Genomic DNA, 285461 nt, shown 5'->3' on the forward strand with positions numbered 1-285461 from the left:
GGGGGGAGCCCTGAGCTTCGGGCTAGGCTGGGGGGGCGGGTGAGGAAGCGGAGGGGGGAGGAGCCTGGGGGAGGGGAGCCGGGGCCGGGCCTCGGGCCTTGCCTCTCCCCCGCGCTAAGTCTCCTGGGACTTGGAGTCCCCTTCGCCCTCGGGCCCGCGCAGCGCCTCCGAGACTCTCCTCGAGGAGACTACAAAGCCCGGCGAGCCCCGCGGCCGCCGCCGCCCGAGGCCCGGCCCCGAGGCTCCGCCCGCTTCCGCCCCAGGGCCCGCCGGGAGATGGAGTCCGCAGGCGCCTCAGGGACCGGGCTCGCGGGGCGGGACCACGACTCCCGAAAGGCAGCGGGCGCCCCGCGCCTGCGCAGCCGCGCCCCCCGCCCCGCGCCTGCGCAGCGGCGCCCCCGCCCCGCGCCCCACCCCCCCTCCGCCGCCCTGGCTTTCTCTCGCTCCAGCGGCCGCGGGAGCCGGGGCCGGGCCGGGCCGGGGCGGGCACCGCGGGCCGGGCACCGCGGACCGGGCACGGCGCACCGGGCACCGGGGCCTCCATGGGGGCCCCCGGAGGCGGGGCGCGCTGAGGCCTGGGACCCCCGGGGGCGCCTCGGCGCAGGTACGGGAGGGGGAGGGCAGGGGGCCCCGGGAGTGGACGTTGGCGCGGGGGGGAGGGGCCGAGGGAGGAGGCGGCGCCCCCAGACCCCCAAGTCGGGAGGGGGCGCGACTCGGCCAAGGTCACCCCGGGGGTCCGCGCCCCTCCCCCACACCCCTCCCCCCGGCAGGTGAGGAGTCGCAGTCCGCCCGAGGCCGGCCATGGCGCACCTGAGGGACTTCGCGAACCAGGTAAGGCCCCCCCCGCGGCGCCCCCCCCGAGGACCCCCCCAGGACCCCCCCGCGGACCCCCGAGCCCCCCGCGGCGCCCGGTGCCCGCCGGGCAGGGGGCACGCTGCCGCAGCTGCACGGCGCCTCCCGGGGGCGCCCGCTCCGCGGGCACCGGCGGGGTTGCCAGCCGCGCCGGAGGGCGGGCCGAGGCCTTGTGGGCCCCAGGGCGGGGGGCCCGGACCCCCGGGGAGCCAAGCTGGCCCCTGGGGCAGCCGCGGTTCTGGGCACGGCTGCCAGGGAGCCGGGCCCCTCCTTGCCGGCGACCCCAGGCGTTTAGGAAGAGCGGGAAGCCCGGAGGGTCCTCAGTGCGGGCACGGCTGGAATCCGGCAGGGATGACCCGATGGGGCTGGGGCCCTGGGCAGCGCCCGCCTCCCCGCAAGATGGCATCTGTGGACTTGGAGCATCCCCCGGACATCCTCGCCCGTCACGTCAGCCCCTCTGTACCCCAGGGCTTCCGCAAGGGGCACGACTTCTCCAGGCCTCGCCTGCTCCCTGGCTCAGCCTGCTCCCCCAGGGTTCCCTTACAGGCGCCCTGCTGCCAGGCCCCTAGCCCGGGGTCATGAACGGAGCCTGTCGTTATCCAAGGTCATGCCAAGGCGCCCCCCCTCAGCTGTGAGCTTGTGGGTGCTGAACTAATGTTGCGGCTCAGTTTTAGCATGCACTAATGTTTCTCCAGGTTCCATATTCACCCCTTTTCCATCCACCCATTAAGGAGGCCAGAAAAACAAAGCCCACTCCCACGTTTCATAGTCACACAAAACAAATTCCTAAGTGAGCCATGTTAAGGCAGAAGAAGAGGGAAAGAGAGAGACAGAAGGAAGAAACAAAGAAGGGGGGAAGGAAAGCAAGAGAGAAGAAAGGGAAGCTCCACAAGAGCTGCTCTCGGTGGTTTTACACTTGAGGGTCTTTTCCTTTGACCTCTTTGGGGTCCGCCCTCGCAGCAGGCTAGCTGTGTCCATGGGTATGTACGGTTTACTATCCGGGCAGGTCTCTGCGCAGTCAGCTGCCAATGTGTTATGGGCCTTCTGTACCAGGACCCTTCCTATTTTCTCCTCACCTGGCCATCTCCAGGGGCAGCAGCCACAGCCCGAGAACTGTCCACAGGCTGATTTTCTTGTGCACCAGCCTGGTAGCTTCAGGGGGTGGGGAGCCTTCAGAGAAGGGGGCTTGGATCCCTGTGCCTCCATTTTCACCCCTGAAGCTTCAAGATGGGAAAGCTGCCTTGGCAGATGCCTGTGGCCAAGAGTCTTCATGGGTCTGTGCTGATGAGAATTAGAGACTATTTCAAGGCAAGTTGAGGGGCCAGTATCCAGTGAAAAAACTGGTTCTCATGGTAGTTGTGCTGCTGGGGGTGTTTGTACACCAGAGCCCCCCCCCCCCCCCCCCCCAGGGAACTTGACCTGAAAGACTTGGCATCCTCAAGCCAGGTCTGCTAGCCAGGAGCTGCCACCTGAGTCCAAATCGAAGTGGTCCTGGGCCAGTCCCTCACACTGTGCTTTAAAATGGGCATAAAACCAGCCCCTCCTTCCCAGGGCGGTTGTGAGGATTGAAGGAGGGAAATGCCTATGCCTGGCCCCAGGCTTGGCCCTTGACGCTCTTCTCCACCCCTGCCCTTCCTCCAACCCAGTCTCCACACTCTGCCTCCTCCATCCCTGACTGTGCAGTAAGAAGTGCGCTGTCATGTGTTCTCCCATCCGTCCTTTTGTCTCTTGGTCTTTTTTCCACTGGCCTCCCATCAGGACTCCAGAGGGCAGCCTCCTTCAGACTCAGTTAGGGATGGGGGGGTGTCCTTGGGCTGGCGCCCCAACACAGCTCTTGGCAAAAGTGTTAGTGGTAACCCGAGGCCAGAAGGGAACAGGCAGCTGCTGGGCTTCTCCAGAGGGGGGAGGCTTGGGGACCCAAGGTTAAAGCCAGCAAGAGCCAGAGAGGCTGATCGCAGGACAGAGACTGGTCATCTTTCTTTGCACTCCCGGGGTCCCCAGACACCCTGGGGGGCTTTCCTTCTTTGTGCTGAGCCTCTGGTTGTCCACATAGGAGTCCAGCCATCCTCAGGCTGCATCCCCACACACAACCCTGAGCAGGGGAGGACCCACCAGAGAACAAGCCCCCAGCTTCTGGAGGGAGAGTCAGGCAGGCCTGCAAGGGGACAGAGAGGTAGTGGGGATGAGAAGAGGCCCCCTTCTTCCGCTGATGGGAAGACAGCCCTTCTCTGCCTTAATTGGGAATCCTCAGGGCTCTGGTCAGGAGCCTTCCTCACCCAAGCCTTTGCTGGCTGCCCATTGCTACAGCCTAGGTCCCAGCCTCGTCTCTTTATGTACTTCATGCTGCATTACTCCTCATCTGCCTTCTCTTACCTCCATATCCTCTTCCACCTCCCACTCATGTTACCTCTCCCACCCAGACCCTGCTGGCAGCCCCCAATCTCTCTCCTGGACAAAGAGCTGGAAATGCTCTTAGATAGAGAGACAAGGGGCCAGGCTGATCCTGAGGAGTGTCCCACCTCCCCTTTGCCTCCCATGGTGGCCAGTTTCTCACCCACCCCGTTCTGCAGGGTGGAAGGCATCAAGGGTCAAGGGTGAGTCCCGCTAATCCAACCTCATTTTAGAGAAGAACACATTCTTGTAGGTGAATGGACAGGAGCTCAGAGGAAGGGGCTGAGCTCAGTGGGGGTGGCTTGGACCTCAGTTTCCTCATCTCTCTCCCAGGGCAGTGGTAAGGAGCCTGGCTATCTTCCCTCCCTGTCAGGGTCCCCTCACTGATGCTTCTTCAGTGGGGGGTGGGGGGGCCAGGTGAGAGATGGGCTTGCCTCTCTTTGCAGCACTCACGGGTGGACCCCGAGGAGCTCTTCACCAAGCTCGAGAGGATCGGGAAGGGCTCCTTTGGGGAGGTGTACAAGGGCATCGACAACCGCACCAAGGAGGTGGTGGCCATCAAGATCATCGACCTAGAAGAGGCCGAGGACGAGATCGAGGACATCCAGCAGGAGATCACTGTCCTCAGCCAGTGCGACAGTCCCTACATCACCCGCTATTATGGCTCCTACCTGAAGGTGAGCTGGCATAAATGACCCTGATCCCATCCTCTTGGGAAATGAAGGCAGGACTGAGGGAGGGGGCTCCACAGATCACAGGGTCATTCACAGGGGTCAGGAAAGAGAGTCCATAGTCAACCCCCCCCATCTTGGGGGGCAAGGGTTGACCCTGGTCATGTACATGCATCATATATCCCCTTCACTGACCATGACACCACCAGCATCCCCTTTAGTTCTGTCAACTATAGGACTTAGCCATGTCTGTGCTGCCTTCCCAGGCCTTCTAACTTCCCTTTAGGGGAGAATGGCTCTGTGGGCCAAGGGTCTTCTCGTCTCCTCTGTTGCACAGCATACCCACGCTGCAGCAGACACTAGACCTAGTATTTCCCTGGACTGACCTTGAGATGTTTCCTGGGTCCACAGGTCTAGAACTTTTTGTAGCTTAACTCCATTCTCTTGGGGCTTTGTGGTGGTTGGCATCCCTTGGGCCATTTTGGCTTTGTGACATCTGTCATTTGTTCAGTTTGGTTTCTCTTAAGCATCAGCTTGGTGTGAAACACAGAGAAGGAGGGATCTAGGAGGCAGAAGACCCTGGTGCTAGGCAGGATCCTCTTCCTGATCCCCTCTAACTCTGGAGGCCAGATTGCTAGGAGAGACCCTGGGGGGCAGGCTTTCAGGTACCCCTTTGTTTATAGTTTTCCCTGAATTCTTTGCAGAGCACCAAGCTGTGGATTATCATGGAGTACTTGGGTGGTGGATCTGCCTTGGACCTGGTAAGAAATGAAGCTGATGATGGGATGAGCACAATGGAGAGCTTTTCCTGGGCCCATTAATGACTTGGGGAAGGGGAGCCTTCACCTTGAGCTGTTGGGAAGCAGGACACGCCCATTGTGGCGCCTGCCCCTCTGAAGTGAAGCCCTGGGATCTGAATGCTTTCAAGGCTTTCACCTAGCACAGTTGCCTCAGGTGAGGACTCTGCCTTCCATTGGACTGAAGGTTCAAGTGGGACCTCTGATCTTGCATTGACTACTGATCAGGTCATTCTCCCAGGCCAGGCCTGTCACTGAGAGAGAGAACAAGGCTCAGGCTTCCAAAGGGTAGCTTGGATTCCTTACTTTTAAACATTTTCTGTTTTTAAAATAAAGGATTATTAAAGTGTTTTATAGTTTTATACCAATGGGAGCAGGAAGACTGTCAGTTTGTGGCCATTTTTCCAAAAGATGTCGACTTGAGGGGCACAGGATCGAGGGGCTGAATTGGGGTCTCCGTGGCCTCTGGTCCAGCACTCTTCTTTTTCACATCTTTTTATTTCTCTGCCTTTTTCCTTCACTCTTAACTAGCACCTGCTGTGTGCTGGAGATACAGAGGCAGTCATGTAAAGAAGCTGTCTACTTGCCTGTAGAGGCTCAAAAAGTGGCCAAGACGGATCAGGCCAAGGCCAGGGACTGCCAATTTTTCCTCCTTAGACATGCCGTCTGGTGTTGGGGAGAGGAAGAAAGTGAATGAAGTGGAGGAGTGGGGTACATCCTGGCAGTGTTCCCCCAGCCACCCGGGGCTCTGAGATGTACGGTGGGGTGTTGTTCTCTTTCTTTCCTCTAGCTGAAGCCGGGGCCTTTGGAGGAGACCTACATTGCCACAATCCTGCGCGAGATCCTCAAGGGTTTGGATTACCTTCATTCTGAAAGGAAGATCCACCGAGACATTAAAGGTTTTTCCCTTGGGGCAGAGGCCGTTACTGTGCTGTTTTTTTTTTTCTGAGAGGAAAGTCTGCCTGTCCTGCAGGACTTAGGAGGCCCCTAGAAGGCAGAAGGACTGGACCCTCATTAGTCCGACTAGGGGGCAGACCCTGGCCAGAGGGCACCATGGGGGCAGGGGGCAGGAGAGGTTTTGACCTCAGAGAGAAAGGAGCCAGTATCCACCCTTGTGGGGAGATTTGACTGGCCTCGTTCTAGAAAACCTCCTGGCTTCTTGATCTCACCTGACCTGAGTACTTCCCCACTTTTCTTTCATTTGCAATAGAGATTGAGGGAGAAGGGACCAGAGCCAGGGCTGCCTTGGCCCCGTACACTCCCTTTGTAGAAACCCCTTGTAGAGAGGACCCCTCCAGAGCCTTCTGTGAGTCCTCGTGGCACTTGGCTCCCACCCAGGGCCTGACAGAGCCAGGGTTGCTGCCTCTGCTGCCAAGAGCGACCTCAGGCTGCCCCCACTAACCCGCTGTGCCAAGTTCCTCCTTTGTAAAGGGGGGCAGTGACCCCGATCCCTGATGAACCTCAGAAAGACGAGATCTTGTTTGCAGAGGTCTTGCTTTTGTCCTCAATCTGCTGACAGGTAGTGATTGAGTTTGGGTGGATGGTGACGTGGGCCTGGGTGCCCCCTTTCAGCAGTTGAATAGTTGAAAAGGGAAGGCTGCTGGGGCATCATTGGGGACCCCCTCCTCATGACTGTGGTGGGTGGACAGGCCTCCCCCTCTGGTCCACAGTAAAGGCAATCTAAAATCATGGTGGGGGTTTGCAACAGCCAGGGTGCTTGCCTCTTGTGAAGTCAGCTTTTATCTCCATCTTGGCTGGAGGAGCTAGAGGGTCTGGAGAGCCTGCTGTCCCCTCCTGCCCCTAAGCAGAGCTTGGGGAGCCTTCGCCCAAGCCCCTTGCTGCCGGACCCACCCTCTCTCTGAGACCTTTATGATTTTGCATGGCTGAAAACACACAGGCAGCCTCCCAGCTCTGATGCTTTGTCTGTCTGCACAGCTGCCAACGTGCTGCTCTCTGAGCAAGGCGATGTGAAGCTGGCTGACTTTGGGGTGGCCGGGCAGCTCACGGACACTCAGATCAAGAGGAACACTTTTGTGGGGACCCCTTTCTGGATGGCACCAGAAGTCATCAAGCAGTCTGCATATGACTTCAAAGTGAGTGGAAGCAGAGTCCTGGGCCATGAGGTGTGGGTGGAGGTCAGGAGCTGCCCTGGTCTGCAGAGCAGACCCCCTTGAGCCTCTCTGCACTCGTGGCTCCAGGAGGGGCCACTGCAGTGACATGTGCTGTCCTTGGGGGTGGTTCTCATTTCAGGCGGATATTTGGTCCCTGGGAATTACAGCCATTGAGCTGGCCAAGGGAGAGCCTCCCAACTCAGACCTTCACCCCATGAGGGTTCTGTTTCTGATCCCCAAAAATAACCCTCCCACCCTGGAGGGACACCACAGCAAGCCCTTCAAGGAGTTTGTGGAAGCTTGTCTCAACAAGGACCCCCGCTTTGTGAGTAGGCACCCCCGAGGCTCCCAGGGGGCTCCAAGGATGCTTTCCATTTTGGCGGGTTTGGGTTTAATGGGGGAACACAGCCCACACTTGAGAACACTCTGGGACAACTGGTGGCCTGGGCCACATGCTAGAGTTGGTTCAGTGCCCCCCGCCCTAAAGGAGCCTCCCCTCCTCTGGTAGAACTAGAAGAACCCATGGGTGGGCCCATGTCTGACCCCTTGTGCCCTGTCCAGAGACCCGCAGCCAGGGAACTGCTCAAGCACAAGTTCATCACTCGCTACACCAAGAAAACCTCCTTCCTCACGGAGCTGATTGACCGCTACAAGCGCTGGAAGTCAGAGGGTCGGGGAGAAGATTCCAGCTCTGAGGATTCTGACATGTATGGAATGGGGGAACCCCGAGGCTTTTGTGGAGGAGGGGGCTGGGCTTCTCCCTTTCAGGGGTCTTTCATTTCAGTTCCTCTCTTGAATCCCTGGATCCTCTTGGGAGTCCAGTTTTCCCTCCTGGACAATAGGAGACTTGAAAAAAGAACAGCTTTGCAGCAGCCAGGACCCAGCCTATAAGCTGCCCTCCATCCCCCGTGGGGTCGGTCTATGGGTCTGAAGTGGGAGGTTTCCACTCGTTCTCCTGCAGCAGGGACCAGGAGTATAAGGCGTCCCTGGATCTGTGGTGATTTGAGGCTCTCTTCCCAGTGATGGCGATGCAGAGGATGGTGACCAGGGCCCCATCTGGACATTCCCCCCAACCATTCGCCCGAGCCCCCACAGTAAACTGCACAAAGGCATGGCCCTGCAGGCCTCCCAGAAGGTCAGACTTTCATAGAAACCCAGATAAATCAAGGTAGAGACTGGGAGGGAGAGAGAAAGAGAGGGGTCCTTGGGAGGAGGAGAAGGTTGAGTTTGACCAGGGCCACATTCCCTCAGCCCATGGTCAGTGAATGCTCCTTCGTGGCTGGCCTCATTACAACCTCTCCCCCCCACCCCATGCCCCAGAGGTTCAGGTTCATGTGTTAGCCCCCTTCCCATCTGATGCCCAGCTATCCTGTCCCTGAGGCTCCTCATTTCCAGGCCTAAGGGGGCCTTACCATTGCTGGCTGCTGTATCCAACACCCCCCACCCCCACCCCACGAGCTTCCAGGCTCTTTTCAGACTATCTGCTGTCATCACTCTAGTGATCATCCCAGCTTTGTGCCAGTTTGCCAGATGAATGCCCATGCTAGCTAAACTGCAGCTCCTTTGGGGCACATGGGTGGCTTGGGGCCTGTCCCTTAGTCACACCCCCAACCCCCTGATCAGGGGGTTGTCTGGGCAACTCAGAGGCTACTCCCTAGCTCACTGTACGTTTCCCTTTGCAGCCAGCAGAGCCCATCAAACGGCAGCCACGGTCCCAGTGCCTCACCACCCTCGTTCGGCCAGTCTTCGGAGAGGTGAGACCCCCGTGCCCATATCTTCTTCCTGGGATGGGGGTGATGGCAGGAAAAACAGCAGCCCTGTCTTTGACTGGAGGCTGCTTATCATCTTGAGTTAGTCACTCTCATTCATCTCTGCTTATCACTTGGCTGCTATTTTCCTTTTCTTGATGGCCCAGAACCTGCTGGTCAGCAGAGAGGGCCTGGGGGAGGGCAGGATGCGGTCCTTTCTCTCAAACCTCAGCCTTGAGCAGGCCTCTGCTGGGTGCCAGCCCCTACAAAATGGTGCAGAGGCAGCTATGAGATGGCTAAGCAGAACCACAGCATCCACTGGCAAAGAGCTTCATGGTGACCAACAGGGATGTCATGAGGGAGCTTGACCTGGGGCTGCCCAGTGATGTGGAGGACATAATGAAGCCCATAGAACATTCATGGGACAAAATCACAGGGGCATGGGACACTGGAGATGATGTTCCACGCTAGTTTTGCAAGGCCACCATCTGTGTAACCGATGGGCAGAAGAAGGCAGGGTAGGCTGGTACTAAGGAAGAAAGCACCAAAGATGGGCAAGCAGAGATTTTAGGAAGAAATTCAGCAGGATGAGGAGGAGTTTAGTATAAATGTAAAACATAAATGTCTGCATACCCATGGAGATTGAAAGATTGTAGAGTAGCAGGAAAAAGCCAGCCCTCCCTAACCTCCCACTTCCCCCAAGTCTAGAAAATGCATGAGACTAAATGTGATCAGGAAGCCAAGGAGAAAAATCTCTGTGCATCCTTTTTCCAGAGCAGATGGGAATAGGTGGGCAGGCTGGACCATGGGGCCGGGGTCTGACCCCAGTTGGGGCCACCTGGCTGCTCCATTCTCTCTAGAGAGCACTTCATACTGCCCGGTCTTGCTTGGGGATGGGTGTCCAGGGTGAGGAGGGGTCCTGGCCTCAGCCTGTGGATTCAGGAAGGAGAAAGTTAAAAAGCAGGCCACGCTGGTTGGTACAGCTCCCAGACTAGGGCGTAAGGTCCACCTTGTAGTCCGAAGTTTGACGAGTCGTCCCTGGAGCAGGACTCTGGACCAAAGAAAAGCTCAGAGGTGCATCAGGCTTCGCAGCCAGTACAGGTACCGCTGCCTGGACCTGGGGTGTAACAGTCACGTCCTAGGGAGCAGAGCAAGCTGGCAGGTTCCCCCACTGGAGCTATTCTGAGATCCTGGAACAACACAACACTTGGACCACGGAGAGGGCAGCAGCCAGAGGCCTTCTGGAGGATGGATTCTTAGGAACCAAATCCAAAGTCAGAAAGTGATGGGAAAGAGGAGCAAAGAATCCTTTAGAAGTTGTTAGGGAGATAGAGATGCTTAGGACACAAAGCAAAGAACTTCAAAAACATCTATAAGAAAAGCCTCAAAGCAAAAATTGGAAAATGCAAAAATGGAAAAAGAACTAAGCTATGAAAGAAAAATTACAAAGGAAATTAACAGTTTGGCTCAAGAGGAAAAAAAGCTTGGCCAAGCGATAAATTATGGAAAATTAGACGGAGTCATTCAGTAGAAGACTCCAAGAGACAGCAAGAATAAAATAGTGAAAAAGAAAATGTAATGGGTCACCAGTTACATTTGTTCAAGTTTAAGTCACTGGATTATCTAAAACCCTGACCAAAAAGAAAGCTTAAACATCCTATTCCAAGAAATCTTAACTGGCCAGATCTCTTCAGCCCTAAAAGGCAAAATAGAAATCCAATCCTACAGTCACTTCCTAAAAGAAACTCCAAACTGGAAACTTTCAGCATTTTAGCCAAAATCTAGTTTCGAAAGAAGCCATAGTAATGATTGCTCATCGTTTAGTAGAATGGGAGAGGAGTTTGACCTGGGATGTTTCAGAAGACACGAGATAAATGCTTCTAGCCAAGAACCTGGCCAACAGCTACACAGTCTGGGGCAGCTAGGTGGCATAGTGGATGGAGCACCTAGTTGTGTGACCTTGGGCAAGTCACTGAACCCCTCCCCAATCAAAAAAACTACATAATCTTCTGGGAGGAAAATATTTAATGAAAGGGAGGACTTCCATGCAATCCTGATGAAAAGTCTGAACTGATAGGTTTTGAAATGCAAACACAGGAGTTGTGAGAAACACAAAAATTTAAATAGGAACTAGTAGTCATCCAGGACTAAACAAGGGTACACTTTATAGGAGGTGCATCCCTTCCGGAATGCTTCTAGAGTACAGAGAGCCTGGGAATGGGGGAGGGAGGGTTGAGGGCTGGTGATGGAAGGTGGGAAAGGAAGATTACAGGAGGACGTGGCCTTCCAAAGATCAGAGGGCACATGGATAAAAGTGAACAGAAGGAAGAGGGCAGTGAGGCACATATAGATTAAGGGTTTGACATTTAGGGGATAAAAATATTAGCTCTTGTGTGGTCAAGGATTGAGAATTGAGTGTCCCTCCTTTGAGGACTGGCTGAGGGGATGGTGGAAGATAAATGATGGAGCCATTTCAGAAGGCTTGTTTGAATTCTACAAAGACAGCGGGGGGACTCCGGGTGAAGGACTCAATAGCCGTAGGAAAAGGTACGGCTCCTATGTGATGGGCTACATGGCACCATGGGCGAGTGTTGTCAACCTCCCGTCAGAAGGCACTACCTCCAGCTCTACTACCGCTGCCTTACCGAATTCTTGCCATGCCCCCACCCCAATTCTGGTGATAAAGAGCCCATTCCTCCTTCCAGTCTTCACTTGCAGCCTTCCTATGGCTCATCATACTTGCTTGCAGGGCCTTTCGGGGTGAGCTCTGGGTTGGGAACCTCATGTTTCAGCATCTCCCATCATCGGTTGAAGCTGCCAAGTCTTGTGTGAGCTGCAGCTTCTTTTTGGAAGCCCACCCCGGGAGGGTCCTGGGATGTGTTCAGGAGCTCCTCCTTGCGTGTCTTTGTCAGAGCATTGAATCTCTCATTTTTTATAGGAAACTTTGGGAAGTCAATAGATCTGCCATTGTGGGCAGGGCCCTTAGTGAAGTGTGTGTGTGACTTGGAGGGAGGTGGCCCTCCAAGGTTCTCTTTCTTGGGGTCTGAGGATGGGCAAGGGGCTGGGGGCAGTGCATGTGCCACCTTCTGTAATGGAGGATGGGGTCTTGCCCAACACACAAGGTACCTGTAACACAGGGCTTAATAAATGCACCTTGACTCACAGCTCAAAGAGAAGCACAAGCAGACTGGAGGGAACGTGGGTGCCATGGAGGAGCTGGAGAATGCTTTCAGCCTGGCTGAGGAGTCTTGCCCCGGCATTTCCGACAGACTGATAGCACATCTGGTGGACCGTGTCCAGAGGTGAGTCGACAGCGATGGATCACAAATGTTTGTGGGCCATTTGGCCCTCCCTGGCCCCCCTTGACGGCTGCTTTCTCCACCACAGGTTCTCCCATAGCAGGAACCACCTGACCTCGGCGCGCTGACTGGCTCGGGGAGGGAGGCCTGTGGTGGGCCTTTTCCCCCCCTTTCTGAGAACTGACCTCATACCCCTGTGCTCCGCCTCTGGGGACCCCACGGCTGGCTCTGGAACCAGTTGGTGGAGAGACATTGTCGTTATTCCCGTTCTAATCAAAGCTCGTGAAAGGCCGGGTGACGCCAGCACCTCCCTGCGGCTGGGCATGGCTCCCCCTTCCAGCCCCCGGTCTCTGATGTTCTGGAGAAAGGTGGGGACTCTTGTCCCAACCCGGGGTTTGCTGCTCTACATTGGTGGCGACAGGAAGGGGGTCGGGGGCAGCCCTGTTCGCTCCCCCGGTTGGGGATGCACAAGTTAGGGAGCCCCCTCCCCCCAGACCTCCTGTGGGGGTGCAGACCTTGTCTTGTTTGTGATGATAGTAGATGCCTTTGTGGTATTTAATCAGACCCCTCGTCTTCTTCCTCTGCACGCCAGAGTCACCCCAAAAGGGGATTTTGGTGGGGTTTTTTTTTTGGTTAAAAAACTAGAACCTTCACTTGTTTCCTTCAGTATTCGAAGATAAAGATTTTGGTTTTCAAAGAGCATTGAAAGGGATCGGCTACTTTCAATAAAGAAATGACCTGAGCCAGGGTGGTGGTCTGCTCTTTGCTCCCCCCAGTGGGTCCCCCGACCTATGCTTGCTAGGACAAGGGGCCCTGCCTGGGAAAGATGAGCAGCTCTGCAGTGAGACGGTGTTTGTTTATTTCTAACTACGCTTACACACGTTCCCTCTCCGTCATCCCAGGCCAATGGATGAAACAAAGTTAGGGCAACGCCAATAAATTAGTCTTCTGTCCTTGGGGCACCATGCTACCACCACGTGAAATCGGCCCTTCCCTCCAGGCTTGGTAAGACGCCCACCCCTGGGCACGCTCCTTCATTCCACATTTTCCAGCTGAGGATGCTGACACGGCGCCCACGTTCCCAGCCCCTTGAGCCTCCCAACATTCTTTCCCTGCATCGACATACATGAACCTCCCACACGCCCACCCGAGTGTCACTTGCTAGTTCCAGGGTGTCCCCAGACTTCTCATGGCCCCCACACCCTAGAATGGGGTGCGCACAGTGACGGAGGTGCAGTCGCAATGGGCAGGAGAGGCCTCGACACCCCTCCCACCCACCACGCCACAGACACCACCCCACCGGGCCCTCGCGGCTGCAGTCACCTTGCCCAGGACCCTCTTCCAGAGCGCAGCCCCTTCTTTTATTAACAATGTCCAGCTCCACCAGCAGAGGGCCAGCGGGCGCTTCCTGTCAGATGGTGTGGATGTCCTGATCCTCGCTGGCCATCACCAGGCTGGTTCTCCCAGGAGAGTTGGTCGCTCTCTTGATCACTTCCATCCACCTGAGAGAGAGATGGAGGGTCCTGGGGACTGGACAGCTGACCGCACAGACACAGATTTTGGGATCTGGGCGATGCCACCAAATGTTCCTTGAGGGACCAGTTGGACACTACTTAGAAAGATGCCTAGGGACAGTGGCTGACACCCTCAGACTGCCCTGACCACACGGGGTAGGGGGGGAAGGGGAGAGGACCCCGAGACCCCCCCCCCCGAGCCAGCTTGGCAGGAGGGGACTTACCTCTCAAATGTGTACTTGCTCTCAGCCCGGAAGAAATAGATGTGAGATTTGAACTGAAGCTTGAAGACAAAATCCTTCTGAAGGTCATCGGCTGGTCCGGGGAGGCTGACCGTGTAGCCCAGTAGGGGAAGACTAGCCAGCGGGTAGTCATCCTGGAAAACAGCCGACAGGAGCTCCCTAGAGCTGGCTCGGGCTGCTCGCTGTCCTGGCCCATGGGGTGGGCACCTCTGGCTGGGGCCCAGGGCGCCTGGCCAGATTCTTGGCGCCCAAGGAATCCGAGGGGCTAATTTCCGCTGCCTGACTGCCTCCCCCCACTGAACATCCTCAAGCAAGGTGGCCCCAGAGGTGAGGTAGCTACCAAGGTTACAGGGCCCAGGGGAGGGAAGTGCCTGTGGGCAGGGGGCCAGGATGGGGCAGAGCCGGGGAGAAGCTCCACTGGACCCGTCTCCCCACCATTGGTACCTGGTGAGTTTTGTAGAAAAACAGGCAGAAATTCGTGAAGACCACCCAGAGCTTCTGCCACCTGCTGTTGTTCTTGAACTTTCTCAGCAGGTATCCTGAGAGCTGGTTCTGGGGGGGGCAGGGCACAAACACCAAGTGAGGCCTCTTGAACTGGCTGGAGCCTGGGGGCCCCACCCCTCCCCGCCAGCCCCTGGGGTGTGAAGGTGAGCCAAGGACAGGTGCCCCCCTTCCTAGGTGCTCGACTCGAGAACAGGCAGGAGGACCCGTCTGGGTCTGGGGTCCCTCATCTCCGGCATCTGGGGCAGGGGACCAGTCCCAGGGGCCATTTTGAATGCCCCCCCACCGCCCAAACAAAAGCGGTCACACGGAGAGAAGACACAAGAAGCTGGACACCAGAGGAAAGTGTGGAAGGTTCTCAAGGGGGGGGAGAAAGCTAAGCCAGCCCCCCCCCCAGGCATCAAGGCCCATCAGAAGCTGGCCACTCGTCCTGCCTGGCACCGTCCGGCCTGCGGATGGCACGCGAGGTGCCCAAGTGGGGGGGCGCCGGCAGGCCTATCTCGCCGGCCGGCCGCGTTTTTACCTGAAGCATGCACAGGTAATCTGTGAAGGAGAGGCTGTGGTTCCGGTACCAGCACACATGGGTCATTGTATTGGCTTTGGGGCCCTGGCCCAGCAAAGAGCGAGGAGGGAGGTCTGGAGAAACAGCAAGAGAGCGGGGTGCTGAGCGGGCCGGAGCGGAGCGGGACCCCGGGGGGGTGGCAGAAGAGGCGCCAGCGACAGTGCGGAGACCCAGTTAGGAGAGAGAGCAGGGGAGAGCGAGGCCCAAGGCGCCTCGGAGCTCGGGGAGCAGGGAGCCCCCCACGCAGACAGGCTCGCGGAATCCAGGCAGGTGGTCGTCGAGCCCAAACCCTTTCCCACCGGGCCCAACATCTGCTCGCTAGTGAGGCTGCTTCAGTTTGGCTCAAGAAATGAAGTCTGGCCCCAATTGCCCCTTCAGGGGCTCCGGGGCCCCCCTCTAAACGGAGGGGCTCTGTGTGCCCATGGCTGGCACAAGCTGACGTGGGGAAGGGGTCTCTGGAGGCCTTCTTGGTTAGAGGAGGGGCCGAGGAGGACCCTTCGAGGTTCTGCCTGGATCGGGGACTGGGGGGCCGTGGCAAGGAGCCCACACGCGGCCCCTGCCCTCCGGCGCCTGGGGCCTCACCCCTTTCCCCCCAGAACACACAGATGAAAGTAGAACACGAGACAGGAGCAGAGAGTCCGCGGGAGTCACGGCAGACAGCAAGGGCGAGGGCAGGCGCCGGCCCCGCGGGTACCTCGACGGCCACACTGTGGTCGGTCATGGAGACGCTGGTATTGCGGTACCAGCACACGTGCATGGTGGCATTGGCCCGGTGGTGGCTCTGCCTGTCCAGGGGGCTAGGGGGGGAGGGAGCATCCTCTTCCGACTCCTGCTCTACAGAGACCTGGCCACAGGGTCCTGGGGGGGGAGAAGGGAGCCACTGAACCCAAGGGAAGGAAGCGAGGCCTTCCGGAAGGGACCGCACAGGACCAGAGCCTCGCCAGGCTCCTGGATGTGCCCGTGGTCGGCAGTCTGGACCAACTCCAACAGGGATGGCGTGGGGGAGGGGAGAGGGTCCCAGCTGTAGGGGCACGTGCCCCCTTCCCCACAGGCCCCAAGCTGGAGCCACTCTTCAGACAGAAAGGGCAGCGACACTTACTGTGGGAGCTGCTGCCTGGCACGGGGGGCCTGTCCCCGGCCTTGGCCGCCTCAATGGCAAGGCTCAGGTCGTCCATCCATTTGCCCATCTCTAGGTGAGTGCTACAACAAAGATACATAATATGGGGCAGCCCGGGGTGCTCCTCAAGTCTCCCTCCCCAAGGGTCCCGAGTCGCCCCCAGGCCCAGCGTCCACTGTGGCCAGGATTCTCTCACTGGGTCCCCCAACAACCTCCCCCATTTTAGAGACTTGGCCAAGGTCACCAGCCACATTTGGACTTGGTCTGCAAATGCCCCTGTGGGCCCCCCTCCACTCTGGGTCCCCCCATTCACTCCACCATTCCCCTGCCCCAGGTCCAGAGCCCACCTGGCAGCCACGATGATGGTCTTGGAGAAGGAGTAGATGGTGAAGCAGTAGGGCATGGACCACTCACTGGTCTCTTCCACCTGGGGGCACAAGTGTGACCTGAGCCTGGCTCCACCCTCCAACCCCTCCCAACTACAAGAGACCTAGGGTGGCTACTTCAGGTCAAGTCTACTCTGCATCTAGGAGGGCAGGGCGGTCAAGGGGCTACTAGCGGCCAAGGCCTCCCCTTTACTCACCGGTGGGTCCAACACTATTAACTGCAAAGCAAGCAGAGGGACAGTGTCATGGTGACACAGGCAGGAGCCCTCCCCCCACCATCTCCATGCCACCCCCCCACCCCGGCCAGCATTCGCTCACCATCATGCCGTGCAGGGGCAGCTGGCCATGGATTTTGAAATGGTTCGTGCCCGTCACTCCTCTGCTTGTATATAGCAGCATGTCTGAGAACTGAGAGACCAGAGACTTGAGTGGGCAGCCCTGTGGCGAGGGAGGCGCTGGCGCTCAGGGCTGCCCAGCAGGACCACAAGCGAGACTCTGGGCAGCCTCAGAGAGTCACTGAGAAGCAGCAGAAGAGGCCAGCACCTGCACTGTCCCTGAAGTCAGGCCCCTAGCGCAGCCCTGCACGGGCACCTCCCCACGGGCTAATTTCTTGGGAATTCCCATTAGGGCCGCTGGCTCCTGGGCCCAAGACCCTCCAAGCCCCCAAGAGGGGCCACTTACCAGGAACAGCATCCGCTGCTGGAAGCCCCTCTTGGTAAGCTTGTACAAACAGCCTTCCCGGATAAACTCCTAAGACATCAGAAACAGGGGGTTGGCCTGGACCCAGGGAAGGTACCCCCAGCTTGGACACCCAAAGGGGGTCAGGGTCACCCCACCCATTTCTGAGGCAGCTCCCAGGGGGCTTCTGCTTGGGATAATTCCAGGAGCAAATGTCTCAATGGGCTTGTTCTAAAAGTGGATCAACGGTTCTGGAAAAGCTCCTGGGATGGGCAGGTGGATCCTGGCTCCGCCACTGACCCTGCTGACAGGCCACCTGGGGAACAGTCTAGGAGCACTGACTTGAACGTGGGGGCAGATGGACAGACTTGGGCTAGAGGAGAACCAGGGGTTGCAGACCAGAGGCTCCTAGTCAGCAGCCCCTGGACAGGTCGCTGCAGCCTTGGGGGGACACCGATGGCAGGACCTGGAATGTTCAGGTGATATATGGGAGGCAGAAATTGCCAGCATCCCCGTGTGACAATGTCAGGACACGGAAGATCCTGCCAGACCCCAAAGCTGGGCCAAACCCTAAAGCAGCCCCATCTGGGTGGGAAACAAAGGAGCTTTCAAGCCTCTGGGATGGGGGATTCCTCTCAAAACATCTGGGGGTCTCAGTAGGTGAGAAATTCAATGAATCACAGTCTGCCCTGGGGTGAAGCTCTGGTCTCATGCCCAAGTGGGCCCAGGAGGGCCCCTTGTCCCGCTGCAGGGAGAGACGGCCTTGTTCGAGCATTGGCAGCACCAGGAGGCAAGATGCCTACCTGGTCCAAGGGCCATGGGTTGCTGTGGGGGGGAAAGTGGGGGGCCCTTCCCTCTCCCAGATGGGAGAGTCAACCCTGTGTCATGTCCAAGCTCAGGCTTCTTACCCCCCAACCCCGAGCTAATCGAGGGGTGGGGGCAGGCGCCCCAAAATAAGGGATCTGTTGAGCCCCCTCCAAAGTCTGCTTCAAGCCAATCAGAAGACCATCTGACTGGGCCCAAGCACATGGCAAACTGATGGGTTTGGGGTCTGCTTTTTTAAATACCCTGATTTGTCTGGAAGGGATGCCCGTCTCTCAAGCACAACGTGGGGCTCTAGAATAATTCAGAAATGCCAACAATGCCAAACCCTGCCTGGGTTTTCCAACCAAATCCACTTGCTGGCTCTGCCAGGGGGCTCCCTGCCTCCAAGGCCAGCCCCCCCCCACCCCGAGGCGCCCCAATCAGGCACTTGCCCTGCCCGGGATGACCAGGTTGTCAATGCCGACCAGGTCATGCTGAAGCTCTGTAAGTTTCTGAAAGTTCTCCAAGCGGAGGAGGCTGCTCTGTAGCTGCGCCGTCATCCCTGAGATCTCATGGAGCGCGCCTGTAGTGAGCAGAAGGAAAGCCCCCCTGGAGTGGGCGGCATAGAGGACATTGGGACTGCACACCCTCCGTCACTGAGTTCTAAACCGTGATTGTCCCAGATTCATTCCAGTCAGTCCTTTTAAAAATTGTTTTTAAATGCAAAAAAAAAAAAAAATACAAGAGACTACAAAGAAAATCAATTATACCGAAAAATTATAAAACTATTTTAAAAAACCCAACAAGTTCATGGACCCAGGCTGAATATCCCTGCTCCCAAAAGGAACAATTAAAGTTCAAACTAGTACCCTGGGTCAAAAATGAAAACTATTTCTGAGAAAACTTTTAGGGAGCACTTGAACTCTCAGTTCCAAAGCCCAGGCAGCCCCTCCAGACCCATGCCTCAAGTATTCCCCATCTAACAGGTACTGCCATCTGCTCCCCTAAAGGACAAGGTTGGTCCCTTGGTCAGATCCTGCCCAGGGGTCTCGGCAGCTCCCTCCCCCAAAATGCTGCCTGAAGACAGGGCCTGTGCCAGTCTAGGGCTCTGGGAAACAGGCTGGGCCTGTGAGGCAAGGGCTGAGAAGCAAGGACCCTGTGACGGTGAGTCTGGGTGCCCACCAACAGCATTCCAACTGCTGGGAATGGTGGGAATCACTTGAACTGAATGCAGCTCATCAGGGTTCTGGAGAGTAGAAGCAGCATGTTTGTGTGCAGAAAGCCCTGGTCTAGGTCTAGGTTAATTTTGTTGTTAATGATTCTCCAGGGATTTTCTAAGTATAAGTTTATATTATCCACAAATTAGAGATATTTTGACCATTCTGTATTTTGAATTTTTTTTCCTGGTCATACTGACATAGCTAGGATTTCTAGAACTGTATGGAATAATGGCGAGAGTGAAAAGCTGTGTTTTGTTTCTATTCTTAAGGAACAAGGTTCTAAGATGTGCTCCATTAAAAATAATTCTGGCTTTGGCATTCAATGATATTTTTTCATATTTCCGAACCACCTATCACTATGCCTTTTGGTGTATTTTTACTTAGATAGATATTAAATATGAATTTTTTGAAGTTTTTCTTCAATCTAGTGATTCCATTAAACAAATAAAACTGGACCAAACAAATGACATTTTAGAGAAATTAGCTTCATTACTTTAGCACTACTTTAATTTCTTTTTTAGGTTTTTTTGCAAGGCAAATGGGGTTAAGTGGCTTGCCCAAGGCCACAAAGCTTGGTAATTACTAAGTGTCTGAGACCAGACTTGAACCCAGGTCCTCCTGACTCCAGGGCTGGTGCTTTATGCACTGCACCACCTAGCCTCCCCTAGCACTACTTTACTTCTTTATTCCAATAGTCATTATAGATATTGGTCTATACTTTTTCCTTCTTTGTGGCAAGGCAATGGGGTCAAGTGAGTTGTCCAAGGGCACACAGGCAATTATTAGGTAGGTGTCTGAGTCCACATTTGAATTTGGGTCCTCCTGACTCCAGGGCAGGGGCTCCACCCCACAGTGCCACCTAGCTGCCCCCTTTCTTTTTCTGTTATCCTTTCTTGATTTGATGATCAATATATTTATGTCATAGAAAGAATTGGATAGGCCTCTTATTTTTATAAGACATAGAAATTATTCATTCTTTAAATGTGTCATAAAATTCATCTGCAAATTCATCTGGAAGTTTGTTGAGTGGCTGCTTCAATTTCCCTGATCTTGGGGTATTTATACTCTCAGTTTTGGTCCCGATAGCCTAGGCAGAGCTGATATCCCTTCTTTTACTATTTCCATTACTGCTAGCATAGAGCCTGTGCATGACATTCCTGATAATTGTCTTTATTTCATCATACTGTGTGTACCGCACATGCCACTGGATGACTTTTTCTTGCACTGTTCCCTAATTTAATGTTCATGCTGTAACTGAGTTTTACATTTCAAAGAGGCTTTCCAGAGCATCTTGTTTCCTGCCTTGAAGATATAGTTTCCTCCTAAGGATGTGAACCTTCGAGGCAGGGCTCAGGGAGCCTCAATGGACCCTTGGTGGTGTTTAATACACACTTTGTCAAGTGCTTGAATGAATTCAGCATCTCATTTCCATGAGCATTCTCTCTCCACCGATGCCCAGCACAAAGCTTCCCTTCTTCAAGGGATGGGAGGCCTTGCTGGCAGGCCCGAGGAACACCATGCCCACTGTGGCCATGTTATAGTGACCCATTCACCCCAGCAGGTGGCCCCTCAAGAATCCCGAGGGTCCCTAAAAGACTGGAAGTTGACAGGGGGAGACCTGGTGATGATTTCCATCAGTGCCAACCTAATTTGCATCTCTGAAGAAGTCCTCACCTTTCCCGAATCTCCAAATCCTGAAGAGATCCCTCCTCTCACCCCAAATTTCCCTGACCCAAGGGCCCCCACGTCCTCCCCAGCCCTCAGTCTATGGGGGCTGATCAGCTGTGGAGAGAAGGGCTGTGCCTTGGGAAGGTGACTAAGGAGGCTTGCTACAAATGAAAGAGCCTCAATTCAGCATTTCCCATCTCCAAATGTGCCAACCCTGCTCTGGCAAGACCACTGTTGGTCTTCCTACATCTGGCAACCTTGGATGTTCCTGCATTTCCAATGAAGATGAAATGAATGGGACTCCTGTCCTGCCCCTGGCTGTGGGGCTGCAGCTTGCACCTGGGATGTCTTCAAACCCAGATGCCAATGCCCTCATCTGAGCTCATGACTGAAGTACTGAGGAAACCTTGGGGGGGGGGGGGCTGAAAACAGCCCCCGAGGACCATCTCCTGCCAGGCCAGCAGTGCCTTAGGCAAGGGGCTCCCTACCCAACCAGTGCTCTCCCCCTAGTGGAGCCCCCATCCCCCCCTGCTCCCAGCTCCCGGCAGGGGCCCCTTGGACTTACTCTTGCAATCCAGATAGTCTGGGTGGCTTGGCAGGTAGTGTTTGCATAGCCTCCCAAGGACCAACTTGTAGTAAATCAACCTCTGAATGGGCTTAAGGAGGAAAGTGTTGAGAGGTAAGTAGCAGACTTTCTGAAGTTCAAACTCCTTGTACACCATCTCCAGCTTCCTGAGGCAGCGGGTGGCCTTCTCCAGCTCTGTAAGGACCTCGTCATGTTTCTGAAGGCATCTGGTAAACTCCTGTGGCATCACAAAGGGGACCATCAGGACCCTCCAAGACAGACCACAAATGCAGAGAGAAGGGAAGGCCACTCATCTGGACTTGGGATGAAAACCCCAACCAAGCTGGACCCCATTGTCATCAAGGTCATCCTTGACCCACAGTACATGGGTCACTTCCTTCAACAAGTGGATAGAGAGGGTTTGACTGCTGGGGATACAGGATAAGGGTGGCAGTCGTCCCCCTGCTTTTCATGATGCATAAAACTTGCCCATGTTTTCATCCTCAGGGGGTTGAGGAGAGCAGGGAGGAGCTGGGGGTGGCATCGGGGAAGGGGGCCAGAGCTCAGGTTCAGGACCTGCTACGTTTCATGCATCAAATCCTATGACCAAGTCACCAGGACTTAGCAGAAGAGAAAAAATTGGACTTTTTGAAAGAAGCCACCAGGAATAGCTAGGGCCAAAGGAGGGAAATCATGCCCTCACAGCCCCTCGAGCTTTTTTTGGGGGGGGGGTCTCCAATCTCTCTAACCTGCCAAGGTGCCCCCCACAAACTGCTCCCTTGAATCCAGCCTCTAATACCAGCAGGTATGAGGGGTCTGCTGGAGTCACTTCTTCTGACCAATAATGACCTTATTCCCATTGCCCTTCAGAATGTGCCCATAACCAAGAGATCAACTGAAAGTGGTTAAAGAGGGACAATGGGAAGGGCTGCCTCCTATGGCCCACCAGCTGCACTACCTTCAGACCATGCATGTTCTTAAGCAGGATGTCACCGATGCGCTGGAAGTTGCAATTCTCAGGGGCACCAGAAGCTCCTTCCCTAACAGGCACAGAGAAGTCAAGTCAGAACAGCCCCATACAAGGGGGCTGTGAGTGGGCTGAGAAGGTGGCGGCAAGGAGGTGGCTGTCGGGGCTACAGAAGTGTCCACAGGGAGGGCATCTTTGCCCATGAGAACCAAACCACTGCTCAGGACCAGTGGGGAGAACAGGAGAGCATGAGAGAAAATGTTGGTCACCAGAACCAGGATCCACAACATTACACAGAACTCAGCTGTCCACTCCCTTTACAGAATGGAAGCTTCTGGAGGGAGGCCCAACATCATTTCTGTCTCTGCACGCAGCATCCTGCTCAGGGCCGGCCTACCTTCCCATTCAATCCACTAGGTCTGGCCTAGCCCTGTCTCCAGCAGTCTCCACGGCTAGATCTCTTCTTCCCTTTGGATTAGAGCTCTTATTTCACCCATGTAGGAGAACCCGGCTGAGCAAACTCCTGCCAGAATCCAGCCCAGCCAGCCGGCCAGGAGGGGCCAGAGGTGGGCCTTGCTCCCACATCCTTCTGATCAGCTCCTTGGGACAGGAGATGCCCAAAGAGTTTATATCGTCTACAAGAATTTCAATTTCTCTCTCTCAATGCTGGGATTTGTTGGCACAATACAGAAGTGTGACCATTTCTGTGGGTTTCTTTTGTTCCCTGCAACCTTGCTGAAGTTCATTCTAAGTGTACCATCATATCATCTGTGAGGAGGGAGCCCATTGCTTCCTCAGCACCTATTCGACTTTCTTCTATTTCTTTTCTGCTCTGGCTGCTCTTGGAATGAGGATTTCTAGTACAATCCTGAAGAGTGGTGCCAATCACGGCATCCCCACTTCCACCCTGATCTTATTGGGAAGGCTTTTAGCTTATGCCCATTATAGATCATGAAGCTGATTAACCACAACTATCAATAAGGAGCAATAAGGAGATCAATGCTATTGGGGAAGTACTTGATATAAAGGATTCCAATTGAATTTTATAACACAGTGGGGGGGGTGGCTCACTTAGTCTCCTTTCCAAGAGAAGACCAAGTCTCAGAGAGGTCAAGTGACTAGTCTATTGGTTTCCAGCTGGTCAGAGCCAAGAACAGAAATCGAGTCAAGGTCAGCGGAACAACCAGGCAGGCCCCTCTTTTTTTTTTGGCAAGACGATGGAGCTGAGTGACTTGCCCAAGATCACACAGCTAGGTAATTATTAATTGCCTGAGGCCACATTTGAACTCAGGTCCTTCTGACTCCAGGGCCAGTGCTCTATCCACGGTGCCACCGAACAGCCCCAGGCCCATGTCTTTTCAACTTGACCACCCTCACAGCAGAAGAGAGTTGACAGAGGGAGCTGCTCTGGGCAAATCCCACCCAGTTACCAGAGGGCCAGGCGTTCTTCAATCTCCCTCAGGAATCCTCTGTGGAACTCATAGATAGGATCAATGTTGGAGAACAGCAAGGTCATCAGCGTCCCGGGCATGGCTTGCTCCTTGATGACTGCACTGCGGAACCACTGTGGCAGAAGATACCAATGGTCATGCATACAAAAGCTCAAAAATCACGGAGAGACATGCCTGGAGGGGACGACATGAGATGGAGCCACAAAGAAATCCTAGGTCTTACAGTAAGATGGTTTAATCTTATCAATTAAGTTTAATATCAATTAAGTTAAATGTTCATTTTCCAAGATGCTCCTGTATGTGAATTACCTGGTGCTGAGACCTTCTAGAAGACTCTAAGTCTGTGAATATCTGTATTGTGGACAGATGATAAAGTTGGGTTTCATTCACTTTATTTTTTTAATATGGATATTCTTTGAAGTAGCCATGCATAACTTCCCTGAGGATAATAAGTCCTAGCACTCTGGAGGGTTCAGCACAGACAATCAAACATCACCTGCCCGACAAGGACATTCTAGGCATCCGTCTTCCAAATGGACTGTGGACAGGCAATAGCCAACAAGTATACAATTCCCTAGTTTATGCTGCACTTGCAATGAGCAGTTAGATGACCACTGAACAACACTGTCTTTGTGTTTGCCTCCCTCGAGGAACTTCTTAAAAATTATTCAAACTGGCTATAATGATCTATTAAAGCTTGTTAGCTAGTCTGGATTCCTGGGTCAACAGCTGCCAAATGATGTTGTGGAGTGAATGTAAACGTTTCCCAAGGGCAGTACATTCAGTAAATTTTATAGTTAAGTTTTTGAGTGATTTTTGTCCATTTTTTTCTTTCAAGGTTGCTTTTAGACTCTATTACATATGTACAGTGATAAAGGACAAATTACTTAGATTTCATACCACAGTAATGACTTCTAAATCCTTCAAGTATGTTCGTTCAGTAGCGAGAATCTCCTTGGCAATAAAATAGGCTTTATCTGTTGGGGTACACTGAAAGAGACAAGAGGGGAGAGGCAGACCATCAACACAATTTGTGCCTGAACTATACAAAATCTCCCTATTAAAATTTGCTCCCAATGTTTGATTCTAAGTATTTCTTCCAGTGTACTAGATGGCAATGAGAATGAATGGCATGGTTATCTCTAAGGTGGAATGCCCACCAAGATCCTCTTTGTAAAAGGCCCACCACAGCCCTTGGCTCCTCCACTGGCAGATCCTCTGTTCTGTCCTGAATGTGTAGTATATCCCAGGTGCTGGCACGTTCACTTTCTCTCTGTCTCTCTCCCACCCTCCCCTACTCAGGATTTTAGAGTAAAGTTCAGTCTTTCCCCCCAGAACCACTGTCCTTGGACTTGACTGTTGAGGTCTGTCCCCATTCTTAAGTATATAGAAACTTGTTCATTTCCTTTTCTTCCTCTTCCACATAAAAATTAAGGTGAGAAAAAGAATAAATCTGAGCTTTTTTAACCCATCCAATCTCAGTGCTAGCTGTTCACTCTATCTCTTCAGCTCAAATCATCTTTTCTAAATATTTCATTATCTCTTAACTCAGAGAATCTTAAGTCACACAAAATATTCTAATAAGGTCCTGCTTAATGTAATGGGAAAAGGGGAAAAAAAACCATTTTCTACATTCTAAAGGTAATCAATCCATTTAAGCAGGAGGCAAATGCTGGTAAGGGAAATGATCCTTTCCTCAGAGAAGTTGAAGAAAATGTTTTCAGTGAATAGCCTAGTCACTTCCCCAACATCTAAACAACTGATTAGCACCTAGGCATGATTTGTTAGAGTAAATAATTTAATAAATGATTGTTGAATGGCTGATTTTATCTTCTCCATTCTCTGAAGCCATCTTCTCTCCAGCCCTATTTGTCACAAGTCCTTCTCCACCCCAACCCACAGGGCAGAGGCATGAAAATGAGAACACAGCTCTGGAAAAACTTTCTGTGGTTTGGCCAAAAAAATCAATTAATTCCACCAAGGTTCTAATGGAACTCATATTAGGGCAAATAATGATGATCAGCCTGCTCTTTTTCAAAGCCTATTATCCACTACAAAATTGAAACAGGCCCCAAAGGAGAAGAGAGCCCGGAGCAGGATGCCTGTTCTGTCGTGGCCCAGTGACCATGTCCTTCATTGTTTGCAATGGCACTCAAGCAAGTTAACAATTAAAGTCAGAGTTCCAAACTCCGGACATCTCAAAGTGATTCAAAGATTAGCTATCAACAAGTACCTTAACACAGGATATGTTACAAAGGGTCTTTGTGGCAATTTAATGGGTACTGCTATCAATTGAGCTCTGATGGGCCCCAAGAGAAACAAGGAAACTCTCCTTAAAGAGCTTCCTTCATTCACTTTTATGGATGAACAGAATGGACATGTTTCCCCATCCTTATCTTGGTCCTCTTCATAATGGCATGTATTAGTTGTCCTTGAGACTGTATTCAAATAAGTTTTATTTAATCAGGAACTGTTCAGACACCTTCCTCTGTTCTATTACTTGTTCTTTCATTAAATTATAATTCCATTCAAATAATCTTATCTACTGTCGAGTCCCAGTTCTGGATTCCCTCAATCTTCTCCAGGTGAGTGTTGGAGAGGCGGGAGACAAGGATGACAAAGGAGACAAGTTTCTCCCTCAAGATCTCCAAGTGCTCCATTGATTCACCAGAATAAGTGCTTAAATATCCTTCCCAGACCCTAATCCACTCCCACTCCCGTGGCACTTAGCACAACAAGTTCTGATGCTCAAAGGCACCAGGTGATGATAATTTACAATGCTCCCATACACAACGGTTCCCAACAATCTACCAGTTTCATTCTCCCTCAAAAACTTATACTCTACATAATAATTTCTGTTATCTTTCTAGATCATTTGATGTCCAGAGACTCCATTTCTAATATTTCTAAATCATATTAGTTATCATTTCCTGCTCATTTCTGCACTCTTATAGCCTCACTACCACTGGCCACTAAATTATTCACCTTAAAAGTGCAGTCTATCTTTAACCTCCAATTCTGTCTTATTTTATTCTTAGAATGTTTATTTCGGTCCTAAATGCTGTGTCTTCTTTTCTATCACTGTGAAGATGATGACCATTAACTATCATGTTTTACATGACTCTTGGAGGGCTAACATTGTCTATCTTGCAAAATTTATCAATTCTTGAAGTAGTTTTCCAACTATGAGACCTATTTTTAAACTTTCAATCAAATCAAACAATAATGTTCTGCTTTATTATTTGCACTTTGTTAAAAATGGGCACATATGTTACTTGTCGTCTGTGTAACTGAAAGGTGACATAAAACCTTAATCCAAGGATCAAGACCAATGACGGCTGCCTCTCACCAACACACTGGCTTTTACTGCTGGCCTTGAGGCCCCTCAACTGGGATCACCTGAGAGCCTGGCTTCACAAAGAAATCCTTGGGGAACTAAGGTTCTTGGGAGGGGGCTTCAGGCCTTGTCTTAGGCCAGCTCCTCCAAACGTTCCAAGGTGTTCCACCCAGGGGGGAGGGAGCCCTGCAGGCAACACACTTCAGTGTCTTTAGGAGAACTAGCTAAGCTAGGAGAGAGTCAGTCTGAAGCATCTAAAAAAATCAGACCCTGCAGCAAGGAAAATCATTTTTTTCATGCTCAGAAAGTCAGACTTCTCTGTCCCAAGAGCAGGAAGCAGCCCCAGGATATGAAGCGCTCCCCGGCCTCACCACTTGCCACTTTCTAAGGTCACTGACAGAGCCAGGGTCTGCAGCTGCCAGAGCAGAGGGATTCACAGGCTACAAGGGAGAGTCAGAAATGTTGAGGGAGGAAAAATAGAAACCTGCCCCAGAGGGGACCCACAAAGAACAGGCAAAGAATCCCCACCAGAATCACCACACTGCACCCCAGGCAAGCAGGTGACAAAACATCAGTTAGCTTTCTGAACCCCAAAACCAGCCCCGCTGGACTGGGCAGCAGTGGTCACTCGGGCTTTCATACCTTTCGAATGTTGTCGTTTCTCACCAATTTCTATTTAAAAGGAGCGAAAAAACATCAAATTAAGGAAAAGAAATACATTTGGGAAGGAGGAGAAATTCACACACATCCCCAACCATGAAGGGAAGGACCAGGGGAAGAGTGTTACTGCCTTTAGGTCTGAATGCTCAGCTTACTTATCAAATGGCTAATACAGGCCACGCTGGCAGGGAAAATGTCCCTCCATCTTCACGTTCAGATGAAGGCTAACAATAAGAACTACGTCCACAGAAACTAAATACAAAGCAAAAGAGCTGGGCCATCGAAACTTCCATGGGAGGCGCTAGGACTGACTGTGGAAGGACAACCCACGATCACAAAGAAAGGAGATGGACCCTCCCACAGGACTCAACAGAAGGGGGCCCAAAGAGCAGGCAAAAGGGAGGAGGATGCTGACAGGCACAGAATTCTCCGAGGGACTGGAGAGGGGGAGGCCTTCTTTCCAATGCTCAAGAGCCTGGATTACAGAAGTCCACTCTCCCAACTTGCTGCTAGCTAAAGGCTAGAGGACTTCTTAACATTTCAAAAATTATTCCTACCTCTTTAAAGTTCCAAGCACCCCCCCCCCTTTTTTAGGTTTTTGCAAGGCCACACAGCTAGGTAATTATTATTAAGTGTCTGAGGCTGGATTTCAACTCAAGCACTCCTGACTCCAGGGCCAGTGCTATATCCACTGCACCACCTAGCTGCCCCATCCCTTTTTTTAAAGTAGACATAAAAAGCCCATGTTCTATGCTTTAGAGGTGGTCAAATGGATAGTGAGCTTAACTTGGATTAGGGAGACCCATGTTCAAAACATGAACACTTAGTTATTACATACATATTCTATTACTGCTGCAATTTTAGAAGATGCTGTCATTTAATTCTAGTTTCTCCATGAATTTCATTCTATATTTTTCCCTTTGTTTATCTTTCTGTTAATACATATCTTAATCCAGAGAAAGAATTGTGGAGTTTGAACAAAGACCAAAGACCTTCAATGGGGGGGGGGGGGGGGAACATTATCTTATGTAATTTTGCTAGGTCCTTCTGACTCTAGGGTCAGTACTCTAACCACTGTGCAACTTAGCTGCCTTCTATTTTTTGAATGTTTATTTGTTCAGTTGCTATATCAACTCTCACTTTTTTTTGTATTCACATGAGCACAGAAAATATTTTGCCCATCCCCTCAGTTTTGTTTTAAAAATGTATTTCTTATAAGCAACGGATTGTTAAGTTTTGTGTTCTTATCCAAACTGTCTCTTTTTCATTTTATTAGATTAATTCATTCACATTTAAACTTGTGGGCGTCAGTTCTATGGTTTCTGCCATACATCTATAATGTTTTTTGTTGGTTGTTTTCTCTTTACCTTAAACTTTTTAAAGGTTGACCATTTCCCACTGTCTTTCTTCTCCTCATTCTGGCCCCTCACCTCTCATTTGTTACCTTTTTCCCTTTGGGGGTTTAGCTCATCAGTTCATTTGTCTCTCTTAAGTGGTTACAGAATTCTTCCCTTTCTTCCTCCTGGGTCAATTTGTTACCCTGTTCCTCTCCTCTTTAATCATTCCTTACTTTGTACATCTCTCACTCTTATTTGTCTTGTATTTCTATCCATTCTGGACCCTCTGATTCATGACCCTATAATTAACTGCTCTTCCTCTTTTCTCTGTATCCCTTATGCAATCTGAGCTTTCAAGGTCTTCATTCTCATTTGCTCCTTTGCCACTGCCCCACAGTTCCCCGTTTTCACTGTGTTTCACTCCCATGGTAGGGGCCCTCCTCACTGTCTGATTCTGCAGCCTGCCATTAATCGATAATCTTTTCTGGTTACCTTCCCTCCCCCTGCCACGTGTCCTTCCTGAGTGCCCCTAGGTGCCAGTTGTGGCCAGGAGCCTGCCGTTCCCACACATAGTTCCTCCTGGATGCTGCCATGTTGCAATGGCGTGTTACTGACTCACCCAGAGACAGTTGTCGCTAGCTTCGGATCCCCCTCCTCCTCCCAGTTGCTTCTTCCTGGCCACTCTGTTGATGTCACTGCTCTCCTCCGCCATTCCCTCCTCTTGCACATCTCTCTCCACTTTTCGTTTTCTTTCTGAAAATTCTGCTTCAAATGCTTCTATTACTGAATATTCAGCCTTTTCAACTATGGTTATGCTCAGATGTGCTGGGACTCCAGTGCTCTTGAGAAAACAATCTCTTTTTTCTAGAGACTACGACTGGTTTTGAATTATTCAAATGTCTTTTTTATATTTAAAGGTCTCTTTTCCTGATGGCTTGGATAACTCATTGTTTCTGAACTGAAATTGTTAAATGGAACTTCTATGTATCTTGCAGTTTGCAGCCTTGGTTTGGTGGGCTTTTCCCTTAGGTGGACGATCTGGGAATCCTTTCATCTGGTATTTCATTTTCTATGTTCAGGAGTTTAGGACAATTCTATTATTTTTTTTAATTTCTTTTTTTTAAATTTTATCTTTTTATTCTCATTTTGTACAAATGTTTTTTTTACATTAATAAAATATTCTTGTTTAAGAGTAAACGAAATACCCCCTTCCCGCCATGAATATAGACTTGCTTGAACGATAAAGTAAAGGGGAGAGAAAAAAATTAAAATAAAAAATAGTAATAATTGTAGGTATGGCCAGGTGGTGCAATGGGCGGAGCACCAGCTCTGGAGCCACGAGCACCCGAGCCCATATCCAGCCCCGTAGACCCAACAATCACCCACCCATGTGACATGCAAGCCACCCGATCCCCACTGCCCTGCAAAAACCAAAAAGAAGAAAAAAAAAGACCCAAAATAAAATAAAATAAAATAGTAATAATAGTAGGTGTGGCTTGGTGGAGGACAGAGCATTGGCCCTTGAGCCAGGAGCACCCGTGTCCAAATCCAGCCTCAGACACCCAAAGACCACCCTGCTATGTGGCCCCAGGCGGGCCACCCAGCCCCACTTGCCCTGCACCCTCCCCCAAATCATAATAACAACAAAAAATGTGCTTCAGTCTTTGTTCCAACACCAACAACTCTGTCCTGGGTAGATCTCATTCTTTATGATAAGTCCATCACAAAAGTTACTTCCATATTTTTCCACCATTGCCATTGCTGATCGCAACTCCCTCCTTTCTTATTTCTCCACTACCATGTACTCTATTTTCTCTCTCCTTTCACTCTGACTGCTGTAGGGTCGCTGAGTGGCACAGCAGACAGATCCCTGGTCCTGGGCCAAGAGGCCCTGAGCCCCCATAGCACCCCTTAGGCCCAGAATCCACCTGGCCCCATGGTCCTGGACAGGCCTTCCAATCCCAGGCCCTAGCAAGAAGTAAAAAAGAAAACGTGTTATATCTGACCACTCTCCCCCCATGGTCCATGCTCTCCTCTTTTATTCACATCCCCACCCCTTCCCCCTGCTCCGCCCTCCTTCTTACTCCAGATGTCTATACCCCATTGAGTATATTTGCTGTTTCCTCTCCTAGCCATCTCTGATGCAAGCAAAGCTTCCCTCATTCCCCCTTGCCTTCCCCCCTTCCATATCATTGCAATAGCTCATTGTAATAGAGAAAAATCTTATTATATAAAATATCTTGGCCTATTCCTCTCCTTTTTCTTTCTCCCATTACATTTCCCTTTTTTTCTATTGACTCCATTTTTACACCATATTTTATATTCAAATTCAGCTTTCTCCTGTGCTTCAACTATAAAAGCTCCCTCTACCTGCTCTATTAGGTGAGAAGGTTCATATGAGTATTATCAGTGTCATTTTTCTATGCAGGAATACATGCAGTTCATCATCATTAAGTCCCTCATATTTTCCCCCTCTCCTCCAATCTCCATGCTTCACCTGAATCCTGTATCTGAAGATCAAACCTTCTGTTCAGCTCTGGCCATTCCAACAGGAACATTTGAAATTCCCCTGGTTCATTGAAAGTCCATCTTTTTCCCTGGAAGAAGACATTCAGCCTTGCTGGGTAGTTCATTCTTGGCTGCATTCTAAGCTCTTTTGCTTCCAGTATGTTGTATTCCAAGCCCTTACAAGCTTCCAATGTAGTTGCTGCTAAGTCCTGTGTGATCCTGACTGCAGCTCCACGATATTTGAACTGTGTCCTTCTGGCTGCTTGTAATATTTTCTCTTTGACTTGGGAGTTCTGGAACTTGGCTATAATATTCCTAGGGGTTGGTTTTTTGGGATCTCTTTCTTGGGGGGATTGGTGGATTCTCTCCATTTCTATTTTTCCCTCTGCTTCTAGAATATCAGGGCAATTTTCCTGTAGTAATTCTTTGAAAATGATGTCAAGGCTCTTTTCCTGATCATGACTTTCAGATATTCCAATAATTTTTAAATTATCTTTCCTAAGTCTGTTTTCCATATCAGTTATTTTTTTCAATGAGATATTTCACATTTTCTTCTAATTTTTCATTTTTTTGAAGTATTGATTCCTGATTTCTGGTAAATTCAATCTCCCTGAATTCTATTCTTTGTCTGAAGGATTTGTTCTCCTCAGAGAGTTTTCTTATCTGTTTTTCCATCTGGCCAATTTTGCTTTTTAAAGCATTCTTCTCCTCAGTAACTTTTTGAACTGTTTTATCCATCTGACCTAAGCTGGTTTTTAGCATACTATTTTCTTCAGCATTTTTTTGGATTTCCTTGACTAGGCTGCTGACTTCATTTTCATGTTTTTCCTGCATCTCTCTCATTTCTCTTCCCAGTTTTTCTTCTAACTCCCTCATTTGATTTTCAAAGTCTTTTTTGAGCTCTGTCATAGCCTGAGCCCAATTTCTGTTTTTCTTGGAGTCTTTAGATGCAGGAGCTTGTGTTTTCTCATCTTCAGACTGAGTATATTCATCCTTCTTGGGATCATAGATAATGTATTTCTCAATGGCGTTCCTCTTTTTTCTCTGCTTGCTCATTTTCCCAGCCTAAGCCTGTTTTGGGGGTGCTTCCTGAGCTTTTGGGGCACTCCCACAAGGGTCTCAGTGTGTGTGAGGCTCTGTCCTCCCTCCTGGTCTGTGAATAACCATATGCGCTCTTGTCTGCCACGGGCCTGGGGGGCGGGGGCTGCTGCTGTTCTATGGGGGGCCTAGACTGGGATCAGGATCTGAATGTGTTCAGAGCCCTAGAGTCCTGTTCCAGGGGCAGAGGACAGAGCTCTGCAGTCTCTCTTCACTCCCCTCCCTCAGCTCAATGGGCTCATGCCCTGGAGGCTCCTGCTTACCAGCTCTGCCTGCTTCTTTTCCTGGATCTGGGCTGCGGAAAGACGATGCTGCTCACTGTGTGCCCTGGGCTGGGCTCCACGTGCTCGCTCTGGCAGAGGTCCCCCGCTGTTTCCCCACTTTGTGCCCAGTGCTCCCCGGGGTGTAGCTCAGGAGACTCCCCCGCTGCTGTGAGCTGGGGCTTCCAGCGCCCTGGGGCTGCCTCCGGGAGGCTGAAGTTCTTTCGCTCTGGCGGGCAGCCCCTCCGACCCTGGGAGCAGAACCTTTCTGCTCTTTTCCAGGTTACCTTGAGTAGGAGAACTGCCTCACTGGGTCCCTTTGTGGGTTCTGTCTCTTGAAAGTTTAGTTAGAGTCCTTAGCTTATGAGTTTTATCAGAGAGCGCCTAAGACTGGATCCTTTCTTGTCGCTATCTTGGCTCCGCCCCCCCCCCCCCACAATTCTATTATTTCCTGCATGCTGGTATTGAGGTTTTTTGATCTTGTCATGTTCTTTGGGGAAATCTGGTAGGTTCAGATTATTTCTTACATCTGGTTCTTGAGATCTATAGGTTTTTACTTGCCACAAGAATCTACTTTCATTCTCCTCTACCAGGTTAGCCTTCACTTCTCTGTATTTGAATCCCCCACCCATTCTTTTCTCATTTATTTCTTTGCTGACTTGCCACTGCAGATTCTAGCTCTTGAACATGCAGGTCATAAATTCTGCTATCAGGAGGTTGAGATTCCTTGTTCTCCACTAATTCCACAGGTTCTTGGGTCATCCTCAGTCTCCTCAAATATTGGATCACTTTCCCTTTTTTTGAAGTTATTTATTGATAGATACCTGAGCTCATCTGCTAAATCTTGAGGCAGTGTCTTCTTCTAGTGTTAAATGTTTTATCTACTCTATTTAAGATCATTGAGTTTTCTTCTGCCTGGGATTTTTGATCTTTTCAGGTGGTTGTTTTTTCCCTAATTTTCTGTCTGCTCTGACAGTAGCTTTGTTGGGGGCTGGATCTCAGCATCTTGGCCTTCTACATGGGGGCATTACTCTCATCATGGTGTCTTGCCCTAGTGGTCTGTCCCACTCTCTCTGGGCAGTCCAGAACTGCTAAACTGGTACTACTGCCCCTTCCCTGGCAGGCATGCCAGGCTGAGGGTTGCCTACCTAAAATTGATGTTAGGGTCGCAGCCCGCAACAGGCTTATGGTTCTGAAGGGCTGTCTTAGCAGCCTGGATTCTAGTCCCCACAACCTGGAAGTGGGGGGGAAGTGAAACAAGAGGGGTTTGGTCCACTACTACAGCCTTATCACTAGGAGTGGGGGATGTAGGGGGAGGATGAGAAAGCTCCAGGCCTCAATTCATGGGTTTGGTTTGGGATTTGTTTGTTTTTTTAACCTTTTTTGGTTTCTGACAATCCTGGATCCTGGAAAAAATGATGGTTTTCTCTTGGGTAATTTGAGTTTTGAAGAGTTGAACAAGTTGGGAGGGTGGGGGAGAATAGCTAGTCCTCCACCCTGTTGCTTCTATGACAAGGAAGGATCGGAGGAGAAGACATGAAAAGAGCAGTGAAAGCCCTGAAGAGGGAGCACACTAGGGCTGATTAAACATGGGACAAAAAAGCCAGAATCCTTAACCCCTTTTCTTTTTTCACATTCTAATTTCTTCACTATTTTCTCCCCTTAAGACAATGATCTGAAGAACAGTCTACTCCAGTCTCATCTGCCAGATCAAGATTGCTCATTCTAGGGAGATCCAGAGATGATTCTCTAAGAACTAAAAACAAGGATAAGCCAAGTAAACAAGTTAAATTGTATACCTGCATGATCCTAACTTTTTACATCCCTCTTTCTGCAAAAATAGAAAGGGAAAGAGAGGCACACATTATTGCACTGGTTAAAAATTGTTCTGTTCTTCTCTTCTCTGGATCAATGGAAGAACAAGCATCCCTTAGTGTGAAGCATTATAACCAATCAATTTCTTGCACACTGTAGCTATTTCTTATTTGTGTGCTTCATGACTTATATAGAATTTTGATTAGGAAAATATTTGCACCATAAGAAACATTTCAAAAATACATATTTATAAAAATAGTGACAACAGCAAGCATTTAAGGGACATTAATGTGCTTCATATAAATCATCTCACCTGATTCTTGGAACACATGCCTCTGAGAGGTAGGTACTATTCTTATCACCATTTTACAGATGAGGAAACTGAGGCAAACAGAGGGCAAGTGAATTGGCCGAGGTCATGTCACAGTTTTTGCTCTCTTTACCATGTCACACATGAAATGTATGTAAACCATTATGTATACAAATACATATATTTAGGTACGCAAATATATATATATATATATGTATGTACACATACACACACACACACACACACACACACACACACACACACACACAGGTTTTGTTACACTACCTTGATGGATTCTTGTTCATCATCAACCCTAACTCCTAAGGCTAAGTAGGTTTTCATTATCCACAATAAGCTGCTTTCAAGGAAGCCCCAATGATCCAAGAAAAATAGGGACATAACACGTGACTTTTCCAAGCTAGCCAAGTAATCAGTTACTTTTCTAAATGAGGGACTTACAATGGTTAAAGACAAAACCTAAAGTGTTATTCTATTAACAAATGGAGAACATTTATTTACATTAAAGCATCAACAACTGATGGCTTCTCCTATGATTACCATGGGTTTAACAGAGGACAGGAAAAACCCCCAGAGGAATGAGTTTCCCAATTCTAGACCATTAAGGGGAACACCCATGTAGAAGAAATATTTCACAGAATCCCAAACTAGAGGGATGAAAGGGCTTGAAGGAGCAATCTAGTCCAACCCAGTCACACACACACACACACACACACACAAACACTTAAACAATTCCATAGAAGGAATTTGGACTGGGGATTTCCTGGAACCTCTCCTAAGTAGCTCTTGTTTAGTCATTGGGATAAAGATTTCACAGAATTTTTGGCTAAATGGGACCTAAAAATCAACTAGCCTAATTACTTGTGCTACAGAAGAAGAAACCAGGATCCAGGGAGAAAGGCAAGAAGTCAAAAACCCTGTGTTTGAATCTGGTCTTGGCTGTCCCTTATTTCTCTCAGTCTCAGCTTCCCCCTGTCAATTCAAAAGAATACCCACACTACCCTTCCTTTCACAGACACTAAAGAATTGCACAAACTGGGGCAGCTAGATGGCATAGTGGATAGAGCACCAGCCCTGGAGTCAGGAGGACCTGAGTTGAAATCCGGCCTCAGCCACTTAATTACCTAGCTGTGTGGCCTTGGGCAAGTCACTTAACCCCATTGCCTGGCAAAAAAAAATTTTTTTAAATAAAAAAAGAATTGCACAAATGGAAGAGGAATTGCAAAGGACAGGGTACTTGCTTAAGGGTACAGCGGTCAGCAGAGAAGCCAGGGGACTGGACTTCCAGGGGAGTGCTTGACCAAGCCCAATGCCATGCCCTTCTCAAAGGTCATGATGTGCAGCCAAGGGCAGCAACTGGGTCCTGAGCACCTTCTCAGCACCTCAAGGACATGATCCTAAGGAAGCCCAGAACTTGGGTTCAACTCTTTTCAACTGCTAACAGGTCTTGCAGCCCCAGTTCCAGGTCAAAGAGCTGGCTCCCAGGTGCAGGCTGCAGGACAAAGTTTGGGAGCCCATCAAAAGTAAATGCCACAAAATTATCCAACCCCACAACCTACCCTTTAAAGGAGAAGCACAGACCTGGGGCCTTTTTAATATATCAATCAGTTGCACTGACCTTTTTTTTCCTCTCTAAAAATACTATTTGTAATATGGAGTGGTCCTGGGAGACAGGGAGGGGAGAAATACTTGGATTAACTGTGGTGTCATGAGACAGAAACTATCAGTAACAACTTAATACCTCAAACCCATCCTGCCTCCTTGCTTTAAGGAGTGATTACTATAAACAGGCAATCTACCAGAAATTAATGTAATAACAAAAGTAAATCTTTAGGCAGAGACTGACTAATAGGACCTTCTACAAGTTGATGATAGCAGGCTTTTATTTTTTAGATTCTTGGAAAAGGGAGCCCCGGAAATGAAGAAAAAGCCAAATTCTTCATATTTACACATACACTGTAACCAAGACAACAGAACTCCCAAACTAAATTGTTAAGAAAAATGTTATCGCTGACAGATTTGCTGTAATCACAACTGTATGAGTAGATGTTCCTCAGTTCCTGAAAAAACTGTTTCCTATTGCTGCTCTACATGCAAATGGGAAATAAACTTTAGACTCGGCCTTCTGTGGGCAACACTGGAGGATCCCCCCAAAGAGTCAGCTAGGAAACCAGGTGAGGCAGGGAGGAGCTCCAGAGGTAGTCTGGCAAAGACCTGGGAAAACACTGGTCCCAGCTGCAGCTCTAAGGGGCCAGGTGGCCTTGGTCATCTTTTATGCCCAGAGAACAAAGGATGAAATGGTCTCTAAGGCCCCTCTCACCATCCTCTTGGAAGACTCTGGAGTTAGAAGCCCTGGGCACAAGTGCAAGTTCATCTGCTCCCTACTACAAGAGATTGAACCTCTAGGGAACTCTGAGGCCCTCCCTGGACTTCTCCCTGAATCTCACTACAAAGGAAAACTGGCCTTCGTCTTCCTTTGCATCACGACCTCCAAAGTCTGCACACTGTTACAAAGGAAGAGCTCTTCTGACCCCACATGCAACAATTTTCCACCTTGGGTGGGTGAAAAGCTCCACTCTGCCTCAGAAGCACTTCAGTTCTCATCTCTCTGCATCACTTAATGACAGCTGCTGCAGGTTCAGAGAAACCGTGTTCTGACCCTCCAGACACATGACCACTTAGCTCTGAGAAATTCAGGTGACACAAAAGCTCTACAAGTGCCTTTTTATTCATTTCAGAAAGTAAATAAAATGAAAAGCTAAATAATGTATATGTAAACATAAAATTCCAATAAAATTCAATCTCCCCCCCACACCAAAGCTGCCCATGTTATGCTTTGTTTTTCTATTAAGACAATGAAAAGAGAAGCTATTCTAGCTAAAGCAAGGGCCAAAGTACTAGGTTGATGGAAGCAACGAGCTCCCTAGAGCAAGGGAACATTATTGGAAAAAAACCCCAACAGACTGATCAAGACTTTTTAGGAAAATCCTTGGAAATAAAATTTTAGGGTCTAAAGGAGTTTTAAAAATCACTCAGCCCTATCTCTTTCTATCTCAGAGGGAGCCAAGGGGCACCACAAGGCACTGAGAACTGTGAAAAGTCGAGTTCAAATCCTGCCTGTGTGTGAACTGTGAAATGAGGATCCTAGCAGAGCTTCCCTCCCAGAGTCAGTTGTGAGCAGCAAATGAGAGCACATTTACAAAACACAGTGGAAGGCATGCTACACAGCTGGCAGGCAATGAATGCTTATTGTGCCACCCCCCTACACCCCTCAGGATCTAGGAAGGCTCCCTCATAGAAGATCCCATGGGTGGTGAGTGGAAGCCAAGAGGCCTGGACTCTCTGGTCACTTTCTTTTGGTTTTCACTTTGACCTCCATCACTACAAGTGGCATGACCTTTTTTAATTCCCAAGGAAGAAGAATGAAATGCTAGTCCTCCTTGGAGGGCTAACCTGAAGTCAGCATGGAAAAGCTCCCCTCCCAACTTTCATCTGTCAGGAATGGGCAGCAGGGGGCCTGGGAAGATGGGTAACTGTACAGGCCTTATGTGTTTGGGTCAGAGGGTGGGAGAGGGCAGGTACACCTTGAGGCTACTGACATTTTCCAAGGTCCATCAGGGTCCTTCCTGCCTTAGGTCTATCTCATCTTTGGGCTGCCTGCCTGCAGAGCAAGGAGTTTCTTTCATACATTTTCCTTTGTCTAAAGGATTGTTTTGAAAGTCAGAAAAATCATCCCAAATGCAGCCAGGCTCAGACTGACCTCCTGAGCTGGATGGGCCTGAGCAGATCACTTCAACCCTCTCTGCCTCCCAGAAGTTGGGAGGCTCCATTGACGAAGCACTGCCAAGGGCTCAGTCCAGGCCTGGCCCTCACAAGGGGCCCACAAAGGACTGTCCTCCTTCCTCCTTCCACTCACCAAGCTCTTAAGCTGGACCACAGAATGGTCTCTGCAGACCTCACTGAGCAGATGTTCCAAAAGCTTTACAAGTATGTCCTCTCTGCCTGTCTCCCTGTCCACTTCCCCAGAAGCCTGCCTCGGGGGGCTGGGGAAGGGCTCCCTGATGGCAAGGATGTGGCAGGGCCCACGGATGGGGGCTTGGCTGCACTGGCCCACTCAAGTGAGATCTCCAGGACTGTCTAAATCAGAATGGCCCATTTTCCAAACAGATTTCCTACTCAACACATCCATGGAGATACAAAGTTGAACCAAGGTCAAGAATTATGAGCAACAATCCTCTGGTTTGGAAATACTGACATACAATGATCATCCTACCTGGTGTTTTGCTTCCTCCTCATCTTCATCTCTGACACAACCAGCATCACCTAGGACAGGGCTTACGAGAGGGAGTGAACCCTGTCCAGTTGGGCTCAGAGACACCTGAAAGGTTGGATTCAAACCCAGTGAACTCTTCAACATGAAGGGAGAAAATGAAGAGCTGTCCTCCGAGAGGCCTGCAATTGGAACAGGAGGGGAGGGTGAACTGAGAAAGGTGCTATGGTGATGGTTTAGTTTTAAAGGAGAGGAAACAGCAGGAGGGAAATGAGGAATAATTAACTATGATACAACAATGTCATGAAATAGAAAAATCATGACTATGAGGAATGGGAGGCCAAAAATAGAAACACACGAAGACTCCCCAAGACAAAATATGGCAGAGGGGCTCCAGACAGATCCAGCAAGCAAGAAGTCAATGGGGACAGACTGCAAAGAAATTAATTTTCAGGGTAATGAGTTGTAAATAGGGATTTATCCATTTGGGTTTTATCAAGGGCAAACTATGTTGGAGAATGTTAAAAATTAATTTAAAAGATTTTTAAAGAAAAACAAGAACATTACTTAATAAAATTATTATGAAATAATCGTCTGTGGTTGCTTTCATTTTACTAAAAATTTTCTGACAATTTATTCAAAACCCTAAACAAATACAATCACAAACAGGATAGAATAAAGCAATAGAAAATCATTTGATTCAGATGAAAGATAATTTGTTTTCTTTCAAGATGTCTGCAGAGGACATTCTTTCTCAGTACCTAAAACAAGGCTTTTGCTTTTGGTAAATGAGAAAAAAATGACAATCATTACAAAAAGTAAAAAAAAACAAAGGAAGAATCAGGCACCCAAAATTAGATTGCCTAAGAAATGAAGAATGTTCTGTGCCTATTAGTCTTCTTATTTTCAGCACTTGGTACCGCGTATCATAAGCACTTCACAAATAGTCGAGGAGAAGGTAACACAGTAACGATAGGTCACGGTATGTGTCACAATATTCAAATGAGCACATAACTTCCAATCAATTGGACTTGCTCCATTCATTGAAGTTTATTTCAATCCATTTTTTTCTAGTACCTGGAATATTGCACTTCTCTTTGTGTTGACAGAAACACAGTTAAAACTTCTTCCACTGGTTTCCATTTACTTAAAAAACAAGCTGATGACCATTCAGGATAAACACAAATGGTGGAAAGGCAACCAAGGTATAAATATTCCAATTGAAATGTTAGAATAAGTCTCATTCAGTTCTCTAAAAATACACGAATTCTCTATTTGTGAATTTGATAGGGAAAGCCCATATTTTTCTTTTCTTTTCCTACATAAATCAAGAAGAAAAACTTGATTTTCTTCTGGCAAAACACTTTTCAGATACTGTCTCAATTACTACTAAAGCAGTTAGTAAAATATTTATCCTTTTTTTGCTCAGAGTTTTAGGAAAAAGAATTTTAACATCATTAAAAACTTGAATTTCCAACTCTTCTATTAATTTCTAGGCTGATTATTCCCAGTACCAAGCCTCCCTCCCTTCTGTGCAAGCTGAAGAATAACCCACTTTAGTTTCATAGCCTCTTTTGCCACTCTTTTTGAAATCTACAGAACATCTATTTGCACCCATATAAACACCTGCTGTATGTAACCAGGTCAAAAAATATACAATGTGGGGCAGCTAGGTGGTACAGAGGATAGGAGTACTCAAGTTCAAACCTGGCCTCAGACACTTCATAATTGCCTAACTGTGTGGCTTTGGGCAAGCCACTTAACCCCATTGCCTTGCAACCCCCCCCAAAAAACATATATATACAATGTGTGCTCATGCAGCACAGCAAGGTGGATAGGGTAAATGAATCTATTGAGTTTTTTGTTTTGATCATCAGCTGGAGCTGAATAACAAGTTCATATAATTCAATAACAGCAAAAAAATGACAAAAAGAAAAAAGAAAATTCAGCAGCAGCAGCAGCAACACCAGGAGAAAGCCCTTATTTTCACATTGACAAATTCAGGCACCTGAGAAAAGGCTCAGTTTGTTATAGTTCCTGGAGGTAAGCTATGAATGCTGGTAGAAAAGTCCATTTTCTTCAATGGTAATCATTTTGAGTTCTACTATCTTATGATTTTTAAAAAAACTATTCAGGAAAGATTATTGGAAAAATTAGAAACCTAACACATGGAGTACAAAAGCCCTTTCCCCCTTCTCTTTCCTCACCAAAAAAAAAAAAGTACTTTTCTCATAGATAACAGTATCATGTTTACCATAATCATGGCTCTGTCCTACTCTCCAAAGGTTTTATTTATTACTCCCTAATAAAAGACAATGTGCTTAGGATCAAGAAAAGAAATGATTCCCCGCAGGGTAACAAAGTCCAAGATCTACCTTTTGACGATGGCACACTCTACTGCGGACTGATTCATCACCTTTGTGAAGCAGGATGAGCAAAGAGTGATCTTGTCTCTTCTTGATCTAAATTTCAGTGATCTTGTACCAAGATCAGTTCTCTCTTTAATACATCAAAATTTAAAATGTGGAACCTTCCATTTCTTTGTCAGCAAAAGAAAAACAAACCCCAAGTAGCTAAATATTGTCCTTACAATGATTACTGCTTAAAATTGTTTAAAATCAAACGTCCAAGATATTTTATAATTATTCCAAGTGTATGCATGTGAAGCCACTCTGTCCCCTGACTCAAGTACACAAATTTTTCTCCTTAGTGGATGAGGAAAAAAAGGGGCTAGAGGGGAGAGTGACTGGATTTCTGGTTTTCTGTCTCAGTCAAGTCCCTGGGGTAAGGGAATCCCATCCAATGAAGAAAGGTGCCCCTCTCTGAAACTTATAAGTCTTGAAGAGTTGCCTAGTATACTGAAAGGTAAAATGATTTCCTGGTTCACATAGTCCAGAAAGATTTTTGTTTTACAAGACAGTCTCCAAAGATAGTTGGTGTTTTAAAGTTTTCATTAATTCATGTTTCATGAAATTTAACATTTAAATAGAGCTAGCATGTGTTGACCTTTGCTTAGAAAATTTTTTTAATTGACAGAAATTTAAAGTAAAGAAAATTGAATGAGGGATATTTAAGAGGGCAATGGGCAATTACTTCAAAGACTCTCGAAATGTTTTCACATCCAATTAACAGGTTTGTTTTAGCAGACTTCATATTTATCAAAACAAGTCTCTAGAGACCCTAAGGCATGAATGAAAATACCTTGATTTGTTTAATGAGTTACATGAATAACAAATGCTAAGTTACTTAAAATATGAGCACAAACTTCCTCCCTTCAATGAAGTGAGGTTGTATTCCACTGTCTCCTTGTACAAAGATATATTCACACTCATCCAGTGCTATGAGAAATAATCATTCTGCAACTAGGTAAAATGAAGACTACTCAAGAGATTCAAGGCTGTAGCCAAATGTGCCTATTTCTTCAAATGTAGACCATGAGAAATTCTTGAATCGCTAAAATGAAATCCTGTAAAAAGTGAAGGCCAACCTACACTGCCACTGGACTATTCACTTCAACAGTTGGAGAAGATAGGAGTTGTCCTAACACCAACTGACAAAAGACTTTCTGCAGGGGTGAGGACCAAACTGCATTTTGGGCAAAGAAACTCTTCCATAGTACAGAAGGCAAAGCCTGGGAACCTTAGGAGAACACTGATAATCTTAGCTTTAGAATTTGACTACTTGGGGGCTCCAGCTTACCTTTAGTTTTTCTTTTGGAGGCTTGATTTACATTCATCTAATTAGATTAATGAAAGGGTAACTAAGTTAAATTTATCTTAATTATTTCATCCATTTCAATTCTTTTCCTTAAAAATCCTCTTTAATAAGGATTTCAAAGACTCAGTGAAGAACCTGTTGCTTCCTGCAAATATGGCCAGCCAGAACACTTGAGATTTAAAAAAAAAAACCTCTGAAATGTTGGTTGTAGGTGTCTCAAGTCAAAATTTGATCTTTAGGTTTGAAGGCAGTGCAAATAGCAGCAAACATCAGGACACAGTGAACTAGAAAAGAGAAACAAGCCAGTGAAGTGAGAAGCTGATGAATATGTTTTAAAACCTATTTCTTCCTCTGGGCCCCTGATCATGTTATAGAAAGGAACTATCACTTGTAAACAGAATCCGTCTCTAATGATCAAGTTCAAATAGCTCCTAAGGTCCTAAGTGAGGTTGTATTCCGTTGTCTCCTTGTACAAAGATATATTCACACTCATCTTATTGATTCCAAATAATGAGTGTAAAAATCAAATGAAGGCTTATTTCATTTTTAGAACTATCTGTATCTAGGCTGTTTGAGGGGGGGGGAATGAGGTTATTAACTTAATGAGGCAAAAAACCCGATTGAGAAGTATTCTTTCCAATTTAGCACCATTTTCCATAGGCAGACAGAGGTTCCGAATTTTGCTGGAGGATGGGAGGAAAGGCTCTAAATCAAAATGCCCAAATCCAATAAACATAAACCTGCTTCAATGTCTTAGGAATTAAGGAAAACTGAACAGTTTTGTCTCCCAAAGCACAATCCATAAAATGTAATCGGTGACTTTCTTAAAGAAATGTTTCAACTCTTTCAAGAATTTGGGTGCCAGCCAGGCATTTCTCCACCAGTCCCTTGTTAGTCATGTTGTCATAAAGGACTTTGTTTATCCCAACACTGAAAATCTGCCCCAAGGAACCTGTGAAGAAAAGCCTCCCCCCTCCCCACAGTGGGGCATCTTGGGCAAGGAAGACACTGATTCCAAACAACAGGGGTGGGGTGGGGGAAAAGGGAGTCCACCCAGGTAGATACTCCCAAACACAATCCCTCTCAGCCAACAAGTGCTAACTAACTTCTGGGTTAGGCATGGTGGGGACAGACAAAAGTGCTTCCAGCATCCCTGAACTAAAAATAAAAGGAAGTGTGGGAACCTAGCAGGAGGGCTAAAAGAAGTGGTGAAGTACTGAATACAAAAGTTGAGATCACACAGTGTTCAAAGCAGCAAATGAGGTGGAGAATAATGAAGGAAGCCTTCGGGAAGGGGGGAGGGGTCCTGGAGTACTCTTAGTACCTAGAAGTACTTCCAGGGCCAATCCAAAGTACTTGGATGATAGAGCCACCAGCAGGACTTTGGACAGCTCCAAAAAGCCTGTTCCGGTCTACAAGCAGCAGCAGCAACATCCTGCATTCCCCTGGGTCCAGTTGGTACCATTACCTTCCAGCACTGGTCTTCTAAAGCCATGAACTTCCGGGAAAGCTGTGTTATTTCTTTTAACATATAAAGATAATTCGCTTTTTAAGAGAAGCACTGAATGGATAGCTACATAACTGCCTCCCCATTTCTACTGCAAAGTATAAAAGTGAAGCATAAAACCCAAGTAAAATTCCTACTCAAAATGGGCTGATTCTGAGACTGTTTGTTAATGTTATCAATTCACTGGATTTTACAGGATGCAATCTAGATGAACTGGAGAAAGCAAAAAAGGGTCCCATAAATCCTTAAGACAAATAGCATTTCTTGGGGTGATGTCAAAGGTGTCTACTGATGTTAAAGGTGTCTACTGTTAACCCCTGTTTTTAAAAGCCTTCAATACTCCAAAGGGTCTATAATTTCAAGGATTAAGCAATTCCCCCCAATGGTGTAGAGTGGCATCATCTCCTGGGAAACTCTTGTCCATAGCCTCCTATAAACTCATCATAGGGGCAGTCCTGAAAAAAAAGAAACAGCAAAAGCTACAAGGAACAGCTATTTGTCAAGAATACACTAGTATCAGATATGGCTCCGTTAAACTATGGCAAACAGAATAATCAATTCTATACACAGCTAACAAGGAGGTCTGAAGCAAACAGGAGGCATTTCCCTGGTTTTGGTTTTGGGGGTTTTGTTTCTTTGTTTTTATAGCTTTCCTTTCCTTTCATATATATATAAAACAACCAACTTTATCAAAGACAGGAAATTTTTTTTAACATTTTCCTTATTCTCCTCTTATTCAACAGTGGTCTATAAAGTGAGAAATATTAGTTCAAAAATGTCCAGAAACTCTAGCAAAATATTATCTTGTTTAAATCTTGTGAAAATGGAGGGGGAGAAAAAAGCTAAAAAGTCCATTTTATCTTTTATAATAAATGTTTCCTTATTTTATTGCATAAACAATGAAAAAGTTTGGAATTAGTACATTTCTGTAGATGTATAATCAGCAATTTCAACAGAAAACAAAAATGTAAAGACCCCCAAAACTAGCCAATCAAAATGTCTCTTGAAATAATAATCAAGTTTAAATGTATTAAGAAATTCCAGCTCCCCTTTATCTTGTTGTAAGAATGAAAGGATGTCATGTAGAATGAGTCTGACATGTGTATAGTAGCTCTTTAAAATTTGCAAAGTGCTCTCAAGATAAAAGGGCCCAGGACTAGGATGTGAAGAGAGAAGCTGGAACCACTTCATGTGTCCTATGACATAGGTCTTCCTTTACAGGAAGATCAAATGACAAATTACATTTTAAAGTGAGAACAGTGAGATTATAGTATTGACAGACTTCATGGAACTTGTAGTGAAACAAATATTCTCAAATAAGGAAATTATAATCCTTAAATACTAATAATAAACCCCTTTTCATCCATGAATCACTCATTCAGGTGATGGGATCACTTTTCCAGGATCCCACAAAGAGGGAAGAATAAATGTACCTGAAGACATACATTAGTGGTATATATTTCACTCTGTATGTAGTAGACACTGTATACTCACATTCACAGCATTTAGGATGGATTAAAATGATTCTGAGAGTCAAAGAAATACTCCCAAGATTTTGCATTAAAATTGTGTGATATACGTATCTACTTCCATACTCAAAAGCAAGACATCATCTAATGACACTGAAGACAAAATGACAATAATGGGAATGACTTACCAACAGGTTTATACCCAAACAATAAATCCATGCCAAATTTTTTGCATGTGACATTTCACTCCATGTTATCAGAACAAATTTTAAAAGCACATGGTGGGTGGGGGGGAGATGGGGGAAAGCACTCAAGTTTAAAATGAAGCACAGCTTGATAAAAGTATCATCAACTATATATTCATAATCATAAAAATTTATAAGAAATATACAAAATGGCCCATGAATAACTGATTATTCTAAAATACACAGTATATATTGCAACTGATAATACAAGTGCAGTTAATTTTTTAAAAAATCAACAATTAACTGCTCCACTGTAAAGACTTAAAAATGTCCAATTACTGGCACTACAGAAAATATCTGAATTTCTCGTGACTAATTATAAAACGTGGCTTGGTCTCTAATAAAAAATAAATACTCTCTAAGGCATAGCGTGTTAGTGGTTGCTTTAATGTGCATTAGACGCAGAGCATTGGGGAGGTTGGGTGCACAAGGACAGACCTAGCTACATGAGCTGCAGAAGGCAGAAATCCCCTCAGCCCCAAGGAAGTTCCTGAACCTAAGCAGTGTCTGAATAGAATACAGATCTACCTATGTATGCAGGACCGAGCTGGGGAGCCGACCAGAGACCACGTAGTGGCTGACGTCCAGTCTGACTCGGTCCTGCTGGAAGGGGTCTGGGGGGAGTGAGATGAGAAACAGGGACTTACTTGGCTTTTATTCAGCATGAAGCCAAAGTTCTCTTAACTTAGGTCGAACAGCCCAGCTACTTTTCCAACTAAGTTGAACCAGTCTTAAAGAGTTGTGAAAGACACTACTGATATCTGAGAAGATTAGCTCACGAAGCAAGATCCCCTATGATCTCATTTTCATTTACTATTCCAAGCAATTAAGCTTTGGCCAAAGCTGAACACAGTAATATTTAATCCAAATGTGCATTTTTAGGAAGAAACTCCAAATAGTAATTTATACTCTGAAAAATAACTCTGAACATATTTAATAGCAACATAAATAAAGCCCTCTAAAGACAGAAGTACCTAAAGAAAGGAGGGACCATACCCACTTTGCTGTCCAATGGGCTACTGAGGTCTGACTATGTGTCAGCATTGTGAGAGCCTCCCCAGACCACGCAGGTCCAAAACTGCACTGGCATTCCTCTTGTAGGAGGAGGGAGGTGGAGGCAGAGGTTGTTTAATTACACAATGTTCTAAGAAGTCTTAAGTCACAGCATCAAATGGTACATTAAATGAGGCAACTAGTAAGAAATCCCTCATGACAGGGAAAAGTGTCTATTGAACAGCAGTATTAAAAAATTTGCTAAAAATGCTATTCCAACTCCATGATCTTTTACCAAAAATATTTTCCAAAAAGAGTTGGTTTTGAGTTACACAGTAATAAAAAAAGTGAAGTGGGATAAGTCATCTTTAGTTACTTATTATTCCTTAACTCTAATCTACAATCAAAACTGTCCTCCCCACCTCTTGGCTGAGCTGAGGTTCCACATTCATCCCATCATCACCACAGGGAGGAAGGAGCCTACCACCACCCAACCCCCCACATTCAAGAATCCAAAGAGCAGTCACACATAAGGACAAAGACAGGGTGAGCACAATCCGGCAGACAGACACTGAGAGGGGTTAACACTGAGGCAGTCAGAGCTGGACCAGGGGCAGAGCTGGCAGAGGTACAAAAGGGAGGCAGAGTGACCTCCTCCTTCACTGTCAGCCACTCCAAGGCCCTGAGTCTCTGAGCTCAATGATGCTGATGAAGGAAAGTCCTCCACCAACAGCAGCTTTAACAGTAGGCATGACCTTCCTATATGCTCTGAATTTCTACTCTTTCCATAGGCAACACTGAAAAGACAGGAAGCAAGGTCCATTTTACTGTGTTCAAATGGGCTGGAAGCAAATGACAAAGAGGCAAGAATGAAAGCATCCCCATTTCCTACTCAACTCTGTGACTTTGTGAGTAAGCCTACAAAATTGGAAAGGGTGTGGCTCACCCGGAACAATTCTTGAGTAGAATAATGCTATCCAGGAAAAGATTGTGATGAAAAATAACTAATGCAGAATGAGAAGGCAGCTCTGCCTTGGTGATAGTCAGTCACAGCACCTGAATGGCGACAGAAATCGTTTTATAGTAGTTGAGATTAGAACATACAGAACCTAGTGTTATCCAGGGACAGAGTCTAGGAAGTTTTAAAACATAACTTGATAGCTGTATTCCAACATAATTTTATTAGAATAAAATGACTAATTTACTTTATGTATTTAAAAATCTTCAGCAAGCTTGTCCACAGAGCCCAAGGGGTCCGTGACACAAAAAAAGTGAAGAACCACTGCTCTCAGGGAGAATCATTTCTATCTAAAAATGCTAGTGGTCAAATTACTCTTCAACTAGCTTCTAAATAGATCAAGGAGGTTAGCACCATATTAGGATTTTGAATTTAACTCAGCAGTTCTCTGTTAAGGATGCTGGTTGATATTTGCAAGATATTTGTAAACAGGGGCAAATTTAAAATTTAAATTGCCCAAGCAAAAATTTTCCCTGATTCCCTGTCCCTAACCCTGAAGCACCCATCTCCCCTCCCCACTGAACATGAAAAGATGTTTTGGAGGATGAACTCAGTTTCTCTTTCAGCCTGTGTGTGTGTATATAATTGCGTGTACAAATTCTCTTCCAATCCACTTCCTTGACTTCCCCAAAGGTTCTAAACAAGACCACCTCAACTAGGAGGGTATCTCCCCAAAAACGTCTGCCTACAGCTGCCATGATATCACACAGTCATCCTGAAAGAAGCTCTCACTCTGTAGGAACCACTATGGGAGGAACATCCACAGGTGTTAGGCCATTTTCCCTCCAAACATTTTCCGAGCTATCTGTAGCTACTTGAATTAATGTCACTAGTGCCAGTAGCTGTATGCTTCTGGCTAAATCCCTCTGATAGGTCTGGCTCCATTGTACCTGCAGCCACAACTTGCCCCTGTGCTGAGGCCAAACTGAGCAGACATTTAAAAAATGACTGGAAAGTACTTTTAAAGTTTTCTCTACATTGCACTCCATTCCACTGCTACCAGAGCAGCTGAAATAACTCAACAAAAATGCACCTCTTGGGGGTTCTGTGACAGTCCTCAAATGTTTCTGGGTATTGCCTTGGGCAACAGACTCCTCCATTCATGAACTGCCCTTCTAACTGTGAATTTAAAGGTGGCAAAGTCAAGAATTAGTGCACTAGCACTTAAGGAAAAAAAAGTCCTTCATCATTTATCCATAGAAAAAAATCTCGGTTGGTTTGTGGCACTGATCATGTCGGGAGGTCGCCAGGAGGTGGCCATATCCGGGGCTGAAAGCCAGCATGGCACCATTTTTATTCCCACCAAATGAGATAGAGAGAAAGGAAAACTAAACTAGACTAGAATGCAATGGACTACAAGGAACAGAGGGAACTTCTCTTCTCAGAGACCATCTAAAAAGTGTGTTTTCCACACCCTACTATCTATGTGATTAGCTAAGCCATAGTTTTCAACAGGATTTAATAGGGAAGTTCTAATCTTTCCATACTCCTCCAAATAAGAGAAGATAAAAAATAACGTGCCAGGAGGTGGACAGCCACCAACAGAAATAACTGTCTACATCCAAATCATTACATGTTCCCCTGAATGTCTCCTAATGAACTGTGAACATCTGGGGTCATTTTCAAAGTGCCTATCAATGGTCAATATGAATCTTTTCTGTCAGCTCTTCCTGGGTCAGATTCTTTAAATTATTCTGAAAATCCAAAATGAGCCTCTCACTATGTGTCTGTGCAAAGGGATTGCTGAAGAAAAGACTGACATCTAAGGGAGCCTCAGTCTCCGAATCCCAGGAGTCTGTCTCGGTGGTGCTGGAGTCTTCAGTGGTGGTGGGGGGGCAGCTCAGCTGCTCTAACTGGTCAATGATATCAGAGAACTGGAAGGCTGAGCTGCCCTCAGAGCGCACCGAATAGGCTGGGAAATTCACCATCGAACTGGCCTCTGACTGATTAGCTGAGCTGGGGGTGAGCAAGGAGGAGACCCCATTCAGTGGCATGTTGAGAGAGCTGCTCTCTGACTGATGATTTATCAGGGAACTCGTTTCTGAAGGGCTCAAAAGGCTCTGCATTCTGCTAGCTCGAGCTTTGACCTCAAATAACTCAGAGGTATCTGATGGTCGCTCATTGCCATTGAAATCACTCCCTTCCTCAAATTCAAAATCCTCCTCCAAATTCATATCTACTGCTTCTGTAGAATACCTGTCTGGACTGGCCTGGGCTGAGCCCAAGTGGGGAGAGAGACCCATGCCAGGGGAAGAGGGAGAAGAAAGGCCTTCTTGCAAAGCTAAACAATCATAGCCATAGGAAAACGCCTCAGATCCGCCGGCAAAAAAGGAGATTTCGGCCGGGTCATCATCAATAAATTCTTCTGAAACCTGCAACTGGGAGTTTGTCAATGTGAAAACAGGGGCAGCCCTGATGCTCTGCTTGTGACAGTGATACTCCCCAGTGGAAGTGAAGACACCTGTGGTCAAGTCATCCTCACCATTGTCATTTTGACAAGTCATCCCCATTCCCCTCTCCAGAGCCTGCACACCCAGACAAGAGGAGCTGTAATTTCTTGCAACATTACAAGACCCGACACCTTGAAATGACTGGAGTGACTGCGATCCGCGGGGTTGGACCGTTTTCTTGTCAGCTTCTTCAGCTGAAGGAACTCTGCTCCTTTCCACTGGGGTGCTCTTGGCAGAGGATGCCCTGGGGGCCAGGAAGGAGCTGGTGCTGTCCATGCAAACTGGCGGATCAGCGGGGGTCACAGGAGAGGTAGGGACTGAATAAAAGGAAGCGTTTGTAGAGCACGAGGAAGCAGGAAGTCGCAAGCCTTCCAATGAGATGCTCTGGGAAAAGAGTGGAAAAAGCAACAAGTAAAATTACATATTTACCTTCAGGAAATGAAATGTTTGCCAATGATACCAAAGACAGTACTTTTCATCACACTGAAAACAACTCTGTTCCTATTAGAAACACTGAGAGACTGAGCCAGTGACCATTTTGGTCACATTCTTTCACTTTATCTGACAAATGAGGCTAGCAAAAGGAAAAATCCACTTGCAATAAAAAACAAGGTGTGATATGATCCCAGGAAATAAGTTCCATTAAATCTTGTAAGCAAACACTAAAATGGGGTAGAGGGTGGGGGGGGTTCTGTGGGGAGCAACCCAGAGGCCTCCTGGTGTGTGACCAGCTTGAAGAAAACGAACCATTACCCAGGGCAGGTCAATGGGAGGCTAATTAATGAGAGGTACAATTTCTGGTTCCCATTTCTGATTTTATTTGGTCTGCTGCTTTGTACTACAGTCTAGGATGAACTAGGACTAATCACGAGCATCCATGGGACATTAAAAAAATCTTTAGACGAAATTAACATCAAAAGCAATGACTTTAAATGAAGTGATGCAATGTAAAATTTCCATAAGTTTCAACATAAGAAAGGAGATGACAAACCAAGAAAAAAAGCAGAAACGTTTTTTTAAAAGATGCAAATTCTACTCCAACAATAGAACTGATTTAAAATTACTGCCTCATGAAAATGAGTTAGATGGGGACAGACCTGGCTAAGGACAAAACATGGCCAGACTCACCTGTTTTGGCAAATCTTTATTCAAAGTTCGAGCAATGATTCTTGCCCTGCTGTGCCTTCTGCAGAACAAAGAACAACTTATTAGAAGAATGAGCCCTCTTCCTCTTACTAGGGCACACACACTATCCATTAATAAAAACTTCCAACAAGTCCAAACAACAGCTATGAAAGGCCTATAAAAGTCTAAGTGAAAAATGAAAAACTACAGTTCAGATTACTAACATCTGCACAGGAGAAAAAGCACAACTGGTGGAAAGAGCAGTGACTGTGATCTGGCTCACACTGCCCAGGCTTACCGACAAGGTAGGTTCTTTGCTAGAGTCACTAGACCAATGTGTCAGCCCCAAGGTGGGAGCTCGGGTCTTCCTGATTCTAGGGTCAAATCTCTAGCCGCTGCACTATCCCTCAGCTTCAATGATTATGACTACCAAAAACAATTTTTGAAAATGAACAAAAAAATTAATCAAAGAGGCAATGTACTAGGGAGACACAATGCTGGATTTTGAGTCGGGAAGATCTGAGTTCAAATTCAGCCTCAAGACACTTACCGGCTAGGTGAACCCTGGCAAGTCATTCATAAAATAAGTTGGAGAAGGAAATGGCAAAAATCTCTCCAGGATGTTTGTCAAAAAACTAGAGTCAGCTAGAAGGCACAATGGATGGGGTACTGTTTCTCAATCAGAAAGACCTGAATTCAAATCCCATTTTTTAAGGGTGACCTCATGTACCCCTGGACTAGTTTTTCCAGTCACATCTGACTCTATAATCCCATTTGGGAGTTTCTTGGCAAAAGTGTGGAGCACATGCCCGTTGTCCCCAAGATGAGTCATCCAGATCACCACTGTCAGCAACAAAGAAGAAGGGAATGACAGAAGAGGAAAGACCAAGACAGGCCCATAGTGAGTTGGCCTGAACTGGGGAGCCCTGCAGAGGAGGCCTTGAAGTATCCAGGGGGTATTTTCAGATTCCCCCAGAAGGGACATTTTCAGGAAGATGTGACACAGTCAGAGCTATGCCTTAGGGAGATGACAATGTTGGTGTTTACCCCAAACTAAGAAACTCAGCTTTAACATCTGAAAAAAACATACTTCATTCCTTTGGGTCCTGACTTCAGTCTCTCTCTTTAAACCCTCTAAAATGAGTTTTATGAAGCATTGACTATACAAAACTCAGAGAGAATTTAAGTTTCGGCCTTTAGAAATGGAACCAACACATTTCAGTCACAAAGCTCTCAGGGCTTACCTTTCATAAGGCATTTTCTTTATCCCACTGTCTTTAACATAGTCCACCAGCTGTTTTTGGGTTCTTCCACTGCGGAAAAGGTTTCAGAGAGTGAACATGAGTTATTCAAGACTCTCCAAGCACCTTCCAGCTCCCCCTGCAAGGAGTAAGCTGGATTCTCTTGACATTTTGGTAAATTTTTTTTTTAAAATCTTAGCTCCCAGGTGTCATGCTTAACCAACTTTACTTGACATGGTCCCATCTCTTACATATGTCTGGAGGCTATCCTGCAATGCTATTTTCTTTCAGTGAACATATCTTACAATAATCTAGGGAAAGCTGCCAAGAAGACTCTCTACCTGTATCTGAATGAAGACCCTCGACTGAAGAAGACAGCTTTAGCTTTTGGCTTGGGCTGATCCAAAAGCCTGAAAAAGGTGTGATGTTCTACACAAATCTTCCAGAAGTTTTTACATTCATCTCGACTTCCCAAGAGAAACTCCAATGTATCCTGATGAGGGCCCTGAAAACAAAATACAAAGATTCAAGTCATTTGTTAAGGAACAAAGGATTAAACAGTCACTTCAAGAAACAAACCCAATAAGACATGATCAAGTGAGAAATAAACACCTGTCTCCTTTGAAAAGTTCCATGCTGATACTAAAGCTACCTTTGCTAACTGCTAATAGAAATATGGCTCTGAATCATATATAATGCAACTACTTCTCTAATGGTTTTTAATTCTTTCTTCTCCTCTCTCTCTCTCTCTCTCTCTCTCTCTCTCTCTCTCTCTCTCTCTCTCTCCCCAATGGCAATAATCTTAAGAAAAATAGCATCCTCATTTTGCTTTTTTTACTTAAGAGAAAAAAACTTTCTGGCATCCTCATGTTGTTTTTAGCTTATCTAAAGGACTGAATGAGCAAAGGTGGTTTTGATGTCAGCTAATATTAAAAGTCAAATATGTATCTAGATAAATCTTGCCTTTAAATCTATCTTCCTAAACTTTGGAATGAGTCCTGTTCTAAGGCCATTGCTCCAGGTTACTGAGAGCAACATAAGTCCTTTCAGGATGTTACCTAAAGACCATCAGTTCAAGTAGCTCGACTGGTAGTTCTTTTTTGATTGAGTGCCCTTGACAATGGAGCACTACCACAGACACTGATTTTCCGCTAAAGAACTGAACGGGTACTCTAATGCCCTTTGAAAAGGGAAGCCTGACTGTTGTTAAATACTTTGATTTGTAAACTTTTATTGAGCCTGAAAAAAGAACTGACTGCTTGCATTTCCACATGGGATCATCAAGTCCCCTTCAATCTACAATAAAGCTCATTTTCTTAGTCACAGATGCCTGGACAAAGGCCCCGATTCTATCTTCAAAAAGACTCTTCAGACTAGTCTAGACCAAAAACTTGACTTTGAGAGTGATTTCAGTCAGAATGTCCACACTTCTCATTTGCAAAATAAGGAACTAAGATTAGAGAACATACAAAGTTCATTCAACTCTAAATCTCTATGTGATTCTGAATATTCAGCCTTGTCCTAAAAGGTATATCCATACATCAGGCAGATAGACTTTTATACAAAAATTCTTCTTTTGAAAAATAGATTGTGACAAAATAAACGATTGTGGGTTTGAAAGAAAGAGTGAGACAAAGAGATGATATAATGTTAACACGTACATGAACTTCTGGGTGAAGTTTAATAAGAAACCTTTTCCTCTTAAAGCTCAGCTTACGGACTTTGGACCAATTGAAGGTGTTAATTTTGGTGTTCCCCTGCATTTTAAAAAACAAAATAGTTAATAACACATATTGCTCCTGGTAGATAAGCACTTACCCTAAGCCAAATACACAAAAAGTCTATCATCAATCAAATGCCAATGACTGATAAAATTCTGCAAACTGGAAAGGAAATAAATACAAAGTGTACCAATCACAGATTTTCTTTTTTTTTTTAAAGTTCACCTGGGAGTGGCTAGGTGGCGTAGTAGATAAAGCACTGGCCTTGGAGTCAGGAGTACCTGGGTTCAAATCTGGTCTCAAGACACTTAATAATTACCTAGCTGTGTGGCATTGGGCAAGCCACTTAACCCCGTTTGCCTTACAAAAAAGAAAAAAAACCTAAAAAAATAAAAAATAATAAAGTTCACCCCCCTAATTCTGTGTACAATATATTTCCCCTTGTAAACTCAAATTCTTTGATAAGGTTCTGTATACAAATAGAATACTTGTATTCCACAAATACAAAAAAAAGAAAAGCAGGAGGGAATGGCTGCATTTAGACCAAGTTGGCTCTCTGAGAGCAATGTGGAATTACATCCAAAGGCAACAAAAATGTGCATACTCTTTTGATCCAACAATATCACTACTGGGTCTATACCCTGAAGAGATGATAAAAAAATGGTAAAAATACCACTTGTACAAAAATATTCATAGCAGCCCTGTTTGTGGTGGCAAAAATTGGAAATCAAGTGAATGTCCGTCACCTGGGGATGGCTAAACAAACTGTGGTGTATGTCATGGAACACTAGTGTTCTATTAGAAACCAGGAGGGATGGGAATTCAGGGAAGCCTGGAGGGATTTGCATGAACTGATGCTGAGTGAGATGAGCAGAACCAGAAAAACACTGTATACCCTAACAGCAATGTGGGGGTGATGATCAACCTTGATGGACTTACTCATTCCATCAATTAAACAACCAGGGACAATTTGCGGCTGTCTTCGATGGAGAATACCATCTGTATCCAGAGAAAGAATTGTGGAGTTTGATCAAAGACCAAAGACTATTACCTTTAATTAAAAAAAAAAGTTATCTTCTTATGTAATTTTGCTATCTGTTATATTTTTTTCCCTTAAGGATATGATTTCTGTCTCATCACATTCAACTTAGATCAATGTACACCATGGAAACAATGTAAAGACTAACAAACTGCCTTCTGTGGGGGGTGGGGGGAGGGAAGTGAGATTGGAGGAAAAATTGTAAAATTCAAAAAACAATTAAAAAAAAGGCCAGGTTGACCTGTTACCTGTTAAGAAACTGGGGGAAATGGGACAGCTAGGTGGTGCAGTAGATATAGCACGAGCCCTGGAGTCAGGAGGACCTGAGTTCAAATCCAGCTCAGACACTTAATTACCTAGCTGTGTGACCTTGGGCAAGTCATTTAACCCCAGTGCCTTACAAAAAAAATAAAAAAAAAAAAGAAACAAACTGGGGAAAATAAGGATAGCTTTACATCTTGCATAATACCCAAAATCTGAGGGGTGACAAACAGAGGATAGCTAAGCATTAAAATAAGGAGGGGTATTTTCAAGGAAAATACCTTCTGGAAGTTTTATGTGCCAGGAAACTGAGTCCTGAGTGGCACTACCAAGCAGAGTAGCAGCTATTGGGGGGGGGGGGGTTGTCTCTGGAATCATCCAAGAGACAGCAGCACTCCATAGTCATCGTTTCCATTGCTTCTCTGTCACAGTGATAGGGGGGAGGGGAAGCAGCAGCTGAAGCTATGGGTTTCCTGGTCACGGGCAGAAAGATTTAGAGAAACTTTTGGTGGCAGAAGAAACCAAGAGAAGTCACAAACTGCTCCTGTGCTGAAGTCAGGGGACAATACTTTCTTTCAGGGACAACTCTTTATTCTGGGGGCTCCAGGTCTTTGTGCTGATGCTGGCAGGTGCCAAAAGCCAAGAGGTTCAGCTCCTCCTCAAGGGAGCTGACAAAGCAGCCAAGAGACCCCAGGCAAATGACTTCCAGCTGCTGGCTTTGCTTCCATTTCTTGGTAAAAATAGAAAATTACCAACTCCAGGTCTAAACTTCCACCTTAAAATCAAAAAGGGGTAAGTGAAAGAAATGCCATGGTTTTGAAGAAAGAATGAACAAAATAACCATTTGTGATCCCAGAGCCAGATGGTTCATCTTCTAAAGCTTTTAAAATTCAGGTTCATTTAGTACTGTAGCTTTTGGTCCCCCACTATCCAAGGTTGTCTTTTCTCAATTATTCTTCTTGATCTTTCTGAGAAGATAATAAATCACCTCTGGTCACAACTCAGTTTGTCTTTCTGTTTGTAGGAACTGTTATATGAGGCAGCTAAGTGGCACAGTGGATAGAGAGCTGGCCTTGGAGTCTGGAGGACCAGAGTGCAAATTCAGCCTCAGACACTTGATGCTTACTAGCAGTGTGGCCTTGGGTAAGTCACTTCACACTGACAGCCTTGAATCCAGGGTCATCTCCAGTTGTCCTGATCCATATCTGACCACTGGACCCAGATGGCTCTGGAGGACAGTGAGGCTGGGGATGTAGCACAGCCCCCCTCACTCTAATCCAAGTCAGCTGCTTGTCATGGCAACACCCCCCTGACATTGTGGCGTTCTTCAAGAATGAAGGACAAACCTCCTCACCATTGTAACGGTTAAACCAAAACTATGCTCATGTGCTAAACAGAATGTGGTAAACACTGGACATATTCAAGGGCAGCAGCTCTGCAACAGCACCTTCTGGAACAAAGGACGACACAGTCTTCCTTACCTAAGAGTAGCAAACAACTTGATTTTGACAGGCTAAACCCTAGGCCCAAATCTGTGAGTTGAAATTTAATCAGGCACTGAGCGAGATGAGCAGAACCAGAAAAACATTATACACCCTAACAGCAACATGAGGGTGATGATCAACCTTGTGGCCTTGCTCATTCCATCAGTGCAACAATCAGGGACAATTTGGGGCTCTCTGCAATGGAGAATACCATCTGTATACAGAGAAAGAATTGTGGAGTTTGAACAAAGACCAAAGACTATTACCTTTAATTTAGAAAAAAACTGATATCTTATTGTCTGATCTTGCTATCTCTTTTACTTTATTTTACTTCTTAAGGATATGATTTCTCTCTCATCAGATTCAATTTGGATCAATGTATACCATGGAAACAATGTAAAGACTGGCAAATTGCCTTCTGCAGGGGGGTGGGGGGGATGGAAGTGAGAGATTAGGGGAAAAATAAATAAAAATAAAAATCTTTATAATAAATAAAATAAAATAAAAATAAAATAAAATGAAATGAAATCTTTATAATTCAAAAAAAAGAAATTTAATCAGGAGAGGATATACTTGTGTATATATCTAGACATTTATGTGTGTATGTAGATATATAGATCTATAGATATGAGTAGAGCTGTAGAGCCATATATGTGTGTGTGTGGTATGTAGGTAATATGTGCATATATGTCCATAAACATACATAGTCCCAAATGTAGGTTCCAATAACGAACTACACAGACATGGGACAGTGATTCATATAAAAAAGCCAGGGATTTCAGGTGACCACTTTAAAATGCTAATACAATCTTGTGCTTCAGGGACAGAAGCACAAGGTCCAGATCCCAGAGTTTCAAAAAGGTCCCCTTGGAAAGCAGAGGACCAAAACACACAACTGCTCAGAGAACATCTATCAACTGAGCTGAAATGGCTGTAAGGTTATGGCAGATATGTGAATGAAAACCAGAGTGACAATGAAGATGAGAAGCCAAGAAATGGCAAAGGAGCTGAGCCCTCTTAGCTCACAGCAATCCTGAGAGCTGCCAACAGTAGCTACAGAACCATCAGAAGGAAGATGTAGACATGATTCTTTTGCACACTCAAATCAGACCTGAGGCTTACCATGCATAAACATTTACTAAATATTTGCTAACATTTATTACCAGGAACTGACTTGATCTGGGGAAACTTCTGGGAGGCAGATGCTTATTCAGATATAAACCATGAACTTGCAAATACATTTAGGGTTGCTTTTGTCTAGAACTGTTCAAAAGAAGTTAGCTGTGAGAAATGCTTAAGAAAAATTCCTATCCTGAGAAAGCAGTTGCACTAGATGACCTCTGGCACTGATTTCAATTCTTACATTTGGACCACATTTTTACAAGCTTAAAACACATGATTAACTATGAGACACATAAATAAATCAGACTTGAAGAGAACAAGTTTTTTAGTCATTCAACACCCCTCCTCCAGTGAAACCTACCTGAAACACCAGGATACCCATGTGAGAAACAGCAAGGTGAATTTTGGTCCCCTCTCGATCCGAGGCCAGGTGAAACTTGATCCCATACATCTCTAACTTCCTTGCAATTTCAAGTACCTGGAAATCTGATTCAGCAGGTGTTTGGCCCCTTTATTGGAAAAGGACGGTACAAGTTTTAGTACAACATTAAAAATAACTTATTACTAATATAGAGTTAAAAAGAGCCTTCCATAATTTATCTGGAAATACCATGGTTTTCTATTTGAGCAACTAGCTCTAGACAGATTAGATGTACTTGAACCCTTGTTGATCTAAATTACCTCCCACTCTACAGTAAATGTCATCAGTGGAGACACTAAATGTCCAGAATGTTTGTAGATGACTGATAAAATTATAAACAGGGATTTTGTGCAGAAAAGCCCACTCAGAAAAGGAGGCAGCATGCCAACAGTCGGGAAGCAAGCCTCTATCACAACTCACTCAGGATGGATGAACTACCTAGCCGACTTTCCAGGAGTGAGTGTAAAACCAACAAACACTGCCTTCTAAAAAAGCAATTAAAATTTCTCCCCACAGGGCATAGTTTTCTACCCATCAGTCCGAGGTCCCACTACAAAGCCAACTGTGAGACAAGGAATACTTTATGCTTTGGGACACTGTCTATCTGGCCTTTGGAGAGCACTACACCAAAGCAAAAAGCTCAGCTCTAAAAAGCCAGACCCAGGCTCCCGAAGGCTCTGCTGCCGTCGCTCCCCTGCTTGGCCTGCCATTCTGAGCCCTCCCTCCCTTCCCAGACTCTCCTTCGTGCCACTGCCTTCTCCCTACTGAGTATCTCCAGTCATTCCTCAGTCACTGAGTGTTCATTCAATAGCCACTCTGCCTCAGGGTCTGGGCTAAGTGCTGGGACACAAAACAAAAGCTCCCAATCTAATGGGAGACAACTGGACCTACGCTAGCCCCCCCATTCCATTCTCTAATCTTGGCCACCGTCACTCCTTCATGGCCAGTCAGAAGCCGGAGGAGTGTTGTTTGTTACATGGCCTGGTGCCGCCCAAGACAAGGCCCCACACCATCAGAGACTGGCTACAGGGTGTCGTGACTGAAAACGGAGAAAATGTTGGCAGGACCAAATGGAAAACTTCAGGAAGCATCAGAAATGAGACTCTATAAAACGAAGGGGGAATTTTCTTTCTTGTAAAAGACCATAAATACTGAGGAAGAATTAAAAATAGAAGTTGTATAGCCAGGTTTGACTATGCCTTTGTAACAGAAGCATGGGGCACTGCCCGGCTGGCACCTCAGAAGAGGGGTTCAAAACAAGAGCATACCCCCCCAAAAAAAGAACAGACCAAGAAAGGGTCAACACACAATCTGGACCCAAAAGGGGACACAAATTCCAACAGTGTTGAAATCTGTTCAAATGAATGTGGTCTTACAGTTTTTTTCATCCCCTCTTCTTCACTTATTCCAAATAAGGACAAATATTCTACTTCTGAGACCCTGACTAGAATTTCCAGTCCCACCAAATCTCTCATCACAAAGAAGAGGATGTTGGCAATCTTGTGATTTCTTTTTTTCCTAGACTCTCAGTTCCTTCTGCTCTCCTCCCACCCACCCCTTAGATGCATTCTCTTGTTTTCCCACAGCAGGTTCTTGAGGGGCCCACCCCCCAGTGGCAGGCTCAGCTTCCTTTTCATCAGCTTGCCTCACACTGGCCATCCCTGTCTAAAGTCCCAGGAGTCCCTCTCTCCTCCAGTTAGGGCGGCACCCAGTCCCAACTCCTTATTCTAGCCTCTCTTCCTGGAGATGTAAGGATGATGAAAGCAGAAGGCAAAGACAAAACAAGGTACTACTAAAGGTGGGGAGGGGAGAGAGGAGGCAACATTGCTGAGATGTGCTGAGTCACCCAAGCAAGATATTCTGGTGAGGAGAATGCCCTAATTTTCTTGCCGAGGGTCACCCCAATCCATCTCCAGATGCTTTTTGTTCATTTGTACATTTATCCTTTGCTAAATAGCTATACTCATAGATGAATCAAGGGCATAATTACATGAAAATGCTTAAGCATTTCCATTTAGCAAATCACAACTAGCCTTAGAAAGTCTGAGTGGGGGGCCTCCTGGGCATTTTCCTCATTTCTCCAGAAGCTGCAATGTGAGATGGCCTCACATCATTTCAGGGCAGGGACTGGACTACCTTATGCCTTTCTTTGTATCCCCTGGGTTAATAAATGCTGACTGCCTCGGAGTCTTTACTTTTCTTCTTTATATAATTCACTTCCTACTCTGACCCCAAGACTGAACCCTGACTTTGTGACCAAAAAAAATAAAGGACCATAACAATCTTCAACCCTAGTAATCCCCATATTCCAGTTAATTAATAAATATAACAGTAATGTTCTATCTTATTATATGATCTTGTTACCTCTTAGACTTCTTGTCTCTTCCTTAAGGATATGATTTCTCTCTCATCACACCCAATTTGGATCAAGGTACAAGATGGAAACAAAGTAAAGACTGACAGATTGCTTTCCATGGAAGGGTGGGGAGAGGGAAGTAAGATTGGGGGGAAAATTGTAAAACTCAAATAACATCTTTAATAAAAATTAATTAAAAAAACAGTAATGTTCAAAAATAAAAAATGCTTTCCTTACATGTGTTTTTGATGGTATTCTATTATCTTCTCTTGAATACGTTCTTGGTTTGGCACATATCTATTTGTTTTAAGGTATTCTCGATCTGCAGCTTCTTCATAATCCCCTATCTCCGCTGGGGTAAAATGAACAAAATGATGATTTAAGTTTTGAAATTTCCATAAAGTCAGAAAAAAGAAACAAGAGCAGATGAGATTTATGCCAAATAAAGGGCTACAAGACTTCAATGAACCACAGAGACATTTTTAAAATAAAGGGCAGCTAGGTGGCACAGTAGATAGAGCACTGGCCTTGGAGTCAGGAGTACCTGAGTTCAGATCCGACCTCAGACATTTAATAATTACCTAGCTGTGTGGCCTTGGGCAAGCCACTTAACCCCATTGCCTTGCAAAAACTACAAATAAATAAATAAATAAATAAATCAGTAAATAAATAAATTAAAATAAACCAATAAATCCAACTCTTTTCTCTAACCCAAAAGTCCAGTCAAGGCAGAATTTCTGGTTTCATTTGCCCAAGCATGGAAGAAAGGAGAAGCTAAACCAAAACTTGTCTTGGGAATGAGTTGGAAAATCCTGCCACTTGCCAGATCCTTTCTTGAGTTCTCCTCTTTGAAGCGTGACCTGATTTTTATGAGGTCACCTCAAGGAAAATGTTTTACTTTGAAAGTCCAGTTTGAACAGAACCTGGGAGCCATGGAGTTTCAGTCCCTTGTTCCTCAACAAAACCTCTCATCCCAGGCAGCCCTGTTCTACTAGCATAGTCCTCAGAGGATTCAAACCCAAAAGCAGCAGCCCAGGGGCTATACACCCAGTGGGGCCCTGCTAGCTCAGACACACACACACACGCCACTTGGTGTGTGCGTGCCACATGGTCTGGGGCCCTTCATTCACAAAAGTGGTAATGAGAGAAATACCAACACTGTAAGAGATGAGACGTGAGCAGAGCGGCGGTATTGTCACTGCAGGGCAGTCGTTCCTCTACCAAATCTCTCTTGATTTGTAAGGTAAACAAGTATCTTTAAAAAAAAAAAAGAGGATTTTCAGAGTTACTTTGAGAGACCAACTTTGAATTCCATCTGAAGGCAAGGCACCCATTGCTCCTGGGAAGTGACACAGTTAAGGAAGCGCCCTCAGTCTGGATGTGGCAGATGACCTGGAGTCAAACGGGTTATCAGAGCGCCCTCCAGAGACAATACCACTAACCAGAGCCTGCCATCAGAAAAGCACTAGAAATAAATTTGGCCAGGCTGAGGGACATCATTCAGAAGAGCCTTTGCTGGCATCCATGCCCACTCATGGCATCGTTTCTCAGAGGGCAGGTTGAGAAACTAGTATAGCCTTTCATTACCCACAGCATTGGCAATATCACCCAAAAATGGGCAGGCCAAGCCCCAGTCAGTAATTGGACTGGAGCGTTAACTTCAAGAACGTCTTAATCACCTCTGTATCTGGTGTGGCTGATAGTTGCCCCCTCCCCTAGAAAGCCCTATGGAACCAGAGAAGGGTCTAGCTCTGCATCATCTGCTGCCCCTTCCACCAAAACCTCAGCTATACATTCATCTAGGTGATAAATTCAGGGTCATAATTTTTCTTGTATTCAAATATACATTTCACATTAGAGGTTTAATTTTAAATGTTACACATTTCAATCACCTTAAAAGAAATAAGATGGTGTTTTTATATTCACCTTTTTAATTTTAATCCCTCAAAGCTTTTAAAAGATGCAATATAAATTACTGATCCTTGAAAAAGAAACCCAGGGACTAGAATATACCCCTTCTTTTCACTAACAACATATTACAATCACTTTGAAAAGGAGGATCAAGGAAGTATAAATTTTTGGTTCCCCAGGACCACAATTAGGCAATTTAAAGAATGTAGAAGGACATGAAGGTTAATTATATTTCTTAGGAAAATGTGAAGTCATTTATTAAATGGCAATGCTTTCCTAAAATAAACAGGGTCTAGCTCAGTCGGTCAACTAATATTCATGAAGCACTGTTTACAGGCCAGGTGCTGGCCTTAGCCCCAGGGACCATAAGCACAGCAAAGACAGGTCCTGCCTTCAAGGAGCTCCCTCTTCTTTCAAGTCTGAAGTCACAGGCTCATCAAGGTGGGCCTGGCAGGGGAGCTGGTATTTTTCCTATTATGCCAATTAGAGTTTTTCATACATCCTATACTGTCTTAAGGAGTCTTCAGGGAGGACAGATAACACTCAAAATACCAATGACATCAATAGCATATGGGAAGAAGGCGGCCCAAACTAGCTTTATAGGTCTGTTCTGGGATATCTAAACCTGCCTGTGCAAAACAGCAACAGCAACAACAACACCTTCAGCTCACTGAAATTCTTATTAAAATGGACTTTTCAAGGCGATTTAATACCGATTATTTTAGTCAATTCTACAAAGACCTAATCCTGCATTTTTAAATATTACATTTAATAATGAATATTAAGAAACATCTTGTTAACCAATGAAACAATGAAAGGAGCAGGGTCTTTGTAGTCAGATCTTTCCATAACTGTAAATTATATCATCTGATATAAGAAAAGGTTGATCAAGGATCCATACAGATTTTGTTTTAGTTCAGTCCTTTTGTTTCCAAGATTCGGTAGGAAACTGAGACCCAGGGAAGAGATGAGATCCCTAAGGAAGCTCGCAAGAATGTGAGGCAAGAAGAGGCCAAAACTCAGGGATTCTGATTCTCAGGCCAAGTTTCCTGTTTCCTTTTACATTTTAAGAGCCTTTTGCTGTAATATCCATCAAACATATAGGACATTCCTGGGCAGAGATTTATTATTCTTTCCTTCTTATCTTAAGTTGAATCTTACTATATTAATCTTACGATATTAGCAAAGGTATTTGAAAAGAAATTTTCGCCTAGTCCTAACATCTGCCTCCCTAAACAACTTCATTTTAATGCACCACAAACTCTTGGCTTTCTAATGAGTCCCAATGACTAAGTCTGCTCCCAGAACCCCTGAACATTTCTTTTCATATTTAAACGTGTTCAATTGTAGCCGCTTTACCTTGTGTACTCTTCTTGCAACTGTCCAGGGTCAGGTGGGAAAAATTTGACAGCTAGCCGAAGCACTGTGTTCTTGGGTCCTGGGACAAAAAATATTGCAACATTCCACAAAGTTATTTTCTAGAGACACATAATAACAAGTTTTAACAGTATTTTTGAAACAATATAAAAATGTTTTATTTTAAATCTGATAATATTAACAATTTTTCTTGTAAAGCGTTATGTGAGGCTTTTTGCTTTCTTTAGGCCTTTTTTGGGGGGGGGGGATTTCATCATGGTGAGGAAATCCTAATGCAATCAGGTAGTAAGAGTGGATACTAAGTTCTCCCGGATCTGGCCTCAGGAACTTCCTAGCTGTGTAACCCTGGGAAAGTCTCTTCACCATTTGCCTCAGTTTCTTAACTGTAAAATTAACCGAAGACAGAAATGGCAAATCACTCCAGGATCTGGGCCAAGGACATTTCCAGTAGAGTCGCAAAGAATAAGACACGACTGGACAAAACCATCACAAACATTCTCTACCGGTACAGATGAGTGAGGCACAACTCCTCAGCAAGTGAGACACAACCTTAAGAGCATTTCCCTGGATCAAAAGGAAGTGACTTTCTGGCCTTGGTCACTCAGCATCTAAGACCTGAGATGGGGCCCAGGCCAGGTCACCATCCCTGATGGATGTGCTGCTCTGGCCTGGTCTCCAAGGAGGTGGCAAAGGGACTACCATCCTCAGTATCCCAGAGCAGTTCAAGGGTTCAAGCCAGGCTGCAAATTAAGGTTTTCTGGTGCCCAAACTGGGACCATAAAGCATACTCCAGACTACCTTCAATAATCAGATCCCAGCTAGAAACACCCTACCCCTTAATTTTCATCGAGCAGATTCATTAACCATTAACAACCTCAAGTGCCCAATTTTATTTTTAAAACAAGACATTTTTCAGTGGGTTCAAGCTCCTGGTAAATGTGGTGAGAAATGACACTTCTACATAGTCATAGGCACTGAAAGATCAGTCGGGGACATTTCTGCACATTAACACCCCCTCATGTGGAAGACAAGCAAAAGACCATCTATCCACACAGGGTCCCCAAAACAGTCAAGTTGGAGAACAAAGTGCTTCCAGAAATGATTAGAAAAAGAAGCTATAAACGTTAGGAGGAAATCATTCTAATGAAGTAAAATTATATGGCATTAACTTAACACATCACAATAAAAATGCTTTTCTCTGTCCCCCTCCCCTCAGAGACAGTGTCCCGTCCCAGCATGAACAATTGGGTTTCCATGATAAGCACCTCTCTCACTGGGTACATAATGTTATTAAAATATATTACTGCATTTCAGAAGTAAAAATATTTACTAGAGAGTAACTAAAGATATCTCATTAAATGTATAATAGTAATATTTTGTTAAAGGAGTTTAGTTTCAAAGAAAAGATTTTAGTTTCTGACCTTCACAACTGAAGAGGTATAATAATTTCATCTTTATTTTTTCAGAGATCAAAATTGACTTTCTCCTCATAAGTTCTGTTCTGGAACCTCTAGCACTAACCACCCTGGCAACAGCCCCAAATAGCCACTTGCAGGGTTAAGCTGACAAGACCAATGTCTCCTGAGTGTGGGCCACTTTCTAGGGCAGCACATGGTGAATGACTGGGCAGTTCAAGCCCATGTTAATGATCTTAAAGTAAAAATGGGGTTCTGGAATGGACAATCACCTTCTAGTACCCACAAACTGCAATGCTGATAGTTATTTTAGAGGAGAGCAATTAAATATGGCCAGCAACTCTGCCAAGTGAAGCCCAAACCAGATTAAAATGTAACTGGGAAGTATTTAACCACATTAACAAAAAGACAATAGAACGTAAATAATGTTCCCATGTGGCCTTCTAGGTCAATATGCTGCTCCCGGGATCCCTACTGATCCAATTCTATTTGAGTTTGACATATCTGTTTCAGAGAAACAAAATAATTACAAGTGGAATGCTAATATTAGGCATAAAAGTGGACTCACGCAGAATACTTATAGTATATCACTATACTGATTCATTTAGACCTTTTTAATCACACACCTGAAAACACTATTTTCAAAATGGTCAGGCTACTTTGGTCCGCAGTTAAGTCACAAGTAACATAACTGCAACCTTTTATGAAAACTTATTTTATATGCTAAAATTTTGCTACAATCTTTCTAAAACTGGTCAGTTTGAAGGGACTTTCTACTTCCTCCAATCTTGTAGTCACTCAACTACTGACACACTGGATCCTCCAAAAGAATGGAAGCTCTGAAGGGCTTATTCCTGTTTTACTGATTTTTTTGGTTATTTATTGTTATTTTGTTATTTATTAAGCACCCCACATGAATGTCACAAGGAAAAGGAAGAAGAGGAAAAGGCGGCCTGGCTGGGGTGGGGGGGAGGTAAGGATGATGAGACAAGAAAGGATTTCATGCTGCCAGGAATGAGTGAGCTAGAGAATATTGGCACCTGCCTATGGAAGGGATCAGAGAGGAGAGCCTGGGAAAAGGGAGGCAAGGAGGATTTAGGAATCAATTCCCTGGGGCCAGAGATTGTGTTAAAGCCCTTCACACTGAACTTATCTGATCCTGATAAACAGTTCTGGGAGGAAGGAGCCATCTTAACACCCCCCACACACACCAAGATGAGAAAACACAGGGAAAGGGGAGAAATGACTTGCCCAGAATCCCAGAATTAGTAAGGATTTGAGTTAGGATTTGAACTGTGCCAGCCCCCACCCTCCAAGACATGCCTGAATGAGGATGGCTGTGACCCAAGTGGAAAGAACGCCTGTATGTGAGGGGCCATTAGCAGGGGGCAGAGGATAAGATATGGCAACTGTTGGATCTGCAGGTTGAGAGAGAGTAAAGGAGACAAGGATGATTCCAACTACAAATCCAAGACAATGTAAGAATGGCTGGGACCTTGCTAGAACGGAGGCAATCAGAAGAGAAGCAGACTGTTAATTAAGGTTGAAGAGAGACGGGGGGCGGGGGGGGGGGGGGCGCTAGGTGGCGTAGTGGTACCTGGGTTCAAATCCGGTCTCAGACAATAATTACCTAGCTGTGTGGCCTTGGGCAAGTCACTTAACCCCGTTTGCCTTGCAAAAAAAACCCTAAAAATAAATACACACATAAAAACAAAGAGAGACTGGCTCCATATCATCTACCTAGGAAGAGATAGACCTGGGATAGGACCTGAATCATTTTACTTCAAAATCTTGGTGGCTCTTCCTACTATACCAATCTCCAGCATCTCTGTTGGTGTTCTTATTTTCCCTCCTTGGAATGCAAGCTCCTTAAGGCCACTTGACACTTTGTCTTGCTGGCTTGTCTTTGTACCACAGTACTGAATATATGGGAAACACTTAATAAACATTTTCTATAACATCAGGAAAGGGGAAACAAAAATGAGTCCCACTGATGACCTGATAGGACTTAGAAAATCCCAATGAATCTTAACTAAGAGACTGAGGTGGGATAGCAAAGTAGCAGGACAAAAATGAAATATACAAAAATCATCCTCATTCCTATATAATTCTCAGAAAAATCAAGAAGAAACTAAGAGAATTTCTACTCAAAATAACTACAAAGTGAATAAAAGATTTTACAATGAATCTACTAAAACACAGTAAGCCATAGGTACAACTAAAAATACTCTTGACAAAAATAAAAAGAATCTAAATAAATGGAGAAATATTTACTGCTTATAGTTGGTGGATCTAGACTATAGTCTGAATCTTCTATTGTGTATTTCAATTTGAGATTATACAAAAAGGTGACTAAGTATGAATATCTTTGACCCTGGTTACAAGAGTCACATGCTCTAAGAAAATCAAAGACAGAAATAAAGGTTCCATGTACACAAGAGCATTTATAAAGTAGCACTCTTTGTGGTAGCAAAGACCTAGAAACTAAATGGCTACCCATCAACGGGGGAATAGCTGATAAAACTATATTAATATAAATATAATGGGATTAGTTTTATGCAACAAAATGACAAATATAAGGAATCTGAGAAACATGGAAGGATTTGTATGAAGTAATGAGTAAAATAAGAAAATGGTATATTCAATCACCATCAAATAATGGAAAAATCCACGAAAGTACCAAAAAAGGAATTTCCTAGATTATGACGAAGAATAGAATATACTAGAGCAGAATATACACACAACTGTAACTAGTCTTTATATTCTTGCTACTTTTTAAAAAATATAAGAAGGAAGGAATGACTGGCATGAAATACAAAAGCTATCCAAAAAAGTACTTTAAAAGAAAAATACCTCTGGCTTAATTATTCCTACTGATCAAGGAAGTTTAGATTGAAATGGGTCCCTCTATTCTTACCAAGCTTTTCAAAAACCAAATAACCTAACTGGCCAATGAGTTATTTTACATTTGTGATAATCCTTTGATTCATTTAGAGGATTCTACCACTACATCTGATTAAATGAACATTGTTTGATTCCCTACTACAATTGTAACAAGCAGAATTTCAAGGGAAAGTATCATATTTTTAGATCTTAAAGACAATAGGAAACATTCTCTCACAAACTCAATCAATCATTACAAACTTCAAAGTTATATGAGTACACACTGTTGTTATTATTCTTGCAACTAAACTATTTCAGGTTATCTTAAAATGACTGTCAAATAAGCTACAAGCAGTCATACAAAGAAGGAAAACCTACAAAAGAAAGGTCAACATAAGGACAAAAATTTCTTAATTATCCATCATCAATTCATCGATGAAAATTTAAATTTACATAGACTTTCTACCTTATTCTGTTTCTCAAACACATGAAAGGACTTGGTATGTGGTCATGATATGTAATTATACACATAGTTATATACGTAATATACATTAATAGTGGCAAAGAAAAAGTGACTAAAAGGTGAATTTGTTACAAGCCGTGTTCTAGTCCAAAAGAAACAGAAATTACTTTGATGTTAGTTGTTTTATTCAGGTTAACACTGTCCCTTCACCAGTGCTCATGATCAATGAACTATAGCAAACAATTCCAAAAGCAAATAATCATTAAAGAATAAGGATAGCTTTCCAAAGGACAAAAACGGACTTACTTCGTACTTGCTTAATGATAGGTTTCATTGGTTCAAGCCAAATCTAAAGAGGATCGAAAAAGAAAACTCATTCAATACCATACTTCCTTTATCATGTCTATTCAGTAAACATAATTAAAAATACCAATATTATTCATAATCTAGAGAATGGCAAGAATATTATCTTTCAGCTTCTTTTTTTAAAAGCCAGATTCCATTAAACAATGTAAAGACTAACAGACTGCCTTCTGTGTGTGTGGGGGGGAGTGAGATTAGGGGAAAAATTTTTTAAATTCAAAATAAATAAAATTCTTTAAAAAGTCAAGATTCAGGGGTGGCTAGGTGGCGCAGTAGATAACGCACCGGCCCTGGAGTCAGGAGTACCCTGGGTTCAAATCCGGTCTCAGACACTTAATAATTACCTAGCTGTGTGGCCTTGGGCAAGCCACTTAACCCCATTTGCCTTGCCAAAAAAAAAAAAACCTAAAAAAAGGTCAAGATTCCATTACAACGGGGGGGGGGGGGGGGGGAATTACTTTGCAATATGCTTTTTTTTGGGGGGGGGGGTTGCAATATGCTTTAAGATCTTTCTAACATGTCTGATAAGACAATATGCAGAAAATCTCTCCACCAAGCAGAGCAACCCAGAAATATCCTTGGCTGCTTCCTGCCTTGGGAGGAGAGTAGGTTCTTAAGTACTGGAGGTATTGAGCAAAGCCCAGCTGGGGAAGACGGAGGTGCATCTCACTTGTCAGGGAAAATGTAGAGAAAATACTTGTTCAGTTGCAGAGATGATCTACAAGGTTCTTCTAACTCTAAAATCTTCCCTCTAGATTATAAGAGCCTCAAGGATTTTTGTGTCCTCCAAGCTTTCTAGAATCATCCTGCACATGGCACATTCTTTTTTTTTTTGGCAAGGCAAATGGGGTTAAGTGGATTGCCCAAGGCCACACAGCTAGGCAATTATTAAGTGTCTGAGACCGGATTTGAACCCAGGTACTCCTGACTCCAAGGCCGGTGCTTTATCCACTATGCCACCTAGACGCCCCTACATGGCACATTCTGAATAAATATCTGGGGAATGAATGCATCATTCGTTCTATTCTTACCAAATCTTGATGCTTCCATTGGCAGCAGGACTGTCTGAGTGGACTACATGAAATGTAAATGTTTCTCTCCATTAGCAGGAGAAACACTAATGATGCAGACAATCTTGTCAAAACACACACACACACACACACACACACACACACACAAACACAAATATACAGGTCATAAGTGAACACTAATTAACTATCTTTTAACTATCTGAACAGAATAGTTCCCATTTTTTTTTAAGTTTTTGTTAAAAGAAAAATATTTTAAAATATATTTTCTCAAATAAATACAAGCTAATTGGTGGGAACCTTATCAATATCAAGTATGTACTATTTAATGTTATATGCATTTCAACTCTCTATAACAGTATTCTAACATTTTCCCAAAAATAAACAACCATACTCTTTACATACCCAATAAGACTGGACATTCTGGAATTCCAATCCAAAGTAATCTGATTCAATCAAATTTAAATGCTTAAACACCTCTGTCAACAGGATCTGGCCATAACATTTGGGCTAGGGGGAAAAAAAGGACACAGAAGAAAATTAATTTTAGATCCAATGCAAGAAAAGAACCATTTTAAAACTATGTAAAGACGGTTCATTCTGCTATGACACTAGTTGTGGTACTGCTCACTTCCGAGGTACTCTTATAAATCATCTTCCTGGAATCCCCAGTCTGCCTATACTGTGTTGGAGAAAGAGGCATGAAGAGGCTGCCATCTACACTGCCTAAGACACTTCCCATTCCAAAACCATCCCTCCACTGCCTTCCCCTCCTAAGAGAAAGCACAGAAAAGCAGCTGAGGTCAAGGTGGAATAGACATGTCATCCTCTGCTACCTTCCAGGGCCTCCCTCAGAGGCTGCTTCCAATTATTCCATGACATTCTAAAGTGATCCTGTCACCTTGCCCACCTACTACCCCTCTGCCCAAGGCAAGTTTACTGGCTTCCTGTTAGCCAAGTGGACACTTTTCTCTTGTCCAACAGGAGAGCTGATGCTAGTTTGTGTCCCTTGCAGACACAAACATTAGCAACCAAAATCAATCTAATGAGATCTTTGAAAAATGCCTGCTTACTGACTCGGGTCTGTGTGAATCTTCCAATAAAGTTTTGCCTATTCAATTTTGTGCATCAAAGACATGTAAAAAAGAGTTCATGTCAATTCACTAAATGAAGCCAGGTAGTGATTTTCCCAGATTATCTGTCTGAATAGAAACTGTCCTGAACCCCCTCACCTGATGATGTGGGGCATCCTTCTTCCAACCCCCCCCCCCAGCTCTCTCAGTGGAGGACCTCCCTTCATAACTTCTCTGACAAATATGAGGCTCCCTTCTCTCCCTCTTTCATGTCTCATCCATCTCCCCAACTTCCCTCATTCCAGTCTCACACAAAGATGTGGTCTTTTCTCCCTGCCAGGTCAACAGGTTTCTAGGGACTCTCTTTAATCCTATTCCTCTCTCTCTCACTTAGCTTCAATCTCTCCAATCTCTTGGCTCCTTCCTGCTGCCCATAAATACACCCATGTCTCACCCATCTTCCAAAAGCCCTTCCTTGACCCAACTACCCACTGAGTATCAGTCTATAGTTCTTCTCCACTTCTCAGCTCAATTCTTTGAGAAAGCCATCTACACGCAAAGCCTCCAGTTCCTAACCTGTCACTGGCTTCCCCTCTCACCATTCATCTGAAAGAGTGACCTCTTACTTGGCAAATCAAGGACCAGCCTTTTCTTTATCCTCCATGACCTGGCTGCAGCCTTTCACACTGGGGATCCTTCCTCTGGGTTTTCAGGCTCCTGCTCTTGCCCAATTCTCTTAACTGGGTACACTCCTTCATATTCTCCTTTGCTGGATCTTTATCAAGATCACATTCACCTACCCCCACAAGGCACTATCCTGGGCCCATTTCTCTTCTTCTTTCATACTAACAATATAGATGAATTCCAGATTGGTACATTCAGTCCCAGTCTCTCTTTGAGTTTGAATCCCTCATTGCTTTTGCAAATCTTGAATTGACTGTCCCATAGGTATCTCAAACTCAGTATGTCTAAAATACAACTTGGAAAAAAATAAAAAAAATAAAAAAAATAAAATACAACTTGGTTATGTTCTTGGACACCCCCCCCCAAAAAAAAAAAACCCTTCCTCTCTCCAGCTTCTCTGTTACTTGCTGGGGACACCACCCAGTCAGTCAACCTAAAACAAGTCAACAAGGACTCATGAAGCACAATGCGCCAAGCACTCTAGTTCAGGACTAGGAATATAAATAATAACTAAGACAGTCCTTGATCTCAAGGAGCCACATTCTACTGGGGGAAATTCCTTAACATAGGAAGCTGTGAAGGGGAGGGTGGTGAAAGAAGGTGGACAGAGTCAGAAGGAGAACCAAGGAGTGACCATGGTTGACCAGGGCCTGGGGGCAACTGGCCACTCAGAAGAAGGGGCTGCAGTCAGCTAGACCCAGCCCCAACCCACATCCAATCCGCTGTCAGATCTTGTCATTTTGATCTTCACTTCTCACTCTGTCTAATGTGTCCTCCTCTTCCTGCTGTTGACAAGGCCACTATCACTCATGCAATAGCCTGCTGTCTGGTCTCCCAGCCTCAGGTCTCTCTTCTCCACTTGACTTCAAGCATTTCCCCACACACACACACCCTACTCCCAAGGTCAAATGGGAAGCCATCTTTTGGCATCTGGAGGTCTCCACAACTTGGCATCTTTCTACTTTGCAGTGTTTTTTTGACTTAATTTCCTCCTCAAACTCTCTGATTCAGCAAAAACAGATCTCTTCGCTGTTTCTCACCCAAAAACAGTTCCATGAGGGGAGTCTAGCCATCCCTCCGGCTGGAAGATAGCTCCTGGCTTATTTCAAGACTTGGTCCAAATTCCACCAAATCGAAAAACCACTTCTGGGGGCCGTCTACCGCCAGGGAGAACCATACCCACTTTGTGTGTGCATCGGCATCTGCATGGTCTCCAAGGCAGGACCATTTTGGTGTTTGTTGTCCCCAGCGCACTGTACCATGTCTGGAACACGGTCACAACTCAGTAAATGTTTATTGACCCATAGGCACCCTGTGATGTACTAGGTGCTCGGGACACAAAGACAAAATGAAGACTGTCCTAGGCAGAAGATCTTTTTTGAGGATACTTATGTCCTTTCCTACCCATAGATTTTGCAAAGACATTATGATAATAGGGGCAGCTAGGTGGTGCAGTGGATAAAGCACCGGCCCTGGAGTCAGGAGTACCTGGGTTCAAATCCAGTCTCAGACACTTGATAATTACCTAGCTGTGTGGCCTTGGGCAAGCCACTTAACCCCATTTGCCTTGCAAAAAAAAAACAACCCCAAAATAAAATACATTATGATAATAACAGTTAAAAACAGTAACATTATGATGCTGTTTGCTATGTCCTTTAGAATGTAGTCTCATTTGATCCTGGCAACCCTAGGTGGCAGGTGCTGTTATTTCCATTTTACAGATGAGATCAAGTGACTTGCCCAGTTGTAGTTCAGTCATTTCAGTCCCATCCCCTTTGGGATTTTCTTGACAAAGATACTGGGGTGGTTTGCCTTTTCCTTCTCCAGTTCATTTTACAAATGAGGAAACTGAGGCCCTTCTGACTCCTATCCTGGTGCACCATCCACTCTGTTACCTTGTTGCCCCTTAAACTAAAATTATGACTGAGGTTTCAAGTAGCAAACTGGAAATACTTCAGCCATTTTCTATACTTAATTATTCCTTAATGTTCAAAAGGTTATCGTCCAAACTCTTTTACCTACACAATCCCTCCTCTATCTTTTACATGTGATTTAACAATTTGGGATCCAGATATCCACATAATCCTGTCAGAAAGTCTGTTTGAATCACTTTATTGACAACCCAAATTCTAAAATTTCTTGAAGCAACACAAAATCAAACAAATATATAGTTATATCACCATAATTTACTTAAGACAGTAACAGCTAGGCATCCAATTTGGAAGTGTTTTCAACTGTTAAGACTGCAAAATAAATTGTAAGCAATAACATGTAATATTACAGGTAAAGTAGGATTTTTTTTTCTTGTGGAATAATTCCACTTTTAAAGTTGAACAGTCCTTCTAAGCTGAGATATAAAAGTGTATTGTTAAAAATGTTACATTTACAAGAGTGGCATTAAATATTTTGCCTTGATGTAAATGAGTCACAAAGGATTGGTTAACAAAGTACGTCTTTATTCTTTGTCTCAAGCACTGTGGGAAAATTCTTCCTGGGACAACATGATTTAGTTCTTCAAGCTGTTTATGCCAATGGACCCCATTTCCAGTTCATTTGCCAAAACAGAGCTCCTCCATCCACCCAAATTCCTACTCCTCCTTTTTGGCAAAATTCAAACTCCCCCCCATGTGAAATGATGCTATATGCTACTTGTCCTGTTCAATTAACTCAATCACCCCATTAACAATGCAAGTTCCTATTCTGTTAAGCAACTTTTTAAAAAACGTTTTGAAGAATAGGAAGCTCAGACTCAACACGTGTTGGTTTCTTGAAAAGGTCACCAGCATTTCTGATGGCATTTCACTCTCATCTGGGCATCTTCCAAATCTTCAATTCTCAGAGTCCTATCGTGCATGTTCAATCTCAAATGTCATTCAACAAGCCCACAAAGATGGCTGGAAGATGCGCAACTATACAGCTGTGGGTGCTGTTTCAGTTGATGGAAGACAAAATACAATATGAGACCTTCCCAGACCTCAGGCACCATCTAGCTGAGGTCTGCAAAGAAGAGGGGCTGAGTAAGATGAATTTGGGACAAATCTATTTTTAGGTTACACCCATATGCTATGCCGGCATGCTATGGTCCAATGAATAGAGTGCTGGGCCCAGAGACAGAAGAATCCTCTTCCTGAATTCAAATCTAGCCCCAGACACAATGTGACTCTGGGAAAGTCACTTAACTCTGTTTGTCTCAGTGTCCTCATTTTTGAAATAAGTTAGAGAAGGAAATGGCAAATCTCCAAATCTCTGCCAAAAAAACCCCAAATGGGGTCACAAAGAGTCAGACACAGTAAAAAAACAAAACAACACATTGTCAGCATGTTTGTACTCATGGTTAAAATCTAACCATAAAAACTACCCAATGCAATGCATTCAGTAAAAGGATCTTAAGAATGAATGACAGTCAAAAAAGATAAAGAGTAACTTCCAAACCCCAAATTATATCGTAAAGAAGGAATATTTAAAACTACTTAGAAATAGAAAAGATAAATGGAAATGGGCTGTCAAGGAAGAATGAGCAATAACTGAATTCAGTAACTCAGTGTTCAATAAATCTAAAAACAAAAATTATGGAGGAAACAATTTATTTGCCAAGAATTTCTGGAAAGCAGTCTGGCAGAAATTAAGACTTAAATGAGTATTTTATAATATAAACCATAACAAATTCAAACTAGACATGTGACTTGAACATGAAAGGTCAACACTGAAAAAGTAGAAGAGAAAAAGATCACATCTACCTGTCACAGCTATGGATAAGGAGAGCACTCCAACAAAACAACAGTAGAAGCAATTATTAAAGACAAAGGTTAATTTTGATTACATAAAATCAAAAACCTTTTGCCTGAATAAAATTAATGTGACTGAGAAGTGCCATCATTTGGGAGAAAAATTTATCAAATATCTCTGATTAAAGAACTGATATCTAGGATAAGTAGCCCACAGAAACTGAGAAATCCAAAAGCCATTTGTTTTCAACAGATACAGGATCAAAAGATATAAACAAACAGTTTTCAAAATAATTACAAACTATTAGCAATCATATGAAAAAATGTTTCAAATTACTACTAAAGAAATGAAAAACACAAGATTACAAAAGATGGGAATAACTGGCTTTTGAGGGTCTGTGGAGTTCTAATTTGATCCAATCATTCCAGACCAATTTGGAATAAAGTAAATCAAGTTAAACCATCTCTAAGTATATATTCCAATGCGGTTGGTAATAGACAAAAAGAATGGCTGGGGGCGGTTAGGTGGCTCAATAGATAAAGCACTGGCCTTGGAGTCAGGAGTACCTGGGTTCAAATCTGGTCTCAGACACTTAATAATTACTTAGCTGTGTGGCCTTGGGGCAAGCCACTTAACCCCATTTGCCTTGCAAAAACCTAAAAAAAAAATGACTGGAGAATCACCAGAATATTTATAGTGACACCTTCTGTGGTAGCAAAGCTGGTCATCAACAGAAGGCTAAATAAGGAAAGACTAAACAAGGCTAAGATTAAAGACCACCAAGAAATCTTCTTATAGGAGGTAGCTAAGACTTTAGGTGAGACATGAAGGGAGCCAGGGAAGACAAGAGGCAGAGAAGAGGAAGAGAACTCGGGGGGGGGGGGGGGGGAGCCAGGGAAACTGCCAGGTGAGGAGATGGCATGACATGTGTGAGGAACACAAGGGGGTCAGTGTCATGGAATCAAATGGAAGATAAAGGGGTGGAAGGGTAAAAAAAAAAAGTAGAAAAAAGTCAAAAGTGGTCAGGTTTTTGAAGGGCTGCCCTTTCTAGGTAATAATAAAGAGCCAATGGAATTTTTGAATGGGGAGAATGGAAAGATCTGGTCAGACTTGTGCTTTTAAAGCTTAATTTGTTCACCTGAAGCCAACCATCAACTAAAAGACCATTTCAATGGTCTAAGCATGAGGTGATGAGCTGGGTACAGGCTGGGTCAGAGGAGAGAAAGGAGAGCATAAGAAACTATCAGACCACAAAGGACAAAATGAGTGGACTTGGCCACAGAATGGCAATGGAGGAAGGATGGGAGTGGAGAGGGAGAGGTACAGGAGAAGGAAGACTTGGGATGACAGCAACCTCTCCCTTGGTTTTCAGAGGGGGTTTACATCAATAGAGTAAAGTATTTTTATAAGAGTATAGTATACTATGCCCTCACACTGCTTATCTGACTCAGTGGAAGTAAGATTCAGGTTGAAAAATGTTTTAGTTTTAAGAATTTTATTTGCTGTACCATTTACAGTACTGCAAATTTCATGTGGAAGAAAAGAGAATATTGCCTGAAATCACTGTTTTTAACACAAAAGAATTCTAAGGAATCACTAGTGAGAAAACTGTTTTGCATGCTGCCAATTTTATTTTCTGTACTGTATTTTGTAGATTATTTCATGATTGCTGAGTTCAAAAAAGTACATATTAGAATTAATGGTTTTGCTATAAAGAGCTGCATGCAGCCAAGTGTATTTCAGCAATCTCTAGTCAAAAACTGCAGAAACCTAACTTCCAACCTCTCCGAGGTTCCATGCATTGACATTGTGGTTTTTTTAATTAAACAAAAAAAGGATAAAGTATAAACTTTGGGGAATGTTACCCCACATTCATTAGAGCCACCTTTCAAAATCCAGGGTTGCAGGGGTGGGTGGAATGGAGAGAACTAGAAAGGGGAATGCTTAGCCATCAGGGTCATAGGGATGCCAGGGGATGGAGATGGGGAAATGGTTGCTAAGGTTAGAAACCCGGGAGATTAAAAGAATGTGGATATTTTGAACATAAATAAAGAAGTCTGGAAGAGGGGTGGGATTTGGGGAGAAAGATAATGCATACTGTTTGGGATGTCTTAGAGTCAGAGATGTCTAAAAGAGACCTAGCTTAAAAGTTTGAAGGCAGATTTGGAGGAGCCAAGGATGGAGCACTGGACCTGGTGGCAAGACAGCCCACATTCAAATCCAGGTTCAGACAAGTTCTAGCTCGAAGTACAAGTTACTTAATCTCTATCAACCTCAGTTCCCTCATCTGTAAAATGGATCCATCTCCCAGGGTGGTTGTGAGGCTAAAAAAAGATAACTATAAAATAGTTTACAAACTTTGAAACACTATGTAAATGTTAGTTATTGTGCTGTTGTTGCTGTCACTGTCTTTAGAAAAAAATATTACAGGACTGAGATTCAGGGAACTGGAGACAGATAATCTGCATAATGGTGACCCCCATATGAGATGGAGTCACCAAAAGAATGATGTTTAAAGACCTTTCCATCCTTGGATTCAGTAGCCAAGGGAGTGAACAGCCTTCCCAAATCTCCTCAGCTTACTTCACCCAAGGACTAATCCCAACTTTTTTTAGACATCTCTGCATGGTCCAGCAGAGTCTACCTAACTTTATCTTTTAAAGCACAAAAAAGGTCACAATTCCAGTAAATCTTTTGTCTGAGACCTGCTATTCATATTCTTAACCTTTTTTAAACTACATTTCTTTCCTAAAGAGACAAAAATAAGTCTCTTCAAGAGTACAAATATAGAGTGCTCTCTGGGGTTTGTATTGAGCTCTTAAAAGCAGCACTGCTTACATTCCTGGACCATAGGCCACCGGCTGCCAGCTGTGGACTATGGCCGTTTCATATGAAAAGAGACACAATTGTCAGATCATATGTAGTGTTACTAATGTTAGCTATGAACTGTTTTTATTTAAGACTCTGAACACAATAGCTGAAGAAACAGCAGAAAGGGTCCCAAAGTTTTTCCTATCTCTCCTCCCCCCCTGCTAAGGTTCACCCTCCAACCACCAGTCCACTCCCACCTTTTCCAGAACTATGCCAACCCTTCCCTCTCCTCTCCTTCACTGGTGCCTTCCCATCCGAACCCTAGAAAGCTCTTCCCTGATATTCCTGAGAGAAGACTTAATGTTCTGCTCTAATGTTTTCCTTTTCATTCATTACTTCATAAAATCTATTAGCGACCACTTAGATTAATCAAGAGTTTTTTAGAAATAAAGTTATCTGCACTTACACAAAAAACTGACCATGTACTAGGGCATAAAAACCTAATGATCGATTGCAGAAAGGCAGTAGTGAATACATCTTTCTCAGATCACAATGCAATAAAAATTATATACAATACGGGGCCAGGGAGCTATAGACCTAGAACTAATTGGAAACTGAAAAACTTCATTTTAAAGAATGAATGGACCAAGCAACAAATTATAGAAAGAATTAATTATTTTATCCCAGATAATGATAATGATGAAACAACATACCAAAATCTATAGGATACACTCAAGGCGGCTGTTGGGGGATATATTATATATCTTTAAATGCTTACATGAATAAATTAGAGAAAGAAGAAATATGCAACTAAATATGCAACTAAAAAAATTAAAGAACAAATTAAAAATCCCCAATTAAATACCAAATTAGAAATTCTAAAAATTAAAGGAGAAATTAGTAAAATCAAAAGCAAGAAAACTATTGAACTAATAAATAAAACCAAGAGAAATGTAGTTTATCTCCCAGAGGATTACCCATTGTTGCCATGTTAGTATTATCTATTTCCTCATACTCAATAAAAGGAGGGAAAAAATCATGAGTGATCTTCCTCTGGAGGACATACCCCATTATCAATGAAAGGGCATTGTTTATAATTTTAAATTGACCCTCAAGCAACTGATTACTTGTCCTTATTAAACTTCTTTTACTCAAATTCCTGTAAATGGATTAATTTCAAATACCAAAAACATGTCTCCATTTCAATAGAGTCAAAATAAAGACAAAAATGAATTTTGAATAAACTTATAAATATTCAAATAGGTTTATGGGTAGAATGCAATTCTCATGCTCAGAAGTAACACTCAATTTATAATTAAAAAAAACCCCAACAGCTTATAGGCCAGGAAGAGCTAAGGGGAAAATGAGAGTGCCTGGCCTGAAGTCAGGAAGACATGAATTCAAATCTATCTCAGATTCTTTCTAGATATGTGATCCTAGGCAAAGCACTTAAACCTGTTTGCCTCAGTTTCTTCAACTGTAAACTGAGCTGGAGAAGGAAATAGCAAATCACTCCAGTATCTTTGCCAAGAAAACCCCAAATAGGGGCATGAAGAGTTGGACATGACTGAAACAACTAAACAACTGTAGGCCATTCACAAACTAGCCTCTGCCAAAATCTGATGCTTTAAGAAAGGTAAACATTCCAGAATTCACATGGTAAAATGCCAAACAGAACATATGACTGGGTGGGGAAAGGTATGCCTGTCATAGAACTCTTGCTGTGATCAAGATGGGCCTAAAATCATAATCTTCTCAATTCAATAAAATATATGGGAATCATAAATTATAATTTTATATACCATTATGTCAAAAACAATGGGTTAGGAGAAGCACAAAATTATACACACACTAAATTTATGTTTATATACAACTGCTCTCACAAACATGCCTATAACCACATTTGAGATCCACCTAACAACTTATTTTTGTTCTTCAGTAAGCAGTCATGAAGTCTCCAAAAATAGAATTCCTCAGTAATGCCCATTCAGGGCCTTTGAGAAGTTGAAGAAATGGAGACAATTGTTTAAAAAAAAAATGCATTTCCTTAGAGCAGCTAGGTGGTACAGCAGATAGAGCACTGACCCTGAAGTCAGGAGGACCTGAGTTCAAATTCGACCTCAGACACTTAATAACTGCCTAAGTTGTGTGACCTTGGGCAAGTCATTTAACCCCACTGCCTTAAGTAAATAAAATTTTTTTAAAAATGAATTTCCTTGGGGCAGCTAGGTGGCACAGTGGATAAAGCCCCGGTCTTGGAGTCAGGAGTACCTGGGTTCAAATCCGGTCTCAGACACTTAATAGTTACCTAGCTGTGTGGCCTTGGGCAAGCCACTTAACCCCATTTGCCTTGCAAAAACCTAAAAAAAAAAAAAATGAATTTCCTTCATCAAACAACATAAAAAATCAAATTCTTCATTTATTTATTTTAAATACAATGTAAAAATGATATTCATATTGTTCTCCAAAATACTCATAGGACAGGAAAAAAATACAGAACTACTTTTCTTAACTGTTCTGAGATATCTGTATACAATAAAATGTCATTAGGAATTAAACAAACTCAACTGTTGCCATCGCCTACCTATCTGTAGCTCTCTAATCTAGTAGGACTCTAGAGCTAGAGCAGCAAGGGAATTCAGTGACCATCTAGTCCACTCCCAATTTTACAGATAAGAAAAATGAGATCCAGGAGTCAAAGATAACCTGTTTAAGTCTGTTTGCCTCAGTTTCCTCATCTGTAAAAATGAGGCAGAGAAGAAAATGGCAAACCATGCTAATATCTCTGCCAAGAAAACCTCAGACAGGTTCACAAAGAGTCAGACACAACTGAAAGGACAATGTGCTTAGCCATTCCCTAATCCTCAGGTCTAGATTTGGTTTCTATTCTTTGCTTCCAAAAAGTACTGGTAGAGATTATGATGCCTATGTAACTATTCTTTCTGTTGCTGACTTCCATGGGATTTATCCCTAGAAGGGTGGTAGAATTTCTGGAATGGCCATTTGAGTCATTTTATCTGCCTATTTCCAGAAGGGATTCCCAGTTCAGCCACTAATGAGTTTAGAAGATAATTTTTTTTTAGGTTTTTTTGCAAGGCAAATGGGGTTAAGTGGCTTGCCCAAGGCCACACAGCTAGGTAACTATTAAGTGTCTGAGACCGGATTTGAACCCAGGTACTCCTGACTCCAGGGCTGGTGCTTTATCCACTGTGCCACCTAGCCACCCCCACTAATGAGTTTAGAGGGCTGGTCTTCCAGGCCCCTTCCCTACACTGACCAGTCCCATCTTGGGAACCTTTGTCAGTGTGCTGACTCACAGCTGATCAGCAGGGCGCCAATGGCCCTTCTGGACTGCTAGTTTCCTATGCCGGTCAATGCCATGCAAGCCTTCAGAGCACTCACTGCTCCTATCTTACTACTGGCTTCCATTAATAAATGAATCTTGACAGGCAGAGGGGTCAAACCCAGGAAGATGAAATTTATTCATTGTCAGGCACAGCTGATCAACAGTTCATGGAAAGCGAGGAGCTGTCAGACACAACGGATGTGTTACCTACCCTAAGGACTGTGTAATTTTTCCATCTGACTTTTTCATATGAAAACTCACCCCATTAGAATGTGAGCTCCCATCTGTATGTCCTATGAAAAAAAAATGTTTTAAAAGCATTTCAATTAGAGAAATGCACATTAAAACAACTCTGAAGTACCTTCTCACACTTATCAGATTGGTTCATATGACAGAAAAGAAAAATGATAAATGTTGAAGGGGATATGGGAAAATTGGGACACTAATGCATTGTTGGTGGAATTGTGAACTGATTCACTCATTCTGGTGGGAGATTAAGGAACTATGCCCAAAGGACTTTAAAACTGTGCAAAGCCTTTGATTCAGCAATATCTCTATTAGGTCTGTTATCACAAAAAGATCATAAAAAAAGGAGAAAAGATCCTCATGTACAAAAAAGCTCATAACAACTCTTTTTGTAGTGGCAAAGAATTGGAAATTGAGGGGATGGAAGTCCATCCACTGTGGAATGGCTGAACAAGTTATGGCATATGAATGTTTTGTAAGAAACTGTGAATGGTCGGATTTTAGAGAAGAATGGGAAGAATTAAAGGAATTGATGCTGAGTGAAATGAGCAGAACCAGGAGAATATTGTACACATTAATAGCAATATTATGTGAGGATCTACTCTAGAGTGATCATAGACAATTCTAGCAAACTTGCCATGAAAGATGCCATCCACATCTAGAAGAATAATTATGGAGTCAGCAAGCAGACCAAAGCATATACTATTGTCACTTTTTAAAATTTGTGGTGTATATTCTCTTTCTCATACTTTTTATCCTTTTGTTCTGGTTCTTCTTTCACGTGTAGCTTATATGTTTGTACAAACCATATCAGATTTACTTGTTACCAAATGGAGAAGGGAGAATGGTAGAATAAATATGGAACTCAAAAGCTTAAAAAAAAACGAATGTAGAAAACTATCTTTACATATAATCAGAGGGAAAAAAAAGAATTCCCTGAGGGGACTGTCCATGTATCCCGCTTAGTACTGTGCTTTGCACACAGTACAAGATTACTATACACTTATATTACTCTAAGTCTGATAAGTAAATAAATGTTTTTACTCAAATAAAAATTTAAAATGACGCTTCCTTTCTACTATAAGAATAGGACATATGCAAATACAAGAGGAAGGGAAAAACTGTCTGCAAAGACATTCCCAGACCTACGGGATCTAGTCACCAAGGCAGGAAGGTAAGAGACCTAATGTCCTATGTAGGAAACCAATCTGATGGGAACAGAGTGGACATGAAGTACATGAAGAAAAGGAGTGTGGGAGGCCAGACTACAAGAAGCCCCCTGAAGCCTTGCAGAGGTAGCAGAGGATAAGGGACATGGGCAGAGCTACAGTTTAGGAACAACCATTCAGCAGCTGTGTGGAGTGCCCCAAGTAAAAGGATGTGAAGGCTACTGGCACAATCTGGGCAAGAGATGATGAGGACCTGAAGCAGAGCAGCAGCTGTGGGAGTTGGGGTGAGAACAAACTGGATGAGATTTGGAAACCAGGTAGATCTGGAGACTAAGGAATTGGAAAGAATCCTGAAGAATTCCAAGATTAGGAACCTCAGCAAGAGGAAGGATGGTCCAAGGAACAGAAAAGGGCAGTGGAAGAGGGACAGGTTTGGGGGAAAATATAATCATCTCCATTTTGGCCTCACTTAATGCGTGATGTCTAAGTAATAACTCAGAGATGGTTACCTTGTTAACACAGGGATGAATAAAAACAATGAGATCTGGAGATCAAAATGGGAAATTAGAGAGGATCAGGGTGATTTTTTGGGGGTGAAGAAAATGGGGTTGTTTTCTCAGGATGTCACATTTCAGCTAATGACACAATCCGGGCAGCTAGGTAGTGCAGTGGATAGAGCACTGACCCTGGAGGCAGGAGGACCTGAGTTCAAATTTGACCTCAGACACTTAATGCTTACCTAGTTGTGTGACATTGGGCAAGTTACTTAACCCCACTGCCTCGATAAAAAAAAAAAAAAAGTTGACACAACCAAGTGTAGACAGATAATAAGAGCTTGTAAGATCACAGCCCTAAAATTGTAAGGAATTGCAGACTATCAAGCCCAAGTCTCTCATTTTATAGATGAGGAAACTAGCATCTATAAGCAGAGATTAAAGGGCTTGCTTCCAGTGGTACAGGGAGTGAGCATCAGAGATTTGAATCGAGGTCCCTGGAAACCTAGAGGTGGTCTTATATACACCAGATCACAAGGCCTCTCTCTAAGAGCCTGGGGTTGAAGGCAGAACTTGGAAGTCATTTGTATAAGAGCAGCTGAAGCTGCAAATGTGAATACACTGTCCATGGTCAGTGTGGTGAGAAAATAAAAAGTCAAGAATTAGATATTGAATGACATATAATTCTAGGAAATAGGAAGAGAAAGGAAGGCCAGAACCAGGGAGAGGGCAGAAGGGAGAAATCAACACCAAGGGAAAAGTTAAGGAGAATAAGGTCAGAGAAAAGACTGTTTGAGCAGGGGAAGAACTGACCTTTGAGGGTTCAAGGTCAGAGAAGTGAGCTCGGCTACAATGTGTTCAAGGAGAAATGGAAGCAGTCAATATAGAATATGAAATTTTAAAAGTTTGGCGAGGAAGGAAACAGTTAAAATATCCAATAAACTTCACAAGATGCTTTTTGTTGTAATAAAAGGTTTTCTTTCAGAAATTACCTTTACAATCTAGAGAAATTTAACTGCTCAGATACTTCTTTGCATTGCCAACATGTGAATGAGTGGGGGCCTACTGATGAAAAGGAGCAGCACTAGACTCACATCAAGCTCCTATTTCTTCTTCGAAGCCTCTATTTTTTATTTCAACTTTTCCTTTTGGGAGGAGGTAGAGGAAAGAGGAGGGGAGGGTGGAGAGGTAGGGAGACATAAATGGTTTGGAAAGTGAAACATTTGTGCTTAGAAATGTTTCAGGATAATTGCTACCTGACAGAAAAATAAAAGAAATCATACACAGCTCCCCTTTGATAGGGAGATAGATGAGAAAGAGAAAGAGGGGAGGCTAGGTGGCATAGTGGATAAAGCACTGGCCCTGGAGTCAGGAGGACCTGAGCTCAAATACGACCTCAGACACTTAATAATTCCCTAGCTGTGTGGCCTTGGGCAAGCCACTTAACGCCATTTGCCTTGCAAAAATCTTAAAAAAAAAAGAGAGAGAGAAAGAGAAGGGGGGAGAAGGGAAGATAAGGATAAAAGAGCATCCATCATGAGAATATCAAGCAACCACAGCCATAAGAAAACCTCACTGAGAAATTTTACTATCCAGTGCTTTCTTAAACCGTCACCACTGTATTCAGACATACCTAGATTCTTATAGACTTGTATAATGTGATTTCCTTCTTTCATTTTGTTTTAATGGCTTTCTAATTGGCCAGAATTACTTTAAGCCCACATCAGAGTCTCGTCTCTTCTCTCTCTCTCTCTCTCTCTCTCTCTCTCTCTCTCTCTCTCTCTCTCTCTCCCTCCCTCCCTCCCTCTCCCCCCTCCCTCAGTAAGAATAAAAATATCCACATTTTTGGCCTGCACCACCCAATGTCACCACATCCCTAGGCAGCAAAGTTCAAGGAAGACATCAAGTCCCCCAAACAAAATAGCATGTTTTGAAAAGCCATGGTAAGATTAAATAATCTGTTTATACTAGAAATGCTAATTAGCTTTCTTTAAAAAAAAAAAACACCTCTATTATCTTCAAATTTTAGATGCTGAATTACTAACTTTCTCTTCTGAGGGCAGACAAAAATAGGTTCTAAGGCAGATTATTTGCCAAACTTGGGATCTTCATGTGGTAGCAATGACAAACATCTGGCCATGATTCGGTCTGGAATTTTGACTATTTCTTCCAGGACTGAAAGCAATAAATGCTGAATCAGCTCAAAACCAGCTCAAGGCTCCAAGAACACTGGGAAGATTCAGAATTCATCTGTCCCTCGACTTGTTGAATAGTTCACAGCTGACCAAGTCACAATAATGCCTTAGGGGAAAAAAGGGAGGGGAAGGCAGGACAAAAGCAGCTTTGGTTTGGGAGCCCCACCCTGGGTTGGGGAAATCTGGGAGAGTTGTTTGACAAAGGAAAATGAATCCCTGGGGAGCTTCCTCCAAAGGGCTCCTCTGATCTCCAATCTCCGCACAACTTTCTCAATGGCATTACCATTTAAGATAATGCAAAATAAAAAAAAAAATGCTCCCAATACACACATCGCAAACATCCCATTTGTCCTGGGAGCCAGGAAGTCTTCAAAACCCTCAACAAGTAACTCTCCAATTTACAGGAAAATCTCTCAGAGGCCTGATGATCCACTTCCCATAGAGGGACAATGTTGGGTCTATTTTTCACATCTGACTGGGACTTAAAACTCAAAGCGTTACTATTGCATATCTTCAAACCACAGGAAATCACAACCTGATATACAAGCTTCCAAATTACTTCCTTTATGACTCTGAAAAAATGCTTTCGAGCTCTGGAGCCAGTTTCCTAATTTCAAAGCCACAGAATTCAGTCAAGTGTATACGTACATATCTGACTTTATTAGTGCCAACAACTGGCCCCTGCCCACAAATAGCTAAAAACTGCATACAGCCAATTCAAACTCAAGTTAAGGCCAAGCTGAAATTAAGATCCAGTCACAAATCCAGCTTCATTGAACATTCCAACCTCCTGATGGCCCTGAACTTGTTTTCTTCAGTCCTAATACATGTCCTATCCCATTAGAATAAATACCTACATAAGAAAAAAAGTCACTTAATAACTCCAAACTACCACTAAGCATCAGCGATAGGATGCAATATATACATATTTGAAAATTACAGGGGGTCACAAAGTCCTGGACACCTACAGAAGTTACAAATAAGACAAAAAAGATTTAATAGCCCCAAGAGAAAATTTCTAATTATAAATATTCAAATAAAAATAAACTCTTAAAAAAGCTTTGAAAAGTTTAGGTGGGGCAGTGGATAGAGCACCAGCCCTGGAATCTGGCCTCAAAATTACCTAGTTTAATAATTACCTAGCTGTGTAACCTTGGGCAAGTCACTTAACCCCACTGCCTTGCAAAAGAAAAAAGAAAAAAGAAAAAAAGTTTTGGTAAATTGCTTATTCAAAAGTGAAGCATTAACATTTACAAAGCACATTAAGATTTGCAAAACACATGACAACAATTTCTCATCCAAACAGTGAATTTTCTTTTAAAGCCCCAGATCTCCCTCCAATCCCCACTACTCAATCAAGTGCAGAGGCTCCCTGGTACCTGCTTGGCTCAAAGTCCAACATGAACAGGATGGGCCCAACTCCAGTACTCCTTACACCCATCCTTTCTTCTCCCTTCTTCCTCTCTGACCCAGTGATACTGGACTCCTCCTGGAGGACTTAGTCAAGTCTCTCTCTTAATCCCCTCCCCCATCCATCTTCACTCCACTGATTCTATTTCTCTCATTTGTAGGTAACTTTCTGCTGGTTGTCTCCTTGTGACAGTGAGCTCCTTGAGGTGGACTACTGTTCTTGACCATTTTTTAGATCCACAATGCCTGGTATAACATAGGCATCTAATAAATGCTTCTTGAATGACTGACCATTCGACAATTCAGGCAAGTTAACTGACTTGTCCACAGGCACATAGGCCAGCGGCATCACGATTCCAATGATGCCAGGCTGACTTCCATAAAGGGCTCACTTTGAAATTCCTCCCCAATCTCACCTTTCAAAATCACCCTATAAAGGAAAGTGAAACAAGAAGGCAAAAAAGAAACTTGGTTTTCAAAGCCTTAGACTCCCAGTGGACAAAACCCCAGGCCTCGGGCCAGGAAGACTCATTTTCCTGCATTGAAATCTGGCCTCACGACACTTAGCAGCTGTGTGGCCCTGGACAAGTCACTTCACCCTGATCTGCCTCAGTTTCCTCAGTTTATGAAATGAGTTGGAAAAGGAGGAGGCAAACCCCTTCAGTGTCTGCCAAGAGAATCCCAAATAGAGTCACAGAGTCAGACAGACAACAAAAGACAAAAGGGTGGGTGTTTACTGAAAGCAAACCCCTGGCCCATCCCGTTTACCTAGAACCAGAGATGGAGCAGAAAGAGCCCCAGCTGGAGACCCAGAGAGGGGAAGGGACTGTACGAGGGTCATGGAGGCAGCCTCATTTCAGAGACAAACTGTGACCCAGGGAAGGTGAAGGTGCCCACCACCTGTCACAAGAGGATTGTGAACCTGCCCACCACCTGTCACAAGAGGGTTGTGAACCGGATCCTTCCAGGCTCTTTCCATCCAACATAACAGGAGCACAGGGACCACTTCATTTTGGGCTCCAAAGCCTTATCCATATAGTGTGCATACAAACACTCACTAAATGGAACTATTTCCCTCTGAAAACTTTATCAAGTATCTCTGCCAACATTTCAATTTTATGCACAATTTCTGTTCTTACTGTGTGCTATGAAAACATATGGAAGGCACCAGCTAAACAGAGACCAGGGTCCCAAGGCGAGGACACATCACACATCTGCTCTTTCATGGAGAGTCACAACAAAACTGGGGACACTTTGAGGCCCTTTAATGTTTGCAATGTGCTTTATTCACAATAACTGAGAACTGTGGCAAATTCTTCTTCTTTACTATTTCAAATAAAGGAAAAAGCCACCTTTTCCATTTTGAATAGCAATGATAACCAATTGTCATCACTATTTGGACACAGACTGACACAACAACTTCTCTAGAACAAATCCCCAAGCATGGGGGCCAGCATGAAGGAAAAGTTCCTGGGTTCAGGGGGCTAGGATGGAACCAAAGTGAGCTCTGGCAGAGGCCTGAGAGAGGAGCCAGATCTGACAAAGGCTCAGCAACACTTTCTGATATCCTACCAGGCAAGAAGGGGCCTCCAGCTGCCAGGCCAGTAGCCCTCCTCAGGTCAGACAGAGCAGGCCAGTGAGTAAATGGAGAAGAAAGCTAGGTGGGCAGCAGGGGGCAGCTGATTTAGGGATTTGGAATCTCAATGTTTTCAAGAGGTAAAAATGTGGGCAATTTAGGTATCTAGTTAGGACAGCATCAAAGGGCTAACTTAGATGAAATTCCTCAGTTTCTGCCAAACTTTTCCATTTACATAAAAATAAAAATTATCCTGAAGTTTTCTGAATGTAACCCCACAAGATCTCAGTGTATTTGGAAATCTGCACAGAAACAGCACCTGCCATGGCATCTCTCCAGCCTGCGATAAAGCCATGGCATAGGCCAAGGGCTCTCTGGAGAGTTCTAGATTGCTGGGGATCTAGATAACCCACACCTGCGCATTTTTCCTCTTCCTACTAAAGAGTTTTCATTAATTAGAGATGAACAAGACAAGAAAAACCAGATTAACCTGAAAGTAAGCTTAAGGTCACACAATTAAAAATATCGAACCAGGAACGTTACCTCATCTGCTAGAGTACAAAGCAAACATACTAACTGTAAGCCACAGAGAAGGGCCCTTCACCACCAGTCAGGCCAACTCCTCCATTTTCAGATGTTTCGGCCCAAGGAAGAGAAAGAACCTACCCAAGTCCCAGTGACAGCATCTGAACCAGTTTTTTTGACTTTCAATTCAGTGTTTTTTGACAGGACCATCTGGGTGTGGTCAGAAGCAGCTCTGGGGTTGCAAGGGGACCTGGAGCCTAGTTCTGATAGATACTCACAACCCACCCAGGGTGCTGTTCAAAGGATTTTGTGTCTATTATTTCCCTTTACCTTCCCCAGATCCCCAGGGCCAGAAGCAGGCCTGACCTTTCTGCCAGCATTCTATCCACTACCATCACGCTGGGTTTCTCAAAACCCCTCAGAGGGCAGAGCTGTGCCAGCCTGCCAATAACCTGCCAATCCCAATTCCAAGAGCAGAATGAGACTGGATTATCAGTTCAATTCCAACTTCCCAGTGTATAAAAGGACATATGTCCAGTCCTTGCTCTAATAGCTTTGAAGCTGGCCTTTCAATGATTCCCTCCATAAGATGAACTCATGGAAGAAGGCTCAAGAGCGCCTTATCAAAGTGTCCCTTCTCCAGAGACTGAATCCCAGACCCCGGGGATCAGTGGCACCTTCCAGGGCCCTTCCTCATCCTCTAAGTCCCCTCTTACTATCCACTCATTCCTCCTCTTTACTTCTCTAGACAAGTTCCAGGATATGACCCTGTCACACCAGGGTATGACTTCTTGAAGAAAAGAAGCATTTTTCTTTCAGCTGTGACAGCATTCAATAAACAAGAATAATTTCTTTTTCCAACCCTCTGGAACATCTCTGATGATGAAGAGAGCAGCACCAACCTTCCAAAGCAACCAGCTGATAGGCATCCCCAGAGGAGCAGCCAGAGACTGATGATTCACCTAGCAGAATTCTATCCACTAGTTCTATGGCATTTGACTGGCATATGATCAAAGGGCTATGATAAAGAACTGGACATTTGAGCAGAGGGTAGAAGAGGAGACTTATCCTTCCATTTTATTAGGTGCTGCTTTCAAACGCTTTCACATCCATGTCACTCCACCCCCACCCCCCAGCCACTCTCACCTCCACATGGAGTATCTCGATGGCGTTGTCCAGCAACTTGACTTTGATAGCAAGGTCTTTCTCTTGCAGTCTGGCAGACATCTTCCCCCCGGCTGAGGACAGGCTCTGCCCTGGCTCCAGGGTGCTGACCCCAGTGTGATTCAGGCTCCCCAAGCGGTTTCCTGGAGTCTCCAGGACTCTGTAAGTTCCTTCAATTTCTCCCATGATTCAACAGCAAGGAATGATCACTACAAGGAACAGGGAAGGGAGAGAAAACACCAAAATGCCTGATTACTGTGGTGACCACATAACAAGACATTCAAATGACACTAAAATGGCACCCACATTGTCCGAGTACAACAAAATGATGATTCTCTGAGTTCCTCAATATCTTGTATACCCCTTGATGGTAGGGACTAAATTATTTCTCCCTCTGTCTTCTCAAGGCAGAGCCCAGAACCTTAAAAATGGTTTGTTGTGGTCCAACTGCTGTGGAGATCAACCTGGAACCATGCCCAAAGACTCTCAAACTGCGCATAAACTTTGATCTAGCGATACAACCACTCCTACAGGGGTCTGCACCCCAAAGAGATCAAGATCAAGAGAAAAGGACCCACAGGTAAAAACCATTTATAGTAGCTTGTTTGGTGGTGGCAGAGAATTGGAAACTGAGGGGATGCTCTTTAAGAGGGAAATGGCAGGACAAGTTGAGGTATGTGAATGTAATGGAACACTATTATTGCACTATAGGAAAAGACAAGGAAGGATTCAGAAAAACCTGGGAAGACTTAGATGAGTTGACAAAAAAAATGAAGTAAGCAGAATCAGAAGAACATTGTCAAGTCACAGCAATGTTGTAAAGATAATCAATCATGAAAGATTTGGTTACTCTGATCAATACAATAATTCATGCCTATTCTAGGGGATTCATGATGAAAAATGCTATCCCCCTTCGGGGGAGAACTACTAATGAACTCCTGAATGTATACTGAAGCATATTCTTCCCCTTTCCCTCACTTTTCTCCTCCCACCTTTTTTTTTTTTGCAACCTGGCTAATATGGAACTATATTTGGCATGATTTCATATGTATAATGGGTATTATATCCCTTGCTTTCCAAATGAATTAGGGTAGCTTACTGGAGACAGGGTGAGGACTTTGAATTCAAAATGAAAAAAGGAATATTAAAAAAAATCAATTTGAGAAGTACTCAAACTCAAATGCCCAGAATATTCAAGGAAACCATCCCAAGATGTTCCTTCATCATTTGGCAAAAACACACATACACAAAAGGATATATATTACAAAAAATAAGTCATTATGATTGTTAAGCAAAAATAGATTTATTGTGATTAGCTATGCATGTGAGGCTTATGAAGCATTTTTGCAGCATCTGTTCCTATAAAGACTACCAAAGAGAAAAGAGATGCATCAATATTAATGAATATAGCTAATTTGTCCTATCATTTTGTAGTACACATATTTTAGCTTTTATCTTCCTTAAACAGACCTACAAAATCCCTAGCTGTCAACCTTAATATTTTCTAAGTGTTTCATTTTGCCCTTTTCCAAATGACAAACATCTGAATGTGGACTCCCCTCCTTGCCAAAGGGGAGGCAGTATATGTTTATGTGGATGGCTCCAGCTACACACCCACACAAACACTGCAAGCTTACCAGGGCGGGTGAGGCTGTCTTTTATAGTCATCTCACTAGCTTCCCATCCTAGCCCCAACCCCAATTCTTCCAATAAGTTTTTAAATAGGATCATAAGATGATTTTGTTCACCAGCTGTCTGGATTACACCTCTAGTTCTAGGGTTCTTTCACCAATATTCCAGCAACCTCCAAAATGGATAACATTTCAGAAGCCCTCACTTTAATACCGTCATACTTTAGCTGTTCATCTTGACTCAATTATTATTTCAACTCTACACTTGGATCTCCCTTCCCTCAACTTCGTAAAGGTTATACCAAAGACTAAAATAAAACAACTGCTGTCCTTGAGAGGTCTATACTCAGAAACAAGTAAAGAACCTAAGGAAATAAAGCAAAGGGAGGAAGGGAGAAGGTTTTGTGGGAGCAGCCCTTCCAGCAGTTCCCTGACTAGTCTCAGTACTGAACAGTATGTATTCAATATCCATCTGAGCATGCTCCAACAAAGACATGTTCAAAGATTTCCTGAGAAACCCAGCCTCCAAAAGATAAAGACCCCTACAAAGGAAAGCTCTGCCCTCAGTCAGCTACATGTCCTCCCCACAGGAGTTCTGTTGGGTTCAACGGACCTGCCAAGGGTGATAAGCTCCTGGAGCTTAGCTAAGCCCTTTGGTGACAGACAAAGCTGAAGGGCTCTCAGCAGAACTGGCCACACCACAATCACCCTTCCCAGGCAGCTAAGCTTTTCCAAGAGAGAGGTTTCATGAAAGGCCATGGGGTATGGGCAAAGAGAGCCCGGCCACTTGGGAGCCAGGACAGCCCAGTTTGCATCACTTGAAGTGCCTCCTGGGAGCTATCAGTAGAGCATGGAGGATACATGGAATGGCAAAAGGAACTCTCTAAGGAAGGTGCAAGATAAACTGGAAATACCCAACTGAGGGAAGAGTATTTGAGCTGGGACCTGACAGAAGCCCAGGAGGGCAGGAGGCTGAGTTGAAGGGGAGAGGAGTGAGGGACAGCACTGAAGCCCAAAGATGGAGGGTCAGGTTCTCTGTCACAGAGCCCAAAGAGAGGATTTCTGAGCAAAGCCCATCAACTAAACTAACAAACTTTTATTGCATCTTGAAATTAAATCTCCAATCGTTTTCCATTCTCTTTTAAAAAAGCAAGCTCTTGGTAACAGCTTTTCCACAGAAATGGTTCCCTTTGTAGTCCTGAATACTTTATATATTAAAAACATTCTTCTGAGAAAGGGCCCTTGGCTTCCCCAGCCTGCTATCCAAATGAGAAACATCCTTCTCTAGGCAAAGACATTCTGGGCAAAAGCAATGTGGTGCTCTATTTCTAGGAAGATGACAAATATCAATAATAGCTCTGCAGGCTCTCATCACCATCATCTCCATTAGTTCATTTTGGTTTTATAGGTTTTTGCAAGGCAAATGGGGTTAAGTAGCTTGCTGAAGGCCACTCAGCTAAGTAATTATTAAGTGTCCGAGGCCACATTTGAACTCAGGTCCTCCTGATTCCAGAGCCGGTGCTCTATCCAGTGCGCCACCTAGCCGCCCCGGTTCATGTTTCTGTAGCACTGAAAGATTTACTGAACCCTGAAGAGGTAGTATAGTTAGTCCCATTCTGCAGATGAAGTTCAGAGAGGATACAAGACTTGCCCAGGGTCACACAGACAGTCTATGTCAGAGCCAAGATGGAAGCCACCACTCATTCCATAACACCATATGGAAAACGAAAACTGTTCTGCTAACCTAGGCAAAACAAAGTTTGCTTTCTGATACCATACAGTAATGATTTGGCAGGAACTTCACATTTAACATTTACTTCGGCTTTAAGATAAGAGCTAAAAAAATAGATAAGGAAATGAGCAGAAACAGAAAACATACCCTGAAGCCTTAAATGGGATGGCATTTTTTAAAAAATCCTATGAACACATATGCTGGAGAAGTTGGCTTAGATGGTCCCTTTTTAAAATGGGTGCAGCTACCATTTTTCTGTATTTTACATTGCACAATTTAAAAAAATACCACTGAGTAGTGGGTATTAAACATTAAAGGAGCTAAAGTATTATCTTCCACAACTGCAAGCGAGGATCTGGAAGCTAGGAATGGGAAGTGGCTGATTCAAGTCCAAGTCTTTCCAATCGGAGCACCGACTGGCCAAAGGGCCGGGCCCCAATCATCTTCCGATAGCCAAAGAGCAAGCAGGAGAGCAGGCGTCCTAAGTGGGGTCTACTTTGTATTGGGGCTGTTTATGAATGAAGGTAGATACATGCAACTAACACAAAAAGTAAGAATGGAGAAGCTAAAATGTAAGTTTTTAATCAGTCTTAAATCAAACCTGCCAAGAGCTTAATTGCTTTTATTTTAAGTCTCTCTCCCCCTCGTTGCTTTAGACCGCTCCCAACTATCTAAGGCTCTGAGGCAGCCCCAGAGTTCCTATCAGAGGTCTCCTTAGACATTTCCGGAAGGTAAGCCCTTAAGACATTTCTACAGTCCTCAAAGTTGGGGTGCGAGCATGCCATCAACCCTAGGATAGTCCTTATCAATCTCCTGGTCCGCTCTCCACTGGAGGAGACTTGACCCTGCCAGAGGTCCATCCAGCCGGGCAAGGGCTCCCACTTATGGGGACGGGGTGGCACCCGTCCGACTCACTTCCAGACGCTATGCCCCGGGCGCCAATAGCTTACTGAGTACAGAAGTTGGGAAATGGACTGGGCACTGCACCCGCGGCCTGCGCCCCTTTACATTCCCACAGGGGCGCTGTCCCAGATGGCTAGGGAGCTGGTGTCAAAGGAAAGGCCCAGGGCAAAGGGGCTGGCAGCGCCTGCGGCACGAGCGCGGGCCCGCGGCCTGGAGGAGGGGGCGCCCCGCCGCACCCCGCGGGCCTGAGCGCAGGGAAGGAAGCGCCGGGCACGGGGGCAGACCCTGCCCGCTCCCCTCCCCCAGGGGGTGCCAGGGCTTCCTGTGGCGGCTGCGCTGACCCCCGGGGCCCCCCGCTGGCCGAGGCGCGGGGGGGCCGGGGCTCCCCTGCCAGCCGGGGAACGGGGGCCCCGCTCGGGCCCGCCGGGGTGTCGGGGTGTCCGCTTCCCGAAGGGGCCGCCCGGCCGGGGCTGCCCGAGGGGGGCCCGGGGGGGCCGTGCCGGGAGGGGCCGGGGAGGCCGGGGCGCGCACGCGCAGTCCTCCCGCCCCTCCCCCACGGGCCCGGCCCGGGCCCTCCGCCCCGCCCCCGCCCGGGCCGCGCCGCGGGCCCCCGGCCGCCCCCCAACGGCCGCTCACCGCGCCGGGCGCCGCCCGCTCCCGCACGGCCGCCGCCGCCGCCGCCGCCCGCTCCCGCAGGGCCGCCGCCGCCCGGCCGTCCCGGCTCCGACTGCCAACTGGCCCCTCGCGGGCGCCGCGCCGCGCCCGGCCCCGCCCCCTCCCCCGCGGACCGGCCTCCCGTTGGTCCTCCCGCCCGCGGGGCGGGGCCTCTCCGGGAGCGCCGCCGGGGGCGAGGAGCGCGGCCCCTGATTGGCGGGCTGCACAGAGGGGGCGGGGCGGGGCCGGAGGCCGGGGCGGGGCCCGAGGCCGGGGGCGGGGCCCGAGGCCGGGGCGGGGCCCGAGGCCGGGGGCGGGGCCCGAGGCCGGGGCGGGGCCCGAGGCCGGGGCGGGGCTAGAGGCCGGGCCGGGGCCGGGGCCGGGGCGGGGCTAGAGGCCTGGGCCGGGGCCGGGGCCGGGGCCGGGCGGGGGCCGGGGCCGGGGCCGGGGCCGGGCCGGGGCCGGGCCGGGGCCGGGCCGGGGCCCAGAGGCCGAGGGGGCCCCGCGCCGCCTGCCCCTCCCCCCGGGCCCCCAGCTCGGCCCGGGCCCGGGACCCGCAGGAAGGGGCGCGGGGGTCCGGGGGCAGTTCTGCAGCAGGGAGCCCGGGCCCGGGCCAGCCAGCGCGGCCCGCCCCGGTGCCCCGCCTCGGTCTCCTCGCGGGTGTCCGGCCCGCGACCAGGAGGACCCGAGCTCCGAGGCCGCCCCAGACTGGCCTCACCCCGGGGCCTCCCCTGAGCCGGACCCGAGGGCCCTGGAGGAGACAGTGGGGCCGGGCCCTCTGCACCCCCACCCCAGTCCGGCTCGGACCCGTGCCCACCTCACCTCCCCGATGCCACGGCCTCCTGTGGAAGTGAAGGGGGCATCACGAGCGGAAGGAAGTGACAAGCCACTCCGGGCCTGCCCAGCAAAGTCAATGCCCAGCAGCCCCAAGAGGCAGCCGAGTGGGGGCCGGCCCGAAGCTGGAAGAACTGGCTCCAGCACCTTCCGAGGTGACGCCTGAGCCCTTGGGGCCCAAAGCAGCTCCAGACGCCCATAAATTTCACGCCGGGCTGCTGGGAAGTGGGTAGAAGGAATTTCCTCCCGAAGGGATTCTGCCTTCCTATGAGATCACGGACATCGCACCTTCCTCTCCCTCGTATCTGTCCTGGACCGCACAGAAGCGCCTCCAAAGTGAAGATTTGTTCCTTTGTGTAATACTTAGGACAGTGTGCTGTAATGGCTTAGCTTGGGGCCCTTAGTTAATGCTTATCACTGGCAGGGCCCTGCCAGCCCACCTTGCTTTCCTGTGGTCAAAGACTGTCACACTCCCACAGGCCTCTGACTGGTGCCCAGAATCTTTACAATCTGAGTGATGGGGCAGGGGGCTTCCATCCACCAGACTAACTACTTGACCATCCTCTCAGACAGATTAGGGATTGAAAGAGGCTTTTTGTAAACCAATGTGGGTATCTTTTCCCTCCACAGGGTCACCTTGAGAGTCACTAAGGCAGGCCTTCCTGACTCTCGGCCTTCCCCTCTCTCCACTAGGTCGCCCTGGTGGGAGCATGCCAACAGTTCTCCAAAGGCAAGTTAAACAAATGATAGGGTGTGGAATTGGACTCTGCTCTACTCTCCTGCCATGTTCTTTATCCTCTTAAACAAGGCCAGTCGATTTTCTGTTCTAATATATTTTTAGCTGTTGGAGGAAAAACTTGCAAATTGACAAGTTGTGATCCTGCTATCTTGGGACTGTAGCATTACTTGGGTTGATAGGGTTACACATTTCCTATAACCGTGGCTGCCTAGCTAATGGGAATCTAGAAGCCTGCCTTCCGGAAGTTATAAAACAGTGGGCGGAAACATTATACACTTCTTATCAAATTTATTATCAGTATTATTTATTTAGCCCTGCTGAGTTCTCAAAGCTGAACAACATGGGATTCCCAAGATGGAGGCAATTCAAACAAATTTGAAGGCTATTTGTCACATGAGCCCTCTAAAGACCGAGACTGTCTTGGCTTTTGCATCTGTAGCTCCGGTTCCATTCCCAGCACTTCCTAAATGCTTGGGAACCTGGATAACTAGAAGAATGTTGGGGCCCTGAATAGAAATAGGAAAGTTAAGAAAAGGCACGGGTCAAGGGGGAATGATGATGAGCTTTATGTTGACCACATTTAAGTTTGACATAGGACATCCTGATGGAACCATCCAGTAGCATGTTGTTGATGTGGAATTGACATGTAGAGGTTAAAGCTGCATTTATACATCTGGGAGTCATCTATAGAAATAAAAACCAGGTTCAGGTAGGTGGTGCAATGGATAGAGCACCAGCCCTGGAGTCAGGAGGATCTGGGTTCAAATCCAGCTTCAGACACTTAATAATGCCTAGCTGTGTGACCTTAGGCAAGTCACTCAACTCCATTACCTTAAATTTTAAAAAAGCTCATTAAACCCATGGGAATTAATGAGAGTTTACAGAGAGAACAGGACCCCGGGACAGAGCCTTGGGGCATATCCACAGTTTTGGATGTATGTCATATGAGTGATGAACCAGCAAAGGCAAAGGAAGAATGGTCAGACAGCTTGAAGCATAACCAGGAGAGGACTCCTGGCTCAAGAGAATAGAGACTATCCCAGAGGATAAGGGTGGTCAAGAGGGTCAAACAAGAGGTTGAAAAGGATAAAGACTAACAGATTTGGCAATTAGATTATTTGTCCCCTTTGGAAGTCAAGGGCAAATACAGAGTGGTTCAATTTGACAAAGAGGAGGGTTATTTCATCATCAGAGGCTTGAATATAGAAGGAAAGAATAGGAGATGATGTCCTAGGATTTTGAAATAAAAAGGGAACAAGAAAACTTGTGTTGAGTGGCTCTAAGGTCCTCAGCTGACAGAGAAGATGAAGAAAAGGTGTGGGAGACTCAAGGAGAGAGGAGGTTTGGAACAACTTCTGTGTGGAGAGTGGGACATAGAGCAGGAAAAAGGATTGTCTGGTTTCAGTGAGGCTTTCAGTGAGGGCCCCATCGAGGTTTGGGAACTTGTTTGTAATGTCCTCCATTGGCCTCAGCCATATGATTTTTAGGCTGTGAATAGGACTAGAAGAAGCAGATGCGCTTGGGTGACAAATGAGAGAGAGGTGAGCAGAGTAACAAGTAAACTTGAATTGTTTAACCAGCTTTAAGTTTTAAATTAGAAAGAACAGTGGCATTGGTCTGAGAAAGTACTGAGGGATAGAGGGATTCGAGGTCATGCTGAGAACTATTGGAATTTGGATTAAAGAATGTGGGGACAGCTAAGTGATGCATTGGATAGAGCACCAGTCCTGGAGTTCATAACTGACCTCAGACAATAATTACCTAGCGGTGTGACCTTGGGCAAGTCACTTAACCCCATTGCCTTGCCAAAAAAAAAAATTGAATGCTCATTGGGTGATAATGACCATTGGCATTCATGGAAGAAGGGGAACAGAAGAATAGATCATGGGACATAAGGAGACTGAAGAACTGTGATTCTAACCAAGGAGTTTTCAAGGGGAAATAACAGAGATCAAAAAGGATGTGATCAAGGTGGAGTAAGTAGAAAGAGAAGAGATTAACTGTCATTTCATTGTTAGAAAGGAATTCTAATGAAGAAACTCCCTGGACCAATGCATGCAGGTGGACATCATCTTGTATTGTCTCAGAGAGCTGGTATCTAGAGTAAGTCAATGATGTCCTTCATTTTCAAAGACCATAACATCAGGGAAGTGATGTCATGACAAACACATAAATTGGATTTGAATGAGCGGGGCTATGCCAAGTCACCAACTTCACTTTCTTCTCCAGAGCCAGCTGGGTCCAATGGCCAAGAGGAATCAAGATTCAAACTCCCATCCTCTATCCACTGATGAACCTCCATATCCTCCTGCCTTTTCATCTGGCTCAATTCATTATATCACTCTGAGGAGGAATAGATTTTTCAAAAGTACTAAAGTTATTAGCTCCCTGAGGGAGTGTTGTATTTTTTGTCTTTATTTTGCCAAGCCTTGCACAGTTGTGGACCCCCAATATAAACTATGAATGGTACCTTTTTTCTTTTTTTTAGGTTTTTTTTGCAAGGCAAATGGGGTTAAGTGACTTGCCCAAGGCCACACAGCTAGGTAATTATTAAGTGTCTGAGGCTGGATTTGAACCCAGGTACTCCTGACTCCAGGGCCAGTGCTCTATCCACTGTGCCACCTAGCTGCCCCTTGGATCATACCTTTTCAAGGATTTATGTAGTTTGAACCAGATCCAAGAATCTGAAATTCTATGAGATAAAGTTATCCATGTCCCAGTCCACTGCCACCTTAAGACTAAACCCAACTTCCTTTCTTCCCTCAAAGTTCTGGAGTAAAATCCTTATATTTATCCTCTAGAATGAAATCCTCACTTGTAATTCTTCTTTCACAATATGACTAATATGGAAACATGTTAAACACGATTGTACATGTAAAACCTATGTCCGATTATTCTCTATCATGGGGAGGAGGAATGGAGGGAGGGTGGTAAAAAAAAATGTGGAACTCAAAAGCTTGCAAAATGATGAATGTTGAAAATCATCTTATAATTTAGAAAAAATCAAAATAAAAAAATCCTCAGGTGGGCATCAGGTGGAAAGGACTCTTTCATCACAGTATCCTCATTGAGGGAAAGATGCTTCGAAAGAGAACTATTTTTTCTCTGTTCTTTGAAGAGACCCTTCAGGAGCAGTGAGCCAGGCCAGTGCCTCCCATAAGATGGAGGCCAGTTTCCATCCTGCAAAGAAAAGCTTAAGAGATAAGTGGGCAGGATTTAGGAGGAGAGATTAGATTTACACAAGAATCTTGGCTAAGGAACAATATTGGGGTCAGGGGGAGAAACAGATTTTGCAGTGAAGATTCAAGGTGTGAACTCAAAAACTTAGCTTAGTCAAGGAGAATGACTAGGAGAAATGGATAAAATAGAAGTGAATCCTTCTGTGGGAGAGATGGAAGTATTTGTATGAAAGGGGCCAGGTCCCTCTGAGAATATAGATAAATGAATTCTGCATTTCTGGGGGAGTGTCCACATCAAGGAGACCAGAGATTCATCCCAATATTCAATTGGAGCATCAGTTTGCCACCTCGGACATTCTTAGTCCAGAAGGTGTGACAGAGTAATCCGGGATTTACCTCAATGGACACACTATTTTCCTAGTCAGTTCTGCCAGTTGGCAGCTTATCTACAAAGCAGCCAGGAGGGACTTAAGGAAACTAGGCATCTGCTATCAGAAACTGCTTTTGGAGCTCACCATGACTCCTGGAGATCTCGTTTCAGTCAGTCACATTTCATGATTCAATTAGGAAAGTAATAGCCAACTATACAGAAATACAGGGAGACCCATGACTTAGAACAGAAAGTAGAAATTAATGATAAGAACTATTATTTGTAGAAATGAGGCAGTTGGGGAATGGCTTAGCAAACTGTGGTCTATGTATGTCATGGAACACTATTGTTCTATTAGAAACCAGGAGGGATGGGGATTTCAGGGAAGCCTGGAGGGATTTGCATGAACTGATGCTGAGTGAGATGAGCAGAACCAGAAGAACACTGTGCACCCTAACAGCAACATGGGGGTGATGATCAACCTTGATGGACTCGCTCATTCCATCAGGGCAACATCCAGGGACATTTTGGGGCTATCTGTGATGGAGAATATCATCTGTATCCAGAGAAAGAGATGTGGAGTTTGAACAAAGACCAAAGACTATTATCTTTAATTTAGGGGGGGAAAAACCCATTATGTAATTCTGAGATCTCTTATACTTTATTTTTCTTCCTTAAGGATATGGTTTCTCTCTCATCACATTTAACTTAGATCAGTGTATACCATGGAAACAATGTAAAGATGAGGAAAGGAACCATGTTTATTAAGTTCTTATTATGTGTGAGCAATGGGACCAGTACTCTCTAAAGAAAGGACCCAGGTTGCAGGGCACCATTTTCTTGGACAGTCTTCTTTTTCAGTCTTTGTATTTGGAAGTATTTATTTTTATTTCTTGGTTTCAAAAAAAAAAAAAACAAAGACAAAGGTATCTAGAATCAGAGGAAGTAGATTTGAAACCTGGTTCAGTTATTTACTCACAGTATGACCTTATCTCTTTCTCTTGTCTCTCTGTCTCTGTCTTTCCCTCTGTGTCTCTATCTCTCTGCCTGTCTCTCCATCTTTATCTTCTTTCATAAAATGAGTGCTATGGTCCAGGCCAGGTTTCATCACTTCTCAGAGCATTGCCATAACCTCCTTAACAGGTTTCCAGTCTCCCATCTCCTAATCACATCTTACACAGCTGACGTGCTAATCTTCCTAAATCATCACAAGTCTGAGGGAAACATGGATTTGTTTAAAAGCTTTTCGGAATCTCCACTGCCTCTAAGACAAAAACCATTCTCCTGTCTGCCCTCCACAGTCTGGTTCTGAACCTGAGTTTTTAAAATTATTTTTCCAAATACATGTAAAAACAGTGTTCAACGATCATTTTTGGAAGGTTTATTTCCATATTTCTCTCTCTCTCTCTCTCTCTCTCTCTCTCTCTCTCTCTCTCTCTCTCTCTCTCTGTCTCTTTCCTTCTCCCTTCCCCAGATAATCTAATATAGTGCCTTTGATTTCTTCTCACTCTCTGAGACTTAAGACTACTCACTGTTCTTCAAATTTCATATGCCATCTCCAGCTTCTAGGCTTGGGCCCTAATCAATACATCCTGGAAAAGTGCTCCCTCATCACTCCCTTTTCAGAATCCTCATCCCCTCTTGAAGCAGAGTTCTGGGGTCACCTCCTCCTTGGAGCCTTCCTTGAACCTCCTCAGTTCTTAATGTTCTCCCCTATGTGAAACTCTTGAAAACTCTGTGTGTGTGTGTGTGTGTGTGTGTGTGAGAGAGAGAGAGAGAGAGAGAGAGAGAGAGAGAGAGTATGTGTGAGACAGAGAGAGAGAATGTGTGAGAGAGAGTGTGTGTGTATTCGTGTATTCTCTGGTAAACTTGAGGACAGATGAGATTTTGGCTTTGTATCCAGTATTGTGCATATGGTCGTTGTTTGATGCTGGTTGAATTGAGTTGAATTTGGTCTAGAATAGCTCATTCTAACTCTAGGTCCTGCCAAGTAATAAAAATAAAACCAATGTCTGGCATTTACACAATGCCTGAAGACATACAAAGACTTTATAAATGCTATTTCACTTGGTCTTCCAGCCACCCAGGGATGCAGAAACTGTGGGAGAGACAGGTTAAGTGACTTGTCCAGGGTCACACAACCACTCAGTGTCTGAGGCTGGATTGGAACTCAAGAATTCCTGAAAGTGACTGACTTGTCCAGGGTCAGTAAAGTGAAGCTCCCGCCCCCATCCAATTCACATGCACGTCATGGCATCGCCTCCCTGACCTCATGGTCTTCGTCCAGAACAGAAGATAAGTAACAGCAACAACAATGACAATAACAACCATTAGAAGGCTGGATGTGAGTTTGAGACTTCCCGATTGTGTTCTATGCACGGTGCCACCAGCTACTTCTCTACATGAACCATTTCAATTGACAAGGATCGAAATCTTTCCCACAATGATAACCCAATGATCTTTCACAAAGAGTAATTCATTTCTTTCTATTACATTCTATGAAATAGATATAGGCAAAGCCAAGGACAAACTAAGTGGAGCCAGTTCAAAGTGGAGCTGATTGTTAAATTTTCTTGAGTATTTATACCTCAGAGATCAGTCAACATTACAAATCAGGATTGATTTCTTGTTGTGTTGATTTGCAGACATAAAGTGAAGGATGAAATGTAACAGTGTAGATTATAGTTCAAAGTGTATAACTTGGCTACTTCTTCCCTTCCCCCCACCTCCAGCTGATTGTTAAATATTTACTAGGCTATCCTTGGTTTAAGCAGTAAGTTGGTGATTAGGACATTGACCCAAAGTACTGAAATTTAGAGGATACTCTCAGTCAGGCACTTTCTGAGGTAGATTTAGCTGGATTTAGCACCTAATTAGCAAGAAGAATTGAAACCACAGCCAGATACCATACCTCATTGGGTGTGACCTCACTGGGTCTCCAAGCTTTGTGTCCTTAGGACTAAGTCTCTACCTGCAGGCCCATCTTCACCTGAATTTGTCCTGGAAGTCAGACCTACCAGTGATTCTCACCTGAGCTGTGGTTCTCAGTGTATGAGGATTGGTTATTTTCATAGTTAAAACAGGATAATTCAATTATTTGCCCCTAAATAGTAGAAAAGAGCTGGAAACAAAGTTCAGGATTTATGTCATGACAGGCCCACAGGGATGACTATTAACTTTGAAAAAAAAAAAGAGGAGTCTACATTTTTTTCAAAACTTCAAGGAGGGGGCGGCTAGGTGGCTTAGTGGATAAAGCACCGGCCTTGGAGTTAGGAGTACCTGGGTTCAAATCCGGTCTCAGACACTTAATAATCACCCAGCTGTGTGGCCTTGGGCAAGCCACTTAACCCCATTTGCCTTGCAAAAAAAAAAAAAACTTTAAGGAGGGGGTGGCTAGGTGGAATTGCCTAGCTTTGTGGCCTTGGGCAAGCCACCTGTAAAGATCATTCCTCCTACATTACTATTCTGAATTATCCAAGGCACAAACCCGAAGGAGAGAAACAGCAGCTAACATCCTACTCCCAAAAGATGATTAGAAAGTCCCTGGAAAGTAATGACCCATCTCCCACTTTCCTATCTTAATAAAAGAGAAGCACGGGCTACACACTCATCAAAGGTTTTTTTTTTTGTTTTTGCAAGGCAGTGGGGTTAAGTGACTTGCCCAAGGCCACACAGCTAGGTAATTATTAAAGGATATTCTTATCTATTTATTTATATTAAAGATATTATTTGAGTTTTACAATTTTCTCCCAATCTTGCTTCCCTCCCCCCACCCCCACCCCACAGATAGCACTCCGTCAGTCTTTACTTTGTTTCCATGTTGTACCTTGCTCCAAATTGGGTGTGATGAGAGAGAAATCATATCCTTAAAGAGAACAGAATTCTCAGAGGTAACCAGATCAGACAATAAGATCTGGTTTTGTTTTTGTTTTTTTTTTTTCCAAATTAAAGGGAATAGTCCTTGTACTTTGTTCAAACTCCACAGCTCCTTATCTGGATACAGATATTAAAGGGTATTCTTGATGAAACTAAGATAAGGCTGATCTTTCAAACAGTTCGTTGCAGCTGATCATATCCTTAGAATCATAAAATTGAATCAAAGTGCAGAAACTTGATGACTACAGATCTGTCATTGGCTCACCTCTACCTCAAAGAACTATTATCTAAAATGTTAATCAAGATATTAGTAGTTACATAGTACTTTAGGCACTGTCCATATGTTATCTCCTTTGATTCTCACAACAAACCTGTGAAATAGGTGCTATTATTCTACCCATCTGACAGAGAAGGAAATAGGTTAAATGACTTACCTAGGGTTGTATTTTTTCCAGCTCCAAATTCAACACAATTCACTGCAGCACCTAGCTGCCTAGCTTGAATATAACTTTGTCATTGGACATTATCCCAAACAAGACCCCATCAAGTTGCTGTAGGATCACTAAGTGTTCATCGCTATCACTGATGATATTACATGTTGATGTGTCTCCTTTGTTCCCAAAGAAGACCATGGCATCAGGGAGGTGATGCCATGACATGGATATGAATTAGATTTGAGGGAGGAAGAGCTGTGCCAAGTCACCAGCCTCACTTTCTCCTCTGGAGCCATCTGGGTCCAGTGACCAGATTTGGATCAGGATGACTGGAGATGTCCCTAGATGCAAGACAATCAGACTTAAGCGACTTGCCCAAGGTCACACAGCTAGTAAGTATGAAGCGTCTGAGGTAGGATTCAAACTCCTGTCCTCCAGACTCCAAGGCCAGTGTTCTATGCACTGTACCACCTATTTGCCCCTAATATTCTATGTAAGGTCCAAAGGGAAGAGATTCCCTACCAATTGTGTCCTTCAGATATTCCTATTAATAGATAACCTTGTGGGATTAGGGCCAACATTAAGATATTACAAGACTTCCTCAATGAGATCCATGATTGCTCAATAGCAATTCATAAAGAAAAACAAAAAACAAATGGATGGAAAATGCCTATCATTCAGATAATGATATACAGTTAGATGGGCATTGTGTTACTGATTCTGCCCTTCCATGTTATAAGATCCAGACTCAGATTTTACTTGTCCAGTTGAGTCTGGTGGAGTATCCTTTCCTGAGAAAATAAATTCTAACCTCCATGGAAATTTCAAACAATTCTTAATCTCCAGGAGACCCCCCCCAATAAATCATATCCTCCATGGAGATCCCCAACAACTCTCAATCTCTGTGGAAACCATACCACCCTGCTTCCTATGGACCTATAAAAAAAGTGCTATTACCCAACTACCTACTGCTGGAGTCTGCTAGGACCTAGTCCACCTTTCCTTCCTTTAATACACAGCTTTACATTCCATTTGCCTACATTGCTATCCTCCTTAAACCTCCTGAACCCCACCTTTTGACCTTTCACATGAATTACAATCAGCTAATCAGCAAAGATTTATTAATCGTTTCCTATCTTAGAGGTACAGTGCAAAACATGGAGGGTACAAAGAAAGACAAAAACCAGGATGCTTGCCCTCAAGGAGCTTACATTCTAATGGGAGAGACAACATGCAAATATCTATATAATGCAAAATAAATGCAGGGTAGATGGAAGGTTATCTCAGAGGGAATGCTGGATGGTGGGAGGGATGGAATTAGGCTGACTATATTTGGTGCTCAACCCCACCTGTTGAGCACAGCTCCTCTCTCTGGGGGAACCATGGATCTGGCAGCCCTCCCAAAGCTGGCTGCCTCTCCAGCCCTGAGTGCCACCCCATAGTGGGAGGCTTCACTTGTCTTGCTAGTCTGCAGTTTTTATGTGCCCTTTTTTTGAAAAACCAAAATCAATAATGACTGAATCAATAGAACATACAATGTGCATTTGTTTAATGAAAGAGAGCCTTGTGCTTTCTTATCTCTCAGCCTTGATTACTTTCACTTCCTCATCTACACCCAGAAACAACTTTTTGAAAAAAAAATTCAGTCTTGTTTCATTCACAGCATTTCAAAGACACCAGCTCACTTTCCTTGTGAATCACTAGTGTCTCCTCCTCTTTCCTCTTCATTCCTCCTCTTTCCTCTTCATTTCTGCATCTCCCTTCTCCTGATTTTCTCGGATCTTCGTCCCTGCCCCTTCCCTTTTTCCAACATGTCATTTTTTCCCCAATTAACTTGTAAGAACAATATTTAACATTTTTAAGTTTCCAGTTTCAAATTCTATCCCTGCCTCCCCAAGACAGTAAAAACTGTTTTCAGTTATGTGTCTGCTGCCACTTCTTTTCTAATAGAATGCTAGATCCTTGAAAGCAGGAATCCTTTCACTTTTCTCTCTGTATTCTCAGAAACATGACTCTAGGCCTGAAACATATGAACCAATAAGTGTTTATTGAACTGAATTCAATGAAATTAAATTGTGTATCAATTTACCCATCAGGTCTTGGCTCAACCCTCATCCCATGAAGATTGCTCTTTCTCTGGTTGGGTGGTTCACTGATTCATTCCAAACTCACATGATGTAAAATTTGAATCAGATTACAGAAGATAAAATGGACAATTTTGTTTACACGCTGTTTTAAAGTTTTTAAGCAAACAAATCTAATGCAATTAAAAGCATAAGGGAAACAGGTAATGAGGGGAAACAATCTCTACAGTGTTTGTCTTTTTTTTAGTTTTTTTTTTTAGTTTTTTTTGCAAGGCAAATGGAGTTAAGTGGCTTGCCCAAGGTCACACGGCTAGGTAATTATTAAATGTCTGAGACCAGATTTGAACTCAGGTACTCCTGACTCCAGGGCTGGTGCTTTAAGTATTTGTCTTGATAAAGGTCTCATGCTCAAGACAAATGTAAGGAGCCGATTTAAATTTGTAAGAATAAGAGCCATTCCCCAATGGTCAAAGGATATGAAAGAGTAATACAAAAGACCCTCCAGGGTCATATTTATGGGAAGACATGGACAAGAGTCATGAAGAATGGGCAGGCACAGAGGGACCAGTGTCTGCATTGTAGGAGAGGATATCCACATTGATATGAGAATGGATCCATTGATGCACTCACAAACTGATGTTTGATTCACACACACACACACACACACACACAAACAACACACAAACACATCAGAACTAAGGCATCTGCTCTATAGCCAACATTTTGTATATTAAAAGGTTCTACCTCATTTTAAGTCCTCTCTCTTCAAATGACGTTGGATAGGTAAGCTTTAAATGTAAGTAGTCTTGTCCAACTGGAGAAAGCACCTAGCCTTGAATCAGGAAGATCTGAGTTTAAATTTGACTTCAGATACTGACTGGCTTTGTAACTGTGGGCAAATCACTTAACCTCTATTTGCCTCAGTTTCCACACCTGTCAAATGCAGATAATAATAGCACCTACCTCCCTGGATTGTTATGGTAAGGTTTTTTTTTTTCAGGTTTTTGCAAGACAAATGGGGTTAAGTGGCTTGCCCAAGGCCACACGGCTAGGTAATCATTAAGTGTCTGAGGCTGGATTTCAACTCAGGGACTCCTGACTGCAGGGCCGGTGCTCTGCGCCACCTTAGCCACCCCTCTCCCTGGATTGTTATGAGGATGAAATGAAATTTATAAAATATTTCCCAACCTGTAAAGGTACTGTATAGATGTTATCTAATTTTTCTTTACTAATATTTTGGAGATATGAAAAATTAGAAGTCCAACTGATGAAGTGTTATCAGTGGCTTTTAAAAACAACAAAGCAGGGACAACTAGGTGATGCAGTAGATGGAGTACCAGCCCTGAAGTCAGGAGGACCTGAGTTCAAATCCAACCTCAGACACTTAATGATTACCTAGCCGTGTGACCTTGGCCAAGTCACTTAGCCTCACTGCCTAATAAAAACAAAACAAACAACAAAGCAGGAGGGATGGGAATTCAGGGAAGCCTGGAAGGATTTGTGTGAACTGATGCTGAGCAAGATGAGCAGAGCCAGAAAAACAGTGTACACCCTAACAGCAACATGGGGGCGATGATCAACCTTGATGGACTTGCTCATCCATCAGTGCAACAATCAGGGACATTTTGGGGCTGTCTGCAATGGAGAATACCATCTGTATCCAGAGAAAGAGCTGGTGGAGGTTTGAACAAAGACCAAGGACTATTATATTTAATTTAGGGGAAAAAACCCATTATCTTATTATGTAATTTTTTTTTAGTTTTTTTTTTTTTACAAGGCAAACAGGGTTGAGTGGCTTGCCCAAGGCCACACAACTAGGTAATTATTAAGTGTCTGAGGCTGGATTTGAACCCAGGTACTCCTGACTCCAGGGCCGGTGCTTTATCCACTACACCACCTAGCCGCCCCTTATTATGTAATTTTGCTAACTCTTATACTTTATTTTTCTTCCTTAAGGATATGATTTCTCTCTCATCACATTCAACTCCGGTCAATGTATACCATGGAAACAATGTAAAAATTAACAGACTGCCTTCTGTGGGGGGAAGGAAGTAAGAATGGGGAAAAATTGTAAAACTCAAAATAAATAAAATCTTGCTAAAAAAAAGAAATTGAATGCTCTGCCATGTTGTCTATGGTATCTTTTGGTGAAGTGTACTTTTCATGCTTATCTCTTTTACTTAGGCCTATTTTTGCTTTGTCTGACATGATTGTTAATTCTGTTTTCTTTATTAATTTTTTTTAGATTTCTGCTAGACAATGGGGTTAAGTGGCTTGCCCAAGGTCACACAGCTATGTAATTATTAAGTGTTTGAGGCTGGATTTGAACTCAGGTACTCCTGACTCCAGGGTCGATGCTCTATCCACTGTGCTACCTAGCTGCCCCAATTCTGGTTTTTTTTTTAACTTTAATTGATGTATAATAAATTGCTATTTCATCCTGCAAAAATAACCCCAAAGCAATATTTTCAAATGAAGAAGGAGAAAATGCATCATGGCTCAATGGAAAGATTGACTATGATGTTATCGAGCAATTTGGATTGGACTCCTGAGTCAATGACCCTGGGAAACCTTGGGTCTCAGATTCATCATGATGATGATGAGGTTCAATATCTCACTGTGGCAAGCATCAAAATGGGTGTTCTCAAGGAATTAATATTCTGTTGAACAGTGATGTCGTCTTATTCTGAATCTACAATCCTTTCCTCTCTTGCCACTTCCTTTTCGTTTTTCAAAAACTCGTCCTGATACCCTGTTTTTACTTGTAAAGGGAAGTTTTGTCTTTGAGTTTATTGAGCAACTTATCAGATCCCTGAATGGTCCTCTGTTAAACCAAATGCTTACCTCTCCTAGGCCTAGTTCTGCTAGGCTAGCAATGCCAAAGGTAGATAATTAGCTCTAATTAGCACTCCCACAAGGCTGTTAAATTCTTTCCCTGCAGCTGAGTTTCACTTCAGAGAAAATTGTTTCTCACCATTAAAACATTAAGGAAAATAACATGCAACTTCCCTCTGACTTGCCCAGCACAAACCCAACAAGAGGCTTTGGAGAGAACCTGGGCTGACCCAGAGAAGATGTAGCTTCTCCCTTACACTTTATTAACTGTGTGACCTTGGGGCAGTCACTCACTGTCCCTCCATCTCTGGACCTCATTTTGCACCTCTATAAAATGAAGAATTTGGATAGGGTGGTCCTTTAGACTTGGGTGCTGGAAGGAACCTCAGAAGTAATCATGACCTATCCCTTCATTTGGCAGAAGAAAAAAAAAACAGAAGGCCAGAGAGGTTGTGACTTACCCAAGATCACCTAGCTGGTAAGGGGCAGGACCGGTGTCCCAAACCATCTCCTCTAAAGCCAGTGGGCTTCCCACTCTGCATCCTGCTACTTCTCTCTCCATCTCTGATATCAGTCAATCAACAAGGATTGATTAAATGCTTCCTATGTAACATGTCCTGTTCTAGATGCTGGCATACAAAGATGGAATTGAGCCAGTCTTTGACCTCAAGGACCTTAATATTTCATTGCAGGATAGAAGATAAAATGTGTATTTATGGGTTATGTGTTAATATATATTTATACACACATTCACATACTGATTTAAGTGCATAGGGAAAAAACATGGAATAGGAAGTAGGTCAGAGACAGCAACTATGTAGCTTCAGGTAAATAAATAGCCACTTATATATAATTTTATTTCATGAATTATGGACAGCTCAAAATTGTACTAGTGACCTGAAAATTAGTTTTCTTCAAACAGTTCCATGGAACAGCAGAAAAATGCTGAAGGACCTGGACTTCATCTGCTAGCTCTGCTTTTAGGCATCATCTCCCCACAGATGAGTCAAAATGTGAAAAATAAAGCCAAGTGAACAGAACTTTCATCTTGGAGGTCACGGCTGCCTGTATTCACAACTGTGGATGTGAGGACAGAGGTCTGGGTGGTCTTATGAATCACTTCTCATAAGCATGATATTTGAATTGACTTAGTGCCTATTGGTTCCCTCTGAAGGTAAGGGTTGGGTTATTTTAAGTTTCTGTATTCTCGTCACCTGCATAGTTGGCTCACATAGCTTCTGATATCAACTGATCTGCCACAAAATGAATTTCTGCCCTTCCAAAGCTCAATTACCCCATCCACCTTTAATGGCTTGGTACCTATCATCAGAAAAATGAGGTCAGGAGATATTCATGATAGCATATCTGTGTAGAATACCTGTGCAGAAACTCCCCTCCCACCACCCTCAAGTGTAGATCACCATCCCATCTGTAATTTAGGGTTGCCTCGGGTATCCAGAGGCAGAACTTGTCCCTCAGCCTCCTCAAGTAGCTCTAATCATTGCTCTTGAGCTGGGAGACAACTCAGACATCACCCCATTTTTATAGATGGGGGTGGGGTTTGGGCTGAGCAAGGATGGAGAAGGAAGGAATGGATGCCTAAACAAGAACCAGAGAGGATCACAGAAGGTAAAATGGAGAATTTTGATTATATTAAATTTAAAAGGGTTTGCACAAACAAAATCAATGTAACCAAAATTGAAAGGAAAGCAGAAACCTGAGGAAAATTTTGTTTTTCAAGGCAATGGGGTTAAGTGGCTTGCCCAAGGCCAAATGGCTAGGTAATTATTAAGTGTCTGAGACCGGATTTGAACCCAGGTACTCCTGACTCCAAGGCTGGTGCTCTATCCACTGTGCCACCTAGCCGCCCCGAGGAAAATTTTTAACAGTAAATTTCTCGGATAATGACCTCATTTCTTAAATATTTTGAGAATTGAGTCAAATTTATAAGACTAGAAGTCATTTCCCAAATGATAAATGGTCAAAGAATATGAAAATGAGTTTGAAGAAAAAATCAAAGTTATCTATAGTCATATGAAAAAAATGCTCAAATCACTATTGATTAGAGAAATGCAAAATTAAAACAACTCTGAGGTGCCACCTCACACCTATCAGAGTGGCTAATTTGACAGGAAAAAAATTATGAATTTTGGAGGGGATATGAAAAAATTGATAATACACTATTGGTTGAATTGTAAACTGATTCAACCATTTTTGGAGAATAATTTGGAACTATGCCCAATGGGATATAAAACTGGGCATACTATTTGACCTATCAATAAAACTACTAGGTCTGTACCTCAACAAGATTATAATAAAATAAGAAATAGAATAAAATAAAAATAGGTTTATAAAAAATAAAAATAATAAATATAATAAAAAGGGACTTCTATTTATAGTACTTCTTTTTTGTGGTGGCCAAGAACTGGAAATTTAGGAGATGCCCATTAATTGAGGAAAGGCTGAACAAGTTGTGGCATATGACTTTAATGGAATGCTACTGAGCTATAAGAAATGGTAAACAGAATGAATTCAGAAAAAATTCAGGAAAAAAATCCGGAGATTTCCATGAACTGATGCAAAGTGAAGTGAGCAGGATGAAGAGTACACAGTGACTGCAATAGTGAAGGATTCTCAACCATGAATGACTTAGCAGTTCTCAGCAATACAATGAATGATCTAAGATCATCCCCAAAGACTCATGATGAAAAAGACTATGTCTGAATAGAAACCAAAGAATACTATTTTTCCTTCTTCTCTTCCTTCCTTCCTTCTTTCTTCTCATCTTTCTTTTTTGTTTTCTTCCACAAAATGACTAATATGGAAATGTTTTACATGATTGCACTTGTATAACCTATATCAAATGGCTTACAGTTTTAAGAGAAGAGAGAGGAGGGAGGGAAGGATAGAATTTAGAACTCAAAACCTAACCCCCCCAACAAATGTTAAAAATTGTTTTTACCTATATTTGGGAAAAACAAAATATTAGATTAAAAAAGACCAGGGTTAACTATTAGGTCTATACCCAAAGAGTTTATAAAAAAGAGAAAAAGGCCCACATGTACAAAAAATATTATAGCAGTTTTTTCTTAGAGGAGAAGAATTAGAAATTGAAGGGATTCCCATGGTATATGAATATGGTGGAGTATGGTTGTTCTGTAAGAAATCATGAGTGGGGCGGCTAGGTGGCACAGTGGATAAAGCACTGGCTCTGGAGTCAGGAGTACCTGGGTTCAAATCCGGTCTCAGACACTTAATAATTACCTAGCTGTGTGGCCTTGGGCAAGCCACTTAACCCTACTTGCCTTGCAAAAAAACCTAAAAAAAAAATCCCCCCCCCCAAAAAAAAAGAAATCATGAGTGGCCAGATTTCTGAAAAGCCTGGAAAGACTCCCATGAACTGATGCTGAGTGAAGGGAGCAGAACCAGGAGACCACTGTACAACTAACAGCAACACTGTGAGATGATCAACTAGGATGAACTCAGCTCCTCCCAGTAGTTCAGTGATTAAGGTCAAGTCTAAAAGACCCATAATGGAAAATGCCATCCACACATGGAGAAAAACTATGGCGTCTGAATGCAAAGCAAAGCAGACTGTTCACTTTTTTTTTTTGCTTTATTGAAATTTTATTTATTTTTTCCAATTACATGCAAAAATAATTCTCAACACTCATCCACCTGCAAGTCCATGAGTTCCACCTTTCAATCCCCTCCTCATGGTGGGAAATAAACTGGTAAAAGTTATATGTGTCCAATCTTGTTTAACATAATTCCATATTAGTCATATTGTGAAAGAGGAATTAGAATCAAGGTGGAGGGAAACCATGAGGAAGAAAGGAAAAATACAACAGAGGATTTTTAAAAAGTGAACATAATCTGCTTTGCTCTGCATTCAGAACCATAGTTTGTTCTCTGAATGTGGATGGCATTTTCCTTAACAGGTCACTCAGGATTGTCCTTGATCTATGTTCACTTTTTCACACTTCTTTTTTGTTTTGTCTTTCTATTTTTTCTTTTAGTTATAATTCTTATTTTGAAGTCATAATTCTTGTTCAGATGACGAATATGGAAATATGTTAAACATGATTGTACATGTACAATCTCTATTAGATTACTCATTGCCATGGGGAGGGAGGTTGGAGGAACTCAAAAGCTTACAAAAAGATGAATGTTAAAAACTATCTTTGCATGTATTCGGAAAAGATAAAATAAAATAAATAATATGGTTCAAGTCCCACCAACAAACATTAAAAAAAGAAAGAAAAACTGGGAAGAGTTTTATGAACTGATGCAAACTGAGATAAGTAGAACCAGAAGGATATTGTACACAGTAACGGCAACACTGTTCAGTAACTAAGAGTGACTTGACTATTCTTTTTTTACTTCAAAATGGCATATTTATTATTTAGTGTTTTATTGAAGTCCTTCATTTTTATATAACATTTTATATATACTATTTATATAAAATTTGGATATTGATGCCCCTTCCATTTCCTAATTCAGTGAGCATTCATTTGTAATAAAGAAAAATATTTGGGCAAAACAAAATGTCTGAACAACCACATCAAACACCATATACAAATTTCTACACTCAGAGTTTTCCACCAAGGATAGCAATGACTTGTATTTCCTTGCATCTTTTCTTGGTCCAAGAGTGATGACTTATCTATTCTGATCAATACAATGATCCAAAACAATTCTAAGGATTTATGATGAAAAATGCTATTTACCCCTCAAGAAATAATTGATGGAGTCTGAATGCAGATTGCTGCATACTTTTTTTCATTTCTTTTTTTGTTTTTGTTTTTGACAACATGTTTAACATGAAAATATGTTTTGCACAATTTCAAAGGTATAATTGATACCATGTTTCTTGACTTCCCAATGTGTGTGGGTTAGGGGAGAGAGAGAAAGGGAGAAAATTCTGAAATCAAAAATTTTACAAAATAAATAATTTTTTAAAAAAATGTATTATTCTACATTAAAAGTTAAAGCCAGTTTTGATCTCCTAGCAAAGTGGAGAGCAACAGTAGCTAGAGGCATCACCAACTCACAATAGAAACTTCCTGTAAAATCTTATAAAAGAGAATCTTGGAAAACTGAATATCATCTCATAATACAGTGAGTTTCCAATTAGTGTGAATAATGAATTGTGTGAAGTGATCACATTATTTGAATTCTTTTTGTATATTTTCATTGGGCTGGAACCCATTGCCGTATTATACATAAATAGAAGTACAAATAGGGACAATTTAAATACATATAACCACTTTGCAGCATTCGTTCTTCATTCTAATCTGGGCCTTTCTGTATTATTTAATACCAGCTAGCCTTCCAGTAGTGAATTAAACTTTGCAAAGACCCTTACAAATATTATCTCGTTTGATCCTCACCACAATCGTAGGAGGGAGGTGTTATTGTTATCCCCATTTTTACAGATGAAGAATCAGAGGCAGACAGAAATTAAGTGGCTTGTCCAGTGTCACCCAGCAAGTATATGTCTAAGGTCACATTTGAACTCAGGTCTTAGCACAGTGAGGTGTAGCAGAGAGAAAAGAAAAGCTGTTTTCAGAAAACTTGGTGAGAAACCCAATTTAACAAGATCATCCTAAGGATACTGAAGGATGAAACAGAAAAAGAAGAGAATTAATGGAGAAGAAAATGAGCAGACTGCCACTACTTTTGTTAGATTCTTCATCAAAGAGAAGAAGACCACCATACCTGGACAGCCACATCCCAGTTTCCAGCATGTTCCATAAGTAAGTAGTAACAGTCCCAAGGAAAACAAAGAAAGCAGTGGAGAGTTGGGCTCAGATCTCATTGTTGAGTTTGTCTCCTGATCCAGAGATCATCAGGGACCACCAAAGATTGGGGTGATAAGGTCAGACAGGAAGCTCCATAGGGGATGGAATGGGACCAGTAGAAACTTCCCTCAGGGAGACCACATTGCAGCAATCTAGGTCAGAAGTGAAGAGGTGGGGCAGCTAGGTGGCACAGTGGATAGAGCACCAGCCCTAGAGTCAGGAGGACCTGAGTTCAAATGTGACCTCAGACACTTAATAATTACCTGGTTTTGTGACTTTGGGCAAGTCATTTAATCCCACTGCCTTGCAAGAAAAAAATGTAAATGGAGAGGTCTTGAACTAAGGTGGGAACAGTGTGAGCAGAGAGAAAGGGTTGGACATGTCCAAGGCCAAGGAGATAGAACTGAAAAGCCTTAGCAACCCACTTCCCCTGGTGTAATCCGAGCCCCGATGAAGTTAGAAGTTTTGATGGCCCCAGAGGAGAATGTGAAGTTGGTGATTTTGCACAGCACCTCTCACTTCAGTCCATTTTACTTCATGGCATGGCATGGCATGGCATCAGCTCCTTGATCTTATGGTCTTAGAGAATGAAGAACAACCTAGAAGCAGGCCATGGCAGGCAAGCTGGACTTCTCTTCCCCCTTCCCTTCCCTTCTTCCCTCCCTTCCTTCCTCCTTTCTTCCCTTTCTACCTTCCTTCCTAAAGATTTCTTGAGGTTGACAGGTCCCAAATCACTCTTGTTCTCCTTGACCAATATTGCATCTCATTCGAAGCCTACTTGGTCTTAGTTTGGACCCTGATTGGGTCCAACAGCAATTATTTCTGTTTTGGCCAGAAACCCAGATGGTCTTCCTTCCCAGATTGATTTTTATTGGGGGGGACTATACAAAAAACTGACTTCTTGCTTCTTTTCTTTCTCTGCCTTAATCACTGAGATATTGTGAGGGTCTAACCCTCCCCCCAATTTTTTCCTTCTTTTTTTGGAAGTGGCCTTCCTTGGCCTCTCTGTCTCCTTTCTCTCCCCTAACCTTAACAACTGAATGATTGTTGCCTCATTCAAACTCTGCCTTCAGGGCTGTCTCAATCATTTTGATCCATGTCTGGCTGATGGACCCTTATGTCTTGGAGGAGAAAATGAGGTTGATGACTGAGCAACCCCTCCCCCCCAACTCCAATTCATGTGCTTGTCATGGCATCACTCCTTCATGTCATGGTCTTCTTCAAGAACAAGGGATAAACATCAATTATTCTGGCAGTTTCCATATGATGCCTGGCTATTACCCCCCCACCCCCGGAGTTTCCTGATTGTTTAATCAAGTTCTGGGTGGGGAGGGCTTCCACAGTTCTTGGAGAGCTTGGAAAGAAGGAGATCATAGATCTAGAACTGAAGACCCCTCAGAGACCACCGAGGCCAGCTCTTCTTCCATTGTACAGATGAGGGAACTGAGGTGCAGATCAGGTCAAAGTCATGTGGCTGATGATAAAGCCTGAATTTAACACAAGTTGCTTAGCTAAAAGCCCCCAAACACAAACTTTCAGAGACAACTGAGACACAGGTCCCAGAGTTAAGTGTTTTTGAAACATGTGCTTCCCATATGTAAGTGTATTTACACACCCACACATCCACAGGCACCCCCCCCACACACACATATGTAGGGATGTATAACTTATAAGATGTGCATAGGTTTATAGAGCTATACCCAGAGAGGTGAAAGACGGCATTAGACGGCTTCTGAAGCTCCTGCTTGTCTGGATGTGTCCTTTTGGCCCTTGATTTCCTCATCTGTACAATAAAGGAGCGGACCTGGAGAGCCTAGATGTGCATCCAGATCTAGATGCACACTCACACACACACACACTCCCTCCACACTTACACAGTCACACTCACACTCAGTCACACACAATCATACCCACATGCTCCCATACACCTATAAATTCCCACATACACTCACACATATTTACACACTCACGCTCATTCACACAGCCCAAGTGCACATACATTATCTATCCAATTATAGAATATGGCCATAGGGCTCACTGCCCACTGCAAGGTGAACAGGTGATAACTTCTCCGTCCCTTGGCTGACCAGGTGCCAAGGGAAGGATCTTTGACTCATAAATCTCTCAAGAACTAGAGGAATGGGGAATCCACAGAGACAATCCACTTTTTCTTTTGGTGGAAGTGTGTGTTGATTGACTGTTGTGGGCAGAACTCCATGGCCCTGCCCATCTTGGTGCCTGGCTCTGGTGAGCATTCCATAGATTTGAACTCCTTAGGATGTTTCCAATCCATTTAGTGTGTGTGTGTGTGTGGGGGGCTCGGTCTGGTTGAGCCATGGAGGCCATGGAGACCCCTCCCTACCAGTTTCCAGGCCTGCCCATTGGGTTGACTGGTGCCAGCCTGGTCCTGGATCCTTTGCCCCTGGAAATGGTTGGATGATTCTCTGACTCATTTGGACATGGTGGTGAAGAGGGCAGGAGATCACAGAGGGAACCCCGGTCTTTGGCTGGGGCCAAAGAGGGTCTGGAGGGGCAGAGGTCAGAAGAAAAAAGGTTGGCTGCCCTTTGGGGGGACGGTGGGATCTGAGGTGCAAGGAGAGCCGACCCTGGTGGGGATTCAAAAAAATGCAAGCACACACTGCCCCCTTGTGGTAAAGAGCCAAGAGTGCAGGAGGATGGTGGGAGGGGGGGCCCCCTTCTCCTTGTTATTCCCTAAGATCCATCAGCCTTAGGTCACAGCTGTTCCAGCCCCCTCGTTTTACAGCCCAGGGAACAGAGGCCAAGGCCACCACGTCTGGAACTAGAAGAACCTTCCTGGAGCATTGGGGTACCCCCCCCTTCATTGGACATCGAGGTTGGGGGCCAGGCCGATTCCAAACTTGAAGGGGCCTTAGGAGCCCTTGTGGAATCCTCTTATTTTGTCTTTAACAACCAGAATTGCTGTGATTGAGCTTAGTCACTTGCTGCTCCATCTGCCTCCCACACCCGGGGGCCCTGGTTTCTGAGGGGGGGAGAGATGCCCCCTCATGGACCTTTGGAGCCCAGTGACCAGGATTCTGTGGCATTCACTTCTGCTTTGGCTGTGGCTGTTCTCCCATTTACAAGACCACGGTTGTTGTGTATATTGTTTTCCTGCTTCAGTGACTTCCTTTAGGAAGACTTCAGTTGAAGAAACTGAATCTAATCTCTTAATCTAAGATGGTCATAGATGACAGATGGCCCAGCTGGAACCATAGAAAGCAGGGGGGAAACTGAGATTCAGAAAGGTCAACCTTAATATGGTGTTTTAAAAATTGTCCTTTGTGACCTAAGAACTGGACAAAAAAGAAGAGGAAAAAGAACAATACTCTGTCTGAATTTTATATTGTTTCTAGGGGCGGCTAGGTGGTGCAGTGGATAGAGCACTGACTCTGGAGTCAGGAGGACCTGACCTCAGACAATAATTACCTAGCTGTGTAGCCCTGGGCAAGCCATTCAACCCCGTTGCCTTAAATAAAAATTAAACAAATACAGTGTTTCTAGATTTGCAATCCTCAGGCAATTGTAGTCCATGTAAGCCTACCAAGTACCAATGACAGAAGAGGCTTATATATGTCCAGAGGAAAATGTGCCCATCAGCTAGGGAATGACTTGAACAAATGGATGCAGAGGACTATTATTGGTAATGATGGATGAGAAATTTAGAGAATTATTGGAAGATCTGTATTGGGGGAAGTAAGCAGAACCAGGAGAAAACTATGCACAAGTTCAAAAAGGTCAACGAAAAGGGCTTTTAAAGTCCCAGAGTTTATTGTCTTTGTCCTTAACCCCTCCCCTGTCCTGATCTCCCCTGCTGGTTTCCCAGGGAGCTAGCAACCTCCCAGTTCCCCAGGACCACAATCTAGGTGTCATCCTCTTCCTCACTCTTGCCCATCGTCCATGTCTGATCAGCTGCCAAGGCCTGTTGTTTCTCCCTTTGGAACACCTCTCCCATTTGTGTCCTTCAAGGTAGGTTCCTCTACCTCCTGTCTACCAGTTGGTCTTCCTGCCTCTAATCCCTCCTCCACTCAACTATCAAACTGATTTTACTAAAGTTGGTCAGAGCCACGTCACCAATCACCACAGTGGCTCCATAGGACCAAATATAAAATCCTCTCCTTATCTTTCAATGCCCTTCATAACCTGGCTCCCACCTTCCTCTGACTGCTTCTACACCATCCTTCCATCCATCCATCCATCCAGACTCCAGGATCCAGTGATTCCAGCTTCTTGGCTGCTGCTCCTAGAAGACCCTCCATGGCATGGCTCTGTATGTGGCTGTTCCCCTGTTGTTCTCCCTCTTTAGACTGTAAGCTCCTTGAAGGCAGGGGAGGCTTCTTTTTCATTGACTCTCTTGTCACCCCAGAACTTAGCGAAATGTCGAACACCTGGATGACATGCCTTGACAAGCTCAGCCTGAGAAGCAATGATGGGAAGACATTCCTTCCTTTGGGAAGACAGGTGGGGCAGGGAGAGTGGAAGAAATGCTACCAGACTTGAGAACCAGGTGGGCAGGTTATGCTGGAACGTGTATCTTGGTTATCAGGGAGGGGAAACAATTTTGTTATAAAAAAGAGGCTATACTCTAACTTAAAATGAAGAAAAATACAAAATCCCTTCTGATAATATAGATGTGGCCGTGTGATCTGGTGGATGTAATGATAATAATGCTTGTCCTTCCTTCTCAAAGAAGGTCACGTCATCAGGGAGGTGATGCCATGACAAGCACGAGAATTGGATTGGAGTGAGGAGGGGCGGTGCTAAGTCCCCAGCCTCACTTTCTCCTCCAGAACCACCAGGGTCCAGTGGCCAGATTTGGATCAGAGCAGAACCCCTGGGGTCACCCTGGGCAAGTTATTTCTATCTCAACTATAAAATGGGGATAAGAATAGCATTCTACTTCCCAGAATTTTTGTGAGGCTCAAATAAAAGAATATTTGTAAAATGACATCATTAGGTAAATGCTATTTTTTTATCACTCTCCATACACACAAACACACACACACACACACACACACACACACACACAAACACATTTGCCATACAATAAAGGATGGGCTAACATTAGTGCTTCAAGATATATTTATTAAATATCTATGGTCTGACATCATGAGGAGGGGAGAGGGTGATAGAAAAATGCAGAACTCAGATAAATTTGCAAATGGAAAATTATTAAAAACTACCATTGTGGACAATTTGGGGCTCTGTGATGGAGAATACCATCTGTATCCAGAGAAAGAATTGTGGAGTGTGAACAAAGACCAAGGTCTATTACCTTTGATTTAGGAAAAAACCTGGTATCTTATTGTCTGATCTTGCCGTCTCTTATACTTTATGTTTCTTCCTTAAGGATATGATTTCTCTCTCATCACATTCAATTTGGATCAGTGTATACCAGGGAAACAATGTAAAGACTGACAAATTGCCTTCTGTGGGGGTGGGAGGAGGGAAGTAAGATTGGGGAAAAATTGTAAAACTCAAAATAAATTAAAAAAAGATGACTAATATGGAAATATATTTTATATGTTTGCACATGTATAACCTATATCAGATTGCTTACTCAGGGAGGTGGGAAGAGAAGGGAGGGTAGAATATTGAAATCAAAAATTTTTAAAAGAATGTTAAAAATTATTTTTAATATGCAATTGGGGAAAATAAATATAAAAATATTCTATTTCAAAAAACAAACTGCCATTTCATGTAATTGGAAAAATAAAATCTCAATAAAAAAAATCCAGACATTTTAGCTTTGATGTAGGTTGGCTTATGAATAGAGTACTGCACCTGGAGTCAGGAATACAATGCCCTGGAGTTGGAAGGACCAGAGTTCAAATTTGGCCTCACTTAATAATTACCTGGTTGTTTGGGGTGGCTAGGTGGCACAGTGGATAGAGCACCGGCCCTGGAGTCAGGAGGACCTGAGTTCAAATCCAACCTCAGACACTTGGTAATTACCTAGCTGTGTGGCTTTGGGCAAGCAACTTAACCCCATTGCCTTGTAAAAAAATTCAAACTGGTTGTATGACCCTGGGCAAGTCACTTTACCTCAACTGCCTTATCTGTAAAATGGTCTGGAGGACAATATCTGCCAAGAGAACCCCAAAAGGAGTCATGAAGTGTAGGACAGACAAGACTGAGAATGACTGCGCAACAGATCTCGGTAGACAGCTGTTGAAAGTTTGTAACCTGCCTTTAGCCCAAAGGCTGATTGGTTTTCTTGAAGAAGAGCAAGTCACAGGGCTGTCCAGGGGAAAAAGTGCTGCAGGCTTGGGAGGGTTACTTATCATCCTGCAGCCCACCTGTGACTCAAATCAAGAGGAGTATGGGCATGCCAAGAGGAAACCAGAGAAAACATTTCCAAAGGCGTGAGTAGAACTGAAGTGGAGGCAAATGTGTCCTGGGCCCAAACAATGTGCACAGGCACTTAAGGTCTTTCAAAACCAGGACCTGTGAGCAACAGAAGACAGTTGCTCAACACATTGCCATCAAAACATGGGCAAGCACCTGGGAAAGATGCCAACTTTTCCAGGTGATTGTTGGCAGACACACACTCTGCTTCTGATTGGACAACCTGGACTTGCACACCCATTAGGATCCCAAACTGGGACTTGCCAAAATAGAGGCCTTCTGATCCCCATTTCTATGAAAGTCCCACCACTTTGAAAGCTTTAGGTCATCTTTGGTTTTTCATTCTCTCCCCACATAGCCACTTAGCTGTCAAAATTTATTGTCTCTAGGCTGGCACCCAACCCCCACTCAACCTCGTTTAGACTCATCACCTACAGGGTGTCCTTAACACTTTTTATGTTATGGACCACACTGGCAGTCTGGGGAAACCTGAGGATGCCTTTTCAGAAAAAAAGGTTTTCAAGTAAATGAAGAAAATGCTAAATTTCAATTAAAGATTAGTGAAACCAAAGATACTTCTCTCTCTCTCTTCAAATTTGTGGACTCTAGGCATGGAGAAGCCCCTACCTGGCCTTTTCCAAGGGCCTCCTGCTTTGTGTCCCCACTCTTCTCAAGTTTTAAGCTCAGGTGCGACATGTCAATCTTCTCTTCAATGGACATCAGTGATGACCTCCAGAATCAAATACAACTCTTGTTCCAGGCAGGTAAAGTCCTCCACCACCTGGTCCCTGTTTCCAGTCTTAGGACAGACACATGCCTCTCTGCTCTTCCCCCATGACTCATTCAGCTGACCTCCTTACTGTAGTGAACCCATCTGCACCTTTGCAAGCTTGGAGTGGACTCTTTTTAGAATTGCCTGTTTCTTTTTGTGCACGGCCTTTCCTGGTCCCCAAAGGAGCTAGTGCTCCTTTCCAAGTGCTTTGTAAATATATCTAGAAGTTTTAAGCATTTTTGGAAGGGACTGGGACTCAGGAAAGAGCTGCCTTGGCAACCACTCAGCAAGTCTTTTGATTTTCTAGGAATTCTTACTCTAGTGAGATAGATGGATGGCTCAGGTAGAGTCTTGAGCACTGCTTTGCAGAGGTAACATGGAGGAGGCAGAAGAGTGCGAGCCCTGGATTTGGAATCAGAGACCAGGCCCCACTTTCCTTGGTTGTAAAATAAAGTGGCTGGACCAGATAGTCACAGCTAAGGTCCTCTCCAGGCCTCAATCTACAACTCCGTTTGACTTACGTTGTTTTTAACACATCAAATCGCATGAAGATAAATCAGCACAAACGTGGGAAAAAAGTCATATTGCTGAGTAATAAGGGCCCTGATGCAATAGGTAGTTGGGCAATCTTTACCTAAAACTAAAATGCTATGGCGTTCCTTAGGCTCAAGTCTTCAGTCTGTGGTGCATCAGTCTAATGGGCTTGGTTCTGTGAAATTCCAAATTAGTCATCCTGGAGTCACTTCCACATTTATCTGATCCTTGCATTTTAAATAGTCTAAACTGAAAGCTTGTGAGATAGTTCCAGGGCAAGCCCCCTCAGTTCTCCTCAGGAAGTTATTCCCCGTGAGTCCCTTGAGGGTACTGGGGGTTGATTTTATCTATGTCTCACATAGACTTTGGGACTTATTTCCTCTTCTGTCATGACTTAAGTTCCTCGAGGCTGGTGACCTTCTCTATCCTTAGTTTACCGATCAGTTATGAGAAATGACTGACACGGAGATTTGTAGCTTTGAGGATCCAGCACTCTCTTGGAACCACCTTTGAGCCAGGAGGGGAATGGGATACCTATACTGCTTGGGAGAACATCCTGATTAATCTGAGGTTAAGGGCTGATCATCTGGAAGGTGGGTCTTTGTTGTCAAGAAGAGGTCTGGGGCAGCTAGGTGGTGCAGTAGATAGAGCACCGGTCCTGGAGTCAGGAGGACTTGAGTTCAAATCCAGACTCAGATACTTAATAATTATCTAGCTGTGTGGCCTTGGGCAAATCACTTAACCCCATTGCCTTGCAAAACCAAAAGGGGGGGGTAAGAGGGGAGGTCCAGAAGAAAACCAAGAGAAAAAAAAACCCTTAAAAAAACACCAATACTTGATTGCTACAATTTGAAGAACTGAAGCTTTAAGAAACAGCCAGAATAGTGTGCTGGGCCAGGAAACCAAAAGATCTGAGTTTAAATTTGGTCTGATTCTAAATGTATGACCCCGGGGAAGTCACTTAATCTTTTTTTGCCTCAGTTTCCTCACACAGTAAAATGGGGATGACAACAGAACTTAATTCTTGGGTCAAATGAGATGTTTGAAAAAAGTGCTTAGCACCATCTGCCCATAATCGGGGCATTTCTTCTAATTAGCAATAACGGAATGTTGAGGGGCAGCCAGATAGTGTACTAGTTAGGATCTGAGTTCAAATCCAGCCTCAGAGACTTGACACTTAAAGGTTATAAGACCCCGGGCAAGTCCTTTGCTCAACAAAGACAAAACAACAAAGTAAAATGATGAGTTTTGATTGAATTAGAATAGTGCTGGAATCCAGGTGGTCTTCAGGCCCCTCCCCAGGGCGTATCTCTTCCATCAAACTGAGCAGACCTACCAGCTTGCAGGGCAGGTTGCCATTCCTTCGGGAGGGACCTCCCAGGATCATTATGAGATACTATTTGTGAGGCCCTAGACATCCCAGTGTAAATGTGAGCCACTCTCCAGCCTTATTTACTGGGCTTCCATTGGGACATCTAAGGGGGTGGGGATCCTCGGAGGTGCTGGATCATTTCCCCATGGCTGATCCTTGTTTGGTCCTTTATGACTATTCATTCAGGTTCTTTTGATCATCCTCTTTCATCTCTCTGTACTTGAACTTCAGAACTGCAGGTCCAGATTTCACCCAGGACTGCAAAGACATCTTCTGCCTCATTCGAGAGTCAGTTTCTCACCATGGCATTCATTACATACAGTTTTGCCATTATATTATTCTTGGGTGGCTCCCCCGGCCCAGCCCCGAGATTTTCATATATTGTGGTTTGACATAAGAAATTAGATGGGAATTTGGGGGGTTTTGTGGAAGTCGTAGAAAAAATTTAGAGAAATGTACAAAATATATGTATGGTATTATATAATGTCAACCCCAAATTTTCGTTAAGATACCATCAACATTCCATAAAAAAAAAACCAGAAAAAAACATTCAGACTCCTTCTCTGGTATGAAGGGAAGGTCAAACAATTTTATGTGAAAGTTCCAGATCTTGGGAGTGGAGGCCCATGCCCCTAATCCCTGTGATATTTTTCTTTGATTTAGAAACTCTAGATTTTGGCTACATTTTATTTTGAGGTTTCCTTCAGGAAGAGGAACAATGAATTCTTCCTTTTTCTGCTTTGTTTGATTTCTAAGAAATGTGGGGTTTTCCCTTGAGTTCTTGAAATATAAAATCTAGGTTTTTTTCCCTCCCTTCTGTCATGGCATTCAGATGGGCTCCAAGGATTCTCATATTTTTTCCTCTTTCATTTGTCTTCCAGGTCAGTTGTTTTTGCTCCAAGATACTTGACATTTTCTCCTTATTTTTTTAATTTTAATTTTAATATTGGCTTTGAAGCTCTTTGCTTCATGAATTCATTAATTTCTGTTTTGTTCCATTCACTTTTTCAGGCAATTTGTGATGAGTAGTTTTGCACCACATACCAAATTGCTAACTTCCTTTCTAATTCTTTCTTCCATAGCTCTCATTTCTTTTCCATTTTTTCTCAAATTCTTTCATTCCATTAAGAAAAAGATTTCTTTTAAACTTTAAGTAACTCTTTGCTTCTTATGCCTTTGTCCATAGCTGGTTTTGGAGCCTTGTTCTTCCATGGCTGCATCTGAGCTTCTCTGCCACCAGCAGAGTTGATTAAGGTTGGGTTCTCATTCTGTTTGCCTCTGCTTCCAGCCAACTTTCTGACTTTGGATTTGATGGGCTCTGGGACACTTCTGGAGGGAAGGTCTGGGTTGATTCTACAGCTTTCTTGGCACTGAGTGTTGTTTCTCCAAGATCTCAGGGACAGGTTGGGATGCTGCAAAATTTGATTGCTGCTCACTCTTCTCTGAGCTCTCCACTTTTTGACCTGGGTTTGGGTCTCCATAATGGAGTAGACTGATGCAGGATTCTGTCCCCTTCCAGCTACTTGGAAAACTTAGCTCAGAGGGATACAAACCTCTTTAGCCTGGGATGCCCCTCCCTGGCTGGGCTTGATGCTGAAGGTGATTTTGCTTTAGTCTGAGTCTGGAGCCATCACTCTGCTATGGGTCACTATGAATTTCCTCCTGTCCCAGTCCCCATCTCAGGGCTCCCTAAGAGGAACTCCATTCCTCTGAGCAGATCCTCCCCCCCCACCCCGCCCCGAGTCTGCTCTGGATTTGTGATACAGAACTGGGGAGTGGGCGACAAAGCTGCCAGTTTGAACATGTTCCCACTGAATCGATCTGGTATGGTTCTGGGATCAACTCTAGCCCTAATGCACAGACACTCCCAGGGTGCTGGCATGCTCCCCCAAGACCCATTTCCATTGTCTAAAGCCTTCCCCTTATGGCAAGTTGGGCCAGACTGAAAATTCACTGTGCCATTTTCTGAATTTCCCCATAAGGATTGAGTTTAGTCCAAGTTTCTAGATCTAGGCTTTTCAGTTTAGGGAGGGGAGGAGTCCACTGTACCGATTTGCCTCTCACCAATATTGTTTTAGAAATTATAAAAGGGAATTAAAAGTAAATATGAAATGCTAAATAGAGCAAACCAAAGGCCTGACCACACCATCTAACCTTGATGTAAGAATTGTAAAACTGACAGATTTTCCAGTATTTGTCATGATAAACAGTACAAATGGGTTTTTCCAAGTGATTTTTTTTGACACAATCTGAATTTTGGATAGAAACCAACCAAACGTCAGAAAATGTGGAGAAAATTATTAAAAACAAAGAAAAAGGTTATTGTTAACTATAGCAACAGGACTGAGAAGCTTCTAACAAGCAATTTTAGACTTCAGCCCTTGCTTTAGTTAAGACTGAGCTTAACCTGAGGTCAAGTCAGCTCCAGAGTTATCGCAGGCAGTCAGTATTATCAGGAGAGTTCACATAAAAAATACAGACCTGACAACCAAGAGAGACTACTGGAGTAAAGAACAGCATTCCTCTCACCGTTTCAGTTGTCTAAATCTTCGTGGGTTTTCTTGGCAGTTGTTTGCTGCCATTTCCTTCTCCAGCTCACTTTACAGATGAGGAAACGGAGGCAAAGAGAGTTAAGTGACATTAACTAATGGTCACACAGCTAGCATCTGAGGCCAGATTTGAACTCAGGAAATTGTCTCCAAGCCAAGCATTCCTAGCTGCCCTGGTACCTATAACTTTCCCTTTATCTGATTGTTCCAACATCAATATCAAAAGGAAAGAACCTGAATGATTCATCGATAGATTTGTTACCATTTTATTTTATACAAAGGAGCTAAAGGGCCCTTAGTTTTGAATGAACAAGTCACACTGTAAGTAGTCACAAGAAAACACTTTCTTTCAGCTCTTAACCTATCCCTCTTCTCTTCCCCAAAACACTTGAAAATGTCTTCTAGACCTGTACATTTGTTTGCCATAACTCCTCAAAACCTTCCCCAAACTGACTTCTGTAGCCATTACCAACCATCTCGGGAAGCACTCTGCATGGCCAGATTCAGCGGTCTCATCTCAGCTTTCATCCTCTTTGCCTTCTCTATGGCAATGGACCTTGCAGAGGCTTTCCTTCCTTTGCCTGACATTAAACTCTTCAGGTCCTCTTCTTCTGGCGACCCCCTTCTGTCTCCTTGAAGTTCCTCAGTTGAGATGTTTGCAAAGTGCTCAGTGTAGCAGACATGGCTGATGGTGCTGTCTCTTCTACTCCCTCATATGGTTTTAATGACTAATACCTCTGAATAGTGTCTCTAGCTTAAGTCCTGATTTCAATTTTTTTTCTTGGCAAGGAAATGGAGTTAAATGACTTGTTCAAGGTCATACAGCCAAGTCATTATTAAGTGTCTGAGGCTGGATCTGAACCCAGGTCCTCCTGACTCCAGGGTGGTGCCACTGTGTCATCTAGTTGCCCTTCTGACTTCAATTCTGAAACTCCTCCAGAACTTAATTCAACTTGTCCCAACCCACTTCTCCCCAGAACACATGCTGCTTGTTCTGGCTCCACTGGATCCACATTACTTGGGCACTCATCCTTGAAGCCTCAAGAAAGATCCTGAATTCTCTCCTTTACATTCCAAATCAGCAGGAAGGGGGAGTACTTTCTGCAAATGCCCTATCTACAAAATTTTTGCTGTTATTCCCACCTACATAACCCCAGTAAAGCCTCGTTGTCTGTCCATATCATGCACTTGATAAATTGATTAAAAAGATGTATATGCATAAAAACATCAACAGGAACAAACTTACATATGTGCCCAATGATTGCAGCTACAGCTGTACAAGAGTTATCATGACACTGTTATTATTATGCCATGAGTGATAACTTCTGTAATACTAGGAATTAAAAGGCTCAGGGAAGAACGAGTGTGATGTGATGCAAAACAAAGATACTATGTACAGTGATGACAATGACTATGTACAGTGAAAGCTAATGCAGGATGATGCTGGCCCAAGATCTCTCAAGTTTATCAGTGCACACCCTTCCTTTCTTTTAACAAGGGGTAAATGACAAGACTCTAAGGGGGCCTGTACAACCAAATATAGTTCATCTTTTTCTGGTGACTTTAATTGTTTTGGAGAAACAAACTAAGTTTGCCTTGTGAAGTCAAAAATTCATCAATATGAACAATGACAAGCCTGAACCTTAAAAAAAACCTCTCTGCCAAAGCCCTAAATAGATTTGACTATATGTTTTTAACGATACCTCGAGTTTAAGGTTTGCAGATTATTTTCCAGAGACCTCACCCTCACCAACAACACAGGTCATCACAGGCCTGATTTTCACAATTATGTGGGAAGGGAAGCTAGGTGGCATAGTGGATAAAGCACCGGCCCTGGAGCCAGGAGTACCTGGGTTCAGATCCGGTCTCAGACACTTAATAATGACCTAGCTGTATGGTCTTGGGCAAGCTACTTAACCCTGTTTGCCTTGCAAAAAAAAAAAAACCTAAAAAAAAGCCCCATTTTATTGATGAGGAAGCCAAGGCAGGACCTAAATTCATATTTTTCTGACTTTGGGTTCAACATAATCTACTATGACACCAGATGCCAGATTATGCAGCAAACCAAAATGAATGTTCTCAAGTTATTGTGCAGGTACATTATAAGACAAAATCTCACCCAAAAGTGTTTATCTTCCTTACAAGAACCAATAATTAGAATGACAAATGGACTAACTAAACCAGAATTATTTATTGATAAAATGCTCAAGGGATACAAAACAACCCTGAAAAACAAGGGTTCTCAACCTTTCCCTCCAAGGGCAGAGGCTGACTATATCTTAGTTAACAGACACACTAAGAAGTTACAGGCTACCAAACCAAATTGCTGGCATGTAAAAAGAATTTAACAATAGGTTTTTTAATTCAGTTCAGTATTTTATGTGATAGCTCCCCCTGAGAAGTAGTTTTACTTCACTGGACACAGGGCTTAGTTTATGTTTCTCATTTTGCATATATAAATTTTACTTCATTCTAATATAGGTTATAAAGACTAGTGTATTCCAAATAACTGACCTTGAATATAAAATATGTTGAAATGTCATGGAAAAGCTGATAAAAAAAATGTACATAATATAATTATACATTTAGTACTAAATAAAATACTTTTTAAAACCTATTAACACATTGTGTGTGACCATTTAAACTTGATCAACCGTACTAAAGATGAAATAGCTAGAGTGAACACTGGCATGTTTTGAAGGATTACATCATCATAAAAATTTGCAATAAATACTTCCCATGCTCCTGGAGGCTCACTGTCTTCGGCCAAACAGTCTCTGTTGCTTTGTGACTTGCTAGTCCCACTGAATGCCCTCCGCCCCAATGGAATCTCAGGTGGGCCTCTCTGGGACCAGCCTCCCCTTTTGAATCTCAGATAGTAAGGAGGCCCCAGGTCACACATACAAGAGCAAAGGTGTGAGCTTGGTCTTTAGCATGTGGCTTCAGGAACTGGGAGGCAAGTGAAATGATGTGTAGACCAAGCACTGTTAGTGAGGATCTCTTAGTTCAAGTGAAATCAATGAAATGAAGGCAAATAGGAATCAGTCGACTCAGATCAGAGCACACTGCTCCCCCACCTGCTGCCAGAGAACAAACTTGGCACAAAGAGAAAAACAGGGTGGGGTGGAGTGGGGGAGAACTTGTTCTCTTTACCAAAGATCAGATGTGTGAAGCACACAACTGTTTGGTCTTTAAAATAGCTTTTATAAAAATGACAAAACTCTATCCAAACTAACTGGAGACAGTATCTCTAAGATCTAGCAATACTTTGTCTTAAGAAAAAAGGAGGGCTTCTTTCCCTATTTGCCCATTTAAAGCAGAATCCTACAACTCTGTCCTTCTCTAACAAGCTCCCCTCAGTTATGATGAAAATGTTGCTTTTGTTTTCTGTGGGATGGCACAAGCCATGATGTCATTCTATTTAAAAAAGTGCGTGCTTTTTGATCTTATTATAAAAACCGTGTTTATAAAATAATTTTGGCTTTTTTGTTTTAATAACAGGGTTACTCTTTTCCCTTATCATAAGAATCTTAGAAATCACACCTTCTATAAGATTACATTTTAACATGAATTATTAAAGGTCCAGGTTTCTCTGTGTTCTTCTAAACCAATGATGTGGCAACCATATGAATGTGTAAATACATGCAACCCAATGGGCAGCAGCAAAACTAGGCTTTGGGTATTCCACACAATAGCTTATACCAAATGAGAAGTTGGACTCCCTTGTCTTCCGCGGGGGCATGGGGAGAGATTCCCCTTTAGACTAGGCAGACTGAGAGGTCTGGTCTAGTTCCTTAACACCTGGAGGAAAAGGAGAATTCATGCCTATGTGGGCCTCCACAGTACTATTCAATGATAAGAGATGCCTGGACCGGTCAGGCCAAGAAAGCCATACAAATCCAGACCAAATTCATGGTTTAGTTCTACAAAACCAATTGCACCTAACAGTAGTTACGTAGTAAGGAAAACAAAAACAGACATGTTATGGAAAAAGTATAAAATATCAATAAAATACATGCTACAAGGTAAAAAGGTACCACAACCAATCCTTAGGTAAAAATGGAGAGTAACAATTCACAGACCATAGGTAAAAATGGTGAGTAACAATTTGCAGGTCACAGGTATTACAGAAGGTTGACTTCCTTTTAGCGATTTCATGAAAAAACATACTGGAATGCTCTTTTTCATCTTAAGTGAAATCTGTAGAAACAAAGAAAGTCAAAAGAAGTTAACATTAACAAACACCAGAGCAACATTCCCTTTTGCATAAATAATGACATAAAAGAAGAGAAAATGCAATAGGTGGAGCACTGCCAAAGACCCACCTCATCTTCCTGCTCCCTAACTTCCAATAGCTCCCCAGTCCTTAGGGGATCACAGCTCATTTCCCTTTCTCCAACAGAGACCAGCCATAGAACCCAAGGGGAATGTCCCTACTTTCAGGTACATAAGTGCATCTCCCGTGCAGGGTGGCAGAAGGGGAAGCATTTAATTCTGGCATCTCAACTGATGGGAAGGCTCCTTCACTAGATATCGCCTGGCACATATTCTCCCATGTCTATCTTCTCTGATTTCTCTGCTATTTGCAATGGATCTTCATTGTGGAGCTGGCATTTGGTGGGAAAGGGGGTCAAGTCTTGGAGCTAGAACTTGAGGTCCTCCTTCTGCCCAATTATAAAGACAGAGATCAGAAATAAGATGGAATTCCATCGTCTCCCTTCATGGTGCCTCCCCAGTGCCTCTGGTTCTAACCCCTTGCACTTCCCCTTGGTGCTAGAAGGAAAGTGTCCCTAGGAGAAAAGGTCAGAAATGTCTATTATGCATGGAGCTTTCCTCACACAGGATATTAAAGAAAACAGGTCAAACGTCTCACTTAAAAACTCAGAACATCAAGAAACTTAAAACACCCTGATTTCCATCAAAGACTATCTTACACTCAAGTCCTTGTAGCCATGACATGGTGATGCCCAGCTGCTAGAGAGCAGGGGACCTTTGGTGTATAAAATATTACCTCCTGTGATCCTCACATTGTACATTAAGGAAACCAAGGGAGGCAGCAATGAAGTGAGGTGTTAAAGTGTCTGGGGCAGGTTCTGGACTCAGGGAGTCTGCACATGTGGGGCCCCTGAGCATGTACTTGAGTCACTGATGCTGGTGGCCACAGAAGATGTTGGAGCCACACTGGACTCGGGAATGTGACACTGGCATGGCAGACAAGCTTCCCCATACTTCTAAAAATGGGCCTTCATCTTGTGCCTGTTTATGGTGAGATGGTCTCTGCCTAGGACACTCTTCCCTCTGGAGCTGATTTTCATTGAGAGGGGCCTGAACAGTTAACATTTAACCCATACAAACTATCAAGCACAAGCCAGTGTCTTCTTGGAACACGGCCTGCTATTTCGGATATATCTGTCAATTAAACAAATTACTGTGATGCCCAAGTTTCCCATCTCCTGGTACTTATAATAAATACTAAGGACTGGGAAATTACCATATTTTAAAATCAGCATCTAATTTTTAAATGTTGTCCTCACAGTCAACTTCCATGAGCTAGATGAAAATTGAATAGTCATATTCATTTTGAAGAGCCATGAAACTCCCCCTGTGAGCTGTCTCCAGAGGACTGTGTAGTGTGGGTGGGCAGGGGTGGCTCACCATCCTCATTTCTCACCCCCATCAATCACAAAGGACAAAGAGCATGTTTCAAGGCCTGAGGAATAACAAGACTGCAGTCTCCTACATGCTCCAAATGGGAAGGTGCCATGCTGAATAAGCTTACTTTTAGGCCTGGTGCCCATGCACAACAATATCCCCATCTCCTCCTTGCATCTGCATCTGCATCTGCGCCTGCATCCTGGCGATCATCTCCTGCATACGACGAAGCTGCAAGAAGAGAAGACTTGAGACTCCTATCTTTAGCTCCCCCACTCCCACTCTAAAAGTGTTTCTTAGGAAATTGTTTTAGGTTCATCTGCCTGGGAGGGGTGGGCTTCACCCTTGCGGCTGAGGGGAAGCAAGGCTGCTTTCTAAGAAGTGGCTCTGCTTAAAAGCAGAGCATAATTGATGTTTTTATACAATAACAAACTTGAACAATTCAAAAATAATTTCCCCAAGTGTGCAATGGCTCACACACACAGCCATGGTTGGGTGAAGCCCAAACTCAGAGACCTAGCAGCAGCACTGAGGAAGACAGGGACAAGTCCAGGGCTGGGGTGGGGGAGCACCAGGTTCAAAGTTACAGAGTACATGTGAAATTTCATTTGATGAAGAGTGTACTAGTCCAACAGAGGAAGGAGAATTCAGACTGTAGAGATTTCAGTGGCTTAGGGTCCTGATAAAATCAAGGTCATCTCTGACACACACACAGACACACAGACACACAGACACACAGACACACACACCCGGCCTATTCTGAGACACCCTTGAAGGAAATTACAGTGGTGGTGGTTTTTTCAGTTGTCTATTTATCTGACATGGATTCTCAAATGATAATTAAAATGAAGCTTATTTTGATGCACCAGCCATCTGAGTGAGATCTGAACTGGTGACACAATTGAATTTCATTACTCATTCCTTCAGTCTACCATTTTTGATGTTAAAAATTTTAGTCTCAAACAACAATAATTTAAATAATAATTACCTTTTCTTCTTTTTTTGTGGGGCAAAGGGATTAAGAAACTTGCCCACATTCACACAGCTAGTTAAGTCAGAGACTGGATTTAAATTAAGTCCTCCTGACTTCAGGGCCAAGTTCTATCCATTGAGCCACCTAGCTGCCTCCCAAAATTATCATTTCAAATCTTACCCTTCCCAAATCCAGATAGACAATATGATACATAAATTAGAAATTTAATTTGCTCCATGACTATTTTCCTTCATTTCAGATAAAGCAAGGTACTGGGTAAGCTCGTGGCATTGCAAATTAAAGCTGTTCTCTCATATAGATGATTTTGTTTGTAATTTTGAAAGAAAAAATTATTTGGGAAATTTTGTTAACATTGTGGTACATATTATCTTTCTAAGATAAAAGGATATTTGATGTCAAAAAAGCAAGAAAGACTTTGCTAAATCCACCCCTCTTCCCCCACCACACATACAATAGAGAGGCATGACAAATCTTATCCAAAGGTCTCTAGGAGCAGACATGAACCCGGACATAAGCACAAGAGCCATGGGCCCAACACCATCTTACTTCTGCTTCCTTTTCCAGCAGGATCTGGTCTCTGTTCACCTCCTCATTTTCCACTTTCCTAACAACAGAGAGCAGTTAGTTATCATCTACTGACCTGAGAGGCTTCTATCTGTTCTGCGGAAAGCAGCTGCTTGCCGGGCTGGCAGCCCTCAAAACAGCCCCTCGGGGATTTCTGAGTCTTTTCACTTTCTTACAAAACTGGTTGTTTTTAGAAAAGTATTTCCCCCCACCCCAGGTTAAAAAATGAAGAAAAAGGGAAAATAAATGATGAAGATAGAAAAAAAAAACCAACAAATAAGAAATCAAAGGCTTCTATAAATAATAAATGGCAAGCACTAGCTCCTCTCCTCTCCCCTGGCCTGATTCCTCTTTGGGCCCTTCTTTCCAGAGTCCAATGGATGACATTCCAAAATCACCTATATTAAGTTCCCAGACTGGCCATCATTCCCTAATTACAAGCCCAGAAGGGCCTTCCTCAAACCCTGGCATCATTCTTTTTTTTTAAAATTTTTATTTAAGGCAATGGGGTTAAAGTGATTTGCCCAAGGCCACAAAGCTAGACAATTATTAAGTGTCTGAGACTGGATTTGAACTCAGGTCCTCCTGACTCTAGGGCCAGTGTGCTAACCACTGTACCACCTAGCTGCCCCCAGCACTATTTTCCAAACTCCCATCACAGGTGGTGATCCATCTTAAAGGAGGATGAAGGTATGAATATCCAAATGATGTAAGCAAAGTGCAAAGAAGAGTACTAACCAAAATATTCTAAGCATAAATGTTAAAACAGGCATGGTTCAGTACGTCAGAAGCTTCCTTTTCAGAGGAAAATGAGGGTTCAAGTGTTCTCTTAGGAAGTGGTCCCTACTGTCCCACCTCTGCAGCTGGTGATCTCCCTCCTGAAGTTGCACTGCACTTGGCTGGCCTTTCTCAAGGAGAGGCTGCCCAGCACATTAGGAGGGAGTAGTCTGATAAAAACGACTGCAGAGTTTAATTCAAGTTTTGGGGACGACTGCAGGGAATGATTGCAGATTTAATACAAAATCCTAATGTGGGAGTTAGAGAGACACCTGACTTCAAGGACCAATTCTACCTTGGAGAATGCAAACTTAAGAGACACTCCCTCCCTAAGAGAGAGAGAGAGAGAGACAGAAAGGACTAAGGTAACTGTGGGATGACAACCTGCCACCTCTCTTCAGTCTTTCTGAGCGGAAGTTCTCATAGTGAAGGTCCTGGGTCACCTCCTGGAGATCCTGCATGTGTGTACTGGAAAAGAAAGGAACTTGGTGTGAAGCAGGGGTACTGGCCCATGGAGAAGTGCAGCTTCTTCTAAGTGATTTTCTTCATGCTGCTATGGGGAAGATAGGGAGAAATCCCTCACCCTTCGACCCTTAGCTGTATAAGCAGCCCTGGGGATCTGTGGACACCCATTTCCCATTTCTCCGGTCACCTGGTGGTGGTGGGGGCAGCAATGGAAGAATGGGTTCATAAGAGAAGCTTCTACTCTTTGATGATGGGAAAGGAATTCTGTTTAAAAATACCATCTATGAGAAAACTCAAGTTCATCAGACTTTTTTTTTAGATTTTGCAAGGCAATGGGGTTAAGTGGCTTGCTCAAGGCCACACAGCTAGGTAATTATTAAGTGTCTGAGACCGGATTTGAACCCAGGTACTCCTGACTCCAGGACCGGTGCTTTATTCACTGCACTACCTAGCCGCCCCATCAGACACATTTAACAGGGCAAAAAACTGAAGTGGTCCAAACTCACATACGGAGCAAGCCAGAGTCAGGATGGCTGCCTCTCCCTGCACAGATCAGGGCTGGGCAGGGGGAGCTTTGAAAGATGGTCAGTGGGACTCAAGGTCTGGATCACACTATCACTGCTCCCCTGCACCCCAATTCCCACACATTCCTCTTGGGAAGAAATGGGGCAGGATATCTATGCAGTAATTCAATGACTACATTGAAAAGATTTTTTTCCCCCCACTTAAAAAAAACACCGCAACACTACAGAGTACTACTATGTCCTGCTAGCAGGCTCAAAAGAACCTTTGGAATGTCTTACATCAGCATCGTTCTTAGTTTGAGAAAGTCATTATGTTCCGGATTCTCCACTTCCACAACTCCCCAAGGATAGAGACGACCTCTAACCTTTTTGCCTTTGGCTTCAATTAGCTGATTGGATCCTACTACTGAAAATGGAATACTAGCCTGTGAATAAAAAAGAAAAATTACTTACAAATTACAAGGGAAAAACTCTTCACCTCAAAGGAAAAACTCTTTATGACAACTTTTCATTTTCAAGAATATGTGTGGCTTTGACATTTCTATTTTCAACAAAATTTAATTAGAAAACATCTAGACACAAAAAATACTACTTAGACAATTTCCCAAAGATCAAATCCTCTCAGAACAGATTCTCCAAAACAAATTTATGGAAAAAGATTTCTAAGCCACCACTAACAGGTTGGGCTTACTTCCAAGTCAAGTCGAAACACAAAATAATTTGAGCAATTGCTAACAGTTCCAGCCCATGAGACTTAACTGGTGATTATTCTTCATGTAATCAAGTCAAACCCCAGATCTATTGAAGCTTTTCAGCTGATTCTTACCTTCAGAAGTCTAGTTTGTTCTTTAAAATCCTCATCCTCATCTGATTCGGCATCAGGTAAATGATAAATCTTGATACCGTGCTCTTCAATTTCATCCAGAACCTGAAGAATGATGAGAGCATAGGCCATCAGGGAAGGGGTCAGACTGGTCTTCAATTTGATTGGCACAGAAAACTTCTCTGCTAATCAACCCACGAGCCTTGTATCCCACAGCTCTGAGCCCCTACTCTGCACTAAGTGGCAGGTGCTCCATGTTTGCTGGCACAGAGGGAAGGACTGAGGCTGTGGGGGCAGAACTTGTCAGGCAGGTGAGAAGCATGTGGAGGACTGTTGACTTCTTAAAAAAACTGTGGAGGGAGGAGGTGAATTGGGAAGGCTTTAAAAAAGGAGCTATTGAAGGTGGATCTCTGCTCCAGCAGTTGCAGATTATAGAGCAGGGTGTTTCAGGAGACCACAGGGCAACCAGGCCTGGACCATGCCAATCTCCACAGTAGTTGTTCTAAAGTGAGTCTATGTGGGTTAAGCCTGCTCATCTCTAATCATCCCAGCAATGCAATATTCTAAAAAGATAAAGGTTTAGCACCACACCTGGCACAATAATGAACATATTTAATAAATGTTTGATTATCTTCCTTTCTGTATCTTAATATTGCCCAAATTTGCTTTTACTTTTTGGGCAGCTATATCACATTGTTGTATCATATTGAGATTACAACCCACTGAATTCCACCAGACCTTTTTGGTAGCAATAGCTAATAGCAACAAACTCCTAAATAATGAGTGGGTCAAATAACAACTCTTAGAAATAATTAGTAATTATGTGGAAGAGAATGATAATGATGAAACAATACCCCCAAATTTCTAGACTCAGTTAAAGCAGTTCTGCAAACATACATTAAAAAAATAGAAAAGGAGAAAAGTTTTATTTTCAAAATTGAAAATAAATTGGAAAATCAACAAAAGAACTTAGGCAGAAAAACAGGAATATAAAAATCTGAGAAATAAACTGGAAATCAAAAAGATAATAAACAAGATAAACCACTTTTTAAATCAAGTTAGCTAAATCAGGGCAACTGGAGATGGGCCTGGATGCAAGGCAATCAGGGTGAAGAGACTTGCCCAAGGTCACACAGCTAGTTCAGTGTCCAGTATCTTAGGCTGGATCCTTCTGACTTAACTGACTGAACCATCACTGAGTCCTCTCCTCTGCCACATGAGTCTCTCTGGATTCTCTGTTAGCCTGTCGAATTTTTCTCTGTTTGCTTGGCCCCTGAAATAGGCTGAGGGTGGTGAGGGGGGGGTCTTGCAGATTTTACTTGCACTCTTGGGCTCCTGGCCCTCTCTTTTCATTCAGGGGCCTATGGGCTTAGCTCAGATCCTCATGGTTTCTCACCACCAGAACAATTTTTTGTTTTTCGTTTTGAAAGGCAAACGGGGTTAAGTGGCTTGCCCAAGGCCACACAGCTAGGTAATTATTAAGTATCTGAGGCTGGATTTGAACTCAGGTCCTCCTGACTCCAGGGCCAGTGCTCTATTCACCGTGCCACCTAGTCGCCCCCCACCAGAACAATTTTAATAGTTTCCCTCAAGCTTTCCCTAATATATGGTTCAAACAGGTCTGACACAGGCTCCCCCTTGACACACCGACCCCACATGGTAACCCCCCCTTCTCCTTTGCCAAGTCTTGCAGCTCTTGTATCCATGCCTTTCTCTGCACTCATCCAAGAGTTCAGGCATCAAAAGCTCTTCTGATCTCTTTCCTGGTTCTTTCAGACCTGGCAATAGACACCTTCTTTCCCTCCTGTGTTGCACGACCCTCCACTTTTCATGCTCTGGTGTCTCCTATGCCTCAATTGTCTTTTCTTTCCACCTCTGCCTTTCTTTAAGATGTTCTTTCTGCAAGAAGCCTTTCCTGGAACCCCCACCCCCTGCTGCTGCCTCCATCTGAGACAAACTACCGTTATTTACACCCAACACCCTTGCCTGCATATGGGGTCTCTCCTAGGTCAATGGGAGCTTGAAGGCAGGGATTGAGTTATCATCTTTCTTTTTTCTATCAAGGGCTTTGCTTAATATTTGCCACAAGTAACCTTTAAATGCTGGTTTTACCAACTGAAAATTAGAACAAAGATTTTCCATCGCCAAACCAGTTTGCTCTAGTTCCCATCATCCAATTTGACTCACACCATCACTGAGTCCTCTCCTCTGTTATACGAGTCTCTCTCTAGATTCTCTGTTGACCTGTCCGATTTTTCCCCATCTGTTTGACCCCTAAAACTGGCTGGGAGTAGGTGGGGGTCTTGAATATTCTACTTGCAATCTTGGGCTCCTGGTCCTTTCTTTTCATTCACGTGCCTATGGCCTTAGCTCAGATCCTTATGATTTCTCACCAAAACAATTTTAATAGTTTCCCTCAAGTTTTCCTTAATCTATGGTTCAAACAGCTTTGACACAGGCTCCTCCTCCAGAAATGCCTCCTGCTTGACCAGAGAATAATTCAATCAATTAATAAGCACTTATTAAGCTCCTAATACAACCAGCCATTTCTAGAGTATATAAAAAAGCAAAGGCCGGCTTCATCAAAAGAGATAGGGAGGGAAGGAGGAAGGAGGTGTGAGGTTGGAATCAAGAGCCTAAAAAGTGGGTAGTCAACTTATGGAAGCAATGCAAGGGTGCTCCTTTTCCAAAAATGGCAGAAGAGGTAGTTAACAAAGGTTCAAAGGAGAAGATCCAGTCAAGGGGAAGGAACTGACCTAGTCACCCCTTCCCCAGTCAGTCCTGCCCAGGTCTCCCTAGAATGCAATCTCTCATGCACCTGTCTCAATCCTTGTCTTCCTGAGGCTCTATTTAGATTCAAGAATCTGAAGAATCCCCTCTCTTAAGGGGTGGTCACTTATTCTACTTGTATGCCTGGCTTAAGAATGTTTGGCACAAGTTAAGGGCCTGACTCCAGAATGTCTGTCACAGGGGAAAGGGAAAGAATAGGTAACTTCATTTAAAAATTTTAATTAAAAAAAGATTTTCTGACAACTTATTAGAAACGTCTTTGTAACGAACAAAATTCTGTTTTGCTGACTTGTGTCTTTGTCAACCTTTTTTAGACAACAGCCCTTCTAGTTTGTCTCCTGGCTCATCATCTAACATGATCTGAGTCTCCTCATATTACAGGTTGGCATGCCTTGGGCTTATTAAAGCTGGAAGTACCCTGGTGAATTTGATATTCTTATCCATGAAACTTCAGATCAGTCGGGTCTTACTGGTGATCAATACTGAATTTAAAGCTAACTTAAGTACTCAGGAACTGTCCAGTGTCTTAGGTGTCATGTTGTATTTTCATAATTACTTTTTGACCTTAGCTAAGACAAGAATTTAATGATTCCTATTAAATTTTACTGTCATGGGTACAGAGCTGGCCCCTAAGAATCAGGAGGCATGGGTTCAATCAATCAATAATCATATTAAGCATCTACTATGCCAATCACTGGAGGTACAAAGAGGGACAAAATTTTGTCCCTGCCCTCAAGGAGCTCCCCATCTCATGCAGGAGGTAATATGCCAACAAGTCAATGCAAATAGCTCTCTAGAGGATAAGTGGAAAATAACTAACCAAGGAAAGGCTCCGGTGGAAGGTGGGGTGTGTTAGCTGTGACTTTAGGAAGGTCAGCAGCCAGATGGGAGGGCAGGGAGGTGGCCAGAGTGCAGGCCCTGAGTTGAGAGGCCAAGGTCACTAGATCAGACTATGAGGGATAAGAAGGGGCTGGGTCAGGAAAGGCTTTGAATGACAAACAAAGCAGCTGTTAATCCATCTTGGAAGCAAGAGGTCAGAGTGTGTGTGTGTGTGTGTGTGTGTGTGTGTATGTGTGTGTGACATACAGACACACACACACAGACACACACACAACTGAAATTCACTTTAGGGGCAGTCAGGTGGTGCAGTGGATAGAGCACCGGCCCTAGAATCAGGAGGACCTGAGCTCAAATCCAGACTCAGACACTTAATTGCCTAGCTGTGTGATCTTGGCCAAGTCACTTAACCCTATTGCCTTATTTTGTTTTTTTTTAGGTTTTTACAAGGCAAATGGGGTTAAAATGGCTTGCCCAAGGCCACACAGCTAGGCAATTATTAAGTGTTTGAGACTGGATTTGAACCCAGGTACTCCTGACTCCAGGGCCGATGCTCTATCCACTGCACCACCTAGCTGCCCCAACCCTATTGTCTTGTAAAAAACCCAAAACCAAAATCACTTTAGTGGCTGAGTGGAGAGATGGAGTCTTGGGGAAGGCAGAGGAGTAAGTAGACCATGGCAACAATTCAGGTACAAGGTGATTAGGGCCTGCACCAGAGTGGGGGGGGGGGCAATATCAGAATATTAGAGAAGGAAAGGGTTCAAATTCTACCAGACACACAGGTATCTGATCACGGGTACATTACCATCTTTCAGATTATTTCCTCATCTTATAAAAAAATGAGATTATTTCTACTACCTACCCAACAGGATTTTTTGTTAGTTCTACAGATTTAAATACTGAGAACTATACAGACAGCTTAAAATGGAACTTGCAAATATTCAAGAAAACAAATAAAAACAGAATACAGATCATTTGTGGTTTTCTAAGTCACCGTGATCCATTGATCCATTACAATTATCAGTTAACAATGTCAGGGCTCTTTCCACATATCATTCCCCAACAACTCTGGGAGGTTAAGTGCTCTATTTTGAAGAGAAGGAAAATGAAGCCAAGGGTTCCACATCCTTGTGTCTGAGGCAGGCTCTGAACTCAGCTCACCTTCAGACTTGAGGAAGATGCTGTCTACATTTCCTTCCAGTAAGGCAGAGCTGCCAAGGATGGTCATACTCTCCTCCACAAGGACAAACCACCCCAGCCCCCCTTGAGCTCCAATTGATATGGGAGTCTCTGCTGGATTGTGATGCTTATGCCTCAGTCTCAAGCTTAAATGACAACATATTACTTTCCCTTATTTTTGGTAATCAAGGCCCTCCCCGCTCCACCAATGAGTGTTCCAATACCTTCTCAATTATTTTAACAATCCTACCATTTCTTAGTAATATGATAGAATTTGTGGTCAGAAGGTGACTACCTTGCTTCCTCCCTGATCTTGACCTTCCCATATATCCTCAGGCCCCTAGGCTCTCCCCTTTCCAGCCTGCAAATTATTCAGCAGAAAGGAGTGGACAAGACATAGGAGGGCCAATGTACCCTCTTTACTCTTTATCTACTTTGTTCACTACTGGCCTCAAGCATCTGCCTGTTTCATACCCAACAAAGTCCTCAGCAATCTTCCCAAGCCCCTGTCTATTCTTTAGTTGTCTTGCCAATATTTTCTTGGCCCATGTCTCTTTTGGGGTGGACCTGAAAAAGCAGTGAAAGGCCTTTTTCTATAAAAGGCCAGCCTCCCCGCCCCCAGCAAAGTCTGGTTGCAAAGACAACAAAATGTAGCATAGTTTCAATTGGGCTTTGAATCACAGTAAAAAATAAAAAAGTCGAGCCAAGTAGACTCACTCTCTTCTTCAGTCGTTCTCGTTCCTTCAGGGTCAGAGTGTCTGCTTTTGCAATCACAGGCACGATATTTACTTTATTGTGTATAGCTTTCATAAACTCCACATCTAAAGGTTTAAGTCTGAAAAAAGCACAAGGATGAGAATAGTTAAAGAACCAGATCCAATATTCTTCAAACTGACTGCAACTCTCAGGCTAGAACTCTTTCCAAATCTAAAGGAACAGCACCTGATCCAAGGACCATACCTAACCCAGAGACTTAAAGAACAAAAGAAGTGCCTACCCATGTCCAAAAGGTGAAATAAAGTAGAAGCAGCAATGGACACGGTTATCTATGATGTGCCGTCGGTTCAAGCCACTTTCATCATGAAGATAGCGTTCAAATTGTTCATCGATGTAGGAGATGATGGTCTTGAAACTAAGAACAATACAGGGACTTTACAAATTGTGCTCCCTGGAAAAGAGTTTGCTCCCCTCACTGCTCCCCTTTCCAAATGAACTCCGCTATCTGTAACTCAAGAGGGCTGTCAATGATGGCCAAGTTTCCTAGAAAACCTATAAAAATCAATATATATCACTGTAGCAGCAACTACATTATATCATCTTTATACCATCTTGCCCCTCACAATGTTTCCATTACATCACAGGTTAAAATAGGCTTATATATTGAGGCTAGATTGAGAATGGTGCTCTTGTGCCCTCAGGCCCTCATACAGTGAGAGTCCTTCTAGCCTGGCAATGCCCCGGCAGAAAAGCTCATGTAGGACCACAGGGTGAGAATCTGCAACAAGCAGAAGGTAAACTGAAGCTAATGAGAAAAACACTCCCTGGGGAAAGACATCATGGTCTGCTTTCTTCCTGGGCTCCATAGGCTGATCTAGCACAAGGCCCCTCCCAACAGCACAGCAAAGCACTTTGCACACAGTAGGTGCTCAACTGGACAAATCTAGTGACAAGCACTTCCTGCATTACTGATCTGGGAATCCAGGTTCCCTCAAAAGACTAAGAACACCTAGAAAATCAATGGACAATTCACTGCAATACCCGGTCCATGTCTTGACCAGTGTGGGGTATGCCTAGATCCCCTCCCTCTGTAATTAAGTGGCTTGGATTGGGCTGCACATCCATGGTCCGTAACTTGGTGAGGCCTCCCTCTCTAAGGATCTGAAGCTCAGGGATCTGGAGTGAGGAGGGAAAGGTCTCGAAGGCCCAGATCCTTGGGGCTCTAAAACCATAAAGCTGTTGTAGCCTTGGGTCCCCAGGAGCTTATTCCATTCTCGTTTAAGTGCTTTGAGATCATTTCAAATAAATGTCCTTGTTTCAAAGAGTTAATACCCTTTAACTTTCTAAATGGAGTCATTTGGCATTTTGTGCAGCTACCCAAGCCTGGAATCAGTCACTATTGATGATGAAAACAAGTAATGTACATTTTCCAGTCACAGGAAGCCCATCCCACAGTCTGAAGCCACGTACCAGTCCCGGCAGTTAATGGCATCCCCGTAGCCTGGTGTGTCAACAACAGTAAGACGGAGCTTGACCCCTCTCTCTTCAATCTCCACTGTGGATGCCTCAATCTGCACTGTCCTTTCTATTTTCTCTATTAAAAGGACACATTTCAGGAGAAATAATTTAAGAATGATGATCAGCATTCCTAAGAATCCCTCAGTAAGTGTGTGTCCACACACCTGAAAGCAGGGGGACCAGGCACCAGGTGGCAGGATGATTATAGAAGGAAGAGATGCTACTTGAGCTAGTGAAGGGACAAGTAAAAACCAGGAGAGATTTGCTGTCTGTAAAGGTTAAAAAATCTAGAGTCCAACAAAAAGTGTGGGGGGTTTCTAAGCAACCAGCCTCATTTTGGAAATAATAAAAGGTCCAGGTGTTCTGCCCAAGGTCAGCAATGGAGAAGTGACACTAGGCTGAGCATTTCTAGCCCCCCCCCAATTCCTCAGGGTTAGGAGGTGTAGGCCCCAAGCATCAAGTATGGAGCTCTTGTGTAGCTGCTCACCGGCTGCCCCGGGAATGATCCTTTCTGGGTATAAGTCAGTCAAGAAGAGGCTGTTGATGAGGGTAGATTTTCCCAGGCCTGACTCACCTGGAAGACAAACACCAGAAGACTCAGAATTTCACACATGAGACACAAGTCACCCCTTAAGACACATGCAAATGGCAGCCCTGGTTTATCTCCAAAGGAGTAGCTTTAGCCAACACTGTCACAAGAGAGAAAGTCCAATGATGACAAGGGGGAACAATTTCAAAAAAAAGCAAAAGCTGCAAGATGGAGGGCAAGCAGGCACAGGAAAGTGACACTGTACAAGAAATAAGCTGATGTCTACACCAGGTCCTCTGGTGGGCAGAGAAGGCGGGGAGAGGATCTTGCCAAGAGAGAGAATACTGACACAGAAACAATCACCCTGAGCTTAAATATCAAAGGCAGAAGTTGCTTTATTTTATTATGGAGTGGTGCTGTTTTGTCCTAAATGACAACTAGACCACCACTGGGTCCTGTCATCTCCTTCTAATATTAAGGGCTGGAAACCTTAGGTCAAAGGTTCACAGGAAGGGCCTTCAGAGAGCTTGAGCCCACCCTCCTCACTTGACAGAGGAGGCCCAGGATGTGGGCACTGCCAGAGTTCAAGCCCTGTTCCTGATGACCAGAGCATGCTCTCTCCCACCTACCACAGGACCACCACCATCTCAATTTGGACCCATTGGGGCATTCATAACTCCCTTCCGAGTTATGAATTCTGAGAACAAGGCCCATCTTGATCTAACCCTGAGGGAATATTAAGTTTAAGCAACTTCTTAGGAAGAAGTTTTGGACAACAGAAGAAAATAAGCTTGTAGAGAGACACTTAAAAAAAGCAGGTCGCCATCTGCCCGCCCCTGCAATGTTTTCTCCTGTACTCTTGCAGTGTTCTTTCTCACTGTCCCCTCCTTTTCTCTGCACCCTTCCCTGCAGCTGGCCAGGAGGGATTCAGGGACACAGAGCAGTGAACACCTGGGATGCCACATGGCAAACCTTGATGGATTCTATGTTAATCTCTTCCAGAACTCCCTATGGCTATATAACTATGGTCTAACTCACTCTACTAAAACAAACAAAAAAAAATTGTGTGGCTTTCTTTCCCAAACCAGCTGAATTTGCATTGAGATTATTCTTCAGGACAAGTGCAATAAAAATCCCTTCTAAATTATTTTGAAGCAATCATTTTATCTTACTTTGATTATTCATTATCCACAGGCTCCAAAAATTCTCCTTGCAATATAAGACTATTACTTAGAATTCTTGGGGGGGGGGGGGTTAATAACAGAAAGAAAATCAGAAAGATTCTCAATCTGTGGCAATATCAATTTAACAAAGAATGAGACAACAGGTCTTCTATTATGCTTGATTTTAACACACAAAATGCAGCATAATTTATTTTTGCTCAGGTCCAATTGACCACAGCTGCTTAACTTAAAAATGCCTATAACATGGTGATTAATTTCTATCTCCTTCTACCTCCAAAAGATAAAACAAAACCAGGCTCTAAGATGTTAAAAAGTTTTCTTCCTTTTCGACATTCATGATTTCCAATTTTGATACAAAAACTCTGGAAAAGATTCAATCTGATAGCTCCAAATTTCACTAAATCTCAGGACATAACATAATTGATTTCTTACCAACCACCATCAGTGTGAACTCAAAACCCTTTTTCACAGATTTTCGGTGGACTTGATTTGGAAGATTTGCAAATCCAACATAGCCAGGAGTTTCTGGATTTGTAAACTGAGCAGGTTGTTGCTGAAACAAAATCCAAAATACTATTAATAACAAATTTACTTTCAATTAACAAACCAGGACAACAAAATAATTCATACAAAACTGTCAAACATAATTTCCCTTTACCTTTTAACACACCTTTAAAAAAATTCTTTATGTAAATAAACTATTTGATAGACAGCACAAAGGACAAGCTAAGAAAAACCTTGGGGTGGTAGAGGAGGTGTAGATAATGACAGATACTTTGAAATATTATTTAATTAATATAAATACTAATGCCATATAAAATATACATATTTTAAATTGAGTAATATTTTATATCATTTATCATATATCAAAATTAAAATATCAATTAAATGACACATAAATGAATGTTTATATATTTTGGTTTTATAGAGATCTCTTTAATGAACAGAAACACAAAAGCATGATTTCAAAGCTTTGGGCTCAAAATGTGTTCTCCTGGTAAATCACAAGAACTGACTAAACTTGTTTAGTGTGCAGGGCAAGGGAGTGAGTGCGAGACTGAGTCAGAGAACCACCTCAACATATCATTACCAGGGTTTCTGTGAGTTGTGGAATTGCCCTGGGCTTCAGTTTTCTCGTCTTTAAAAAGAGAAGATTGGCCTAATTATATTTTATCTTTTCAAGTCTTTTCTCCATGTAAATTTTAATCATGGCAACATTATGGTTTGGCTTGGAGTTTATTTTGTTTTGTTTTTGAATATAAGATTCACTTTAGGTTTTTTTTTTTGTTAATGTTTATAGTTCAGGTTTATAACCTAATGGGAAAACTAGAATTTGTTTTCCTCCTTGGACCATGATGGATTTGGAGATAATTTCTTACCTTAGACATCTTCAGGGAAGTTCAGTTATCTGTAAACAGAATTTTGATTTGTTACCATTTGAATTACAAGAAAGAGTTACTAAAGCATTTTGCATAGATTCTGGACTGAATTAAACAGTGTGTATATATAGCAGAAATATCAGTTTCTCGACTCAGAAGAATCAACTCTGAATTCTAGAGATAACAGTAGAGATCTGTAATCCAGGGAAATTTGAGGGTTTTTTTCCAAGTTCAGAAAATGGGATCATTTTCACTTAATTCTCAGAATTAAGACAATTAGTTTGAACTATGAAAGTAAAGTATCAAATACTTCTTTGTCCTTTTTAAATTATTTAACATTCCTTTAAATTTTTTTTGAGTTCCAAATTCTGCCTCCACCCCCCCCACCATGGCAAACAATATCTTGATTATACTGCCTGTTTTACTTTGCATCAGTTCATATAAAGTTTTCTGAATCCATTCTGCTTGTCATTTTTTTATAGCACAATAGTATTCCATCACAATCACACACAACTAGTTCAGATATTCCCCAACTGATTTTCAATTCTTTTGTCACAAGAAAAAGAACTGCTATAAATATTTTTGTACATATGGGTCCTTTTCTTGTTTCTCTTTGGGATACAGATCTAATGGTGATATGGCTGGGTCAAAGAGTATGCACAATTTTATAGCCCTTTGAGACTAGTTTCTTATCACATTCTTCAGAATGATTGGACCAGTTCACAACTCCACCAACAATGCATTTGCCTATCTTTTATCCCAGTCTCTCCAGCATTTGTTATTTTCCTTTTCTGTTATGTTAGTCAATCTGATGCAGGCATGAGGTGGTACCTCAGAATTGTATGCACTCTCTAATTACAAAAAATTTAGAGCATTTTTTTCATCTAAGTAACTATTGATAGTTTTGAGTTCTTCTTCTGAAACTGCCTGTTCTTATCCTTTGATAGTTTATCAACTGGGGAATGGTTCTTATTTTCAGAAACTTGATTTGCTTTCTTATTTATTAAAAAATGAAGTCTTTCTCAGAGAAACCTGCTCTATAAATTTTTGTCTCTGGTAGCAAAATATAGTTTCCCTGGTTATCTTTTTTAATTAGATCTATTTTTGTTTTGAGATTATGATTGCTACACTGCCTTTTTTTTAGTTCAGTTGATGCATAAGAGATTCTGCTCCAGTCTGTTATTTTAACTCTGTATATGGCATTCTGTTTCAAATCTATTTCTTATAAACAAATACTATTGGATTCTACTTTTTTTTGGCAAGGTAATGGGGTTAATGGCTTGCCCAAGGCCACACAACTAGGTAATTAAGTGTCTGAGGCTGGATTTGAACTCAGGTATTCTTGACTCCAGGGCCAGTGCGCTATCCACTGTGCCACCTAGCTGCCCCGGATTCTGCTACCCACTTTTATTTTATGGGTGAGTTTATCCCATTCACAGCTATGACTGCTGTTTATTTCCTTTCTTCCTATTTTCTTTCTCTTTTTATCCCACCCATCCTCAAGAATCTATATTATTTCTGCCTCCTGCCTCCTTATACCCACTCTCCCTTTCTCTTATCCCCCAGCCCTTCCTTCCCTCTTTGGTAAGACAGAATTCTATAGATTGAGAGTGGCTATCTAGTCTTCGATTCTTAGCTCTTTATCAGAATAAGCACTGCTTGAATCAGTTTCTATTATTTGAATAATCTCAAGTCCTTCCTGGGAACGCACTTGGCGGAGCAATCAATAAGCATCTATTAAGTAGCCATCCTGTATCAGGCACTGGCCACGCTGCTGGGGTACAAAGTGCCAACAATGAAAACTCTTTACTAACATAGAACACACCTAATTAAATACATTCTGTATAAAAGTTCAAAGAATAGATACAACTATAAATTGTTTGGGAGGAAGGGTTCTAGCAGATGCAGGTAACCAGGAAAGACTTGACACAGAAGATGGTGCCTGATCCATGTTTTCAAGGAGAGGTAGATTCTAAGAGCAGACCTGGAACCACAGAGTACAGGAAGGGCAGGAATGCCCAAGGAGGCTGGAAAGGGAGAAACCAGGGTGTTTCTATTTGATCCTAGAAGTGTCCGGAGTTGACTAGGGGAATGTCATAGTCAGATTTAGGCATACAAAATATTCCTGACAGCAGGTAGATAAGGAATCGGAGGAAAATGATTAGCTGTACAATTAGAGCAGCTCAGTCCCAAACCAGTGAAACAGCAGCTTCTGAGAAGTTTTACCACCCCTACACTTGCTACCACATGCCTGAAAAAATCCAGCTAACACTGGCCACAGTCAACACTCGACACCCTTGTCAAGCTGAGGGAAACAGAGGCCAAAGGCAGCAGCGCTTGCTCACCTAGTTGAAAGGAGGATGAACCTGTCAACTAAGAAGACAGATAGAAACAGCAGAGTTTGAGAGTTTCTGGCAAGCTCTCTAAGGCAGCTAGTTAAGTAAAGTTATCCCAAGTACACTGAAGGATAAACATGGAAAAGGGGTGACAAACAGAAGTCAAAGAGCAACAAAGTTAATTAAAACAAAAACAATTCTCATTGAGGATGGTGGAATTACTTCACTAGGGCACTCAAATAATAATCCCAGATGTGTTTATAGGGAAAAAAGCAAATAGACTGGACCATTCACACAGAGATCTGTGTCTGAGGGAATAGAATTACAAGAGTACTGAGAAGTTGATATGCAAGGTATCTGAAGGAGAAGAATAATGAAAAAGTGTTTCTCAGATAATTACTGAGTCAAATATTGTGCTAAGAGCTGGAGTGGTGATGGTGGTGGTGGTATAAAACCACAAAACTGGTATAAAACCACAAAACTGAAGACAGTTCTTGCCCTCAAGGAGATTACCTTCTACTAAGGGAAGTAAGTTTATAAAGGGAAGTGGTGGCCAGAGAGGGATGTGTTCATTTGGAAAATTAGAAAGACAGTGAATAGAGTTATAGGAGCAATGACAAAAGCTGACTGATTGGAGAGAAGGGATTAATGGGGAGGACACCAAAAATCATAGAAAAAAATCCTGGGTACTACTAATAATCAAAAAAGGACTAACCAAGAAAACAACACCGATCATCTTCTATGCCTCTTCATCCATCTATCCAAAATCCTCAGGAGTTACCTTTATACTAGTCAAAAGCCTCTTGGATCTAGACTAGAGAACAGCAGGTTTTGCTCTGTGATGTGCAACAACTGTATCCTTATCATCTTAGAAGATACAGTCTGCTGTTACAAAAAAGCTCTCCCAAACATTAGTTAAAATCAAGACACCTTGTTATATGAAAAATGACTTTACTACTTAATGAGAATGTCATGGAGGAGGTTCATAGCTGAGTCCAAACTGAAGGGGATTTCTCTGCAGGTGATTGAAGTCCTCCAGATGCTTCCTTTTGGTGATGACATTGTACTGGCTGAAGCAAGCCGTGGAAGAGGACCTGTTTCTAGGACCTCTCAAGAGTACAGCTTGATCATCCACTTGGAAAAGCTCAGCCTAGGTAGATAAATAATGTTTATTATTCAGATTTTGACATGCATTTGGACAGACAGACTGGACTCAATTAAAATGGAGGAAAGCATGTTGAATTATCTTTGGGAAACTGAAGTTCCTTTAATGACTCCAATTAGTGTATGGAAACAAAGTTCCATCAGTTTAATGCCAATATTCTACTGCTGGTGTCTGACATGACAGCTAAGTCTCCAATTAAAAGATGAATTTTGACTACAGGACAACAGAGAGGTCACAAAAAGTAAGACCAATCTACAAAATCTGACTGAGAGGTTTTGAAGGACAGGTTATAAAAGATCTCATCAAGGTACCACATGATGGCAAGAGAAGATGGACTGGTCACGTGGTGAGAGCTGACAGACAGGACAACCACAAGGCTCTGCTGAAGGTGAGGAATGTCTCTAGCACATAGGAGTGAATTCCTTGTGACAAATTCAGGGCAGAATTTGGATAAGAGCTGCTCAAGATTGTCAGGCATGAAAGGGAATACTTATTTTGCACAGCCATGGTTGTGCCAGGGACCTCAACAAGTACTTTTAAAGAGAGGATCTCATCTGAGATTCACCAGACCCATGCTACTATCCTGGGGTGCTGCTTCTTTACCAGGACCTCACAGTTAGGGTCTGAGGATGGTTCTGAACTCAGATTGTCCCAATTCTACACCCTATCCGTGAGCTTTCAAGAGATCACAGATCCAGGTGAGTAAATGTGAGAAACTGACAACACAGTAAGAAGTATTCACTGAACTGAATTCTTTTAAAATACCAATGACTCTGGAAGTTTCTAGGCACTTGGCTCATACAAAATCGGTGTGATTCTTAAATGACATTAATTTCAAGCACCAGTCTTGTAAACAGACCAAAAAACAGGCAAAAGAATTACATTCCTCACTTAGGCAACTTTGCATCAATTGAGAGCTGGGGCTACAAGTATCAGCCAAACCAGCTCCTGCTCTCAGGGAAGTTATACTTTACCTGTTTGTGGTTACAAAGGACTAGAAAAGGGGTGGCTAGGTGGCACAGTGGCTAGAGTACCAGCCTTGGAGTCAGGAGTACCTGGGTTCAAATCCGGTCTCAGACACTTAATAATTACCTAGCTGTGTGGCCTTGGGCAAGCCACTTAACCCCAATGCCTTGAAAAATCTAATTAAAAAAAAAAAGGACTAGAAAGCAAGGGGATGTTTCTCCACAGGGATTGGTTAAATAAGTTGTGGAGTATAACTGTGATGGAGCACTACTGGGCTACAAGAAATACCAACAGTAAGGTTAAGTCTTGCTTAAAGTGAGGCAGAATAAAATAAGCAAAGCCAGGAGAGCACACTAACAGCACCACAGGAGAAGACTGATGATGATGGACATAGCCCTCTCAGTAGCTCAGACTGACCAAGGGCAATCCTGTTATGGACAATGACATCCCTAACCAGAGAAAAATCTATGAAGTCTGAATGCAGAACAAAGTAGACTATGTTCACTTTTTGAAAACTTCTTTGATGCTTTTTTCTTAACTTCTCATTTTGTCCTCTTAGTTCTAATTCCTCTTTCATGACATGACTAATATGGAAATATGTTAAGCAGATATACAACCTATATCAGATTACTGACTACTTTGTGAAGGTTAAAGGGAGGGCAATAGGAAAGTGATGATTAGCAAAAAGATGCATGGTGAAAATTATCTTTGCACATGATTAGAAAAAATAAAAAAAGGAAGTTTGAGGAGGAACTCATCAAGAGATGCAGAGAAAGCAGATGGAAGGGAATTTGAGAATGAAATAATCTTTCTAAGCAAAAAAAATCTCCTTTTAGATCATCCCTTAGGAAGCAAGCTTCTTGCCTTATAGAAGAGAAGTGAGACATTAAGAGGGCAGAACCAAGAGCAATGAGTAGCAGAAAGTGAAGAAGCAAAATTTAGACTTAACAGAGAGAGAAATTTCCCCCAAGGATTAGAGGAGGAGTTCTTAGCCCGAGGCTGAGACCTTTTTTTTTTTTAGATTTTTCAAGGCAATGGGGTTAAGTGGCTTGCCCAAGGCCACACAGCTAGGTAATTATTAAGTGTCTGAGACCGGATTTGAACCCAGGTACTCCTGACTCCAAGGCCCATGCTCTATCCACTGTGCCACCTAGCCACCCTGAAGCTGAGACTTTTTATTTGGAAGAGTGTCATCACCAAGTGTATTTAAATATAATGGTTTTCTAAAAGAAGCTGCAGTGAGCCTTATGTTGAGCCCAGGTTGGTTCAGAAGAACAGACAGAGAAGTTTGGGGACAGAAACAGGCTATGCGAATCTATCCATCAGGAAGAGCTCTGCACTAGGGCAGTCAAAGTCAAGGACAGTGGTTAACTATGGGCTCTAGCATGCAGAATGAGGGCAGAGTAAGAAGGGGCTTTGCACCCAGGCCTGGAATTCCCAAGCAGGAAAGCTCTGGGCTGTATATGAAGAAAGGTGGAAGTGCATAAGCCAGCAGCAGCTGGATCTTATTCTCAACATCTAGCCCAGCCTGCAGAGCAACAGCAGCAGGGCTGCTCCAAATCATCCCATTTCCCAGCTGACTGATGGGGTGCAGTTGGTGGTAGCATCTTCTCATGTCCAGACCATAACCCAGGCCAGGAATGTGCAGAACTCAATCAGGGGCAGCCATCAGACTTTGTCTTGGATCAGTCCCTTCTGGGAGCACTGAACACCAGCTTGTCAAGACACCAAGGTAACAGCACCAGAAGGCAGCCCAGAAACTCTCTCCAGAAGTTGTGGCTGCAGAATCAAATCTCGACATCAAGTCCAAAGAGAGGTAGTAGGTCATAAATAAGAATGGGTAAACAAAGCAAGTAGATAGCCTGAACTAATGGTGCCAGGGATACTTAAGACTCAAATGCAAAAGAAGAGAATGACACCCCCCCCCCAAATCTACAAGCAAAGCCTCAGACAAAAACATGGAAGAGATGAAGCAACAGCTTAAAAAAAGAGCTAATATTTTTTGAGGAAAATAATTGGAAAAGAAATGATGAGTTACCAAAGAAAGAATTGGAAAGGTTAATACTTGGTGCGAGAGGAAAAAACCTTGTATAAGAAATAGAAAATGTGAATGAATGGAAATAGAAGCCAGTGACTCCATGAGGCAACATAGAACTATCAAAACAAAATCAAAAGACTGAGGAATTGAAGAAAATGTCAGTTATTCTACTGCAAAAACAATGTATGAGAAGAAAACATTAAATAATAATAACTAAATAATAAAAACATAATTCCCCATCAACTGGGGAATTTTCTGAAGCTTTTAACTGAAAAAAGGATCCTAAATATTTTGTTTCAAGTAATATTAAAAGAAAGCTGCTCAAATATCTTAGAATGAGAGGGCAAAGTGGAATCAGGAACAAGCCCTTCGGGCCCCACCCCTCCACCCCCAGTCAGCTCCTGAGAGAACCACCATCTGAAAATGATCAGGCCTAACTATAGAGCAATAGTGAGATTGGAATGACATTCCAAAAGGCAAAGGATGTGGGCCTACAGCCAAGAAAAACTTACCCAACAAAACTAAATCTATTGCTGAGGAAAAAATCCAGGTCTTCCAAGCATTCCTCAAGAAAAATCCAGAGCTGAGCACAAAGTTTGAAGGTCAAATGCAGGAGTCAAGATAAGCTTAAAAAAAGGAAGCAGGAAGGAACAGGATAAAGTGCTTACATTCAAATATGGGGAGATGGTGCCACCCCTGTTTCTCTATCAGCATCAGACAAGGCCTGGAAAAGGTCCTGTTATGTCCTAATCTTAAGAGACAAATAGAAAGGTGAAGTCACATCTATACCAGGGAGGGGAATGGTTAACGCTTGAATCCTGACACTCATCTGAACTGATCAAAAGAAAAAAAGATACAAACCCAGAGTTAGGAACAGAATACAATCTACTCAACAATGACAGAAGAGAAAGGGGAGAAGTGAGTTGGGGAATTAAGAGGGAAGATTAAGAATTAATCCTAAACAAAACAAATCCTGAAGATCCACAGACATACTTACAACTCTTTTTGAAGTGGCAAAGAATGGGAATCTGACGGGGTGCCCATCAACTGGGGAATGGTTAAACAAAATTATGGCATGGAAATGAGATGTAGTACTAACTACTGACACATTCTTTTCAGTGTAAAGACCCCCAGGATTCCAGAGGACCAATGCTGAGTCCACCTCCTGATGGAATCGAAGGATTCAGAATGTAGGAGAAAATTAGTTTTAGGACACAAAGTGGAAATTTGATCAACTACATGCAAGAGTGGAGTAGTTTAAGCCCAAACAAGAAGGTGGATCACAGCTGAATAAAACAATTATGACAATTTGGCAACTGTGATCAACACAAAGACCAACCAGTGAAACCTGCTGCCCTGACAGAGTTTCTAAGACTCATAGCAAAGATTGAGACATCAATACATGTGGAAATTTGTTTTGTTTGCTTGCTTGGACATACTTATAAAAGGATTTTGTTTTTCTTGTTTTCTCAATGGAAAAAGGGGGAGGGACAGAAGACTGATCTTAGTTTGAAAATAAAAGTTTAATTTAAAACAGACAAAAATCATCAGAGAAGGGGCTTCCCCCAAGCAAAGACTGGCTGATAACTCATTAAATGCTAGAGAGGGTCCTTTTGCTCAGATACTTTGAGGTCTCTTTCAAATTTGATATCCTCTTTTTTTTAAGATATAAAATTGTAATTGTTGTTCTTATGAAAACAGTATCAAGAAGCTTGATGCTTTGTTGCTCAGCTTTTCCTCTTGTCTTTCCCCAGGTTGAGAACGCTCAGGATTCTGATTGGCCAGCATCCTTTTTTCCATTGCGGTTGGCTCCAAACATTCTAGCCTCAGTATAATTTTCTTCATCCCTCCTGTACTAAATTTTGTTTGGATGCTATCAGCACACAAGGAGGGCTTCCTCTTCCTAACAGTCTTGTGTTCATCATTTTGTGCTCTTCTTATTATCATCACAGTCCTTTGATCAGCACCCAGGATTCCACGATGTCTTGCCTCTCTTTTCACCTCCAGTGGTACCTAACACAGGAGTGGAAGTGCCTTTTTAGGACCTGGAACTCAAAGGGGCCTCCAGCCACCTTCTCTCCCTCAGTCAGGAGAACCAGTCAGGTACTCTGCTCTCATCCTTGCTGCTCACTGAGGCACACTCACGACTCGGGTGACATAGGAGGTCCTCTGCACACCACCAGTGTGACCTAATTCGGGGCACCTCCTCCTCTTCTTTGCCTTTGTTTATGTCTACAACCACCCCTCTAAGTGGGCAGGAGTCAGTGCTGAGAGAGAAGTCTTTAGAAAGCCTTTCTATGGCTTCCCAGTTCGCCAGACATATGGAACTTGTTCTCCTGACCTCTAGGTTTTCTCAGTTGCAGCTCCTCTCCCATGGCATGTCAACCATTCCTCTCAACGAGCTTGTGACTCTTCTGGCTACAATCCAGGCTGCTGGTAACTTTCTCAGAACTGGAGGAGTAGAGAACACGCAGGGCAGAGATGCGATGCTACAGCTCTCCTGTCACACCATGGAACCAGAGGGAGCCTGCCACAAATTAGACTTCTTTGAACTTTTTTTCTGAGCATTGTTGTTTCGCCATGCTCCACTCACCCTGGATTTCTGAAATCTATTGTCCACAATTATGCCCACAATGCTATATTTTGAAATTTAATCTCATTCATTCCTTTTGTGGATACAGTAACCTGAGTTGTTTGTTTGTCAAGCTTTCTTTCATCTGCAAATTGGACTAGCATGCTATCCAAATTAACAGTAAAAACCCCGAAAAGCAAAAGGTCACAGACAGCTCATGAGGAATACTCCCCCTCCAAAATAATATATCTCTAATAATGACACCTCTCAAATCCACTCACTTAACCAATTCTCACTTCATTTCAGATGCATCATCAATTAATCCCTGTTTTGTTCATAAACAATGAGAAACTTTGTAAAATACTTCACTGATTTAAATGGAGGGGCAATGTTCATGTAGACCAGTGCTTCAATGGGTCCCACTAGGAGCTGGATCCCAAGGAAAGCCCTGCAGGCCTGAATCTGCATGAAGCCACACTGGCCCCATCATACATCTGGCAAGTCCCTCCACTCTTCTTTTCAGGTTCTCTCATGGCACTTGGGAGTTCTCCTTTCCACTGACCACATTCTATATTTCATACAGTTATTTGTGTACAAGTTTCATTATTTTATAATCTCATTGGAGGTTAAGATCCTGGCTTGATTTCATCTTTGCACATCAGTTAAAGTCCTTAATACATATTTGCTAAACTTAAACCCAATAATTACAGGGCAGTCTGGAGTGATTTTACAAGAGGGGCAAAAAGCTTATCCCAAGTAATAGGGACCCCTCTGTAGTCCCAAGATAGAACCAGAATGATCTTGGAAGGCCTGACTTCCTGCTTCACAGGGCTGTGGAAAGGATCAAGTCTCTGTAAATCACTTTGCAAACCTTAAGTGCTCTATAAGAGCCTCCAATTTCTAATATTACTTGTAGGGGTAGAAGCACTCTAGCCAATTGTTATCTCCATTTTAGGGCAGGTTTGTTCATCCCCAGGAGAAGAAGCTTTAAGTATGAGAGGCATCTAGATAGTTCTCTTTTGATATTCAGATTCTAAATCTGCCTTAAAAAGTTCTGGTCACCCCTTTCCCTAACTTCCCATCCCACAGAGGTCCAGAACTGAAAGAACAGTCCTAGGCTGCAATAATTAATATTATTATACCATATACCTGAATACTAAGTATTGACATTTGGTATTCTAAACTTGTATAAAAAACCTTTAGTCTTTGACATCTGTGTCATGCTTCTTCTGTCTTCTATATGATCTATGACAGGAAAAAAAAATCTTTATTTACAAGTCAGATCGTTTTTTTAAAGGGTCAGAAATAATCTAAAGCTTCTGATTAAGTTTTGATCTCAGAGTCCCTGAAAATTCTTAAAATCCCAAAATAACAAAAAGCCTTGAAGCTATTTAAGACTACCTAGTTTTACCAGGAGATAATGGGTGCAATACCTTTTAATGTAGAGAACTGAAAACAAATTTCAGTAAAATAGAAAAATAAAGGCCTTATTGATCTAGAAAACTGGGGGCTGTGCTTGCCACCTTTACTCAGTCTTCTGTTTTACTCTGAGGCTCATCCCATCCATTTTTGTAACTCAAAATCCTGGTTGTTCCTCCCCCATCCCCAAGTCCAAGAGCCGAATCTTACTATTTCTCTTCAAACCAACGTTTGGTCTTATATTTGGGGACTTCAAAAGAAAGGCCCAAGTCTCTCTGAACCTCTGACCCCCCATTCACTGTGATCTCTGCCACAAGCACAGATGGTTATCACCTTGATCTGACCATCACCAATGTGTTCAGAATTCTGAAAACTGTCTGAACACAAATTTCTATCCTTTAATCCCTCCCTCACTCTTAAATCAAACATTTCTCCTTTCTGTGCAAAGATGGCCCAGTGGATAGAGCACAGGCCTTGGAATCAGGAGGATGGGAGTTCAAATCCAGCCTCAGACACGACTCTTCCTAGCTGTGTGACAAGTCCCTTAATGCTGATTTTCTTGCATCCAGGGCCATCTCCAGTCATCCTGACCCATAACTGGTCACTGGACCGGGAGGGCTCTGGAGGAGAAAGTGATGTCATGGCACCACCTCCCTGGTGCCAAGGACAAACATCATCACCGTGACTCCCTCTTACTGCCCTGACCTCCGGCCTCACTGCCCCCTCCCACGACCCCCCAGATCTCGGTTCTCTGCCTGACCCTGATCAGACACTCTTCTTAGAGCCCAGTGTCCACATCCCCCAGGCTCTCTGGGCCCTCCATCACTCCTGTGGCTGCTGCCCCCACTCAGGTGACTTGGGTGACACTGCACGGCCGGGGGTGTCTGGGGGGGCCCGGGGCGTCTGGAGAGGGCTTGGCCATCTGGAGGGGCCCGGGGCGTCTGGGGGGCCCTTGGCCATCTGGGGGGGCCCGGGGGCGTCTGGAGGGGGCTTGGCCGTCTGGGAGGGCCCGGGGGCGTCTGGGGGGGCCCTTGGCCGTCTGGGGGGGCCCGGGGGCGTCTGGGGGGCCCTTGGCCGTCTGGGGGGGCCCTTGGCCGTCTGGGGGACCCTTGGCCATCTGGGGGGGCCCGGGGGCGTCTGGAGGGGGCTTGGCCGTCTGGGGGGCCCGGGGGGGAGGGCCCTGGGGGGGGGCGTCTGGAGGGGGGGGGGCCCTTGGCCGTCTGGGGGGCCCTTGGCCAGGGGGCTTGGCTGTCTGGGGGGGCCCGGGGGCGTCTGGGGGGGGCTTGGCCGTCTGGGGGGCCCGGGGGGTCTGGGGGGCCCTTGGCCATCTGGGGGGGCCCGGGGGCATCTGGAGGGGCCCTTGCCCATCTGGGGGGCCCTTGGCCATCTGGGGGGGCCCGGGGGCGTCTGGAGGGGCCCTTGCCCGTCTGGGGGGCCCTTGGCCATCTGGGGGGGCCCGGGGGCGTCTGGAGGGGCCCGGGGGCATCTGGAGGGGCCCTTGCCCGTCTGGGGGGCCATGGTCCCGGCGGCGGGCCCCGGCGCCCGTCACAAGGGGCCGCCCCTCGGTTCCTCTCCCCACGGGGCCGGGGCTGGACCTTCTCGGGGGGTCCGGCCCGGGCCCCTTCTCGGACCCTGCCTCGCCCCACCCAGCTCCCGGCCCCCCGGCATGGGGCCCGCCCTCTGGGGGCTTCGGGGGCCGGGGAGCCCCCAGACCGCGGGGGCCCCCCACGTCCCGGACTCCCGAGAGGGGAGCGGCCGGAAGTCGCGGCCGGCCCCTCCCCCGCCCCCAGGGCCCCCGCGGGGCGCGGGGCGCGGCCGGGGCCCCCGCGGGGAGGAGGAGGGGGGCCGCCGCCGGGCCCCCCGGGCCCCCCAGGGCCCACTTACCGCGCGGGACGGAGCGAAGGAGCGGCCGCGGCGGCGATCCGACCCAGCCCAGGCCCGGGCGCGCGCGCGCAGCCTGACGCAGGCCCGACGTGCGGACGCAGGCGCGGGCGCGCGCGCGCCGGCCCCGGAGGCCCCGCTCCGCCCCGGGCGAGCTCCGGGCCCCAGCGCGCAGGCGCGGGCCACGCGGCCCGCCCCCGCCCCTCCGGCCGCCGCTTCCCGCCGCCCGCGCAGGCGCCGTGCCTCTCCCGCGGCGGCTCGGGGGTCGGGCGCGCCTCCGCTCCTTTACCAAGATGGCGGCTCGCTCCCGTCCCGGCTCGGCCCCCGCCGTATGAGCTGGCCTGCGCGCGCGGACACAGCAGAGAAGGTAACGGGAGGGCGGCGGGGCCGCGGCAGGCCGAGCCTCGGCCCGGGGGCCCGGCGCGCGGCTCCCCGGAGGGGCAGGGGGCGCCGGGGCGGCCGGGGCTCCTCCGGGAACATGGCGGCAGCAGCGAGCCGGCCGGGCCCGCGGGGGGCGGCGGCGCGCTCTGCGGCCCGCGGCGCTGCCATTGGCCCGGGCCGCTCACGTGGGCCCGGCGGGGCGGGCCGCCCCCCGCCTCGCGCCCCCCGCGCCCCCGGGCCGGGCCCCCCTCGCGCACCCCCTTGCCGAGCCTCACGGCCCCCGCAGGGCGGACCCCGTTCCGCCTCTCCTCCCGGGGGTCCCTGCGGACGATGCCGGGGGCGCCCTGGGGGGCCGTGACGGGGACCCCGCCCCTCGGGGGCCCCCTCCCATACTTGTGTCGGGGCGCTCAGAGGAAGCCGGGGGGCCGGTCGGTGTCCCCGGGGGTGCTGGGGAGACCCCGCAGCTCGCTGGCCGGCCGCTGACCCGAGCAGCTTCGGGGGGCCGGAGGGGGAGGGCACCAGTGTCGCGTTGGGGAGCCGCCGCGGCCTCGGCACCCCCGCGGGGCTGAGGGGCCCAGGAGGCCGGGCCGGCGCCCAGGCTGGCAGCCCGCAGGAACGGGGGGCCCCGAGGGGACACGTAATGAGTTGTGCTTTGGACTTGTTGAATTGAAGATGTCAGTGGGACGGCGGCGCCCCCTCGGGAGATGCGACCTTGGCCGGCGGCGCAGAGCCTGGCCCAGGAGAGCTGGGCTGGCTCCCCCGCAGCCTGGAGGTGGCCTTCGGTCCGCGGGAGCCAGTGCGATGATCATCGCGTGGAGTTGTCTGGAGGGCCCAGAGAAGAGGACCTGGGACAGGGCCTGGGGGATCCCCCGCGTTCACGGGAGTGACCTGGATAAGATCCAGCAGAGCAGGGACAGGAGAGGTCGAGCCGAGGACGGAGGGGAAAATGTTGGATTTAGCAACTAAGATCACTGATAACTTTGGACAGTGGTTTGGGGGGATGATGAGACTCTTGGAAGGCCCCCAGTTCCTGGGTTTAAGAGACCTTCCAGGGACAAGAGGTTTCCAGAAGGGTGGAGATGCAGGTCTCGAGGAAGGCAGCCAGGGGAGAAACGAAGGTGGTGTCTGGGTTTCAGGATGTGAAGGGGGTAGTGAGCCGGGACAGCAGAGGGAGACCTTTGCGTTGGAATGCCCCAGGCCTTGGGTGTCGGCTTGCCAGAGGGTGGGCCTGGACCAGGTGCCCTTCTGAGCCCCTTGAGCTCTGGCTTTCATTGACAAGTTCTTCAGCCACGGCTCTCCTGCCTTCTCTGGAGCATGTCAGATTTCATTGGCTCCTGAATGAGATGCTTTTCCCAGTGTGTCCCTCGGGCCTCTGGGTATTGCATCATCTGCTGCATCGAAGGTTCCTGCCTTCTCCCTGTTCTCTCCTTCAGACAGGAATGAGGACATTTTACTGCCCAGTGCCCTTCCCTCTGGTGATGACCACGCACTCTGACCTGTCTGTGTCTTCTTTATACAGAGCCGTGGATATGCTGTCTCCTTGTTAGAAGGGAGCTCCCTGAGGGCAGGCACTACCATTTCCTTTGTCTCCTGTGCCTGAGCACAGGGTCTGGCCTGGCCAAGGCTCCACAGAAGGCCGGCTGACTGACTGGGTCCGATTTGATTGGATCACATCTGAAGTGAATGACTCTCCTCCTTCCTGCTTTTGATTGTTGAACAGTTATTCTCCTTCAGTTGCTGATTCATCTCTTTCCACAAAAGGCAGCGGGACCCTAGAATATTGTTTTATGGCACAATAACTAATCTAATAGGACCTGACAGACATTCTGTTTTGGAGGTATTTTCATGGAAAAAGTAGAGCCTCTCTAGTTTTGCTCCTGGGGATTGTTTTTCCTGTTGCTGCCCTTTGCAAAATGTCTGCTGCAGAACCCTTCTGGCAAATTTGCCATCTTGTATTCCAGCTCAGTTAGTGCAGCTAGTTTCTGAGATGATTTTTTTTACAGAGTTTAACAAGATCTCACACATCAAAGTCCTGTCTGTTTTCAGACAGGACGCTAAACCCACATGTCCTCTCTCCCTCTGACTCTCCCCCTCCATCTTTTCTGTCTCTCTTCTCATCTGTCTCTCACCTCCCTCTTTGTTCCTCTCTCTCACTTGCCCCCTTTTTCCCTCTGTTTCTGACTCCTCACCTCTCTGTTGCTCTGTCTCAGACCTTCCTTTCTGCCCTCTCTATCTCTCCCTTTCTCCTTCCCTCCCTGTCTTTCCTCTTCTGTCTCCCTTCCTCCCATCATTATTCCCCCCCCCCCCACTTCCCTCAGGACTATGTGATTGGTAACAACAGAAAAAGACTTCTCTTGGAGCAGTACCACCCTTCTCATTTTCTTCCCTTTGTAGGCTGGCAACTTTGCTTTTTCTGCTCTGACCAAGCACTTGGGGTTATTAGATGGCTCCTTTTCTGCTTGAATGACCAATGGGAGTGCCAGGCTTGGACCCCTGCCTTGCGCCTCAGAGACTTCTCCCCCCTAGAACTATGTTCCCCTCTCAGGCCTGCTCTTCTCCTGAGTAGGACCTGGCTCATCTTGCTCCCAGTTTTTCCCTTTCATGTACCCTCCAAGCATCCTTCTTGGGGTGACTGCTGTCCTCATTGATGAGCAGGCCTCCTGATTCTCTAACTGCTGGGGTTCCAGACTCTGGCCCAGCCATCAAGGCAGCCCTGCTGTCCTTGGAACTTCCCATTCTGACCAGAACCATTCACCCTTCCAGGATCTCTTGTTGCCCCATTATATCGCTTGCCTTTTTTCCCAGTGATGCTCATTATTTTACAGGTTTGTATCAGCGCAGTACCTGGGGAGCCTTTTTATTCGTTTATGTTGGCTGCTCTTCTTTTCTCATGTCACTGCTTGCTGGAAGTCCTCCCTCTCCTCTACCCGCCCATTTACACTCTCCTCCTTCTTGTACCACTATTGCTGGTCCCTGGGGTCAGCAGAGCCCTGAAGTATTGCAGTGTTGTATTCTTGTCCTCACCTCGTCAGTTGTTCATCAGCTCCTATATGGCCTCATGGTGTCTACAACTAACTCCCACCAACTGACTACAACTACAACTGATTCCATCCGGACTTAGCCAGGGAATGTCCATCTTCCTCATTCTGACTTTAGGTGCGTCCATAGTCTGCCGCCAATGACTAATCAGGGTCTCAAACCACCCCTCCTCAACTCCTTCCACCTCCCAGCTCCTGCGAATTCTGTTTTCATTGCTATGATTCCCAGAGTCCCTTCTGTGCTCTCTCCTGAACTGCGTGTCCCATAAGTATTTCTAATTCAATATGTCCAAGACAGAACTTAGGATCCTTTTCTCCTGGGCTTCCCTCTTACTGTTGAGGATGCCACTGGCCTTCCACCGATCAGATTGATGTTTTCTTGGCCCACAACCACCCCACATAACCAGTCTATTGCTGGATCATTGTGTTGTTGAGAATATTCATTCTTCATCATCATACATCTCTTCTAGACCTGCCCCTCAGGCTTGCATCACTTCTCACCTGGACCATCGTCATAGCTGATGGGGGCACCTTTTGCCCCCCTCCAGGTCATGGAGTCCAACCTTTTATCTCTTCTGGGCTGCATTGGCCAACACCACCTTGTCAAGAGTTGCATTACAATAATAATTGTTTTATAATATAATTATTGTAATAAAATGTAACAATGTCTGCAGGATTGGGCTTTGAGGGCCACATGCAGCCCACAGGTTGGACACACCTGCTTCCTTCCAGACTGCTGAGATCCTTCCCTCCTTCTTGGTCCCAGACCTTCCCTGCTAGTGGTTCCCCTTGGAGAACATACCATTGATCCCCTGTTGATCCTCTCTGCAGCCAAGTTGGGAGGTTAGACCCTGCTCTACGTTTGTGACAATTGTCATAGCTCCCTGGGATTGTCACAGCCTCTCCAAGGTGACTCAGGCCTTCCTGCACAACCACCCTTGGGATATCTCTATGGGAAACTGTCTTCCCAGGAGTCCCTCCATGGGCAGGGACCCTGCCTGCCTCTTGCTAGGAATCCCCCAAGGGCAGAGATCCCATTGCTGGCCTGGAGCTCCTGCTGTTGATCTGCAGTGTTTGGTGAGTGGGAAGTTCAGCAAGGAGGCCTTTGACTTGAAGGCTGCTCTGCTTTATTGAGTGAGACTAAATAAATTTAAGCTTAATCAGTAACTTCTCTTGCTATTAATGATTATTTTATTTCTTTATCTAAAATCAACAGTAGATTTTAAAGGGATCTCATTGAGAAACTTGCCAGCCTTTGATCTCCTCTAACAGCACTGTCTGTGCTGGACTGTGTCTTCTGGTGCAGTCACAGCTTAGCCAGGTTTAAACAAGTTTATCCCTGAATTTTGGCCCTGGGCTAGGATTAATACTTCTGACCATAGCTGCCCTAGAACTTGTCTGCCACAAATTTAGGTGAGCTGGAGATACCAGGGTTTAGTGGCATTAGTGGCAGAGGCCAGATTGGAAGCTGGAAATTCTGCCCCCCCAACCCCAGTCCAGTTCAGTTCTCTTTCCAGGGTGCTGTGCCTGGGCAGGGCCCTTAACAAGGCAACACCAACTAACCTGCTAGCTCAATGCCCAGAGAGATTGGGGCCTGAGTATTCCTATTTAACCAAGGCTGGAAGTAGAGTTGCTTGCTTGCGTTTGCAAGCTTTCAGCTCATTTTCCCCAGCCTGTGCTACTCTATCCCTGACTAGGTAGCCTGGGAACCCCATCTTACTGTTGTATTAGTGTGGACAGCCAGAGAGCACCCAACTCTCAAACTCAAGAAAGCTACCTACTTTAGTTTCCCCCAGTTTTGGGAACTCCTGGTCTCAAAATCAGGGGGTATAAGCTTTTTTATGTCATGAACTTTTTCCAAAGTCTGGTGAACTCTATGGGACTCCTCAGAATCATGTTTATTTAATTTGTTTCATTTTTTTCTCAATTATACTAATTTTTGTTTTTTAAATTTAGATTATCAATTTCTCTCCCTCTAAGCATCCCTCGTTGAGAAGGCAGGTAACTGGAAATGGGTTATACATGTACAGTCGTGCAAAACGTTTCCATATTAGTCATGTTTTAAAAGAAAAGACACAGACCAAAAAAAAAAACCCAGGAAAAAATAGAATGCTTTGATCTGCATTCAGATTCCATCAGTTCTTTCTCTGGGAGTGAATAGCATTTGTCATCAGAGTCCCTTGGGATTGTCTTGGATCCTTGCCTTGCTGAGATTAGCTAGGTCATTCATTCTACATCATCACAACAGTATTACTGTGTCCAGTGTTCTGGTTGTGCTGACTTCAGTTTGTATCCCTTCAGGTAGGTCTTTCCAGGTTTTCTTGAGAGCATCCTGCTTATCATTTCTGATAACACACATCACAGTCATCCACCACAACTTGTCTCTCTTTCCATTGTTGATGGGCGTCCCTTTAGTTTCTAATTTTTAGTCATCCCAAAAAGAGCTGCTCGTAATATTTTTGTCCATGTGGGTTGAATTATGGTTTTAAATACATGGGATTACAAAGGAAACTATTATGCTGGGATACAGTTATATGATGTGTAACAAGTTTGAGAAATAGAACTGGGTAATTAATCATTTTTCTCTCAGTTATTAAAGTATTATAAACAACAATAAAAACCAAGTTCATCGACCCTGGCCCAGACAGTCTTATCTGGATTTCTTAAAGCATTTGACAACATCTTTCTATCCTTGAAGAAAGACAGAGAGGTGTGGATTGTATGGTTTTACACTGCTACTGCCACCACTGCCACCACCACCACCACCACCACCACTACTACTACTACCAGCTAGCATTTATATAGTGCTTTACATATCTTATCACATATGATCATTGTAACAGCCCTGTGAGTAGGTACCATTTTCATCTTCCTTTTATAGAGGAGGAGACTGAGGCAGACAGCAGTTATGTGACTTGTCCAGGGTCTCTCTGATTCCAAGCTCATACTCATTCTATCCTGACATGGAGGTAAGAGTTTATTGTTAAATGGATTCATAATGTGAATGACTGGACTGAAAGAGTGGCTGGCAGAGGACAGGGAGATCAGTACCTGGCCTGACCCTCTGGGCAGTCTCAGGAAGGTGTCTATAGGAGGGATCTTTTAGGGTTAGATGACAGTGGGATGTTGGCCACATCCAAGACCATGAAACTGCATGCCAGAAAAAGTCTCTAGCAACCAGGCTAGTAGGGAGGCACAGCGGCCAGATACCCACCCAGCAGTAGAGGGTCCTGCAGGCTCCCACAAGTCAACACCACTGGACAGTGGTGGACATGGGGACATCTCTGACTGGACATCAGCCCCCTCCTCTGGAAGATCTGGTCACGGGAACCTTCCAGCTCTCCACCTCCCGCAGCATTAACCAAATCCCAAACATGAATGATGGGGCTTTAGAGGGGCAGATGGCAGCTCCTGGGGTTTAACTGCTGAGATGGGTGCTTGTCCCCATGGAGTATCTCTAGGAGAGTGTTGACTTTAGCTGGACTTTTTTTTGGGCAGTCGGTGTTCAGGGGTCACTGACAACGCTATGCAGTTGTCCAGATAGAATCTTGCCCCATTTCTTTTTTCTGTTCCATGTGAGATTCCCTCCTTGTCCATTGAAAAGACACGTATTGTTGGCATCATTTAGTACGTCTGGTCACCCACCTGTGGCTTGTATTCCATCAAGGATGGTATTTGCGTTCCTTTTTTTAAAATGAATTCCTGGGGCAGCTAGGTGGTGCAGTGAATAGAGTGCGGGCCCTGGAGTTAGGAGTACCTGAGTTCAAATCCGGCCTCAGACACTTATTAATTACCTAACTGTGTGGCCTTGGGCAAGCCACTTAACCCCATTGCCTTGCAAAAACCAAAAAAAAAAAAAAAATTAAAATGAGTTCTTAATGGGTTTTTTTTTTTGTACTTCACATACATTTCCTACTGTATCCCTCCCCTCAGGTAGCTGTCCCTTACAATAAAGAATAAAAAAAGAGAGAGGAAAAAACTCAGATAAAACTAACCTAGTCTGATGTCCTATGCAGTCTTCCACACCTCTGCCTCCCTACTGCAAAGGAGAGGGTGGGGAGCAGAGGCATCTTTAACTGTCTGTCCTTTGGGGCCAAGTTGATGGAGTCAGTGTGGATGTTGTCTTCTGCTTTTATTTATCCCTCTTACAGCTTGTTTGCATGTTGTCTCCCTGATTAAACTGGGAGCTTTTTGGGGTATCCTGCCACACAGTAGGCACTTTTAAAAATGTTTATTGACCGACTTGCCTCAGTTCATAGAAGTCTGTGCTTTTCCATTTTCATGTTATTCCTCTTCTAGTGCAATTATTCCTATCTCATTCATGGGTGTCAGTGGGCATGCTGTTTGCCTTCTTGGGTTCTCTCCCTCCTGGAATCTCTGGGTCAGAGGCTCTACATAATTCTCTGCCTTTCCAGAAGGATGCCCCTTTACACAACTTCCCCAGTTTCTGTCTTTTGTCATCTTGGCCCATTGCTAGGTGGATGGTGACTTCTTGTGGTCAGTTAATAATTGGCCACTGTTCTTCTGAGCTCTGTTGTTGTTCCTCCTTGGGCCACTTAGTCATTAGCATTAGACTGGAGATTGTGTTCTAGGCCTTGGGCAAGCTGTTGGGCTCAGTATCATGGAAGGGCCATTGAACAACCTACTATGTTTGAGATGCTGGATGTTGAGCATACAAAAACAGAAGATCAGGGAGCTTCCTTCTACTGGAAGGACCCAGCATATACATGAAGAAGGAAGACTGAGCTGTCCATCTCTGGGGCCTCTTGGCTATGTCCCCAGTCACTAAAAATAGAGGGTGATGAGAGCACTGGGATTGTTCACCCTCATACACAATGGAGCTTAGCACCCAGTTAGCAAGAAGACTTGGGTGAAATAGGGAGCCTTGATCCGGTGCTCCCTTCTGGCCCTGGTCCAAGACACCAGTGTCATCCTCACACTGAGTGGGAGCTCTCCTTTGTACACGTGCTGCTGTCTCCCTTGAATGTCCCAAGTGCTGTGGAGGCTCCATCTATATTCTTAAGGATTCTGCAGCTGGAACACGACTTCTGGCCAACGTTCCTAAGCCAGAAGGCTTGGCTGTCCAACCCTGTCAAGCCCGTTGTCCTGTGAGCCCCGCTGAGCTCAGGACTGTGAGATTGGTCGGTGGTCACTTGTTGTTTAGGCTGTGGTCACTTGTGAGCCGGAACTACTGGATAGGCCCTTTTCTCCTCCTCCTCCTCCTCCTCCTCCTCCTCCTCCTCCATCAACAGAGTTGTAGCAAATGTCAAATTATTAAATACAAAAAAATGAAAATATGTTTAGTTGCCATATTTTTTCCCATGGATTTTTATCCCATGTGAGCAATTATATATATATATATATATATATATATATATATATATATATATATACACATACACATACACATATATATATTATATGTGTATGTGTGTGTGTGTGTGTGTGTATACACACACATTTTTTTTTTTGCAAGACAGTGGGGTTAAGTGGCTTGGCCAGGGTCACACCGCTAGGTAATTATTAAGTGTCTGAGGCCGGATTTGAACCCAGGTACTCCTGACTCCTGGGCCGGTGCTCTATCCACTGCGCCACCTAGCTGCCCCCAATTGTATTTTTTAAGAAATTGTTTTCTAGGGTGGCTAGGTGGCGCAGTGGATAGAGCACCGGCCCAGGAGTCAGGAGTACCTGGGTTCAAATCCGGCCTCAGACACTTAATAATTACCTAGCGGTGTGGCCCTGGGCAAGCCACTTAACCTCATTTGCCTTGCAAAAACCTAAAAAACAAAAATCAAAAAATTGTTTTCTTCAATCAGCTTTTGTCTTCCTTTGCTAAGCTGTTGACTCTTGCATATCTCATTTCTTTTCCCTATTTTTTTCTACCTCTCCTATTTGATTTTTAAAAATACTTTTGAGGTCTTTCATGAAGACTTTTTATGCCCCTTTGAGGCTTCGTATTTTGACCAGGTTGTCCTCTTCTGAGTTTGTGTGTGGATCTTCCCTGGTTGCATAGCTTTCTATGGTCAGAGCTCTTTTTTGACTTTTTCCTCATTTTTTTAAAGTTGAACTCTGCTCCTGAGACACAGCAGGTCCTGTCCCAAGCTCCTTGCCCTGGGGGGCCAGAGGCTTTCAGGTCACTGGCTTTCTGTTCTGAGGCCTCAGACACTAGCCCATTGCTCTGGGATGGCCCTGGCTTTATCATGTCAGTTGTGGTAGAGGCCTTACAGCTGCCTGCCAAGCCACAACTGAGGGAGCCATGGTGCTGATCTGGGCTGGGACCATAAGTCTCCCACTGGCTTATGCTTTGCTGGGCTACATTCTTCTTTTACCATGGGAGACAGAACTTTTCTGTAGTCTTCCTAGCTTCTCCTAAGCTGGAAAATGGTTTTATTCTCTCTTTTTTGTAGGGACTATTGTTTCACATCAGTTTAGAGACTTGGTTAAACCTTGTTTCCCAAGGAAACTAGGAAGAAGTTGGGCAGGCAACTTCCTGGCTTTTCTCTGCCATCTTGGCACTGCCTCTGGTCACTGTATTTTCTAATATGGGCAGCCAGGTGGCACAGGGGATAAGAGTGCTGGGCCTGGAGTTGGGGAGACCTGAGTTCAAATTTGGCTTCAGATACTCACTAGCTGTGTGACCCTGGGCAAGTCACTTCACCCTGTGTGACTCATATCTGTCCAGTAAGCTGAAGAAGAAACTATCTGCAGTGATCATGAGCTGGCCATGATTGAATAACAACCAAACATATTTTCTGAACCACAGATGGGATTGGATTGTGTATGACCCCTTGCTGTATAGCATTAAATGGTCTTTCTTTCCCTGTAACAGGGGACTACCCCATGAGAATGCAGGAGGTATGGTTTCCATAGTGACAGCCTGCAGGTAACCATGGTACAGATGCAGATGGCAAATATGCAGAAAGCAGTCTAGGCAGAGGACTGGTTTCAAGGCCCTGAGACTGGTTCTTAGGGAGGGCAGATTTAAGTTAGCAGAAATGGGAGGAAAAACGTCCAGATGTGAAGGAGGATGAGTGGGGGCCACATGAGCCCAGAGCTGAGCCATAGTGTTGGGGAAATGCTAGGTGGTTGGGAAGGACCTGGCATGCCCCACTGAGGAAGCTGGTCTTTGTCCTTAGGGTCAACTGGGTGGTACAGTAGGTGGAGCAGTAGACTCAGTCAGCAGTCAGGAAGACCTGAGTTCAGATGCTGGCTGGGTGATGGAAACAAGTCACTGACTTTCACCTCAGTTTCCTCATCTGGGGATAACAATGGCCCTGACTTTATATAGAGTTGCTGTGAGCAGTAAAGGAAGTGTTATTTATAAAAGTGCTTTGCCAACCTTAAAGCCCAACATAAATGAAGGAAATGGAGAGCCACATGATGAGGCCTGGGTGTAACACTGCCTGGGGAGACTGAGGCATAATTGGAACATGCATTCATTAGTCAACCATTGGAGGCAGGGATCCTGCTCAGCAGCTGTCAGAGGACTTGGCTCAGTGTGCCTGTGGATGATCTGGCCCAGACAGTGCTTAACTCCCAGAAATGTTTGTTGACAACTGGTCTGGAGAGAAGGGATGAGATCCTGGGCCAGGAGCAGGCTTCTGTCTTTAGGAGCTGGTGACTGGGACAGGTGTACTAAAGAAATCTTGACAGGTCAGAGGTGGAGGCCTGTGTTTTCTGTCCCCATTTGAATGGGAACTCCTGGGGGAACAGGGACTGTGCCTGTCTGATGGCACAGGGGGTGCTGAATAAATAAATGCTTACAGATGGGAATGATTGTGTATGTGGGAGAGAGCTTGCCCTTCTTTTGCCTAGGAAGTCTGGGCCTTCTGAACCTAGGGCCCAATGTTGCTTCCAGCTCCAGGGTTTTCTCATCCTTGTTGGCAGTGATTTACAAACCCATTTCAGGGACCAGAGGGTTTAGCCTTTGAATTTCAGCTAAAGTGGTGGAAAGCTTTGAGGAAAGACTAACTTGAGAAGTTTTCCTCTCATTTCCTCTGGAAGCCCCAAGGGGTGGTGGACTGTTCCTTGGCAATGTTGAGGGTTAGACCACTGCCCCCAGTTGAGAGTCTATGATTGTAATTCTGATCAGAATTCAATGGTTGTGCCAGTTGGAGCTCATTCTGTAACCTGACTTGGGGGCCGCTGTAGCAGTGTGGGAAGCTCCCAGGGTCCCTGCCCCATACTGCTGGAATGGGTTCCTTACCTGATCTGGGCTCTCATTGTCCTCCTTTGTGAAATGAGGAGCTTGGCCAAGATTCCTCCTAGTGCCCAGTTCTATGAGTGTCTGATTCTAGGCAGATTTCTTGTCAGAAAACATGTCCCAGCTTTGGACACTATGATCACCTTAGTTGGGGGTCTGTTTATAATAGGTATGTATGTGATTGGGGAGATGGCAAGTGTGGTTACAGAGTTGATGGAGAACTTGAGGTGAAAGTCAAGATGGTAGGAAGAGTCCCCCATCTTAGCTGTCTCAGGCACCCTAGTTTCTGTATCACTGGTGTAGAAGCTGACAGGGGCAGCCAGGTGGTGAAGGACTGACCTTGGAGTCAGGAGGACAGGAGTTCGAATCTGGCCTCAGACACTTGATATTCACTATTGTGACCTTCACTCCCAGTTGTCTTGATTCATTTCTGGCCACTGGACCCAGATAGCTCTGGAGGTGAAAATTGAGACTACTTAGTAGAGCCCCCCCTCACTGCTTGTCATGGCATCACCTCCCTAATGCCGGAGTCTTTGTTTTTTTAATTTTACTTTTTTTTTTTTTGCAAGGCAATGGGGTTAAGTGGCTTGCCCAAGGCCACAGTTAGGTAATTATTAAGTGTCTGAGGTCAGATTTGAACTCAGGTACTCCTTACTCCAGGGCTGGTGCTCTATTCACTGTGTCACCTATCTGCCCCCCAGAGTCTTTTTTTGAGAATGAAGGACAAACAAGAGAAGCTGATATTGTCACAGATAACTGGGCATGTTGGACTAGCCCATATCCTTTGGCAGCCCAGAATCAGACACTGCCTACTTTCCATCTTACGAGGCCCTTAATGCTGGGGAAGGATCTGCTTGATCCTTGAGTTTAGAGGCAGGTCAGTAGGATCTGAGGTGCTAGATCATGATGGAACATCACCAAGCCCAGTTTGGGGAGTGAAATGGGTGGGAGTACTTCTGTCAAGGCTTTCTTCGGCTCCAGATGTGCCAGAGGACCCCTTCCTGCTTTGCAACTATCCTCAATGAGTCATGTGACCTTTGAGGTCCTCTTCTTTTCTTGTGCTAGCACCAGGCCCGGGAGTCTGAGATGGATGCCACCTTCTGTTGTCAGAGGCTACTCTAGACTTCTGGAGTTGTCTGGACCCAGCCCCCAACCCCTGGAAGATCTCCCAGGCTGGCAATGTTATACCCCCAGAGAGAAGGTTTTTGTGGAACCCATGCTGGAATGTAAACTAGTTTGGACCTGGTGATGGACGAGCCTAGCTAGTTCTAGATTGGACCCTGTGGAAGCAGGCCAACTATGCTAAGTCCTAAAACAAAATACAGAATTTTGTAGACTCTCAAGCCACTGAGAGTACTGGTGGTGATGCTCTGGGCCTCCTTTCTCTCTCTGATGTGTTTCTATTTCCTGCTGGACAAGAGGCCTTGCTCTTAGTCCTTTTGACACTTGGCAGGTTCAGGACAGCCCAGGGCTCTCCATCATCTCCTTTGCTTCTTCCTTGTGAGCTGCCTCTCTCGGTCTTGGTACAGACTACTTCTTGTATTTTGTGGGTCATCATTATAGGATCAGACTCTGACTCCATGAAACATTGCTGAATTTTTTCCTTATTTGTTGATCATTCCAAGATCCCACAGGTCTTAGAGCTCCTCTTTGCCATTGTGTATTGTCTTTTCCAAAGGGGTGGCACCTTATGACTGCCCTTTAAACCAAGTTGTCTTCATTGTTCCTTAATCTAGCTTGTTTCCATTATCTTCTGGAAGACAAAATCTCATCATCCGGTATAAAGCACTGTGCCAAACCCTGGGGATGCAGAGACAAAAGACGTGACCCAGTGACTATATCTGGTCCTATATTCCTATACCACAGGATGTCACCACTTTCGAGGGCCCAAAGCAGCCACAACACTAGAGTTAAATTGATTCTGAAATCTCCAAACTGAATTCCTCAGCCTTCCCACAAAACCTGCCCCTCTCCCTGTGGTTACCATATTCCTTCATAAGCAAAGATGGGACCTCCACCAGAGCTTCCTCCAGACATCTTGGACTGTCTTCCCCCTCTCCATTCCCACTATGAGCTTGTCTACTCCAGAATCCTATGACCTTCTCCATCTTCCAATCAGATGCATCATCCCAACACAGACCTCTGCCTGAGCCCTTCCTCTCTCTTTCTTCCATCAGCTCCCAATCAAAAAAAAAAGCTGTAGGACCTGATGGGCATATCTGAGGTGTCCACCCTGCATGAGTGACCAGTGCTTATGAGGTGTTGATGACGGCCTGCCACCTCTAACAGGTGAATGGAGAAGGGGGTGAGGTGAGTGGGCCACACACCAAGCAAGGATCTTGGAGGCAGGGGAAAGTGCCTTGGACCAAAGGGCAGAACTCGTTTTGAGCTACAGGGGTAGACTTGGCATGGCCCTACAGTTTATTACTGATCATTCATTATATAGCAACAGCTCCATAACATTTAGAAGTTTGCAAAGCACATATGAACTCATTTCATTACTAAGGTGAAGTCATTTACTTTCTAAAGTCTTTTTTATTTTAAGGCAGTAGGTCACACAGCTAGGTATTTATTAAGTGTCTGAGGTTGGATTTGAACTCAGGTCTTCCTGACTCCTGGACCGGTGCTCTATCAACTGTGCCACCATTTACTTTAGAATTTTTTTTAATCTATGTAATCCTTTTGATTTTCAAGGAATATCAGTTTGTCCACATGGACACTCCCTAGACTAACAGATTGCAGCCTTGCCATGAGTTTTTGGTCAACAGTCTAGTTGCTTTGGCTGACGGTAGGCAACTTGGTGAGGAAGCTCTCCAGAGATGGCAGAATGGCCCAAAGGTCTGCTGGTCAGACTGTGGACCCAAGTTCCCAGCTTTTCCAGTATGGTGGGGTCCTCTGCTGTTGTAGCCTTGGAGAAGCCAGCTAGGAGAACCACAGTGGCATGACCATGTTGTAGACTTTGGTGGTGAGACCCCATTCCATTTAACACCCAGCCCTACTGATATATGAAATACTGTGTAAGACTGGAGGTCTTAGGAGTGTGCTCCCCAGGATGGTTCCATTTTGCCTGAGATTGAGAAGGTGGGCAAGCACCCTCAAGCCAGTTGGAATGGTGTAGGCAATATAGAAGATGCTCTGAGAAATAGGGGGAATGTAGGGGAAACTCAGGAAGCAGGTGATATTGGAAGAGGACTGTGGCTTCAGTAACAGTAATGGAGATGAGGGTGAATGGCAACAAAGGAAGAGGGACAAAGGTAGCCAAATGTAGTCTCTGGCCACCTGGAGCATGGTGTACCTAAAGGGGTTTGGGAGGAAGCCTAGACTGATGAAGGAGTCGGGATTTGATTTATTGGGCAACAGGAAACTGATGGAGGACAGGGAGAGGAGGGACCTAGGTGGAGCTCTGTGATGGGGTGATTTGTCTGATTGGAAGATAGAGAAGGTCATGGGGTTCTGGAGTAGAGCAGCTCATAGTGGGATTGGAGAGGGGAAAGATAGTCCAAGATGACTGGCCAGGGCAAATTCAGAGGAAGCTCTGGTGGAGGTCCCTGTTTGATTATGAAGGACAACAGCAACCACAGGGAGAGGGGCAGGTTTTGTGGGAAGGCTGAGGAATTGCAGTTTGGAGATTTCAGGACCAATTTAATTCTAGTGCTGTAGCTGCTTTGGGCCCTGAAAGGTGGGGACTTTCTGTGGTCAGCTGTAGGAATGCACTAATGTGACCTCATGAGGGACACTTAGGTGTCCCATGACAGGTGTTGGCCTTCAAGAGCTTGGGGACAGAGAAGGAGCTTAGCAGGCAGTTGGGGGTGGGGTGGAGTGGGGGATGGGGATGGGGAGTAGGGCCAGTCTAGTTGCCTGTCCTCCCTTTCCAGGCACACCTGCCTTGATACTCCTCAGGTATGGCCATTTCATCTCGTCTTGCCATGCTTTTGTACTTGCTGGGACTGATATCTGACTTGCATGCTTTTGCCTCACCCGTCTGTTCTAAGAATATCTCTTTTCTTTCAAGGTTAGAAGAACCAAGGTCTGTTGGAGTCCTTTTCTGGTACTTCCAGCTTCTCCCATTACCTTGTATTTCCTTGGTATACCCTGAATGTTTGGTATTTCCTTAGATATTTATGGGTTGTTTCTTGATGTCTGTTTGAAGAAGCTGCTTCTGTGGACAATCGGAGACCTAGAAGATTGGGGGGAGGGGGATGACCCAGATTTGTCACTAGAAAGAGACCAGTTAGGAGACCATCTGAGAGAAGGGAGAAGAGAAGGGAAGGGGGCCCCATGGTGGGTGATGGTAAGAAGGAATGCATGGGTGGATTTGGCCATGGCTTCCTCAGCGAAGGAAGAACAATCAGAGCAAGGTTTCAGGCTTAGATCATGGTGAATGATGGGGAGACCTGGGGAAGTTGGAGAGTAGAAGCAGATTGGCCTTGGGGAGCAGAAAGCTGGTTGACACTCCCTTTGCAGCAATCCCACCCACCCAGACAAATGTTTTGAGCCTCTCTAGGTTGTATCCAGGGCCAGGAGCAGGTGTAGAGAAGAGCCCTTGGGTGAACAGGTTCGGGCAATCTGTGGACTTGGGGTCCTGAGTCCCCAGAGACCAGAGGCTGCTTCAGCTGGCACACTGGTAGCAACCACTGGTTAGCAACCACTTTTGGCCTATGGGAGGGAGGCCTCGGCAGCCCCCGAGAGCCCTGTGCAGTGTCGGGAAGGTTGCTACAACATGTGGTCTTCAGGGAGCTGGCCCTGAAGAAGCCAAAGGCAGGCAAGAAGAGTAGGGAGGGCCTGAAGGAGCCTCCCCCTCCCCCTGCAGTGATCCTCCTCTCTCCATGCTGCACCCTTGAAGTTAAAAGAGGACATACAGCTCAGGGAGGGGAGGGGAAAGCTCTTTTCTCTTTTTGTAGAAACGCTGAGAGCCCAGAATCGGGACGATTTTATTTTTATGGAAGATTTTGATTATCTGCCCCCCACACACACACCCCAAGAAGAACAAAAGTTAATGATGATTGGTGCTCATGCCTTAACTATTGTGACTTGGTCTCCCTTTGATCCTTAGACTTCGTATACCAACTAAGCCCTATCCTGTGTTTTATCACTAGTGTCTTATCTAACATCTGGTCCTTAGAAAAGGCCTTTTTGGCCCATTGAATCCATGAAGTAAAAGCCCTTAATGGACTGACCTCACTGCAAAGTGAATCTTTGACTCACTTTTCATGGATAACTTAGGTGGATCTTGAGCTTATTGGGGGACAACCCACCAACTTTTGGACTGTTCCCACCCCCTGGGCTTGGCCCTTGAAATAGGGACTCTCCTCCTTCTCTTGGGAGTTGGGGTGGGTCTCCCTCGGCACTTCCTGATAGCTTAAGGGTGCTTTATTTAAATTAAAACAATTTTTAAAAGAGAAATCTAGGCAAACTTCTCCCCGTCCTAGAAATGATACAAAATGGCCTCTGCCAAGGGAGGCTGGTCAGTTGTCCTGCCTTTTCAGTACTATGAGCTTTGTTCTTTTGGCTATGATGTATAGCCATGACTACCATGGGGCCAGGTGTCCCACTGTCAAAAGACTTCATAAAAATATTGGGACTGAGATGGGAGATCTCTCAGAAATGAAAATCACTGCAATTCTGTTTATTTCAGCTTTTAGCTTTTTTAGCTAAATGGAGTGAAGATTAGGAAGGCACTGGAGTTCTGGCTTAGGTTTTTGGCAAATAGGAGGCAAAATTGAGAGTGTTTGAAGAACTAAGTGTGTTTCTTGCTTTTGAAATGGGGTTTTTAATTCTCTTAATTGCTCTTGGAAGGGGTAGCCCTAGAGACCAGAGTGCTTTGTTCTCAGAACAGACAGAGCTTGGCCAGGTCTGGCAGAGCTCTTTCTCTCTGCTTCCACACACACCTAGCTGGGGAGGTGAGTGGACCCCTTCTTGGCCTGGCCCTTGTCACAGAGGGTGGGGTCTAGCTTGCTTTAAGGGAGCAGTGGGAGCTTGGTTTCTAAAGAGAGGTGCTGGGAGGCTGACTGTGCCAGGAGCTTACTGGGAGCTTGGTGGGGGAGATCGCAGGAGTGCTGGGATTTGGCCTCTGGGTCCCTTCCGTGAGCTGTTCTAAAGACAGACAAAGCTGGAGCTTTACTTGTCCCTGCTAATGAGGCTGCCAGGTATTTTCACTTTGGAATGGGTGGGAAAAGAGGGCTTGCCTGATTAAAAAAACAGTGCTAGTTAGTTGTGGGGCTTCTGCAGTATGTGTCTGAGGATTCTGTTTAATGAAGCCACTAGGTCTTATTGTTCCCTTCAGACTAGGGCTGTGTCTACTGTGAAAGAAGGCCTTAGAAGACTGGTCAATGCCCTAGTCATGATTTCTGGGGGCTCTCCTCTTCTTAAAATTTACTAAATTAGCATTAAAAAGTTGGTATTGGAATAATTTGACATTTGGACCATGACTGGTTTTACTACCCAGAGATGAAGCAAAAATGCTCATTAATAATGAGTCATGAATGTTCCAGTTCATCCCAACTAGTCCCAAACCAGTTTGGTCATGGAGTGCTTTGGGCTTGGAAGATTTTGACAGCAGCTGGTTGGGAGGCAGGGGCTTGGATTTGGGATTATGGAATTCCCCTAAGACAAAGGGTGGGGAATTGGGATTATTGGGAGCAGAGAACAAACGAAACCTATTTTCAGAGTCAAGGTGGTCCCTCATTCTGAGTCATTTGGATATGGAAAGAATATTTTCATAATTACCTTGGAGGTCTTATTTCTTTTCCAGTTGGGGTAACTAATGTAACACATAGCAGAACTAGTATTTGAACTTGCAGCCTTGGACCCCCAAGTCCCCTGTTTCTTTCACGGTGCATGGCTGCCTTTCCAGCATCAGCAGCATCAGACTTTTTCATAGAATGCTTATTCATTTGTTTGAAACCCTGAGTTTGGGGAAAACAATTTAGCAAGTGCCAACATAGGCAACCTTGTGACTATATGCTTAGCCTTCCCTCCCTCCCTACCATAGTGGATGCTGTTTGAAAGTGATTTGGGTGCTTCCCCTCCTCTCCTGTCCTCCATCCCTTTGACTTTTTGAGCAGATTGTTCTGACTTCATTTGATCCCAGTCTACTTTGACTAAGTGATTCAACCCTCCATGGAGCTCAATCTCCTTATCAGTCAAAATGCTGGATGACCTATTTCCAGGTTCCTTTTCAGGGCTAGGTCTGGGATCACAGTATGATTGACAGTGTTTGGATGTTCTTGGAAAGGTGAATCTTATCATTTAGCCCAGGGTAATCTTATTTTATTGAGCACAGCTCATCTGAACATAGATTGGATTCAGTATCCTGGGTTTGGAGCTGATGGAGGTTTGGTTTTGTCCATATGGAGTATGGACAGCCATATTTGCCCAAATTCGCAGATTTCCCAGGTGGCACTATCTTGTAATGAGCAGATTTCCACCAGCATGGGTAGAAGTAGCTTGACTTCTAACAGTCCATTACTGTGACCCACTCTCTTAGTGAGAGATCCTGGAGACTTGGTGCAGAGATTGCAGATTATAGTGGGTGCCTCTGATTTCCTGGCAGAAGGATTATAGAGAAGGATGCTTTGTGATAGGGTGCAGTCTGAGCATAGAGCCAGTACTTGCTGCCTCCTCTCTCCGTGACTTGGGGCAGGTCATTGTACTTCTCTTTCCTTCCCCTAATTTTCAGTTTCCTCATCTGTAAGATGGGGAATCATGGAACCTCAGGTTTGGGAAGGACTTCAGAAGTCTCCATTATCATGCAAAACTGGCCTTGGAGAGAGGGAGCTTCCATGGCAGCTAACTCATTTTCCTCTTGGAAAGACAGCTCAAGATGTTGGGAAGTTTCCCTCTTTTCAAGCTGGAATCTGCGAATAAGATAATATTTGTAACATGCTTAGCACACTGCCTGGGACATAGTAGGCTATACAAATGTGAATTCCCCTCTCTCCTGCAATTTTCTTCTCTCCATCTGAGGTTCTGCCTTCTGGGGCTGAGGGAAACAAGTCTTATTTTGTCTTCAACATGACAGGTCTCTTGTTTGCTTCTCCTCTAGTCTTTCTTCTCTGGGCTGGCTATCTATCTATCTATCTATCTATCTATCTATCTATCTATCTATCTATGTATTGCCTCCAGACTCCACAGGGCTCTTGTGAGGCTCATTGGAGGTTAGACTTCAGAACTACAGAACACTCCTCAAAGTTGAAGTCTTTGGATTGTGTAAATCACAGCCTTGGAAGTTTTGAAAAAAAGGACAGTGAAACCTGGGTTTGGGGTTGAAGGATTTTGACTGCCAACAGTAATTAGAGGGGTCTCAAAAGTGAAAGGAGCAAAGAGCTTCAAAAGTGTTTCTTTTCAGCATTTAAATTTTTTTTAGCATTCATTTCTTTTAAATTTGGAGTTCCAAATTCTTTCCCTCCACTGTCCCCCCCATCCACTTAGAAGGCAAACATTATGATACCAATTATACTTGTGAAAATATGTAAAACATATCTCTAAATTAGCCTTTTTTTAAAAAAAAGTAAGAAGAACAAAGTGAGAAAATTATACTTCAATTTGAACTCAGAGTTTATTGATTTCCCCCCCTGGAGATGGAAAACATTTTTTCATCATGAATCTTTGGGAATTGTCTTGGATTGATTAGAGTGACCAGATCTTTCACAGTTGATCATCATTACAACATTACTGTTAGTGAATGCCCCATTCTTCTCAATTTTGTATCAGTTCATAGTGGTCTTGCCATTCTTTTCTGAATCCAATCCCTTGTGATTTCTTACATTATTAGATAATGTAATACTCCATCACAATCATATGTCACAACTTTTTCAGCCGTTCCCCAGTAGATGAGCATCCCCTCAATTTCTCATTCTTTGCCACCACAAAAAGGGGTTTATATGTGTGTATATGTATGTGTATTTCTGTATACACTTAGATATTTTTGTACCTTTCCTCTGATCTCTTTGGGATACAGACCTAGTCATGGTATTTCTGGGTCAAAGGGATGTCCAGTTTTATTGCCCTTAGGCAAAGTTCCAGATTGATCTCCAGAATCCTTAGACCAGTTCACAACTCCAAAGATGCATTAGTGTATCTATTTTGCCTCCTCTGTAGGAGCTCTTCCTTGGCCACCTCTTTTTAGTGAGAAAATTTTCGACATTCTCTCTCTCCCTTTTCCCTCTCACTCTTGCCCTTTTTTTAGGAGGGGGATTAGATCATTCCTATATAATCTACTCAGAGGTAATACTCCCTTATCTATGTAAACTCCTTTTAATTGTCCTTTGTCTTTGTTGTTCCAGCATGCTCAGCTCTTTATGGCCCCATTTGGGGTTTTCTTGGCAAAGGTACTGAAATTATTTGACATTTCCTTTTCTAGCTCTTTTGAGAGATGAGGAAACTGAGGCAAACAAGGTGAAGTGACTTGCAAAGGGACACACAGCCAGTAAATATTTGAGGCCAGACTTGAACTCAGGAACAGGAATGAGTCTTCCTGACTCCAGGCTCAGCCAGTACTCTATCCACTGTGCGACCTAACTGCTCTAATGATAAAATTCTTAGGAGTTACATGTATCATCTTCTCATATAGGAATATAAACAATTTAACTTCATTGTGACCCTTATGATTATCCTTCATATTTACATTTTTATGCTTCTTGAGTCTTGTGTGTAAATGTCAGATTTTTATTCACATTTAGTCTTTTCATTATGAATGCTGAAAGTCCTCCATTTCATTATATATCTATTTTTTTTCTCCCTGAAGGATTATACTCAGTTTTGTTGGGTATATTATTCTTGGTTGTAATATTAGCTTTTTTGTCTTTTGGAATATCATATTCCAAGAGCCCTGTTGCTTTAATATGGAAGTCACTAAATCTTGTGTGATCCTGACTGGCTCCACAGCATTTGCATTGTTTTTTTTCCTGGCTGTTTGAAGGCTATTCTCTTTTGACTTGGGAGCTGTAGAATTTGGTTATAATATTCCTGGGAATTTTCATTTGAAATATATTTCAGTAGGTGTCAGGTGGATACTTTCAATTCCTATTTGACCTTCTGGATCTAAGATAATTAGGTCAGTTTTCCTTGATGAGAGTTCTTTCTTTGATCATGATTTTTAGATAGACTTTGTCATGGTACTGTTTTCTCAGCTACTTTCTGGGGGTTTGCAAGTTTTTGAACTTCCAAAGTGGTGTGTTCCTATCAGGCCCCTGGTCCTCTGTATCACATGTGCTAGTGTTCTCTTTGTTTCTGAACTGTGACCATGACCCTGCTCCTCTCCTCCCTGGAACTAAGAAGGGACAATAGAGTTGCCAGTCAGCACCAACTATACTCAGTGCCAGTTGTCCAACCCCCTTACCCATTTTGGGCTGACACCTCTTGAAGTTGCTGTCCCGCTGCCATGTGTGGGGCTTCCACCCTGTTAGCACAGACTTCTCTGACTTTAATTTTCTTAGGCCCAAAAAATGCCTTTCTAAAATTTGTTTTGAGATGTTCAAGTTATTGGGAGGGTTTAACCAGGTGGCTGTCCATAATCCAACATCTTCCAAAGATGTTTCTAACAAATGTTTTCACCTTCATCAGCCTGAATACTTGAACTCTAAAGGGGAATAAGGACAGCAAAAACCAATTGTATTAGAGAAAGTGGACCTGGAGGAGATGAGGTGGATGTCAGAGGCAGCATCATCACACAGGTTGTCAGGTGGACACAGCTGAGATTTGTATGGGAATGGGACCTATGTCTATATATGTCTATCTGTGTGTGTATTTGTATGTGGATCATCTCTGCAAAATCAGCCAGCCAGAAGCCTGGACAGGCTTCATAGGTAACAGTCAGGTTTTCTTCCCCAGTGATGCTGTGTGGTGGTTAGTCAGTAGGGTAAGGAGGTAAGAACTGGGAATTACCCTCCTCTCCCCCTGGGACAGAGTGAAGGTCATCCAGAGAGAAGAGGCTCCTTGTAAGAAGGTGAGGTTTGAGCTGGGCTCTGAAGGAAGCCAGGAAAGGGAGATAAAGAGGGGGAGCATATCAGACCTGGGACCAGCAGGGGACTCGCATCCATGAGGTACAACAGAACACATCTTTATTGTTATTCTTGCCACTGTGCTTTTTGCTTATTGATTTAATTTGAAAGTAGGTTCTAAAGCATTTAAATGAGTTTTCTCCTCCCATCCTCATAAAAGTTAAAGCACCTTATCTGACCTTTTTATTATAATTGTGAGCTGTGTTTTATAAAATAGGAAGAGATTGAAACCAGGTTTCCTGTGCAGGGTGAGAAAAGTCCTCCAGTCACTTGGTTGGGATATATTGTAAGCTGATGGTGTCAAGCCCTTGAGCATTGGCAAATGTTGTAGAAAAAATCCATAATCCCTTTTATTTAATTCTAGTAGCATCTTTCTATTAATTATACCCAATCATTTGTTCTGTCAGTGGTTTGTTTGAACACATTCATTTACTTAGATTGGGAGCTCCTTGAGGGCAGGGACTAGCTTTTGCTTTTCTTTGTATAGTGTTTAGCAGACTGTCTGGCGCATCATTGGCCCCCCATAAATGTTTCTTGGTCAGCTAGTTGGGAGAAGCATATGTGATGGAGGGAGTCCCTGTGAAAACATGGCAGCCACCCAACAGCTTGGGGTGCTTTGGATCCAACACCCAGAGGCATATTGGTTTGCATCCAATAATGAATGATTTTTATCATCGTTCCTTTGATTGACAAGGTTCTTCTATTCTCCCTTCCCATTGGTGCTTGGAATTATTTGAGAAGAGGCTTTGGAAAGGGCTTTTGAGATCCTCTCACATCCTCAACTGAGCCTCCAGGCTTGTGCCCAATTAGAACTCATAAGAAGATGAAAGTTTGCAGCCTTGAGTTCTCCCTTTGACTGTCCAACAAATACATGTCCAGGACATGTTCTTGCTTTTTATCCCTTTGCACATTGGCCACTTGGAGAGTATGGGAGAACCTGGATTTCTCTTCTCTGGGACATACTTGGTTTGGGTGCCCCCTCCTGGCCCTCCTCTCTTTTGCTGGCTTGAATTGAGCAGCATATAACGAAGAGGAGATCCCCAAGGCAGTGGAGGAGCTTCTCTCTCTGAAATTTGAAATGATGGGCTCTCACCAGTCTCTGTAGATGGATGAGGGCAGCTCTAGAGAGTCACTTGGGGACAGGGAGAGGCTCTGTGACTTGCATGCCCAGGCGAACACAGCTGGTATGCAGAAGAGAGAATTGGAGGCTAGATCTTCCTTCCCTTCAGTATAAAATAGTGCCTTGCAAATGTTGGAGCTTCCTAAGGACTCCTTATACACTGTGATTGCAATTTTTATCAAAGCAATAAGAGATATTATTGACCCGAGGATTGCAGAGTCATTGAATTTAAGTGGATGATACATGATGGATCTAGCCATACATAAGTCCCTACTTTTTACAGTTAAGAAAAACTGGGGTTATTAAGAGGTTTCCTTCATTCCTTCCAGTACATGACTCTGAGGTTCAGCAATTGCCCCAGAGCCATGTTTGGTTATGCCCCATCCTTGGAATGCTCACCCTTTGCTTATCCAGTGACAGCTCCCTGGCTTCCTTTAATTCCCCCCCCCCCCCCCTTTTCCTGCATACTCTCACTGCCCTTCACTCCTATTTCTTGGTATGTACCTGGCTATTTACATCCTGATTAGAGGTTAGAAAGTTAAGTTCCTTGAGGATAGGGACCACTGATGACTTTCTTTGTATCCTTAATAAATGCTGGCTGATAGCCTACTCATTATAGATACAGATGTGGGAAATATGCAGCAGGATTCTATGGACTTTTGGGAAGATTTTTTTTTTGTTCTATGGAAAAACATAAATCCTCATTTGGATGGGTGGCAGTACTGATTAGTCTTTCAAATTCTTAAGTATTTCCACCCAAGGTTTAGCAAGCTTTGTATCCATAGCAAAGGTCTTTGCTTGTAAACATGAACTAAGGTAACTTTTGCTTATGGAAAATTTTTCTGCATTAGTAGGAGGACCCTTCTTCCCCCTTCCCCAGCACATTTCTGCTCTCCTATAGGGTTCCTTCCTTTGTCATATGTGAAAATCTTTTGCCATAACTGTTCAGGATTGTGGGTAGATTTTTAATTAACAAGTACAGGTCCAGGAGGGGAGTGCCTGTGAGAAGTACTTCTGTCTTCCTCTTCCCTTCCAGGTCTTGGTTTGCTTCTGTCTTGTTAGCAACTCACCCCCGGAATTTTGTTGACTGTGGCTTCTGAGCTCCTGGGTTCAGGGGATGATGGAGCAGGCAAGGGTGTGGTATTTCATCCCCAAAATGAGGGTAGGGGAGGACATGGGAGTAAATAAAAGCTCAGGGGCTGATCAGATGACTGCTTCCTTTGCCTTAGCATGCTGGCATTTTCATTAATATTTGATTTACCTTCTAAGGATAATGATTTGACCACTGACTGGAACTGAACTTTTCATTTCTAAGTCTAAAATATGTGGCTCCCATTTCTTTAAAGAGCAAAGAGAGCTGCTGGTTTTGCCAAGAATATGTTTGCGTTAGTTTTAATCCCTTTTCTAGGACTACTCTTTTAATCTGGGTTCTGGGAACTGGGAACATAGGGTTTGGAGTTATCAAAGTTAGGGCATAATTTGCCTCCCTGAACTCAGACTGGATTCAGCTTATTTAGCTTGGAGCCTGGAAACTGCTGGTAGCCTTCCCTTGGAATTCCTTGGCCTACCAGAACTCAGTTCTCTAGGCCAAAATTTGAGTTAGATGAGAAATGAGGTAGGTGCTCTAAAGAACATACTGTACCATCTATACTTAGGTATGTTTCTGAGTTTTCTTTGATAAAGAATCCATTTGGGCTCATACACAGAACTCTCCGTTTGGTTTAGAATTTATTTTGCATAATAAGCTTCACCTGATAAATGTTCCTAAGGCAGATCCCAAAGGATTAATTGGGTTTTTCAAAAACTACTCAACACACTCTCCTTGTCCTTCTCCAGGGGCTCATTGGGTCATTGAGGTGACTCTGGCTTAAAAAGCTCTGACCGCCAAATGAAGACTTCATGTCACTAGCACCCACAATGCCAGCCCAGGTCTGGGAGACTTCATCATTTGGTTGCCTAAAGAATGAGAAGTTTTTGGTTTGATATTGTCTTTTAAACTCAGCAATGTGACCCTCAACCAATGATTTCATCTCTGTGCGACTCAATTTCTGGAGCTATAAAACAGAGATGACCCTCTCCGCAGCCCTGAGCCTCAAGAGCATTAAGGCTTTCAGGCATTTAGGTTTTTACATTCTTTATGTAAAAGCCAGCTGCCCTTGTTACTCTTGCCATCATTGTTATCATTGCCATCTGTGTCAGCATCCAGGCTGATGGAGCCAGAGAGATGCCCAGAAAGGGCTTTTCTGTAGCTGTGTATGTTTTATGTATGTATGGACACAGTAGCTGTGGAGGGCCAGCCATGAGTGTGGCTGTGCAGTGGATGCAGTGAGCTTCCCTACACCAGCTCTTATCTCTGTATACTCTCCCTCTGGGATCCCATCAGTCCCCACGGGCTCAACCATCAGCCAGATGACCCCAAGTCTCTGTATCTGCCCTCAGTCTTTCCTTGAGCTGCCTATCCCCCCCCCCCCTTGCCATATTCCCCAACCCTGGCATCATGTCAAGCCGTGTCTCCTTTTTTCTTGATTTCCCCTGCCCTGCTCCTGATCACTTAGTTCTGCAGCCTCTGTCACCCTTTTTCCCCCCTCCCTCTTGCTGCTTTCCCCCTTTATGGATGGAGAAAATGAGGGCCATTGTAAATAGGAGCTGGGTTCAGATCCCCTCTCTGTTGGATGACTCCCCCTGGGAGGGGCTCCAATCCTATCGCCTCTGAGGAACTTTCCACTCTTAAGTCTGTGCTTTTCTGTCTCCATTCCCAATCGAGCTGGCCTGCCTCAGTTCTCCCTTAGACTGCTGCTCTGGCCTCCTAATTGGCTCTCCTATCTGTTGTTCTCCTCTCCCCAGTCAGTTCTTCACATCAGCAGTGTTAGTAAGCACAGGTGTGACCTTGTCTTTCCCCTCTTCAATAACCAGACCCTGGCAGGGCAGGACATGGAGTAGGAACAAGGCAAAGGGACGCCCTGGATTGGGAGGGCACACCCCAATGTAGCATGAATACAACACTGGGCAAGGTGAGCCTCCCATCTCTTCTCTCTGATTACATTCTAACAAAGAGGAATGACTCATTACTCATGTGCAAGTATGATCAGATTGCCAATTTAGTGAAAGCCAAGATCACAATTACTAGAAAGCTAGAAGAAAGACTAATGGGGGAAAAAGTAAGGGGTGCAATGAAAAAGACTCTATGCTACCTCTTGCCACAAAATAAGATAGAGATGGAAGAAAGGTTGGAGATGAGAGAAATGTCACACTGAATTTTAAGTGATATAAACCAGCTGCCCTAAGAGGCCAAAGGTTTTATTTACCAAGAGGAAAACCATGCTGGCTTAGGAAAAATCTAATTTGTAAATTCTTACAAAGGACACGATCAAAGGAGTAGTGCTGTCTCAAAAAACAGAATTGATGAAATTGATTTAAAGAAAGTGTAGGGATAGATGCAAACAGAATCATCCTGGGATCACTTAGAAGAGAAGAATGGAGGGACCTCAATAAAAAAGAAAAGTGTTAAAGATTTACAAAAAGTGGCCCCACTGCTCATCCTCGATTTGCTTGTAAAAGATGACAGAACAAATCAAGAAGAGCAGTGTGATTAGAACAGATGCGCAGAGAGACATCCTGCTGGAGTGAACCTCATTGTGGGATTTATTCAGAGAGAATATGAAGGAGGAGAAGATGTCAAAGGAGTGGAAAAAATCTCTAGCCTTATTAATATCAAAGAAAAGTGATTGAGAGAGCTTCAACAATTAAAGCTCAAACAATTAAAAAAATTTACCCTATGTGTAAAGTTTTTATGAGAATCATCTGTGTAGATCAAGGACACCCTTGATGATTATAGAATCATATTTAGAATGGGCAGAATTTGGGGGGGTCATTGAGTTCAATAGAGGGGACTAGAGAAGTCAGGTGACTTACCCAAGGTCACATGGCTGCCTGAAGCAGGATTTGAATTTAGCTTTTCTCAGCTTCTGCCAAATCTTGCTGCCTCTCAAAGCAGTGACTCCAAGTAGGGATGGTAGGGAGCAACCAGTTGTTATCAAGTGAAATTCTACACTATCTACTAAATTCTACATTATCTTTGTCATTTTACAATTAACAGAAAAGTTTAGAGAACAGAAGATTCTATTGCTTGGGTTTATTGTTTGGTTATGTTTTGGTAGGACAGAATGCTGCCTCTTTGTTTCCTTTCTGTGTGTGTGTGTGTGTGTGTGTGTGTGTTTAATATGCATATATATATGTATATATCTATAAGAATCCTTGAAAGATAGAACAAAAGAAGTCCTCTGATGATACAGCAATGGAGGAAGTATAAAATGATGCAGAGGTATTTGAGGAAGAGTTCTGTTGAAGAGTGCTTCCCTATAATAGATCTTAATGTAGTTGGATGTATATCCTTCAGAGCCTATCTTTCTTGGATAGAAAGTGTCTGTGGGTGAGCTGGACTAGATGAAGGGAGGTGTCCTGGACTAATAAACTCAAACTTCCCTTGGAAACATCGATCTCTTTTTAAGTCCCAGAGCTCTGGGAGTGTTAGGTGGCTGTGTGCTGTGGCATCGTGGTCTCCTAGGGAACGAAGACCGAGTGTCACCATAGGGTCCTGCTGAGGTACAAGTGGTTGGGGGAACATATGGTGACAGTAAACAAAAAAGGAGTTCAGCTGGAGAACCAGTCAAGCATGTCCTCACAGGAATGTGTCCTGGAGAAAGAAGAGGGGCTCCTCCATTTGCCCAAATGGGGGTAGACACAGGTGGGTTGCAATCAGCTTCCTGGAAGGGACTTCGAGGCAGTGGGGTCTCCCAATTATTTGAGTTTAGTTTTATGTGTGTGTGTGTGTGTGTGTGTGTGTGTGTGTGTGTGTGTACGTGTGTACGTGTGTGTGTGTACCTCTTCCCATCTCTCCTCCCACATTGAAGTGTAAACTCCTCGAGCGCAGGGACTGCTTGAGGTTTTTTCTTTGTCTTAGTGGTGCCAGGTGCCTGGATTGCTGGGCTAAGAGTCAGAGGGACTGAATTGAAATCCAACCTCGAAGACTACCTTCCTCAGTTTTCTCAATGGCAAAAAGGGTTGCTGTGAGGATATAGTGAGATGTTTATGAAGTGCTGAGCACTTAATAATGTTTGTTTCCTTCTTTCCTTCCTTTCTATCCCTGATGCCTAGCATCTACTGTAGTGAAGGAGCAGGGTTTCAGTGCACTGGAGGGAGTCCCCTACTAACATGGCGCATCCTTTTAAGACTCTTGAACCTACCCTTCATTAATCATCTTTTTTTTTTGGCAAGGCATTGGGTTAAGTGACTTGCCCAAGGTCACATAGCTAGATAATTATTAAGTGTCTAAGAACAAATTTGAAGTTAGGCCCTCCTGACTCCAGGGCTGGTGCTCTATCCATTGTGCCACCTTGCTACCCCCATCAATCTTCTTGTTTGCTTTTTTGTTTGTTTACAATATTCCTGGTAGCTAAGCCAGACATGGGACTGGGGTCTTTACCTTGGTGGTTTCTGTGGATCTGAGCCACATTCATGGCAGTGGGAAAGTTCCAACTAAAGAAGGTTGGCAAACTCATTTCCTGTCAGAGCTGAAAGTGTGGGTAGCACTGGGCCTGGTTGCCCAGGGACTCAAGAGTGACAGGTGTCTGGAAGCATTCCAGGAGAAGGGCATCTTCATGTGGCATGCTGGGAGCTTGGCATAGTGCCTGACATTCCTTCTTATAGACCCAGCTCCTCCCAACGCCCAAGTGTTGTTGGGTGGCAGAGGCTGCTAGGGAAAGAGGAGCTCCTGGGGTCCATGCTTCCATAAAGAGTAGCAGGAGAAGAAGTGGTTTGGGGTGACAAAGTGGAGCTGTCTTCCCTGGCTCCCTTGGTTGTGCCTGGCTTTTCCTGAATATTTTTGTATCACAGACTGGTGATATGTTCACATGGTAATAGAAACTGGCTGCTGGGTTTGGGGGGGGTTTGTCCTTATACCATTAGGGTAGTTTGGGTACCATTGTGATTTCCTGTGTCCAATAGCTTAGCAACTTAGGATCCTTCAGAATGGATGTTTTCCTTTTATTTCTTTTTTGCCATTTCCCTCCTTTAACAAAAACTTTCATTGATGGCCTTTTGCTTCTCTACAGCTTCCATCTCCAGCAAGCCTTCCCTTGCAACCAAGATTTTTTTTTTTTAAAGCAACCTTACTAAACCTTAGTAAAACCAGACAGTATCTTGGACATATTAGGCAACAAATTCAATGTTCTCCATGGCTTGATCCCTGCTCCTTGAAAGGATGCTCCTGTATCTTCATCCTGCTACTACAGAGCCCTACTAGCCACAAACCAATCTGGTTTTGGCCTCCCAGATGGGAGTGCCTTCCAGTCAGGCCTCATGTTGAACTGTAGTGAGGGATTAGTCAGGGCTCAGGGTGCAATGGGACATCAGCCCAGGGATGGCAGGCATCTCTTGGCTTTTTTGTCAGATTTTTAATGAAGGTCTTGGCTCAGGTAGAAATTCACTGTGCTGCCTGGTGAATCATGGAGCTTCAAGTAGTTAGAAAACAGAGAGCTCTCAAAATGCTAAGATTTTATCCTGAATCTGGTATTTAAAGATGGCAGAATTTGTGAAGTAGAGGGATCTCCCTCTCTCTCTTCCCTTCTGGTAGTGGAGGAATCCTAAACTGAATAAAAGTCGACCCATTAAACATTTACCAAACATCTGTATTGTGAAACATCAAAGATAGCCAAGCCTGGACCCTCAAAGTTCCAACTAAAGAAGGTTGGCAAACTCATTTCCTGTCAGAGCTGAAAGTGAGGGTAGTGCTGGGCCTGGTTGCCCAGGGGACTTGAGAGTGACGAGTGACAGGTTTTTCCCAAATAGATTTTTATTGATGTTTCTATTTTTTACATAATCATAATCCCTACTATTGTTCTTCCTTCCCCTCCTGGAGAGCTTTCCTTTAGAACAAAAGAATAATTTTTGGAGGGGGGGGAGGAAGTCAGCACAACTCACAGATACATTGAAAAACTGTCAGGAAAATGGGTGCCCATATACGCTCCATGTAGGGGTAAATGAGGGATGTCTTATTTTTCTTCATTTGGTTCCTGCTTGGCCTTTGCGATTTGGTTAAGTTCACTTTGATTCTTGGATGTGGAGTGGTTCTGTCTATCCCCACTGTTGAAGTCACTGTGTCTGTTCTCTTGGCTCTGCTGACTTTGTTTTGCATCAGTTCAGTAGATCTTTCCAGACTTCTTTGACATCATCATATTCATCAATTTTTCCTTTATATCTCATTATCTTTACGTGCTGTCATTTGTATGATTATTTCCTCAAGTGATGGGCATAAGCTTTATTTTCTGCTTTTTGTTATCACAGAAATGACTCTAAATATCTTTCTTTAAGAAGACTCTCTTCTTATTGATAGCTCTCATCTTATCTGGTAGTTTTCAGCAATCATTTTTTTGCAAGATTTCGAGTTTCACATTTTTCTCCCTCCCCCTCCCCCTGACAGAAAGCAATCTAATATGGCTCTGCATGTATAAACTTGCTAAACATAGATCCATATTAATCATATTGTGAAAGAAGAATCAAATCAAAATGGGGAAAAATTAGAAAAATAAACATAATACATAAGACAGCTTTTAAAAATTGGAAGATAGTAAGCTTTGCATTTAACTTCATAGTTCCTTCTCTGTTTATGGATGTTATTTTCCATCACAAGTTTTTTAGAATTGTCTTTGATTATTCTGCTGCTGAAATGAACAAGTCCATCCAAATTGGTCATCCCCCAATTGCTATTAGTTTGTACAATGTTTTTCTGGTTCGAGTAACTTCTCTCAACATCACTTTATGCAAGTCTTTCCAGGCTATTCTGAAGTCCCATCCCTCATGATTTCTTATAGAAGAAAACTATTAACCATTTACAGAGTTCTCTGGGACTTAGAGGAGGTGGAGAGCATATCTAGGGCCAGTAGGAGGAGTCAGAATCCTGGGGAGCTTTTTGGTGGAGCTAGTATATTTGAGAAGAATAATTTAAGACAGAGGCAGATTTTGAAGATAACCCTAGTTTGGTTCCAGATTAACCCCTCAAAGTGAATATCACAATAAAGTAAGTCATGTGAATTTTTTTGTTCCCCAGGGCATATGAAAGTGATGTCCGTGATATACTGTATATACATAATACTGTCTAAAAAATGTACAAACCTTAATTTAAAAAAATTTTATTGCTAAAAAGTGCTAACCATCATCTGAAGCTTCCATGTGGTGTCATTTTTTGGCTGATGGTTACTGAAAATGTCAGCTTCAGTTGCTAAAGCTTGGGGCGGCTGTGGCAATTTCCTCAAGTAAAATAACAGTGAATATTTCTGTATTGATTAACTTTTCTTTTCATTTGACCACTTAGAAGTCATTATGTGGTTATTAACTGGTCTCATTACAGTATTGTTAGGGAGGCCTGGGGAGAGGGAGAGAAATGGGGAACTTCTTGGAATAGTCAGAACACGTAACGTTCCAACAATTCTCCGCTAAGCTGTCTTATAGGGGTTTGGTTTGTGATACCCCAAAACAATGACAAAAATAACATCCAAGATCAAAGGTCATAGACCACATAACAGATGTAATTATAATGAAGTTTAAAATATTTTGAGAATGACCAAAATGTGACACAGAGACACCATATGAGCACACATTGTTGGGAAAATGATGTTGATAAACTTGCTTTTGATGCAGGGTTGCCACAACTCTTCACTTTGTAAAAGCCTTAATATCTGTGAAGTACAATAAAATGAGTTCTGCCTGTATATATCTAAAACACCCTATGTGCCTGTGATCTTATTTAATAATGTGATATTAAATCGCTGAGAAAAAAAATAGATAATGGGAGGGTGATCCAGACAGAAAGAACTGTATAGGCAAAGACTTGGATATTGGGAAACCAGGATGCACAGATGTTCTGTCTGGTTTTTACTGAAATAGAAGGTTCCCAGAGTCCTTGATTCTACCCTTTCCCCCCTCAGCCTTATACTGTTAGTCCTTTTTTTTCAGACTTCTAATCAGTAAAATTTGTTCTTGAATTCATCAAAACTGGATGGTTAGTTAGACTTTGGTTCAAAGTGAGCTGGGCTGCCTGGTCATCAACTGCCTTCAGATATCACTCAGATTGTCTTGCACATCTGTCAGGTTAGTTTTCCATTGTTTGTCTTATTTCCCCAATCTTTTGTAAGTTCACTGAGGATGGATGGCCATCTGTGTTGTCATTTGCACCTTTCCATAGAATTAACCATGCATATAGGAAGTAGTGCTTGGAATTATTAGGTGGCACAGTTGGTAAGAGTTCTGGCCTTGGATTTATGAGGGCTTGAATTTAAATTGTCCCTCAGACACTTGCTTGTTATGGGAACCCTGGCCAAGAAATTTAACTTCCTTCCACCTCTGTTTCCCTTCTGTAAAATGAGAAGAATAATTGCACCCATCTCCCAGGGTAAAGTGCTCTAGACATGCTGGCTGTGATTATACCTGGTATTTGTCAATGGGTCATAGGTAAGGTTGGCGGTTTACTGCAACTGTTCACAATTACACAGACATAACTTCAATGGGGGTATCGTTAAAGAATCCTCACCTTTTATTTACTTATTCCCTCAGTGGGTTTACTGTTACCCTCCTCTGCCCAGGGGAGCCAAACAAGTGTTTTTGAGGCCTGACTCAACTTTAGAGTACAACTTCAATCTTGTTCTAGCTCTAGGTGGGAGAAAGGGACCCTAGGCTCCCTGGATTGAGGTAGAACAGTCACTGGCTTCCTGCACCAGGGAGATGAGCATCTCACTAGAACAGATTTGAGGACATCCAGATGGTGGGGGAATGGAAGGAGACATGAGGCAAGGCAGGATGTAGGAGAGCATTCATTCCCAAGGGCAGGTAAGACCCCAGTGTATGGCTAATCACCAGAAGGAGCTTGGAATTGAGGGGCCTGGAAAAGGTCTCCCTGCCTTGAATCTGGCTTTGGATGGCATGCTCTGAGGAAAACTGAGGAAGGGTCCCCATCAGTTGGCTATCCCGCCATCATTGGCTTTGATCTGGAGCCTAAGGCTGCTTGGGCACAGTCCTGGCGGAAGTGGCTTCTCCACGAGGACGGGGCAGTGCTCTTTTTTACCTTTACCTGGAAGAGCATGTGATAGACTAGCTTTGCACTTTCTCATGCACGGGCAGTGAGTCACCAGTATCCAACTGGGCAGGAGAGTTTGGGGCAGTCCCTTTACCATCTGTCAAGAACTGGAGAAAAGGATCCAGTCCCTGAGATTCCTTTCAGTCCTGAAAAATCTGAGGACTGGTTAGTGTGTAAGATCATTGAGAGAGATCACTGCCAAGATGCTTGCTAACCAAGACAGGAATGTTGCTGGCATTTTCCATGATCTTTCTCTTACCCCATTTTCAACATTTAATTAGTGAGTCGATAATGATGATGATGCCAAAGACAGCCATGCTTGGTTGTTCTGTCTGTCACCTCAAATTGAGTCATAGCAACTTTGGGCTTGTCTTCTACCATAAACTCGAAATGTCTGAGCATGTGTTCTCTATCCTGAACTTTGGAGTTAACTTTTTTAACCCAACTATTGGGCTTGGCATTTACCTCTCTTTAATTTTGACTTTTTTTAGGATTCAACCCCTAGTTCTAGTCTGTCGGTTTCATTGACCCTAGAGTCTGCCATGATAGTTTGCTCCTTAACCCTTGTATTATTGGCAGATTTGACAGGTATGACCCTCTGTCTTCATCTAAGCCATCCATAAAATGGGCCCCTGAAAAACCTTCCTTTATGCTGACATTGATCACTTTGTGGAGTTGGGTCACTCTTCTTGCTGGATCCATACACCTAACAATTCGCCTTCCTGCCCCCTTGGCTGGGTGGGTGTCATGAAAGAAACTTGAACTTCTTTAAGTTCTTTCACAGTTGGGTCACAATTTACCAGCCTAGTGGCCCTGAACAGAAAGGAAAATAAGTTAAATTGGGCATGATCTGCCCTACATTAGCCTCAGCCTAATCTTGGTGAACATTCTTTCCTAAGTATTTACAAAGAATTCCTTTAATGCTCCAATTCTTGGAAGGGAGGACTTGGAGCTTGAGGCAAGATAATGAATTTGAAGCAACCAGTGATTCACAGAGGCAAGAATGGGGGTGGGGAGACAACTTGGACAAAACCTCAGAGAAAGGACCCCAGTCCTACAACATCACATCTATGTGAAGGAGCATTGCTCATAAGACTACATAGATGAGCTCCTCAGAGAGCAGAAGTCTAGGTTTGGTTTGGGTGCTTGATTTTTTTTTTTTTTTTTGGTACCACCAAGGTGGGGGGGGTGGCAAAGAAGGGAAAAACAGTCCTTGCCCTCAAAGAGATTACAGGTTAATGGGTGAAACTGGAAAGAGGATATGATGATGTCAGTGGAATTGAAACCAAGCATAGCAGCTGGTACTTGAGCATCTGAGTATCTCTATAAATATAAAGAGGTTGTGGGAAGAGGTTTTTGTTCTTTCCTTAGGCCCTCCAAGCAGATGGGCAGAGACAGTTGAGGGCCATGAGGAGGCAGGAGGACCAAAGCTAATGCTATCTCAGGATGATCAGCTTATCCTGAGAGGGTCAGGATTGGGGTTGGTGATGATGAGTCAAATTCAAACAGAGCAGCAGGTAGGAAATGAGAGGTCAGAGAGAAGGGTGAAGAGGAGGAATGACAGTCCACAAGCCCTGGTGACTGATTGGATTGGGGAGATGAGAGAAGACAGTATCTAGAAGGATAAAGGCAGAAGTAGAGTCACTGGAAAGAGAGGGTGAATGGGGGAGGTGGGGTGAAGAGGGAGGGATGATCAATTTTTTTCTTTTGGACATATTTTAATGTTTCATTGATATTCTTTTGTCTTTTGAAAAAAATCATTATCACCATCCAATCAAGTCCTCTCTAAAATTCGCCCCTGGGGAAAAATATTTTAAAAGCCTTCCCTTGTAGTAAATATGGCTGTGCAAAACAACCTCAGCCATTGGCATGACCCGAACATGGGTGTCCAAAACTGCAACCCATCTTGCTCCCTTTGGAGTCATGATTAGGCTTAATGTTGATCGTGTTCTTGAGTCTTTCAAAAGTTGTTCTCCTTTAGTTACTGTTGTTCTCCATTCTGGGGCGGCCTTTTTTAAAAGATACGTTTTTATCAATGTCTCTCACCAGTATCCCTCCCGTGGAGCCACCCTATATAACAGAGGTTATTAAAGTCAGAAAAGAAAAGGAGGAACAAAACTGGTCAGGACATCTAACCATTTGCCCCTCAAGGACCTCCTCCCTACTCTGCCTGGGCCTGGGGTGGAGGGCTTATTTCTTTTCTTGCAAGTCATACTTGTTTTTTATTGCTTTTGTGGTAGGTTTTCCATTGATATTGCTTGTTGTCTTTGTGTGTTTTCTTGACTCTGCATTAGTTCTTGGAGATCTGTCCAGGCTTCTCTGTTTTGTTTGGTTTGGTTTTTTCCCCAGTATAGTCATATCCTGTTACATTCATGGACCACCCTTGGTTTAGCCCTTGCCCAAACGGTGGGCATGACTTTGTTTCCCAATCTTTACAAAGCAGTTGATGGTCTCTGTGAAGACTCTTCATCTTTTCCATGGCTCCCTTGAGTCCAAGGTGGTGGACACTTAAGGCATTGTCTTTTCTTCTCACTTTGTACCATTTGTACCCAGTTTCCCTAGTCCATTATTCATTAATAATCAAGCATTGATGAAGTGTTCATCATATTCTAAGCACTATGCCCAGGGAGCCAAAGGAAAGCCAGAAGAGCATCTGCCCTTGAGGAGCTCCAATTCTGCTGGGGAGACCCCTTGGACCTCACTTGGCACCAGATGAGTAAGGGAAGCAGGCAGTGGCTCTTCTTTTAAAGGAAGGGCAAGGTGACCAGCAGTGAAGGCCCAGAGATGTGAGAGGGAAGAGCTGGGTGGTGCGGGAATTTGTTTCCATTTGATTTGGGGGCTCTGCACAATAGGTAGCCATTGGAATTGAATGGAGTGAAGCATGATTTGATTTCTCCTTGAGGAAAATCACTTTGGCATCTTTTTGAAGGGTGGTTTGGGGAAGAGTAACTGGATTCATGGACTTGTTCCTTCATTCCCCAGTTGTTGGGAGCTCACATTGTTTTCCATTCTTTGTTACCACTAACTTTGTTATTACCTAAAGGTGGTAAGAGACATTTTTTTGGTCCTTTCCCTTCTGTTTGACCTCATTGGGTGATAGGCCTAGTATTACTGTTGCTGGTTCCAAGAAAATGTCCAATCTAATGAGTTTTGAAGTGTGGGTATGGTTTCATATTTCTTTCAAGAATGGTTGGATTAATGAATAGGAGTCAACTAGTGGGTAGAGTACTGGAGCTGCCTGCTTCATTTCTTCATCTTGCCAAGGTAGTTTTGAAGATCATTTTGCAAACCTTTAAAGTGCATCGTAAATGCAAGTTATTATGATTAATTCACTTCCTGTAACAGTACAGCAATGTTTTACTTCCATAGAGCTGCTGATCATTTTTATTGACCTTTTTTAGTTACCTTTGTCACTTGAGTGTTAAGATAAAACCTAGAGGGGTGGCTAGGTGGTGCAGTGGATAAAGCACTGGCCCTGGAGTCAGGAGTACCTGGGTTCAAATCTGGTTTCAGAGACTTAATAATTACCCAGCTGTGTGGCCTTGGGCAAGCCACTTAACCCAATTTGCCTTGCAAAAAAAAAAGTCTAAAGATAAAACCTAGAGAGGTGCTTTATTTGGTTTGTTTATATTTTATTATTAGGAACATTTTTTTACATGATGTTTTGTATAACTTGGAATTCTCCCTTTGAGAACTGCCTCTTTCTTTGACCATTTATTTATTGAGCAGTGGCTTTGCTTCATTGTTTTTGAACTTTTATCAGAAATTTACTGCAGTGACTTTTTTCTGTAGCTATTTTCCTTCTAACTTCATTGCTTTTAATTTGATTTAACCTGATTGATTAACCTGATTGATCTCTTTTATTCTTGGATATCTCTCTCCTTTGTTTTGTCAATAACCCTGCCCCAGATCCAGAGGCGTTTTTGTCCCATAGTGGAGACCTTGGGTTGACTGGAACACAGTGCATCTAATCTGTGCCCTTGATCATCATCTAGTTTGTTCTTACTCTTATCTGCTTTGTGGCACAGCTTTGGCACTCTGCAAAGACTTTGGGGATACCCTGTGTAATTTGTGATCTAGCGGGGTCCACTTTGATTCTTCATTTTTTCCCTTGACCAGCTTTGTTCTTTATATTATTATTTTGTTATAATTGTATAAATTAATCCTAGTGTAGTTTGGCACGGCATTGAATCTGTAAATTAAGTATATGGTATTGTCATTGTCATTCTTTCAATATGCCTCAGCCATGGGAAATTGTCTCTCCATTTAGGTAGTGTTACGGAAAGAGTGCCTTGTATTCATATGGTTTCTGTTTGTCTTGGTGAGGGGAATCTAAAATATTTTTTACATTCTGGAGTTATTTTGAATGGAATTGTTTTCTATCTTTTGTCTTTGGATTTTGTTGGGAATATTCTAACAGATTTGAACTCTATGAATTCTGTTACTTTTTTGAAGTTAGGGAGCATTTCAATTAATTTTAGATGCGTAACTGGGGATTCTAAGTAAAACACTGAAACGTTTGCAAGAAGGAATAATTATATTACTTCTTTGCTCCTGTTTTTTGCTTCAATGTTTCTTCTTGCCTTCTTGCTCTGCCTGGCATTTCTAGGGCCATAAAGTATCAGCGGCTTGTGGCGATGAAGGCGATACTGTATCTATCGGAGCGCCGGTGCGGAGGAGCCTTCTTGTCAGCCCCCACGGCTTCATCGGAAAGGCCTTCTCGCCAACATGTTACGCTATGGCTTCTTAAAATGTCTGTCCCAACTCCATGCCAAGAGAGTTCTTCTTTCACCCTCCCTTCTCCCCATGGCAGGGAGCAACCAGATGGAGGCTGTGGTGGACAGTCGTGTTTACAGATTCCATGGCAGTCCTGGTGTGAAACGAGGACTAAAGCCAAAGGGGGAAAGGCAGGAGAAGGAAAGGAGAGCCAGAAAGGGGGTTTTGCAGAGTGACCACTGGCCCGGGCTCCGCGTTCAGACCGCACAGCCCCTTCGGTGGATGCCCCAGGTCACGGCACTGCCGCCCATCGTGGCGCGGCCTGGCTGCCCCGGGCCCTGGGGGCCCCGTTCTTGCCCCGTCCCCCTCTAAAGCCCCGTGACATGCCGCTTTCAGGGCTGTGGGCCCGCTGGGGGAGCGCGGGCCTGGGGCCCCGCCGGCCGGCACTCCCGTAAACAGTGGCTGCCCCCCGCTGCCGGCCCCGGCCCCGGCCCCCTCGGCCCCCTCGGGCCCGCTCCCCCCCGCTGCCGCCCCGGCCCCGGCCCCCTCGGGCCCCGCGGGCCCGCTGCTCCTCCCCGCCGCGCACCAGGGCCCGGCCCGGCCCGGCCGCCAGGGGGCGCGGGGAGCCGCGGGGGCGTCGCTGCCACGTGGCCGGCGGCGGGGCCGCGGCGGCCGGGCCGGGCTCGGGGCGGGCGGGGCCGGGGCGCGCGGCCGGGGCGGGGCGGCGCGCGCGCGCGGCCGGGGAGGCCGGGGAGGCCGGGCCGGGCCGCGCCGGGCTGGGCTGGGCCGCGGCGGCCGCGGGAGGCCGGGGCCGGGGCGGGAGGCCGGGCCTCTGACGTGTCCGCGCGCCATTGGCGCCGCCGCCCGTATATACCGATGAGGAAGCGCAGCCGCCGCTTTCCGAGCGCGGCCAGGCTCCCCGAGGCGGCGGCGGCGGAGCGCGGAGCGCGGCCAAAGTGAGTGCGGCGCGGCGGGGCGGCCCGGCCCGGCCTCCCCGGCCTCCCCGGCCCGGCCTCCCCGAGCTCGGGGCCCGGCCCGGCCCGGGCCCGCCGCTGCCGACGTGGAGGGGGGGCGCTACGTGTCAGCACTGCGCATGAGCGGGGCCGGGGCCGGGGGGCCGCGCCGCGTCAGCGCCCCCCTGCGCCGCGCCGCCGGGCGGGGGTCCCGGGCCCGGACCCCGGCGGGGCAGGGGGGGGGGCGCGGGCCGCCCCGACACGCTGCCGCCGGGCCCCGGGCCGCCCCGGCCCCGCGGGCCCTCCCGCCCGGCGCGGGGCCTGTGCTGAGGTGGCAGCTCCGGGAGGCCACGCGTGGGAGCGGGGGGGGGGGGGGCGCCCCGCCCCCTGCCGGCGGCGCCCGCACCTGGGCCCCTCCCCCCGGGGCCCGGCCAGGGGCCCGCAGCCGGCCAGGGCCGGAGCCCCCCGGGGAGGCGGGCGGGAGGCAGGGCCGCCCAGCTGAGTCCGGGCCCGGCGGCCGCGGGGCCCGGGGCAGAGGGGCTTCCTGGCAGCACCCCCCCCCCCCGGGACTGGAGAAGGGGGGCTGTGGGGGAGGGCCCAGTCAGGGCTTCCTGCCCGACCTTGGGGTGCCCCCTCGCCCCGGGGTCCCCACGACGGCCCCGGGCGCCTCAAGCCACATTCTGATGGGCCGACTTGGGCCGGGCCGGGCCGGGCCGCCGGGGCCGGAGGAGCCTTAGACTCGGCGTTGGCGTTCTCCATCTGTAATCAATCCCCCTGACTCACGGCTGTAGCCCTTTCTAGTGGAGAATCTTGCCCGGGGACCAAGTCCTCAAGTAATTGCTCTGCTATTTTTGTCATTGGAAAATTCTGCCCTAATTCAGGGCCCGCTTACTCTTACTCTGCAGACAGTCTGAATGGGCACCTTGGGATAGGAAAGAATTCTAGGCTTGAGTCAAGAGAGACCCGGCTTTACCTGTCCTCTCTGAAGTCTCAGCTGCCTGCTCCCATTCCCAAGCCTGAGTCGCCTCCTTTGGGGGCCAGCCCCCTAAATTTAGGCAGATCACCAGACGTTTCCCACAGGAGGAAACTACTCTAAACAGACACCTATGGAAGGACAGGCCGGGATCAGCTGGAGACTCTCTGGTTTTAAGGGTGACGAAGGCAGACAGAGACTTGAGGGAAGCCAGCTAGTGGAGATGAGGAGGGGGAGGAGTTTCAGGCCCAGGAGTTGGCATGGAGGAGGGGCAAAGAGGCCAGTGCCATAGGATCCCAAAGAAAGGAGACCAGAAGGATCAAGCAAGGAAGCTTATGGAGGGCTTTGGATTTTAGATGGCATTCTGGAGGTCAGTGATGGGGAGTCACCAGCCTGCCTGGCGGGAGGGGGGGGTGTAGAGTGGAACTGGGCCCCTGGGACCCCTATCGGCTGGATTTTGGTTGGATTCTAAAAACCTGGTGATAGAAGCTCCCATTTGGGTAGCATTAGCAGCATGTGAAGCATTTTATGGCTGTCAGCTCATTCGTTTTTTTCATGTAGGTGTCTTCAGGATCTTCTTTTTACAGAGGGAAACCAAGGCTGAAAGGTTGTGACCTGCCCAGGAATCCCCTACTTGATTGATTAAAAAGTCATTGAAATAGACTATTTAGTATATAAAAGCCTTTTTTATGTAGTATGAAACATCTAATAAAATATGATCTTAAGTTTGTAAAGGTTTTTCCAGTGCTTTAACTGCTCGATAACATCAGTTATTTTCGGGCAATTCGAGTTCCATGTAGTTTTGGGAGTCTAGGACTTGGCATCAAAATGAAGTTTGCAATTCTTAAGTGTGCCCCTGGGTAGATCAACTCAATTCAGCCAGCAGACACTGTGCTAGGGATTCAGAGACAAAAACCACAGTCCCCATTTTCTTAGGAGATCATTTGGTTTTGCTGTGCAGATGAGGAAAAAATGCTAGCCCATGCAAAGGACCCAACCTGGGCAAAGGTGTGGAGGAGGGAGCTGGAATGCCAGGCCCCTGGGGGGGGGGGGGAGTGAACATCTTTAAAAGGAGAGCAGTGTTCAGGAGGCAGATTGGGTTGAGCTTTAGAATCTCAGCAAATTCAGCAGAGGACTTTGTTTAGACAGGGGAAAAGGTTTAAACCGCATGAAGACTTTGGGGACACTTTTATTCTAGGGCCAACAGGAACCCTTGGGAATTTATGGAAAGGGTGGTGCCAGTGCCAGCTCTGTACTTTAGGGCCTGCATGCAGAGGGACCAGCTAAAAAAGTGAAGGTGAGAGGCCACAGATGGAGCATGGGTAGCATCAGAGGGGCCAGGCCTGTCCTCCACTGCACTGAGGTCAGGGAGGAGGAGGCTCTTGAAGCTGGGTACAATGGCACTCTTTGCTGGGATGGGGAGCCCTGATCAAATCACAGAAGATGCTTTGACTCTTACAGAATGTTCCGAGGATGATACTTTGTTAAACCTCGAGAACTGTGTCCTTGTGAGACAGTAATCTTGTCAGCATTCTTACTAAACTTTGGGATCTCTAAGAGGCTGTGTGGAGAGGGCAGAGCTGAGCTGCAATTAGGCATTTCAGGCCTGAGTTGTTGGCACAGGTGCTTCCTGGGTTCTCTGGGCCCTGGCCCTGCTGGGGGCAGTGTTTAAGGTCTTGTGTCACTCCTGAGGACTAGTCTGGCGGAGGTCAAGGAAGCAGCTGATTGGCCGTGCTCCCTTTCAGTGACAGCAGCTCCTGAAATGAAATGGTCCATGGTGGTTGTGGCCTCTAGTGGTGGCTCCTTGGGGGACATCATAGGCCTTGAACCTGGACTTTCTGTCCCTTCTGGTCTCCCCCGGGGGATGGGTCTTTCTCAGACACCACAGCTCCGTTTTTACTTGAATGATGGTGAGCGTATAGTGTTCTCCAGGCTTTCCAAATATGCCTTTCTGAACGCCTCACGTGGTCTCTTTGTGGGGCGGGGGGGAGACATGCTCCACTTGAGATTTCCCTTTGTGACAGATCCTACCACATTTGGGGCTACACTGCCTGGACTCGGGGTAGCTGAGGTTGGCTCTCCCTTGTTGCCTTGGTTTGAGTTTGGTTAGGGAGTGGGAAATGTCCCAGGAAGTGGGTATCTAAAGTCACACTGACATCCGCTCCTTGATGCTGTGTGGGAGGACGTGGGCCTTGTGGGTATTGGCATTGCTGATAACTTTCTTATTTTCCTTTCCCTCAAGCTGGCAGGCTGACGGACAGGCAGCAACAGGACGGATTTTCTGGCTACTGACCATTTAGCTGGTGAGTGGAGGGGTCTTCTTGAAAGACCCTTTACTTTCTCAGGCCTCTTCTTTCTCTGCAACATGACTGCTCTCCCTGAAAAGTTTATGTTGTCAATTGAGGGACATTTTTTGGAAACTTCATTCCCCACTGTAGCTCCACCTATTTGTTGTCCTGATTTATATTCATTTGCCATTCAAGTTGGCATGACTTCTCAATCTGTCCTGCTTGGGGTGGGGGTTAGGAGCAAAGGAGATCGGGTCTTTTCTGGCCCTGCTGAGGGATACAGAAATATTTAGCTCTCCCTAGTTTGGTCTTTGGAAAAGAGGGTTGGTGTTTGCCCTCCATCTGCTGCAAGTCTCTACATTTTTTTACCTTTCATATTTGCCTTGTTGGTCAGCCAGTTGGGGCTGGAGATTGCCCTTCTTGACTGGTTGACTGGCCTGTGCTCCTGCAGCACCCCATGGATCCTTTCTCAACCACTTATCTTGAGGGCATTCCGAGGAAGAGTGGCTGTTTCTGCCTTTGCTTCTTGCACAGACAGCTTGGGGTCATTGTTGCATGAGTCCAAGGGCATTTCTTGGGGTGGTGTTAAGAAGAAGGTAGAGCTGGGGATTCATGGATGCGATAGGTAAGGAAGCTTGGTAGCTTTCTAGTCATAATCCAATCGGCCTCTGCTGGAAATCTTCCAAGTTTGGACCAGCCTGAAAGACCAGTCCAAGCTGTCCGTGAAGCCGTCCAGAACAAGGGCAACAAGCAGTCATTAGCCCATTCCTCTTTGGGACAGCTGTGATTGGGTTGAGTTCATGCTCATCTTCATCGAGTCTCTTGGTCCAGTCCTTGTTCTGCCCTCTGGGGCCTAAGAGAGCAAGACTTAACTTCCACCTAATAGCACCTTGGATACTGGACAGCCCCCATACTCTTTTCTTTCTTTCAAATGATCCTCAAGTCACCCTTCACTATGTAGGTTACTCTTCTCTACTTCCTCTTATCAATGTCCTTGTTTAACCATGGCCTCCCGGCTGGGACAGAGGACAGCAGGATTTACAGCAGGATTATCACCTCCCTCTTCTTGGAAGCTGTAAAATTAGGAGCCAAGAGAAAGCAAAGTGGGCACTGAAGAACCTTCTGTTCTCCTCCAGACCACTCTCACTGTTGAATGTTAAAAATGCTTATCGACTTGAATGAACATCAGACAAAAACGTTTCAACATCTAAGGAATGAGGAAAGGCTTGTAGAAGAAACTGTGAACTTCTGTTCTGCGTGGTTTTTAAAGTCTATATTAAATTGAGCAGGGTCCCTTTCCATATCTAGTGGTAGACACTGTGCTTAACACTAAGGTACGGGGGCAGCTAGATGGCACAGTAGATAAAGCACTGGCCCTGGAGTCAGGAATACCTGGGTTCAAATCTGGTCTCAGACACTTAATAATGACCTACCTGTGTGGCCTTGGGCAAGCCACTTCACCCCATTTGCCTTGCCAAAATCTAAAAAACAAAACAAAACAAAAAAAAAACACTAAGGTACAGAAAGAGACAAAGACAATCCCTGTCCTTGGAGAGGTTCAGAGAGAGGGTGTTACCCAGGGAGGGACCAGGGAGATACTGGGCATGGGAACAGGCAGAGGAAATGCCTGGATCTGAGAGAGGGAGGCAGTGTCCACCTGCTCGAGAGTAAGGTATAAGAAGACTGGAAAGGTAGGAGAACACCAGATTCTGAAGGACTTTGAATGCCAAGCAGAGCACTTTGTAAGTTGTTCCTAGGGGTGATAGGGAGTCCCTGGAGCTTATTGACTAGCTGGTGACATGAGCAGCTTTGGGGGGCCGAGTGGAGGACGGACTGGAGTGGGAGGGGACCAGGATCTGCAACAGGGGACAAGTGTCAGAGAAAGGGGCATGTTCAGGAAATGCTGCCAAGGGGAAGTGACAGGCCTTGGTACCCTATTTGTTGTGGGGGGTGATAGAGAGTGAGTTTGAGAGCCTGCAGGAATGGTGGGGGAGCATTTCGAGGAGAGATTTGGATTTGTTGAATTTAAGATGTCTGTGGGACGTCGGATTCCAGACGTCTGAAAAACGTCTGGAGATGCGACTTTGGCCATCAGCAGAAAGACTGGGGCAGGAGAGCTAGATTTGCTAATCTGCAGCCTGGAGGTGGTCCTTCAATCCATGGGAGCCAATGAGATGATCATCAAGTGAAGTTGTCTGGAGAGAGAAGAGAAGCAGACCTGGGACAGGGCCTTGAGGGATCCCCAGAGTTCACTGGAGTGACCTGGGATAGGAAGTGCAAGGGGTGTCCTGAACACCTCAAGAGAAGAGAGTCCAAGGCTGCAGAGTCCCAGAAAAGGGTCATGGGGAAGAGACGCCCCCCCCCCCATACAATTTTTACCTCCTTACTTTCCTTATGTTCTTTTTTTGAAAAATTTACTTATTTTTCCAATTGCATGCTAAAAGAGTTTTCACCAATCATTTTTGGTAAGGTTTTGTGTTTCACATTTTTCTCCCTCTCTCGTTTCCCCCTCCTCCTGATAGAAAACAATCTGATATAGATGATACACTTGTTAACTATTAAACGTCTGTCCATATTTGTCAGGTTGTCAAAGAAGAATCAAATCAAAAGGGGAAGAATAAAATGTGAGAGGGAAAAGACCCATAATATATAAAATGACCACTTTTAAAAATTGAAGCTAGTAAGCCTTGGTCTACATTCAGACTCTGGGCTTCCTTCTCTGGATCTGGATGGTATTTTCCATCACAAGTCTTACTGTGCCGGGGAAATGAGCAAGTCCATCATGGTTGATCATCACCCAGTGTTGCTTTAAGGTCTATAAAGTTCTTCTGGTTCTGCTCACATCGCTCTGCATCCACTCATTTAAGTCTTTCCAGGCTTTTCTGGAGTCCCATTCCTTGTGGTTTCTTTTGGAATAATAGTGTTCCGTCATATTCATATACCACAGTTTGTTCAACCATTCCCCAATTGATGGGAAATTGATTTCCTTTCTTATGTTAAGCAAAACTCCTTAAAACTGAGCCACTGGGGTGGCTAGGTGGCATAGTGGATAGAGCACTGGCTTTGGAGTCAGGAGTACCTGAGTTCAAATCCAGCCTCAGACACTTACTAATCACCTAGCTGTGTGGCCTTTGGCAAGCCACTTAACCCTATTTGCCTTGCAAAACCTAAAAAAAACGAAAAAAAAAACCCCAAAAAACAAAACAAAAAGAAAACAAAAAAAAAACTGAGCCACTGGCCATGTCTGACACTGAAGTCTACCCCTTTAGTGCCCGGGTGGCAGTGGCCTGCTTCCTTCACTTCTTTGCCATCTGGTGCCAAGCAGAATCCATGGTCCTCTTCTTCAGGAACTTGAGCACAGGCATTTTTCTTCTCCTTGGCTTTGCCCAGTTTCCTGCAGCTCCTGCCCCCTGCTGACTGTCCTTCTCTGGACACTTCTCAACTCATCTTTGTCCTCCTCAAACTCTGAGGGCCCGGAGCTGGTCACAATCCTCTCTGGATGTGATCTGGCAGCTGGGCTTGGAGGTCCCTGGATGCCTAGGTCCTCCTTAGGCAAAGCCTCTTGCCCCAACTTCCACATTCTGAAGTTGGACTTGGTGGTTGAGCCTGTCACACTGTCGCACCCCACCTGTGCTGACCCTGTCCATTGTGCTGAACAAGAGTGGCTCCAGAGACCCTGATTTAACCTAAGAGTCATGTGAACAGCAGTGCCAGGCCTTCCTAAGACATTCACGGTTCACTCCCATAGCTCCCTGTTACACTGTATTAGCAATGGTAATAGCAAACCTCTCTATGGTGCCTACTGTGCTGAGAGCTTGACTGTTATGATCACATTGTATCCTCACAACAACTGTGAGAGGTAGGGTTCTTACTCTCATATCATCATTCCCATTTTCTAGTTGAGGAAACTGAGGCAGACAGGTGAAGTGACTTGTCTAAGGTCACACAGCGTCTAAGTGTCTGAGGTTGGATTTGAACTTGGGAAGGGGAGTCTTCCTGACTCCAGGCCTAACCTTAGGAGCATTGTAATTATTGTCATTTTGCTGATGGGAAGATTTATTCAGAAGTTGCTACCTGACTCGAGGCCCCTAGCTACCAAGTGGGAGTTGGTATTGCATCCCTCACCTGCTAGTTCCATGTTCTGTGTTCATTCTGCTCCCTCTTGGTGATGCAGCAGAGAGTGACCTCGAAGTGCATTAGGGTGCTGAGGTGAGCCCAGGCACTGTGCAGAGACCAGGGATCTGCCTTCGGGGAGCTCACCAACCACTGGCTACAGACAGGGACCGGACATATTTCAGAGTGAAGATCCAAGAATGAAAGACCCAAGTCACTGTGTTCTCCATGTCCCAGCTCTTCAGGCAAAGCTCTACTTCTGTACTAATTAGGTTCTTAGGCACACTTGGGGGAGAAGCTGGAAACATGAGAACCCGCTGTCCTTGGGTCTCATCAAGAGGTTCTTGTGGTTGGAGGAGGGTCGAGTCCACATTAGAGAAGCAGGACCTTGGGGGGGTGCCTTGTGGACGAAAGTAGAAGGAGAGGCGCCTGATTGACCCACCAAACAGGGTAGAATTTAGGGAGATGCTTTTAGCAGATGCATTTTTTCCTGTAAAACTTTTTGTAGTTTGTCTTAAAAGAAGACATTTGGTGGCTAGTCCATGAATTGTTACCCTCTTGGGTTACACTGAGGTTTTATGTGTCTCTGCCTGGGGCTCGGGAATGTTGGCAATCCATGAGGATCCAAAGGATATGAAGACTTGCCTGGCTAACCTCAGCCCCGATGGCAGGTTTGCTCGGGTGGATGAGATCCCAGCTCTATTGGCCTATTGAGTCCAGGAGAGCTTTGGTGGGAAGCTCATCTGGGCCAGTCCTCTCCAACAGGCTACAGAATGGGACATTATGCCAGTCCTGGGATAACACTGAGGCTTGGGGCAGGGGGGGCAACAGTTGGGAGTCTAGATGAATCTCAGTGTTTCAAATTAATCTGAGAAGTATCCAGATAACTTGACTTCTCCTTCCTTGTTTCTCCCTGCCCCCTTTAGTGGCATACCCGGATTGTGTATAGGTGGGACGTCGACAATGAGCTCTGTTGCAGTTTTGACCCAGGAGAGCTTTGCTGAGCACCGCAGTGGGCTGGCCCAGCAGCAGATTAAAGGTAGTCCCCCGCAAGATCTCTGACATCCATTGCATCCACAGTTTTCTGGCCTCAATGTGCTAGAAAACCTGGTTGCCTGTTCCTTGAGAGTCCCTGGATATCAGGTATATCGATGAGGTGGCCTTGTCGAATCTGCCCTGCGCTGAGATAGCCAGTCGACCTTTCGAATACTAAACTCAAGATTACTGAACCCCACTTCATAAACCATTTGTGCCAACTGTGTGTGGGGTTTGATTGTCTGTTCACTGTTTTCTTTGACAAATGAGGCCCGGTTTCAAGATGACCATAGAGAGGATGGAAGTATTATGCAGGCTCAAGGCCCAGTCCTTGACCTTGAGCTGTCTCGGCTAGGCTTAGGAAAGGGGGGCAGGTCTGTGCATCTTCAAGCCTCCCGTCATGTGGCCCGTGTTTGAGGATGATTGGAGAATCTTTCTTATTAAGTGAGGTTTATTGAACTGAGTGTTTGAAGAGGCCTTGATATAAATGAAGGGAGGAAAGAAGCCAGAATGAGAGTGAATGGAAACTGATGGGTTTACTCATTTTCTGCCCTTTGTTTGGGGGTTTCTATTTTTTTCAGTCTATATTTAGAATGATCCTGTAAGTTTTTTGTCTTTCTACAGTTGCTGCTTTAAATTCGGAAGATGAAAGCGACCCTCCAACTTATAAAGATGCCTTCCCTCCACTTCCTGAGAAGTCTGCTTGTTTGGAGGCAGCTCAGGAGCCTGCTGGGGCCTGGGGCAACAAGATCCGACCCATTAAAGCCTCCATCATCACTCAGGTGATCACCCAGGCTGGGTCCACGGGAAATGAGTGATTTAAGGGATTGTACCTGGAAATGGGAAGAGCTTTTGAGCTGTAGAGAGCATCAAAGGAAGGGTGTGTTTGGGTGGATGGGAATCAGAGCACCTTAGGGAAGAGGCTGAAGAGTCTAGCATAAGTGGCCAAGGAGGGCCTCTGGATCCCAAAGCAGAGTAGGCAGGGATCAGAATTCTCTGACTTGAGGCCCCTCCCTAAGCTAGCCAGTGATCTGAGGTGATGGGAGCTCACAACTCTGAATTCTGGAACGGCATCGGCAGTGATTGGCTTGACAGAAATATCATTTACCCCTGGGCTGAACTTTGTTGATGTCGAGGCTCTGCAGATGCTTCCGTAGTCTAGTCAGTTGAGGTCCAGAAGAGTGCTCGAGCCCTCTTCTCAGCTTGGGTCCAGGCTCTCTTGCAGGTGACCAGGAACTGCTATCTGTTGGTCTTGAGCAGGTGTTCCACGTGCCCCTGGAGGAGAGGAAGTATAAGGACATGAACCAGTTTGGGGAAGGGGAACAAGCCAAGATCTGCCTTGAGATCATGCAGAGGACCGGTGCTCACCTGGAGTTGTCCCTCGCCAAAGACCAAGGCCTCTCCATCATGGTCTCTGGGAAGCTGGAAGCAGTCATGAAGGCTCGTAAGGACATCGTGGCAAGGCTGCAGACTCAGGTCAGTCCAAATTCTCTTGGCCTTGTTCTTGGAGTGCCTGGGGCAAGAGGCAGTGAAAGGCCCGAAGGGCATTGAGAGCTCCCCTCCTGCGGGGAGAGGGGTGTCAGTAGGAAGCAGAACTCCCCCAGGGATGGCAGGGGCTGGAGCAGGGAACATTCACTCCTTGTTATCCTTTTGTTCTTTTGCTTTATGTTATCCTGAAGTTTTCGCTTTAATTAAATCCCAGCCAGTGGCTTACTTCAGGGGTCCCACCTTTGGAGAGTGGGTCACATTCCCTACCTGTAACCCCACACTCCATATTGAAAGCATGTGTCTCATGTCCTTGGACCTGTAATGGACCGTTGCCTTCTGGTCTGGGTAATGTCCTCTCTGTCACTGACCTCGGTGGCAGATGCCCAGCCCAGGGCGGTTAGGTCACAGGGTTGGAACAGTTTCCTCTCTTGGCTCCCCTCATTCCAAGTTGACTATTCACAGATGCAGCCGTAAGGGTTGTGGGACTGTCTTCTTGATTGACGTCCCTTCAGCGTGGGCTATTTTCCTTGTTTGTCTTTATCGACCATTTGCTGCTTGTGACATTAAAAGCACCAAGTTGTTTTGATTTGCATTTCTCATATTATTGATTTGGAGCAATCTTCACGTGCTTCTTTGGCAAGTATTCAGACATGATCAGTTCTCAAAAGAAGTCACTTCTGAAAAGAGTAATGACATAATCTGCCAAGTGGTCACTGACTAATCCCCAGAAGACAAAATAACTGGCAACAGACGAGTCATAGATGTTCCTGCACCTTTAGAGATGACGAGTCTGAAGAATTTGCAGCCTCTTTGGGTATTGTCTGTGAATGGATGCTCCCCAAGGACTGAATGGCACTCTCCTGTTGGAGAGGGCCCTGGAACTGATGGACGAGTGGGCCTGGTTTCCTGGGGATGGCCTTTGGGGGTACTTGGTGACACTGTCAACGTCAAGACCTCTGAATGTGTTGGATGTTGAGCTTTCTTGGGGAGTCTGCCTGTCTTTCTCCCAGTTGACTGCTGAGTTTCTCTTCTCAAATAACCTGCACTGTTTTAGTTTCTGGCAGCAGATTGTTTAAAAATGCCATTTAAGAAAAATTCTTTTTGGTCTATTGGATCATCTCTTCTGTCTAAATTGTGAAAGATTTGTTGCTTTGTAGCATGTGGCCTTTCACATTTGGGTTTGTCACCCAGCTCTGGGTCTGTGATCTTTTGTATCTGAGGACCATGTAGTGTTGCTCACCAGTCTCCCTTAGGCAGGAGTGCTTCTCCTTTGGGGCGGCGTCCAACCCTAGGGCAGAGAGTTTTCTTTTGAAAGCCGCACCTTATGCCAGTTCTGACTAAGGGTTCGACCCACACTGGCCTTTGTGTCTGCTAATGTGAATTGTCTGGGCACTGATGGAGTGACTTGATAGCTACCCATTTTCAGAAGGGATGGTTTTTGCCCTTTGTGTTGGTGAAATGCAATGTTTCATGGCTGAGCTGTGTGTCTATGGAATAGAACATCCCGACGTGTCCTTTACACCTTTCTTTGCCTGGACTGCAGGCTTCAGCAACGGTGGCCATTCCCAAAGAACATCATCGCTTTGTCATTGGCAAGAATGGTGAGAAACTGCAGGACTTAGAGCTCAAGACTGCAACCAAGATCCAGATTCCTCGCCCAGAAGATCCCAGCAACCAGATCAAGATCACTGGCACCAAGGAGGGCATCGAGAAAGCCCGCCACGAAGTCCTGTTGATCTCAGCTGAGCAGGTAAGAGAGGGGGTGCTGATGGCAGGGATCACTCTTATCATGAGAGTGAGAGAGGTGGCTGTTGGGAAGTTTAAGCTCTTAGGTATGTCCAAAACTGAGAGATGGTGAAGCTCCTGGCACTTCCCGGCACTTCCCGGCACTGTCATTTACTGTCTGGCTTTTTGTAGCTCAATTAACATTTTCTTTATGAATTTGAAACATCACAAGTTTATTTCTGATACTGATTTGTTGTCAATGGTTCCTTTTACCATGATAGAGTTTCCTTGTTTTTCCCTATTTTTTTTTTTTTTTTGGTCAGACAGCATATTGGTGATTCTTGCTTAATGCATATACTCAGAGTTTTATTTTGTGCATATCTTTGTGTCTTCATTGTTTTTCTCATAATTCTCAGATTTAGGAGGTTTGTTTTGTTACTCAGTTTTAAATTTTTTTATTTTGTTGGATTGTTCAATTCGTTCACATTTAAAGTGATGAGAGTTAGATTTATATTTTCCTCTTTAGTCTATAGAGAATCTTGTGGGTTTTTTTTCCCCAAGATGTAATTGTTTTCTGTCTTCTGCTATAAAGTTTGTTTCTTCAGTTATATTAGCTTAAAATCTTTAAAGCGGCCACTGATTCTCTCCTCCTTATTGCCGATCCTTTCTGCCCATTTGTTATCCTTTTCCCTTTAGAGTTCTTTCCCTTTCCTACTTTTATCTAATTGATTAATTCTTCCTGTCTTTTTTTTCCTTCTAATTTAAGTAGATTCTCCCTTCTTTCTTTCAATTGGCTAAATTTCTTTTTTTACACCCCTTTCTAAAGAATGCTTTTCTCTCTTCATTATCTGTTTTCTCTGTCTACTCTAGGCCCTCATCTTCTAGCTCATGATCCTGTATCTTTATTGACTCGGTATAAATTCGGAACTTTGGGAGTGTCTGTTCTGGGCTCTCCCCTCTAGGCAGATTGTGCCTCCACTGTTTTGTGGAGCTTCTCCTTTCCACTGTGCTTCACTCTCTGAAGGTGACCACTCAAGACCTCTGTTCTCCCCTTCCCCCCCAATTCTCCCTTCCCGAGGTAGGACTGATGGTCTTGGCTTTGATGCTGCTGGATCAAGCATCAAATCCCCCCATGTAGCCTGCCCAAGGTCCCCATCTCCCCTCACAGAACATAACTCTTTACCTAGAGCAGCATTCTTGAGTGTAGTCCCCTCCCACCTCCATAGTAAGGCCTATTCCTTCCCCTCCCCCACTCATTTGTAGACTCTTTGCCTTCTGAGACCACAGAGAACACTGTCCCCTCATTGCTACCCTTTGGTTTGGCCCAGGCACCTGCCACCCTCCCCTCTTCCCTGCATGCAACACCCCTGCCCCCCCACCCCCCCATTTGTAGTAGAGTCCCATCTCTCTACTTTACCCCTCTACAAGCCTTCTCCCACTAGCTCCTTGTGCTCATTTAGGAAAGAAGCCCCTTCCTGGTCTCTTTTGGTCGCCACTGCAGTCCTTCATCTCTGGGCCTTTAAAGAGGCTAAGAAATAATCTCTTCAGGTGTGGTTTTCATTCTGAGATTGTTTTGATCACCTCAGCAATTGAGAGCCTATTTTTTTCAGTTACAGAGTTAAGTTCAGATAGGTAGGGTGTTGCTCGGATTCCATTGCTTTGGACAGGGGAGGTCTTTTTCTTATGACTTGTAGAAATCATTGTTTCTGAATTGAATTAATGAATTGAAACCCTGTATGAATTGGAGTTTGCAACTTGGGTTGGTTTGATTTTTTTTTTTTTCCTGGAGGGAGTCTGAATTCTTTCCATTTGGTATTTCATTTTCTGCTTTGTTATTTCCCATAGTGTTCTTCTGCTCCCTTGGATGGTTGTCTCCATTGGTCTCAATTGGATAAAGAGCAAGTTTTCTTTGAATCATCTTGATTTTTGCTTCTCTTTTTCTTAAATTGTCATTGTGCTCTCTGTTGTTCCTTCAGACTTGCTCTGGCAGAGACCATTTTTTAATTTTTTTGGGGGGGGGTTCCCCATAATATTTGCTGTGCAGGCCCAACTTCTGATCTCATTGTGATCATTTCTCTTTTGATACCAGTCAGGACCAGTGGGTCCCCCATAGTCCTCTGGCTGGAGTGTTGGGTGTTTGTCCTTTGTTCTGTTCACTGGATCTGGAGACCATGCGTCCTTTGGCTCTGAATGTTTTCCCTCTTTATTTGCTTATGTTCAGGTCCTTTTCTTCTTCCTGGAATCTGCCCATTTCTGTCTTTTCCCCCTTATTTTCTCCTGTGGCTTTTCTGACTTTCCCTCACCATGGTATGCTTTCCCTTTGTCCATACTGGTCCACCTGCCCAGGTCTGTGCCCCAGGTGGATGGCAGGAACGCTGCAGCCTCAGCCTGGGGGTGACAAAGTGGAGGCCTGGACACACGTCCTGCAGTGGCCCCAGCAACCTCCCAGAGTCTGAGGGAGGAGGCACTGGCTGTGGGGTTGGGTTGGCCTGCGCACTGTAGGCAGAGCTGAGGGTGCTCCTGGCTGCCAAGGGTCGGGGCTTCGAGTGAGAGTGTGTGTGGGTCTGTGGGTGTGAGAGTGTCTCTGTGTGTGTGAAATTGTATGCCTGTGAGAGTGTTCGTGTGTCTGTGTGCACACGTGTGTTTGCACAAGCATCTGTACACGAGTATGGGGGGTATTTTGTGAGTTTGTGTAAATGTAGTTTGCTTGTGGGAGCCTGTGGACATATCTGTCAGGAGTGTGCATATGTCCAGCTACCTCACCCGTGGTGTTCTCCACAGGACAAGCGTGCAGTGGAGAGGCTCGATGTGGAGAAGGTCTTCCACCCTTTCATTGCGGGGCCCTACAACAAGCTGGTGGGCGAGATCATGCAGGAGACGGGTACACGCATCAACATCCCGCCACCCAGTGTGAACCGCACTGAGATTGTCTTCACTGGAGAAAAGGAGCAGCTGGCACAGGCTGTGGCCCGCATCAAGAAGATATACGAGGAGAAGGTGGGGTGAGATGGCACAGACCGAGGGGTGGAGGGCTCCTGAGCCAGTCTCCCAGTCTCCAGCCCTGGCCCCCAATATGAATTTGTGTCAGTTTGCTTCACAAAGTCCTTGTCTCCTCAGTGTGTTAAAGGGCCAGCTTTGGGTGGGGGACGATAGCATGCATTTTAGGAAGTGAAGCCTCTCTGTCTCTCTCCCCCCTCCCTCCCCTCTCTGTCTGTCTGTCTCTCTCACTCAGTTGGTGCCCTGCCTCCACTCCCCTGACTCCCAGCTGCTCCACTTGTCTCTTTTCAGAAGAAGAAGACTACCACCATTGCAGTGGAGGTGAAGAAGTCTCAGCACAAGTACGTCATCGGACCCAAGGGCAACTCCCTGCAGGAGATTCTGGAAAGAACTGGAGTGTCGGTCGAGATCCCACCCACAGATAGCAGCTCGGAGACTGTGATCCTACGTGGCGAACCCGAGAAGTTAGGGCAAGCACTCACTGAAGTCTACGCCAAGGTGAGCCTGCGCAGTCCAAGGCATTCCCTTCCCCCCCCCCCCCCCCCCCATCCCTGGGCTGGGAGCTCACACTTGACAAGTTGACTCTTTCTTTCTCATCAGGCCAACAGTTTCACTGTCTCCTCTGTCTCTGCTCCATCTTGGCTTCACCGTTTCATCATCGGCAAGAAAGGGCAGAACTTGGCCAAAATCACTCAGCAGATGCCAAAGGTAGGGACAGGAGTTTATTTCTCCAGGCATTCCCTCGAGGGAAGAGGGACATCCACTTAAGCCCTGGGGGCATCGCCCTCTGACAAACATTGCCTCATCTGCTGTGAAGGCAAGGCCAGACCCTGGAGGAGCATTGCCTCCCTCATAGTGTCCTGAGAACCACCCTGGTGGCCTGTCACGCAGTGTGTTCCTGCCTTTCTTCAGTTAGAGCCCAGGGCCAGGCCTCATCCAGACCTCCTGGTGAAAATTGCCTGCCTTGTGCTTGGCACACTCTTGCCCTGTGCTGGTGGCTTTTTGTGGGTTGGCCAAGGTGTGGAAGAAGCCTAATGACTTTGGGAGGGGCTGCAGGAGCTTGGTTTCCTTGAAGACCTGTCCCATGAGCTCCAAGGAAGCTGCTGGGAGATTTGATGAGGTCTCTGTTAACTTGATATGGGTGAGGAGCTGGGGTAAACAGCCCCTCTCCCCCCATGTCCACACAGACTGGGCACGTTCAGAGGGGGCACTTGTAGGCCCGCTTGGAATTGAGCCTATCCCAGAGGATGATGTCTGTGTTTCACAGCTTGGGTCCCTATTTGATGCTCAGTGTTTAAGGGGTATGGGGCTTCTTAGCCTCGTTTCTCATGCTGTGATGAAGCAGTTTCTAGGCAAGCTAAGAGCTGTCACTCAACTTTACCTGGTGTTTGCTCTAAATGCTCTCGACAGATCCCAGTGAGGGTCCCTGCCCTTCTGAGCATCCTCTGAGAGGATTGGCCTCCTCAAAGCCCTGAGGAGTAGGCAGTGGCAGTGAATGTCCCACTGTTCCTCCCAGTTCTGCTCCTCTGATAAGTGCCAGGAAGGCAAATGAGAGAATGACTGTTCAAATGGACCCTTCCCCCTTCATGTTTTTATCTGGAAAAACGAGTGACACACTGTCATTCATGTTTGTTGTCTCAAGTGGGGGGGGAAATCTGATGTTCAGAAGTCTTACTCAAAATGAGAACATTTGGAATAGGTGCTCAGAAGCATTTCATCCTTGATCACACATCTGTGGTCCTCTGGGAGCCACCACTTTTGCTATTTGATAATATTGTAATGAAAGTTTGAGGGTGGGAGCTGTGTTGGTTTGGGTGGATATTGCAGAGTTGGCACTGGCTTTCCTCTTTCTGGGGGTTGCAGGTTCACATAGAATTTACTGAAGGAGAGGATAAGATCACACTGGAAGGACCCACCGAGGATGTGAAGGTGGCTCAAGAACAAATCGAGGCCATGGTCAAGGACCTGGTATGTCTCCTGGTAGTGTGTCTGGAACCCGAGGGCATCTTGGTAATGGCAGAGAAGAGAGGAGAGTTTCAGACTCTGTTGACCTTTCCTTGAAACCAAGTGATTGGGTTGGATAGTGCCTTTTTATTTAATCAATCACCCAACCCAAACTCTTGGATGGGGGCTTTGCTTTGAGTAGGGACAAATGAATTCTCATATAATGACATCATATAAATGACACACTCCACCACCTATGTGGTGCCCATCTCAGTTCTGCTGCCTTTGACTCTTTTCTCCTGTCCTTTACTCCTCTCTCCTGATAGTGGGGTGTCTCTGCTCATGGAATCCCCAGGAACATTTCAGTGCCTCCTGAGTAGCTCCTTGTACCACATTTCCAACTAATGGTCACCCAGCCTTTGCTCCATAAAGACCCTTCCAGGATTTATAAAGGTCCCCTACTTGCTACTTTTGGATGAATTTCCTTACTAGCAAGCCAAAACTGTCCTTTTGGCAACTTAAATCCAGTTCTTTTGAGTTTTGCAAGGCAAATGGGGTTAAGTGACTTGCTCAAGATCACACACATAAGAATTAAGTGTCTGAGACTGGATTTGAACTCAGGTCCTCCTGGCTCCAGGGTCGGTGCTCTATCCACTGTGCCACGCCCCCAACAGTTTTTAATAAATAAAAAAATTTTGAGCTCCAAATTCCCCCCCATTGAAAAGGCAAGTAGTTTGATATAGATTATACATTTGCAGTCATGCACCCCAAAACCACCCTTAATAAAGCAGTCTTCTTTGATCTGCATTTGCATTTAGACTATTGACTTTTGTTTTCCTGAAGGAGGGTAGCATTTTTTTGATTTCAGAATTGTCTTGATTATTGCTGAGAAGAGCTAAGTCATTTACAATTAATCATCGTATAGTTTTGCTGTTACTTCATATAACATTCTCCTGATTCTGCTCATTTTACTTTGCATCAGGTCATCTAAATCTTTCCAGGTTTTTCTGAGAGTGTTTTTATCATTTCTTGCACAATATCATTCCATCTCAATCTTAACAACTTGTTAAGCCATTCCCCAAAAGATGAGCATCTCCTCAGTTTCCAGTTTTTTTTGCCACTTCTAAGAGAGCTGCAATAAAATGGATTTTTGTGTGTTTAGATCCTTTTCCTTTTTTGCTCTTGATCTCTTTAAGATACAGGCCTAAAAGAAGTATTGCTTGATGAAAAAATATTTGTGGATTTAAAGTCCTTTGAGCATAGTTCCAAATTACTCTTCAGAAAGGTTGAATCAGGATACCAGTTCAATTAATGTCTCAATTTTTCCACATTCCATCCAACATTGGTTGTTTCCCTTTTCTGTTATATTTGCCAATCTGATAGGTGAAGGGTGGGGTACCTCAGAATTGGGTTTAGTTTGCATTTCTCCAATCAATGGCGATTTATAGCATTTTTTCCTGGCTTTAGACTGCTTTCTTTTGTCTGAAAATTGCCTATTCGTATCCTTTGACCATTTATCAATTGGGAACTGGCTCTTATTTCTATAAATTTGACTTTGTTCTCTCTGTATTTGAGAAATGAGGTCTTTATCAGAAAAACCTGCTATAAATTTTTTCCTCTCTCTCTCTCACTTTGTCCTCAAAAGTATTTGGCTTCTGACTTTTACCTTCCCCTCCCCTCTTCCTCTTCTACTTCTCCTTAGGGTTAGATAGATTTCTATACTCCATTGAGTGTGCACATTATTCCCTCTTTGAGCCAGTTCTCAAGAGCATAAGGTTCATGTACCCCATCTTCCCCTCCATTGTAAAAGCTCCTTTGCAACTCTTTTATGTCAGAAAATTTAACCCGTTTTACCTCTCCCATTCCCCTTCTCCCCTTGCCATGACTCAGAGGGTCCAGGATTGGGCAGGAAGGGTATGGAGACTGACTTTGGTTGGGCCCTGAATTCGGGTCCCTCTTTGCTGTCCTGTGAGGTCTGATTATGGCTGCTTTCCCCCACAGATTAACCGGATGGATTACGTTGAAATCAATATTGACCACAAGTTTCACAGACATCTGATTGGAAAGAATGGTGCCAACAGTGAGTCTGATAAACTCTGGTTTCTCTTTCTCTGGGTTTCCTTTAAGCCATAGTGACGTGGTGTGAGCTTTCTCAGGGTCTCTCAGAAGTGACTTCTCTTTAAGGAGCTGTGAGGAGAGCCAGGAGAATGGTGAGCTACCCACTTTTTGTAATCTCCTGGGTAGGTGGCAGGAATCTGGCATGGATTGTGACACGTCTGAGTTCTCCTCGGTTTTTATCTGGATATTCCACCTTGAGACAATGGGAAAGCCCCTCAAACTCTCCTGTCTTGACAGCCAGCCGATGTGGGGTGCAAGCTCTTTTTTCTTGTCTGGGTTCCTGGTTCCTCTGGAATTTTGACCGTTGTAACTTTAATTGAAGGAAACACTGCTTCCCTGTGTGAGGAATGAGACACTTGTTTTCTAGGTCAGGAGGTTCCTACCCCTTTTGTGTCCTGGACCATTTGGTTAGTCAGTCTGGGGATACTTGTGGATTTTGCTCAGTAAAATAAAGTTGATAGGATTGCAAAGGAAAGCCATTATTTCTTAATGCAATTAGGAAAATACAAGTCAAACAAGTTCATGGAACCCAGGAACACTCATGTAGAAGGATCTTGTCCCCTGTTCTCATATTTTGGGGTATGGTCAATTGATGGCAAGTATATGTCTGGTGTGCTCAAACATGTGGATGATTGTGTTACTTCTTGCACCATCACTATTTGGAATGCCCTAAGGGGGCAAAGCAGAGGGACCCAGAGTAGGGAGCTACAAAGGACCTAGATGGTGGGCACTTGGGTTTATTCTGGTGTTGGTTCTGTGAAGAAGCTTTCTTCTCCCAGATGGACTCCCCAAGCCCAGGAGCACCATGCCAACTGTTGACTATGGTTGCCATCCTCCAGTAAGGGCGGGGGGGGCTCTTTGCTCAGTCACCTTTGTCATCTGGCTGTTCTTAAAAGATGAGATCTTCACCCAGTGTAACAAGTGTAAGCCACCCTGAGTGAAGATCTCAGTTGCTATAATCAGTGAAAGGACAATGGTAAGAACAAACTAGGTCTGGAGACCTGTTTAATGTGGGGGGCGGGGTTGCAATTCATTATTGAAATCTTGTCTCTCACCACACACACACACACACACACACACACACACACACACACACACTTGTGAGAAATCGAATCACTCCCTTTTTGCAATAGGTGGTTTAAGTGGATCTCAAAAGTTCATGTTTGCCCTGGGCATTTATTTACTTGCAGAAGAGAACAGACACTTGACTGCATTGCCTCTTTGGGGTTGGGTTTGGTGGAATTGTCTCCCCCCTTGTTTTACTTCTGGGGGGTCCTCGTAATTGAGCAATGGTGTCTATGGTTTGTTTGCCCTGCAGTAAATAGAATCAAAGATCAGTACAAGGTCTCTGTGAGAATCCCTCCTGATAATGATAAAAGCAACTTGATCCGCATCGAGGGGGACCCTCAGGGCGTCCAACAGGCCAAGAAAGAGCTGCTGGAACTTGCATCCCGTATGGTGAGCCTGAATTTTTTGGGGTACTATTGTGGGACTCGCTAACCCCACTTCTGGGTGAAGCCTGGTCCCTCCCTGAAGGAGCCCTCCCCAGACTTAAGAGTTGTGCATGGATTAGGCCCACTAGAAGGGGGCTGTGGGGAGTCATTAAAACCCTTAAGGAAAGGCTCCTTCTGAAAGGAGAACCTTCTGAGAGACGAATGCTTCTTGTATCCTTCCTAGAGCTTCTCTTCCAGAAACATGACCTTGGGGATCTTTTATAAAATTTTTTGTAAAACCTGAAAGAGAGGTAATGGACTAGAAGTCCTAAACAAAGCCTCCATTTGGAAATATGTAGGTTAGAGGGGTTTTATGTGCCCTTGCCTGTGTTTTGTTACAAGGGAGACCTGTTGAGGAAAGGGGAAGTCTTTGGGAAGGGAGAGAAAGAGAACATACATATATGATGACCTTTTAAAAAGCTCAGTTGAGCAGCCATGTAGGTGGCCTGGGAGACTTCTGGTCAGCTGGTGCAGAATCTGGTCAAGGGCTGCAGTTCTGGACTGCCTTGGGTGATGGGTCTGTTCTCATCTAGCTCTCTTCCTTCTTGTTCTGCTGGGGGGTCAAGATATAGAGGAGTAATCCTCTTCTGCCATGGGGTACCCAGAGTCTCCCCCTGGATGAGGAAGGTGAATCCATAGGTGTCCCTAAGCCACCTCCCTTCCCCTGCAACCTCAGGGACTGATCTTCCAGCTTTCTCCACATTGCTTCCAGAATATGAACTGAACGACTGGGGCATGCGTTTACCCAGTTGAGTTTTGGTTCTTCTGTGGGATTTAAAGAGTCAGTGGTGGCTTGTCTCTGAAGACCCTTAATCCCCTTGGGACTTTAAATAAGATTTGTGTTTCTAGGAAAATGAACGTACCAAGGACTTAATCATTGAGCAGAGATTTCATCGAACAATCATTGGGCAGAAAGGTGAAAGAATCCGTGAAATTCGTGATAAATTCCCAGAGGTGAGATTTCATGGGGCATCTTTAATGCCGGGAAGTCTTCCAACCCTGTTGCCTTTTCCCTCATTAGAGAGGAAGCCTCTTTATGAATGGTCCCCTGGGCATGGGGCGGGAATGAAAGAAACCCTTTGCCCTGCTTTGTGGCCCCCATGGACCTCCCTACCAAGCCAGCTTGTGATTATTTCTTTTAGGTTATCATCAATTTTCCAGACCCAGCCCAAAAAAGTGATATCGTACAACTCAGAGGCCCCAAGAATGAGGTGGAAAAGTGTACAAAATATATGCAGAAGATGGTGGCAGATCTGGTAAGCCTGGTTTCTGTCTTTTTTTTCACCCAGGAATGGTGCTGGGGGAGGGCTGCTCTGAAACTCGCAAATATTATGGGACATTATAAACCAGAGAGTTTGCATTGGCTCTTTGGGGTTGGATTTTGTGGAATCATCTCCCCCCCTTGCTTTACTTCTGGGTGTCTTAGTAATTGAGTGGTGTCTATGCTTTAAGTTCCTTTTTCTTAGTCATTGTATACTTGGACCAGTTAGGGAACCAAGAATGTTCACATTGATGCCACTTTGCTTCTGTGGGGGTGATGTGATAATGACCCTGCTTCTGTTGCTGAGGTGATGGATGGATAGTGTTGGTGATAAGGAGTTTGAGGGTTTGGGATTCCCATTTTTTTCCCCCACTTCTCCACCACACAAGGAATAGCCTTGGGCAGTAGTCTTTCCTTGATCCATACCCATGGATAGCTATTTCCCCTCAACACCCATTCCTTTTTATTTTATACAACTGTCAAATCCCCCTTTTGTCTGCCTTCTTGAGAACTGACTTTCAAGTAGAGTTGGAGGCAGAGAGAGACTGGAGGGCTTTCTTAAGTAGATTGTGTTGAATGCGGTTGAGCTGAGAGGTTTTCTGCCAAGAACTCTCCAAGGTGGGAAAGGGAATGGCCAGTGACTAGTGCCACACAGCTCTTCAGTCAAGAGTATCTTCTGATCCCATCTGGGACTTGTATCACTTCACCCCGTGAAGGACTAGGTTCTTGGGGCTGTCTGGGTTTCTGACTGATGGTCATTAGTGATAGCCAGCTCTCCTCCAGTCTCCCCTCTTCAGATCATAGATTCTGAAAAGCAGAGATTAATTCACAGATGTTTTAGGAAGGTGTCCTCACTGTTGTGGTTACTAATAATTTCATCTTTTTGTTTTTTAGGTTGAAAATAGTTATTCCATTGCTGTTCCAATCTTCAAACAGTTCCACAAGAACATCATTGGGAAAGGAGGTGCAAACATCAAAAAGGTGATGAAGCACTACTGCCCTTGCTCTGCTTGGGCCTGGACCAGGTCTTAGGGAGGGGAGTGAAGCAGAGTGAAAACTTCCCCCACCCCCAGCAGCCTTTGATTTTGATGCCAGTCTCTTCCTTTGTAGATCCGTGAAGAAAGCAACACCAAGATTGATTTGCCAGCAGAAAATAGTAACTCGGAGACCATTATCATCACAGGCAAGCGAGCCAATTGTGAAGTTGCTCGAAGCCGGATCCTTTCCATTCAGAAAGACCTGGTAAGGGAAGAGATGTGGTTGTATTGGGAGCCCGGGGCAAAGCTCTGCCCTGCTCTTGGACAGAGCATGGTACCAGTTCCATAGCATGGAAAGGGCTTGGGAGTCGTTTTAGACTTTTATAGATCGGATTGTTTGTGTAAACAGTATTTAATTGTTTTAATGTCTGTTTGGTTTTAATTGGGAATATTTTTCTTGCTATAAATTTTTGTTGGGAGTTTTAAAACCAAAATGTTACAAAGATATATGATTATGTCAAAAGAATTGACCTGGGTGAAGCCCACCCCTCTCTGCATGTGTTCACACAATTCCCTAGCATGGCCCCAGACTGGCCCAAAATGAGTGAAGTGGTAGGGAATCGGACCTAGATTTCTGCCACCACTTCATAATCTCCCTCTCTTACTGCAGTAAACAGCCATTCCTTCCTCTCCAAGAAAGTAAATGAGCTTATCTCTCAGCATTTTCTTCAGGCCATAAAATGACTTGAAGAGCCTCAGCCCCTTGATTTCAGGCCTACGGGCCAGGCCCAGCACTTTGCCTGAAAAGCTAACCATTTTCCGGCTTTTTTTTGTACTTAGGCCAACATTACAGAAGTGGAAGTGTCCATTCCATCCAAGCTTCATAACTCCCTCATTGGCACCAAAGGCCGCTTAATCCGGTCCATCATGGAAGAGTGTGGAGGGGTGCACATTCACTTTCCCACCGAAGGCTCGGGCATTGACACCGTTGTCATCAGGGGCCCAGCCCCAGATGTTGAAAAAGCCAAAAGACAACTATTACACCTGGCAGAAGAGAAGGTGAGTGGGCAGGAGAAGGCATCACTGGGAAATGAGGCCCTTCTCCCCCAGACCTTGCCTTGCTGACCCACCTGACCACCTTTCTTGGCATGTCTGCTTCTCTCTGTCTCTGCTTGCATGGCAGGTTGTGGTCACTTAATCTTTTGGTAGTGATCTGAGATATGAGGGTCCAAGAGTGCTGGCAGTTGGGAGTGGGGAAGGAACATCTCATGGGATTCTAAAGTGTTTGAGCTGGGGGCTGGCAGGACAGGTTCTGGTTGGGCCTATAGGGGCCTTTTATGAGTTAAGACCTTTAATACTTAATCCAGCATGTAGTTGTGATCTCTGCGACACCTTCAAAGGGCTGCTCTTTTTTATAGGACCTTAGTCAAGTCATTCCACTTCTCTCAGGCTCCTAGTATCCTGAATAAAATTCTTGTGGAGTTGGCCTGTTTCCCCGTTCTTTTGAGTTCCAGAGCACCGTGCTCCTCAGGGTTGTAGACCAGTATCCCAGGCTGGTGGCAGTGACCTTTGGCCTTTGGCCTTTGTCTTGAAACTTTTATCATAAGTGAGGAGATTATGATTGAGGACTCATTCTTTTTGGCTTCTCTCAGGCACTGCTCAAAGCAAAGTCAGGGCTTCCTGGGTCTTTGCCTTTGTCACTGTCCAGGACCTTGCCTGGTTCTGAAGCATCAGTGTAGAGCAGGAGCTAGACCCTGGCAGAGTGTGGCCAGTGCTGGCCCTGCTGTCCCCTCAGAACTTGGCATTTCACTGCTATTAGTATGCTTGGGTAGGTGAAACATGGGGCTTTTGTCATTAGGAATTAGCAGGACAAATGAAAAAGTGTTAGACCCATTCTGCAGGTGAAGGCTGAAGCAGATTGACCCTCAGTCAGGTTAATGATGGGAGACCAAGCCGTGGCCCTTGTTTGCTCCTGGGGGATGGGCACATCTAACAGGATGTGTGGGAATTGTGTTTGGCAGCAAACCAAGAGTTACACTGTGGATCTCCGTGCCAAACCAGAGTATCACAAATTCCTGATTGGCAAGGGGGGCGGGAACATCCGCAAGGTGCGCGACAACACCGGGGCCCGAATCATTTTCCCCACGTCTGAAGACAAGGACCAGGAACTGATCACGATCATTGGGACGGAGGAGGCTGTCCGAGAGGCTCAGAAGGAGCTGGAGATTCTCATCAAAAACCTGGTAAGCCTCTGACCTCCCTGTGGGGTCCTTTGGCCTGTGAGCTATGGGGCTGCCCACGCATCCCTATGGTGGTGGACTCTGGGACAGTTCATGTCCCTTTAACTTAGGTTGTCTTGCTTATCCTCCTGTGAGTGATCACTTCTTTAGACCTTTAGTTCTAACCTGGTCTTTCATTTCCTCATTAGGCCCATGGAACAATAATGTGCATTTGTAGCTCTTGAAAGTTTGCAAACCACCTTCTTACATGCTTTCCATTTGAGATAGCATCATATGCCCTGATAGACCTTGATTTGTTTGACATGAATTTGAAAGTAAATGGGATTTAGAAGCAGTTTTTCATGGATTTCAAGCACCAGGATTCAGTATTTAGCCTTCCTTTTCCCATCTTCCTCTTTTCTGTAGGATAATGTGGTAGAAGACTGCATGTTGGTGGACCCTCGGCATCATCGCCATTTTGTCATCCGAAGAGGCCAGGTCTTACGGGAGATTGCTGAGGAGTATGGTGGAGTGATGGTTAGCTTCCCTCGTTCTGGTACCCAGAGCGATAAAGTTACCCTCAAAGGAGCCAAAGATTGTGTGGAGGCAGCCAAGAAGCGCATCCAGGAGATCATTGAGGACTTGGTGGGTACTCTTTGGAGGGGGTAGAGGCTGGCTTGTGTTTTACCTCAGTAGGGTCACATGTGAGGTTTTGGTCAGATGTTGGGATTTGTCCATGTGGGCAGTGTTTCTGTGGGGTCATGATGGAATGGCACTTTCAGATTCTTGATCCTTCACTCCTGGATGGATCTGCTTCTGACCTTTTCTGGTCCTGGGGGTGTTGACCTGAAAGTAGCATTTATTGACATTTCTCATGTATGCCTAAAAAACATAAAAAAAGATTGACTTTAGAGGCCTAATTTATCAATAGGTCAGAAGCATCTTGGGAGATTGCTGATACCAGTTCAGTTGATGTGTCTAAGAAGTGGGGGGATGTGTTAGACTGTCCTTGGCCTGAGCCCTCAGTGTAGCTTAGTGCTCTCCCCAAGGTCCAGCCAAGCAAGGAGAGTGCCCCTCCCCCCCCCCCCCCAGAAGGGGGACAGACTGGAGACTGGAGACAGGAACAGAAACCAAACTGCATGGGTGCGTGTGGAAGTGACTCTGGAGCACTGTGGATGCCAGTCACAGACATTGGTTGGCAGAGCCATCCTAGTACCTGTGGTGGAAGATGCAATGTAGAGGGGAGCAACTGTCAGGGGGCTATTGTAGAGCAGCAAAGCCAAAAACCAGGGTGACCCTGGTGTGAGAGAGGACAAAGGAAAAATGGGGACTGTGGAGGAATCGCAGGTCAGGAAGAACGACCAAAATTGTGAACCTGAGAGATTGAAAGAATGGTAGGAGGTGTCAAAGAGGAATAGGTTGGCAGGAAAGACTGTTGAGGTTGGGAAGTTCAAAGTACCTCTAGTTGGTTATGGAGGCCTTGAGCTTAGGAATAAGGGGTCAATAGGGAGGTTTGGGGATCTGCTGCATAGAGCTAGGAACCGATGAGATCCCATAGAGAGTGTAAGGCGGGGGAGGTGTGGGACAGGGCTCTGGGCCACTTGGGTGCATGAGCATGGGTGGGATAGCAGTGGTGCCATTACTGCCGGGGAACTGGTGAGCGCAGAGCATCTGGGTTGTGGAGCCCAGGGAAGGGGGACGGCTGCAGGGAAAAGGGGTCAAGAGCAGGTGAGGAGTGATTGGGCCGAAGTGACCGAACAGGGAAAGGAGGCCCTTGAGAGAAGAGGTTGTATCTCTGAAGGGCAAGTTTGGGACAATCTCTGAAAAAGCTTTCATTTCTAAGCTCTGTAAAGACTTGATTCCAGTTTCTGAGGAAATCCCCTTGAAGAGAATGGGAATGGGATATGAATAATAGTTTTCAGAGGAAGAAATTCTTGATCTTTCTTGCCATTTAAAGATACACCAAATCACTGATACGTCATTGAGCTGCTCTGAGGTTCTAGCTTGGCCCATTAAGACACTCTTGTGGAAGACAAGATTTGGCCCAGGCATTCGACAAAGCAGTTTGGAACTGCTCCCCAGGTTCCTCAGTGGTGCACACCTTCCCTCTGTTGTCACTGCTAGCCTGTTACTTCCCCCAAAAGAGATCAAAGAAAGAGGACTTGTGTGTGCAAAATCATTAGAGCAGCTCCTTCAGTGATGACAAAGAACTGGAGATGGGGGGGGTTGTCCCTCAGTTGGGGAGTAGCCAAACCAATGATGGGAGAGGACCCCAGTGGAAATAACAAAGGGAATGATTGGAGAGAAATTTACAGTGTGTTCCGAGCCTTTTTGGTTGTTTTTTTAATTGAGAGGGAACAAAAAGTAAATGCCTATTCAATGAAAAGCAAAACTAAACCCAGTGAAAAATGTTTAGTGAAGCCGCCTAAGAGTGCTGATAGATGGAAGAAAATGGTGCAGAGAGGGCTCCATTGCACTTGGGTCACCCCACTGGGAGATTCATTCTTTTGACTTGGTGTCTGTCCTCAGGGCTTTAATGGTGGAGCAGGCCGGTGCTAGGAGTCCTCCAGACTTGAGGTAGTGAGAAGAACGGTATTCAAGGATTGAGGAAAGAGCAATCTTTACCTGGGGAGCTCAAGGGCCCAGATTTTGAACAGAGGGAAGGAAGTTAGAGCTAGGACTGGTCCGGGAAGGCCAGAGGTGATGGACAGACTCTGCAGGGAGGACAGAGGATAGACTCAGGAGGGCTTCAAGGACAAGGTGGTGGTGGGCCAAATTTCTGAGTTGGGAGTTGTGGAGGTGGGGTCCAAGGGTGCCAGATGGGCAGGATCTGACCCATCTCTGTCTGTGGTGGAGCAGATTGATAATGTGAGAAATGAGTATTTGAAGAGCCTTCAGCTTGTCCACTGGAGTCCTCAAGTTTGAGGTGGGGACATTGAACTACTTGAGGAAGGAGGGAGAACCTGGGATCTTTGGAGATAAGTCACCCAGAATGACCTTCAGGAAAGGAGAGGCTTCTGAATGCAAGGGGAGGGCCTGGGAACAAGAAACTGGTCTGCTCTCCCTTCTGGCTCCGGATGTCCAAAGAGACAAGAGGAAGTGTTCCAGGACTGCAAAGAGTGGTGGCCAAGGATATAGTATTGTCCAGTGATTGGAAGACTTGGACAAGGAAGAAGTCGGTCGTGAAGAGCCGTTGGCTAAAGAGACCAGAGCCTACAGAGCCTGGGAAGGGAGAGAGCATCAGACAGGGCCTGGGCTGGGGCTGAGATGGGTGGGTATGACGGAGTGGGCAGGGGTGGGCAGGGAAGGGAGACTCAGACTCAAAGGGATGGTGAGGAGAGCCTTCAGGAGTAGACAGTCACCCTCTTTTCTTCTTGAGCAAGGACCTAGCCTACACCATGACCACTGGTTCGGTCCCAGTGGCCTGGCCGGATTGTATGGATTGCAGCTAGGACTGTAGGTGGAAGAGGTTGCCTTCTAGTCAGCCGACACTGGGCAGCAGCAGGAGACAAGGATGCCTGCTTCTGATGGTAGTGGGAAGTTGCTGGCATTGGCTGTCCCCTGCCGGCCCAGCCTCAGCTTACCTTCAGAGTTGACTGAGAACGGTTAGATTATCACCTGGCTCTCATCTCTAAGAACTGATTCTCTTTCCATGAGAAGGGTTTGGAACTTGCCAAGCAGTCCAAAGCAATGTGATCCCTATCTTCTAAAAATGGGGCAGCCCTTGGAGGGTCCAATCATGGGCCCAAGAGTGCGTGGGCTCCTTCATGGGACAGCTCCCGGGCCTGTTTGTTTATTTCATGGAAAATGTCACAGTGGACAGCCCTGTCCAAATGTCTCATTTTGTTTTTTTAGCTAACATGTACTTTGACCTTCCTCTCTAGCATTTAACCACTTGTTCTTGATGTTTTGTGTCCCCTGCCATGGCCATGAAGGAGGCCCAAGTGACCATGGAGTGCGCCATCCCCCAGAAGTATCATCGCTCCATCATGGGCCCCAAAGGTTCCCGAATCCAGCAGATCACTCGTGACTACGGTGTCCAGATTAAGTTTCCTGACAGGGAGGAGAACCCAGGTGTGTGTGGGGCTGTGTGTGTAAGCCAGACTAAAGGTGGGGGGGGGCTTGTTCATTTTCCTGATGATTCTGCTGATAATACTGCCATAGAAATACTTGATGGTTAGAGCACGTAGTGGTCCCCAATCTGTGGTGGGGAAGATGTTCATGGTTCTCGATGCTTAGTGTCCTAAGTGTCTTTACTGACCTGAGCTAGCTACCTGGTCCAGGTGTTCTTGTCTTCCTGCAGGCCCCGAGAGACTGGTTTTGCAGAGTCGTGCCACAGCCTATGTGGTAGACATTGCTTCCAGCTCACAGCTAACCTCTCAACCCAGAGTCCCTCTTTCAAAGAGGGGTTGGGCAGAGCTGGGCTTGTTTGGCCTGCAGCTGTGCTGCTGTTCACTCTTCATCAAAGAGAAATCTCTTCTCCTGGATGATCCATCTGACTTGTCTTCTTGTCTCCTGGGAAAGGGGCTCTAAGGGGAGATGCTGTGAAAGCTAAGGAACTAGATCTTCTCCAAGTTGGCAGGCTTGACTGGCACAGGTGTCTGTGGAGCTTATGTGTGGGCAAGGTCTCAAGAGAACAGTTTTCACATTTCCACCTGGGCTAAAGTGAGTCCAGCAATTGGTACATTTTGGGCTTTTCCCTCTAGTCTCTCCCACTTGTGACAATTTCTTGGGGATTTGGGTAGACCAACTCAGAGTGGTTTTGTGTATACGATTCTACAAGTGTTCGTCCTTGGTGAATAATGGGATGAAATGCCTGCTGGGATGTCCTTACCTTAGCCAATGCTCCATGGACTGTGGATTGAAGCATCCTCAGAACAAGGGGTGCTCCAACTTGGAGATACAGGTGGGAGATGAAGATACTTTTCTGGTCCTTTGGTAGGGAGATGTCCATTTTTCCTCCTGGTGAGCTGGGATGGTATTGCTGAATCAGATGGAGTGCCAATATGCTGGCTCCTCAGGCCCAGCTCAGACCCCCAAGAGTGCATTAAGAAAGTCCTTTCCAACCCTTTCTCTCCAGTGCTGGCTTCTCCTGCGTTTTCTGCAAGACAATGATGCTGCTTCAGCCGTTTGTTCTCTTAACTCTTTTCTGTCATGCATCACCCTGGTGACCTTTGAGGGACCAAACTGAAGCCTTTGGTCTTTATCCCCCTCGACTCCCTGATTTCTCTCTCTGAACCTCGCCCTCTCTTCCAAGCTCTAGACTTCTGTTTCCAACTGCGTTCCTCCAGCTTGTGGTTCACCTTCAACAGATTGTGGCCAAAACCACAGGTTTCATCAGGTCCTCTTCTTCACTTCAGGGATGACCAGGATGCCGGTCGTATCTTGGCACAGGTGTCTTGTCGACACCTCCTCTCCTCTCTCCTCTGGCCCAAACTCTGTGGATCCTGGTACAGCAGCATCTCTCATGGGTCGTCTTTTCCCCCTCCCACTTTATTCCGATTGTCTTAGACCATTACCCCTGGCCTCTTGGGTAGGACTTTTTCTTCTTCCATCTATTCACCATATGATTTGAAATAAACAGTCTCCTTCTCTTAGAGCCCATCATTTGACTTGAGTACAGCCTGCCTCTGGTCTTCAGGGGCTGACTCTGTGGCCTGGGTTCTTCCCAGGGACTTGACTTGCCCTTTCTTGACATGTGCCATTTCTTGTGACATGAGCGGAGCTTCAGCCAAACTTGAGTACTCCTTGGTCCCTTGAGTATGCATACTCTGACCTTCCTACTTCCCCAGGAACTTGATCTGGCAATCTTGGGGTCCTCTTGACTCTTCACTAAATGGGAAGATGCTGTTAGCAGTGAATGTGTTTCAGAGTGTCAGAAATGTTTATGTCAGGAGGCCTTAAGGTCAAATCTAGTAAGATTCTGTTGCTTCAAATACCAGAGGATTTTCTGTCTGATCCTGGAGGTAAGAGGAAGCCACAGAAGCCTTAGTGAGCTGGCCCCAGGGATGCTGAAGGTCAGTGTCCTCTCACTCCCAGGATCCTTGCTTGAGGTCCTTTCCTGCCTAGGGCCATTTGAAATGATTTTGCCTAGATTAACAGAATAGGAAACATAATATTAAATGAGCCCATTATAGGAAAAGAAATTGAACAAGCCATAAATGCCCCTTTCTTTCCCAAAGGAAAAAAATCTTAGAACCAAGTGAATTTCTCAGCAAGTTCTTCTGTTCATTCTAGCAATGCCCAGTTCCTCATGACTCTACTTGGGGTTTTCTTGGCAAAGAAACTGGAGTGGTTTGCTATTTTCTTCCCCAACTCATTTTACAGATGAGGAAACTGAGGCAAATGGGGTTAGGTGACTTGCCCAGATCACAGAGAGTAAGATAATTCCAGGATCCACCAGAGACATTTAAAGGATAATTCCAGTCCTGTACAAACTGTTTGAAATAATTGATAAAGAAGAGGTCTTTTTCTTTGGTGACACAAATAGGCAAGAGTCAAAACTGAGAGAACTTTTTAAACAAATTTCCATAATATTGATGCAAAAATTTTAAGTAAGATGTTAGCAAGAAGATGATATCAATATATCTCCATTCATGTGCCTACTACCAGGCTGGATTTTGCCAGGATTTTATAGGGCTTAGAAAAAGTTGAAAGATAGTTAACTATAATAATAAAAAATCAGCATGTGAGTCTTTCAGTAGATGCAGAAAAAGCTTTTATGGGGCAGCTAGGTGGCGCAGTGGATAGAGCACCAGCTTAGGAGTCAGGAGGACCTGAGTTCAAATCCAGCCTCAGACACTTAATAATGACCTAGCTGTGTGGCCTTGGGCAAGTCACTTGACCCCATTACCTTGCAAAAACCAAAAAAGAAAAAAGCTTTTGATGAAATGAAACAGCCATTTCTCTTAAAAACACAAGATGGCTTAGGAATGAATGACCCTTTCTTGATAAGTAGTATCTGTAATCAGGTGCAAACATGGCATGTCAATGAGACAAGCTTAAAGCCATTCCAGGAAGATTGAGGATGAAGCAAGGGAGGCCCTGATCCTCTTAGCAGCCAGTACTGTGCAAGCTTTAGCTGACTATAAGAACAGAACCCCCAAAATAAGGGAATACATTTAGATAGAGAGGCAACAACTCATTTCTGCAGATGATTATTTGCTAAGAGAACACTGAGGAGTCAGCTAAAAACCTAATTATTTTAAGCTAGACTTACAGGATGTAAAATAACCTTAGCCTAAATCATCCACGTCTTTGTATGTTATCAACAGAATTCAGCAGGAAGAGCTAGAAAGAGAAATTGCATTTAAAATAACTTCAGACAGTATGAAATATTTGAGAGTCTACTTGCCAAGACACGGGAACTGAGTGGATACAATTTCAAACCCTGCCTTAGATACTTACTGGCTCTTGACACCTTCGGCAAGTCACTTTACCTCTGCCTCAGTTTTTTCATGTGTCAAACGAAGATGATAACAGCCCCTACTCCCCAGGGTGGTAGCGCTTCTCAAGTGCTTAGCACTTAACTCCTGTTGACTGACCAGTAGAGGGAGAGAGGGGTCCATGTACTTGGTTGGTACCCAGAGGTCTGACCAGGAGCTTGTCATTAGTGATGGGGACCTGTCTGTCTTTGTTGTAGCTCCCATTGTTGAGCCAGCTGTTCAAGAAAATGGGGAAGAAATTGGGGAGGGGAAGTATATGAAAGAGGCGGACCCTAGCTCTCCAAGAAAGTGTGACATCATCATCATTTCGGGTCGTAAAGAGAAGTGTGAGGCTGCCAAGGAAGCTCTTGAGGTTGGTTGATTTCTTTTTGGGGACTGGGACTGTGGGCACAGATCAGCCCAGCCTGATGGATGTTTCTTTAGAAGCAAATCAAATCTTTGTTCCCATCTAAAAGCTGTGTTTTATGTGAGGGGAGATAACTTGTCTAAGCTCTCCACTCCTCGAAGGGGCTTGGGCATTGTTTTGGGTTTGGCTAGTTTTCTGATTCAGGGGAATTTAAATTAATGTCCCTTCCTCCCTCTCCTCCCTCCTTGGGAGTGGATTGGCAGGGAGGGCTGCCAAGCTTATTTCCAAGGAGGCAGCAGTTGCCCTTTTGTGACACTCAGGTCCCTTCTGATTTGCCCGATGAGCTAATAAGCATTGGACAAGTTTAGGAAGATGCTGGCATGGCGCCGCCTGTACTCCGCTGCTTGTGTAGCTGCTTTTTCTTTGTGGAGGTGCCCTAAGGGGAGATAGGGTCCATGGAGCATGTGCTCATGTCAGGGCCCCCCCCCCCCCCCCAGCTATTTCTCTGCTTTTGATGTTAGGCGCTGGTTCCTGTCACCATTGAGGTAGAGGTGCCCTTTGATCTCCATCGCTACATAATTGGGCAAAAAGGAAGTGGTATCCGCAAGATGATGGATGAGTTTGAGGTCAGTAATGGTCTTAGGTGCTGCCCAGCTCAGTCCTTTCCCTGTTGGTTGGCAGCCCCCCTTCTGGCCCCCTGGTCATAGCTGACCTTTGCAGCCCTCAGCAGAGTTGAGGGCACATTGACCTGGGCCCCTTTCCAGCCACCTGTGGCAAGCTGTCCACGTTTTCTAGTTGACATGTTGATCCTGCTGCTGGGAACTTCGAGCTGAGCCTGGGATTGTAGGAATTTAACAGACATTGGGGGGGGGGGGGCGCTGTGTAATCTCCCTTGGGTGGCGACCCTGAGAGTCAGGTCTGACAGTGGCCCTGCATGTGTTCACCCATTTGGGGTGGGCCCATTGTCCCCAAGTACTTAGTTCCCTCTTGGGGCATTGTGCCAGCACCACTGCTCTCTTCCTTCCCATTCAGTTGGAGAGACACATTGAAGATTGGCCTGATGGGAGTTTGGGGGGCAAGGGTCCTGCTTCTTCCCCTTGGGGATGATGAGCCGACGTAGCTCTCTGTGTCTGCTTGTTGTTTAGGTGAATATCCAAGTCCCAGCTCCTGAACTGCAGTCTGACATCATCGCCATCACCGGCCTTGTTGCCAACTTGGACCGGGCAAAGGCTGGCCTCCTGGAGCGAGTGAGGGAGTTGCAAGCTGAACAGGAGGACCGGGTAAGGCTGGGCGGGGGCATTGGACAGGTGCGGCAGCCAGGGCCCGGGGAAAGGCCCAAGGCTTCCTGCTCAGATTGTGTCCCTTGTAGTGGGACACCTCTGGAGACAGAAGTGAGTGTTGTGAGAGTGTGTGTTTATTGAGAAGGCGAGGCATCCTTTATATGGGGAGATTCCTGTCCTTTTGGTTCCAGTCAGTCCTGGTGGGACCAGAACTGAGGATACTTAAACTTGTGTTTCTTCGCAGGTGGAGATTCATCTATTTGCATTCTTTTTTTTTTTAACCTTTTCATATTTTACTTGGGAAGCCAATGTCAGCTGAATTGAGTTACCATTCAACATTTGCCTCTCAATGGAGTCTGGGAGCTGGCAGGTCTATAATATTGTCTTTCACAAATACAGGTTTAGTGTATGGCCAGTCTAGGTAAAGCCCCAATTTTGACTTGGAGGCAGTGAAGGCTGGGATTGCCACAGCAGCATCCAAGAGGTTGAGATTGGGGTCTAGTGCACCAGAGAATGGGCCAACCAAGGGCTCCAGCTCCACTCTCAAATGGCATGATGTTAGTACAGCAGAACGGAAAGGCTTCGGCAAAGCTGAGAGGCTAATGAATGCTCATTCGAATAACCCTGATTCCTGGGGACTCCCTAGATCCAGTGAGACTTTGGTTTGTGACTTTTGTAGCAGGTGATTTCAGTTCACATGGGCTCCCAGGAGGGTTATGAGACCCTCACTCACCAGCACACACTTTTTTTTTTTTTAGGTTTTTTTGCAAGGCAAATGGGGTTAAGGGGCTTGCCCAAGGCCACACAGCTAGGTCATTATTAAGTGTCTGAGACTGGATTTGAACCCAGGTACTCCTGACTCCAGGGCCGGTGCTCTATCCACTGCACCACCTAGCTGCCCCTCAACACACACTTTTGAAAAGGTCAACCTCATGCTGATAGTTGAAGGACAGAGAAAAACAAAAACACTTTTTCTTTAAGATTTAATGGTGGGTTTTTTTATTTTTATTTAAGGCAGTGGGGTTAAGTGACTTGCCCAAGGTCACACAGCTAAGTAATTATTAAGTGCCTGAGGCCGGATTTGAGCTCAGGTCCTCCTGACTCCAGGGCCAGTGCTCTATTTACTCTGCCACCTAGCTGTCCCAAAAAAGCACCTTTTTTACCTAGCTTGGTTGGGGACACATTTTTCTACTCAATTTTCTCCTCGGTTGTCTCCATTGTAGGCTTTGAGAAGCTTTAAGCTGAATGTCACCGTAGATCCCAAATATCACCCTAAAATTATTGGAAGAAAGGGGGCAGTGATCACCCAAATCCGTATGGAACATGAAGTGAACATCCAGTTTCCTGACAAGGATGATGAAAATCAGGTGAGAAGGGCAGTTGGGAGGAGAGCTGGACAGACAGATTGCCCTGCTGGGGGGGGCAGGGTTCAAGGCGGGAGTTGAGATGTTGAGATGTGCAGGACCCTTTGGTCATGGTGCATCCCTGGACCTGTGGAGCAGAGTCTTCTCTGGGGATGCTGTGGCCTTCTTACTGGTCTCTTGCTTCAAGACTTTGCCCACCCTGCTCAACTTCACTTGGGCATCAGCTGCTTGGAGGGAGGGGAGCTTCTTCCAGAGATCTGCCAAGGTCAGCATCCCACTCTGACCCAGGGCCTACTTTGTGGGCTCCACCATTTCTCACCAGCCATGTTCCTCTGAGAAACATGAGAGGGGGCAGGTCCTAGCAGGGGTTGAGCTTCATGTCTTTGTCCAGATCTTGGGCTCTGGACACCAGCTTGGTCCTTCTTGGATTCCAGCTCTTGGTCTCCTCTTGAACCATTCACCTGTGTCCCTCTTCCCTGATTGTCCTGGAGCCAGGACTGTTTCCCATGAGGGTCTTGCTGTCCCCTTGGACTCTACTGTAGGGCTCCCAGCAGGTCCTGTCTGTGTCCTCCTTGACATGTCTCCTGATTGCTTTCCCTGCTGGGGGCTTGACCCCTCTCCACCCTCCCCACCCCCAATTCTGCATCTGACTGTCAGTTCTTCATATCACTTCCATGTTTAGGAGCTGGGGGGCTGCCTCCCTGTTGCCTAGTTCTTGGAGGGCCTAGCTCCTCTGGGGGCTGCTCTCCTCCTCCCTAACCTGGACTCCCCAGGACTCCATGCTGGCCATTGCCTGCTCCAGCCTTTACCCTGACCATTACCAGCTCTTCCCTTTACCCTGACTGCCACAGCATGCTGCTCCCCAATGTCTTTCTCCACCAGTCCCTTTGGGGAGCAGACTTGGTTCTTCCTCAGGGACCTTCTCATCTTGGTGATTCTCTTTTCTTCCCAGCCCCAAGACCAGATTACTATCACAGGGTATGAAAGGAACACTGAAGCCGCTCGTGATGCCATCATGAAGATTGTTGGAGAGCTGGAGCAGATGGTCTCGGAGGATGTCTCGCTGGACCACCGAGTGCATGCCCGTATCATTGGCGCTCGGGGCAAGGCCATCCGCAAGATCATGGATGAGTTCAAAGTGAGCTCAGTGTGGACGTGAGGCAGTTTCGAGGGTCTTTCGTTTGTCTTCAAGTGTGTGGCTGCAGGACAGCACACTCCCGGTGGTCCTGGTCTTGCAGATGACGTTGGTCTTCCAGATCTGCCGTTTGTTGGCAAATGCTCAGCCCTTCACCCCTAAAGTTAGATCAGCCTGTTTGTGTTTGCCAGTAGACATCTTTAAAGCCATGTTTACTGTGACCAGTGTTTCTGGGCCTGAGGGGGCCACGGTGAAGGGAGGACTGGGAAAGACTGTCTGCCTGTGCCAGGAATCACCTGGTCCTTCCATGGAAAGCCATGGAATTCCCCAGATGATCCTTGATTGGGGTCAGTGTAGTAGCTTCCTCCAGATAGCAATGTCAGACTGGAGCTTGAGGGGACCAGAGATTGGCAGGTGTCCAGGCAAAGGGAGATAGTCTATAGTCTTTGGGCTTAGCAGTATCTCTCTCGCAGGTAGACATCCGTTTCCCCCAGAGTGGAGCCCCCGACCCTAACTGTGTGACTGTGACCGGACTTCCTGATAACGTGGAGGAAGCCATTGATCACATCCTCAACCTGGAGGAGGAATATGTGAGTGTCTGTGGTGGGAAGGGTCTGGCAGGGGTGGTGGGCCCAGAAACGTCAGAGGCCCCTGGTTTAGGGTTGGGAGTTTGGCTGAGGCTCGGGCTCCACCTTCTTCTTACTTAGCCAAGGCTCCACTTTTGTCATTCCCCCAGTTGACTTTAGGGCTGACCCTAACTCATGTCTGGCCCATTCTTGATTGTCTTGGGGGTTTTTATTTAGTTCCTCTCACATTCAGTCCCCATTCCTCAGTGACCTTATCTATAAAACTGGGAGTGGGAAACCTGTTGAGTCAAAGGGCTGCCTAGGTATCAACCTTGAAGATTGGAATTGATGCTGAGGGTCCCTTGTTGGCTCTGGCTGTGTCCAGGGTGGTCCCCACTAATCGTCAGGCCCATCAAAATGAGTGGGTGCACATGGGTGACTGGGCAACCACAGGAAGGTCATTCCTCTTTTAGCGAGAGGAAGTCTGGTCCTGGAACCTGGAAGAGGAAGGGGGGGAGGGAGAAGAATTTTGCCCCCGGAGTTGGTCTGAATGCTTCTTTTCCTTGTATATTGGCACGGCAGCTGGCTGATGTGGTAGACACTGAGGCTCTGCAGGCGTACATGAAGCCCCCTGCCCATGAAGAGGCCAAGGCACCATCCAAGGGCTTTGTGGTGAGGGACGCCCCCTGGGCTTCAGGCAGCAGCGAGAAGGTAACGGCCTGAAGGAGGGCTCGGGTGGCTGGGGAGGCCGGGTGGGGCTTGGATGCCTCTTGTGCAGACTGCACCTGAATGCTTTGGGGGTCACCATGGTGGGGGGGGGCCTGAACGACTGCCCCTTCACACGGAGTAGGCGGCTCTTGTTCTCAGGGACTAAGTCTGTACCCTCATTTTCCCCTCAGGCTCCTGACATGAGCAGCTCTGAAGACTTTCCAAGCTTCGGGGCTCAGGTAGCCCCCAAGACTCTCCCCTGGGGCCCCAAACGATAATGATCAGGATGGAGAAACGTCTCCAGCTGCCAACCTGAAACTCCCCACCATGAATACTGTGTCTTAATCTGACCCAGCGGCTGGATCCCATGTAAATTGTGTGTCCCCACCCCCTGCCCCCTGCCCTGCCCCCTGCCCCCTGCCCCAAGAGGTCTCCTAGTGAAGCCTGGAGTGCTGGGTCCCGCGGGCTGGCTTGCAGCTGGCCACTGCTGAGTGTGCAGTTGGCCCTTGGGATCTGATCCTTGACATCTCCACTCTGGGACAGGCTTTCCACTGTTCGAAACACTAAAAACACAAGTGAAATGCTTCCTAATAAAGTAATTGAGACTTTCTAAGCTTCATGGTCCACTCAGCATGTCATTGAGCACTCTAACCTTCATTATGAGATCTCCCCAACTGTGGCGAGGAGTCTACTTCCTGTGTCATGACCTCAGGAAATAAATTTCCTTGACTTTCTAAAAGCCAAAATGTTTGCCCTCTTCCTTTCCCAGCCCTTCCACTCTTGGGTTTGGTTTTGGTCGTTGTTTAGCCCCAACCTTCCTTTCGCGTAGAGTGCAATCCGCTTTCTGCCATCTGCCCCCAAGGCCACTTAGCACAGGACGTAGAACGGGGAGAGAGGATCAGATGTGGACCAGGAGGAGGACTGGTTGTGGCGGAAGGGCCCAGAGAGGCCCCGGGCCGTCTCTCAGCTTGCCTAGGCTAGTGTGGCCGAGACCACCCGCCTCCACAGACGCCACCCAACCGGTGGCCTCCTCGGGATGGGAAATCCTCATCAAACCAACCAAGCAGCTTGTGATCCCTCCCCCCTTGTTCTTTCCTTCTAAAGTCAGCCTAGCTTGATGTCAGTATTACCAGGAGAGACCTTGCTTAGGGGACGGTGGGATATCTTGGGACCCAGCATCGGGAGGGAGCGAGAGGGGCAGGGGGATGGGTCCTTCCTTCTTAGCGAGGAGGCTGGCTGGACAGTCTGGAGGCTTTTTCTTTCTTCCCTCTTCACCTTCTTCAGTCCCCACCTCCCTGCCCCCCATTCAAAACAAAACCAACACTATTTACAATTGCCTTCTTTCTACCTCAAAAGCCAGTGTGGTGGCGGTCTCCTGTACCTGGTCTCTTGATTTAGACTCCTGAGTTAGGATTTCTTTTTGTTTGCTACGCATTCGAGATTGAATGCTTTGCTTCCCACACTAGGAGATGAACAGTCCCTTCCCCCAGTCTCCAGAGCACTTGGGGCTTCTCTCTAGGGGTCTTTCAGCTGGGGCAGGTGGCTTGTCCCACCAGCTTTGGTCGCGCCTCGCCCTCAGGTCCGTGCTGGGTGGCGGGGGCAGAGGCGCGAGGCAGCGTGGGGACCACAAGGAATGGGTGCTGAGGGCCCTTGGGAGACTGGGCCCTCCAGGAAGCAGCTTAGCTCTGAGTTGTCAGGAGTCCCAGAAGAGTGGCTCTGTCCCGACAGGCTCTTCGTGCCCAGGAAGATGGACCAGGGGGAGGCCCTCAGCTTTGGGATCTCTTCTGCCCCTTGCCTGGAACATTGGTAGAGTGTTGGCAGAAGCTCACCTAATCATCCCCGTTCCTTAGATTCCCACCAAATTACATAGAGCCCTTAACCTGGAGTGGCTCTAGCAAAGCTCCCTGGTGGGCAGCGCCCCTCTTCAGCATGTTTATTGGCAGGAATGACGAATCGGGGGAACGAGCAAGCTCTGGGTCCCCAGCTAAAGGCTGAGCTTAGTGGAAGGGGCAGATGGACTCGGATCCTGCAGAAAATGGTGTCCCTGTATCTCGAAGGTCCCCAGAAGGGGGGAGGGGGAGTGATGCCCCCATTTGCCCCCTTCTCTTCCATCTACAAGTGTTTGAAACCCTTTCCTGTTGATATAGCCCTTGCCCTCAATCCTCGTTGCACCGTTTGCCCCTCCCTCACTCTTGTCATGGTCCATTGTCCACAGCCATCACCCCTCCTCCCCAAGCAGATGAAATAGTCTTGCAAACCTTTTGCACATCTTCATTAACTGCTAATGTCTTAGATGCAAGGTGGATTCTGGCAGCGTCTCTGTAAACCCTTCCTTCCCAATGATTTGGACTCGCCCCCCCCCCCTTTAAAAATAAAGGTCATAAAATGATTGTACCTAGTACTTTGTCTCCTCACTGTCCCTCATGTGCAGTAAGAATCCTGGGCAGGGGCAGGGGGCGGGGGATTGTCCCATTTCTTGTTTTGAATGTCTTCCATATCCTATGTTTCCATGGCAACAATCCCTTGGCCTTAACTTTGGAATTTGGAGATTATATGCAAACATGTAAAAAGGCTCATGAATATGGATGACACTGGAATTTTATAAATTCTAAAATAAAACCTGAAACAGTTTGTAGTGTGCTAGAGATTTTTTTTAACCTGCTTGCCGAGGGGGATGGGAGGCCTTGGGACCTATTTCTTACGTGGTAAATATTAACCATTGTACCTAATAGTGCAGTTTGAGGGATTGTAGAGAAGGGGAGCTGGAGTCAGGAAGACCCAAGTGCAAATGTCACTTCCCAAGTCATTGAATCTGTTTGCCTCAGTTTCCTCATCTGTAAAATGGGGGTGATGACAGCACCTCCCTCCCCAGGTCTTTAAAAAACACTTGGCATAGGGCCTGCCACAAAGTAAGCCCTCCTGTTGATGGGAACTACTTCAGGGCTCTGGGAATGGTTTTTTAATGGATTCTATATTAATTGATTTCCTATGTAGTTTACATATTTAAAAGTGCTGCCATTGGGGGGATGTTCTCTTGCCTTCCTGGCTCTGAGCTCACTTTTTGTCTGTATGATGTCGTTCTAAAATGTCCTTGATGAACTGGGGAACCAACAGGTGGTAATGCTGTCTTCACAATTGCTTGGTGAAAGACGACGACTGAATTCTGGAGAGATCTGGTTGGGAATGGAATGATCAAAGCTTATTGGAAGGCTGAGAAGGTGAAATGCCACATTTGACTAAAGACCTGGGTCCTGTTTGGTTAGAGATGTATTGGAGCAGACCCTGCCCTTTGAGGGCTGGCTGGGTTTCCTATAATGCTGGGCCAGGCGCTGTTCCTGGCAGGTGGGCCGTCAGGATTTCTTCGGGCACTGACATTCATGGGGTATTTGGCTGTTACTCTTAAGGGTCATAGGAACCTGAGACCCATTGGTTGGGGACCTTAAGTCATTTATTTGAAATTTAAGTCTGCACAAAATGTGTTTAACAACAATCCCCCTGCACTGCTTAGAAAACTCTAGCTGGGGGCTTCTTGCAGGAATAGAAGCTTCAGATCCTCCTGGAAACTTGCCTAGGTCGCGTTGGTCAGTGTTCTGGAGCCTCAGGGATGATGACCCCGTTTGAACTCCCTCCAAAGAAGGTCAAGGTCTGGCCTCCATACTTGCTACCGGCTTTTTCCTAATACAGACTGCTGTCCAATAGAAACCCATCCAGCCCAGGAACCTAAGCCTTATCTAAGACCCCTGGGCAATCCAGGCTTGTACGAGTGAATGCTCAGGATACCTGAATGGTGGGAGGTGGGCGTCTTTCCATGGGGCAGTGACTATGGTTGGCATTTCAAATCAATTGTGCCAGTCCTTTGTTTAGAACCCTGCAAGTGTGGCTCCTTGTGACCCTGGCCTTCTTGGGGAGGGGCTGGGGTGGCTATCAGGAGAGTTGGAGAGAAGGGTCTGGGCATGGGCAGAGAGAGGATTAAATGCCTGGCCTTCAGGGGGAACTCATTGTGGGCAAATAGCTTTCACTTGGAGCCCTTGGTCTCATTCCTGTGGGGGTAGTGCCAGAGCCCTGCAAGCCCTGGCAGCTTCCAAGGGTTAGAGCTTGCCATGCTGAGTCACCCCTTCTTCAGTGACCCAGAAAGAATGTTGGTAGATTGTTCTGATGAGTGGCCTTGGCCCGTGAAATCATGTTAGTCACAATAGCTTAGAGACCTTGCTTTGTTTCCAGGTCAACTCTTTTCCTCCTGAACGGTTTACCACAGGCGATACTCCTCTTTGCTTGTTGAATAGGTGTTAGTTAGCATCATCTTCAAATTGCAGTTCAATTTCTTGAGTTATAACTGTCCCAGCAAGAATCTGTCTCAAGGCAAGGGTCAGAGGAGAAAGAAGAAAACCTGCTTAGCCTGTTCTCAATTGCTAAAACAATACTGACACTAAAACACTGCTTATTCAGTTTTTGGGGAGGAGGGAGTATTTTTGTCCTCACTCTTTTTTTTTTTTTTGCAAGGCAATGGGGTTAAGTGGCTTGCCCAAGACCACACAGCTAGGTAATTATTAAATGTCTGAGGCTGGATTTGAACGCAGATCCTCCTGACTCCAGGGCCAGTGCTCTATCCACTGTGCCACCTAGCCCCCCCTCACCCACTTTCATTGGAAGGAGTGTGACCACTGTCAGCCAAGTTTTTGCATTCTTTGTGTTTGATTGCTTGAATCCTGTCGAGTGGTATTAGAATCTTTGGAATACGAATGGAGACGCTCACTCCTTCCCTTCATTTTACAGGAAAGGAAATTGAGGCTTAAGATTAAGGTCATGTTGGAGAAGGGCTTTGACTCCACTCATCTGACTTCTTCCAACTTGGACAAGTTGGACTGAGAAAGTTCAGAACCCGAATTGTGGGAATGGTAAAAAGCACTGTCCTCTTCCGGTCCAAGTATTGGGGTAAGCTCGAATTCTGGCTGCTCTGAAGGAAAGCTGAAGGGAGGCAGGAAGAGACATCTGAGGAGGACTCAAAAAGGAAAAAGTCGTAGACTGAGTTACATTGATAGTAAGTGGGAGGAAGAGGGCTTGGTGAAACCAGCTGCCTGGTGCAAGGTGGAAAGGGAGGTGTGTTTTAAGTTGGCATCGAATCCCAGGTGGCTGGAGGGTGCATGTTCCTGTTGGGTGACTTGCACCAACCACTTGTGTTTTTCCCACAGCTGAATGACTTGCTGAAGTTCCAAGTGTAGGTTGAGCTCTCGAAGGAAACGGTGGAAGACAGACAAAAATGACTCTGCCTTCGAGGGCATCAGGGACAACTGAATGTTCCCAATGGGTCCAGCAGTGAGACTTCAACAAGAGAAAATGGGGAACCTCAGACTGAGGGGGGGGGAGGCTGACAGGAGGAGAAAGGGAAGGGTCACGAATAGAATTGATTGGTGGTTCTTTTGGAAAAGGAAGGGCTCTTGTTCCAAGGACAAGAATGACCCTGAGAAGCTCTCTGGTGAGGAGCCATGCCCTCAGAGTACCTGATAGGAGATCACTGGAAAGAGAAGGTCTTGTTTGGTTCTGGTGCATATATAGAAGACCACTAGAACCTTCCACTATTCATCAAGAGAGATGACTTGGCACCTGGGCCCAAATGATGCTGCAAGAACCTGAAAAATAATGCTCAAGAAACAAGATCATGGAAATATGGGTTGTATTTTCAAATGAGGATGCTGACAAAAAGCAACACTGGTGCTTCATAAAGGCCTGTTCTCTTCTCCTATCATCCGTCAAAAATCAAGGATGCGAATGAACAGCCTGGCATAATCCGGATTTGTAGCCAGAGAGGAAGTTCACCTAACAAAGGTTGGTAATAAGCCTCATTTTGATCAGCAGTTCCACCTCACCCAGGTTCAGATGATTCCAGATGTTGGTTGTCTGTCAAATCTAATGGAAAGGTCTTTAAGGGGGCAGCTAGGTGGCACAGTGAATAGAGCACCAGCCCCGGAGTCAAGAGGACCTGGGTTCAAATCCAGTGTCAGACACTTCATAATTAACTAGCTGTGTGGCCTTGGGCAAGCCACTTAACCCCACTTGCCTTGCAAAACAAAACAAAACAACAAAACCCCCCCTAAAAAAATAAAGAAAGGTCTTTAAGCTGAAAGAATAGAGAAAAAGGGAATTCTTCGAGGATAGCTATAATGAAATGAGGTTAGCCTTGGAAATACCTTGATGTTCACAGGAGACAAAACCTAAGAGAGGCTCTGGTAAAACTCTTGGCCTCAGATGTCTGTAAAAATGCCCACAGTTCAGAGGTCCCAAGTCAAGGAGGGAAATTGGACCTCAGTATTATGGAGATTCGATGTGGGGTATGGATGAATATGGAGGGGTCAGCACTGGATCCTTAAGTATATTCTTACAGAATAGGGAATTTAATAGGGAATGCTTGGGTGAAGTTTGTAGAGACAAGACTACAGACCACTTGGACAGAAAGGGGAAATAGATGAACCTGGGAAGCATCTCCCTGGCACAGAGGCATGATTATTGGGGGAGGGACTTCAGTTATCCAGACATCTGCTCTCTTTACTGAAAGCAGAGTAGAATAACTTCTTGATTTTTCTTAATCATCATCTCATCCTTCAAAAAGTGAAGGAACCTTCTAAATGGAGCAAGTGACAAAGATGATGGGAAGTTTCTTGAGGAATAGCCATTTCTTAAGAGTTTGTGATAGCAGAAATTCAATTACATAGAGTCTAACTCATGTCCTCGATTTTTGTTTCAAAAGGCTCAACAGAAGTATAGGTAGGATCCCCACAGACTAAAGTTCTGCAGGCAAATTGGCCCAGGAAAGGCAGGAGGTGCTCAAGAATTGAGATTTGAAGACCAAGGGGGCAGTGATTCCAATGAGAAAGAAAAAGTGTTTTCTTTGAGCTATCAGAGAAAGAGGAAGTGGTTGGCTTGGAATGGGTTGGACCATTACAACAGTGAAGGCCAGATGGCTCAGAAATGTCTGTCCCATTGGACATGATGAGATAAATGGCTAGCAGAGAATCGATAAAACCAAGATAAGGGGAGAGAACCAAGAGATCACCATTTGCCCTGATGGATTCAAGGCACCTCCATACTGAGTCCTGAAATCAATTGTCTGGCCCCGTCCCCTCTGCTGAGCCACTGTCTGTGGTGGCTGAAGAACTGTGGAAAACAAGAGCAAGATTGGAAAAGGACGGCAGCTAGGTGGCGCAGTGGATAGAGCACTGGACTTGGAATCAGGAGGACCTGGGTTCAAATTCGACCTCAGACACTTAATAATGACCTAGCCGTGTGGCCTTGGGCAAGCCACTTAACCCCACTGCCTTGAAAAATCTAAAAAAAAAAAAGATTGGAAAAGGACAAATATCCCAATCCAAAACAAAAAGGATCAAGGAAAGAAAACAGAACCGACAAACTATTGGCCCTTTGGAAAGAAGTCTCTGGTGTCCTAGAACATTCTGGGGTTTCCTTCCTCCCCTTGGTCAAGCTTTAATGTGTGTCTCAGTGGAAATCACTGGGTCACAAGGGTGTCCCTGGTAGTCTAGATTCCAGCTCTGATCCACAGAACGGCCATGGGATCATCCATTGAGACCAACTGTCTCACTTTCCAAGGGCGTGAAGGAATGCAGAAAAATAAAGAGACTTGCACCAAGGTCAGCTAGTCAGCAGTCAAGGCAGGATTTGAACCTGGGTCCTCTGACTTCTGATGGATGCTCACTAATGAGGACTTGCAGCAATCCCTGATTCTTCTTCCCTAGTTGTGAAATGGGAATCAAATGGTCCCCAGACTCTTCCCTCTTCCAAAGACATGTGGAGAAAATAAGGAAGGCACTCTCTCCTGGATGCCAACGTGTGCCAAGAGGCCCAGAGAAAAGCCGAGCCTTGGCCAGTCTCTCCTGAAGCTTTGGGGTGGCTCTGACTCTGTTCTCAGCATGAAAGGACCTTTTTTATTCTCAAAAGTCCTATCTCTCCCCTTCTTCCTCCCTCCCCCAGAAAAATCCTGCAGAGGAGATCCTGGGAGGAAGTTTTGCCAAGCCTAGGGCACTGGCAGCTAGACTGGTTAATGATGACGAGTTTGGCATCAACTCAGAAGTGCTCTTGGGGTGGGGACGGGAACTGGCCTGAGAAGTCCAAACTGCCCACTTGTTCTGTGCTTCTGCAGGTGGGAAGGATCTGACAGTCTATCCCATTCAAACCTCCTCATTTGAAACTGTCCAGGGAAACCCGGCCCAGGTCACACAGGAGAGGCCTGAAGCAGGATTCAAACCCAGGTGATCTTGATTTCACACCCAGGACTCTCCACTATCCTCTGCATGAAAGGTTCATCTGCCTCCTTCCTCCCTGAGTGGGGAGGGTCATCAGGGAAAAAGCATGGCAGGGGTGGCCCAGAGCAGGTAGAGATATCTCCCTGGGCGCCCACTTGTGGCTAGGACAGCCACAGGACTGGGTGGTACTGCCAGGAAGGGTTTGGTCCCAGAGGTCACCTCATAGTCTGCCAAGGCTTGCTTGGCCAGGTAGTGTTCCTGCTTCACTTTGATTGCCACCGATTCTGGGATATTGGGCACGAGGACATCGATCAGCCAGGCCATGAAGATGATGATGTGCTGTTGGGCAAAGCACAGGTTGGAAAGGAAGGACTGAGGAGGCTGAGGAGGACCAAAGGATGGGTATGGCAGGAGCAGGAGGAAGGCTGTGGCCCGATGCCCGGGGAGGGCGGTACCTCAAACACAATGATGAAGGCCAGACGGATTGCCAGAAGATTCCAGAAGGTAATCGAATACCGACCATCTTCTTCTCTGAAAGCTTGATACCTAAAAAGAAAGGTCAATGACAAGTCCTTGGAGCCTCACAGTGTTTTCCATTTATCTAGTTTGATAGAAAACAGCCAAGAAAGGGACAAGGGAGCCAAACTTGGGCATCTTCCCTTCTGTCCTGGGGTGGGTGTGATACCAGCTCCCTGTGGCTTCACAGTGAAAGCCATGGGAAGGGGGGATACGGGGGAAAACAGGGGGCATTTTCAGATTTGTTTTTTTTTTCTTTTCCATGAGAACTCTATGGAAGAGTAGTTTGGGTCGTGATAATACCTTCTTCCCTGCACTCTCCTGATGTTTGATCTCACCCCTGGTGAGCCACACACCCCACCCTGCATTCTGCTCACCTTGTCCTCAACTTCCCCTCCTTTACTCCTCGTTCTGTGTCCCTTCCCGCCCCCTCCCCACTCCCATGCATTCTGACTTCTTTCTTAATAAAGAGCATTTATCTTCCAGGGTCCAGGAAGCCATTGGAGACCACGTTTGGGTCAAAGGCAGAGATGTATTCAGCATCCATAGCTACCCTCTCATTGACAAAACAAGTCAAATTTCAAACTTTAATTAAAATAGGTTCCAATGCTCTGATGATTTGTGGAAAATGGAACTGATTGGAAATGGGATTCAAATCTCACTTATAATGCTACCTGTGTGGCTCAGAGGATGTCACTTATAAACTTCTTTGCTTTCTCATCTGCAAGATGAGTTTAGACTGGATGGTATCTGAGTCCATTTTTATTTTGAGAGCTAATACTTTAGGTCTGCCTCCACTGATGGGGCCTCCAGAAGGGCTGGGGATTAGGCTGGTCACTTCTGGCAGAGTTCTTGCTGTGTAAGACAGCCTAGGGACTAGGTTAAATCTGATTTTAAATGATTCCTAGGCTTTGGGGTGGAGTTGGTCCAACCCATCCTCACTCAGTCCCCACCACAATGTGTGAGATGGTGTCATCTGGCTTTTGCTTTGAGTGGGGACCTCAGCAGTCCCATTCTACTGCAATACTGGTCAGCCAACACCTTCAGTGTAGCTTCCATTCATTGCTTCTAGGGCTGTCTTTTGAGACAGGACAGGCTATCTCTCCATTAGCTGTGAGCTCCTGAGAGCAGGGACCCTCTTGGCCCGCCTTTGGATCCCCATCCCCTTGCAGCACCTGCATGTAGAAGGAGTTTAATAAACGTTTGTTGACTTGAACTCATTTTTGAATGTAGAAGACAGCCGTGGTATCATCCCTGAGTTTTTTCTCCTCCAGACCAATCATCCCTTTGCAGAGAATCATGCACATTTAAAGCTAGATGGGATCTTTGAGGCCATGTGAACCAACCCCTTATTTTTGTTCAGTCATTTTTCAATTGTGTCCAACTCTTTGTGGCCTCATTTGGGGTTTTCTTGGCAAATATCCTGCAGTGGTCTGCCATTTTCTCCTTCTAGTTTTCTTTGCAGATGAGGAAACTGAGGCAAACAGGGTGAAGTGACTTACGCAGGGTCACCCAGCCAGTGTCTGTCACTGTTTAAACTCAGGAAGATGAATCATCCTGACTCTAGACCCAGCACCCCCTTATTTCACAGATGCGGAATTGAGGATCAGAATGGCTAAGTGACTTTAACAGGGCTCTATCCCTTCCCATGACCTGTAACTAGTATGGGTCTGAGGCAAGATTTGAATTCAGGCCTTCCTGACTCAACATCCAGGACTTGGTCTGCCATGACAGCATCTGGCCCCAACCAATTTCTTTCCACAGGAGGGTATCCAGGCTCTTCACCTTTCTGGTGATGTAACTCTGGGGTCTCGCTATCTATCTAAAATGAGGTTTCTCAAAGCAAACACAGCATGCCAGCTGGGGCCAATGGGCAGAATATGGGCTACCACCGAGATGACGTTCTCTTTTTGACTGCTGACTCCCATTGACCCAGGTTGTGTCTGCCTCATCATGCTTTCCATCTGCTAACAAAATCTAGTGGAATCTAGTCTGTCAACAATTTATGAAGTCTTTAATGTCTTTGCAATGTGCCAGCCACTGTACTAAGTGATTTTTAAACTTTTATAAAAGCCAAAAAACCAACCCCACCCAAGGAGCTAAGGAAGGAGACCACATACAAAGCAGCACATCCAAGAGAAAAGTGGAGTTGCTGGAAGTCTCCTTTACAGGGGAACCTTCTCTCCAAGTCAAAGGAGTCCAACTGACTCCCTCCCTGCCTTCCCAAAGACCAGGGGTAGGGAAACTCCCCAGGAGCCAGCATTGGCCAGCCAAGATGCCAGGTGTGCCCCAAAGCTGCCTCACCTGCACGTGCGGTTGTGGATGGAGACAAAAGCCTTGGGGGCCTGGGACAGGGTAAAGTTGATGTAACCGTGGAGGTTGTAAGAATAGTTGTATTTGTAATAGGCCCTTTGCAGGAAATCAGACATGAAGGCGATGAGGATGGCCTGGAAGAAGGCAAGACACATCTCAGCCTCGGCCAAAGAGGCTCACCTGCTTTCAAGAGGAACCCTTTCCCTCCCCATGCTGGCGTTATATCTCTGCTCTCCAAACTCAGCCATGGGTGGGAGTTGGATGTCCCAGGTGGAATGCTCCCCTCTCAGACTGGGCTAGCTCACTGGCGTCCCTTTGCATTTTTTCCCCTTGGGTTTTATTTATAATCTACCTCAGACCACTCAAGGACCTGCACCTATTACGATGTGGTACGGGGGAAGAGAAGTTGGAGGAGTTGTTTCTTCCCTCCATGAGGAGTCATGAATAATTCAATTCAAAAAGCCACTCCTTGGCAGACCTTGTGCCAGTTGCTTGGCATGCAAAGACAAAAAAGGTTTATGATAAGGGCAGCATTTGCTTGAGTCAAGTTTGGAAGGAAGCTGGGGATAGTAAGAGGTGGAGGTCTGTAGACAGGAGCTAAAATGCTCTGTTGGGAAGAGATGATGAAAAAGGGTAAAAAGACCACTTGTACAAAAATATTCATAGCAGCCCTGTTTGTGGTGGCAAAGAATTGGAAATCCAGTAAATGTCCTTCAGCTGCAGAATGGCTTAGCAAACTGTGGTCTATGTATGTCATGGAACACTACTGTTCTATTAGAAACCAGGAGGGACGAGATTTCAGGGAAGCCTGGAGGGATTTGCATGAACTGATGCTGAGTGAGATGAGCAGAACCAGAAAAACCCTGTGTGCCCTAACAGCAACATGGGAGTGATGATCAACCTTGATGGACTCGCTCAGTCCATCAGGGCAACAATCAGGAACAATTTTGGGCTGTCTGCAAAGGAGAGTGCCATCTGTATCCAGATAAGGAGCTGTGGAGTTTGAACAAAGTGCAAGGACTATTCCCTTTAATTTAGGAAAAAAACAGATAGCTTATGTCTGATCTTGTGACCTCTTAGACTTCTTGTCTCTTCTCTAAGGATATGATTTCTCTCTCATCACACCCAATTTGGATCAAGGTACAACATGGAAACAAAGTAAAGACTGACAGATTGCTTTCCATGGGGGGGTGGGGGGAGGGAAGTAAGATTGGGGGGAAATTGTAAAACTCAAATAATATCTTTAATAAAAAAATTAAAAAAGAAAAAAGACTCACTGGAAAAAAATGCTCTGTTGGCCAACCCAACAGGGCCATAGACCCCTAGGAGGGGGTACCATGTCAAAAGATAGAAAGGCAGAAAGGGTCCAGCCTGGGGAGAGCTTTCCATCCCAAACCAAGGATTTGATTTGATTCTGAAGGTTTGGAGTTTGGCTGCCGAATTTTATTGTGCCAGAGAGTGGTGTGGTCAGCTTTAGGAAAAACCCTTTGGCAGCTGAGTGGAGGCGAATTGAATGGGGAGAGAACAGAGGCCAGGAGGCACCACAACCTCAGCCCCAGACCAAGAGGATGAGGAGAGACAGGTGGGAGACACCAGTGAGCTGCCCCACACCCCTGCTCTGTTCACAAGGTGGCATAAGAGGAATCATTTTGGGAAAGAAGGGTAAGAGTCTGGAGGTGCCAAGGGAACCCCCCCCCCCCATGGGAGACCTCCAGCATGTGGAGGGTCAGCTCACTGGCCATAGGGCTATCTGAGAGGGGAGGGATTCCAAATATCACTTCCATTCCTGGAGGGCATGGGCCTTCTCTTTTTGTCTTTGGTACAAGCAGCAGAGTCTGGCATTTAGGAAATCTTTAATGAATGCTTTTTTTCATGGGACCCCAATTCACAGAAATTCTCACTTCTAATTTCCTTTTGCCAAGAGCCAGGGAGGAGCATCGAGATCAGCCCAGGATAAAAACGAGAGGCAGAGGGAAAGCCCAAAGGTTCTTCAAAAAGGTCTTGAGGTTGACTGCCCTTTGGGGACTGAGTGCCCAAAGAGTAACCCTTGGTTTTTCCAGGCAACTGAATGAATTATCTGCTTTCCCAGAGGAGTCAGCCTAGCCTCTGTCCCTACTTGTCGTCAGGGCTGATCTGGAGCCTTTCCCCTCATCTCCCAACTCGAGCATTGTCCTCAGACCTTGGAACCCCCAAAGCTACTCACATTACTTAAAATAGACAAATAGGTGATGGTTTGCAGGAGGCTAAACCAGATGCCAATATTCTGAGTTTTTTCTGCCACAGGACGCCGGTACTGGCAGACGAACTTCTGGGCATCAAGGCGGATCTCGAGCCAGTTATTGAGGAGGGCAAACAGTGGGGCAAGAGGGCAAGAGGCCACAAAAATGGTAATGAATCCGAACTGCAACACTGCATTGACAAGGGAAGTCATTGGATCAGAGAGGTTAGGCGACTCCTCTGGGGCTACAGGGCTCCTTTCCAAGCTCTAGTCCCTGGACCCCAAAGCCAGGCTGCCTTCCACTGTACCCCATCAACTAGCAAGTAAGCAAAGAATGACGGGAATTTCCTGACTCTGTCAACCTCTTCTGCTGCCTCTCAGAAGGTGGAAGTGCCCTGAGCTCTGGAAGGCTATACCAGTGGGTACAATGAAGACACCAACCAATGGAAAGTTATAGCAATAGCCCTGGTGATGGCTTTGGGGGGGGGTCTTCTGTGTTGCAAAAGCCTCCCTAAATTCTGATTGGGGGGCTCAGCACAAGGGCAGACTGCCCTAGTGGGGAAGGGCAATGGGGACCATATGGACAAAGACAAGGCTGGCTCAGTAGACACTTTCTATTTTTACCAGGTTTGACTATTTTTGCCTCTAACCACTGGTATCCTTTGTCTAATTTTAGGGCTTTCCCCGAGTCAATCCTTCCATCAGTCAACTTTGATTAAGCATCTAATAGGTGTTGTAGATTCAAAATGAAATCTCCTGCCCTCAAAATGCTACAACTGGGCCTGTCCCATCCCTTCTTGGCTTCTGTCCCTGGTTCTGATCTGCTTTTTGAGTTTTTATTCCTGCTATATTTCCCAAGGGGTGGGAAATGACCATGGAAGACTGAGTGTTGAATATAATAGGATTACATGGACTCAGTGTCCAAATAGTCATTTTTCCTGAGTCTCATGTTGTGCCACAGGTCCCTTAAATCTCGCTGGGGTTCCTCAAATTATTTTTAATTTTTGCAAGGCAATGGGGTTAAGTGACTTGCCCAAGGCCACACAACTAGGTAATTATTAAGTGTCTGAGGCCACATTTGAATGTACTCCTGGTACTCCTGAGTCCAGGGCTGGTGCTCTATCCACTGCGCCACCTAGCCACCCCCCTTAAATCACTTTTAGAGCAGAATCTTTCCAGTACCTGCCCACTTCCCCCACCTTCCAACACACACACATCCCATCCATCTCATCCCTTCCCACATTTAAGCTTGTGAATCATGGGAGTTCTTTCTATTTAATTCTGAAATGCCCTTCCATCTTGCTATTTGGTATTTTTTAGGGGTTTTTTTTGCAAGGCAAATGGGGTTAAATGGCTTGCCCAAGGCCATACAGCTAGGTAATTATTAAGTGTCTGAGACCAGATTTGAACCCAGGTACTCCTGACTTCAGGGCTGGTGCTCTATCCACTGCACCACCTAGCCACCCTTTCATGTTGCTCTTTGCTAGGTTTAGAGATAGTGACCTGATCGATGAGTGGAGTTATCCAGGAGAGATTTAATTTATGGTGTTCTTTTAAGGGACCAAGATGGATACCCAGATTCCCTCGCGCTGGGCCCCGTGCCTCTTCTAATTGCAATGTAGGCTTGCATTAACTTTGGTGGGTCCCAGGAGACCTGGGGATGCCTCATCTGACTTGCAGGCTGACTGCCGTCTCTCCAGATTTTTTTTTATTAACTATTGTCTAGCCATGCCTCCCTAAACCTGTACTTGTGAGCTTGAGAAGCCAATGCCCCCAGAGGATGAGTTTTATCAGATGAGTAGGACCATCCTTGTTCTGCCACCTCCTCCTCATTCCTTGCCCCAATTCATCTGCCCTACAAAGGCCTTGGTTCTTACCCATTTCCAGGTATTCCTGCAGCAGCCCTTCGTATTCTAGAAGTTCATAGTTTGCCTCCCACATTTTTGAGGTATCCTCATTTTTCTTTTCCTTGGAATGAAGCTTTTTTTTTTGTTTCCAGATTTTCATTTTCCTGGACATCAAACAGAGGGAAAAGTTACAAAGTAGTAAGTACGCCAGTACAGCTTTTGTCTGCACTGAGAACTAGGTAGCTGGTCTGTACAGTGGTAGAACGGACATGTCGGCGGATCTATCAGAGCCCGCCCCTCCCTAGACAAGAGTCATCTTGGGAAGCTGGAGAGGAATTTCAAAGACAGAATGAAGGAAAAGGAAAATGAGGCTAATTTCTGGCTTAGCAAGAAGAGAAGCTCTTCTCAGATATGAATTAATCTTTAGAAAAGGAGATTCCATGTTGTTCTGTCAGAAACCCTGCATGGTCAGACTTTAAGTTGGGAGGGGGGGAATGCAGAGCCAAGAGAACAATGGGCAGTGACAGTGACATTGTGGGTTAGTCCTTGAGCTAGGGGGTCTTTGGGGTCCCTTCCAGTTCTAAACAATTTTTGGGCTCAGCTCCCATTTCCCTAAAATCAAATTGGACTAGTTGGTTTCTGGGGACCCTCCAGGTTGAGATCCATATTATTTTAAGATGTCTTTTTGAATAGAAGTATTCAATGGGGGGGGTCATTGAGGATTCTGGGAAGACGGCAGTGTAGGTTAGAAAATTCCAAGTTCTTCAGATTTCTTCCACAAAAAAGCAGCTCAGGGTGAAAAATAGAGTGGCAAAAATAAACAAGAGTTTATTGGGACAGAGTAATGGTTTCCTGGCACAACCAGAGAAGTCCAAGGTTCAGACTTAGTGATGTGTAAATACCTCTAACAGCAAGAGGCACCCTTGGCCAGTCAGGGTAGGAGATAGCCTCTGGCTAGCCACAGGAATAATTATCTCCCAGACACTGGGGAGTTCAGCACTGGTTCCTGGGCAAGAAGGAACCAGCACACCCCCCCCCATTAGTACAGAAAGTAGTGCAGGGATGCTGTGAGATCCAGGGCAGAGTGGAAAACTGAAGATGATAACCATTGGAGGGTTCTCAGGGAGCAAGACCACAGTGTGTGGAGGGACCCCCCTCATCCTGGGGGGTTTGGAGGGAGAAAGGAATGAAGAGGTTGGACCCAGGACACAATTCCTGAGGCCAGAGGCAACATCACCACACCACAGGACTAGAGGTGCTAAAAAAAATGAAAAAAAGAGCAAACAAAGGAGAAAGAACCCAATCACAGTCAGTTACTATGGGGATAGAGAAGACAGGGTTCATCTTCAGAGGAAGATATTGAAGCAAAAAAAGCCAGAGTGACATCAAATGGCTACCTGCTCAAAAAAAAAATTCATAGAACTCAAGTCTTTAAAAATCAAATAAGAGGGATTGAGGAAAAACTGAAAAAGAAAATAAGAACAATCAAAGAAAAACAAGAAGATTGTGAAAAGAAAATAAACTAACTGGAAAAAGAGATCCAGAATCTTAGGGAAGAAAATGACTGAAAATTAGAATTGTCCAAGAGAAAGTCAGTCAACTTATAAAGGACCAAGAAATAATAAAACAAAACATAAAGAATAATAATAAAAAAAGAGAATGTGAAACACCTCATAAGAAAATCAATTGATCTGGAGAACAGATCAGGAAGAGAAAACCTAAGAATATTCAGACTGCCTGAAAGCTACAATCAAAAAAAATTTTTCATACAATAATAAAAGAAATAATTAAGAAAATTGTCCTGAAGTGTTAGAACAAGAGGAGGAAGTATAAATAAAAAAGATTCAGTGATCACCACCTGAAAGGAATCCTAGAGGAAAACTGAGAGAAATATCATAGCTAAATTCTAAAACCCCCAGGTTAAGGAGAAAATATGAAGAACAAGAAAAAAACCACAATTCAAATATGGTAGAGCCACAATTAAAATTACATAAGGTCTAGGAGCTCCATTAAAAGACTGCAGGTCTTGGAACACTATATATTTTAGAGCAAAAGAACTGTGGTTGCAGTCACAAATATCATATTCAGCAAAGTTATATATAATCCTGAACCAAAAAAAAATGGACATCCAATGAACTGCCAGATTTTCAGAATTTTGTTGCAAAAAGATCTGAACTTAATAGAAAATTTGAAATTTAAGAACAAGAGAAATATAGAGTAAACATTAAAGACTAGTTATAAGGAACTCAATAAGAACAAATTATTTACTGTGTATGGAAATGTAAACTATATGTCCAAAATGGTTATTTGTAATTGGGTAATTTGAAGGAAAGATTGGGGGAGAGGGTGGCTAAGTGGTGCAGTGGATAAAGCACTGGCTCTGGAGTCAGGAGTACCTGGGTTCAAATCCAGTCTCAGACACTTAATAATTACCTAGCTGTGTGGCCTTGGGCAAGTCACTTAACCCCATTTGCCTTGCAAAAACCTAAAAAAAAGATTGGGGGAGAGCTGAATAGGATGGGATTCTTAAAAGTAAAATAGTGACCTCCCCCCAAAAAAGCAAATGAGTTAACTTATACAAATGAGATGTGAGAGGAAGAACTGATACAGAGGAATTAGATGGGGAAGGAAAGCTGGTAGTTCTAGAAACCTACTTTCATCAGGAATGTGTTAAAGAATGTATACAGAAAGTTGTGTAGATCAATGGTGAGGGGGCTATAGAAGTGTGTGTGAGGGAAGGATTCTTGGAAGGGCAGTAGGTTAAGGAACAGGAGGGCAAGATTGTGAGTTAAAGAGTGAGGAGGGGTTACTTTTTTAAAAAAAATTTTTGCAAGGCGATGGAGTTAAAGTGACTTGCCCAAGGTCACACAGCCAAGTAAGTATTAGGTGTCTGAGGCCAGATTTGAACTGTTCCTTGCCAGGGAGAGGGAGAGAAGTGTGTGTGTGTGTGGGGGGTCCTCCTGACTCCAGGGCCGGTGCTCTATCCACTGCACCACCTCACGGCCTTTTGGAGGGATTGATGCTTTCAGGAAATGTTATAAAAATGACAGCCACACACAAACCAAGTATATATGAATATGTAGGTGTATGTGTCTAGATATATGTATTTCTGTATCCTGTATATGTATGTGAGTGTCTGTACAAATGTGTAGATATGTATGTGAGGTTATATCTATCTATAGCCATGCTTAATTGTAGCCACTGGAGGTGGGGGTGGGGGAGAAGAACAAAGAAATAGTGAATAGCAGAGAATGGAAGAAAAGATGGACCATTCTGAACACAGAGTATTTATTACCTAGGCTTCCTTGAAATGAAAATTTATTGCTTACTATTATGAACTGTCTCATGTTTTGCTGTGCACATTACAATGGTTTTCTTATTTTATCTTTAAAACAAGAAAAAGTTAATAAAAAAAAGAAATCTGTCTTCAAAAATATCCAAAGGACCAGCCTTACAGTTTTAGCCTTAGTGCCTAATATGTGCCAGACACTAGATTAAGGTGGGGGATAGAAAAGGAGGTAAAAGACAGTTCCTGTTCTCAGGGATCTTATGATCTAATGAGGAAGATAAAGCAAGGCTATAGGATATTTAGGATATAATCCTCTATGCATATATATATATGCATATATATATATGGATATATAGATATATAGATATATATGATGCACAGGATACAGGGTAAATAGGAAATAATTAGCCATGGGAAGGCACTGGAGCTAAGAGAAGTTTCAGGAGCTTCCTGTAGAAGATAAGATTTTATTTGGGACTCCAAGGAAGCCAGGTAGGGTCAATTGTTGGAGTGGGAGGAGGAGGAGACCATTTCAGGCATGAGGGACTAACTAGAGGGAAAAAAAGTGATTATATAGATTTTTTAAATGATTTTTTGGCAAAAATTGGAGTGGCATGGTGAAAAAAGCCATGGTTTTGGGGTCAGTAGAGCTGGTTTTGAAACTCAGTCCTGCAGTTCACTAGCAGAGTGAACTGGGGGGCATCCCCTCCCACCTCGTGGGGCCTCAGTTTCCTTACCACCTAATACAGGGGAAGATTCAGCTAAGATTGGGGTTGGACTGAGGGAGCTCTCTGGTTCTTTCCAGCTCTACATGGACCTTCCTATGACCATAGTCCAGAGACCCAGACAGTCACACAGCCAGCAAGTAGTGAAAGAGAGATTTGAACTCTTTTTGACTCTAAACCTAGCCCTCCAGTGATTAGCCCGGGTCACTCCTGGGGGCTACTTACGGAATCCATATTTCTAATAGGTTGTTGAACATTTGTTTCCCCACCATGATGACCAACATCTCCTGGGCAAGCTCGACAAGGCAGTTACTGTTAATGCACTGGGGGACAGAAGCTACAGGTTAGCATGAAGGATGGAGGTAGTCGGGAGGCGGCTCATTCTCCTGTGTTGGCCCCCACCTGAGGTCCCCTCATTCCCCTGGGAGCATCTAAGTCCTGGCACCCTTTCTTCATGGTGACACCCAAGACCTCCATCTTCATCTTCACTATTAAAAAAGCTTTTCAAGTAAGACCAAAGGCACCCAAGCCATTCAGTAGTGAAGGAAGCTACCTCCTCCAAACTACCGATGCCTGGTATCCAGGGCCACAGATGAATTTTACAGACATTGTTTCAAAGATTTTATAATTAGCTTGCAATGTACTTAACCAGAAACAGATGCACCTTTGGAGGACCAACCTTGGCATCCAAACCCCCAGCCCCTTTCTTGGCCAAGATCCCTGTTAGGAAATACTCAATGATATTTATCTTGAGGGCAACAAGGAGCCACAAGATTTTTTGAGAAGGGAGAATCTTTGGTCAGATTTGTGTTTGGAGAATATCAGAGTAGGGAAAATACGGGGGACAGCTTGGAGGCTAGGCATCCAAAGAGAAGGGAGTCGCACTGGTCCAAGTGATAAAGATCTGAACTAAGGGAGAGGCCAGGTGTGAATGTTAGGAACGTCTGAAGGTGGAACTGATAAGGCTTGGCCACTGAAAGAGAATCTAGGAGAGTCAAGTTGGACTCCAAGGACAGGAAGTCACGTGAGAAGGTAAGTCCTTGGCACAGAAACTAGGAGCTGCACTGGAGAGAGCTATGGGCTGGAAGATGGTCCTTAGGGTCTGGGCAGACCAGACCCAGGGTGTGTCTCCAGGGCCTTGTTATCTTTGGCCTTGTTTATCAGTGACCTGGATAGACCAATCCCAAGGGCAAGGTCCAGGAATAAAGTCCCAACTGGCCAGTTTGTCAATTTTATAGGACAGAATGAGTATCCAGACATCTTAACAGGTTAGACCAGTAGAGGAAGCTAATGGGATGAAATTTAGAAGGGACAGATGCAACATCCCCAAAGAATGACTACTGCACAAGAACAGAATGGGAAGGGAGAGAGGGGAAAGGTACGTAGAAAGCAGTTTAGGCAGAATTAAGACCTAGAGGTTGAGGAGACTGCAGATTTTATGGGATGATGCGAGGAGATCACCCCAGATCTAGAACTCTTAGGCCCTGGAGCCCAGGATGAGGTGGATAGTAGTCTGCTGCCCTCTGTGCTGGTCAGACCACCCCAGCGCTTTGGGATCAGACCTGGGATTCATAGCTTAGGAGGAGATTTTAACAAGCTGTGGAGCACACTGAGAATGGTGATGAAATATGGATACTTGGCATACTACAATCAGCTGGATTGTTTACCTTAAGGGAAAAAAAAGATTTTTGAGAGAATAAAAATAACCCTTTGTCCAAAGGACTTTCATGCGGACTTTGATCAGACTTGGTCTGCCGGGTCTGAGAAGAATGGAGACTGACAGGCCAGAGTTACAGGGAGGCAGAGTCACCAAGAAATGTTTGCAAACAAGCTAGAAGTGTTCAAAAGGGAGAAGAGTTGACTCCAGGGCAGTGGTGGAGGACTTGATTATCCAGGATACCCTGCTTGGACCTGGGCTCATTGATCTCTGAGGTCCTTCCAACTCCAAGATCCTGTATGGAAGGTCTGCGAAGTTTATGCGGGGAGTCCCTGGAGATCTGGGTAATCAAGCTAGGGAAATGGAGCTAGGGAAGAGGCTGGCGACCCTGCTGTTCTTGCCCTCAGTTTCTTGGAAGGGAGGGAGTGGGGCAATCTAGGTGTTTTAGGAAGCCTCATTGCCCCCATCTTTATGCAGTGTATGTTGAGTAAATTTGATGATATGGACCTCCATGTACCTTAAATGTTCAAATTGCTGATGAGCTGGGGTTGAGGGACATGATTAGTAATCAGGAATTTAATAGTATTTAAAAGGAATTGTCTAACCTTAAGTCAGAGAGAAGGCTGGGGCTGAAGACTTCAAGTCAGCACCAAGTGAAAAACAGAAGAGGTCTAATGAATGTTTCAAGAGAGGCAGTGTGGCTTATTGGATAGAGGGCTAGCTTTGGGGTCAAAAAGATCGGATTCAAGGCAAGTTGTATGACCAGGACAAGTTCTCTAACTCTCCAATGCCTCAGGTTAAATTCCTGAGAGACTGTTTAATGCTGACCTGCATTAGAGGATGGAGTTTAGCAGGAAGTTCCCCAAACCAATGAAATTATAGAGCCGGACAAAGAAGCCCCACTTTGGGGCTTTGGCTGGCTTCCTGGGAGAGGTTAGGGCTGACAGTCCCGAACCCTCAAAGAGTTTTTCAGCCTTCTCTCAACAAGGACAGTTTAGCCAAACCCCAGGGGATGGGTGCACTGAAGAGGGCAGAGGGCAACTCACTGACCTGAGAAGGAGCCCAGGTGAGAGGCCTCACCACCTTGATCAAATCTGGTGTGTGTGTGTGTGTGTGTGTGTGTGTGTGTGTGTGTGTGTGTGTGTGTTTGAGTGTCTGAGTGTATTTGAGTGAGTGTGTTTGAGTGTGAGGGTGTGTGTCTATTCAAGTGAGTGTGTGTGTGTTTGAATGTGAGTGTGTGTCTATTTGAATGTGAGTTTGTGTATTTGAGTGCGTGTGTGTGTGTGTGTGTGTGTGTGTGTGTGTATGTGTAGAAATCTTTTTGGTCACTTTTCTGCCTTTGTTATTTAATGAAAGTTAATAAACTTTTTTCCATGAGCTCATATCTGTGAATTGGCTCAATATTGAGGCCACATTGGTGGAGGTTCAGGAGTGGAGGTTAACAGCCAAGTGCAATGTGCCTTTTGTCTAGAGTGGTGTTCAAGGGGGGCTTATATTGGGGGGCTCAGGGGGTAGCTAGAGGGGACAGTGGATAGAGCACTGGACTTGGAATGAGGAAAACCTGAGTGAAAATCTTGCCTGAGACACTTGTTAGCTATGTGACCCCAGACAAGTCACTTGACTCTGCTTGCCTCAGTTTCCTCAACTGTCCAATGAGGCCAAATATATCACCCATCTCTCAAGACTTATTGGGAAGACAAAGAAGATATTTGTAAAAAGTACTTAGCATAGTGGTGGAAAATAATTGGTGCCTAATAAATGCCTATTTTCTTTTTTTTCCATGGGTTATATAGAAGTTGGTGATGCAATGAAAGAAGCTTTTAGTTCACAGACATTTGCTCTGTAGCTAGAGGGACTGCTAGAGTTTGGTCCATAGTAACTTAATATATCCACTGGATTCCCTTGGGCAGGGGATGGGGAGACTTCAGAGTCGGGGACCTGGGGTGAAGTCCAGATCTGCCTGGGCTTCTCATTGAGAATCCCTTAGAGCCTCAGTTTCTTCCCTGCAAAATGAGGACATTGGACAAGAGAGTCTCCCAGACCCCTCTTGACTCTAAAGCTGTGATCCTAGGCTCTGTCTCCACCTCCCCCCACCCCCAGGTGACTATTTCCTAGCATATACTCACATTTTCATTTTTAATCCCAAGGAAGGAGCGGTAGTTTCCTGGGTACCCTGAAAATCTGAAGAGCATCCATGGTCATTCAACTACCAAGGGGTCGGGCTCCATTCTCTGAGCAGCAAGCACCTCCCTTCCCCCCTCTTCTGCCCCTTCTGTCTGTCCTTCCTCCCTCCCTGGGGGTCTGAGCTGCCCACAAGCACCAGCCAGCCTTCTGCCTGGTGAAGGAAAATGCTATTTTATTTTCAAGGTATTTGTGTTCCTTGTCCTCCTCCCAGGGTGGTGGGGAATGTCAGACAGCGGCACGTGGATGGCACAGAGACCACTGTTCCAATACCTTTCCAGAGACCATCTAAATCTCTCTGGGGGCTCCCTGTGAGCATCCTTTGAAGAACTGAAGACAGGGAGACTAGCATGATTTATTCCCTCCTTAGGAGAGGGCAGAGGTCCCCAAGCTGCAAACTTCCTGGGCTCTCTGGAGGTGGTTACTGGGTGACTGCGTCCTCCTGGCTAGGGGTGCTAAGGGGCCGGGTCATTCCAGCCAGCTGCCCATCCCCCCGGCTGCTTTCCTTGAGAGCTGGGTGAGGAGGATTGGCACCCTGGGCTCCCACCAGTCATCTGCTGGGCAAGATTCTTATTTGCTCTCTAATTTTGGATGGGGTGCAGTTCTTTGGATAGCTATTTGGTATTTCGTTTGTTCCTGGTCATTTGGTCCAATGAAACTTGAAACAAATTCACCCATAGGTTCCCGGTGAAGTCCCGAGCCTGACGGGGCATTGCAGGCCCGTTGTGGGTTCTCTCTGGTTCTGTTTCGTTGGTTACATTACACCAAATCGTGTTGGTCTGGTTGGTACCGGTGCTGGGAAGCCTCCTCACTGCTCCAGACCCAGACGTGGATTCAGGAGGGGCTCAGTTCAGACTCTGCACTACAGTGACTAACCCTGGGCAGTTCACTGGCATTCTGAGCCTTGGCTGCTTTGGGCTAACAATCCCTGGAGTGCCCAGTGCGGGGGGAGAGAGGGAGAGGGGGAGAGAGAGAGAGAGAGACAGAGAGAGGGAGAGAGAGAGAAGAGAGAGAGACAGAGACACAGAGAGAGAAAGAGAGAGAGACAGACAGAGACAGACAGACAGACAGACAGACAGACAGAGAGACAGAGAGACAGAGACAGACAGAGACAGAGACAGAGAGACAGAGAGACAGAGAGAGACAGAGAGAGACAGAGACAGAGAGAGAGAGAGACAGAGAGAGAGACAGAGAGAGACTCAAGATTTTTTTTTTTGGTTTGGTTTTTAGTTTTGCAAGGCAGGGGGTTAAGTGACTTGCCCAAGGTCACACAGCTAGGCAATTATTAAGCTTATGAAGTGTCTGAGGCTGGATTTGAACTCAGGTCCTCATGACTCCAGTGCCACCCAGCTGCCCCGAGATGATGTTAAGCATCTCCAGAGGAGGAAAATGAGGCTAAAGGGATTCTGCATCACATTGGTGGTGGGCCTTGTTCCCAGCTCAGGGCTGGGGCAGCTTCCAGAGCAGTTTCCTGGGGTCCGGAAGGAAAGCAGCCTGGGGAATGAATTCCCGATTCCCCTAAATCCTCTCCTACTTCGGGGGCTCTGTGACCTCCTCGGGATGACTCCTTCGGGACGGTAGACCCCTCAGGGGCTTGGCCAGGCTACCTCTCGTTTCCCTGAGGCCCAGAGGGCCGGAGGCTTCCCTGAGGAGGAAGCCTGGGAGGTGGGTTCTGAAGCCAGGTCCCTGAAGCTGCCCATCCTGGGGGCCTCTTGTCTGTCCTCACCACATAGAGGGGACACCCAACATGGTGGAGATTCTGCTGGCTCTTGGTAATGGGGGCATACCATTGAAGAAGGCAGTTGGCTCCCGAGTTCTCCCCTAATTATCCCACCCAACTTAGGACTGAGAGAAGGAGCAGACGTCTGAGCTGACCTCCCCTTGAAGAAGGCAATGTAGATCGGAAGGGAGAAGAGGTTGATAAACTGGAAAATAAACATTTTCAAAACAAAAGCATCTTCAAACTTGGACTGAGTTTTGTGCATTTCTGAGGCAAAAAACAAAACAAAACATTAAATCAGTGAACTTTGGACTCTCTCCCCCAAATGCTTTCTTTATTGCCTCCATCCCCCCCTCCATAGTACACGAACTTGGGAAACCAGCTGAGACACTGAGGCAAAGGGAGGGGAAGGCCAGCCAGCTAGGTTATAGTTAGAGGAATTAAGACCCTGGTTCAATAATGATTGATGACTAGCATGTGACCAGGTTTCTGGAACTCAGTATTCTTATCTGTAAAACGAGTCCATTATCCTCCACAGCTGGGCAGCTTCCCTCCTTTGGGCCATATCTCTCCTTAGGCAATCTGGGGGAGCCCATGGATCCACAAGATGATAGATATGGGATTACAAAAGGAAATCAATTGTGCAATGAGATTGCTACTAGAACACTGAAAAGCAACCAAGTTCATGGGCCCAGCCTGAGAATCCCTCCTGGAGCACTAGAATCCCATGTGATCCCATGACCGTCACCTCCTTATTCCAGGTAGTCAAACCTCTCTCTCGGGATGAACCCCAAGATTGGATTGCTTTTCTTTTCTGCTCTAGTGTGCGATTGACTTGTGATCCACCAAGACCCCTCAGGTCTTTTTCAGACAAATGCCTTTCCAACTCAGTTTCACTCACATGTCCTTGGGAAGTTAATTTTTCAAAATAAAATTAGCCTTAGGGTCATTCTATTTGATTAATCCCCGATTCCAGCCAATTTGGATCCTCTTGCTATCTCCCGGTGGCTTAGTGATCTCTTCAGTTCTGCAGCCTTGTCAATGAAGACTTTGGGGTAACTCTGCCCATTGTGCAGTTGAGGAAACATGTTCAGAGAAGTAACTAGGGAGGAAGGCTGGTGGTGGAGCCAGGGCAGACAGCCAGGCTCCTGTCTGTGCCATCGTCTCTCTAGCGGGGGTCCTCGCCTGTCCTTCCCCCTTCTCTCCAAAGAGTGGGAAGGGCAGGAGTCCCCGGGGAAATGGGGATGGCAAGAGGCACTGGGGGAGCCCTTTCCACTCCTCAGAAGCAACCACTTACCCCAGTTGGTCAGAGCATAGGAAAGTGGGACGGAGACTTTGCTGAGGGAGATGATTAAAAAGAGGTCCAAAAAGGAGCTTGAGAGATTGCCAATCCAAGTGGCCTAAAGGAAAGGAAGAGGCTGGTGAGTCACAGCCATGGCGCGCTCTGCCTCATAAAGGGACTTCGTTCATTCATTCAGCCCCAGCTGTGTCAGGTGTAGGGGAGAACCAAACGTTTTGGTAAAACTGATGCCTCTGTCATCCTAGAACCCAGCCTAGAAGGAGAAGACACAAATCTATGTATACTGATTAACACCAATTCATAGAATCACAGACTCAGAGCTAGAAGGGACTTTAAAAGACTGTAGAGTCCAGTCTCCTCACTTTGCAGATGAGGAAACTGAGGCCCAGGGAACAGAAGGAACTCCACTCAGATCCCCTCAAGGGGTAAATGGCCAGATTCAAACCTGTGTCCTGGGCCTCACAGCCTTCTAACTGATCTCCTGGACTTGTCTCCTGCCCTGTCCTTCTGGACACAACTAGATCTGACCAAAGTTCACCTTCGATGCTGCTTGTTACAGGAGTCTTTCCTCAACCTTGTACCCCCCAATCACCCTGGGATTGATTCTCTGTGAGCTTCTCATGAGATAGCCTGGGAAGCGGTTTGAGAAATGCAAGCTTTCCTGGGTGCCAGGCCCTTCAGCCCTCAGGGTCTAAGTGTAGAAAGGGGGCCAGCCTACACTGGTCTTTACACTGGTTGAGAGAATTTCCTCACTTCGGACTCCCTACTCCAGTGTTTTCATAGGTCTCATTAAAAAAAAAAAAAACCCAAATAAAACCAGAAACAAAGAAACCCAGATCTTTAATTTGTCATTAGAAGCAAACAAGAGCTCCTAGGAAGCTCTAGTCCCTAGCTCAGTGCCTGGGCACTGGTATCAAGGACACCCAAGGGCTCATGCCATCAGATGCCAGATCTCCTAGCCCCACGAGGGGCCCCCCCAGAAGTACCCACTTCTCTGAATGGGCCCACTTGTCAACTGCTCCTGGCTCTCCACTCCGGAGGCCCCACACTTGTCTCGGCTCGTAGGATGGAGCCCGGGAAGACGTAAGGCAGAGGAGGGGCAGGAGCGCGGCAGTGTCTCATAACTGGGAGAGACTCACCCATCTTCTGAGGAGGAGGTTTGTGGATTTGGACACCAAGAGGACGACAGCTGTCCGATAAGACACGATGACTAGCAGGATCAACACAATTAAGAGAAACTGCAGAAGGAATGGAGATGGGGGGGGCCTCAGGCACATGAGTAGGTGGGTTTGGGGAGTCCCAACGGTGGGGGGGGGCAGAGAGAGATTATTTAATCCAACATCATGTCGTTAAAGATGAAGAGACTGAATCCTCATTGAAACTCAAGGTCTCTGGTGAAATCTAGGGACACAGGGTGTGCAGGGAGAGATGGATGAATGTTACCATCTTGCCCACAAAATGGTCCCATGGAGGATTTGGTCCAGCAAGGGACCCAGGAGATGGTCCATTCCAATCCCTTTATTTTTAGAGATGGGAATACTTGGAGAGAGCACCAGCCCTGGAGTCAGGAGGAGTTGAGTTCAAATCCAACCTCAGACACTTAATAATCACTTAGCTGTGTGACCTTGGGCAAGCCACTTAACTCCCATTGCCTTATGGGGGGGGGAGGGAGATACTGAAGCCTGGCAAGGTGAGGTCCCTCTCCCAGCTAGTGAATGGGGGAGTCAGCTCTCAGATCTGGTGGCCAGGTCTCCCAGACCTCAGGGGAGGCAGCATGGCTCCAGGGTAGGGTGTTAGCTTTGGAGTCAGAAAGTCATGAGTCCAGACTGGCTAATGGACTTCATCTCTTCTTGTCCATAGCGAGGGATGCTCCTTCCCTTGGCTCACAGGGTTGGCAGAGAGCTAACATGAAGTCATAGATCTATGGGGCTTTGCCAACTCTGAAAGCCCACTTTCGAAAGCCCAATTTCGAGAGGGCTGTTTGCTGACCACCTACATCTACAGTCTTTAAAACATCTAGGGGCCTTGTCTAGGGGAAGCCAGGGTCCCAGGGACCTGTTACCATGCCAATAATGATGGAGGATATCATGAAAATACGTTGCAAATAATTCTTTTTGGGGAAGTCAGGCTCCTCTAAGTTGGTGATTGGATTCCGAGTCATAATAGGCGCCATGGCCACAAACTGGGGCCGAGGTCGCTCCTGAAACAGAAACGCCAGTGGGCACGTCATCCCAGGGTGGGGGCAAGGTGGTTGGGGGGGGTGAGCTAGGAAGGGCCTCTCTCACCTCATAGTCCTTATAGTCATAGCAATCCCACTGATAGGCCAGTGTGGCACTTTTGCGTTTCCAATACTCCAGAAATGTCACTGCCCACAGGCACATGAAGATGCTGAAGAAAATGGACCCACCGTGGTCAAAGAGACGTTCGATCTGTGTTGGGAGACCAAAGGGGAGAGGTGAGAGATGGCTTGGGAGGGGAGCAGCCCAGGTTCCCGGGCTTGGCCAGCCAGGTACCCCCTATGGATGGTAGGAAAGGAAGGAGCCTCCCCTCCATGGACTGGAGAAGCCTGGCAAACCTCCACACCAACTGGACTTTTCGACTTCTTTTGCCCAAGCCCCTCAAGTGAACTGGACTAACTGCTCAGTAGTGTTAGCTAAGGATGGAAAGCCAGTCACTGAGGGCTGGGTTTGGGTCCTCCGTCTGACACATCCTGGCTCTGGGACCCTGGAGCAGGCCCCACACTTCTTAGTTCACTGGACATCTCTCAAAGCCCTGGATGAGGTGCAGGTGCTCAGCCTGGATGGGGAGTACCCTAGGCCAAAGGAATCCCGGATCTGGTGCACGTGGGTTGGGTAGATAAGGTATGGGTGGTTGGAGTTTTGGAGAGAAAGAGGTCATCTCAATGTTCTAAGGAGGGTGGGGTGCAGTAGGCAGGGAGTGGGGGCTGCTTCCCCAGAATAGTGCACCCTGTACCTGCTGGAGGGCCAAGCGGATGCTCTCCAAAGTTGGAGCCGATCTGGTAATGGGGGCATCGCCCCTGCCAAACAGACCACTTTGTGACGTCCATCATCGTTCTGACCGGGGTTCGCCAGGCAAAGGGCAATGCGGCAGGAACAAGAGTGATGGATTTGGAGGAAGAATCCTCTCAAGTGACTAACTCCTCTATAAAGGGGGATGGTCTGAGTGGGCTCCTTTGAAAGGGGGCAGAGGAAGAAGCCTGGCCAGCCTCCATTCAGAGTCATTGACCCCAGGAGAAAGATTGCCTTGGGGGAGGCTTTGTTTTGGTGGAGGGCATGGTGCCCACCTGGAGGAAGTGAAAAGCTGCCCTTATTGGACTTTTCCCAAGGGAACCCAGAATCCTGGCCAGATCAGAGTAGGATGCGAGCTGGCATTTATCCAGAAGAGTTGGTGCTTGTCCAGGATGCTGGAGATCCTCCCACAAGTCCCTTAGTGGGAGACTAAGGGAAAACCCAGAGATGCTGGGCCAGAGGAAGGGAAGATCCCCAAGGGATGGGCATGTCTGTTGGATGTTTGGCCTCAGGCAGAAACTGCCAGGACAGTGTGAGTGGAAGTGGCTGCCTGCAGGGTTGAGTGGTGCCCCAAACAAAGGGGGTCTTGGCACCCAAAATATTTAAGCATCCCTTTGTGATTTAAAGATGAGGAAACTGAACTCAGAGAGGGAAGCTACTTGCTCAAGGTCACACAGCAGACTAGGTGGCCTATCGTCTCCACTCAAATCCATCTTGTGTCTCTGTTCCTCCTCCTGAGGAGCTAATGCAGTGCCCTTCAGTCTGTGGCCAGTCACCTTCATTCACTGATGAGCCCCCCCCCCCAATCTTGGTATTCTCCAGCCTTGGTGTGGCGGGGGCACTACCCTGAGATTCTAGCCGAGCCTGGGGAATTTTCCATGAGCTCTTTCCCTCCATCTCTGAGTACATGTAGGTCATCACATCTGGGCCACCTTCTTCCTGGCCCTCCTTGTGCCCAAGATAGTCTCAGCCCTTGATGCCTGTCAGAGCTGAGATGAATGACCAAGTGACCTTCCTTGCCCAGGCAGGAAGGAGGGCAGAGAAACCTGTTTTAAGATGGATCAGACTGGATCAAATCCAATCTCATTTTTATCTGGAGCCATGAGAGCTCCTCAGCCTTAGGTCAGTGACCCACGGGAGGGGGATGTCCTGGACCCGCTGGTGGCTTCTTATGGCTGAACTCCTTATTGTAATGGGGTCAGAATATCCAGTGTGAGGGTTTCAGCCCAGGTGCCCCAGAGTGGGTGAATGATGGCTGATGGGGCTGGGAAGGGGGAATGCTCAGGCCAGCCAGAGACCAAGGGCTGGGGGTCCCTGGACAATGGAGATGACCCCAGAAGGCCAGCCCTGGCTTCTTAGGGTGATGATAATTCACACACTTGAGGTGCTGGGACAAGAAGTCCCAGTCAGCTGTAACCTATCTGATGGGGGACTTGGGAGGGAGAGTCTCCTGCCCTTTCTCATAAGTCACCAGGTAGCAGCCATCAACAGAAGCACTGGTCAATTTGGGAATCAAAACCTATTGGAACTCAAATCAGGAGTCTGGGATGGCGGACCAAGGTGACTGATGAAAGGGCAGCGGTCCTTGTGGCGTTTACCACAATCATGGGTCAGCGGGTCTGCACCTGGAGACCCCACTCCCTGGTGAACCCATCCCATCCTCCATACCGCTAACTGCCAGTTAGCTTCCCGAAGCACAGGGCTGACCGGCAGCCTCCCCAGGGCTCACTCAACCCATCACATCTGGCTCCTGTGCTCCATTGCAGTCCAAGTGGACCTTGGACTCTTCTCTGAACTCAGCCTATGCTCTCACACCCCCCTCAGGACCCTGGGAACTCAGGAGCCATTTTAGTTCAGTTTCTTTGTTTTACAGATAAGGAAACCGAGGACCAGAGTCTTGGGTAAATCATAGGACCTCAGAGAATAGTTCCTGGTCCTTTCCTCCCTCCTAAAATCACAGGTATGTACCAGAAGAGAGAAAGGGATCTAGAGGTCCTAGGTCTGTCTTGCCCCAAGCGTATCTCTACCTGCCCCAGTGCATCTACCTGCCCCATGTGGAGCTGCCTGCCCTAGATGTTTCTACCTGTCCCACTGCATCTACTTGCCCTATGTGCAGCTGCAGGTGGAGCTGTCTTTCCCAGGAGGAGCTGCTTTTCCCAGGTGGAACTCCCTTTCCCAGGTGCATCTACCTGCCCCAGGTAGGTGGAGCTACCTTTCCCAGGTGTATCTACCTTCACAATCTCACAGATGCTGGACAGCTTCCAGAATGAACAGTCTTTGCATAGAGGACACATCCAGTAGTCCTTCCTGGTGTCACAGATGTCTTGCCTAGGAGGGAAACAGGAGGAAAAAAAATGGGTGAAAAGGAAAAGACATGCTGGGAAGCTAAGTGGAGAAAGCCTTGCCCAGGACATCTGGATAGCACACAGTGTAACACGTAACCAGTAGGTGTAGACGCCTGAGGAGCAGCATCTGCCTGGGGGGCAAAGGTGGGGGGTGGATGGAGAAGGGTCTGGACCCAAGACCCCGTGCTCTGGGGTGGATCTAGGAGGTGTCCATGGATTGGCAGTTGTTATAGGTTCTCCTGGGGCTGAGGAGAGGCAGGACCAGTCCAAGGATGTCAGTTCTCCTGAGAGAGGCAGGCGGCCAGGGAACTGGGCCAGGCTACCAGATCCGGGCGGCCGTGGGCTGGGGAATGTTTGACAACTAGTTCTCCAGAAACAAACCGAAAAGGAATGTCCGACCCATCATCAATGTTTCATGTGTGTTCTAAGCGTTTTCTCCATCTTATTATCCACCAAAGGAAGCCCAAATTCAAGGGGATTCAGGGAGATAGCCAAGGGGTATTTGTTCATGTTGAAAATTTAACAACCGCCTCTCCAGGTGGGGCAGTGCTGGCACCAGAGAGCTTTTCTACTTGGAGTATTTATGCTCTTGGTCCAGTCACTTCCCTTCTGCCCTGCCTCCCCCCCCCCCAAGATGGCAGTCTTTCTCATGAGATCTAACTCCTCTTAAAAAGAGATTCAGTCTCCAAGGTCTGCTCTTTAAGACTATAAGTCCTCCCTGGCTTCCTCCAAAGGATGAACAGAGCCAGCATTAGCCAATGAGGAGAGCCAAGGCCTCAGTTAACCAAGGGGGGGAGGCCCTGACCCCCCACTGGCCCCTGCCTTTGGGCCCCCTTGGCCAAATGATGGTCCCCCCCGGGTCTCTGTTTCCTCCTCCATGAAATGAGAGGGAGTATGGTTTTGGACCTTTGAGGTCCCTTCCCTCTCTGGACATGGAGTCCCAGGAGACTGAGGAGGTAAAGATGGAATGCTCCCCATCCTGTGAGGAGTTGCCTGGGTGACCTGCTGAAGGGAAGCACTACTCACGTTGGGATATCTGTGTTTATGTTGAAGCAGCCCACCAGGAAGGATGCCACCCCGACCACAGATGCCGGCAGGAGCCATGCCGTGTAGAAACCTGGAAGCAAGATGGGGAGTGCAGAGGGCGGCTCTCAGGGGGCAGGTGGATGACAGCAGCAGCCTACCAAGCCTCTCCAGTTCTCTCCAGTGGATGGTTCTGCCTCTGAACATCCTGCCCAATTAATTTCCAAGTATTCCCCAGCCCCACTTCATTTCTCCTTCTACCTACCTTTTGGGTAGCGGCAGTCCTTGATCCCCGCAGTACTGCCCCACACCCACTCAATCCCTCCTGCTTCTGGAGATGCCCATCTCCCTGAAAGTCCCAACTCGGGTCCCACCCCTCAACAGACCTTCCCCATTTCTTCCGGCGTTCTCACTCTCCTCTCAAAATAGGTTTGTATTTACTTTGTGCATGAAGGTTGTGTGTACTGAACTGCGTTCTTGGGATTGGCACCTTCAAGGACACAGAGAGAACCAGAGACTGGGAGAGTGAAAGGGGGAGACAGAGGTGGAGGAAGAGAGACAGAGAAACAGAGAGAGACAAAGAGACAAGGAATGGCAGAGAGTGGGTGACAGATAAGAGAGGTGACAGATTAATATGAAGTGCGTGGAGCATCAGGTCTGGAGTCAGGAGGACCTGAGTTCAAACAGCCCCAGACCCTTACCAAGTGTGTGACTGAGCAAATCACTTAACCCTCTTTGCCTCTGTTTCCTCATCTATAAAACAGGGACACACTAGAGAAGGAAATGATAAACCATTCTGGGATCTTGGCCAATTTGTCCATAGGGTCACAGAACTGGATCTAATCAACGACTGAATAAATTATCTATCATCTATGTAGTGTGTGTGTGTGTGTGTGTGTGTGTGTGTGGCTGTCTGTCATCTATAACTGTCTATGTGCTAGTCCCTGCTGGGGGCAGCTGCCACAAAACAGACACATCTCAGGGCAAAAGGGGAAGTGCAGAGTGTCTTCGTAGAATAATAAAATCCAGGAATCAAAGAGAAATATGGCTTTTGGGTCCACAAAGATCAACAAAGGAAGAAAGAAGGAATTCTAGCATCAGAATACACTACAAACTACTTGGGCAGAAAGAGAAAATGGATAAGAAGTTAGGAAAACTGATAACAGGTCTGGCCCAGGGCCAGGAGACAGGAGTGATAAGAGGACTTCGATTATCCAGAGCTCTGCGGGAAATCTCTCTCCCCCCAAACTGGAGCTTCCAGTAACTTGCAATGATAATGAAATCCTTGAAATGATGAAGATGTAGGGTCAATTCTCTAAAGTCCTAATCTAATGTTTGTCTAACTCTAATCCACTTCTCTAATTCTAACCCCTGTTTCTTCTTGATTACCATGAGCTCTAATTTTCTCTTCAAGAGTTGGAGAAACCAAGAAGTGGGAAATTGTATACTATATCTGTTTCTTACCGGTGGAGAGAAACTGGGGCCTAAGGGGTGGAAATGATGGAAATGTGGTGCAGAGACCTCCTACAGTTTGTGACACAAGAGAGAAAGATTGGGCAGAGGCTGCTCTATACCCTTGATTTTGGGGAGAGCAGATCACAAAGGGTTCGAATATAGACTAGGTAGGATTCCATGAATTAAATATCTACAGGGCAAATCAACCCAGAAAAGACAAGACATCTAGAAAAATGAAATACTGGAGATGCGGAGGGAAATGAGTTCAGGGAGAAGGAAAAACAGGAGCTGCCTGAAGACATCAATGTGAATACACAGGGAATTCATCAAGCAACTTCATTTTTGAAAATAAAATTAATTGAGCAAGTGGAAATGTTTTACATGACTTCATATGTGCAAGAGGCATGGTGCTTCTGACCACTCAGTGGGAGAGTGGTTAGAGGGAGGGAGAGAACTTGGAAGTGAAAATAAAATATTTCAATAAAAAAAGGAAATTATGCAAAAGATGGAAGTAAAAGTTGATAATAAAAGCTGTGTCTAAGAGTATGGCAGAGTTGTTAAAGAAGAATGTCATGACGTCTAACACTCAGAATGAGCTAAGGCTGGCAAGAGAAGCTAAGGACAACAAAAAAGATCAAAGAGAAGAGTCAAGGAAAGGACAGAATAATGGCCACTGTCTAGAAAGGGAGGCAGTGGCTTGGAAGAGCCAGCCTGACTTTGAAAACACATCATGCTAGATTAATCTCATTTGCCTTTTTTGATGTAGTAGATTTTGGCCAAGTGTCTCATACTATTCTTACGGAGAAGATGGCTATATAGGAATTACATCACATCATCAAATGGATGATAGTACAATTGTTATGGAGAAGATGGATGAGTAGGAATTACATCACATCATAAAAAGGATGGTTGTTGTAAGGATCAAATGAGATAATCATTGCAAAAACAAAAGTTCAAGAATATCAAAGTAATGAATAAAAAATGAAGGGAAGCAGTTTAGCAGTTCCAGATTTCAAACTGTAGTACAAAGAGGTAATCATGAAAACAATCTGTTGCTACTGCATAAGAAATAGAAGGGTGGATCAAGGTGATGGATTACTTTATACACAATATATAGTAGTAAATCTCCATAATAACCTAGTATTTTCTATAAACCCAAAGATCCAAGCTTTTGGGGTAAGAATTCACTATTGGAGAAAAAAACAGCTTGGCAGAAATTAGGCCTAGACCAACATATCACACCATATACCAAGATAAGGTCAAGATATATAAACGTGTTAAACAAATGATGATATTAATGATTTAGGGGAGCAAAGGTCAATTTTTGTGTCAGATATATGGAGAAGGAGAAGGAAAGAGTTTAGAGATAGAGAGAATCCTGGGAAGCAGAATGGATAATTTTGTTTATATGAAATTAAATAGTTTTTTCACAAACAAAAACCAATGCAAGCTAAGATTAGAAGGAAAAGAGGAAACTAGAGAAACATTTTAATACAAATTTCCCTGATAAAGATAATATATCAAATATAGAGGGGAACTGATCCAAATTTATAAAAAAAAACACAAGCTATTCCTAGTAGATCAAAGGATATGAACAGTTTTCAGAAGAAAGCAAAATTATCTATAGTTACCTGAAAAAATCATTGATTAGAAAAATGCAAACTAAAACAACTCTGAGATACTACCTCACATCATTTCGATTGGCTAATATGACAGAAAAAGAAAATAAAGAAAATACTGGAGAGGATATGGAAAAATTGGGATACTACTATACTGTTGGTAGAGCTGTGAACTAAAGAGTAATTTGAATTACTTTGCCCCCAAAGCTGTGAAATTGTGCATACCCTTTTATTCAGCAATACGACTATTAGGTCTACATCCAAAGAGATTATAAAAAAGGGAAAAGGACTTACATGTACAAAAAATATTTACAACAGCTCTTTTGGTAGTGGCATAGAATTGAAAATTGAAAGGATACCTATCAATTGGAGAATGGCTGAACAAGTTGTGGTTTATGAGTTTTTTAAAATTTTTTATTTACTTAAGGCATTGGGGTTAAGAGCGACTTGCCCAAGGTCACACAGCTAGGCAATTATTAAGGGTCTGAGGTCAAATTTGAACTCAGGTCCTCCTGACTGCAGGGCCAGTGCTTGTGGTTTATAAATTTAATGGAATCCTATTGTGCAATAAGAAATGATGAGAAAAACCTGGAAAGAATTACATAAATTGATGCTGAGTGAATTGAGCAAATCCAAGAGAACATTGTATACATTAAATGGAACATTGTATGATAACCAACTATTACAGACTTGGCTCTTTCAGCAACATAGTGATCAAAGACAATTCCAAAAGACTTGTGATGGAAAATGCCATCCACATCCAGAGAAGAAACTATGGAGAGGGAACATAGATTGAAGTAAAAACTATTTTCACTTTCAAATTTTTTTGTTTTTTCTTTCTTGTAATTTTTCTCTTTTATTCTAATTTGTCTGTCACAACCTGATTAATATGAAAATATGTTTGACATGATTGTATATGTAAATCCTATATCAGATTGCTTGCTCTCTTGGAGAGAAGGTAGGAAAGGAAGGGTCAAGAAAGGAGGAAAAATTTAGAACTCAAAATCTTATAGAAATGAATGTTAAAAACTATCTTTACATGTAATTGTAAAAATTAAAATACTATTAAAAACTAAACAAAGAAATAAAAAAGACTTCTATGAATGGATACAAAGTAAAGTGAGTAGAATCAGTAGAACATTGTCCATAGTAAAAACAACATTGTACAAAGATCTGCTGTGAATGACTTAGCTTATCTGATCAAGCCAATTCTGAAGGACCCATGATGAAAAATGCTATTTCCTTCCAGAAAAGAGAACAGATGAATTCTGAGTGGAGATTGTAACAGACTATTAAGTTTTTTCTTTTATTTTTCTTGTTTGTATGTTTGTTTTCTTTTGCAAATGGCTAATAAGGAAATATGTTTTTTGTAACTATACATATATAATCATTATATTATAGTTGATATAATCAATGTCATATTACCTGCCTTCTTGGTGGGTAGAGGAGGTAGGGAGCAGTTTTGGAACTCAAAATTTTCAAAAGTGAATGTTAAAAATATTTTGATGTAATTGGGAAATATTTAAATAAAATATAAAAAAGGAAAAAAAAATGGAAGTCTAGTCTCATTATTTTGCCAAAAAGGAAACTGAGACCCAGTGAAGTTAGATGATTTGTCACAAATCACACAGACAATTAGTGTTAGAGGGAGGTTTGTTCATGCTTTGGATGTAGAATCAGTGCTATCTCCACTTTAACATGTTGTGTAGAGGCTGGCTACCCATTGGTTGGTGAGCTCTCTTGGGCTTTCCTTTGGGGTATGAGTTGCACTAGGTAACCACTGAGGTCCTTTCCAATTCAGAAATGTTTGATTCTGTGGTTCTCTGACTCATCTATCAATCCTAGGGTCCCAGGAAGGAGTAGTACCATGGAGAGAGACTTGTGAAAAGGATTTAGACTCACCCAGCCAAGTAAAGTAGAGGGCTATCTTCTCGCCAAAGTACCTTCGGACATGTTCAAGTGGCTGGTATTTCATCCATTTGTTCCATCTGGCCCAGTAATGGTAAAGGATTTGACGCTGATTCATTTCTTTAGGGTCCAGTCCCTCTGGTGGAATTCTGAAGGGACCCTGGAAAAGACAGAGAAATTTCTCAACCTCAGGATGCACTGAAAAATCTGACATTGACTTCAGCTTAGCATAGCCCATAAGGATTTGAAGGGAAATCATTTGAAGGCTAAGCTATTAGGACTTTGAAGAGTATTCTCTGATGTCATATGTTTGTCTTTCTACATTGGTAGGTGAATGCTAATAAAAGCAAAAAAAGGGTCTAGTTGTGCCCCAAATGACTTGTGCAATGAATGCTAATATCTAGTATGACATGCACAGAAGGGTTCCATTACATTTATAAACCACAACTTGGTTAGTCATTCCTCAAATGATGGGAATTCCCCCAATTTCCAATTTTTTGCCACCACAAATAAAACTGCTATAAATGTTTTTGTACATGTTGGGCTTTTCCCCTTTTATATGATCTCTTTGGGATAAAACCTAATAGTAGCATTGCAGGCTATAGTGGCTCTGATGATTCCTAGGAATCAATTCCTAGCTCCTGAATCAATGTATCTCAGTGCAGCTGCATTTATTAAACCCTTCTCATGTGAGAGGTACCTTGGGAGATAGAAAGACCCTATACCTTCCAACAAGCCACCTGAAAGGGAGTTAAGACATGTATATGGGGCGACTAGGTGGTGCAGTGGATAGAGCACTGACCCTGGAGTCAGGAGTACCTGAGTTCAAATCTGACCTCAGACACTTAATAATTACCTAGCTGTGTGGCCTTGGGCAAGTCACTTAACCCCATTTGCCTTGCAAAAACCTAAAAAAAAGACATGTATACAGATGACCACTGACTGACAAACAAAATAGAATGTGCTAAATGATGGGAGAAACAGTGAATCCTAGAAGAGATCCAGGGAGCTGTCTATAGTGCTGATTATTGGGAAATCTGGGAAATCAATTGATAAACATTTATTAATTTCTTTGTATCAGATATAGTGGCAGGTGCTAAAGACAATAATCACAACAAAATAAAATGATCCCTCCTTTTGAGAAGTTTACATTGAATGAAGTGTTAAGAATAGGATGGCATGCAATTACAGAAATAGAGAATAGACACAAAAGAAGTTCAAGTTAATCAGGAAGGGAGGTAAAATTTTAATAATAGAGGTGAGTGAATAGGAGAGAGCATTCCAGGTGAACAAGAGCCAATATTGGCTCAGAGATGGGAAAGTCTAGGAAGAGTTTTAGGTGTGGTGTTATCCACTTTGGCAGTCACATAGCATATATGAATTGGGATAGTGGGAGAGAAGACTGACCCAGGCAAATGTCCTGATTTTTCAAAAGGGAAGGGGAGGGTAGTTATGTAGTGCAGTAGATAGTGTGCTGGCCCTGGAGTTAGGAGGACCCAAACTCAAATCTGGCCTTAGATACTTAATAATTGCCTAGTTGTGTGACCTTGGATAAGTCACTTAAATCCCATTGCCTTAAATAAATTAAAAAAATTTTAAAAGGGAAGAGGATATAGTCTTGCAAATGAGATAGAAGTTTTAATGGAAGGCAATTTGCAACTCGATGTGAGTCAGCAGTGGGATTGATTCACTCTTAGGCTGGATTAAGAAGGGTCACCACAGTGTCCAGGACTAGGGAGGTGCTCGTCTTACTGTCCTCTGTCCTAGCAGCCCACATCTGAAATCTTGTATTCAGTTGTGGGCACATCTTGGGAGACAGGTCATTGATCAGCTGGAAAACATCCAAAGGAGAATGGTATATGAATATGATGGAATATGATTGTGCCGTCAGAAATACTGAAGAGAATGGTTTCATAAATCCTGTATGAACTGATGGAAAGTGAATGGAACCAAGAGAAGAATGTGCAAAGTAACAGAAAGGAGGATGAAAGCCTTAAGATCACACCACATACTGGGTACTCTGCTTCTCCCCTAGACTTACGTACAGGACTGCCAAGCTCATTACATAGAAAGATTAGCACATAGCAAGCCTTGAATTATGATCCAGGTCTCTTGATTTCAAGTCTGGACTCTTTTCACAATGCTGGTGTGGGGAAGGGGGATCTTCAATCCACTTTCTAGCTTAGAAAAGTCCAGAATGAAATCATAGAAAATAAAAGAAAGGAAAGTGGAATTATAAAAGATACAGCCAGGGGCGGCTAGGTGGCACAGTGGATAGAGCACCAGCCCTGGAGTCAGGAGTACCTGAGTTCAAATCTGATACTTAATAATTACCTAGCTGTGTGGCCTTGGGCAAGCCACTTAACCCCATTGCCTTATAAAAACTAAAAAAACCAAAAGATACAGCCAGACTTGTTGAATCTTTAGCAACTTGTGAACACATTTCTCTTTCAAATAAGAGCTCATCTCTAACCGATAAATGGTCAAGGGATATAAATTGGCAGATTTCAGAAGAAGACATCCAAGTTATCAATAGTCTTGTGAAAAACTGCTCTGAATTACTAATAAACAGAGAAACGCACATTCACACAACTCTGAGGTACCACCACGAACCCACCAGACTGACTAAGATGAGAAAAAGGGAGAATAGAAGTGTTGGAGGAGCTGTGGGAAAACAGGTTCATTAATGAATACATCGCTGCTAGAGCTGTGAAACTGGTCCAACCATTTTGGAAAGCAATTTGGAACTCTGCCCAAAAAGCTATTAAATTTGCAAACCCCTTGACCCAATGATGTTGCTACAAGATCTGTAACCCCAAGAGATCAAAGAAAGAGGAAAAGGACCAGTATGTGCAGAAAAGTGTAGAGCAGTTCTTTTGGATGTGGTCATCAATCAGGCTGAACAAATTATGGCATATGAACATGATGGAATATGACTGGACTGTCAGAAATGTTGAAGAGAATGGTCTCTTAAGACCTGTATGAACTGATGGAAAGTGAATGGAATCAAGAGAAGAATATGCAAAGTAACAGAAATTTTGTAAAGAAAATCAATTTTGTCAACACGATGACCCACTGTAATGGATAAAATATGCTATCCACTCTTAGATAGAGAAACGATGGCCTCAGAGTGCAGATGGAAGCCTATTTTCTTCTGCTTCTTTCCCCTTTTTGCTCTCCCCCCAAAGACTAATGTGGAAGTTTTGTTTTAATTTTACCTTTGTAATGGATTTTATTTGTCTTGCTTTCTCAGAGGATGAGAGAGAGAAAGGGAAGAAAGAGAATTTGGAACCGAAAGTAAAATCAAATTGAATTTAAAACATTTCTTCTTGATTGAATTAGAAGGGGTATCTGGTAATCAGTTGGACAAAAGGCTGGCGGAATTCCCAGGAAATCTTTAAATAACAGTTTGAATGAATTTAGGCTTAGAGTAATTTTGTGGAGTCTGCACTTCTGAGGGCAATGGAGGTGTAGGAGGGGATGGGGAATTTCCCTTTCCCACCCTTTTCTTTTTCCTTTTTTTCTTTCTTTTTTTTTTTTGCTATCAATGATCTCTTTATTGACATCAACTACATGGTTTATATGATTCAAAATTATTCCACCCATGGCAGTTTCCAGGGCATTGATAAAACTGAAAAATGGAAAGCTGATAATCAATGGAAAGGCCATCACCATCTTTCAGGAGTAAGTAGCATTCTATCAATTTGAAATGGAGAGGGGGCGGCTAGGTGGCAGTGGATAAAGCACGGGCCCTAGAGGCAGGAGTACCTGAGTTCAAATCCGGTCTCAGACACTTAATCATTACCTAGCTGTGTGGCCTTGGGCAAGCCACTTAACCCCGTTTGCCTTGCAAAAACCTAAAAAAACAAAAAACAAAAACAAAAAACATATGAAATGGAGAGACACTGGAATCAAGTAGGTTTAGAGTCCCCTGGTGTTTTTACCATCACAGAAATGCCTGTTTCCCACCCTTTCCCCATCAAAGTAGCATCTAGTAGCAAAGCTACTTGATTAGTAGGAGATATCCTAGGAGAGGGAATTAGTTTGTGAGAGTTTTGGACTCAGTTATGGGGAAGAGACACAAATTCTAAAGACATTCTCTCCATACAGAGAAAGGGTGACTTAAGAAAACATCTTCAAGGAATATGACTCTGGAGCAAAGAAGAAAACTAACTATGGATTCAAAGGAGAACTGGTCTTGGCAACTGAGAGTCAAGCTGTGGAAAGAACTCTGAAGAAAGGAGAAAGAAATCCTACAGGTACAGAAATGTGACTTGCCTTAGTCACATGTGTTCTCTGAACCGATTTCTCAGGACAATTGTGCTCAAAAGTTGTGTCCACTCTCATGACAAGCAGGTGAATTGATTTGAGTGAGGGGAGTTGTGCTAGGTCACCCACCTCATTTTCTCCTCTAGAGCCATCTGGATCCACTGGCCAGATATGCATCAAAGTGATGGAAGCTGGCCCTGGATGTGAGGCAATCAAGGTTAAGTGACTTGCCTAAAGTCACATGGCTAGTAAGAGTCAAGTGTCTGAGGTCGGACTTAAACTCCTGTCTTCCTGACTCCAAGGCCAGTGCTCTATCCCCTGTGCCACTTGGCTGCCCTATGGATACTATGTGTATTTGAGGAGAAGGGAACATAGGATTATGGGAGTAGGGAATGCTTTGTAGCTCATATTTTGATTATACCTTCTTATACCTCTTAACAAAGTAAACTCCTTGGTGGAAAGGACTGTATTTCATCTCTTTTTGTAACCACAGTGCTTAGCATAATATTTGGCATACAGTAGGTACTTTACTTATGTTTATTTATTATGTTTATTGCTTGATTAATCTTAGTAAAATACTTTTCTTTGAGATAATTGTGTCTATGGGCTGACTCTGGAGGGGAAGCTCACTGGTGGGGGTTTATAAGGTAGAGTTTTAAGACTAGGTTCTCCCAGGGCACTTTTTGAGCCTCAAAGTAGAAGCTGCTCTGGTGAGCAGCTCAGAGGGCAAGTTATGGTAGACTGCCTCTCAAGTGAAAGAGCCTGTCTAGAGTGTAGTAGAGGATAGGATGTATGTACAAAAAGATAAATCTTCACAGTCATTTCTTCCAACTCCCTCATTTTATAAATGAGGAAAATGGAGACCAAAGGAATTTAGGTGACTTACCCAGGGTCTCTCTGCTAGCTAGTAACCTTCAGACTGCAAGGCCAAAGTTCAGTCCACCACCTCTGATGATGAGGCAGAGATCACTTCCCTCCCTGTGCTCCATGTACCTATCCAGCCCCTACTAACCTACTTCAGTGACCATGAAGCAGAATCTCAAATGTGCAATGTGTTCCATTTGTAATCTTTTTATTGGAATCTTTCTGTGAATCTTCACATTAAACATGTATTCACTGTTCTTTTTTGTCTAATTTTAGTTCCTTAAAATTGTTCTGGAAATGGAGTTTACTCTTCTGTGCAATAGGTACATAATGTGACTTGTCCCAGGCCTCCTATCCTGAGGAATGCCCTGGCAATGAATTTGAATTCCTGCATAAAACAAAATGGCACCACTTTAAAGACAATTGGGGAGGATCCGGCCCTACCTCCAGGCTTGTCTTAGAGTGACAGCTCTCCCTTGGGTCTCCAGTGATTTCTCTGGTCCCAGTGATCTCTGTCTTTTTACCCTGGGACCTGGAATGGGAAAGACTTCCCTTTCTGTGCCTCAGTTTCCTCATGTGTAAAATGAAAGGATGACTCAGGATGATTTTTGAGTTTCCTTCCACCTCTTCATTTAGGCTCTTATGACTATTCCTTAAGCCTATCTACAAGGAGAGCAAAGGACTGGCTCAGGGTCCCAAAGTCAGTGAGTCAAAAAACATTTATTCTGCTGGAGACACTAAGAAGGGGTAAAACATCATGCCCACTCTCAGGGAGCAACAAATCAATCAGTCAATCAATAAACATTTATTAAGTACCCACTATGAGCTGACACATGAGGAAAAATTTTAGCTTTAGAAATAAAAGGATTGGACACGAGCACAATTTGAATAACAACCATAATCTTTAGCATTTCTATATTACTTTAAGGTTTGCCAGGCACTTTACATGCAATTCTCTTGTGGGATTCTCACAAAAACCCTATAAAGCAGATTCTATTATTCTTGCCATTGTACATATAAGGAAACTGAGGCATATGGGTTAAGTGATTGGGATCACATAGTTGGTAGGTGGCTGAGGCTAGATTTGAACTCAGGTCTTCCTGACTCCAGGGCTCTCTGTGCTCCACAATGGCCTATTCATCTTAATAACTTTATTTAAATAATGACTCTACCCAATTGAAACCAGTGTGTTCTTAGCTTCTTCCTAAGAAGCACCATGAGAAGCTCTGAGTTGCTTTTATCTCCCTTTTTCTTTCTTTCCCTTTTATCTTTGTAATCATGGAGTTGAGCACGCTACCTTGCTGGGGGTATTTAACAACTATCTCTTCAGTTGAGATTAAATTATAAATTATTTGTTTGATCCCAGATGCACACTGCAGGATGTGCCCCAGCAGGGGTATCACGCCATCTCCTGCCCCTTTGTGGATACTCTCAGAGAACACATCTTCAGGATCCCAGTCAATGACATGAGGCACTTATATCCCTCAGGTGCTGTCATTTCTCTCCCCCCCCCCCCCAAGGGATTTGGGAGCCGAAAATAGTAGTGACACCAATGAGGAGAAGCAGCATTGTTTAAGTCCCATTCAATTGGGTGGCATCACCATCTCTCTGCCCCAGGAAGTTCTGGACAATTTTTCTGCCATGGTGGATGGAGTTTCTTGATAGCAAGTTCCCCACCTTAATGAAATTGTTGATCTAGAATGCCACCTCTACTCCTTTCTCATCTCCTCTCCTTACTCTTGCCACAATAATCAACCCAATCATGGCATAACTTCTGAAAAAGGCATGCTAATCAATTGACTCCACTCAATGACCCCAGGCTTTCCAAGGTCAGAGCACCCCTCCCTGACCACCTCTCTCCCATAAGTGTTGTCTTCCTCTATCAGAAGGTAAGCTCCCTGAGAGCAGGCACTATCATCCATTCAAGAAGAAAGAAAGAAAGAAAGAAAGAAAGAAAGAAAGAAAGAAAGAAAGAAAGAAAGAAAGAAAGAAAGAAAGAAAAGGAAAGGAAGGAAGGAAGAAAGAAAGAAAGAAAGAAAGAAAGAAAGAAAGAAAGAAAGAAAGAAAGAAAGAAACAGATGCTGCCCCCAATGAGCTCATAGTGTAATGAAGGAACAACATATCACTCATCGGGCAGGCACAAAAATAGAAGACGAAGGACAGGGGAAAGGGGAAAGTAGCCCTTTTGTCTCTGTTGTCTCCAGTGATCTGTACACAGTAGGAGCCTACTACATGCTTTTTCACTCAGTATCCCTAGAATTCCTCTTCATGCACCATCTTTCCTCTAGTAGAATGTGAGCTGCTTGGAGACAGGGACTGTCTCTTTTTATAGTCCCTGAGAATAGCTCAGTGCTTGAATGAATTCTTTCTCAGATATCCCCTCATCAGTTAATTTACTCATTCGCCGATTGATTTATTGGTTCATTCACTCGTGTGACTTACGTCATGTGGAGGAAATGCTGCATTGAAGACTTTCTCATTCAGCAGCTGCCCGATCCCAGACAGGCCCCTCTTTTGGTAATCAAAGGTCGTCTTCTCTAGGATCTCATAGAGCTGGGGAGTGGAGGAAAAGGGAGGGCAAGGCAGCTGAAGAGAGGCATTGGGCCACCTAAGGTTGGTAGACAGGCTGGGACAGAAACCCCTTGGAAAGAGTTTTGGCCCAGACCTTGCTGGGGATGCAGTGAAGGCTGAAGTGGTCCCCTATGGCTCCCATGTTCTCAAAATACAACCCCAACTAGGCTTGACTGTCTTGAGCCCCAATGTAGGGAGGTAGAACCTCCCATCCACATATAACAGATGGGGAGCAGTCAATGATGATGGAAATCAATGACTTTTAAAATTCATTCAGATGTTATGATTTGCTTTTCTAACAAGACTGACTCAAAGGCAGGCATGCTCAATTGAAACTGTTGTCCACCCCCAAAAGTGAACAGATCAATTCAGAGATCTGGGTTCAAGTTTGGCCAGCTGTGTGACCTCAGGCAAATGATTCTATCTCTCTGAACCTCTGTTTCCTCCCCTGTAAGATAAGGGGGGTGCCCAAGGGCATTTCTAGGTCTTAATCTACTATCCTCCTGGCTGTCAGTCTCAATTCAGTTCAACAAGGATCTCTTGGAGCTTATTATTCATCAAACAGGAGCTTCCAGTCTGCTCTTCAGACCAATAATACTGGCTGACATTTACACGGCACTTTCTGTCCATTTTCTTCTTTAGTCTTCCCCACAGCCCTGAGGGCACAGAAGCAAATCCCCAGCTAGGGAATCTCAAAGGAGGATCTGAACCCAAGTCTCTCCTGACTTCAAATTCAGTGCTCATTCCTCTCTGCCAAAGGCAGGCACCAAGTGAGGATTCCTAAGCCAGACCCAGATACCCAAGGCCCTCTTTCTAATTTTTTTGTTTCAATCGCAGAGGATAAGAGGTTGAGTTATTCACTTACAATCTGGTGTCTTTTGGTGCTTTCAAAAAAAGTCTTTGGATTGTTATTGCCCAGGAACCTGTAACCATCAGACAAATTTAATTCAACAGGTTAACTCACAGGGAAAGATTAGGAGATCCTGGGCTGCGGGAAGAGTCCAGCTATGAGTGTGGCCCTGGGTTTGGATCTGGGGACCCTGTTGTAGAATGGACATTGATGTGCTGAAAGAAGTAAAGAAGAGGGCAGGCAGGATGCTGATGGGCTTGGAGATAATGCTATCCTATTGGGAGAAGCTCAGCCAGGAGAAGACATGAGTCCTGTTTCCAAGCATCTGAAGGACTGTCATATGCAGGAGATTCACTTGACCCTGCTTGGCTTTGGAGGAGAGTCCCAGATGGGAGTAACAGAAAGGGCAGCCCAAGTTAGGTGACAGGAAGAAAATAGGGAGGATTATCCCAGCATGGAATGGGATGGTTCAGGAGCTAGTGGGTTCCCCATCAGTAGAAGAGGGAACCTGGATTTTTTTCAGGTATAGATTGGACTCCATGGCCTTTGAAAGTGGACATGCTTGGAGGGGGAGTGAGGTGTCAGATGTTTTACGCTTGAGATGCTAGAGGATGAGTTCCTGAGCACTGGAGTGAGAGAAACCCCCAAATCTTACCTGCATAACTTGGTCACCTTGAACTGGCAGTTGTAGTAGTTCTGGGGTATGTTGGGAACTTCCTCATAGAGCAAATTTGCTATTTTCAGTTTTCCAATCAGCTTAGAGGACCAGTTAATGTGATGATCAGGTAAGACCTTCATGGAGACAACAGAGAATCATCATTCAACCCTTCTCAAGTTTTGTTTGGAAACTTTGAGACTAGGCATTGGCATTTAACACAAAGGTCTTGGACCCATGATTTCATTCCTTCTTTCTCCAGATCATCTCTTCTGCCAATTGGTCTTGGGGAGCTGCCTGGGGCCAAATAACTCCTCAGGGTGGCACAACCAGCCAAATCCTGGGTTAGGACTTGATTCCAAGGTTTGTACCTATTATGACTTTATTCCAAGTTTTATACACATTATGAATGGAAGGAACAATTCATAATCCTGTTCATGGGCTTCACAAGTCTTCCAGAGGGTCACTGAGCTAGTTTAAATGACTCATTTTACAGGAGAATAAAAAATGAAAGTCCAGGAAAGAAAAGTCACTTGCTCAAGGTCACACTGCTAGGAAGTGGCACAGCCATGAATCATGGAATTTGAACTCCAAACCCATACTCTATCCATTGTGTAGCGCATAGGGCACTGGCCTTGGAGCCAGGACAGGAGTTGGAATGCTGCCTCAGATGCATCACACTTACTAGCTGTGTGACTTTGGGCAAGTCACACATTGAGGGCCATCTCCAATCATCCTGATTTATATCTGATCAGTGGACCCAGAATGGCCCTGGAGGAGAAAGTGAGGCTGGTGACTTAGCACAACCTCTCCTCACTCCAATCCAATTCATGTGCTTGTCATGGCATCACTTCCTTGTTGGAAAGGTCTTCAAGACCATGGTCTTCCAGAACAAAAGACAAAAACCAACAACTACTCTTACTAAACAAGATTCCTTGAAAGTAATGACATCTTATTCATTTTTAAATCTTTTATAGTGCCTAGCATGAGATTTTGCATATCCTAAACACTCAGCAAATGACTGCTGGATAGGTACATGGATGAATGGAGACCTACCTGTCTCTTGCCTACATAGATGAATGCATGTTTGAATAGATGAATGGGTAGATGGGTGGATGGGTGCATGGATAGATGACTTCTTGTTTGTCTGGACAAGTGGATGGATAGATAAGATAGGTAGATGGATAGATGGATGGTGTTCTACTTGCCTGCTTGCCTGGATGGATGGATGGATGGATGGATGGATGGTTTTCTACCTGCCTGCCTGCTTGAATAGATAGATGGGTAGATGAATGGATGAATGAATGGATTAATGAAAGGAAAGACAGATGTCTGGCTGAATGACTGACTGCTTGTCTGGATAGTTGGATGAATAGACAAATGGCTGTCAACTTATCTGTTTGCCTGGATAGATGGATGAATGCTGAATGGATGGATGGATGGATGGATGAACATGCAAAAGAATATGTTGGTGATGCTTATCTCCCCATTGTAACTTTATCCCTGCCCTGGTAATCTATGCAGGGTTTTTCCTGATTCTCAATGACAATGATGGGCTTTCCATGAATACTTCTCTTTTTGGGAGATGAAGAATGGTCCCTGTCCCCAGGTCAGAGACATTTACCTGCAGAGGCATCTTCATCCTGAGAACCTCAGCATATTGACAGAGGAGAGTCCA

The 285461-nt window shown here is 45.3% G+C and overlaps 5 protein-coding genes and 2 long non-coding RNA genes across 21 annotated transcripts in view; 4 read left to right on the forward strand and 3 right to left on the reverse strand.

Moving 5' to 3' along the window:
* The first annotated feature begins 515 nt into the window (after positions 1-515).
* STK25 (serine/threonine kinase 25) lies at positions 516-12123 on the forward strand. Of its 3 annotated transcripts, XM_074190690.1 has the most exons (12): positions 516-604; positions 771-831; positions 3690-3920; positions 4619-4675; positions 5502-5610; positions 6647-6804; positions 6962-7147; positions 7384-7529; positions 7843-7957; positions 8505-8576; positions 11736-11872; positions 11958-12123. In XM_074190690.1, the coding sequence occupies exons 2-12, from the start codon at positions 802-804 to the stop codon at positions 11995-11997; spliced, it is 1281 nt and encodes a 426-aa protein (XP_074046791.1). In that variant the 5' UTR covers positions 516-604; positions 771-801; the 3' UTR covers positions 11998-12123. The 3 variants fall into 3 exon arrangements, with proteins under 3 accessions (XP_074046791.1, XP_074046790.1, XP_074046792.1); XM_074190689.1 differs by lacking the exons at positions 516-604; positions 771-831 and adding an exon at positions 1981-2160; XM_074190691.1 differs by lacking the exons at positions 516-604; positions 771-831 and adding an exon at positions 3370-3446.
* Positions 12124-12139: 16 nt separating this feature from the next.
* FARP2 (FERM, ARH/RhoGEF and pleckstrin domain protein 2) lies at positions 12140-97015 on the reverse strand. 4 transcript variants are annotated; one of them, XM_074190687.1, is made up of 28 exons: positions 96928-97015; positions 91168-91394; positions 71172-71276; positions 69682-69724; positions 64597-64675; positions 62484-62581; positions 61564-61678; positions 58911-59058; positions 54584-54679; positions 53264-53427; positions 52926-52994; positions 51685-51742; positions 50688-50940; positions 39161-39339; positions 24445-24534; positions 23524-23657; positions 22085-22166; positions 21127-21364; positions 18126-18256; positions 16873-16941; positions 16510-16599; positions 16389-16409; positions 16153-16232; positions 15788-15888; positions 15383-15546; positions 14070-14177; positions 13608-13759; positions 12140-13371 (listed from the first exon to the last, which is right to left on the reverse strand). In XM_074190687.1, the coding sequence occupies exons 2-28, from the start codon at positions 91369-91371 to the stop codon at positions 13281-13283; spliced, it is 3162 nt and encodes a 1053-aa protein (XP_074046788.1). In that variant the 5' UTR covers positions 91372-91394; positions 96928-97015; the 3' UTR covers positions 12140-13280. The 4 variants fall into 4 exon arrangements, 3 of the variants coding, with proteins under 3 accessions (XP_074046788.1, XP_074046787.1, XP_074046789.1); XM_074190686.1 differs by lacking the exon at positions 96928-97015 and adding an exon at positions 96088-96166; XM_074190688.1 differs by lacking the exons at positions 16389-16409; positions 96928-97015 and adding an exon at positions 96088-96166 and having other exon boundaries at positions 12141-13371.
* LOC141490612 (uncharacterized) lies at positions 15506-18417 on the forward strand. Its single transcript, XR_012469293.1, has 2 exons — positions 15506-15881; positions 16140-18417. It is a non-coding gene; the product is annotated as an uncharacterized LOC141490612 (long non-coding RNA).
* Positions 96769-100054, forward strand: LOC141490611 (uncharacterized). Its single transcript, XR_012469292.1, has 2 exons — positions 96769-97546; positions 97633-100054. It is a non-coding gene; the product is annotated as an uncharacterized LOC141490611 (long non-coding RNA).
* A 29968-nt stretch (positions 100055-130022) lies between these two features.
* SEPTIN2 (septin 2) lies at positions 130023-160246 on the reverse strand. Of its 4 annotated transcripts, none has more exons than XM_074190694.1 (14): positions 160169-160241; positions 158063-158110; positions 147789-147817; positions 146842-146962; positions 145184-145270; positions 144649-144772; positions 143459-143593; positions 143179-143296; positions 137656-137757; positions 137109-137254; positions 136225-136308; positions 135046-135103; positions 133633-133736; positions 130023-132053 (listed from the first exon to the last, which is right to left on the reverse strand). In XM_074190694.1, exons 3-13 carry the CDS (start codon positions 147795-147797, stop codon positions 133635-133637), a joined length of 1086 nt encoding a protein of 361 aa, XP_074046795.1. In that variant the 5' UTR covers positions 147798-147817; positions 158063-158110; positions 160169-160241; the 3' UTR covers positions 130023-132053; positions 133633-133634. The 4 variants fall into 4 exon arrangements, with proteins under 4 accessions (XP_074046795.1, XP_074046796.1, XP_074046794.1 ...); XM_074190695.1 differs by having other exon boundaries at positions 158015-158110; XM_074190693.1 differs by lacking the exon at positions 158063-158110 and having other exon boundaries at positions 160169-160246.
* A 164-nt stretch (positions 160247-160410) lies between these two features.
* HDLBP (high density lipoprotein binding protein) lies at positions 160411-237923 on the forward strand. Of its 5 annotated transcripts, XM_074190700.1 has the most exons (29): positions 160411-160532; positions 173965-174076; positions 202918-202978; positions 208003-208115; positions 208736-208893; positions 209372-209587; positions 211143-211349; positions 214106-214321; positions 214613-214819; positions 214922-215029; positions 216185-216289; positions 218267-218345; positions 219702-219841; positions 220726-220830; positions 221019-221132; positions 222032-222118; positions 222248-222379; positions 222955-223173; positions 224136-224357; positions 224760-224978; positions 228269-228407; positions 231976-232130; positions 232646-232750; positions 233270-233404; positions 234628-234771; positions 235721-235906; positions 236377-236493; positions 237052-237180; positions 237369-237923. In XM_074190700.1, exons 4-29 carry the CDS (start codon positions 208040-208042, stop codon positions 237453-237455), a joined length of 3807 nt encoding a protein of 1268 aa, XP_074046801.1. In that variant the 5' UTR covers positions 160411-160532; positions 173965-174076; positions 202918-202978; positions 208003-208039; the 3' UTR covers positions 237456-237923. The 5 variants fall into 5 exon arrangements, with proteins under 5 accessions (XP_074046801.1, XP_074046798.1, XP_074046802.1 ...); XM_074190697.1 differs by lacking the exon at positions 173965-174076; XM_074190701.1 differs by lacking the exons at positions 160411-160532; positions 173965-174076 and adding an exon at positions 166530-166553.
* Positions 237924-240065: 2142 nt separating this feature from the next.
* ANO7 (anoctamin 7) overlaps positions 240066-285461 on the reverse strand; it is a 71443-nt gene continuing 26047 nt past the window's right edge. For 2 of the 3 annotated variants that reach the window (XM_074190702.1, XM_074190703.1), the window contains 20 exons: positions 285408-285461; positions 283784-283920; positions 283144-283201; positions 282150-282260; positions 274569-274734; positions 269596-269686; positions 268456-268552; positions 265481-265624; positions 265258-265395; positions 264335-264433; positions 263193-263295; positions 262051-262162; positions 260121-260175; positions 256563-256660; positions 252354-252487; positions 250462-250667; positions 248250-248392; positions 245885-245975; positions 245649-245768; positions 240591-241526 (listed from right to left, as the gene is read on the reverse strand). The exon at positions 285408-285461 is cut by the window's right edge and continues 54 nt beyond it. In XM_074190702.1, the coding sequence (XP_074046803.1) occupies positions 241464-241526; positions 245649-245768; positions 245885-245975; positions 248250-248392; positions 250462-250667; positions 252354-252487; positions 256563-256660; positions 260121-260175; positions 262051-262162; positions 263193-263295; positions 264335-264433; positions 265258-265395; positions 265481-265624; positions 268456-268552; positions 269596-269686; positions 274569-274734; positions 282150-282260; positions 283144-283201; positions 283784-283920; positions 285408-285461 (2220 nt within the window). In that variant the 3' untranslated portion in view covers positions 240591-241463. Of the gene's footprint in view, positions 240351-240590; positions 241527-245648; positions 245769-245884; positions 245976-248249; positions 248393-250461; positions 250668-252353; positions 252488-256562; positions 256661-260120; positions 260176-262050; positions 262163-263192; positions 263296-264334; positions 264434-265257; positions 265396-265480; positions 265625-268455; positions 268553-269595; positions 269687-274568; positions 274735-282149; positions 282261-283143; positions 283202-283783; positions 283921-285407 lie in introns of those variants that run through there. The other variant, XR_012469294.1, reaches the window with a different exon arrangement.

The sequence above is a fragment of the Macrotis lagotis genome, chromosome 6 (assembly GCF_037893015.1).
Source record: "Macrotis lagotis isolate mMagLag1 chromosome 6, bilby.v1.9.chrom.fasta, whole genome shotgun sequence".
NCBI lineage: Eukaryota > Metazoa > Chordata > Mammalia > Peramelemorphia > Peramelidae > Macrotis > Macrotis lagotis.

Bases quoted from the DNA above. Each gene is read 5' to 3' on its own strand.
- STK25 (XM_074190689.1), top strand. From the start codon at position 2,080: ATGGGAAAGCTGCCTTGGCAGATGCCTGTGGCCAAGAGTCTTCATGGG. The intron at 3,921-4,618 runs GTGAGCTGGCAT...AATTCTTTGCAG, and splicing joins ATTATGGCTCCTACCTGAAG to AGCACCAAGCTGTGGATTAT. The intron at 5,611-6,646 runs GTTTTTCCCTTG...CTGTCTGCACAG, and splicing joins GATCCACCGAGACATTAAAG to CTGCCAACGTGCTGCTCTCT.
- FARP2 (XM_074190687.1), bottom strand. From the start codon at position 91,371: ATGGGAGAAATTGAAGGAACTTACAGAGTCCTGGAGACTCCAGGAAAC. The intron at 61,679-62,483 runs GTTGGTATTTCT...ATTTTACCCCAG, and splicing joins CACGTCTCATCTCTTACAGT to CGGAGATAGGGGATTATGAA. The intron at 50,941-51,684 runs GTGAGTCTGGCC...CTCTTTTCCCAG, and splicing joins ATAAAGATTTGCCAAAACAG to AGCATCTCATTGGAAGGCTT.
- SEPTIN2 (XM_074190693.1), bottom strand. The intron at 145,271-146,841 runs GTAAGAAATCAA...TTTGTCTTCCAG, and splicing joins GTTCACACTGATGGTGGTTG to GTGAGTCAGGCCTGGGAAAA. The intron at 143,297-143,458 runs GTAGGCACTTCT...TGCTTTTTTCAG, and splicing joins ATTTCACCTTTTGGACATGG to ACTTAAACCTTTAGATGTGG.
- HDLBP (XM_074190700.1), top strand. From the start codon at position 208,040: ATGAGCTCTGTTGCAGTTTTGACCCAGGAGAGCTTTGCTGAGCACCGC. The intron at 223,174-224,135 runs GTGAGTGGGCAG...TGTGTTTGGCAG, and splicing joins TACACCTGGCAGAAGAGAAG to CAAACCAAGAGTTACACTGT. The intron at 234,772-235,720 runs GTGAGAAGGGCA...TTTTCTTCCCAG, and splicing joins ACAAGGATGATGAAAATCAG to CCCCAAGACCAGATTACTAT.